The sequence below is a fragment of the Choloepus didactylus genome, chromosome 6, assembly GCF_015220235.1.
Source record: "Choloepus didactylus isolate mChoDid1 chromosome 6, mChoDid1.pri, whole genome shotgun sequence".
Lineage (NCBI taxonomy): Eukaryota > Metazoa > Chordata > Mammalia > Pilosa > Megalonychidae > Choloepus > Choloepus didactylus.
Window position 1 is genome coordinate 31,308,127 of NC_051312.1, and position 288,358 is coordinate 31,596,484.

Consider the following 288,358-nt stretch of genomic DNA (forward strand, 5'->3'; position numbering starts at 1 on the left):
AAGAAGCAGGCATTCTCACACATAAGAGAAGAATACAAATGGTTATCTAGAGAAAAATCTGGCAGGATTTCATCTAAAACCTTGAGTTTCAATTCACTAATTATTACTAAGAACATAATTTTGAATGTTGTTTTAGTTCACTAAAGCTGCTGAAATGCAGATACCACAAAATGGGTTGGCTTTTACAATGGGATTTATCAGTTTACCAACTCTGAGGCAATGAAAATGTCCAAATCTAGGCATCATCAAGATGATACCTTCTTCCTGAAGACAAGCTGCTGGCGATCCTGTACTCCTCTGTCACATGGCAGCACATGGCAGCACACAGAGACACAAGCTGGTCTCTCCCTTCTCTTTGGGGTTTCATTGCTTTAGTGATTCCTCTGTTTCTGTGCCTTTCTCTGTTTCTTTCTCTGAATTTTATCCTCTTATAAAGGTCTCCAGTAAGAGGACTAAGACTCACCCAGGGCACAACTTAACTGAAATAAACTAACAAAAGTTCCCACCCACAATAGGTCTACACCCACAGGAATGGATTAACTTTAAGAACATGATTTTTTCTGGGGGTACATACAGCTTCAAACCATCACAAATGTCTACAAAGCTCTGGCTATTATGAATGACACCACAGCCTTATTTATGGAGAGTGAAATCAGAAATAACCTTATGTCAATTAAAAAAAAAAAAGACTAGTTAATTAGAGAGTGGCAAGTATCCATTACCGTGGAATATTTTGTAGCCCTTAATATGGTGAACAAGATGAATACCTAATGACCAAGGAAAACAGTTCACTATGCATCAACTGTAAGATGCAGGTTTCAAAAGCTGAACACCGAACTAACCTATGGTGTTAGCACTCAGGACAATTGTTAGTTTTGTAGTGTACGATTCTGAGAAGGCACAAGGGAGCTTCTGAAGTGCTGCTGGTGATGTCTGATGTGCTGCTGGATGCTAGTTACAAGGGAGTGTTCACTTTTTTCAAAATTCTTCATACTGCAAACTTATGACTGGTGCACTTTCCTGTCTGTATACTGTGCTACAATAAAAGGTTTACTCAAAGGAATTTGTTAAGCTTAAATACAGTTGTGAACTTATTTCATTCCTGTTTTGCAAAAGAAGAAAGCAAATAAATATATGTGTGTATATACAAATATGTATGTATATACAGAGGGAGAGAATGAATGTATGCATTTTAAAAACCTGGAATTACAACAAAATGTTAAGCGTGGTACTACCTGTCTGGGGGGATGTGTTAGCAGATATTAGATAGTTCTTGCTGTGTGATAAATCATCCCAAAATGTAGCAGCTTGACACAAAAAGCAACAGTTGCAGTACAAACATGTATGAGCTCATCCAGTTTCCAAGGGTCAGGCTTCCAGGAGTTGCTTGTCTGAGTGGTTCCGGTTAAGAGTCTCTCCTGAGGTTGCAGTCCAGCTTTTGGCCAGGGGGGCAGTCATCTGAAGGCTGGATTGGGGTTGGAGACTCTGCACCCCAGCTCACTCCCATGGCTGTTGGCAGGAGGTTCAGTTCCTCACCACGTGGGCTGTCCATAGGACTACTCATGACAGGCAGCTGGCTCTCCCCAGAGCCAATGATCCAAGAGTGAGCCAGACCAGTACAGAAGCCTTTTATGACCTATTCTTAGAAGTAACACACTGTCATTTCTGCTGTATTCTATAGGTCACACAAACCAACCCTGCTGCAATGTGGGAGGGGACTACACAAATGCCAAGAGGTGAGGGACATTACTGACTGGCAACCATATTGGATTTTTTTCTCCTTGTTTTTCTTACCTAGATTTCCTAGAGTTTTTTTTTTTGTTTTGTTTTGTTTTTTTTTTGCCATGAAAATATTATGTAGGAAATTATTTTTTTTTTTAAATATGCCTACTTGACTAAAAGGGGGAAAAAAGAAAGGTAACACCCTGAGGTTACAGTGGCTGAAAAATCCCAAATAGAGTAGAGAGGCTATCCTGGAGGTTCCTCTTATGCCAAAGGTAGCCCCCAAACAGCTGGGTCCCTACCTGAGATTCTATGGGAGATTAGCTTGCTAGGTTTTCTCTCTCAGAAACTTAAGTCCACCAGAGTGTTCCTATGCCAGAGGCAACAGACTCTTTAAGAACAACAATCAAATGCAGCTCCCTTCCCCATACTGTTGACACCCCGTTTCAATGTGAACAAGTTAGGGTGCTCACTGCCTAGTCACTCCTGAAGATGGAGAAAGATTAAGTGAGAGGAAGGGGTAGCAACAAACAAGATAAGATTTAACAAAGGTCTATGAATACTGAAACTTTATAAAACTATATATATTTTTACAGATGCTGGGGTGTTGGAAAAGCTGGAAGGAGGTAAATGGCATGGTGGAACTGTAACCTATAACATTCTTTGAAATTTGCTCTAAAGCTACTCGTTGAATTGTGCTTCGAAAGTCTTCACTTTTCTGTCTATACAAAATGTTGCACAATAAGGAAAGAACTGAAACTGTGGAACTGTAACCCATAACAATTTTTGAAATTACCTATATAACTGCTTGTTGAGCTGAACATTGAAAGGTAACACCTTTCTGTATGTATGTTATGTTTTACAATAATGGAAATAGCTGAAGTTGTGGAACTGTGACCCAACACATTCTTTGAAATTTGCTCTCAGAAACAAAACAAAACAAAAACTTCTGGCAAGAATATTTCCTTGGCCCTGAGGTTGATTTTTAGGCTTTTCCTATCAATCTCCTGATTCCCTGCCAATTCTGTTTTTTTAATCGCCTTCTCCCAGCCAAACCAAGGATCACTCCCTCAGGCTAGTCCTCTGGTGCCATCTGGTGGCAACATCCAAAAAGTCGCCCTCAGATGACTGCTGCCCAACTCTTGGACCTGGGGTCCTTACCTGCCTGCAGAAAAGTGACTTTGATGGATGTGACATGTCAAGCCCAGGATCTCATGTGTTTCCTCAAAGCCCCCAGGAATCGTCCATGTTCAGCCCCCAAAGGAGCCACAAAAGCCCAGAAGGGATGGGAAGACCATCAGAACTTTGGGGAGCGGGGCCTAAACCTCTGTCCACTCCCTGCCCCCTCGTTCTGCTCCCCAGATGCCAACCAAACCCTCAACCCTGCAGACAACACAGCCAGGAGAAAGAAGGTGGTCCCTTGCTTCCTCCAGCTTTCCATCTCAGAAGACAGTGTCCAAAATCCTTAACTTTCATTTTTAGCAAACTGTTAGCATCAGGGGGTGCTCAAAACACAACAGCCATGGATTAATACCAATTTTAAAGAAATTTTACAAAATTGGACAAACTTATTTTAAAATATATTGTAGAGAAGGTTTTGAGGTAAAGGAGCAAAAACATGGAACAATTTTAATTAGTTTATTTTTAACAAGTACTCCATATTCATTGAGAGAAATAAGAAAAAAAACAGGCAAATAAAAAGAAAAAGAAAAAACACTTGTAATCTCACCATTACATTATTCTGGTGGATTTTTTCTCCCCCTGTATGCATTTATCTAACTTTTCACTACATATAGTTCTATAATCTGTTTTCCCACTTAAGCTTTTACATTGTATAAGGTTGCAGGTGATCATGTGAATTGTTTTTCCCAAGATCTCTCAGTTTCTAGGCCATGCCTGGATAGTCTTTATCAAACTAGGTACTAAGAGCAGAAGGCATTTGACTGCTGGGCCATTTTGCAGTTTAGCCTGGTATTTTAAAAAGAATACCACAAATAACAAGTCACTGATTGAGTTTGATGGATTCTTGGATCCTCCTACCTCCCTGAAACCAAGAGTGTGTACAGAAGAGTTCTGGGACAACTTTGGCCTAAATCAAAACAGGAAAACTAAGAATACTTTCCTCCTAACCCCAGTGTTGTCTCTGTGCAAGAAGCACAAGAGAAGTGACTAGAACATAATCTTTAGTGAAGAATAGAGGTGTAGGTAAAATTTCTTAGCACTTCATCTCACATGATAGATACCTCCAGGTTTTTTCATAATTGCATGTGTTAAGAAATTTACTAAATTTACTAAATCTACTATATGTCTATTGTTGAATGAGATAGCCAGGAACAAAGCTGTAGAGTTGATTCATGCCCTGGAATCAGCCATTACTAACTGTGAAGCTATGTATTTTAGTTAGATATTGCCACAAAAAAAAAAAAAAATGCTACTTAGCAAAAAAAAAAAAAACCGTGAAGTCATATTCTCATGGAATAAATGATTCTAACGTATCTACAGATCAGCTACGGGCCAGGTAACCTAGACAGGGCTTGACCACAAAGCTCTGCTCCAAGCTGCAGTCTAGCTGGGCTGGGCTGGGGCGGTTCTGCTTCATATGTGTGCATGCTGGGGCTCAGGCTCAAGGGACAACAGCTGCCCAGGAGAGGTTCTTCTCAAAGCCATGGTTGAAGTACGAGAGGGAGAACAGAAACAAGCGAGTTCTCTCATGGCCGAGGCTCAGAACTAGGACTGTCATGTCCTCTAACACTCATGGGCCAAAGCAAGCTACACGGCTTCGTACAGAGTCGAGGCGGGGAGCAGTACCCTCAGCCCACCATCCTCATATCAGTCAAACTCACCCACTTCTCTCCGTCTTTACTGCCACTACCTCACCCAAGCTACCATCATCTATTTCCTAGACCATTGCTAAACTAGAGCCTCTAGTAGGCTTCCCTGCTTCTGGGCTTTCCTCCTACAACCGATAAATAAAACCTAGTAGGTTCAATAAGGAGGTGTCCACACTAAGACCCTTGTCAGGAAAAAAAAAAAAAAAAAAAAGCCTTAGCAAGTTTCTATTTCCTATAAATGCTGGACTGGCCCAGAAGACCAAATTTAAATACAGCCAGATCTTTATCGATTACCTCCAGCTGACTTCCTCATTCCTAAGCAACCACCCGCTCCCCACTTTTTCAGACCCCCTAAGTAAAATGGAAACGTAATGTCAGCCAATGAGAACATTTCCTCAGTTGCTTGACATCTGCCTTATATGAGCTTCTCCCTTCCACTCCCTGGGGTTGGGGGTGAGGAGGTTCCTAATACTTTCTGAATGGAACCCTGCCCAATTCATGAAATGCTCAAGAAAGCTGTGAGATCCTAAGTTTTTCTTTTATCACAACCCATTCTTGGCACAGTGACCAGCTCAACCAGGAAGAGCCCGTTTGAAAGGCTTATGGCTTCCAACTACTCACAGAATAAAATCTCCTTACCACATGTTTCAGTTTTCCAGACTGCTGTGGCAAATACCACACAACGGTTAAATGACGATGGCTCGCAGTTTGGGGGCTGGAAGGCTTCCTTGCTCTCAGGGTTTACCGTAGCCTGACGGCGCTGGTTTGCCGCCACCCTTGCGCTTCCCTGGCTCGAATCCCCGCCTGGCTGCACATGGCGGTGTCCTCTCCTTTCTCTTCCGGGTTCCGCTGAGGGGTCGGTTGACCACCGACTTCTAGTTCCTCCCTGTGGCCCTCTCCTTATAAGGCGTCCAGTGATCCAATTAAAGCCCACCTTCATTCCGTTGGGCCACACCATTAACTAAAATAACATCTTCAAGAGTTCCTATTTACAGTGGGTTCACCCTCACACGGATGTGGACTAAAAACACGTCTAGAGTGGGGAGCATAATTCAGTCTCCCTCACCACAGCTCACGAAGCTCCGCAGGATCGGCCCCACCTACCGCTCCCGCTTCCTGTTATGCTCTTAGCTAAGCTCCTGAGACCTGCTGACCTCATTCCTCCCTCTGGGTGTTGGCACATTCTGTCCTTTCTACCTGCTATACTCTCCTCCCCCCACCCTCACCCCCACCCCTCCAGGGCTGACTTCTCTTTCTAACCACAATGTGCCAGCAGACACACATTTGTTTCCTCTTTAATTGCCCATCTCTCTCCTTGTTCACAACTGTACATACCCATTGCCAGCCCATAGTAGATGATGAGTAAAAATTTATTGTCAATAAATGAACAGCTACCACTTTTCAGGTGTCTGCTATGTTCGAGGCAATATGTTAAGTGTCTTGGCACGTTGTATCAAGATTTTTAGCACTCAGATGTGTACAAAAAAATTTAACTGTCATCTTTTTGTTATTGAACTTACTCTGCTGAGTAGCAGGGTCTGAGACATGAGTGTGGCACCCTGAAACTTCCCAGTTGAAGGTGTGCAGGTCAGATGACTGAGTGTCTCAAAGTCCTCAGCTTAACAAGGGCAAGGCAGGCCCATACCCACTTCTGGTTAGGCACATGAGTGTGTTCAACAAGCAGCAGATACTGTACCCCCAAAACTCAAGACAAACGTCAGCTCTCTGCCACCTAACACTTATCAAGAGTAGAAAGGCCTGTGATTTCCACCCAGCCAATTTGGGCACTGGGAGAACTAAATCTCAGGACTCCTAGCTTTTGGACCAGCAACATTCTTTGTAACGCATAAAAAATTCTTTCTATCCTCAATAAGGGCAGTAATTGCCTCTGGATTAATTATATGGTAATGTGCCCTGAATTTATGCTTTTTGCCCAATCAGGCAAGTAATTACAGGAATGGACCTCAGGCAGATGTAGACATACAAAGGGATACTGTACCTGTAAAATTAACCATATTTCACCCAATATCACAGTCACCATTCAGGAATGTGCTGGAATTGTCACTAGCTATCTTGCACTTGGTGAGCAGGCCAACATCTAGCCATAGTTACCAGAATGGTTGGGAGAGAAGGAAAGAGAGACAAAGGCAAGCTCCTCGAAGGACCCAACGGGACCCCTATCCTTTTCAGCACCAACAGCTGTGAGAACTCAGTGTGGACCTACAGCCAGAGAAACATGTCCCCACTGAAAGTGCCAGTCTCCCCTGCTCCATATAGCAAATTCCATCCTTAACCCGTATCAAGGGGACATATCCTTTACCTGTGTCTGGAGGTATCCTTCTTTCCTTCATACCAGGTCACCCATGTGGCCACCATGCAGTTTCCAGTCAAAGAAAATAGGGAAGATGAAATCATGTGTCTGCATATACACACATTCATACACACACATTCATATACACATACACACATGCACACACAGTGCTTGGTGCAGTGCTTTAAAGGTGAGACTGTTTTCATCAGCCATGCATGCAGTCCTAGTGTCCTCAGCCACCCTCTCACCTCCCCTGTCTCCTCCCCACATGCTCTTCATATTCCAACACCCTGAAGCCTTTCACATTCTCCAAGCAAAGCATGTACTTCATGCCCCCATAGCCTTTCTCCTTTTATCCTCCTGCTAAAATTCGGCTCCTTTTAGACTCAGCTCAAATACATCCCACTCCTAATTCCTCTGAGATGCTGTTACCTCTTCCTTTAAACCTCTCCTTGGGTACTTCTGGAAATTGGTGTTGCATTGGCTCTTCCCACTAGACTAGACTCAATGGCAGGACTTCCACCCCATTCATCTCTGTCTCTCAGTCATACCTAACAAAGCACTTGCAACTGGCCTAAGAAGTGTGCACTCCTCTCCCTCCCTCTCTCTGTGGAAACACAGGTTGACATGGTGTAATGGTGTGAGAACGTGGACCTCCAGCATCAGGGTGTGGGATGCTATTACTCTCCATGTATCACCATCTAACATACCAACAATTTTATTTGTATGTGTTTATAGAATATAAGCTCCGTGAGGCCAGGAATTTTTGTGTTTTGTTCCCCATTGAAACCTTAACCACTGAGGTAAAGTGCCTGGTGCAGTCAGCCCTCAGTAAAGAGGTGAATGAATTAATCTGTCTCAGCCAAGAGGAACGGAGAGATCTCAAAACAAAATCACCTTAGCCTTTGAGTTTGTATGAGAGCATAAGGAGAGAGATTAAATAATAACAATCCAAATTGCCACAGTATCCCAGCAATTCAGGGATTCCCCAAATCCATCGAAAGAAATCCCTCAAAAATTCCCCGGGAGTTGACTAACTTGTGCATGCCACCACCAATTGGATATACTTCCATCTGCAGATCCATGAACCCAACCTCTGAGAGAAAAATAGCCACATTTTAAGATACACAATCACTTCAAAGTCTTCCCTCCACTTAAGGACCCTACGTGTGGAAAATCCAAAAAGGAAATGTGTTTTTGTTAAGAATGTCCCAGTTGAATCCAGGCCAGTAAACCACTTGGAAAATGATATGGAAATAAAGTACGGAGGGAAAAGAAGAAAAGAAACAAACAGGCACAATGAGTTGACTTTTTTTATATATATATTTGGTATTTGTAAGTCTTTTAAAAAATTATTCAGGCCATTTTTTCCTTAAAAAAAAAAAAAAGCAAACAACAGCAATACTCTGTACAAGTATAACAAACATTAGAAATCTGCATCATTCCAAAATAGTTACAAGAAAATTACAGTTTAGAGTCCACATCAACACTTCTTATTCATATGTGCCCCCAAGGGAGAAAAAGCTACAGTATGTTAAACACACAACCGCTACACAGTAGTCTGAAAACTCAGAACTTGGACTTTTGAGGCAAATCAATATCAGTCACCAAGACTTGTTTAGCTAAACAAGCGCAGTCAAGCATTTCAAAAGAAAAATCGGCTTTTTCATCCCGGATGAAAAGCAAACATAGGTCAGCTGCATAGGAGACCCCCCATCCCCCACCCCTACCCCCAGGAGCCTCTGACTTTAGGAAGCAGAAATCCAGTGGAGTCAATCATGCCAAAGTCTGGCAGGAGGTTATTCTACGACGGGCACAGCAAACAGCCCCCAATTCCATTCCCTACTGGTGCTAATCATCACTAGATTGATCTTTGGAGGCAAAAGAAGTTCCTGCTCTTGGGAGAAGATACCAGAGGCTCAAAATCTCCCAAGTCAGCTGACCATCAGTCTTAACCCCTTTCACTGACAACTGGCTGCTTTTCTGTATGCATTTGTCAAATACTATGCAGGGAAGATAAATCCACCCCTGCATGATTCCACTGGGCCCTTCAAATTTTAGTTCATTGTTCCTAGGAGGGTTTGGGGGTAGCAGCTCAGAAGCACCTTCCTCTTGCCTCTGACCGGCCCCACCCCATGTGTCCTTTATATTTACACATTGACCTTCCCTTTGCAATCACTGTGCTATAAATACCCTCACCACCCCACAGCCCTCTTCCGGATGCCAACAAGAATGGTGACCTTCGTGTGACCTTCCCATTCAGAATTCCAGACCTCTCCACCACCAGCCTTCCTCCAGCACTGGGAATGACATCTGAGAACAGCTTGCTGGAGCTGCTGCCCATTTCCCAAACTCACTGCAGACAGAAGGGAAGAGGTTTTCTGTTTTGCTTTTTTATACAATATGCTTATAATGATTGTTTTTTAATCTCTTGAGGGATTTTCAAGGCCAAGTTCTTTCCTGATTCTCCTGCAGAGAGAATTCCCCATCTCCATGGCGGCAATGTGGGCAGGACAGGGCTGAGCATCCGCACGGGATGTGACACCCAGACACCCACTGCTGTGGTTTCCAGATGAATCAGAATGGAGAGGGACATGGCTACCTGAACAGGGACCTCTGAGTGACGTTACGGAGCTCTTCGAGGGCCGCCTGGGTTGAGGGGCAGACCAATGTGAATAAATGGGGACGATCCGCCTGAGTCCAGCTTCACACAAGGCCCTGGGGACAGTGTAGTCTCCCTGATTCGGACCCACAGAGCCCAAGCTCCCTCTGAAGTTGAGCCCCGGCTCTGGCCTGGCCAACCCATTCCTGTAAGGGTCCGATACTGAATGAACCGCCTACTACCAAAGTAAATAAAGGGTTCAGCAAAAAGTGCAATTTCCACTTGGGAAGTAAGCCCCCCCACCCCAAAACGTGGCACGGCCCCCACCTCTCCTCTTAATCCTTTCAGTACCTCAAAGGGAAAGGGGGACAAAAGACGTACAGCACTAAACCTCTGAACCGCATCGAGGGCTGTAAGTACGTTGTGGTTCACCCTTTAGAACCCTAAAACACCAGTTACATGTCATCAAAGTGCCAGCGAGGTGCGGAGTGTGGCCATGTCAGGGAACAGGCTCCCACAGACCAACAGTGACCAGGGGACTCGGAGAAGCCCCCGCTCCCCATTTTCAATAGGATCCATTTGTCATAAATTTAGAGTAGGACCTATTACCGTGGAAAACGGCCACAGGACTCCAGGGACTTGGGTTTTCCTTCATAAGACCTAAGATACTTCATTGACTATTGATTGGAGGATAAACTCAAAATTTCTTCACAATATAACCTGAGCCACAATATAAAATAAAAAAGAAACAAGTCCTTTCATGTTAATGCCTTGAGAAGTTTACAGATTATGTACCAGTAAAATAAATCCACAGAAATTCTGAAATTCTTGGTGGATACACACCTGAAGCAAAAAAAAAAAAAAAAAATCTACATTTTAAAAAATTCAAAGTAATTACAGCAGCAGTATGATGAAAAGAGGTTTTAAAAATAATTACATCTTTGATACAAACTCAAACTTTGTACACCTCAATTCTGACTATAAGAACAAATGTTTTAAGAGTTTAGTGTGTGCATATCCGTATATACACACACACAGTAGATACCCATACGTGTCACGGCGGATAGAGACTAAAGCCAGTGGACTTTTGGGGGAGGAAGGGCTAATTTGACACTGTTTTCACACTGAAATGTTCACAGATTGCCACACTTTTAAAAACACACACACGGACACACAGACACACATAAAATGCCAACCTGAGTAAAACATTACTAAATACCTAGAGCATCATGAATCACTAAGTCACATATTGCACCTTTAAATAATCCTTCTTACCAAATACAGTAATGCGAAAAGGATAAAACAGGGACAAGAAAAAGAGATTATGTCAACCTGGGGGTCCTCTTCTTTCTTCCCAGAAGTTCTCAAGGTGATACTTAGTTTCTACCCTCACCCAATCAATGGGTTAAAAATGTTGCTAACAGAACCGTCTTTGGGAGAAAACTAGGAGGGAAAAGGGAAGAAAACTGGAGGACAAATATATAGTGGAGTAGGAGGTGGGAGGTGAAGAGACCTCCTTTAACCAAATGAGAACAGGAATGTTACCAAGAAGGCTGAACCTCTGATACTAAACTACTGTTTAAATATTCCATATATTCCAATTATGAGATTCAATACAAAAATATAGATATCTATTGAGTTTTGCCTGTGGAAGCATAATTCAGAAAAGGCACATGTTCAAATAGAAAACCCATGTAGAAGAGGCACCACAGACCCCTCCCTGCACAATAATCATCCACAATTATGTATTTTCCATCAGCTCGATTCCAAGATACAGTAGGTAAAAATAGACCTCTAATACTTAAAAAATATTCAACCCAACACAATCCTGGCTTTAGCATGTGAATCTTACAAAATAGTCTTTTTTAAAAAGAACCTGTTTTGAAAAAGGAAAAAAAAAAATTATTACTCACTTTTCCTAGTTTTCCATAATTTCAAGAGAAAACAAAGTGAACTCATCACATTGGTGATCAGGAATGCAGTTGATTTGCTCACCACCCATTCACAGCCCCTGATGGCCCAACTTCTCATCTGTCAAGTCTTACGTGTACAGCTTCACGCCCTCAAAATTAGTTGTAACAAAACAGAACAAAGAATTAAGATATCAGGCATACAGAAACACGTCAACATGAGGGCATTTTCCTGTGCTGTGGTGTGACAGTCTGGTTAACTCCAGAGAGGTTTTCCTTTGGAATTAGGCAATATAACCATTTGTCTTTCCAAATGCAGTCACTGGCGCAAGATTTTCATAGATTGTCATTGCAGTTGTATTCTGGTAGATGAGATCGACCTTTGAGTCCTTCTGGGATCTGATAATATCCAAAACACACTGATTGAGGAAAACGTACTGGTCCTGATAGAAAACAGAAAGAGAACAAATGAGTGTGGGTCCCAGAGATCAGCACCCAGAGATCACCGTCCCCAACCCCATCCACCCAACAGCAAACACTTCATGTTAACATGTATCCAGAGGTAATAAAGTTCTGGTCAAAGCTGAACTCACAGAGAGACAAGATCTTCTCCATCAGTGATTCTCAATCAGAGGGGTACACTCTTCACCACCCCTCCCCAAGGAGTAGCATCAGAATCTTGGGGAAGGAGAGAGCAAGAATTTGCAGGGAAAAAAAATGCATATGGCATTCAAACAATAAAAATTCCAACAAAATTGTCTTGGCTGATGAGGGTGTACAGAATAAAAAGTAAACTGTAATTCTCAACAAAGGGGGTGAGTTAAAGGAGTATGAGCCAGGTAGAGTTGGGTGGGACCACTCTTTAGACAAGCATATCAGAATCTGCAGGTAACTATTAAAAAGGAGAAAGAAGGAGGATATGCTGACAGAAAGATACTGTAAGAGGAAAAAAAAATCATGGTCCTACATAAAATAGAACCCAATTTTTAAAAACTATGCCACATTTGTGTGTGTGTGTATTTCTATAAATGTACATAAAAAGGCCCATTAGGGATATATATATCCAACTGTAAATAAACACTGGTTCCTCTAGGGAGTGGTTTTGGGGGAGAAAAGTCAAAAGGGAAAATATACTCTATATCCTCCTGTATTGTTAATTTTTTAAAGATAAGAGCAAGTATTGCTTTCAAAATATAAAAAAGGGAGGAGAAAACAATTTGTAGGCAGGCTTAAAACTTTTGTGTTTCCCAAAAGAGGATAAAAGATGGAGAAACACTGCTCTACATAATTACAGCAGAAGAAAGGAGCTCTCTTCTGACTCACACAGGAGGTAAACTCCACTCTTACCACCACATCCATGCACTCACCCCAAGGCACATAATCTGTCCAGGCCTCTAGAACATTCTCTGCTAGACTCAAAAACACTGCACATATTCATAGTTCTAAACTGGTACAGGGCAACAGTCTGATACAAATTATGATTCTGCTCTCATCCTGTCAAGGGGCAGTCACTCTCACAGCTTTGAGGAAAGCTACTTCCCAGTACATTCTGTTGAGAACATGCCTCAAAAATACTGTTTACCAGGAACATTTCAGGGAAAGCCAAATCCAATGGCTGTACTCAAATGCCGCGGATATTAAGCATTCATTTTCTCATCTGGTCAGCCATCCTCCCATAGCTGTGAGAACTGACCTTAATTAACATGTACAAGTCTGGCTGAGGATAGAGTGCTGTATTAAAGCTTAAAGCAGCATTGTGTCATTTTGTATCATTAATGTTTGATAAGTCTGTTTCATTAGCTTATTTTTTGGATGGCCAGATCTTCCTGGAAACAAAAGTTCAGAGACGTGCTAGGATGATTTGGCGAGTCAGTGGCTGCGAGGTAAACAATCAGTTACTATCTTGATTTGTTGCTGCACTGTTGATACCACTATCAGCAGGTGCCTGGATATGTCATTCAACCCCAAATCAGTTTAAGGTCTATAAAAGAAATCCAGTGTTACCTCGCAGTCACTAGCCAACTCACACATCTGGAAAGGTGAGATATTTTAACCCAAGTGCGTGTGAGACAACATGAACTTTGGAAAATGGTTGGGAAGGGTGGACGGCTGAACACAGATCCTGGCCTCACCTCGGTTTGCACCATCAAAGGCCTGTGCATTCGAAGGTCATACACAATCCCATACACATCCACAGTGTTCTCGTTCTCTATCTGATAGATGAGACGATCAATGGCTATGAAAGTACCAGTCCTTCCAACCCCAGCACTGAAAGACAAGGGGAAACAAACACATCAAAATGGGTTATGTCTACCATAAAACTCTCCTGGATTTCTCCTATCCAGAAATAACTTCTCCCTTTCTAATAACTCCTTCTCTACAGAAACCCCAGGAATGTCATTTGTAACCACAGTTTAGTCTCCCCCACTGTCACCCTGGGCTGCAAGATCTTTGAGCAGAATGACAAGGACCGTTAAACATTTGATCAACTGGAAAGACTGCACTGGCTTGAGGCTGGATCCAAGCACTTAACTTACTTTTGAGTCAAATGCCACAAATAATACCCTTGCTAGAGCTTCTCGAGCCCCAGTACATTCAAGTTGCCTCAGAGCCTGAAAATGGTGAGTTTCATCAATTTATCCCCAATTGGGCAAAAAAGCCTGTTCTTCCTTCTTTCTGTCCTAAAATAATTGCTTTAGATTTAAAGCTAATTTCTTGCTGTTCTTGATCAGAGATTGGCAAACTTTTTCTGTAAAGGACTAGAAAGAAAATATTTTCAGTTTTGCAGACCATATGGAGTCTGTTATAGTTACTGAACTCTACCACTGGGGCATGAAAGCAGCCACAGAGAACACTAAACAAATGGGCATGGCTGTGTTCCAATAAAATTGTTCTTACAAAAACAGGCAGCAGGCAAGATTAGGCCCACGAGCTCCATTTTGCCAACCCTGTTCTAGAATCTCAGGTCTTAGAGTATAAGTCCCTGGTCCCTTACCCAGGCTTTTCTTGAATTTATAAATGCCTGTTGCATTCCCTTTTATTCCATGCTTTTCTAAAGGCTCAAAAACATAGGCATTACACTTTAAATCTGTCACACATGGGGTGCCATCCGTGTACCTGCAATGCACCAGAATCGGCGATTCGGGAGGAATCTGCTTCATATAGTCACGAACAAGGTACCGGAAGTTGATGAGCAGGTCCGTGGCGTCGGGAACGCCGTGGTCCGGCCAGGAGGTGAAATGGAACTGTCGCAGAGGGTGGCTCTCACTCGCCTGGACCTAGCCCCAAGGGAAGGGATGAGATTCAGAGAGGAAGGCTGCCCAACAGCACCAAACAAACAAGTGAAATCAAGAAACAATGGGATCCTGAACTGCAGGGACAGATGAAAGACAGCTAGACAATGACAAATTAGCATTTTATATTTGTACAACAGCTGAGAAAGTGCTTGCACAGACTTTATTTTGCTCATCAAATCCCCACCACATGCCTAAGAAAGTGGGCTTATTATCCCCCTTTAAAGACAAAGGAGCAGAAGTTCAGAGACGTGAACTGACATCCCCAACAGACATCCTCAAACATCACAGAAGTTCCCATGCTTCTGATTTTGAGTTCAGGTCTCTTCTCTTTCCACCACGGCTGCTTGGCAACAATATACCCACATCCTCACATCTGCACTTCCTTAGAGCCTCACAAACCCCATCCCTGTGCCCACTTGGGAATGTCATTGACCATAAAACCAACAATAATGGCACAAATACAACTATGACAGTAGTGCCTTCTGGGTAGGGACAGCCTCGATTCACCATGTCCTCCAGAGAAGCTCAAAAGGTGACAGGCAACCAGCAAGCACTAAGGAATTGCAGGGGGTTGAGAAAGGACCTCCTAAAAACCACCTGTTTGAACATGTGACAGACAACTGAAAGTGGACCCTGTTACAACAGAGTGAGTTTTTACACAGACCGGCTTCCTGTCACAGACCCAAGCATGTACTTTGTCCACCAGAGTTCCACCCAGGCTGTGGCTAGCCTTGTCCCTGATTCAAATCGTCCTTACGATGCTCTTACTCGAGCACTGACCTCACCCACATGCACGTCCATCTGGACTGCATCTCCTCTATGACAGCTACCCTTTGACACTTATGTTTTTAAAATCTATATGCATTACAAAAGTAATGCATTTAACTTTTGGAAAACACTAGGAGAAAAAAGGCAGAGCGAGGGGAGAGTATACTGTGAAGCCCCATCACCCAAAGGTTAACAGTCACAATTTAATTAAAAGCGCTCATCTAAAGAAAGACTCCAGAGCAAGAGATCAGAGGAGACAGGCAGAGAGAGAGAGAGAGAACATGGAAGATTATACATCTCACTGTTATCTTTGCAAAGGGACAAAGGGGGCTCAGGGGAAGGGTGGTAATCAAAGAGAACTTTTAGCTCTATCTGTAATGTTCTCATTATTAAAAGGAAAGCGTATTTGTGCATATTGGGTAAAATCTTTATAAAAAAGCATGGCTTGAGGAGGCGGGGCAAGATGGCAGACTGGTGAGCTGTAAGTTTTAGTTACTCCTCCAGGAAAGTAGGTAAAAAGCCAGGAACTGCGTGGACTGGACACCACAGAGCAATCTGTCTTTGGGCATACTTCATACAACACTCATGAAAACGTGGAACTGCTGAGATCAGCGAAATCTGTAAGTTTTTGCAGCCAGGGGATTCGCACCCCTCCCTGCCAGGCTCAGTCCCGGGGGAGGAGGGGCTGTCAGCTCCGGGAAGGAGAAGGGAGAACTGCAGTGGCTGCTCTTATCGGAAACTCATTCTACTGATTCAAACTCCAACCATAGATAGACTGAGACCAGTCACCAGAGACTCTGAGAGCAGCCAGCCCAGCAGAGAGGAGACAGGCATAGAAAAAAAACAACACGAAAAACTCCAAAATAAAAGCAGAGGATTTTTGGAGTTCTGGTGAACACAGAAAGGGGAAGGGCAGAGCTCAGGCCTTGAGGCGCATATGCAAATCCCGAAGAAAAGCTGATCTCTCTGCCCTGTGGACCTTTCCTTAATGGCCCTGGTTGCTTTGTCTATTAGCATTTCAATAACCCATTAGATCTCTGAGGAAGGCCGTTTTTTTGTTTGTTTGTTTGTTTTGTTTTTTTTTTTTAAATCCTTTTTTCTTTTTCTAAAACAATTACTCTAAGAAGCCCAATACAGAAAGCTTCAAAGAATTGCAATTTGGGCACGTCAAGTCAAGAGCAGAACTAAGAGAGCTCTGAGAAAAAAGGCAATAATCCAGTGGCTGAGAAAATTCACTAAACAACACAACTTCCCAAGAAAAGGGGGGTGTCCACTCACAGCCACCATCCTGGTGGACAGGAAACACTCCTGCCCATCGCCAGCCCCATAGCCCAGAGCTGCCCCAGACAACCCAGTGTGACGGAAGTGCTTCAAATAATAGGCACACACCACAAAACTGGGCGTGGACATTAGCCTTCCCTGCAACCTCAGCTGAATGTCCCAGAGCTGGGAAGGTGGAGCAGTGTGAATTAACAAAGCCCCATTCAGCCATCATTTGAGCAGACTGGGAGCCTCCCTACACAGCCCAGCAGCCCAGAACTGCCCTGGGGGGACGGCACTCACCTGTGACATAGCACAGTCATCCCTCAACAGAGGACCCGGGGTGCACAGCCTGGAAGAGGGGCCCACTTGCAAGTCTCAGGAGCCATACGCCAATACCAAAGACTTGTGGGACAGTGGCAGAGACAAACTGTGGCAGGACTGAACTGAAGGATTAGACTATTGCAGCAGCTTTAAAACTCTAGGATCATCAGGGAGATTTGATTCTTAGGGCCAACCCCCTCCCCGACTGCCCAGAAACACGCCCCACATACAGGGCAGGCAACACCAACTACACACGCAAGCTTGGTACACCAATTGGGCCCCACAAGACTCACTCCCCCACTCACCAAAAAGGCTAAGCAGGGGAGAACTGGCTTGTGGAGAACAGGTGGCTCGTGGACGCCACCTGCTGGTTAGTTAGAGAAAGTGTACTCCACGAAGCTGTAGATCTGATAAATTAGAGATAAGGACTTCAATTGGTCTACAAACCCTAAAAGAACCCTATCAAGTTCAGCAAATGCCACGAGGCCAAAAACAACAGAAAATTATAAAGCATATGAAAAAAACAGACGATATGGATAACCCAAGCCCAAGCACCCAAATCAAAATACCAGAAGAGACACAGCACCTAGAGCAGCTACTCAAAGAACTAAAGATGAACAATGAGACCCTAGTACGGGATATGAAGGAAATCAAGAAGACCCTAGAAGAGCATAAAGAAGACATTGCAAGACTAAATAAAAAAATGGATGATCTTATTGAAATTAAAGAAACTGCTGACCAAATTAAAAAGATTCTGGACACTCATAGTACAAGACTAGAGGAAGTTGAACAACGAATCAGTGACCTGGAAGATGACAGATTGGAAAATGAAAGCATAAAAGAAAGAATGGGGAAAAAAATTGAAAAAATCGAAATGGACCTCAGGGATATGATAGATAATAGGAAACGTCCGAATATAAGACTCATTGGTGTCCCAGAAGGGGAAGAAAAGGGTAAAGGTCTAGGAAGAGTATTCAAAGAAATTGTTGGGGAAAACTTCCCAAATCTTCTAAACAACATAAATACACAAATCATAAATGCTCAGTGAACTCCAAATAGAATAAATCCAAAAAAACCCACTCCGAGACATATACTGATCACACTGTCAAACACAGAAGAGAAGGAGCAAGTTCTGAAAGCAGCAAGAGAAAAGCAATTCACCACATACAAAGGAAACAGCATAAGACTAAGTAGTGACTACTCAGCAGCCACCATGGAGGCGAGAAGGCAGTGGCACGATATATTTAAAATTCTGAGTGAGAGGAATTTCCAGCCAAGAATACTTTATCCAGCAAAGCTCTCCTTCAAATTTGAGGGAGAGCTTAAATTTTTCACAGACAAAGAAATGCTGAGAGAATTTGCTAACAAGAGACCTGCCCTACTGGAGATACTAAAGGAAGCCCTACAGACAGAGAAACAAAGACAGGACAGAGAGACTTGGAGAAAGGTTCAGTACTAAAGAGATTCGGTATGGGTACAATAAAGGATATTAATAGAGAGAGGGAAAAATATGGCAAACATAAACCAAAGGATAAGATGGCCGATTCAAGAAATGCCTTCACGGTTTTAACGTTGAATGTAAATGGATTAAACTCCCCAATTAAAAGATATAGATTCGCAGAATGGATCAAAAAAAATGAACCATCAATATGTTGCATACAAGAGACTCATCTTAGACGCAGGGACACAAAGAAACTGAAAGTGAAAGGATGGAAAAAAATATTTCATGCAAGCTACAGCCAAAAGAAAGCAGGTGTAGCAATATTAATCTCAGATAAAATAGACTTCAAATGCAGGGATGTTTTGAGAGACAAAGAAGGCCACTACATACTAATAAAAGGGGCAATTCAGCAAGAAGAAATAACAATCGTAAATGTCTATGCACCCAATCAAGGTGCCACAAAATACATGAGAGAAACACTGGCAAAACTAAAGGAAGCAATTGATGTTTCCACAATAATTGTGGGAGACTTCAACACATCACTCTCTCCTATAGATAGATCAACCAGACAGAAGACCAATAAGGAAATTGAAAACCTAAACAATCTGATAAATGAATTAGATTTAACAGACATATACAGGACATTACATCCCAAATCACCAGGATACACATACTTTTCTAGTGCTCACGGAACTTTCTCCAGAATAGATCATATGCTGGGACATAAAACAAGCCTCAATAAATTTAAAAAGATTGAAATTATTCAAAGCACATTCTCTGACCACAATGGAATACAATTAGAAGTCAATAACCATCAGAGACTTAGAAAATTCACAAATAACCTGGAGGTTAAACAACACACTCCTAAACAATCAGTGGGTTAAAGAAGAAATAGCAAGAGAAATTGCTAAATATATAGAGACGAATGAAAATGAGAACACAACATACCAAAACCTATGGGATGCAGCAAAAGCAGTGCTAAGGGGGAAATTTATAGCACTAAACGCATATATTAAAAAGGAAGAAAGAGCCAAAATCAAAGAACTAATGGATCAACTGAAGAAGCTAGAAAATGAACAGCAAACCAATCCTAAACCAAGTAGAAGAAAAGAAATAACAAGGATTAAAGCAGAAATAAATGACATAGAGAAGAAAAAAACAATAGAGAGGATAAATATCACCAAAAGTTGGTTCTTTGAGAAGATCAACAAGATTGACAAGCCCCTAGCTAGACTGACAAAATCAAAAAGAGAGAAGACCCATATAAACAAAATAATGAATGAAAAAGGTGACATAACTGCAGATCCTGAAGAAATTAAAAAAATTATAAGAGGATATTATGAACAACTTTATGGCAACAAACTGGATAATGTAGAAGAAATGGACAATTTCCTGGAAACATATGAACAACCTAGACTGACCAGAGAAGAAATAGAAGACCTCAACCAACCCATCACAAGCAAAGAGATCCAATCAGTCATCAAAAATCTTCCCACAAATAAATGCCCAGGGCCAGATGGCTTCACAGGGGAATTCTACCAAACTTTCCAGAAAGAACTGACACCAATCTTACTCAAACTCTTTCAAAACATTGAAGAAAATGGAACACTACCTAACTCATTTTATGAAGCTAACATCAATCTAATACCAAAACCAGGCAAAGATGCTACAAAAAAGGAAACCTACCGGCCAATCTCCCTAATGAATATAGATGCAAAAATCCTCAACAAAATACTTGCAAATAGAATCCAAAGACACATTAAAAAAATCATACACCATGACCAAGTGGGGTTCATTCCAGGAATGCAAGGATGGTTCAACATAAGAAAAACAATCAATGTATTACAACACATTAAAAACTCGAAAGGGAAAAATCAATTGATCATCTCAATAGATGCTGAAAAAGCATTTGACAAAATCCAACATCCCTTTTTGATAAAAACACTTCAAAAGGTAGGAATTGAAGGAAACTTCCTCAACATGATAGAGCATATATGAAAAACCCACAGCCAGCATAGTACTCAATGGTGAGAGACTGAAAGCCTTCCCTCTAAGATCAGGAACAAGACAAGGATGCCCGCTGTCACCACTGTTATTCAACATTGTGCTGGAAGTGCTAGCCAGGGCAATCCGGCAAGACAAAGAAATAAAAGGCATCCAAATTGGAAAAGAAGAAGTAAAACTGTCATTGTTTGCAGATGATATGATCTTATATCTAGAAAACCCTGAGAAATCAACGATACACCTACTAGAGCTAATAAACAAATTTAGCAAAGTAGCAGGATACAAGATTAATGCACATAAGTCAGTAATGTTTCTATATGCTAGAAATGAACAAACTGAAGTGACACTCAAGAAAAAGATTCCATTTTCAATAGCAACTAAAAAAATCAAGTACGTAGGAATAAACTTAACCAAAGATGTAAAAGACCTATACAAAGAAAACTACATAACTCTACTAAAAGAAATAGAAGGGGACCTTAAAAGATGGAAAAATATTCCATGTTCATGGATAGGAAGGCTAAATGTCATTAAGATGTCAATTCTACCCAAACTCATCTACAGATTCAATGCAATCCCAATCAAAATTCCAACAACCTACTTTGCAGACTTGGAAAAGCTAGTTATCAAATTTATTTGGAAAGGGAAGATGCCTCGAATTGCTAAAGACACTCTAAAAAAGAAAAACGAAGTGGGAGGACTTACACTCCCTGACTTTGAAGCTTATTATAAAGCCACAGTTGCCAAAACAGCATGGTACTGGCACAAAGATAGACATATAGATCAATGGAATCGAATTGAGAATTCAGAGATAGACCCTCAGATCTATGGCCGACTGATCTTTGATAAGGCCCCCAAAGTCACTGAACTGAGCCATAATGGTCTTTTCAACAAATGGGGCTGGGAGAGTTGGATATCCATATCCAAAAGAATGAAAGAGGACCCCTACCTCACCCCCTACACAAAAATTAACTCAAAATGGACCAAAGATCTCAATATAAAAGAAAGTACCATAAAACTCCTAGAAGATAATGTAGGAAAACATCTTCAAGACCTTGTATTAGGAGGCCACTTCCTAGACTTTACACTCAAAGCACAAGCAACAAAAGAGAAAATAGATAAATGGGAACTCCTCAAGCTTAGAAGTTTCTGCACCTCAAAGGAATTTCTCAAAAAGGTAAAGAGGCAGCCAACTCAATGGGAAAAAATTTTTGGAAACCATGTATCTGACAAAAGACTGATATCTTGCATATACAAAGAAATCCTACAACTCAATGACAATAGTACAGACGGCCCAATTATAAAATGGGCAAAAGATATGAAAAGACAGTTCTCTGAAGAGGAAATACAAATGGCCAAGAAACACATGAAAAAATGTTCAGCTTCACTAGCTATTAGAGAGATGCAAATTAAGACCACAATGAGATACCATCTAACACCGGTTAGAATGGCTGCCATTAAACAAACAGGAAACTACAAATGCTGGAGGGGATGTGGAGAAATTGGAACTCTTATTCATTGTTGGTGGGACTGTATAATGGTTCAGCCAGTCTGGAAGTCAGTCTGGCAGTTCCTTAGAAAACTAGATATAGAGCTACCATTCGATCCAGCGATCGCACTTCTCGGTATATACCCGGAAGATCAGAAAGCAGTGACACAAACAGACATCTGCACACCAATGTTCATAGCAGCATTATTCACAATTGCCAAGAGATGGAAACAACCCAAATGTCCTTCAACAGATGAGTGGATAAATAAAATGTGGTATATACACACGATGGAATACTACGCGGCAGTAAGAAGGAACGATCTGGTGAAACATATGACAACATGGATGAACCTTGAAGACATAATGCTGAGCGAAATAAGCCAGGCACAAAAAGAGAAATATTATATGCTACCACTAATGTGAACTTTGAAAAATGTAAAACAAATGGTTTATAATGTAGAATGTAGGGGAACTAGCAGTAGAGAGCAATTAAGGAAGGGGGAACAATAATCCAAGAAGAACAGATAAGCTATTTAACGTTCTGGGGATGCCCAGAAATGACTATGGTCTGTTAATTTCTGATGGATGTAGTAGGAACAAGTTCACTGAAATGTTGCTATATTATGTAACTTTCTTGGGGTAAAGTAGGAACATGTTGGAAGTTAAGCAGTTATCTTAGGTTAGTTGTCTTTTTCTTACTCCCTTGTTATGGTCTCTTTGAAATGTTCTTTTATTGTATGTTTGTTTTCTTTTTAACTTTTTTTTTCATACAGTTGATTTAAAAAAGAAGGGAAAGTTTAAAAAAAAAAAAAAAGAAAAAAGACAAACAAGGAAAAAAAAAAAAAAGATGTAGTGCCCCCTTGAGGAGCCTTTGGAGAATGCAGGGGTATTCGCCTACCCCACCTCCATGGTTGCTAACATGACCACAGACATAGGGGACTGGTGGTTTGATGGGTTGACCCCTCTACCATAAGTTTTACCCTTGGGAAGACGGTTGCTGCAAAGGAGAGGCTAGGCCTCCCTATATTTGTGCCTAAGAGTCTCCTCCTGAATGCCTCTTTGTTGCTCAGATGTGGCCCTCTCTCTCTGGCCAAGCCAACTTGAAAGGTGAAATCACTGCCCTCCCCCCTACGTGGGATCAGACACCCAAGGGAGTGAATCTCCCTGGCAACGTGGAATATGACTCCCGGGGAGGAATGTAGACCCGGCATCGTGGGACAGAGAACATCTTCTTGACCAAAAGGGGGATGTGAAAGGAAATGAAATAAGCTTCAGTGGCAGAGAGATTCCAAAACGAGCCGAGAGATCACTCTGGTGGGCACTCTTACGCACACTTTAGACAACCTTTTTTAGGTTCTAAAGAATTGGGGTAGCTGGTGGTGGATACCTGAAACTATCAAACTACAACCCAGAACCCATGAATCTCGAAGACAGTTGTATAAAAATGTAGCTTATGAGGGGTGACAATGGGATTGGGAATGCCATAAGGACCAAACTCCACTTTGTCTAGTTTATGGATGGATGTGTAGAAAAGTAGGGGAAGGAAACAAACAGACAAAGGTACCCAGTGTTCTTTTTTACTTCAATTGCTCTTTTTCACTCTAATTATTATTCTTGTTATTTTTGTGTGTGTGCTAATGAAGGTGTCAGGGATTGATTTAGGTGATGAATGTACAACTATGTAATGGTACTGTAAACAATCGAAAGTACAATTTGTTTTGTATAACTGCGTGGTATGTGAATATATCTCAATAAAATGATGATTAAAAAAAAAAAAAAAAGCATGGCTTATCTTAAGGGTTTCTCAACTATCATAAACGGCATTCTTTAGGCAGCCAAGCCAGGGCTTGGTGATAATAGCTCTGAAAGCATCTTCAGGGGAGGAACTGAAATATAAATTAAGGCCAGAGCCTTTGAGACACAGAGATCAGTAAATGATTAATATTTAATATACTCACTTTATCTGCGACTTATGGAATATTCTAGGAAAATCCTTGTAAATTACAACCTAACCCATGAGCCCCACATAAGATTCAACCCCAGTGAATCTACTTCCAGGCTTTTCTTTTATGCACTATTCATAATATGCATAAAATTTGATCACCTAGTATTTTTCACTTACATTACATTTTAACATTTTCTCATGGTACTATACAGTCCACATAGCCATCATTTCTAACAGCTTAATAATTGATCTAGTGAGCAGATAAGCCATAGCATAGTTTAGTTATCCATTCTCCTAAATCCAGACATTTGTATAGTTTCCAAATTTTTCCTACATTGTAAATAATGCTGATTCATCTTTGTGAATAAGCCATTTCCTATATCTCAGATTATTTCTTCAGGACAGATTCTCAAACTTGGACCACATCTTAAGGCCTTGAGAAAGATGTGTGTGTGTGTGTGTGTGTGTGTGTGTGTGTGTGTGTGTGTGTGTATGTGCATATGTGTGTATATGTACATGTAAATGTACAGAAGTTTATATCTATTTACAAGCCCATCAAGGAAAAACTCAACTTTCATGGCACTTCCTCTATTTTCAAACGGGCTTAAAAAAAAAAAAAATGGAAAGATAAAGACACTTAAATCAACTTCCTAGAACATTTGCACATTTTACTTGGATCTGTTTTTGTGCCTTTTGGGAGGAAGGGAGATCATGTGTTATCCTATTAAGGTAACTTTATCATAAACTGCCCTGTCCCCCCAAATGGCCTCTCTTGATGCCACATTTCCCACAAAACAATCCAAAAGGCCTTGGTTTGTCATGAAAACTCTATGAGCAAGTCACCTGGAAGTGAAAGGGAAGAAAGAGTTACTGATGCAGAGCCATGCTTCTAATATTCATTTTATTCAAAATAACATGAAATTCCCCTCAAGATAGTAAAGCTAAAAGGGTTGTCTTGGGGTATAAGTAGATATGGGTTATCTGATTCTATGAAGAAAGCAAAAATTTTTTCTCAGTGCATTAAAAAAAAAAAAAACAGGTTAGTTAATATTAGTAAGGACCTAAAAGCACTAAAAGCATAACCCCAAAATTAATATGGTCATTTTATATGGGATGTATACACATTGACCTTTTACTTACATTTTTCACTGTGAAATCTCTGATGGTCCATTCTGGAAGGACAATTTCTGATGTCATTGCCACAGTTATGTCCCCGTAGTCCTGAGACTGCTTGGAGGGCCAGTACTCTTCACATTTGGTCTAGAATAAAATAGCATTTTTATACGGAGACTCAGATCATGCCATCTGCCATCACTAAACCCCCACAAGGTAGACCAGACACTGGAAACTGGCATCAGGGACTAAATCTCTCTGACCCTTAGAATTTTTTGTTTTAATTTTATGATTCTTGCCAACATTTTTTAAATTGTGAGATTTCTCATAAAAATCCAGATTTCTGGCTTCTCTTGAAAAATCAGAAGATCTGGCAACATTGGGCTCCATATCTCTGCATGAAAACCAGTTTAGAGTTGAGCAGCATTTGCCACTTCACATGGGACACAATCCCTTCCAGCTCCACTGCACCACATAGCAGCCGTAACTGGTCTCTAAGCCAAATTTCTGTATTAACTCACAACCCCAAGCAGCTAGAAGAAATGAGAACTTTTCCAAATGCTTTTAGATACAGACTAGGTGCAATACCAATGCAGACGCCAATTCAAAAGATCTAATTAACTTTGATTTTTATAAAGTCGGTGAGCAGATGAGAACAGAAATACAAACTCAGGAACCTACTGGTCAAGAGAGTATCTGGATCCCCGTTTGATAAATGACCTTGAAAACGATACACACTTAACTTCCTCAGATGTGTCCACTGCAGGTGGTTTCCAAACCTGGCTGATTATCTGACTCTTTCAGGAGGTTTGTTTTGTTTAAAAAACAGATGCCTGGAGCCAACCTCCAGAGATTCTGACTCTGGCCTAGAGATCTGTATCTTTTAAAAGGTCCTGGTTTCTGGACCACTGCTCTGAAAAAAGAGCACAGGCCTGGAGGCTCCCATGGCTCTAGGACAAGTCGGGCGACATCCACAAAGTTCCGGGGAAGACTGAGGAATGGAGAGTTCCAGGACTCACTTCCTCTCCAAAACAGCTAGTGTACAGGTAGGAACTATCTGAAGCAGCTCTACCGGGGCTCCGGAGGCCAGGGGAGCACTGTTTAGCATCCAGGGAAGAGCGGGAGGAAGAGGCTGAGAAACTGCAGTAAAGAACTGTGAGTAGCTGGCTCTGTGGCTGCTCCATTGGAAGACTCACTTTTCCAGACACTGAAGCATGTTACAAAGCTACAGTGGTCAAAACAGCATGGTACTTGCATAAAGACAGATATGTTGACCAATGAAATTGAATTGAGAGTTCAGAAACAGACCCTCACATCTATGGGCAATTGATATTTGACAAGGCTGCCATGTCCACTCAACTGAGACAGGAAAGTATCTTTAATAAACAGTGCTGGGAGAACTGAATATCCACATACGCAAAAGAATTAAAGAGGACCCCTATCTCACATCTTATATAAAACTTAACTCAAAATGGATCAAAGACCTAAATATTAGAGCCAGGACCACAAAACTTCTAGAAGGGGAGCATCTTTAAGATAATCTTGCAGTAGGCAATTGTATCTTATACTTTACACCCAAAGCACAAGCAACCAAAAAAAAAAAAAAAGAGACCTCCTCAAAATTAAAAACTTTGGTGCTTCAAAGGACTTCTTCAAGACTGCAAAAATGCAATCTAAGCAATGGGAGAAAATATTTGAAAACCACATATCTGATAAGAGTTTAATATCCAGAACATATAAAGAAATCCTATACCTTAACAATAAAAAGAAAACCCAATTAGAATATGGGCATAAAACTTGAATAGTCATTTCTCCAAAGTGTATATACAAATTACTAAAAAGCACAGGAAAAGATGGTCAACATCACTAGCTATAAGGGAAATGCAAATCAAAACCACAATAAGTTATCATTTCACACATACTAGAATGGCCACTATTAAAAAAACAGAAAACTACAAATGTTGGAGACGATGTTGAGAAATAGGAACAATTATTTACTGCTGGTGGGAATGTAAAATGGCACAGCTGCTCTGGAAGACAGTTTGGCAGTTCCTCAGAAAGCTAAGTATAGAGTTGCCTTGGATCTGGCAATCCTGTTACTTGGTATATACCCAAAAGATCTGAAAGCAGGGACGCGAACAGACATTTTCACATTGAAGCTCATAGCGGCATTATTCACAGTTGCCAAGAGATGGAATCAATCTAAGTGTCCATCAACTGATGAATGGATAAACAAAATGTGGTATATACATATGACAGAATACTATTCAGCTATAAAAAAGAATGAAGTCCTGATGCTCAGGGCAACATAGATGAACCTTGAAGACATTATGTTGAGAGAAATAAGCCAGACACAAAAGGACAAATATTATACGAGCTCACTGATATGAACTAATTATAATAAGCAAACTCACAGAGTTACAGTCTAGAATACAGGTTACCGGGGAATAGAATCGGGAAAGAGAATGGGAAATTGATGCTTAATTTGTACAGAATTTCTATTTAGGTTGATTGCAAAAGTTTGGAAATGGATGGTAGTGATGGTAGCACATTACTGCGAGTGTAATTAACTGAACTATAGGGGTGAAGGTGATTAAAAGGGGAAGCTTTAGGTTGTATGTATTACTAGAATAAAAATTAGATGATAAAAAATAAGACTGTACAACACAGTGAATCCTATTTTAGATGAGGGACTGCAATTAATAGCACATGTAAAAGAATGCGCTTTCATGAATTATAATAAATGTACGATCCTATTACAAGGCGTTAATAATTGGATGGTATATGGGGAAAAAATACACCTAATGTAAATTATGGTCAATAGATAATAGTACGATTTTAATAATCTTTCATCAGTTGTAAAAAAAGTAACTACTGCTAAAAAAAAAAGTACAATTATAAAAAAAAGTGCTGTCTTCAATTGAAACAACTGTTTCACACCCACGCAAGGTGTGGTGGTGGTGTGGTATATGGGAATGCTGCTTTAGGCATTATTGTTTTGTAAACCCCAAACTTTTCTAATTAAAAAAAAAAAGAGCATAGGACTTGCACTCATAGTGACATGGTGACATGGAGCTGATTCCCAGCTCAGCCTCTTAGCAGGTAGATTTTTGTTGCTAGCCTGTGGGCACGTTCTTAAACTCTCTGCACCTCAGTTTCCTCATCTATAAAACAATGGTCAAACCTCCCAAGTTCTTGTGAGGAAGAAATAACAAATGTGCATAAAAGTCACCCAGAAAATATGCCGGTTCCCTTCCCCTGTCACCCAGAGTCAGTAACATCCACTTCTATCCTGAGGTAAGGTGTACACTGGCTCATACACATTCATCTTTGTGTCTGCCATTAATTTAACTGTGTCATTTCCATTTGTTTAACGGATGTAAAAAAAGTCTTCTATGTGCTAGGCCTGGGTTCAACAGCACCATAAAGTGTATTTGCATTCAGAAAACAATGTTCTTTCCTTTCCACAATAGCTTGTTGTCCTAATTCCAGAAGGGAGTGCAGAGCCCAACCCCTTCTGTAACACAAGCAACATGGAGGTGGAACCATCTCTTACTGTTCCTCATCTTTCCCTCCTCTAGACTCAGCCCCTAGCACAGGAGCTGCATACTTGATGCACATTAAACTTCTACTAAATAGAGTGAAATAAAGAACATTAAAGAAAATAATACCTGACAGGTCCCCGCTATCACCTAGGAAGTGCGACTCAAAGAGCAGACCCAGGACCCACAGACTTCGCATTACCTGAGAACCTGTCAGAAACGCCATTCTGGAGCCCCAGCCCCAGATCTTCAGAATTAGAAGCCCTGGGGCTGGTACCACCCTCCAGGTGATTCTGAGGCACGTGAAAGTTTGAGAACCACTGGCTTAGGGAATCAATTCCTATCCTGTTACTCAAGTTAACAAACCTACATGAAAAAATTCAACAAGCGATGCTGGGTTCCATTCCTTAGGCACAGAATTCTTGAAATTATCATGTTTTTCAATTCTCCTTGCATCCATTTATGGAAATATGGAATTTTGTAACTAGAAGAAACCTTATCTTTGATGGAAGCAGCAGTGCAATCACAGGCCATCACAGGCAGGAGGAGAAGGCGGCTGAGACTTATCTGAGGGTAAGTCTGTGATTTTGCTTAAAGAAAGGGTTCCAGTGCTAAAATATCAAGTATGAAAATCACCGTGGTGGTGGAATCCCTCATCTCAGATGAAGACAATGGTGGCTTGGAGAGATGACAGGCTTGCACACTTTCATAGAGCTAGTGGCTTAGAGATATGATGGGCTTGCACACTTTCACAGATCTGGTAGCTTGGCAGATGATGGGCTTGCACACTTTCATAGAGCTGGTGGCTTGAAGAGATGATGGACTTGCACACTTTCACAGGGCTAGTGGCTTAGAAAGATGATTAGCTTACACACTTTCACAGAGCTGGTCGCTTAGAGATATGAAGGGCTTACACACTTTCACAGAGCAGGTGGCTTGGAGATATGATGGACTTGCAAACTTTCACGAAGTCAATAGCTAGGAGATATGGTGGGCTAGCACACTTTCACAGAGCAGGTGGCTTAGAGATATGGTAGGCTTGCACACTTTCACAGAGCAGGTGGCTTGGAGATGTGATGGGCTTGCACACTTTCACAGAGCTGGTGAAAGGCAGAGCCCCAACTGAGCACCATCTCCTTCCTTTGGGCCTGGGAGTTTTTCCTTTGCGCTAATCCCACTCCCACCATTTAATAACTCCAGCAGCAGCAACTTAGCAAGTAGAGAACACTGCTATTTGTCCACAAAGAAAGGTAATGAAATATAGTAAGGTTTTTTTAAGAATTTTAAAAACTTTTCTCTCAGGAGATAAAAAGAAAACAAGAGGCACTAATGTTTGGTGGAATATTAAAAAAAAAAAAAAGACAAATGGTTTTTAAGATACTTACCCTTCCCTGTTCGATACATTTGGTCACCATAACAATAGCATATACATCTTTCTCCCAAACCATACGCCAAAAATCTTTCAAAGTGTTGGGTAAAGGCCCTTGTGTGGCAATAAAATCTTTCTTGGAATGGTAGCCCTAAAAATGGAAAGCAACATATATTCAACCTCTAAACAACAGAAAGTCAAGCTCTGAAGATTTTATCATAATAATCAGTGCTACAAAAACATTTCCCTACTTACAGGCATGTAATTTGCGTTGATATAGTCATCCGTTGAATGAGTCTGGACTGAAAGTTTGACACGGGAAATATCATCTGTGACATTAAAAGAATAAAAGTCCTCATTAGAAGCAAATGCTTTGGGCAAGATGCTCACAAGAGAGAAAAAAGAATTAAAAAACAACAGGATTGCTGCCGCACTTTGAAAATACATAACAGCGTTTTACGTTTATGGCTTGATTTCATCTTCAAGTAGCCTGATGGAACAGTAGCAGAGAGAGGTTATTTAATTGCTCAAGATCATACACAGAGCTAATAAGTGGCAGAGTCAGGATTCGAACCCAGGCAGCCTGGCAGCAGGGCCCAAGAGCTTAATCACACCTTACTGCCTTCTGAGACAAAAGAAACCTGTTACTATTTGCATCCTTGGGTGTCTGCCACAAGCCAGGGAATGTGCTAAGCAATTTAATCTACTCCTCAAAACCATGCTAGAGAATGTGACTAAAAGGGGAAATTTTAGGTTGTATATATGTTACTGGAATAAAATTTTTAAAAAAAAATGACTTTACAAAATAACAATGAACTCTTGTAACAATGGACTAAAGTTAATAGTACAATTGTAACAAATATACCACACAAATGCAAGGTATTAATAATAGGGTATTATATGGAAACCCTGTATCTTACACATGATTTTTCTGTAAACCTACAGTTTCTCTAATTAAAAAATAAAAACACGCTACCTGCTTTTATCCCCCTTTTATAAAGGAGGAACTGAGGCTCAGGGAGGTTAAATGACTTCTTCAAGTACTAATATCTGGGGATTGACAGCCAGAAGTCGACCTACTGCCCTTTCCACTATGGCAGATTGATACCCAGGTTAACCGACTATACCTTTTCCCTCACCTCCAGTCTCATTAAAAAAAAAAGCTTTTATAAATAGATAGTACCAAATTCAAGAATAAATTGTAAGTATAAGACTACTATGAATGGGAGGATTTAAAACAAAATTCTTAACGTTTTCTAAATATTATTAGCATCTGAAAAACACACACACACAAACTTGCCTGACTCAAGAAATGAAATAATAACTTTGGAATCTGAAGTGGCAGGCTGAGGTACAAGCAGTGCAAGCTAAGTGTCCCTGTCTTTGACTACACTGGACAAAACGATGTTAACAATTCTAAATCCGGTTACCGACATGAGTCTCAGCCCACAGTCCTCCCAATAAAATCAATATCCAAACACCAAATTCCCAGCTCTCACTCCAGACCTGAAAATCTCCACAGGCATTCACAAGAGCAGCCAACCATCCCAAGTTAACCTCAGGCAGGCAGCTGAGGCAGGTCCCGCCAGCCCACCTATAAAAGTGTTTCTCCTAGAACATAGGTCAATATCCCTGGGCAGCTATGGGGGGAGAAATGAAGAGAAAGGACCCAGGAGCTAGAAATTCCTGAATCAAAACAGAAGTTAATATTTTAGGCCAGGGAAGAACTCTGCTAGTGAGAAGTCTTGATAAGGCTTCAAATAAAAGGCAATGTCTCTAAATGTCCTGGTGTAAAAATTATCAGGAGAGCCTACTCATTCCTGCTAAATCAGAATACAGCTACAATCCACTTACACTTCCCTCTGTGCCCTAATTACCACCCAAAAGAGAGACCATCACCAATTTTCTAGAGAGAAGGATTTACATTTTGACTAATGGTTAGAGATGTAATAAATAATTCTCACTTTAGACTTAATTTGCTGCTATCCCCAGCAGGTTAGGTTGCAGACATTGTTACTTCCCCCAAACAGGAAAGAATTCAAATACAATTCATATTTGGCTGTGGAATTACTCAGCCAAGCAGAGTCACATCTGGACAAGCAGAAAGCATTGCTCCTTGCCTTTTCTCTTTCCGCCATTTCATTCTAGAACTATATAAATTAAAATAAAGAGGCAATGGGATGGAGGGGTTAAGAGCACAGACTCTGCCCTTTACCCTGAATGAGACTGACACCTTGGATCCAAAACCTAGTTTTGTCCTTGTTATTTACATGACCTTGGACAAATCATCTAACCACTCTGTGCCTCATTTTCCTCATCCGCAAAATGAAGATTCTACCTCCTACTCTGTTAGGTTGTTGTATGCCATATGTCTAAATACAGCGCTCAGCACACAGTAGGTGACTAATAGATGGTTGCAGAAGTGTAATTATTATCATTGATTATCCCCCCTCTACTGTTAGATATGTGATGACCAGTGACAGAAAAAAAGGAAGGATAATGTAGATAAAACAACTTACAGGGCAGAACATTATTATAGCGATTCTTTCCTCTATTCTCAGCCAGTTCAGCTGCATATTTAGGTTGATTAGTTCCAACAGGCCTCAGGTCCTGAAAACAAATTAAGTCATCTATTTTATTTAGGCTTCAAATATTATTTACTGAGCAAGAGTATGACAGAAAAAAAGTGGGAATGCAGAGGTTAAAAGAAAAGAAAAAGGACAATCCCTGCCTTCAAGGAACCTACAACCTGGGGATGGGGATGGGGTGGAGAGGATGCACACAGACATAACTATGACTACAACAAGGCAGAATAATAAATGCTGAATATGATAACCATTAACAAGTCACAGGCAGAACAAGGCAATCTGAAGACCCAGAAATCAAGTCCTCCCCATGAGATCAAAGAAGACAACCTGGAGGAGGTGAAGTCTGAGCTGTGCTTTGAGTGGTGAGTAGGGGTTCAGGGGAGTAAAGGCAAGAGGTGTGGCAGGGCAGCACGGAAAAACAAGTGTGCACGACCAATGCTGGGGGCGGAGAAAGAGAGGGATGGTAGTTACCAGGCTGGTTTGGGGGACAGAGCTTAGAGAGGACCAAAGGCAGTAACTAGCCAAGGAACTCCTCCCAGAGGGCTTCACACAATCCTCCCAGGTCAACCCTGACCACATGGTCACCAAGTCCCAGACCTCTAAATACCTCACATGGCTTCTTTCCAGCTCATAGAGCTTCCTAATTATTCCAGTTAAGGGTTGAGTTGTGTCCTCCCCCTGCTAAGGGTTGAGTTGTGTCCTCCAAAAAGGTATGTTGAGTTGTTAAGGGTTGAGTTGTGTCCTCCAAAAAGGTATGTTGAGTTGTTAAGGGTTGAGTTGTGTCCTCCAAAAACATATGTTGAAGACCTAATCCCCCAGTACCTCAAAATGTGACCTTATTTGTAATACGATCTTTAGAGGTGGATTTGGTTAGGAGGAGGTCATAGTGGGACTGGTGCCCTTACAGGAAGGCGGTGAGCAGACCCACAGAGACAGAGGTATACGGGGGAAGGCGAGCGGAAGGTAGAGGCAGAGGCTGGAGTGAGGCAGCTGCGAGCCATGAAATGCCGAGGGTTGCCGGCCGCCTCCAGCAGCTGGGGGGTCTTCTCGAGAGCCACTGGAGAGAGCATGGCCCTGCCCACTCCTTGATTCGGACTTCTAGCCTCCAAACTGAGAAAGAATAGATTCCTGTTGTTTGAAGCCACCCAGTGTGGGGAATTTGGTCATGGCAGCCCTAGGAAAATGATACACCCCCAATTTCTATAACTCTCTGGATAATCTTCAGGTACCTGCAAGATCAAACATATAATCCCCTGGAAGTGAAGGCACATCTAAGTGTTCACAGTCAACAAGCAATAGTGGGCTCCCGGGGAGATGCCAGAGCATCTCTCTCCCCTCTGAGAAGGTCTCCTCGTACCCAAAGTTACACCTTAAAACAAAAATGGGAGGTTTTCTAACCTTCAGGAAAAACATAAAGCAATTAGAAAGCACAATATTGATGACCACTTACTTCATATTCTTCTGCAAACCCACAGTTGGAGTCAGCTTGCTGTTTCTTAAAGTAGGCCTCAAAATTCTCCACTTTGACCAACTTGGATCTAAGAAAACATAGCAACTTATTAGGACATTTTACATTCAATAAAGTTCATACTCAAATTAGAAAAATACAAATTGTTAAAGAAAAAAAAAAAGGAAAAGGTTTACTTACTTTTTAGGTCTTCATCATAGAAGGGGAAAGAAAAAATAAGCAATTAGAAAATATGGCTCTACTATGACTCAGTTTCCCCAAAGAGCAAAAATCAGAGTATTCTGGGGGGAGGGGGATCACTGTAATGTTATTTAACAACACTAAAGTGTGAATCTGGAGATCTGATTCCTAGACCCAATTACGTAATCGACTGTCTCTGTGACTTTGAATAAGTTCTTCTCTCCCTCTAGATCTTGGTAACCCACCTAAAACAAATATCCTATCACAAAATATATTTTTATTAGTAGAACACAACAAGGAAGTTAGCTTCAGAGACTAATAAAGCATAGATCCCTTGCAGAGAAACAGAGCTAGCAAGACCTTCCAGATGGTTACAGCCAGAAGTGTCAACCAGGAGAAATGACAAGTTTCATCAAAGATTCTCTAGTCACTGAACAGATTGGGGAATTAAATGTCTTAAAATAAAGCTTGTAACTATAGAGACTTACTTAATTTGAGAAAAGGACACTTCATTATTCTTTGCGTCTTTCCTGTTTTGAAAGAAAAAAAGATGCATCATCAGACAAAAAAGGTTAATTCTGTTTTCCTCCTTTCATATATCTTCAAAATGCCTTTTCCCAGGATATCAGTTTATAAGTGACCCTAAATCCTGCTCACTAAAACTAAGATTAACTGTCTTAGCAGCAATCGATGATTATAAATCTGTGAAGTTATTGTCTTTTAAACATGTAAAATTATGAAAAGTCTTAAGCAACTTTTATGAATTTCTTTGGGTAAATATCTATCAGTGACATTACCTTATTGTAAAGCAAGACAATATTTCATACTCTGCTTTGAAGAAAGCCCTTCTGATAATAATAAGAAGAAAACCAGAATAACAAGAATAAACCAGAAATATATTGGCTCTAGGGCTGGCAAGGGGTTGGGATACCTGACACTCTTGTGCATTGCTGTTTAAACTACATATTAGCCTTTAAAAATACTTTCTGGAAGGCGATTTGGCAGTACATATCAAAATTGACTCGGCAATTGCTCAGCTTGCAATTCAGCCTAAAAAAAATAACCATGAACGTGCTCAAAGATTTAGCCACGAGAATAGAGACAAAGAACCAAAAATATCCAGGAAACTGGTTAAATAAATGATGGTGCAGTTTAATACTCTGCAGCCACTTTAAATGATGATGAAATGAAGCTGTTCACAGTAGCTTAAGTAAATAATGCAGGCTACAAAATGATTCATATAATATGATTCTATTTGTGTGTGGTGTGTGTTTGCGTATGAGTTTTATAATCCCATCAAAAATGTGAAGAGTAGTTCCCTGTAGATACCGGGATTGTGGGTTATCTATTTTCTTTGGTCTTGTTTTCTGTAGTTTTTGCCATAAGCAGTTATTACTTTTAACAAGAACAATAAAGCTGACCCCACCCCCAGTCAAAAAAAAAAAAAAAAAAAAGGAACATAATGCAAAAAGCTGGAACACAAGCAGGGCCTATCAAGCCATCTGGGCCAGGAGGCAGTAGGAGGACCTGGGTGCAGTTTGCATCAGACATCTTGGGCCAGGATGAAAAGTCCCTGCTGCTGGCAGCACCAGATGTCTAAGCAAGGGCATGAGTGAATCCCAGCTAATACAGAGGCTGCATACACCACACAGTCAGGAGAGAGGGCATGCAATGAAATGCAAAGACCAGGTTCCAGTTCTACTTCCACACTTCTACACTCAGCTTCTGCACCCTTGCAGTGGGACTTATGAGTGCTGCCCCAGAGATTCTCATGAATGAGACAATATATGGCAAGCATTTAGCGCAAATCCAGGCACACAGTATGTGCTCAAAATGTGGCTGTTATTTTTATAATTTAACTACCCCACAGCCGTACAGATAAAATAATAATAATATAATAGTTACTGTTTATTGAACACATATTAGATACAAGACACCGTGTGGAGTGCTTTAGTAATTCAGTGCTCAATTCAGCTTCATAAAATTAGGCAGAATTATTATACCCATATTCTATATGGGGAAATTAACGCTAAATTCTAAGAGCTAGTCAGTGAGGGGGTGTATGTTCAAGCTTAGCTAACTCTAAAAACTAAATCTCTTAACACAATGATATGAAACTGGTTTGTGAACTAGAATACACCATTCAAAAGTAGCATCCTACACTGCAGTATTTCAAAGGACCCGATGTGAAAAGCTGTGATAAGCTTGAAAATAATCTAACTGGGGCTCAGAGATGAAATAAGAGTGTCCAGGTAGTGAAAACTATTGATGCCAAGTGATGGGAACATGAGACCTCATTACAGTATTCCTTCCACTTTGGTAAATGTTTGAAGTTTTCCATAATAAAAAGCTTCCTTTAAAAAGTAGGGTATTATTATTCACATAAGCAGTAGTCACCTTTTCTTCCTCCAGAAGATGAAGCCTCCCACGGCCATGATAACCAGGGCACCAAAGATACATCCGAAAACTGCTCCGCAGATGACACCTGAGAAAAGTCCAAATGGGAAACATTTTAAGAGGACATGAGAGCACACGCCATACTAACAACTGCCCTGGGTCTTTGCACCCAGGAGATCGTGTGTGTGCACACGTGTGCACGGGCCCACAACTAACAGTGTGGTCTTGAGAAAGTCATTAATTCTTTCTGGGTCTCAGTACCTTTGACTCTAATTTGAGATAATTGGGCTCAATTGGTGATGTAGGGGTTGTTCTTATTCACCGATTTCTTTCTTCAGATGAAATTGTGTGCAGCAGCCCAACATACAAAACAGATAAACCAGGTAGAAGCCCTCTGGGTGAGGCCGGGACTCAGTCCTGCCTTTGAGAAGCAGAGATGAGATGCTCCATGCGGTTCCTGCCACCTCCGGCTTTTTGAGACTAACACCCACCTGTAGAAGTAACTACAGCACCAGGCTCAGGTGACATGAAGCCTGTTTGTTTACTGGGAAAGGTATAGGGACTCCTTGAGTTTTTTCTGGAGCAGGCACTCTTTTCTGCAGCTAACAACTACCAAGTATAAAAACAGATAAACTAACAAACCAGCTGGTCGATCTGCCTCTGGCCTGGAAGTAACAAATGTACCCCCTCCCCCTGGGTCCCAGAAGCTCCTAGGTCACTAAGCCCTGAGTGATAGGGGTAGGACCATATGACAAGGAGTCCAAGACCAGAATCTCAGGCTGCCTCTAAGCCGCTATGTAACCCTGGGCAAGCCACCTCCCTTCTCTGGGCGACAACGATCCTCATTTGTAAAAGAGGGGGTTGGATAAGACAATTTCTGTGGCTACCATTCAGGATTCTAGGCACTAAAATTCACATTGTGTGAGAATGCAAATGACTATATTGAGATAAAAAGACTAAACAGTGTTTGCAGATTGGAAGTGCAACTGGCATTCAGAGAAGGGAGAGGGTGGTGTATTGGTGACCTCAGCTGAGCCCTAAAAGCCAAGTGACATCTCAATTTCAGGAAGGCACTCCAACCCTCTGGTCGTCCAAGACAGGCATGCAGGCGCTGGGCCTTCTGTGCACACTTTAGGCAAAAACCCATGGATCTGCTAACAGGAACTATGGCTTTTCCTCTACCTGGATCCTGGGGCAGGAAAACAGCATCTGAATAGCGACTGAACGACACATAGCTCTCCGCCCCGTCTATGAGTTCACGGTTTTCAGAGTTAAAGACAATATTGGTGAAGCCGGCCACACAAGCCCTGTGGGATGATAGAGGAAAAAGAGGCAGATCAGACATGTCCAATGCCCCAGGCATGTGCAGCTCTGTACTCGCAAGGCACAAGGCTCAGCCCCAAAGAGCAAAAACAGGAAGACATTACCGATAGGAGCCAAGAGGTTCCAGCTTCCCATTGTAATAGCCATGTGTGGTTGACTCATTCCCAACATTAATTTCGTACTTCAAGACTTCGGACAAGCCCTGAGAACGTCCATCTTCTTCTGTTTTTATGAGGTATGTCACGTAAGTATCTGAGGCCCCTTTTTTGAAATCTTCATATGTATATTTCAAAACATCTGCAGACGGGTGACCGGCTGAGAAAGGCACAAAGAAGGAAAATAATAAGAAAGTGATGGCAGGTGGTGATTAAGTTTCCCATACATCTAAATAACGACATGGTACTAATACCATGGGATAATGATAATTGCTATCATCTCTCAAGTATTCTTGCTGTGCCATGTTTTACCTCTAAGTTCTAAGTGTTTCACTTACATTAACTCATTCAATCCTCACAATAACCTCATTGCATAGGTTTATTATCCCCATTTTAAAGATGGGAAAATTAAGGTACAGAGCGCTAAAGGACCTGACCCAAGGTCCTACCGCCTATGTATGAGCCGGGTTCTAACCCAGACCATCTGGCTCAGAGACTGGGGTCCCAGTTACCAAGACTATGGAAGCCTCTTAAGTATAGAGAGGTATATGAAATGCCTAAAGCCCCTCAGCTGGTAAGAGGCAGAGCAGGTGGTCTGACCACGAAGCAACAGTGCCTCTCTCATTAGCAGAGGTCTGAGCCTGGCAGTTGTTGAAAACCATCACAGCAAAATGACTGTTATGGATTGAATTATATCCCTCAAAACAATATGTTCAAGCCTTAACCCCCAGTCCAGTGACTGGGACCCCACCTGGAAATAGGATCTTCGAAGATTTATTAGTTAAGGCCAAACTGGACTAGGGCACTGGGCTCTTAATCCATTAGGACTGGTGTCTTTAAAAGCAGAGGAAATTTGGACACAGTCAGTCAGAGACAGAGAGACAGCCATGTGACAGAGGCTTTACGCTACCACAAACCAAAGAATGCCATGGATAGCTGGCCACCCACCAGAAGCCAAGGTGGAGACAGGGAATGGATTTTCCACTTTATGAGGGAGCCTGGCCCTGCTGACACATTGCTTTTGGACTTCTACCTCCAAAACTGTGAGACAATAGATTTCTGTTGTTTAAGCCACCTAGTTGGTGGTACTCTATTACTGGCAAAGTAAGACAATGACTAAGAGCTTGAAATAGACCCTAAATAGAGAGATCTCATCATCTCTTGGCTTTTTGAAATTCTGCTGCAAATTTATGACAACACCAAATTCCTTCTAACCAGGACCCCCAAAACCCTTGCAGAGTGTTGGCTCTCTCCCTTCCTCAAGGAGGTGAGGATGGCACACCAGTTGAGAGAAAGGGCAGAAGACGAACTGCATTATTCACATTTAATTTAAAGAATCACCAAAAACAATAAAACTTGACATTTCAAACCTAAGCCTGGTACGAGAGACCCACACATAGCTATCAAAGGTGACCTGAAATCATTCCCTTCTTGCTAACAAAGAACGTAATAGAACCTTTTAAGGAAAAGCAGCCTTTAATCCACTTGTTCTCTCAGCTACAGGGATGTTCTTCAAGTTCACACTAACAAATGCAAATATTTTTCTCCTTTATTTTGAAGAAAAAGTCATCCTCTAAGGATGACTTTCTGAGTGTATGACAAGGTTGGTTACAACAAATATTTCGCCACCTGAAAGACCCTATGTTGTGAAAGAAGAAAAAAGCCTGGATAAGAGGTCAGCAAACTCTGGTCCACAGGCCAGATCCCTCCCGCCACCTGCTTTGGTAAATAAAGATTTACTGGAACACAGCCATGCTCATTCTTTAAGTACTTCCTGTGAGTGCTTTTACACTACTACAGCAGAGTTGACTGGTTGCAACAGAGGCTACATGGCCTGCAAATTCTAAAAGATTTGCTATCTGGCCCTTTATAGAAAAAGTCTGCCAACCCCTGACCTTGTTCATCAGGCAAATGACCTGCCCTCTCTAAGTACCAAAGCATGGGCTACGAGGTAAAAAGAGACGTGTGTTTGCATCACTCATGTGCCTTGGTGGGCACCGAAATGACACTGCTCACTGTCTGGTTAACCCACAATGACCCCTCCTTACCTTCCCCAGTGGTGAGAATGAGCGCGTAGGCTTTGATGGGTCCATGGCTGGCTTCAAACCTACTGAACTTGACCTGTATTGAGTTGTGACTGACAGATGTAATATTAGGGGACTCATCTGGAGAAGGGGGGTCTGAAACAAAGCAAAACAAAATGTGGTCAATATTTAAAACAGAAGAAGAGGCAAGATGATTAAGGAGAGAATTTGCTTCAATGCTCTCCTCAAGAACTTCATACTGGGCTTGTGCAGAGCAAATCCAAAGGCAAGGAGCAGGGAAGGAAATCGGCAGGGAATAGAAATGGTGGGTCCCTTGGGGAGTCTGGCTAGCTAATAATACCCTGTAAAAATGCCCAGCCACATCCTCTGGGGTGAGCTCCTGGCAGCCTTGTTTGCTCATGATAACCCTGCCTTCCCCGCTTCTCCCTGCCAGCCCCTGTGAACCCAAGAAGGACCACCCCTGAGAACTGGGGTGGAAGGAGAGCTAGAGACTGCACAGGTGGAAGCACAGTGCAGGGCGTGGGGGTGTGAGCAGACACCTGCCCACCACACGGACTCAGCCCCGGGGAGCCTAGGTGAGAGACAAGGAGGCACTTCCTGCTTGCAGATAGCGACAGCCCACAGCCCCTCCTTAGGCTGCCGCATTCCTGCCCTGGGGCTTCATACTAAAGTCCCCACTGTTGCTGGAGTTGGTTTAAAATGCTTAGAAACACAACCAACCCTCTTCCCAAAAACCGGAAAAGCCCACACAGGAGCGTCTCCTTCACCATCCACACGTTTTTCCTTTCCACGCTAAGCTTGCGGAGCACCACTGGCTGAATTTACCCAAAAGGAAGAAAACAGCGAATTAAAGGTGATCCTTCTCCACACTCTCTCTCCCTCAGGACCTAAATGTATCTCCAACACATAGTTTGGGTTATTTTCATGATTGTATTCAAGATTCAGAGAGCCGGATAAAACTGAACTCCAAAAAAAATCACAACGCAGTTTTCTCAACCAGTACCATCCAACGAAGCAGGCACTAGCCACAGGAAGCTGTCTAAATCTCATGTGCTATAAGGGTGTAATACACACTGGATTCCAAAGACTTCAAAAAAAAATTTTTGTATATGGATTACATGTTAAATAATATTTTTATATATTGAGTTAAATAAAATGTTATCGAAATTAATTTCAGCTGTTCCTTATTATGTTTTTTAACATGGCTCCCAGAAAATTTTGACGTATACAGTGGTGTTAGGGAAATCACAGACATCTGTTAATTAGCCCTCGCCCAGACCTCACCTACGCCACCTCCTCTAGAGATGTCGCAAACACAGGCCGAGCGGCCAGGCTCTGGCCTTCCGCTGCCCCCACCCCCTTTTCTACGGTGTGCCCTTCCACAACTGGGGGAAATGCTAATCTCATGAAAAGGCCCGGCCAGACCTCAAACCCGGAAACCGTGAACAGGCAGCCCCAGTGGCTAACCAAGGCAGGACTTCTCAGTGGCAGGACCCTCCCCAGAGGTGGATAAAATCCGCACTCAAACAGAACAGACTGGGCGCTCTTCTCCAACATGACCGAGGCGTGTGGAGCTGCCCTCTGTCGACCCCAGCCCAGAGCGGTTTTCAACTGCCAGGAGACGGCAGAGTTGGGATTTCTTCCCTGGCTCTTGTGGACTCTGTGTTGAGTAACTGGCAAAGAGATTGTTTGCACTTTCTGAACTCTTTACTCTGTGCAAGCAATGAAGGGATCATTTGCTGAAAGTTTCAGTTGGACCCTGAACTTGTGTTCCCAGGACACACCATTGTAGCAACTCGCACTGCACGTGGCTCACGCCGGACAGGCAGGTCTAACACACGCACCAGCAGCCTCCAGAGTAACTGACAGCAGGGACCACTTGGGGGCGCTGTCTCCAGGTCAAACTGTCAACCGTCTCAAAAGAGGCTTCCTAACACACAATCCCCCATTCCCCATCAGCTCTAATGCTTTTTAGGGGTGCCAAAGAGGGGTCCCCTGCTCCCAACCCAGACTGTCAGTACCATGCTAGCTCATTCTTGCCTCCAAGCCCGTACGCACAAGTGCCCTACCCAGGAAACCCTTTCCCTCTCTCTCTGCTGATACCTAGCCTTCACTCCTATAAGACCCACTCCAATTCTGCCCCCCAGGGGCACTGTCGGCCTTATTCACCAAAGGACCCCTTACCCTGAGCACACAGCAAGCAACAAACACTTGCTGGCTAAAAGCTCTCCCAGATCTACCCATCCCTCCAATGCTATCCGCCTCCCACAGAAAAAAAAAGACGACTCCACTTTCATGTAAAGTATGGTAAATATGTACATAAAAATTCATTTCAGGAAAGGGAGAAATGGATCAAAAGTTGGAAAATGACTGCACTAAATGGCATAGCCATTATCCTACTCTACCATACACTGTCCAGCTCCAGACACAACAAACTATCGAGCTCCTACTCTACGCCAAACATTATTCAACCCTGGAGACACTGAATCAGATGCATTTTCTGTTCCTCAGGAGATTATATGCAGTGAGGAGATAATCTTAAAACAGAACTACAAAAAAGTATAGACAATACTCTTCATTTCTCTTATATAGTAGAGTACTACAGAAACCCAAAGGAGGGTGGCCAAGGGCTACACAGCTATACAACTCCAAGGAGCTCCATGCGTATCACAGTCTGTAAATGGTGCTTCCTGGAATTGTGCAGTGCCCAACCTGAGCAGCCATACATGCAGACTCTAAAGTGGTCTTACACACACATCACCTCATCTAATTTTCACAGCACTCCTATAAGGTAGGAGGTATAAGGTTATTTCTCCCTCTTTACAACTGAGGAAAGCGAGGCTCAGAGAAGCTAAGTATTGCCCAAGGGCACAGCTGGTAACAGGCAGACCCAGGAATGAAGACCAGACCTGCCTTTCTAAGCCCAAGACTGTTGTCCACAGAAACTATCAACTACTTTCCAAATCAGTATCCCTAAATTAAGATGCTTTTTTTCCTCATGATCACAACGACTAATTTTTTAGAAACATATCTATTATCTGGAAACATCCGGATGCCCCAAAGAAAACATATACAGGAGTCAAAGACCACAGAGCAAGACAGACCCCACCAGGTTGATCTAAGACAACTTTGGCAAAGACATGGGGAAGAAAGGACAGATAAAAATGAAGCAAAGATGTAAAAGCATTTTTTTCCATGTACATACACACAACAAAACATATGATGGACCATTAAAAAAATTAACCACGATGAACCCTGTGCAGTGAGTACTTCCTGCTGCACAAAACGACTCAGGAGCTTATTAAAAACACATTACAAGGAAATAATCTGATAATCTAATAATATTAAGAAATACTGTTAAATTTTTAAGAGTCGTAATCATAGTAATGGCATTATGTTTGACAAAAAAAGTAAGTCTTTATCCTGAAGCAATATATATTGAAGTATTTACAAATAAAATTATATAATGACTGGAGCTGGTTTCAAAGTTATCTGATAAGGGGTGAGAGGAGGACAGGATATAAATGAAACAAGTAAGTCAAGACTGGCCAGGATATAAATGAAACAAGTGAATCAAGACTGGCCAGGTGCTAAATTGTTCAACTGTGTAAAATACTTTAACATTTCTATATAAACGCTCTCTTTTTTTAATGCAATAAGGGGACTCGCTACTTAAAAGAAAATGTGGCAATAAATTATTCTATAAAGCAAAAGAACTTTTGAAATGTAACAAATGAATCCCTTCATATTCTGCTTTTTCAGACTGGATTTCTACGGAATGAGTTACTAGCTAACGCCAATTAAAAACAAATATTTTAGGAGAAATAAAAACAAAAACTGAAAGAGATTTCTAGACCACACTTGCAGACCTGCTGGGTCAGCCTCTCCTGGAGTGACCACTATGCCACCTGACCACCCCCTGCCCCAGAGCCCACCTGTGATCCCAGTGATGCAGATGTTTTGGGCAGGAGATGCCTTCTTCTCTGTACAGGACAAGGTGGTGATGCTGATGTTGTAGGAGGTAGAAAAATTCAAATACGTAACTTCCATCCTGTACTCAGAGCCATTCTCTGAGGAGCAGCTCTCCAGTTCTGTCACATTATTCCAGGCTCCACTGCTGACCTCCAGCTCAAAGCCTGTGTTGGAGCCAGGAGGGCAAGCCCACCTGAGAACCAAGGCTGGCTCCTTGGGGACACCCTCACAATGGAAGAGGGCCACCGGTGCAGGATCTGCAAAGCAAGCACAGCACATCATGGGTTTCTGGAACTGTTGCCTTTGCAAACACTGAAATGTGGGGAGTAGGAGAATCCTGTCCCATCTGTGATAAGGCAGGTGTGCAGTGTGGCAGAAGAGACAGAGCACCAAGCAGTGTGAGCTTGGGTCAGTTACCCACACACTCTGAGCCTCGGCTGCAAGACCGTTTGAAGATTAAATGAAATGGTGGGTCTCAGTAAACAAGCGAGAGGACTGGAAGAGAACAGGGATCCAGGAGCAGAAGCTGGCTATTGCTCAACACCATGAGTCGTAGCAGTACCTTCACCCACGTCATCTCATTTTGGGCCCTCTCGACAATCCTTCTGGAACCGGTACAGCTAATACCGTCCCATTTTGCAAATGAATAAACTGAAACTTGGAGACAGTAAGTAATTTGCTAATGATGATATGGCTGGTAAGTAGTGGAGTCAAACTGGATTTCCCACCCTACCCCGCCCCACTGCCCACAAAAATCTGGGTCCCAGGTTTTCTAAATCGAAGTCCAGGGCACTGTCCACATATATGACATACTGCATAATTAATGGTAAATGGTAACTGATGGTATAGATTTCTTCATCTGTAAAATGGGGTATTATTTGCCTCTACTTATCTCCCAGAGTTTACTGAAAACCAAAATCAAACTCAGATAATGGATATGACAGTGATCAGTAAATGGAAAACTCTGGATTAACATATTAGGGGAGAATATTAACATTACATTAATGTCACAAAATTTTAGAGCCAGAAAATCTCTAAAAAGTTACCTACTGCAACTTCCCCATTTCCCCACCTGAGGCCCGAAAGGTAACCCACCCAATGCATACCTACTTCCAACGTCCCCCACCCCCATCATAAATGCTCATATATTTTTCTTGCTGTACATAGACTGCGATAATTATAGCCATGATAATTACCAGAAATGGAAGCCACCCAAATACCAAGGATCAGAGTCTAGACGAGGTGGTCCTGTGAGATGGAGCCCAAGGTTGGCACAGGGGACTCAAAGCCACAGGGATTCCTCCAACTGCCTGTCCCAAGTGAAAGGTCAAAGGCCACCAAGGTTCAAGCTCCCACACTCCCAGGGAGGCGGATCCAACCAGAACCTCCCTTCCAAATCAGCCTGAACATGTCTGAATTACTTGATCTAAGGAGAGGAAGATGTGGGTGCAAGAAAGCAGAGAATGCGGTGATACGAGGGTGCCAAGGCAATAAAGGCTCCACAGTGAGTTACATGAGCAGAAATACCCTCACCTGTCTGCAAAACATTCCCTAGGCTATGCTTTGAAAGCATCCTTGGTTTAAAAACCGGGCTCTTCTCTTTATCATACTTTTTGAATTGTTAGATTGGTAAGGATCAGAAAGGGCAAAATATGTTAAGCATCTGTTTTAACAATATCCTGTCCACCTTCTTCAGTGTAAAAACTGAACTAGGCACTATAAGGCCCTAAATAGTCCCTGCCCCTGTCCATTAACTCCTGGGCCTCACCTCCTCCTCTCACCCTCTTGCTCCAGTAGATCCACTCCGGCCTCCCTGGCCTCCTGCTCTTCCTCCAACATTGCAGGCACACTCCAGCCTCAGGCCTTTGCACTGGCTTCTCCTCTGCCTGGAATGTTCTATGTCCTGATGATTGGCTCCTTCATTCCTTCAGGTCTTTGCTCAAAAGTCACCTTTTTCATTGAAGCCTTCCCGGGGTGCCATAAACATTTCATTTTCCCTTCCCTACTTATTTCCCTCTCTCCTTAGCACTAATCAACATCTAAAAAATTACTTATTTAACTTGTTTATTATCTGTCTTCCCCACCAGAATAGATGTTCTAGGAAGGCAAGGACTTGTCTGTTTCATTAAACAGTGCCTGGCATATAGTAAGGGCTCAATAAATATATTTGTTGATTGAATAAACAATGAGGGCACAGCACTGATAAGCTAAAAGGATGTCTCAGAGAACTCAACACCAATCACTACAAAATGCAAAAAAACCTAATAAACTAAAGACTGTGAAGGACCTGTGTGCCAGTTTGGATGTATTATGTCTTCCAAAATGCCATGTTCTTTGATGCAGTCTTGTGGGGCCAGGTGTATTTAGTCTTGATTAGGCTGGAACCTTTGAACTCATTTGTTTTCATGGAGATCTGACCCAGCCAACTGTAGGTGGTAACTCTGATTGGATCATTTCCCTGGAGGTGTGGTCCCACCCATTCAGCATGGGTCTTAATTAAATCACTGGAACCCAGTAAAAGCTCAGACAGAAGGAGCTTATTTGCTGCAACTGACACTAACATTTTGGAGACAGCCTTCGAAAGCAGACTTTTGCTGACACTGATGCTTAGACACGCTTGGAGTTGCGGGCCCCTGATGTTGGCTACAGCCAAGAGAGACACTTTGAAGAATGCACAGGAGCTGAGAGTGGAGCGGGAACAAGACCTAGGATCAGCATATGCCAGCCATGTGCCTTCCTAGCTAACACAGGTTTTCTGGATGCCATTGGCCTTCCTTCAGTGAAGGTATACTTGTGTTGATGCCTTCATTTGGACATTCTCATGGCCTTCAGACTGTAACTTTGTAACCAAATAAACCCCCTTTATAAAAGTCAATCCATTTCTGGTGTTTCGCATAACGGCAGCATTAGCAAACCAGAACAACCTGTTTGCAAGGTCAGCACACGGGAGGATTCCACGAGGCATCTAGGGCTACTCACCTGTACAGAATTCCTGGGAGCCAGGTGCCCCCCTAGTGCCATCCCTGACTTGTGCAAAGATCTTGACTGTATACGATGATCCAGGTATTAGTTCAGGGACTGTATCATTGGTGATTCCAGAGCCCGTGACTCTTGTTTTGTTGGAATTTCTGTCCTCAACAAAAAGGTGGTAAATGTACTCAGAAGAGGCTTTATCAAAATTCTGCCAACTTATGGTTGCTGCTGTGGTGTTTGTACTTATTTTAATGTTGGACACAATGCTGGGCCCTTGATTAAAAAAAAAAAAACAAAGGTTGGATCAGCTTAAATTCCAGAACTATTTTATTTACTGCATCCAAAAATAGCCTGATTCCTTTGGGGTAAGAATGAATAAAGCTAATATTTGCTAGCTCACAAAATAGAAGGTTTCTCAAAAGACATTCAGAAAATAATTATATAAATTAAAGCTCAAAATAATCAGTTTTTCAGGTTTCTTTTAATACTTAAATTTATTCAATTATACAACTTTTCATAATTATCCAACTTTTAACAAATGCAAAATGTAGATTCAACATATAATTTCCTATCAGTTTTTAAAATCTGTTAATGAATAAGAAAATACACTGGAAAAATATCTTAAACTAGCCATCTCTAGCATATATTTAGAACAAATATTAGCAAGACACATCCTTCACTACTCTATGCAAAGTCCCTCGACCAAGTAGTATCTTCCAAAGCCAACATGACAGTGACCTTCCTCTAGTCTGTATTCCCAAAGAATGAATGGAACAGTAATGTCCTCCATCCTCACAGAATCACTTTCTGTTTCTAAAGCCAATTCCAAGTCCACACGGCTTTAGCAGTGGTACCCCATGAAAATGTTTTAAAATTAAGCAGTTTCAAATTCAGCCTGGAACCCAGAAACACCTCAGCCCTTACCTGATCATTTAACCAATGCTTACTTCTCACCCTCCAGGTGAAAGTCAGGGAGAATATTCCCTTAGAAAGGCATCCTAGAAGACTTACATGTGTACTGTGCAGTGGAGTTCGGGTTCCCTTGGATGCCGTCCACTTCTGGAATGATTGTGATATTATATAAGGTACCTGGGATGAGGTCCCTTAGAGTGATCGCTTTGTGAGAACTGTTTCTCTTGAAAGAGCCACTGTCAGACTGTATACATAAGTTGTAGACGTACTCAGAAGCGTTGTCTGTACTCTGCCACTCCAACTGCATTTCGGTTGTGTTGACATGGACCACACGGATGTCAAACACCCCGCTGGGGTCTGTTCAGAGGAAAGTAAGGAAAACAAAATCTGTTAACGACTGTTGTACAATCCAGCTTTATTCCAGTGTGTCTATCTCTCTTGCCACCAAATTCTCAAATGAGTTCGCAAAAGGCAACCTCCAAAAAGCTTAGGGAAGAAATACACACTCTCGGTTCTTCCAAGAATTTTGGCTCTTCCATAACCTAGATGAACTAACAGCTTACCAGTTTGCTGGTTTTTTGTTTTTGTCATAAAAATGACCCCCTTGAGAGGTCTTCTGAGAAATCATGCTCAGTTTCTTGAATCTGGGAGCTATTAACCAGCTGAACAGATTGTGAAGATTCGTCAAGCTATGCACTTAGGATACATGCACTTCTCTGTAGGTATGTATAAATCAATTAACAGTTTGATCAAATTACTCTCTCAAAAGAAAAAGTCTTCCTGTAACATTAGCCTGGCATTCTGAGGAGGAACACCGAAATGGAGAGTTGATATTTACTAAGTTGGAGCATCTGAAGCTGGGGACAGAGGAAACGCATATGACACCCACCCTCAGAACTGGGGACAAGAAGTGAAATCAGCCACATAAGCCTGTTCCCTTATCAGCTCACCTCGACACCCTGGACTATTCGTGACATGAATGCACTGATTTAGGGGCAGAAATAATTATGTGAGCAGGAGCTCTTTTCTGCCCTTGCTTTCAAGCCGTTCTCTCTCTAGCCATACCCAACATTACCTCCAGGGAGAGGAACTGTGTGGCTGAGAGGGAAACATTTTTCACTGAAAACCCTTTGCATTTAAAAATCTTTTTCATACTACATGCATGTATCATCTACTCTAAAATTAATTTCGAAAAGAAACTCTTCCTTATGGGGAAGCAGCTTGGAAAGCCTTCTTCTTCCTTTGCCACCAGCTCCCTTGTATCAAAGGGATTCCACAAACACCATGAAAGGGAGCCTTTTCTATAAGTCTAAAAAAAACTAGAAATAACCTAAATATCTAGTAAAAAGAGAAGGTCTATATAAACTGTGATCCAGCCTGATAAAACATTCTGAATCCACTAAAAGCATGAAGACCATGTTAATTGTGGGCGGGAAGTTAAAAACACAAAGTTTAAAAAAAAAAAAGTCAAATAAAATAATGTTATAATTAAAATGCTATAAACAAAATGTATGACTGTGGGCACAGACAGAAAAGGAATTTAGTTGGGTTAGAAAAATGGAGTAATATTTTCCCCCTTTTTCAAAACTTTCATGCCAATGAACTATTTTTTCCCAATAATAATGAAAGCTACTCAATAATAGCAAGGTAACCCCTGATACTCTAAGGCCATATTGGGACCCAGTTATGGGTGAGGCTATAGTATAAAAGACACCTTCACCTCACAAATAGTCCTAAATTTCTTTGCAACCATATCTCACCAATGTCGGTCCACATGGTGGTTTAGGACCAAGTCTTCCAAGCCAGAAAGAGGCCAGTTCACCACCTTGTCACCCTGAGTCAGTTACTTAAGCTCTCAGAGCCCCCATTTCTTATTCTGTAAAATAGAGATAATAATAACACCTACCTCATGAAGTTGTGTTAAAAAAATTTTTTATTTGGTTATGAGAACACCTAGCACATTGCAGACCCTCAATATGTCATGCTATTATTATTACATTAAATTCTGGGCTTTAAAAAATCATACAATCTCAAGGATCTCCCACAGTGGTAATCCTCTTACTATATTTATCAATACCCTCAAAAAGAAAGAATAAAAAAATGTGTTGATATTAAGAACATATCTCAACAGTCTGCTTTAAAGCGTGGAAAGGGAATGACTGCATTTCATCTGAAGGATACATTTTAGCAATTCCCTTATTTTGGAAGCAAATCCTCTGGAGTGATTTATCAACACTTAAACCAACCGTAAGATTTGAAGAAACCTATGCAAGGAGAATCACAAAAGCCCCGTTGATTTTACATGTGGCTCAAGGAATAAGTCTCATATCTTCATTCTTGCCCTCTGTATAAAGAATTTCAATTCTCTTGCAATCAAACAATCAAGAATAGTATATGTTTTCCAAGTTTTCCCAAAAGAAGCTATTTCAAATTTTAAAAATGACAATATTGAGCATTAACTCCCTAGAAATTCCCAAAAGTTTATTTCCTAGTAATATTGCAATGACATAAATTTTTTCATGAAAGAATTTTCATCAATGTCAATTAGCTTTTCAGAACTAGCAAAAGGATTGCCCTACAATGTTATTTATGACAGAGTGGAAATAATCTACCTGTCCAACAACAGGGGATTGGCTAAATAATTTACAGTACATCTAAACCAGCAGTTCTTCACTTTTTGATCTCAAGACTCCTTTACATTCTTAAAAATTACTAAGGTACACAGAGAATTTGTTTTTTAGGTTATACTTATCAATATTTACTGAATTAGAAATACAGATTGAGGAATTTTTAAAACACAAGAATACAGAAGCACACATTTCATTAGCCATCAGAGTGATAACATCCCATGCAGTCTCTGGAAAACTCCAATGTATGCTCATGAGAGAATGAGAATAAAAATGGTAAATAATACTTCAGAATTATAATAATAATAATAGTAACACCTTGCAGACCCCTTGAAAGGGGCTGAGAGATGCCCCAAGGGGCCTCTGGTCACACTTTGAGAACCATTGATCTATCTCCGGAGCTGGCAAATTTTTTCTGTCAAGTGTCAGCAAATATTTTAAGCTTTGCAGGCCATTTGGTCTCTACTGCAACTACTCAACTCTAGCACAAAAGTATCCTTAGACAGTACATTAAAAAGTGAGCACAGCTGTGTCCCAGTAAAGCTTTATTTGTAAAAGCAGGCAGTGGACCAGATTTGGTCTATCAGCCATTGTTTGCAATCCCTGATTTAGACAATGGAATTCCAGGCAGATATTAAAATTATTCTGTAGAAATATTTATAGACAGGGAAGAATATTTATGAGAAACTAATAAGTGTAAAAAGATTACAAAACTACAGGCACAGGATGACCTCAATTTATGTAAAAGAGGAAAATATACAGGTATATATTTTACTTATAAAACACCATACACCAGCCCTGGAGGAGGGGCAAGATGGCGACATAGAGAGGTGTGGAATTTAGCTAGTTCCCTAGAGCAACTAATAACCAGGAACCAGTAAATAATCTGGAACAACTGCTGGCAGACAACCATGACTGTCCACACACTGCACACCAACCCGGATTGGGTGGAATGGCTGAGACTGCAGCATAAAATCTGTAGGTAAAAACTGCGGAACCATGCCAGGAGCCCCTGACCCCATGGCAGGCTGAGCTGCAGGACCTCGCTGTGAGAGAAAGCAGCATTCCTGGAGCAAGCGAATATAACTCAGCCTAGCTCCAACTGGGGTTCTAATCAACAAATGTGGATGGCTGAATACAAGCTACAAACATAGACAAACCCCTAACAAGCAGCAAAGTACCCTGAGGTCACTCCCAGTGGGGAGGAGGTGTGTCTAATGGGAAAAAAAATTAATTTAAAAAAAAAAAAAGAAGGAAAACATACAGAGGCTTTTAAAGACTACTGACCTTAGAGAGACAGAAAACACCTGTGCCCCGGGAAAGGGAGCCCAGAAGACTGGGTGCTATCTCTGACTGACAGGCAAAACTGGGGGGCCATGGACTGACTCTGAAAGGGTGTTTTCTTTCCCTTTGTCTCTCTCTCAACCTGAATGGCTCAGTGGAGAAAGCCTCAGCCATTTTCAGTTCGCAGCTCTCTGACCCAGACAGGAGTGGAGTTTAACAGACTCAAAGAGACAAAGGAGTAATTCAAATGCAGAAGATAACTCCCTAGGGGGTATATTTTCCCTAAGAGGAAGGAGGTGGCGCCCAGCTTAGAACCTAGGGCCTGGGGGAAAAGAGTCAAAACAGAAACAACCTAAGCGGAGAATTAAAGGGGTCATACCTCCTTCCACAAGTCGGGAGGGACAGGCTAACAGGCGTCACCTGGGCAGGTTAAGAAAAGCACAACAGCTAAAGACTTCACAGGAAAGTCTGTCAATCTTCTAAGACACACCCTCAGGGAAACCTGAATCTGGATATAGCCCCATTCTGAGACCTGAGCCCACTGGTCTGGGAAAATCTGATTGGGGTAACCAAGGAAACCAGATGCCTAGACAACAGAAAATTACAAATTAACACTAGAAAAAACGAAGATACGGCCCAGTCAAAGGAACAAACTTACACCTCAATTAAGATACAGTTGAGAGACTGTTTCACTTTAATGAAACAATTAAAATTTTTCAAATAAATACACTAAATCATTTCAAAAACCAAGCCAACGAGTTCAGGGAAGATATGGCAAAAGAGATGAAGGATATAAAGAAAACACTGGGCGAACATAAAGTAGAAATCAAAAGTTTGAAAAAACAACTGGCAGAATCTATGGAAATGAAAGGCACAACACGAGATGAAAAACACAATGGAGATATACAACAGCAGATCTCAAGAGGCAGAAGAAAACACTCAGGAACTGGAGAACAAAACACCTGAAATCTTACACACACAAAAACAGATAGGGAAAAGAATGGGGGAAAAAATGAGCAACATCTCAGGAACTGAATGACACAACATGAAGGGCATGAATGTACGTGTCATGGGTGTCCCAGAAGGAGAAGAAAAGGGAAAAGGGGCAGACCAATAATAGAGGAAATAATCAATGAAAATTTCCCATCTCTTATGAAAGACATAAAATTACAGATCCAAGAAGCGCAGCATACCCCAAACAGAAAAGATCTGAATAAACCTACGCGAAGACACTTAATAATCAGATTATCAAACGTCAAAGACAAAGAGAGACTCCTGAAAGCAGCAAGAGTAAAGTGAGCCATCACATAAAAAGGAAGCTCGATAAGACTATGTGCGGATTTCTCAGTAGAAACCACGGAGGCAAGAAGGAAGTGGTGTGATATATTTAAGATACTGAAAGAGAAAAACCACCAACCAAGAATCCTATATCTGGCAAAACTGTCCTTCAAATATGAGGGAAAGTTTCATATATTCTCTGACAAACAGACAATGAGTTTGTGAACAAGATACCTGCTCTACAGGGAATACTAAAAGGAGCACTATAGACAGATAGGAAAAGATAGGAGTGAGAGGTTTGGAACACAATTTTAGGTGATGGTAGCACAGCAATGTAAGTACACTGAGGGAGAACAAATGAATGTCAACCTTGCAAGGTGTTAAAAATGGGGTGGTATTGGGGGAAAAAAATACAATCAATGCAAACTAGAGACTCAGTTAACAGAAACATTGTATTACGCTTCCTTTAATTTAACAAAGACAATATACCAAAGGTAAATGCCTATAAGAGGGGGATTTAAGGGAGGGGTATGGGACTCTTGGCATTGGTGATGTTGTCTGACTCTTTCATTGTACTTTACTTAAAATCTATCTTTCCTTTTCTTGCTTTTTAGCTGTCATTTTTTCTTTCTTTCTTTTTCTTTTTCTTTTGTCTCTCTACCTTCTTTTACTCTTCCTCCTTCTTTGTGAAAGAAATGGAGATTTCCTTGTATAGATAGCGGTGATGGTGGTGAATGCATAAATACATAATTATACAGGAAACCATCGATTGTTCACATAGGACGGAATGTATGGTGGGTGAACAAAACTGTCTTAAAAAAAAACAAGTTGATGAAGAAACCTTGAGGGCACTACATCAAGTGAAATAAGTCAAACAGAAGGACAAGTATTGTGTGGTCTCACTGATATGAACTAATAATAATATGTAAACTCATAGACATGAAATATAAGCTACCAGGATACAGAATGAGGCTAAAGCATGGGGAGCGGTTGCTTATTATGAGAAGAATGTTTAACTAGGTTGAAAATATTTAACTAGGTTTGAAAATGAACAGAGGTGACAGTAGCACATTATTGTGAGAAGAACTAACAGAGCTGAATGGTGTGTGAATGGGGTGGAAAAGGGAAGCTCAGAGACATGTATGTCACCAGAAGGAAAGTTGGAGGTTAAAAGATGGGAATGTATAAAACAGTGCGTCTTGTGGTAGAAAATGTCCATGATTAACTGTACAAATATTAGAAATCTCTTTCATGAACTAGAACAAATATATGACAATATAAGTAGAAGTTAATAATAGAGGGGTATATAGGGAAAAAATATACCCATTGCAAACTATGTACTACAGTTGGTAATATTTTAACATTCTTTCATCAACAGTAACAAATGTACCATACCAGTACTATGAGTCAATAATGGAGGGGGAGTGGTTAGGGGTATGGGAGGATTTGCGTTTTCTCTTTTGTTTTTATTTCTTTTCTGTAGTAATGAAAATGTTCTAAAAAGTTTTTAAAAAAATAATTGTGGTGATGGATGCACAGCTGTATGATGGTACCATGGGCAACTGATTGTGTACTTTGGATGACTGTATGGTATGTGAACGATCTCAATAAAATTGAATTAAAAAAATATCATACACCAAATATTATCAGCGATTATCTCTGTTTGGCAGTTTACATGTGATTTTTTTCCCTTTTTGCTTGTCTGTATTTGACTTAATGAATATGCATTACCATCATTAAGAAATTGTTTTAAAGTCGTTTTTTTTTTTTAGTTAAAAGGAAAACAATACTTGGAAAACTTGATGTTTATAACATTATACTGACTTCCTTTAACAAATGTCACTGTTTCACTGAAACACAGCCTATTCGTTTACCCGTTCTACTGTTGACTGTTTGAGGTGGCCCTTCGGTCCCATTTGGTCCTTGTGGAAATATTTCAAAATTGTACTTGGTTCCAGGGTGCAAGGCATCAATGACAATGCTATGGTTAGTGGTTGTTTCCACCCGAGGCACTCCAGCTCCAGCCTGCATGGTAAGTATCCTAAAGGATTCCGAGTCATTGCTACTCCATGCTAATCCAATTTCCCTTATGCCGACACTCATCACGTGAAAATCAGAAACTGGACCAGGAGCTGTGGGAAGAAAATAAATGACTAGATGAAGAATCTATTATTCCAGAAGATGGGGTGACCAAACCTCACGAAATAATTACACTGTGATTACATTCAAATTTAGGACACTTCATGTCTCTTATTCTTCTTTGTGTGAACACCTACAACAGTGAGACCCTCAGAAACCATGTGTTTCCAGCCATGGAGACAACACTTGGCCACAGGAGAGCAAAACTGCATGCTTAAGTTGTACACAGTCCTTCAGGGGAAATGAGAGGAGGCATGAATCCCGCATGGAGGCTTGAGCTCTGGAGTAGGCTTCTTGGCCTTGAATATTACTAACACTCCCAGGGCCACCATTTAAGGAGGGACAGCAGAGACTACAATTGATACTCCTAAATCCATTCTCCCCTTTTTCTCTTAGTTAGGATCCCCAGATTTTTTAGTGTATACAACTTTGGGGAGTAAAGACTATATTTCCCAGGCTCCCTGGCAGCTAGAAGTAGCCACGTGACTAAGTCCCAGGCAACAGAATGTGAGCAGAAGGTAGTATGACTTCCAGAAAATGTCCTTAAAAGGCAAGTGCACTTCCTTCCTTCTGCCTTTCCTCCTTCACATGACTGGAATGTGGATGTGAGGACTGGAGCTCAGGCTGCCACCTTGGGCAATAAGGTAGAAACAATATATTGAGGAGGGGGTGGTAACAACATCCTGGGTTCTAGGAGTCTTCGTGACACTTACCATAGTGGGTATAATAATAAACTCCACCTGACCCACCCATGAGAACATGTACATGTACCTTCCTCTACTATGGGGTTGGAAAGCTAAAGATGGCATTTCTCAGACTTCCTTGAAGCTAGGATTCTGAATGTGATTTAGGATCATGCAACAAGATGCATTCCTAAAGACATGAGGCATGACCTTGCTTCCGCTGGCGAGCACAGTCATGGAGGCAGCAGAGGATTTTATGTGGCATTATTACAGGATTCAAGCATTCACTCTGCAGGTATGGAGAGCTGGGACATGAGACATGGGTTTTCTGTTCATGCTAATCTCAAAGGGCTAGTCTAGCTCTAGAATCAAGCCATAGCTTCCTGATCCCAGGATTCCAGCTCAGAACATGCACTCCTGAACCCAGCAACCACGGCAGAGGCTCCCTGAGTCCTCTCCTGACTGTGACAAAGGTGCTGACTCCCCAGGTAGGCCACCTCTGCAGCCTGAGTCCCAGGAGTTGTTTCTGGAGGCCCAGCCTGACACCTGCTCCCTGGCCCTTCCAAGGATTCTGCAGGTGCTCAGTTCCCAGTGCTAACTCCCTTTGGCTCAAAATAGCTCATGATTTCTGTTTCCCACAACTGAGCCCTGGCTAGCACTCTCCTTTATCATCACCATCCTGCCTAGCGCAGGGCTTCCTCTATATGAAAGGGAAATAAACTCCTCTTATTTACCAATAATACTTGTGGGGGTTTGTTACTCATAGATGAATCGAATCATAACTAATAGACTTAAACAGTAAAAAAGTTAAAGATGAAGACATGGAAGCAGATTCCATTTTCCCCAAAGGGCCAGCCCAGAAGACATTTGGGATGCTTAAGGGATGCCTTCTGGAAAGCAAGAATAAAACGTTCCTGTGCTTGAGCCACACCTCTCGAGCAGGACACATCTGGGCTCAAGTCTTTGCTCTGCCACTTGCTGGCTCTGTGGTCCGAGGCAAATCATTCAGCCATCCTGGGCTGTAATTTTCTCATCTGTAAAAAGGGGAACCTAATACATGGAAATCTCCTGGCTTTACTACCATTATACCATTATTATTTTATTTTAAATTACTGGATCTTCTTTGAAACAGAGAACTTTTTATTTGCTGCCTATCATCTTATTTTTAAAGGACATTTAAGCAGACAGAAAATGAGACACAGTTGTGTCAGCATCCAGGGGAAAAAGGGACACAAATATTCCGTCCTCTTGGTCTCTATCAATGACTACACTAGAATGGTTGTCACACGCACAGGCTGGAATTGAGACAGACCAGAGATCTAATCTCACCTCTGTTGTTTATGAGGTGTGACCCCTGTCTACACCGCCTCTATCAGCCATGACTTTCTCATCCATAAAATATGACTAATGTCAACCACGTCACAGGGATGTTGTGAGCTGTAGATAAGACAGTGTGACTAAAGTGTTTGACGTGATGCCTGGTGCAGGGTCAGTGTCATCAACAATCACCGTTACTATATTGCACATCCTATGGACTCCCACACTAGGATGTACTTTCCTTGGGGCAGAGAATGGAGCTTATCTGTCTTTGATCTGGGCCTTCTCATAGTGGGCAAGCAAGAAAGGTCAGCTGGAGCAACAGGGAACTCACGGGTGTACACTTGGAGAGAGTATGGCAGGCCCTCAGACCCATCGTCTTGTAAAGGACGCACTGTGATGTTGTACAAAGTGCTTGAGCTGAGACCAGTGATGACTGCATGACTCTCGTTGACAGTGAGGCTGAAAGAATCCGTCTTCCCCAAAACTTGGATTTTGTAGGTGTAGACGGAGGAAGGTATACTATCGCTGACGTCCCAGGACAGGTTCATGCTTGTGGCACTGATGCTCACGACGTGGACACTAACAACCTGACTAGAGTCTGCGAAGACAGAAAAGGAGTTAACAATAACCAGATCAGCCAAGCCAGAGAGAGAGAGACAAGTTGCCATCAGGGCATGTCATACATAAGGAGCCATAAGGAGCACTGGTGATTGTCCCTTCCTCCTCTACACCATTTAACTGCAACTGGAAATGTATGTGGATGCCAACAAGTCACCTAGCATCAGACAGAGAAGAAATGACCTGGTCAATTACAACTGCATAATTAACTCTTTGTTAGTTTGTGAGTTGACTTTTGGAGATAAAATAGGCCCTTAACCAAGAAATAATATGGACGCTAAACATCTTGCCCTAGTTGCTGGGGGCAACCAGAAAAGTCCTCAAGCTAATATACATCCAAGAATGATCAATTAAAGACCACAGACTTTACTGTGAGATGGGTCTGGGTTCCAAAGCTAACCAGGTGGACCTTAAGGAAATCACGTGAGCTCAGTTTCCTCATCTATAAAATTGGGATAACAGTCTTGACATTAAGAAGACAGAACACAAGAGTGCTGGTTATTCTCCACTTGTTCATCTGCTCTCCCAATCCATCCTTGGCCCTTCTCTTGCCTGTCCCAGGGCCCCAGGAGGCTGACCCCTGCACACTGGGCCAGACAGTTGGTCTGTGATCAGGTTCCACCAATGAGCAAGATGGGCAGGTGACTGGAGAGCCGGAGGAGAGCACAGTTGGAGTCTTTTTTCCCATTAATGGCCTCCCACTCTGGGTCATGTGCTTTGGCATGGCCATGTCCTCCACTGCCCCGGCTCTCACTGGGCTCCAGAAACACCCTTTCCTCCCTTTGACCTTCAGCCTTGGGGTGGGGTGCTTTCCACCCCCATAGCTAGTCTCTGGGTGTGTCTATCTTTTGTTGGTTCCTTCAGCCTGCCCCACCTAACTAGTCACTTGAAAAATGCCTGGCACAATAGATCTTCATAGAAGGTAAAGCCACTATAATTATTACTCATGAAGCACTTGGACAGCTCAATGCAAACCAGTCTGTGTATAGCCACATGATGAAAAATGTAAGATGCCAACACTGTTACTTTCCTTCTGCTCAAACTGCTTTCAAAGGCAGGAAACTCGAGGACAACACTAGTCCACACCTCCCCTTTAGTAAACCTGACAAAGGCCCTTCCTCTGGATGGACCCTGCCCTGGGACAGATGCCTTGGCAAGGGGCACACAGGCCAGACTCCAGCCTCATTTACCCTCTTGCACAAACCCCTTGTGTGGAGGACAACCCCACACCTATAACAACTGTGGAGGAGTCCTTCCTCCTCCTCGCAGCTACCAGGCACTCCTCACCAGGGAGCCTCCCATCTCCACTTGCACTGGGTCCCTGCGGCCCCAGGGGGTCAAGGGGTCTCTCCTATGGCTGTCTCTTCCTTTCCCCCAACCACACATTGGCATCACCAGGACAAGAGGGAAGAAGGAAGGACACAAATGGACCATACTTCAATATGGATAACAGGAAAAGCTATTACTTCTTACAAATATGACGTGTCGCCAGCTTCTTACCCAAATTTTCTAGCCCTATTCCAGAAATATAGTCTGGCCAATAACTGCCTCCAGGTATTTAAACATCTTTTTCCCTCTTTTTCACTCTCCAAAGGACAGAGACAATTCTCAAAGCATCCATAAAATGGCTCTCTAGGAATTAAATCAACCCATCTGGAGTTATCAGGGTCCTTGGGGCATAACCAAATCCCAATGCCCTTCCTTTCCCTCCATCCCCATCACCCTAGCTCCAACTTTCATCACCCTGGCCTGGGATGAGGGGCTGTCCTCCAGCCTGGTCCTCCAGCCTGCAGTTTCCCACTGCCCCAAGCCATCCCACAGCTCACCACCGGACAGACCATTCTCCTAAACACCCACCTCTGCCCTGTCACTGCCTTAGGCATGGGGAGGTCCATGGGCCCGTGACATCCTGTGTAAAAATCTATCTTCTGCATAAGCCACAGAACAGAGTCAAAGCTCCCAGGCTGGCTTTCAAGGGTCTTTTGGACAGAGCCCCAACCTTCCTCCCAGCCTCATCTCACACAGCCCCCTCTGTTCTCTACCTGCACACCTCTGTTTCCATTGTCTGCACTTCACTCCCGACCTCTCCTCACCTGACATGCCCATCCTTTCTCTCCATTCATCAAAATCCTATCCCCCATCAAAGCAGGTTCAAATCCTCCCTAGTAGAAGAGGCCTTCCCTTGGGATATGAAGTTAAAATCACACTCCAGCCTTCAAAGCCCAAGCACTTAGTGAGCAGCTAGAGTGGACAGTTGTCACGTCATCTGCATGAGACAAACCCCTTCCAAACATCACCTCAGACCCCTTTGGTGGGAGGATGTGTTTGGCATCCACGGGGAAGCTGAAGGGACAGAGGCTCCCTCCTTCTGGCACAGCCACCCAGAGAGCAGGGACGGATGCCCTCTCCCAAGGCTCTGAATCCTGAGGGAGTGACACCATGTCGAATGTGGCTGGGAGTGGACCAGCCTCTGCCCGGACATGCCCTCCGGAGTTTCCTGGATGCCTGTCTATTTCCGTTCCTGGTCCTCCAGCTCCCACCCACACTCTCTCAGTTCTGTGGGCTTGTGGCAGCCTTTCAAAATACACATTTTTGATTGAAGATAACCAGAGTCAGTTTTCATTGCTTGCAAACAAGCCCCTGAGGGTCTGATGCTGTGACATTTACTCCCAAATCTACAGTGCCTTACCATGCCCTTCTCCAGGTACATTTGTCTTCACTCCCATCTACACTGAAAGTTCCTCAAGTGTAGGAATCATGCATTTCTTTATGCCCTCATTGGTACCCATCAAAGAGGCCTCCAAATACTAGTATTTCCTAGAGTGGGTGTGCTGATAAATTATAGTGAAAAAGCAGCAATTTGCATGTCAACAAGTGTTTCAATAGAAAGATCAGTGTGAATTCCAAAGTCAGGCTGAAAAAGAAAATTCCCATTTTCTTATCTTGGAGAAAAAATGTAGCCAAAAAATACATATTTTGTCTATTTATAAGAGTATCCAAAAGAGAAAAATTTTATACCAGTTTGCCTCAGTGGCTAATATAGCCCTTTTAGATGCAAACATGTGAAAGAAAAACAGAAGCTAATACCTTGTGTCTGCACACACTAGTTGTTCAATATGTTTTCTTGAGCCTAATGTAAGAAGTTCCTTAGCCAAGGAGTTAAGAAGAAACTCACTAAATCTGCTCTTTTCAAAATCTCTTCTGGAAAATTCCCTTTGACAACAAAAACTATTTGCTAAGTTAGAAATTAACTCAGAAACAGAATCATAGAAGACAAAACTTTTGTGCTACAAAATCCTGGCTGAAGCCATTTTTAAAAATCCAACATACTTTTCCCAAATTCTATGGCTTGGAGTTGTCCTTCGGTGCCGTCTGCTGCTTGAGAATAAACAGTGGCCTTGTACATTGCATCCAACTTTAATCCAGAAAGTAGGAATTCCGTGCCTCGGAACTCCTGGTCAGAGGGTGAGCCTGAACATCTAAGGGGGTATTTGTACTCAGGGGTATCGGGGCTGCCGTCTGCTGATCTCCCCTCTGTGCTGTTGGCATCTGTTTCAAACAAGAGGCAAAAACATTAACTGCAACAGAAATGCATCCCCACCTTCTTTCAGAGCCCATATCCCAATAAGATGATACATCAGATAATACTCACAGCAGAACCCCATAAATATCTGTTCCCTTCCTCCTCCAGACAAAGATACATTCTCTGGAAAAAGGCCCTGATTTTTTAGCAGATATTTTGCTTTGCATGTATGCTTATCCCAGGTAGCAACACAGATATCTCGGGCATCTCTTTCCAACTCAGCATTTCAGATCACTCTTCCTTCTTTTGGAAAATCACCTTTCCCATCCCAACTCCAGACACATGTTTCCAGGAAAAGCCACATGATTCAAACTTAGTCATCAAAGCCCCATTCAAGGAAGTTTTCCTCTAGATCAGGCCCCCCAGCTGGAAGGGGAACTGCAGGGTGTAAAATAGGGGAACTGCTGGTGGGCGCTTCTCCTTGTGCTGTGTGGAGGGGCCACCCAGAGAATGAAGCTGATAAGCAGGAAGAAGAGATGAGAGTCACCTCATCTTTCTCCAAGGCCTCCCTGCCCACAGGGGGCATTATACATGAGTCAATAAATTGCTCTTTTATTCTAAGTTATTTAAAGTCTGTTTTCCGTCACTTGCAATCAAGAGCTATATCCACTTTGTAGCTTTGTTTCCTAAAGTATAAAATGGAGATTAAGGGACTTCTGTTCAACACACAGGATTACCACTAGTGCCATAAAATCCTTAAATTACTATTCCACTGTCCATGCAGATGAAGTTTGTTGGACTTGCTACTCAGCATTTCTTTTTTCAATAGATGTGATCAGTTACTCCACAGGCCTTACTTGGGTTAGCACATCTATTATTTGTTCAACTAAAGGTTAAAAACCTAAAGGGGCCAGCTACTTTCCTGGATGCTGGATTCCAAAAGTTTCAACCATCTCTCACCTGTAAAATAAGATCACTTTTCCATTCCTACTCACACACGTGTGGAATCAAACTAAAATGTGGAGATAAGGCCCTCTATAAATTCCAAATCACTATACAAATGTAAGAACAATATTTTTAAAAGTATTAAGTCACTGAAAAAAGAAAAGAAAAGAAAAAGGCAGCAAGGGAGACAGGGAGCACACTTTTGTAACTCACCTAAGCAACTTTCTGTTTTCAGGAGGTATCTCTGGGTCTCATTTGATTCTGGAAGATGCAGGGTAACCCGGTACTGAAACCCTGGCCTCAGGCCTGTTACATTGACTGCTAACTCTTGAGTGGACCCCGTATAGCCTTCGAGCAACATCCGGCAGGTGGCAGTGCCATTACCATTGCCCCAGGTAAGAGCAACCTCTGTCCCATCGTTGAAGGCAAAGCGAAGACCAGAGACTGGACTAGGCTCTATTTTAAAAACATACAATGGAAAAGGTATGAAGTTCTGATGCACATCACAACATGGATGAACCTTGAAGACATCACAGTGAGTTAACTAAGCCAGACACCAAGTGACAAATACTCATGGTCTCCCTTACATAAAATGCCTGGAAGAAGCAAGTTTCTAGCACAGACAGTAGATTGCCATGTGCACTGCCATATGACAGTGGAGCCCAGGACCAAGGATCACAGGCAGCCAGCCCCAGAATGCCAGGCTTCGGGAAGAAATCATCGCCTTGACGATGCCTTGATTTGGACTTCTAGCCTCAAAATAATGAGCCAATAAATTCCCACTGTTTAAGCCAACCCATTGCATGGTACTTGCTTTAGCAACAAGGAACCTACACACCCCTCTACAACTGTGAATTTCTAGAAGGTACCTGCAACACTCCTCTGTGGATCCTCTCTCTCCCACCAGTTCTCTTATTCATTGGGCTTCTGGATAAGATCTTATTTAAAGAAACAGTTTTTTGGCCTTAAAAATGTTCAAAACCACTGGGGTCTTTTGTTAGTTTGTCTGCTCTGTGTCCAGGAGGCACTGTGCTAGCACTCACTTCAAGCCTTGAGCTCCAAAAAGTCAGGCTTCTGTGGCCTTCTTTACCAGCCAAGGAGATCACACCCCTTCAACCCAAAAAGTCAAACAGAACATCACCTCTTTTTTTAATCTTTGGTTCTTCTCCAATTTGGGGGGTGAGGGGATGGGGGGGAAGCTAAATTTGCAGCTATCATGTATAGCATAGGGTACTGATATCTACACTAAATACGTATTTAAATGAATGTCACTGGGCTCTGGTTTCATCTGAAACACACACTCCTCTAAAGGATATCAAGCATTCATCTCCAACAGAAACTACCAGGAATATAAACACAGCACTGTCTTCCCAGGAGAGCTTAAAAGAAGGCTAGCAACACCGTCAAGACACATTTCTAATCTGGTCTCTTCTCCCAGGTCTTGGCAAAAAAGTCAGTATTAACCAATAAAAAACAACCAATAAAAAACACAAGATTTTTAAAACCACATAAGTGGAAGTAGTAAAAGTTCCCCCAACAAATAGGATCTTAATAGTGAATGATCCAGCCAACCGAACTTCTGGCTTGAAACAACACACTACTTTTTCTCCTCTTTCATGGTTGATGAAACTCAATTTATTTCCAACAGGAACCTTGAAGGATGCAAGCCAATAAGGCTCTAGGATATAAGACAACAAGGAATGGTTCATGATCATCCAGGGAGCCAACCTACCTGTTGTGACACTTATGTCCGTGGGCTCTCCCCAAGTCCCATTAACTATTTCTGGAGTGATGGAGAATGTATATGAAGTCGCTGGATTTAAGTCTGTGATGTTACAACTTTTTTGATTTGTTTCAAGAATCATCTGGTTATTTTCCATCTTATTCTTTACTATATATTTGTACTCAGAAGCAGCCATGTCATTGTTTTTCCAGGTTAGAGTCACGATGTTTGGACTGATGGAGACAGCTTCAATGTCAAACACAGGACTGGGTTCTATTTAAACAATATTTCCAAGAAAAATATAAATATTTTAAAAAGAAATATGAGTAAAGACTGCTATGTCTATTTTCCAGAAGTGAGTTTTACAATCAAAGAGTTTCATTTCTATTCATTTGCTTCCTAGACTTTGCTCCAAAAAAATACATTTAAATACACATATATACAGGCATGTATGTGTGTTAGGGAAACAGAAGGCTTTAGAACGGAGGCATAACTGGTAGAAGTTGGCCATGTTGGTTGTGACTTGAACATGGGGTTAAATCTGTATAGAAGCTGATACAAAGAGACCTAAAATGCAAAATGATTCTATCTCCCCAATTCTCAAAGAACAGTGAAAGCAGAGAGGCACTATATGATGCAGAAGCATGTAATAACTTTTTTGCCAAAACTGTTAACAGAAGAAAACTTGGCAGTTTTCTGAAATAAGATGGAGGGATGGTTAGGTTCATGTGTCAACTTGGACAGGTGATGATGCCCAGCTGTCTGGTCAAGCAAACACTGGCCTAACTGTTACTGCAAGGACATTTCATAGCTGGTTAATAAACCAGAAGGCTGGTTTATTAAATCATCAGTCAATTGATTGTATCTGTGGCTGATTACATCTACAATCAACTAAGGGAGTGTATTCTGCAATGAAAGAATCCAATCAGCTGGATTTAATCCAATCAGTTGAAGACTTTTAAGGAAGAAGAGAGAACTATCATTTCTTCCTCAGCCAGCCACCCTCTCCTGGAGAGAGTTGCCGGCTCACAGCCTGCTCTACGGAATCTAGACTCGTGCATCTTCACAGTTGCGTGAGATACTCATAAAATCTTATATTTACAGATACTTCCTGTTGGTTCTGTTTCCCTAGAGAACCCTGACTAATATAGATACTGCTGGACAGAACAGCATAAAGAGAGAAGGACTGATCTCCGAATCAGGCTTGGAAATAAGGACTGGCTCTGCCCTTTAGCTGTTTGACCTGGAATTGGTCCTTAAACACCTCTGAGTTTTGGGTTCCTCTACTGAGAGCTCTAGCATGCTCCACCATGTATAAAGATTATTATTCAGGCATCATGATATGGTAAACAAGATCACAGGATTTGGTCATTTAAAAATCTGGGATCAGATTCCAGTTCCGCTATTCACTAGCCATGTGAATTGACTCAAAGTCATTTCACTTCTCCAAACCTCAGTTTCATCATCTGTGTAAGATCTTAAAACAATGAAAGCAATTATGGTTATTAATAGTAACTAAAATTACACACTGGATACATCCCAATTAAATTCAAGATAGAGGAGAATAAGACCCTTGTTCTTACAGACCTTGGGATGGACCCCAAAGAGTAAAGATGGCACAGGTTGACACCACCTCAGCATGCCCATGACCCTAAGATGGCAGCCTGGAGAGTGGCCTGACCTGACACCTGGGAGATACAGACATTTATTCCAACAGTGAAGAAGGGCAGAGAAGAAACAAGAAGGGAGAGGGATAGAGGGAAGATGGAACAGGCAGGGAGAAGCACATGGCCCACAATTCAATACACTTCATGCCAGGAAGCTCCTGCAGACGTGAAGTTCTTTATTTAAAATGACAAGTTCACAGTATCAGAGCAGCACCTTTCACAGATTATCATGGTGGTGCCACTTACAATTAATGATGATGATGGTGATAAGGATGACGATGAACTACTAACAATAGTTACGGTGGTGGAGGTAGCAAGAATAATCACAGCCCATCTGGGGTCTGACCATGTCCCAGGCATTGCACCAGATGCTGTACATGGATCTTCTCATTTATGCATCACAAGCATTGCTTGATGAAGACTACGGTGACATTTCAAAGAGGGAGAAATGTGCTAAGAGCTAAATGTTGTTGATGCAATAGGGATTCTGGGAAGGTTTTGGAAAAGCAGGTTCTGAAGTGTCAAGGTAGTACAGAAAAGAAAGCACAGTTAAATATATATAATTTTTTTAAAAAATAAGGATGAAGAAACTGAGGTCCAGCAGGATCCGTGCCTTGCCCAAGGTTGCAGAGCTACAAACTGGCAGACACGCAAGGGGAGGTGGGTAGACCTGATGCTCAGTCTGTGCTCTGAACTGCTAGGCCACTGAGGTGCTGCTCAGAGAGCAGGCAGAAAGAAAAGCCTTAGAGCAGATCTCAGGGGAACCAGATAGCCCTCAACCCAGGAAGGGGATCATAACTGGGGAGAAGAAAGCTGAAAGAAGTAGTCGTTTTTTGGCTGTGGAGGCTCAAATTTTAATAAAGTGACTTCAAACACAATGCACATATGATGACATTGAAATAAATTCTGCAAACCCCACAATCCATCTCAAAAGAAAAGTTTTGCTCACTTGTGTGCACTTCTTGGCAGCAGTTACTGGAGCCATTTGAAAAGTGGAAAAGATACAGTGTCCCAGGAGCGAGTCCTCCAAATGAAATGTTCTTGTGATTCCAGAGAATCTGGCCACTCGAATTGGTCACACTTATCATCGAAAAGTTTTCTGGTGACTCACTAAAATGAATTTCAGTGGCCGTAGAATTGAATTTGATGGAATCACAGCCTAAGCCTAGAACACAGGAAAGAAAAACAAAACACAAACAAATAAAATGGTACCTCCCACTGCCTACTCTCTGTATGAAAGACTTTAGGCTTGTAATTTTTAAAACTCAGTGTAGTTCCCTCATCTCCTCTGCTTTAAAATATTTCTATGCATGGAAGTCGTCTCCTTTTGTAGAAGACCCATCTTGCACCAATGATTCAAGCCTGCACAAAGAACCTATCAGCTTCCCAAACTGGTTAACAACAGGAGGAAAAAGCAACTGAGGAACTCTTCCAGTTGTTTGCACAGGCTTCACATAATTACTGTTATTAACTGAGATTGCTTTATTAGAAGGTTTCAGCAAGACCTGCCCTCTTTGAACGGTACTGTGAAAATAATTGAATTATTTATCTTCATGACTCCCAGACGTTAGGATTTCACCAAACAGGGAAAAAAAAGTCCACAAATTTGGGGCTTAAAAAAAAGCTACCAATTTTTATTTTCCCCAAAAAAAAAGTATATTAAAAAAAAAATCTACTAACTACTATCGTCCTCATTTCTTATAGAAATATTTTATCTCTAAAATAAAAAATTAGTAAGGATACAATCTCAGAATGGATAGTGCTTTCAACAAAATATATTAGTTTCATGAAAACCTTACTATCATATCCTTATTTTTCTCATTTTACTGTAGACCAGGAAGGAGTTTAATAGATCAGCACCAGTCAAAACGGGGACTCAACCCTCCACATGAAAACAAAATATAAAGGAGGTCAAGTCTGCTTTTCTAAAGGTTAAGCAAACCCTGAACACCATTTAAAAAGTCATGGGGAAAGACAGCAACTTAAGAAAATACTTATGGTGTAGCAGCATATCAAATAAATATATAAATCACACTACATTATAATTTTAACTAATTTTTTTTTAATAACCCATGGATGTAGATTGGGGATTTAAAAAAACACAGAAAATATACATATTTTATTTTGGGGGGTTGCATAGAAAGTTGAATATTTTCTTTCATTTGCTATTCCCACCCTCACCCCACTCCTAAAGTAAAACTGAAAACTAAAGGGGTTTCTAACGAATTAGCATTTTCTGTGGGTTTTTCATCCCTGGCAATGCTGCTCTGTGCCCATTAGAGGGCAGTAGCGAACAACGCAAGAAAAGAGGAAAAAGGTACTCACAGTCGCCTGCGCACATAACCTGTAACAGAAAAAGAACACGGAAGTCAGCAGATTCATCCAGTCTTGGACAATGCAGATCTGAAATGGAGCAGCTGAGGATTTAATAGTAGGGGCAAGGGGCTAAGAAGTACCTTCGGGAAAGGGCTCCTGGCGGGGTTAGGGGTCGGGACATGGAACCTGGGGAGCCAGTGTCAACAAGGGTCAGTGGCAAACAATGGATTAACTAGGCAGTGAGGCCGGCGGGCTGCTTGCCACCCGGTGTCTTTCCTCACAGATACCCCAGCCACGGGGGCAACTCAGGGCACATCTCCCTCCAGCCACGCCATGTTGGATTGAGGGCGAAGGACCCAGAAGCAGTCAAAGAGTCTCACCGCCAGGAAAAGGGAAACCAGGACCATCACACGCCTTTCCCAGAGCAATTTTCAGGTCAGGATGGCAGGGGGTAAAACCAGATACGCTGCAAGAGATTACTGCTGAGTTTGGGATTTTCATTGTATGAAAATCTATTTTCCTTCTAGCAGTAGGTGGTAGTAATTTATTATTATTTTTTAATTCTGTAGCAAGCAGCCTTGGGAAGAATGAACATTTGAAACAGAAGGGACCTGAAAGGTTGTTTGGTTGATAGTATTTTAATCTGAGGTCTTCAAATCCCTGGGGGTAGGGGTGAGAGGGAGAGAGGTCCTCAAATATATCAATTGTGATCCACAAATTATTTCCTCATACTTTAAAGGTCAAAAATAATCCAAGGTTGTACGTTCCACTGTTTAGTAAAGTAAGCACACCTTTTTAGTTAATGGGATTTTTTAAGTATGGGCCTCATGAAGAGGAAAATAATCAAAAGAGAGCCTAGTGAGGGAAAAAAACATCCTCCAATTTCCCACGACACAGAATGAAATTCAAATCTTACCACAGCCTATCAGCTCCCAAAACACTCTGCTCCAGACTTTCCCCTGGGGCGGCCTCTAAGGCCACCTCTAAAGCAAGTCTTTCCAGAACCAACTGAAGGAAACTACCAGCCCTCATTCTCCATCACATCACTGCAGTGTTTTCTTCTCAGCATTTAACTGAATCACTGTCAGTCTCCCCAACTGTATGGAGGCTCCATAAGAGCAGAGACCTTGTCTGTGCACGCAGTAGGCATTCAACAAATATACACCAAAAGAAAGAACGAACCTCCCGTTTTGAAGAGGAAGCAATCCCTATGCCCAGAGAAGGCCCAAGGTCCCGCAGCAAGGGGCCCGTCAAATCCTAGCCTCCGGATTATCCAGCCCAGTGTGCCTTCCATTTAACCTGACATTCGCAATTAGCCATTTGCACAAGGAAGCGCGGTTCCCCAGCCCTTTCTCAATGGTCCAAGCACCAATCCTCAAAGGAATCCAAATACTCCTCCTCTCTCTGCTCACTCCCCAAGAGCCTCAGTGGCCAAGTCCTGTTGAATCTTCTTTCCTTTCCAACCCCAACTCTCAAACTCTCCATCCCCACTACCCCTGCTCTAGCTTCAAGCCATCATCATTTCAGGCTCATCTTCCTGCTCACTCTATCTATGAGATGCCTCAATCCACAGAGGCGTCTATGACAGATCCCAGAACAGAGGAAGAAGAAAGGGAAGGCAGTTGCTGGGCAAGTGGGCACAGGGTGGCAAACTCTGGGATGGCGTGCCCTAGCCCCTTCCAATGGTTCTCTCTTTTCTCATGTACATATACATGTTGTCTCCTCAACTGAAATTCATTCAGTTGTTCATCCATCCAAATATCACCTAAAAGCATTCAAGTACTGGATCCTGCCCTCAAGCAGTTTCCAGGAAAGTTAAAGAAATAACATATGTCTGAAAACAATTACTTAAAGGTGGACAGCCCTTAGAATTCAAGCAAAGTGCTAGCGCTAAAGCAGACACTCCATGTCACTGGGGAGTTCATGGTTTAGGGAGGGAGGGAGGCAGGTGAACCAAATCACAGAAGGCCGGATGGATGGTATCCCTGGCATAAGTACCACTTGCTAAAGGAAGTCAGAGGAGTGCGTACATGAAAGCAAAGAATGTCTGCAGGTTTCAATCTGTGTCCCTTACAGTCCTGGAATCAGTAAACATTAATTAGCTGATGGTCATCACATGAGACAATGTGTCAAAGAACTCTGAGCGCTAGAGATGAAAATGCAAAGATCGCCACCTCGGAGGAAAAGGCAAGTTTCTGGGAGATTAAAATCACAGCTTTGGCACTGACTCTGCCAGGCACTGTTCTAAGTGCTTTCAAATATTAACTCGCTTAATCCTCCCAACAATCCTAAAAAGGTAGGCATGGGCCACTCTGATGGTGAACTACAGACCCAGATTTGAACCTTGGCAGTTTGACTCCAGAGTCCATGTTCTTACCACTCAGCTCTGCTGCCTCCCAACGAGGAGCAAGTGGAAAGAATATATAGTAGGATTTAGAGGAGATTAAAAAAATTAATTTCAAAAGATAGAATCAACATGCTCCTTTCTCCTTTGCATCCTCCCCCCAAAAAAACAGTAAGCAAGGTTAGTCTTCTTGAAACCCTTCCAAAAAGGCCCCATGTGCCAGACGAACATGCCAGCCCATGTCTCTTAGAGGCTCATCAAAGCAGAGGCCAGGGCAAAAACACTGTATTGCATGGCTTTCCATCTTTCCCAACTTCATTCCCCCTTTGTTCTGTCATCCTCACCTCCCTGGGCCTGACTTCCTAAATAAACCACCGGCATTTTAATCCAGCCTCAGGCCTCAGAGGACCTAAAGGACCCAGGCTAAGACACCAGACAAGGGAGCCTGGGAACAATGGGGCTCCTGTGGAAGAGTTTCCTCACTAATAACTGAGATACACAGGAGGAAATATCACCCTGCTTTGCTAGACTTCATCAAGTGTGCCTGTGATGCCTGGAGCTGCTGCAGCCACTGTGTGGTAATAAGGGGACAAATCGCCAGCCTGCTGAGGACAGCCCAGGGGAAACAGGGAAAACCCCTGGATCCTTGAACTGTTAAATCAAGCAACCCTAGACCTTTCTGTCTTCAGACTTCTTGCCTTGAGAGATAAAACACCCCTTTTCTGCTTAAACTACTTTTGTTTGGGTCATCTATTAATTACAACCAAAAAAACACTAGTTGGCACAACAACAAAGCAAGGAAACTAATTTTCACAGTAACCCTCATTTTCACAGATGAAGAAACTGAAAGACCAAATCATCTGCCACCCAGAGGCATGAGCTGTCAGTGAGAGGTACTGCAAGAACATAAATCCAGGTCCACTAGGCTCCCAAACTCTTCTACTGACCATGGAAAAACTGACACTTGCAAACAACTCCCAGCAAGATAGCTGGCAGGGTGGAGACAATGCAATCATCAGAAAGCCCACCTTGCTAAAATTAGCTCAAAGTCTAGACTCACCTAGGGGTGAGTTTCATCAATTCATACACTGAGCATCAAAGCAAACTGCAAAAAGAAAAGCTGTTGGGGACAACTTTCCAACATGTAGACCTGGCAACAAGAACAACCTCAGCTCCTTCCCCTCCTAAAAGGACCCAAAAGGATACTGGTGGTTGCTAATCAAGAAGGACTCCCCACAAATGCCCTTCCATGACTGGTCCCTACCCTGACGGTTCCACAGCCTGGTAGTGAAAGAACCAGACATGCCATGAGCTCCATCTCATTTAACCTCCACAACCATCCAATAAAAAAGGATTTAAAGCCCCCCATTTTACAGATGAAGATTCTGTGGGCTCAGAGCCATGGCCCAAGGTCACACAACTAAGAAGATTCCCAATTACCATAAACCTGTCCCAAGCACAGGAGGGAGAGATGAAAAGAAAGGGAAACAGTTGCTTCATGCTGGAGATAAAATCATCACTTTCTACTCTTCTACTTCCCTCTGTGCAGAAATTAAACCAGAGTATGCAGAGCCGAGCTCAGTGCCAGGGACGCAGCAGACTCCAGCCCTCTCCATCTGGCGCTCCCAGCCTTCTCCCTCCCTGGCTTCTGCAGACCTATCAACCTGTGGGTTCTGAAAGAGTCCAACCTGGCCAGGGCCCAGAGGACACCAGAAGTTCCGGCCCCCAGACTCAAGTTGAATCGGGGGGCAATGCTTGCAAAGAAGATAGTAGGTGGGCATTAGGGGTTAATTGTGTCCATCCAAAGGATATGCTGACATCCTAACCCCCAGTACCTCAGTATGTGACCTTCTTTGGAAAAAAGGATAACTGAAGATGTAATCGGTTAAGTTAAGATGAGGTCATCCTGGAGCAGGGTGGGTGTCCTCATAAGAAGAAGGAAAATTAGAGACAGACACAGAAGGCAGAAAGAAGAGCCACGTGAAGACAGAGGTAGAGAATGGAGCGACGCATCTGTAGGTCAAGGATTGTCAAGGATCACCGGCAACCCCCAGAAGCTAGGAGAGGGGCATGGAAATGCTTCTTCCCTAGAACCTCAGAACCAGAATGGCCCAACCAACACCTTGATATCGGACTCTGGGCCTCCAGAACTGGGAGGGAAGAAGTTTCTGTTGTTTTAAGCCATCCACCATGCAGTACTTCGTCGTGGCAGCCCTAGGGATGGAAGATAGTGGGTAGCTGTGTCTAATGAAGCTCAGCAACTGGAAAGGAGGGAAGAGCTTCCCAGAGGAGGAGGAAGAGAACAAGGAGGAGGAAAAAAATACAGGGGTCGTGAAAGGTGGATTTGAGCAGGCAGAGAATCAGGAGAGAACTGCCCTGGACTGAGAATCAGAAAACACACACTGGGCCAAACAGCTGACCCAAAGCACTATGGGACCTTCATGTCCAAAAGCATTCTGAGGATAAAAAGGGAGGGACTCAGGCTTACTATGTACATACTGTATTTCAGGCACTGTGCTGGATATTTTGCATCCCTGTCTCAGCACAAAATCATGGAGTTTGGGCTCTGGAATCAGACTGCCTGGGGGAAACCATTCAGTGCCAACCACTTACTGGCTGTGTGACCCTGGGCAGGTAATGTAACCTTTCTGTGCCTCTTTGACTACATCTGTAAAATAGGGATAATAATCATACCTGCCTTATTATAGTAAGGATTAAATTAAATGCTCTATTACAACTGCTATTGTTATCATCTTCATTCTCAAATCTTCACAGCAATCGTTCAAGGTATTTTTATCCCCATTTTATGGATGACAGCACCAAGGTTCAGAACCTATTGACAAAACCAATAGGCAAAGTGAAACTCATACTCTCCCAGGTAATTAAATAATTGAGCAACAACTCAATTACAGAGGAGGGCACTGAGACCCAGAGACAGTGAGTGGCTTAGCAAGGACACACAGCAAGTAGGGAAGCAATGAAACCAGAACCAGGTCTCGAGACAACCATTCTGACCAAGCTTCCTCAGTCTCTTCTTTCCTGGGATGCAGGCCCCAAAGGGGTACTCACAGCTCACCCTACTTCTCTCTCATGCTTCTGTGAAGGCATCCAAGGCTTTTGCTGGTCCCCAGAGCTGGGGAAAAAGAAACAAAGGCCAGAAAGAGAAATTAAATTCAGGAGAGACACGTACAGGAAGAGTATAGTACTGTCCTCAATTCCTCCAATGGCTTTTGGTTACCTAAACATCCCAGGTGCAGCAGAAAACCCATCAATCAACCAGCCTGCAGAGCATTAACTGTTTCCAAGAATGACCAGCACTACAGAGTGGAGTCTTCTCCTGCCTCTTTTTTGAGGAGCAGCCTTATTCATTAATCCCCTGCCCCAGCAATGTGTTGCTGTTTCACAACCTCCTCTGGTTACCATGACCCCATAGGCCGATGAACCAAAGCTCTTCTCCCCACATTTGGGAACCACCACCACTCCCAGAATGGTGGTTTCAGTCATAATGATCCTCCTTCCAGATTCCAGAGAAAAAGAAACTGTTAATGTGGTTTGCAGTGCCAACCCAGTTCAGCCAAACCTGCAGCCATTACATCAGTGGTCCACTCCGAACACAGGATTCTTCCCACTCAACACCTAAGTCACAGGGATCTCACTAGGTACATTCACCTAGAACTTATAAATTATCCCCAACTCCTCTAACTCAAGCACTACTCCTACATACACACCTCTCTGATGTGAATGCCCCATTAAACCTATCTCTCAGTCAAAACAATCAGAATAGACTCTGATTTGTCCCTCCCCTTCATTTTTCACAGGTACACTCCATGGCCACGTCCCAGAGATGTCTCCTTGACAAATGCACCTTGATCTCCCTATTTCTGTCCTATGGTCATCTCCTAGATCACAGAAACAGCTTCCTCCTAGGGCTGAGAAAGGACCCAGGCCATTTCCATTTTTATTTTTTTGGAGCTTCTGGTACATACACACAGACACACACATGTACACAATTAAGAAGTACCAAAACCAGGTCCTCTCTACTGCAGTATACTGTGTTTCAATCTTGTCAGAGTATCTTCAACTGCAGCTCTAACCCCCCATTTGAAATACAAAAGGCCAAAGCCAAAACTGAGACCTTTGATGAACTTCAAGGTGAAAGCCAGGCCTGATTCCCTCATTCGCATGCCCACTCTCCCCACTTCCCACCTCGCCCCTAATCCACAGGGAAAAGTCAACAGCACTACTAGGTCATGCTTCCTAAAACATGCCGTTAGTCGGGATCCTGGCAGGGACAGGAGGCCACCAGGTACCTGAGGAGAGTTTATAAGGGTGTGGGCAGGGTTAAGGGGCTCCAACAAGGTTGGTGAAGAATCCCAGGATAGCAATGGTGGGAAAGGCAAGGAGTGAAGCTGAGGCCCACCCCTCCCCACCTCTGGCTGGGGCCTCCCGCTGGTCCATCCCAGTGGGAGCAGAGGAGGATGGAGATGGGTGGGCAGGGGTCTACAGGAACACACGAAGATCTGGGGCCCAGAGCTCCTGTCACTTCACCACTGAGAGCCTGTGAATCTGGCAGACACAGCCCAGGGTGGTGATCAAGAGGTTTCGGTTCCATGTTCCCTGACACTGCTGAGCTCTGGGGCTTGAGGGTCTCCTTGAGGCACCCTTTCATCAGGTATAAAATGGCAGAAGGATATCTGCATTACAGACCCCACGTCTGAGTTCTCCTGAGGCTCGACCCGAGCAGCCTAAAAGCCCTCTTCCTATCTACTAAACCTCCAACACGGACAGTCTTCAACTCATTTGTTGACCTTCTGTGACTGTTCCAGCCCCGAGGAGCTCTCCAGGCCGAGCCACACGGGCCTTTTCCTGTGGCCCTGCACTGCACCAGGCCCTAGACAAAGGGCCGGAGATACAGAGGACACTTAGGGTGGTTCTGAGTCTCCAAGAGCGCATGGACAAGAAAAGAAGATGACAGTGCAGTGTGCAAGGCAGTCAGGAGAGGCTCCCAGCTGGACAGAGAGGGAGGGGCCCAGAGACCTGAGAGCTCAGGGGCACTGTGAGGGAGGGGCATGGGTGGCTTGAGGGCAACCTGCAGGGGAAAGTGCAGACACCACCACCTAGCCCATGACCCTGTGCAGGGATTCAATGCGAGTTGATTCTCCTTATTACCATCGGGATTGAGCCCTTGACTATGGCAATCTCATTCACAGGTGTCATTGTCATCCTCTCACATAAGTCCAGGAGGCAGGAACTGTGTTGTCCCCATTTTACAGATAAGGAAACTGAGCCTTGGGAGAATAAAAATTCAGCTAGTACATCTAAGATTCTGGCCCAGATCTGCCTGCCACTGATTCATGCTCAGAGAAGTCTTGACAGAGACAATGAAACCGAAAGGCAAGTCCAGGGCTACAGGTCACAATCCCCTGCTTGTCCCAGACTTTGGGAGCGGGTTCCTTCAGCGCATTTGAATTGCCTGAATTAGGAGCCTTCTGCACTGTTCTCAAAAGGAGCAGGGCTGGGGAGGTAAATTCACAGGGCAGCTGGATTTTAGCAAGTGACAAAGCTTCGGGTTCTCCATTATACATGTTGGGTTTTGAGGGATGGGTAATGAGTGACTGATGAACACAATGGGTAACAATAGACTCTTTATCCTGCTAAAACCAAGCCCACACACCATATGACAATAGTTATTTTTACCCACTGACGTAATTCGCCAAAATATGAACTGCTTCGAGCAATTTTTTAAAATCAAATAGCATTTTATAGGATTTGGAGCATGAAAAGAATTCTGAAAGGCCATCATTCTTCCTCGCTCTCATTTATTTCCCTTGTGAAATTTATCCAACAGCTCCCTGCAAAACTGGCTCCCAAAAGGTAAATCATTGATCACAAAAACCACTGACAGGGTGAGCCCTCCCACTGAACCCAGAATCCAGGCAACAAACAGCATTATAGAAAACTTCCCAGAAGGCAGATGAGACCTTGTGGGGTGGCCTGAGTAGTTGGCATCCAATTCCACCCTGGAGTCCAAAAGGCAAGGGATGGGCAGGCCAGCGGGCAGCACGGCAAGCAGTACCCACGGCAAGGGACACCTGGCAAAGCACAGTGAGAAGCAAAGCGAGAATCGGCTGGCTTATTTACTCTGTTTCGTTTGCAACTCAAATTAAATGCTGTCAACAAGAAGGACTACAGAGAAGGGTTCAAATAATCCCTAGCTCCATGCCCCAAAAATGCCAGGTGAGGCTTAGATGGAAAGGATGAGCACAAATCACCCTGCCGGCTTGCTGGCTCAGCTCCCACCTCTTGGGGCTGGTGGAAGCATGATAAACTACTCCAACTGCACAGAGAGAAGTAGCCAGAGGGGCTATTTTGATGAGGCTATGAGAACTTTGAGACACAGCGCTGGGAGTAACCTTGGAAATCCCAGGCCAGATATTTCCATGGGTATTTTTAGCAAAAGAATTATTTTTAAAAAGGAATCTCGTGAAGAACTACAGGTATAGAGTTCCACATTTCATCTATAGCTATATATGTTTGAATGTATATGTGTATGTATGTATACTTAGGTAAAAGCAGTTTGTTTCATTATGTATTTATTTTTAAAGTGCAAGTTATCTCACATTCTTATTTTGAATATAATCGACACGTGACTAAGGTGACACACAGGTGGTCTCCAAGGTTTTAAAATTTGGTGTGACACCTATTTGGGTGAGTGTTTTCATTACAATTTCAAACACAGCCAACTTCGGAGGGTTGTTTTCTCATGAAACTCAAAGCAAACACTTTCAGAACCCCCTGATGCACCTCAAGAAACTCTTTCACTTTATGAAGAGAAAAAAATAAGTCCCAAAGCTCCAGCAACTCAATCAAGATCTCCCAACACTGAGGCTGAAACAGGGACTGCGGACTCCCTAGGCAGGGCTTGTCTCCACATCTCAAAAGAGGGTCAGAATTGGGCAACCCCCAGGCCCCAATCCAAACTCCTTCTCCACTTCATATGGTAAATCTCAGGGTCCCACACTGGAATGCCATTGTCCAAATCTAGCTCGTGACATGTTTTATTGGGTGCACAATGTTTCCTAAAATCTTGATCAAGCATCGAAAAATTAGGAGACAACATTTTTAAAATTCTGATTTTTGGCTTCTCTGAAAGAAAAGAAGATCTAGCATTCTTATCAGGCACATTCAGGCACTTAATTGGATCTGAGTGTCAGTTCCCCCTTTAGATGGGCAAGTGCTTGGAGTTCACCACCACTGCCTAGTTAGTGTCACCCAGATGCTGAGGACAAATGGCAGTTGCCAAGCAACAAGGCACCCACACTGTTTATTTGCTCTATCAAAAGTGAGCATGTGAAAGACCAAGAGACGGCATGACTTTTCATTAGTGGGTCCATTCCACTTATCTGTGTTCCCAACTGCCCTTACGGGGATTTGAGTTTGATCTACGTGCAATTATTAACAAATTGTTTACTTTCTAAGTTTCTCTCTTAGGAAGAGATTTCTGGCCATATGTCAGACACACTTGCACAATGTGAATATAAAACACACCATTTTGCTTGTCCCTAAATTTTCTCCTCAGCTGCTGACCTGCCCCTCACCCCACTCCACAAAAAGCAAAAGACATGACACAGTTCCAATTCTTCAGTTGAAGGCTTTAATATTAAAGCTTGAATTTAAATAATAAAAACACTCCACAAATCCCACCAGTTCTCTCCTGCTCCCCTTTCCCACCTCCCATCCTCCTTCGACTATTGATAAAAATAGCCAGTAGCTTCCAAAAGGAGCCGAGAGGTCACTCTGGTCGGCAATCTTACGCACAATATAGATAACCCTTTTTAGGTTCTAATGAATTGGAATAGCTAGCAGTAAATATCTGAAACTATCAAACCACAACCCAGAACCCATGAATCTTGAAGACGATTATATAAAAATGTAGCTTATGAGAGGTGACAATGTGATTGCGAAAGCCATATGGACCACACTCCCCTTTGTCCAGTGTATGGATGGATGAGTAGAAAAATGGGGGGGGGGCACCCAGTATTCTTTTTTACTTTAATTGTTCTTTTTCACTTTAATTTTTATTCTTATTATTTTTGTGTGTGCGGCAATGAAAGTGTTCAAAAATTAATTTTAGTGATGAACACACAACTATATAATGGTACTGTGAACAACTGAATGTACGCTTTGTATGACTGCATGGTATGTGAATATATCTCAGTAAAAATGAATTAAGAATAATAATAATAATATTAATTACAAACCTTTAAAAAAAAAAAAAAATAGCCAGTAGCCACCATCTACCAAGTGTTTGCCTATCCAGGGCCAGCTCCTAATGGAATCCTCCTCTCCCGCTGCTCAGCTGGCTGCGTCCATCTATACTTTCCTGGCTCCCCAGTCTCCCACATCTCCCTTTTCATCATCCTCCTGCTCACCCAGATGAGGACAGAACATCAGGACCCCAGGTTCCATGTTCAGGAACTCTGCCTTCCACTGACCACAAAAAGCTTAGGTGGTTTCCACTGTCTATTCACTGGCCAAAAGCCAAGACTGGATCCTATCACTGGGGTCACAAGGCTCTGCAGCAATGTCAACAGACCCAGATGCTTTTCACACCTTCCCAGAACTATCCTGAAGTCACCCCTCCTCCTCCCAAGGATTTACAAACAGAGGTTCCCAGGAATAAAGCACGACCCCACTGATTCCCATTACACTGCATAATTGAGAAGGACAGACAGCAGGGTGGGGCAGGAAAATCAACAGAAACTGGAATGAGATCCAGATATGAGTCCTAGCACCACCATTTACTAGCAAGGAGTCCAAAAGCCAGTGGCCCAACTTACTGAGTTTTTTCAGCTATAAATTACCATCTACTCTGCAGACTTGAAGTGGGGGTGAAGTGGCACATAGTAGGTGCTTCAGAAACAGCAGCAAATATCACAGATCCCCTAGAGGGAGTTCCACGGCACTGCCAACCATCAAGGGGGGGAAAGCACAGGGGTAAAGAGCACGCGCTCTGGAGACCGACACCTACCAGCCATATGAACCCGAGCAAGCTTTTTAATCTCTTTCTCCTCAGCAATAGTAACAGTAACTCTCTGAAGCAAGTGTGGGGTAAAATCTTGATTAGTATCAAACCAGAGAGACCGGTATATAGTTGTGTGTTTGATAATTTTTCATAACAAAAAGAAAGTATAAACAGTATTTACCTCGTGGGATTGCTGTGATGAGTATTAAACGATGTAATCCATGTGAAACACGCATAGCTCACAACTCAGCTTAGCATCCAGAGCTCAATAAATGTTAGCTATTGTTACAATTTTTCCTAATAGTAGAGGCCGGGGCAGGAGCGTTAGAGTGGGGAAGCGCGAGAGGGGTGAGCTGTCTTATAACAAGACTAAGAAAATGCAGGGCCAGAAGGTACTTCTGCTAGCACAGAAGCCTGAGGAGCAGAGAAAGGCAAGTCTGTGCCTTGGAATTTGTTACATGATAAAAGGAACTTGAGCTAAAATTCTCAGACTGACTGCATTCTTGTCTTCTATCCACCACAGCCAGAGCTGCACTGACCCCTCCAAGGAGAACAGCCTGCATCAGCCCAGGGAGAACAAGGTTTTGTGCACCAGCCCGCTGCCCAACCCACCAGCAGGGTTTGCTGAGTTTAGTTGAGGGCCCAGGACTCAGGCCCCGCCCTCCCCACATGTCAGTCTCCAGGTGGGCTCAAAAAGGACATGAGGTCTTAAGTCAGTTCTTAGATTTTCTGCCTACCATATTCCAGGTAGTATTCATTTGAACACTTCAAATGAAAAACTACACTATCAAAACATCCAGCTCAACACCAGAAACTGCAACCCCTCTCCAATCAGCTTTTAACAATAACCTAAATACAACCACCTCCAAAAAAAAAAAAGTTTCAAGGCAAAACCATACAGACATCCTCTCTAAAGCACTGATCTTGTGATAAAATGGCACCTTGGCAAGTCATGTGGGGCAGGTGCTACCATGCTAGTAATGACACAAAGTAGACACTTCTATTTGACATCCAAGCAATGGCAAGAGAACTCTGGGTAGTAAAATTCTGGATTACTGGAGATCTGGCTCGGCGGAACCTTGGCAAAGAGTGATGGGAAGTGACAGGTGATTTTCAACCTTACAGAAATCCTAATGAATGTCCTAAATCAGAGGTTAGCAAACCTTTTCTGTAAAGGCCAGACTAAATATTTTAGGCTTTGCATGTCATATGGTCTCTTTTACAACAACTCAAGTTTGACACTGGTGCACAAGAGCAACCAGACAATCCATAAACTAATGAGCATGGCTGTGTTCCAATAAAACTTTATTTATAAGAATTAAATTGGGATTTCATACAATTTGTATATTTCACAAAGTATTATTGTTCTTTTGATTTTGTTTTCCAACCATTTAAAAGTGTAAAAACCATTCTTAGCTTGTGACCATCCAAAAACAAATGGCAGCCTGATGTGGCCCACGGGGCCATCATTTGCCAGCCCCTGCTCTAAATCACATATTTACCCTGAATAGAGTTGTGCACACAAGCCTGCAGGAGGTCAAAACATGAGCTCTGTGGTCTGGTTCTGTTCTGGGTCCTGGTTCTGACAGCTTGAACACTGTGCTAAATCTCAATTTCTCAACTGAAAATAAGGACTGAAACAGTAGTCCTTTTGAGAATTAAATTAGATGATGTCTGACACAAGGCAAGTGTTCAAGGGAAGATAACGCTACCATTATTGTCCTTGTTTCTTTGCTTTGGGCTGGAGTTCTGTAAACCTGGTTTACCATCACAGGATCTCTCCATCCTAGTCTAAAATTCCAATTGGATATATTTGTCCGATCGGACATAGGAAGGAACAAAGTATTTCTTAATAAATACAGGGCATTTGGGAGATAAAATAGTTTGAAATGTGGGTCCGTTGGTAATGGGGGGTGGTCAAGAGATCAGGGATGACAAAGCTGCCTTCTCAGATCAGCCCCTTTGGTGCCCTGTACCTTTGCAGTCTGACCTCTTTTAGCACTTAGCAAGAAGTTACAACTTATTTTTCCATGTGTTAATCTTATCTCTCTAGCTAGATTATAAACTCTCTCTTTAGCCCAAGTGAGTCCCACAGTTCATATCCACCCATGCCTAACCCATCACCTTCCCTGTTATGTGCTCATGCAACATCAGCTGGTTAGTAGATTTTTAATTGGATCTCCAGGGCTTGGAGCAGAGTTGGCCTGGCCTTCGGCAGATACAGCTGAATAAGCGTGTTTGAGCTTCAGGGTCTTGAGGGCAAGCAATTGGGATAGCCATAAAGTAGGACAAAATCTTAGGGATAATCTGATCCCATCTGTCTCTATTTAGAGTTGAGGAAGCAAAGGTGCAAAAGGGTAAAGTGATGTGCCCAAAGTACCCGGGTCTGAAACCCATTCATTCACCCCATGCAGACCGTATGCCAGGCCCTCTGATCATTCTAGGGACACAGAGATGAAAGAGCCCTAGTCTCAAGGAGCTTAAAGTCTGGCAAGGGAGACAAAGAATAAACAACTTTTTGTCCTTCCTTTAGTTGGAAACATTTAATTTGGGGAGGATACTAAATTTTACATTCTTTCACTTTATATCTTCTTCTGAACTTTTCAACATACGCACTTTAAAAAAAAAAAAGATGTAATCAATGTTTAGATGCTTCTGTAAAGGAAAGTGTGGGTCATAAAAAAGAGAGCTCACATTTCATGTACATTTTTCCACATATCAAACATACTATAAATTCCCTGAATAATCCTAGCTGTCACATGCTGGTCCCACTGCCTAGCAAATGAAAGCTTTCTCGCTCCCTCCTTGGCCCAATTCATTCCTGCTCATTCTTCTGCAAGGACAACTTCACCAAACTGCCTTTGTCAGCGTAGCTGCAGGCTTCATTCCTCTGGGGCTTGCCCAGCACTAGTCCCTTGCCTCTAACCATGAGGTATTGTAACTGTCTGCTTATTTGACCGGCTGGGAACTCCTTGAGATTGGAGACTCTATTCTCACACTCAGCACAGTGCCTGGGCTGGCTGCTGATGGACAGCAGGATGGAGGACTGAAAAGGATGGGAGTGAGGGGAGGGTCTAGGCAGGAAAGTTGGAATTGAACAGCAGGAAAGAATGGGGGGAGGGGCATTCAAGCCAAGAACAAGAGTGTGAGGGGTAAAATATAATGGCAAGAAAGCTTAAGGAAGTAGTTCTCACACATTGATGGATACCAGAACCACCTGGGGAACTCCATAAAACTACAAAGGTACAACCCCATCCAACTTCAAGCAGCCTGGGCCTCTGTGTTCCTTATCAGCACTCTAGGTGATTCCAATCCCCTCCAAAATTTAAGGACCACTGGCTTAAAATAGTTCAAAAGAGGACAGGAAGAAAAGATGATGCAGTCCAGGAAGTCTCCTCTGACCTGAAGCAGCCACAACCCATAAGCCCCCAAGAAAAACAAGAACAACACTAGCAGGTGAGGTAGGGGTTGGTTTGGCTTAAGGAAAACTCAACCTAGAGTAAACTGAAGACATCCTTTAAACAGGGAGGAGCCTGGTCTTTGGGAGCTGTGCCAGTTTGAATATATTATGTCCCCCAAAATGCCATTATCTTTGATGCAATCTGCTGTGGGCAGACGTATTAGTGTTGATTAGATTGTAATTCTTTGACTGAGTGTTTCCATAGAGATGCGATCCACCCAACTATAGGTGATAACTCTCACTGGATAATTTCCATGGAGGTGCGGCCCTGCTCACTCAGCATAGGCCTTGAGTAGTTTACTGGAGCACTATGTAAGCTCAGACAGAAGGAACGAGCTTGCTACAGCCAAGAGAGACACTTTGAAGAATGCACAGAAGCTGAGAGAGTAGCTGCAGATGAGAGACAGTTTGAAGACGGCCGTTAAAAGCAGACTCTTGCTCTGGAGAAGCTAAGAGAGGACAAACACCCCAAGAGCAACCAAGAGTGACACTTCAGAGAGAAGCTGCAGCCTAGAGAGGAACATCCTGGAAGAAAGCCATTTTGAAACCAGAATTCTGGAGCAGATGCCAGCCACATGCCTTCCCAGCTAACAGAGGTTTTCCGGACACCACTGGCCATCCTCCAGTGAAGGTACCCATTGTTGATGACTAACCTTGGACACTTTATGGCCTTCAGACTGTAACCGTATAACCAAATAACCCCCCTTTTATAAAAGCCAATCTATCTCTGGTTTTGCATTCCAGCAGCACTAGCAACTGGAACAGGAACCCAGGCTGAGCTGGGCCCTGGTGGCTTCCAGTTGGGCTAAAACCAGACCAGACCAGGTAGAGGAGGCAGGCCCTGTGAGTGGACAGCTTCTTCCAGTTCTCCCTCCAACAAATCCAGCAACCCAACACATCTCAGAGAGTAATCCTATAGGCCCATGCAGGAGTTTGGGCTAAGAGTGATTTTCCTCACTGACAAAGAACTGTTTTCACACCATGATCAGGAAGACCAATACTCTGTCACTCAACACATAGTAAGTCTTCTCCCTGCCAGTTGACTGAAACATCTGTCCACCCAGCACATAATTTGTCACATTAGTGGATTTTTGCTTTACATTGTATGCTTTCAGAAAACAAAATTCCACACGATGGATGTAAACATATTCTGTAAACTGCAATGAGCTGTGCTGGGTCACAGCTGGACCTTTACTGAATGAGTCAGCGCTCTCCAAAGGAATAAGAATGGTTGTGGAAGTCAGAACCTGGGTTCCAATCCCAATCCTACCACTTGCTATATGTGTGACACTGGGTGAGTCACCAATTCACCTGAAGCTTTAATTCCCACATATTCATGGGGGAAATGATGTTGCCTGGCCTAGGGCTGTGGCAAGCATGCACCTCCATAAGGGGTTGTACAAAATAAATGGTGAATAAACATTAGTTGGTTGCATCACTAAGGCACATTCATCCTCAGAAGTAGTGATATTTAGCTTTGAACAAAAGATAAACACATGCACTCTCTCCCTCTCTCTCCTTCCATCCCTCCTTCTCTCACTCTCTCTTTCAAATGCACAATGGGAATTTACTCAGTTGAAGTTAATTATTAACCATTAGCAATAATTACCACATTGTACAAATAAATTGCATTATATAAAGAGTCACTCTCTTCCAAAGTTTGCATTAACAAAGAAAAAGCTAAAATCCTCAAAGTCTCGTAAGTCCGGTCCATCTTTCTTTGCCATCTAATAAAACTCTTTTTATTTCCTTTCAAGGGCTTAAACTTCACTAAAAGGCAAATTGTCTGAGGGCATGCCTCTGAAACAACAGGACTCTGTGTGTGCTCAAATAATCCCCTGTTCCAGTTGACTGTTTTCTGTTTTTCTGAATAGATACTGTACAGAATCAGGAATCAGAAACGGTCCTGTGATCTCCCTAATTGCTTCCACAGACAAATCCAAAATGGATAAATTTTTTAAAAGACACAACTGATTCAAACCCCAAATGCTCCTCAAGGAGCTCTCAGCCTTCTCTCCCACAATGGCCCAGACCCCCCTCGGTCAGCTCTCACACCCCAGGGCTGGGCAAGAACTCAAACAGCAGAAAAGGGTTGCCCCTCCAGATGAGGCCCATCTCCGCTCAATAAAGGGCAGCACTCAGAGGGGAGGGCCAGGAAGTTCAAGAGCACATGTTCTTGGGCATCCGTCCTCTTGCTACCCTGAAGCTGACCCATGGTCTGATCCAGAATCTAGCATTTGGGAGCTACACTGTTACAAAGAACCACTGTACACCCCAAACATCTTTCAAGGCCGCATACAGACTTCAAACGCAAACATCCATCACAGTAAAAACAGCATCCAGCCCACCCAATCTCAAATTTGACAGATCTCAACAGAGATAGGGGTTCTACATCTTCAACCAGTATTTTACTGGGATTCTCCAAATTCCTTTATATTGGACCTGCAAGGAAATTTAGCAAAGTCCAGTTAATCCAAAGATCAGGCCAACCAATTCAAGCAGAGGCTAAAGTCTTATTGGGAAAGTGCAAATGTTCACATTCTCAACAGGTTTGACACTAGACAGACAAGACTTGATTTCAGACATCAACTTCTGTCAAAGTTATTTCCCCATTCAGTAAACTTAATAGGCCGCAAGCCACAATATCTCCTTATCATACTTGATAAGCTTGATAAAGTGATTTTATAGCCATTTTTAAAAATAAAGACAATAAGAAGCTCCAGCAAGGTCATTTTGGCAAGATCTCTTAGTTGTGGTACTCTACTTGTGATCCAACAGGGAATTTTCCACTCTTACAAATTAAAATATCAGGAAAAAATTTTTACTTGGTCCTTGCTGTTCAAAGAAAAATTTCCCTGCTTGCACTGTGGCTTCTGACATCCTGCCAGGTTTCAGACACTGAAATATGAATGGGATTAAAAAGGATTAAGACAGAGTAAATGCTATTAACAGCTCTTCTATTGCATGCATCCATCTTACTCAGAAGCCAATGACCCACCAGGGAAAAAGAAGAGCTGAGAGGGAGCTGAACTCATTCAACACCTGCTCACTTGGGAAAGCAAGGTCAGCAGTTAATGCTGGGCATTCTCCAGCCACAACTGTGTGCCTGTCAAAGGTTTGCACCATTCATCTTGACACAAAATCAAAGAACACTTCATTGTGGATCATCAACGCTGCAAAAGCCATTAGCAATCAGTGGCTTCCTATTTATAGTTCAGAATAGCAGATTCCTCTTGGTTAATTAAATCTTGCAAGAGACCAAATAAAATCAGATAAAAATAGATAACAGTAATGGTAAATCTTAATTTTGAAAGTCCAAATTTACAACATTTACTTATTTGGGGGCATTACTCTATTTAAAAAAAAAGGCAATTTGGGCAAACAAAAATTTGCAAGCAAATTTCTCTGTGTCATCCATTTCTGTGTTTCATTTGGTTGCACAGGATCAATAAAATTCTCATTCACATAGATACATAGTTGCAAATGGTAAAAGTTTAACACTTCATATCAATTAAACAGAGAGCAGAGGTTTCATTCCTGAGAAAGTCATTAAAACAAGTCCAACTGGCAGTACAAAGAAGCAGCACATGGGTGGTCTCCAATGATTCAAGTTTTAAATAATGAAGATAAATTTTTTTAAAAAGAAATTTGAACCAAACATTTAACAGAACTCCTGAAACATTACACAAAATGTTTCCTTGGCATAGCTCTTAAACTACTCATCTATACTTTAATCTTATTAAAAGCTCTGCAAAAGGATTTTAAAAAAAAAGAGGAACTACGAAGCCAATATGACCTTGATACCAAGACAGACAAGGACAAGTAAGAAAGGAAATTACAGGTCAATCTTATACATGATTCACTGATGCAAAATCATAACAAAATATTAGTAAACTGAATCCAACAGTGTCTCAAAATAATAGTATCACCACCCAAGTTGGTTTATCCCAAGAATGCAAGAGTGGCTTAGAAATAGAAAATATTTGTCATTTATTATAGTATCAGATTGAAGAAGAAAAACCAAAAAGTCATCTCAACAGATGCAGAAAAAGAATCTGGTAATATTCAACAGTCAATACATGAAAAACTCTCAGCAAACTCAGATTAGAAAGGAACTTCCTTAACCCAATAACGACAATCTAACAAACAGCTCCAGCAATCAAGCTGAATGGTGAAACTCAGGAGAATTCCCTTTAAAATTAAGATCAAAACAAGGATGCTCACTGTCACCACTTCTGCTTAACACAGTAGACAAGAGAAGGAAATAAATAAAATATAAGAACAGAAAAAGTGGAAATAAAACACTCATTGTTTACAGAAAATAAGATAATATGATTTGCTATACAGAAAAATTTTAAATCTACTCACATTATTAGAAATAATCAGATAATTTAGCATAGTTTCTAAATCAAATGCACTTCCATATACCAGCCATAAACAGAAAAAGTGATTTTTTTTTAAGTTACCATATACAATAGCAACAAAAATCTAAGGAAGCCAGAACTGAATCTAATAAAAGATATGCAAAATCTGTATGGAAAAATTGTAAAACTTTATTAATAAAGACTTAAAAGGGGAAAAACCATATTCCTGGATTATAAGTCAATATGGAAAAATATGAGTTCTCATCAATTTGATTACAAATTCAACACAATCTCCATCAAAATCCAAATGAGGTAAATTTTTTCAGGAAGTTGATCCTAAAATTTAAACGGAAGTTTAAAAAAAAATACCAGTAACAGCCAAGACTTGCTCCTGAAGAATTAGATGAAGAGATTTCCTTTACCAGCCATTAACAATTATTACAAAAAGCTATAGTAATTATGACAGTGTGGTACTGGTACAGGAACAAACTGACTAATGAAACAGAATAAAGAACCCAGAGAGAAAGCCATCAGCACATAGAGTCTTGCCCTGTGAAACAGGTGACACTGAAGATCACTGGCGATAGGGGAAAGAATTCACCAAGCAGTGGTGGAAAATTTGGTATCCACAAGGAAAAATGTGAAATCGGATCACCACCATCATGCTATATACCAAAATCACTTTTAATCAGATTAAAGACATAAACGTGAAAGGCAAAACCCTGAAACCTTTAGAATAAAATACAGAAGAATATCTTTATAACTACAAGGCAAGGAAAGATTTCTTACACAAAACTCAAAAGCATAACCATAAAAAAAGTAAGTGACTGATCAATCTGACCCCATTAAAACTAAGTTCCTCATTAAGAACCTCAGTTCCTCAAAGGATACCTGAAAGAAAGTGAAAAGACAAGTCACAAAATGGGAGAAGATGCAAGGCATATAATCAATGGAGAATATACACAGAACTTCTACAGATTAGTAAGAAAAGGCAAACAACCCAATAGGCCAAATGATTGAATGGCCTGAACATTTCATAGAAGAAACACGAGTGGTCAGTAAAGATATAAAAAGCTGCTCAAACTCATTAATAATCACAGATATGCAAATTAAAAGCACAAAAATATTTCTTTTTACACCCACTGGAGTTGCAAAAGTTAAGAACACTGATATTATCCAGTGATGGAGGCTCAACAGGAACTCTTACACAGTGCCAATGAGGTGGGGAAAGAGGCACCACTACGCTGGAGAACAATTTGGCACTGTTTCTTGAAGCTGAACTACTTCGTGGCAATTCCACTCCTAGCGGTGAGCAGGAAGACCCAGCCATTTCACTTACAGGGAAAAGCCACATAGAAATCCTCACTCCAAGGGTACCAGGAGATGTGTGCAGGATTGTTCACAGCGAGAGTCCCCCAAAAGGGAAAAGCCAAATATCCATCAGTCAGGAGAACAGATAAAGAAACTGCAGGATATCACCCCAAGAAACAGTTTACAGCCATGAAAATGAATTAACTGTAGCAACATGCTACAGTATGAGTCAATATCTGAAGTACAATATTGAGTAAAAAAAAAAGTAAAATACAGAAAACTGTGTGAGATACCACCTTAATAAGCACAACCAAACAATATATGCTTAGGGCTATGTACATATATGATTTTAAAAATTAGTGCTTAAAAATTATAAACATAATTCAAGACGTGATCTGGGGGAGGGAAGGGAGAGGTAGGTGATGGGTTAGAGAAGGAGCATGGCTAGATGAAATGATTGGGTGGTGGGGTCACAAATGTGTATTATTACTGGGTTTGCAACTTAAATATATTCTTTAAGATTATCAAATATTACATGATGAAAATGTTTAAACCCCTGACAGAGTCCACTATCATCATCATCAATGACAAAGACAGCAGCTTACACTGGTCCTGTGTAGTGGAGGCACTGCTCCAATTACACAGAGATGTTAGGTGACTTGCTCAAGATAGCATTGCTAGGTGGGATGGCACGGGAGGCAGGAACCAGAAGACAAACCCGGACCTCCTCACTTTTGGCCAATGTCTTACTTTACGCCAGCCTGTAGGTACCTGTTTTGTTTTTGCCGCCTTTCCCCAACTACAATGGAAGACAAGGGATACCCCTTGACACTTCCTTTGTTCCCCTCTGAGTGCCTAGGACACATTAGGTGCCCAATAAATACCTCTAGGCTAAATGCATAAGTGAAGTGCAGAATCTCAACAGTGATGTGCTCTGTCATTTAATGAAGATCATTTTGAACTAGCCCATGAGCATCCACGGATGCTTTAGAGTCAATGGCTTTATCTGATTAGCAGCCAATCGTTTCTTCCAGAAAAGTTCACGAATGGTTGACTTCTTGTCAAAAGAGAGCAAATCCAAGGCTCTCTCCAAACAGCCATCATTTTCCCTCCCTTATGTAGTTAGGAGGGTGTGCTGGTTTGGATGTATTATGTCCCCCAAAATGTCATGTTCTTTGATGCAATCTTGTGGGGACAGACATATTAGTGTTGATTAGGTTGGAACCTATTGATTGAGTGTTTCCATGGAGATGTGAATCAAACACCTGTGGGCAAGACCTTTGATTGGATAATTGCCATGGAGGTGTTACCCCACCCATTCAGCATGGGTCTAAATGAAATCACTGGAGCCATATAAAAGAGCCGACAAACAGAAGGAACTCAGATCAGCTTAGTGAGACATTTTGAAGACGGCCATTGAAAGTAGACTTTTGCTACTCCAGAGTTTGCCTGGGAGAATCTAAGAGAATTCCCCCAGATGCCTAGAGAGAAACGTCCTGGGAGAAAGCCATTTTGAAACACAACCTGGGTGCAAAAGAAGAAGACACCAGCCATGTGCCTTCCCAGACAAAAGAGGTGTTCCAGATGCCATTGGCCATTCTTCTATGAAGGTACCCTGTTGTTGACGCCTTAGCTTGGACACTTTTATGGCTTTAGGACTGTAACTTTGTAACCAAATAAACCCCCTTTATAAAAGCCAATCCATTTCTGGTATTTTGCATAAAGGCAGCATTAGCAAACCAGAACAGAGGGACAGGGGCCGGTTTATAATTGGGATATGTCCACAGGACTGTGTGCATGGTGGGTGGGGTCAGCAGGTGCTGAGAACCGTGGTTCTAAGAGCCCTTGAAGGAATGAGAAAGAGTCAGGAAGTCAGGAGTTGGGTGGTTGTGGCTGGTTGGAGTGTGAACCTGCTCAGGTTGGAGCGAGACAGTGCAGAAAGCTGCTCTTAACAGGATGACAGCAGAGGCTACCCTTGCCACTCCACAACTGATTTAAGTGAAAAGGGAGACTATTTCTGGACACCCGCCTTCTGGTCCTGGATCTAACAACCTGTTCCATCTCTGCAGTCCAGATGCCTCATGTCATTTGGACCTCCATTCCTTTGTCCATAAAATGAAGTTTGTCGCTCCTGCCTTCTAACTTCACAGAATTGTCTAAAGATCTGATGAGATGACACGTACCAGTTCTTTGCAGATTGTAGAGCTCTCTTCAAATATAGGTTATTGTGATGCTTACAAAACTTTCCTGTCTGCAAAAGTACATCCTTAAAACACTCAAGGTTTTCAGAAGTGGTCACCCTTATCACTTTGGCAACTACCACTCTAATCCCACAGCAGTGGCTGGAAGCACCTGTATTTCTGAATGGCACCTCGTCATGCACCTGTCAAAATCTACAACCTATGAGCTTCCTAGGGGAGCCTCCACTCTACTCCATAGACCAGCAATGCTTCAGGCCCCCATCCTCAGCAAACTCGGCCCAGCCTGGACCCCAGAAAACAATCTTCCAACTTTTTTGTGTGATTGGAGGAAGAGAAACCATCCTTTAACTAAAATAACAACTCCTGAGCAAAGTTCAGGGGCTCTTAGAAGGTATTTCCAAGAGATGACTTCTTTCTGGTTCATTCACTTAGTCTTATTTTGACAACAATCCTAAGGAAGCAGGTGTCTCTGAGAAATTTTTCAATCATCTGAGGGTGCAAAAGGTCAAATCCAGAGCAGAAAGGGAAAAAAAAAATGTCACATAAACAACTACATGTTAGAGGAATCCAGTGGGGACCTGCTTTTAAGAAGAGAGTGATGGTGAGAACATCTGGGGCTGTGACTTCTCTCTCAAGTCACCAAACACTGCTAATACTTCTTTGAGTCTAACTGGACAAGATCCATCCTGTCCTAAGGTTTACAGAGTATTCTATTTTGTAGCCTAACCTTTTAAATACACACACACTGAATGCCTCACAGGGAAGTAACCAGAAAATGCAAATCTATGGTAATGACAATGGTATTAGAGAGCCACAGCAACCTTTCCTACTGAGCGGCTTCCTATGTGCCAGGAAACTTTCCAAAATTGTATTTAATCCTAACAACACTCCCAGGAGATAAGGGCTACTCTTATCTCCATTCTACAAATCAGGAAATTGAAGTCCAGAAGGGGAAGGGAATTGCCCAAAGCCATACAGCCCCACCTTCCTCCTTGAGGCAAGATGCAAGACAGGATGTTCAGCATTCAGCCCACACCCCTCCAGCTCTGAGGGGTTTGCTTGTTCTGCTTACTTTGCAGAAACCCTCCAAGACACGCATGTTAAGTTCCCCCATGTGAACTCTTTGGGATGTGTTTGATAAACACTCAAGAGCCACCTTTGGTTTGGGAAACACTTCATCACCACCAGATACTCATCTTCTAGACTGGGCAGGTTCAGTGTGCTTCCTAAAATGTTGGAAGTCATGCACCAGCTGGAAAAAGACTCGACCTGATGACTCAAAAATGAAAAGCGCTGGACACATGCTCACAGCCAAGTGCAACCCAAGCAGGATCAGCTGCTCTGACAGTTCTGGGGCCCAGGCATCCCAGGAAAGCCAGCAGCCCGCAGACCACACCCAAAGGGAGCTCAGGCTCTTCAGGAAAGGAAAGGGTGCATTCGTGGAAGCATGAACCTGGCGGCGCACCGGACTTCCAGGGCACCCGGGTGTGGTGAGTCAGCAATAACGGCAGCAGGGCAGTGCTCAGCCTGGCTGTGGTTTGCGTCCCGCGTGCACCTGCCTCTGGTCCGTGTTGCTCCCTGTGAGCCATAAAGCATCATGCAAAGAGGAGAGGACACTGGGGGTGCATGGGGCCACCCTGTGCACGGACCTGTCTCTGAGGATGGCTGCTGTGCTTGAGAACAAAGCGTCCTCCTTATCAGGGACTTGAGGGCACCAAGCAGAAATGAAAAGCAGTCAGCCAGGCTTTGACTTGGCATTAGGAGCTTCAAGAAGGGAGACCAGCGAGGGCTGGGGGGCCTGGAAGGGAAGACCGTGTGGGAAAGAACACCTTTACTTCCTCCCTGAAGCTTGAGCAACAAGTGGATGGGGGTGTGAAACAAGTGTGTCAGGAACAAGGAGAAGATGCAAGGCACCCAGGAGCTGAGAGCCTTCAGTCACCTACCAGGTGCTGACCCGAGCAGTGGGCTGTGTCTGCCCTCAAGGGCTACTCACTGCTAACTCAGGTCCATACAACAGACCGTGAATTAGCATTTCCTTCATCCCCTAAGACAAGGAGTGGGGGAGGGGATTGAACCCTTGCTTTGTTTAAAGTGCACTTTCCCACATTTCCCTTGGAGAAGAACAGCCAATATTTATTGCAAGCACTGCTCTAAGGACTTTGTATGTGATATTTCATTAAATCCTCACAAAAATGCTTTGGGACTATACTGTAGTTACACCCATTTTACAGATAGGGAAATGAAGGGGCTGCGCTTCAATGGCTGGTTCAAGGCCCTAGCACGTTTGAATTCAATACATCATCTCCATTTTAAAATGAATATACATAAAGTATGGCATCAACTAAATTTTTTAATGCATTAAAAGAAGACTGAAAGGGCACACACCAAATCATTAAGAGCGAGCCCCTCGGGTAGTGTGGTTCAGGCAACATTTATTTTTTTTTTAATGTGTTTCTGTACTTGTCACATTTAGTAAATGTAGGGACTTTGCTAAAAATATAACCGTTTTGATTGATGTCCCTCCCTGACATATAAAACAGAAGAGACAGCCCTCCTGGCCGTACAACCCACTAAACCAGGGATGATAACTGAAATGAAAAAACAGACAATAAACTTGTTAGAGTTACTAAAGCAAACCACATCAGCTGACTTTGGCTGAAGCCAATACAACATAAATTTTCTTAATGACGGGCCAGGATGGAAATTGCATTTGCCAACATCACTCCAAGCCAAGGACAACAAACCTTAGTATAGAATCCACATGTGATTCCTCCCCCTTCATCTTTTGAGGTGGGCATCAGGGGAGGAAAAGACATCTTGGGCTATATATCCTGGGTATCTAATTAATCCATCCTGCAAAACTTAAGGACACTTAAGGAGATACTCAAGTAACGTGTGGAGAGAAGACCTTGGGACCTGGCTGGAGCAGAGAATCCAGGATGATTGCCACTACCTTTGGAGGGACCACTGGACATCACGCATGACAGCAGGCATTTTTCAAACTTCTCTGTGCCCAGGGCTCTAGGACAAGCTTGTGGAATTAAGCCAGGGGCATAATGGGCCATTTGCCAAGTTACCATGTCTCCTACATCTGTGAACATATGGGCTCATTAAAGTGTCACCAGGAGAGCATGGTACAGCCTGGCACAGGGCCAGACCATTCCACCCCACAAGATAATTTATGTTGGTTATTACAGGGCTACAAGGAGCATGGGATGTTCTTTAGTCTTTAAACCTGACAGCTGTCATGAGAATTTCTACGTTTGCTACTCCGGTATCTCTGTTAAGAAGAGAGGAAGCTGTCCATTGGTGCCCTAGATGAGAAAGAGAACGCTGTAATTGGATGTTATCACTGTCAATCATCAAGGTTCACTATTAGGGAGACAGGTCACCTCCAGGACAGGAAGAGAGACGGAGCTGCACGCTTAGCATTGACCATGGGCAGAACTCTTTTCATCCCAGCCTCCTAAGACCTGGCCCTGGAATTGAGGGCATAGGGGAGATGGAGGGGTTCAAAGCTGTTCTTAGATCTTTGAAACTGTTCAACAGTTGAGAAAGATTACCAATAGAGGGCTGAGAAACCAACACAGGTAACATCTGATATCACTTAGAATCCTAAGTAGTAAATACAGGGACTGTGTTAAAAATTAATCCTCTGGCTGATGTTGCTCAGTGACCTATCAAAAGAACCTACTTATTAGTGGGGGAAGAGAAGAGGCTGGCAAGGAAGAGGGGGTTTCCCTTGCTCTTCAGCCAAAATCTCTCTCAAACCAAATCATCTCATTAAATCCTCACATTAACCCCTTGGGGTGGGTACCCCAATTGCACAGGTAAGAGAGCAGCAGAGGCAAGACTTGAACACAGGACTTAAATGGCTGACTCAAAACCAGTGCTTATAACCAACCTCTCTTTAAGTTCTAGCCCTGACTTTCCCCGATTTGCTGTGTGACCTTGGACAACTCACATCTGTGTCTCAGGTTCCTTACCTGTAAGAACTGGTTCCTAAGGTCCCTTCCAACATTTAAGGTTTTATCTACCAGGGTTTTGGATTTCACAGATCAAAAGCGGTTTCAAACAGGTGAAATCACTGCCCTCCCCACTACGTGGGATCAGACACTCAGGGTAGTGAATCTCCCTGGCAACGTGGAATATGACTCCCAGGGAGGAATGTAGACCCAGCATTGTGGGATGGAGAACATCTTCTTGACCAAAAGGGGGATGTGAATGGAAATGAAATAAACTTCAGTGGCAGAGAGATTCCAAAAGGAGCCAAGAGGTCACTCTGGTGGGCACTCTTAGGCACAATATAGACAACCCTTTTTAGGTTCTAATGAATTGGGGTAGCTGGTGGTGGATACCTGAAACTATCAAACTACAACCCAGAACCCAAGAATCTTGAAGACAATTGTATAAAAATGTGGCTTATGAGGGGGACAGTGGGATTGGGGGGGCCATGGGGATCACACTCCCCTTTGTCTAGTTTGTGGATGGATGAGTGGAAAGGTGGGGGAAGGAAACAAACAAACAAACAGACAAGGGCGCCCAGTGTTCTTTTTTACTTTAGTTGCTCTTTTTCACTTTAATTATTATTCTGGCTATTTTTGTGTGTGTGGTAATGAGGGTGTCAGGGACTGATTTTGGTGATGAATGTACAACTATGCAATGGTACTGTGAACAATCGAATGTACGATTTGTTTTGTATGACTGCGTGGTATGTGAATATATCTCAATAAAATGAATATTTAAAAAAAAAAAAAGCGGTTTCAAACAAACACACCAAAATACTGAGGGTTGTCACAGGGTTCACAAGTTTTTACTTTACCAAGTAAAGGGTAATTACCATCTGTTATCATTCTCATCCCACAAAAGGAAGTGCTTTCCCCCCAAAATACAGGAAGGACACATTCTGATTAAAGGATGGTCCTTTGAATGGAGTAAGTTTAGTGTCATGAGAATCTCAGTCACGACATTGTCTGTATTTTTTTCTTTTTAACATGGACCACAGGAAACTTCTCACAGGCCATGCGTCAGTCTTCAGACCAGTGTTTGCAAACCACTGTTATATGCATCTCTAATCACAGTAATCCTAAGACTCAAAATTCATTGCTGTGGCTGGCGCACAGGAAGTACTCAACACATTTTAGTTGCAGGACAAACTAGCATAATGTGAGTTGTACAAATCAACTATCAGGATTGCTAAAGAGAAACAGCACTGATGATAATAACATACTACTTACTTTAATTGACGATGATGATGATTGTGCTGGTTTGGATCTGTTACGTACCCCAAAAAAGGCCATGTTTTTTTAATCCAATCTGGTGGGGGCAGACCTATTACGGATGGAACTTATTGATTAGATTATTTCCATGGAGATACAGCCCCGCCCATTCAAGGTGGGACTTAATTAGTCTACTGGGGTCCTTAAGAGGGCTCAAAGAGAAAGAGAGAGAGCTCAGAGCCAGCACAGACTCAGAGGCTTGGAGATGCAGACAGAAAGACATTTGGAGATGCTAAGCCAAGAGATGAAGCTCAGAGTTTGCCACAGAGAAGCTAAGTGAGAAACCAGAGACATTTAAAGAGAGAGCCACTGGAATCAGAAGCTGAAAGCAACACAACCCAGGAGCAAAGGACCAGCAGACGCCAGCCATGTGCCTTCCCAGCTGACAGATGTGTTCCAGATATCATCAGCCCTTCTTCAGTGAAGGTAACCTCTTGTTGATGCCTCAGTTTGGACACTTTTATGGCCTTAAAACTGTGAATCTGTAACCTAATAAATCAGCTTTATAAAAGCCAATCCATTTCTCATTTCTGGTATATGACATTTCCAGCAGCTTTAGTAAACCAAAACACTGATGATGATGATAATGATGATGATGATGACTGAGGCAGGCAAGGTACTCAGTGCTTCGCATGCACTGGTTCATTTAATTCTCCCAATCCAACTTTTGCCCATTTTCTATCCAGGTGTACAGTTCCCCATAGCCCAATGATATGGAAATATTTCCAGATTAGAAATATTTCAATGTATTTCATGACTCAAACTGGGAAAACACCCACACACACAGTCTTTTTAAAAGCACCATCACACTGGAAGTATAGCAGGAAGTTATAGAGGAGCAATTAAAATAAACACACACACCACATCTTCCTGCAGGCTAACAGGTCAGGCTGGAGGGGCAGATGGCCCAGGCTACTGACTACAGTGGCTCAACAAATCCCTGGAAATGTCCTATGTGAGGTCGCTGCCATCACCTTGGGCTATGGGATGAGGAAATAAAGCTTCAGGCAACAAGTTAGAGACAGTTTGGGACCCAGGATAAATGTAATTGGCCCTCTATCAGTCATTTGTTTCAGGTCTCAATTGGAGAACCTCAGTTTACCCACTGCAAGATGCAATGATTTCCCTCATATAAATGTCCTCCCTGCCTTACGGACAAACCTTGTTCAGCTTTAAGCCTCACCTCTTCCTGAAAACCTCCTCTCATGGTTTCATTTCTCACCAATCTCTTTCAGAGAGGTGAACAGTTGGCTAAGATCTGGGAGGGCTCCTAGAATTAAAAAGGAAAATGTTCGAGCTGGAGGATACCCATCATATTATCTTACCCACCCCACCCTGGGGGCCCCAGGCCCAGACAAATAGCAACATGCCCAAAGCCATGCAGCTGGAAAAGTAAACCTGTCACTCAGACAAGCACCTCCTGACCAAGGGGGTGCTCAATAAGCCCTATTCACTCACTCAGAAAAGAATTCTGCATCAGCTGTAGATCCACAGTCCATGGGGCTGTCCACACAGCACTTCTCTTTTGATCACATGACCCCTTTATGCTCTTAAAATTATTGAGGACCCCCCAAAAATTCTTGTTTATAACAAATCTATCACCTGTTAACACAAATAACATTGTTATGGAAAATTATATGTTCCAAAAACAAAAAAAAATTTAGGGAGAAGAGTGGCATTGTTTCAGATTTCAGCTAATCTCTTTAATGTCTGGCTTAATAAGAAAAAAGCCAGATTCTCATATATGCTTCTACTTTCAATCTGTTACAATATGGTTTGTGGGGGTTGGGTGAAGAAAAAGAAGAAATTCTGGTCTTATGCACACATGCAGTTGGGAAATGGTATATTTTCATAGACTTTTCAGTAATTGTGGACATTCTTCTTTGATACTACAACAAAACTCAACAAGTGGTGATTTTTAAAGGTTAGCAGAAAAATAAAATACAAAACTCTATCAGTAAATTTTCATATTCCTTATATGGAAATCCATTGTTCTCTGTTATACTTTGAATTGATCTTTTTATCCATGCATGGCTTTGGGTCATCACGCACTAGTTACTTTGAAAATATTGGTTCACTGAGATTTGCAGTCTTGAGAAAACAAAAGTGAAAAGACAAGTAATGTTTTACCATTAGTATGAAAATAGCTTTGACCTGAAAGACCCCCTGAAGGGGTCTTAGAAACTCCCATGGGTCCCAAGAGCACTCTTTGAGAACTGCTGGTCTAAACTAAGGTCAAAGAACTTTGCATCCACTATAAATATTCATTCATTCATTCTACAAATATTTACTAGGCACCTGCTATGTGCTAGCAACTGTTCTGAGGGCTGGGAACTCAGCAGCAAACAAAACAAAGTCCCTGCCCACATGCAGCTCACAAACAAACACGTAAACATACTATAATGCTAGGTAGAAGTAAGTGCTACTGGTAAAAATGAAGCATTGGACCAGATGTTTGCACGTGGGGACATGGTCAGCCTGGGAAGCTGTGATGGCTTAGAATTATATACCCCAGAAAAATATGTTCTTAATCCATTCCTGTGGGTGTAAACCCATTGTAAATAGGACCTTTTGACAAGGTTACTTCAGTTAAGCTGCAGCCCAACTGAATCAGGATAGGTCTGAATCCTACTACTGGAAGTTTTATAGAGAAGGCTATGGGAGAAGCAAGAAGCTGCAAGTCAGCACAACCTGAAAGAGAAAGAAGACACCATCATTTGCATTACCATGGGAAGGATAAGCCAAGGAACCCCAAGGATTGCCAGCCAGCCAGAAGATACCGAATTAAGAAGAAGCAAGTTCTAGGCTCTGAAAGTATAAGCTAATAAATTCCTGCTGTTTAACCATCCCATTATATAGTATTTCTGTAACCAGCCAAGAAGCTAAAACAGAAGCCTACCTTAGCCAGCCTGGGATTTGCTAATTTAAAGGTTTCACAATAAAATATGGGTCTTTAAAACTACCAAAATACTCACAGAGCTATGTGGAATGACCTGCCCTAGAAGGATTCAGAGTTCACCATGGAGGTTGAGCTCCTTTCCAACAACTCTAGGTGGAGTAAATCTCAGAGGCCACCTCACTTGGAGGCTTCCACCCTCTCCAAAAGCTGACCACACCTTCCCTGCTTACACACATCATCACTTGCATTTGTAAGGCACCCTCACATGTGCAATCCTGTGTGAGTCCCACACGCAGAGGTGGCCTGGGGGTGGACATTATTCAGCTACAAAAGAGGAAACTGCTGGGCTAGGTTAATAGGTGGCGAGCCATTATGTAACGGAATCAGAACTTGAACCCAAGTCCCCTGACTCCTTTGCACAGTTCATTCCAAACACAGATTTTTACCATTCCCTTAACCTCTCATGTTCCTCACACAAGGAAGAGAAAATGAAAGAAAATATGAGAACCAAGGCGTAAGCTTAGTTTCTTCCCATCAAAAAATTCCTGCTCTTCATATCCTCAAACAGCAAGTCAAACCTGTGAGGAAGACAAAAAGTGAGAAGGGGCCTGGCACTCAGTAAGGGCCAGCATTTTGGAGCTATTGTTAATGCAATAAATATTTATAAAGACCTCCTGGGTGCCAGGCCCAGCTCTGGACAGTAAGAATACAGAGAAAAAGAAAGGCCAAGCCCCTGCCCTCGTGGAGCTTCCGTTCTATTGGATCATCAGCATAACACTGATTAAAGGACTTGTTACTAGTCACCACATTAGCTCTGAAAGAGTTAACTCCAAAATCCGAGTTTCCTGAACTTCATTTAGTAGCATCAGACCAAACAACAGAGCCCTGTGTTCAATCTTGACAAGAGCCTTTAAACATCCCTTTGAGGAGAAGAAATAAGCTTTATGACTCTGCCCTTCGCCCCACCCATTTTACAGAAGGAAAAGCAAGCCCAGGGCCCAGAAGCTCATCCCTCTGAATCTCACAATGAGTCAGTGGTGCGGCAGGGGAAAAGGCCAGCTCTCCTGTCTTTCTGTGAAGCCCTAGCTATGCACTGCCCAGCCCAATTCTCTCTTTTTCACATCCCAGGGAGCCTTCCTGAACAACTGCCATGCATTTGTGGCGAACAAGGAACACACAATCCAGCCAAGGAAGTGACAATTTCAAGAGGAAAGGGGCATATATAGCAATGGCCCTCAGCGGCCACCCAAAGTACAGCCAGCCCCAAAACGCCGGCCAACCCCAAAGCCCACATCGAGCTTCCTCTCCTCCCTCTTCGCCCTGCCAACACAGTTCCCACCAAGGTTTAAAAAAGAAGTGGAGGCTCCCTTCTGCCTGACTTGCCAGAACATTCCTCTGACTCAGACTGTTCTGGGCACCATGGAGAAGACACTGTTCATTTTCCCTCGGCTGAGAACTGGCCCACATCCGGACCTGTCATCGGCAGGAGGGGGCACTTGGCGGCTCAGCACAACCAACAAATGAATGGAGTGCTATTTTTAATGTTTAGTTCCTGTCTTGATTCCAGAAGGCTCAGCACCTGTGCCAGTTTCTCCAAATGTAGCCGGCAGACCACCCACATCAGAAACACCTGGGCACAGGAAGACAATTCAGATTCTGGGGTACCATGTCAAATCTAGGAGTCAATCATAGGGAGAGAACTCAGGAATGTGAATCTTTAACAACCTCCTCAAGTGATTATGTTGCCCAGTAAAGTTTAAGGACCATTGGCGATCTAGATCTGCATTTACTCATTAGCTCAACATCTGCTGAGTGGCCCCAAAGTGCCGGGCACCAGGCTAGTGAAGTAGGAATACAAAGACAAACGGCACAAGCTCTCAGCCTTGGAATCAAGGGGAAGTGCTAATGACAGAGCAAGGGGTACCTTGGGAGCTTCAAGGTGGGAGAAATCAACTCTGCCTGGGCAGCTTTACAGAGGAGGGGACCCTGGAGCTGTGGCCAAGAGAGTGGGGAGGTGGATGCTATGGAACAATCCCTCTCTACCTGGGCTAGACTTCGGCATGCCTTTGGGCTTGGCCAAAACCAAGATGGTGCCCTACCTGCCCTCACCTCACCTATTCAAGTGTCCTCCTTATGCATCACTGGTATTCAGGACACATTTGATGAATGAACAAAAAAGCTTGAATGGATTATGTACAGGAGCTAGGAAGTTTTATGTGAGCCTGTAACTGAGAACAGTTTTATGTGAGCCTAACGGTTAAGAACATTGACTGGGGTCCAGTTACCATTTCTAGCTATCGTTAAGTTAGTCATTCTAAGCTCACGTTCCTCATCTGTAAAATAGGGACAATAGCTCCTTCACAGGGGTATAGTGAATTTAAACCTGCATATAAAGCATCCAGCCTGGCACATGGGATGCATTCAAAGGTTAAGAATTGTTTAGTAACAATTAGAATAATAAAAGGCCTGGGATTAAATCCAAGTTCCACCACCAGCTAGCTTTGGTAATTCCATTCATTTTGAGACTCAGGTTTCTCACCTGCGAAACAAGAGACTTTGATCAGACCCTCTCTAAAATCTCTTCTAGCAGTAAGACCCCATTTTTCTGAAAGTGGTGAGAGACCTTCAGCCTGTCTTGGACTGATGGGCTTTGGACAGCACCTTCCCTCTGACTTGCAGCTACGGAGATGCCCGCTCAGCCTTCCTAAGGCTGGGTGAAAGCAGTGCCTTGTCCCTGGTTGGGGATGGGCCTCAGGAGGTTTCCTTTCTCTTCTTGGACCTCCCTTTCTACCCCATGCTTCCTCCTTGTATCTTTTCATACTCAAAGAGCTCAGTGGGTGACACTCCACCCAAGCAGGCAGGGGAATGGAGGGAAGCTGACTTCCCAGCCTTCTCCCTCAGGCTTTCCCCACTGATCCCCAAAGGCAGGGCAAAGAAGCCTCGACACTAGCCGGAGATAAAGCTCTGACTTAGGTCATACACAAACACACCCATTAGGCACTGCAGCTGGGAACCAGCAGCCTCTCCATGGTTGCTCCTCCTCCACCTCTCCTCCTGCCTTCTCTACAGAATGCAGTTTCCCCCAAACGCTGTCAACAAGAGATGGGGGTGGGAGGTGGGGAGTGGGGGAAGCCTCGGCTTCACTCCCAGTCTTCCATCCCATCAGTAGCCGGCAAGCTGTCCTTGGTCTAGCCACTAGGAGCCTGCATTGGACTTGGAGTCACCCACATGATATACAGGTTTACCTTGAAACTAGCAAGACCCCCCCATCATGAAAGCACAATTCTTTTACCTTTCTGCATACCCCTGTCCTAACCATGCCCACGTCCAGAGTACCACCACCAAGACACGGCGTTACATGAGAAGAAAGGAAGAGTAGCTACTTACGGCATTACATGAGAAGAAAGGAAGAGTAGCTACTTAGAAAATCTCTCCTGTATTGCATCTTCCTCTAAACACTTGGTCTTGCCTGCCCCTTCCTTCCCATTCACACTCTCACACACCCTGGTTGATCTACACCAGGGGTTGTAAACTGACTGTAAAAGACCAGAGAGCACATATTCTAGACTTTGCAGGTCACACAGTCTCTGTTGCAACTTCTCAAGTCTGACATTGTTGCATGAAAGCAGCCATAGATAATAGGTAAATGTGTTCTTATGGACCCTGAAATTTGAATTTCATATAATCTCCATGTGTCACAAAATATTATTCTTCTTTTGATTTTTTCCAATCATTTAAAAACGTAAAACCATTCTTAGCTTGTGGGCCATTCAAAAACATATAGCAGGTTGTTACGTGCTGATCCCTCGTCTACACCATTGTTACCTCGTTCCCAGACCTCAGCAATGGTCTCCTACTGGGTCTTCCTGGCACCTCTTACTCCCCCTAAATCCACCCGGCCCACTCCTACCCAGGCAGATCTTCCCAAAATTTCCACTTCTGTGACCTCGCTCCTCTTCTAAAAACGGCTGACATCTTGGCTGGCGCTTGAGAACTCCCTCAGTCAAACTCCCAGATACCTTCCCACTTTCATCTACTCGGGGCCTGAACTGCCCAGCCCTTCCTCTCCAACTGTGCAAATAATTGTGTCCATCTTTACAGGACTGACTCAGATCTCTTCCTTAAAACTTTCCCTGATGAAACCAGTTTGGCAGTTCCTCAGAAAATTAAGTACAGAATTACCATATGACCCAGCAATCCTGCTTCTAGGTCTATACCCAAAATAATTGCCAGCAAGGACTTGAACAGATATCTGTACACCAGTGTTCACAGCGACATTATTCACAATTGCCAAAAGGTGGAAGCAATCTAAATGTCCATCAAGTGGACGAATGGATAAACAAAATGAGGTCTATACATATAATGGAATAATATTCGGCCATAAAAAAGGAATAAAGTGCCGGTAAACACTACAACAAGGACGAACCTTGAAGACATCGTGTTGAATGAAATAAGCTGGACACAAAAGGACAAATAGTGCATGATCCCACTTAAATGAAATAACTAGAATATGCAAATTTATAGAGACAGAAAGTAGGTTTCCAGGGGCAAGGGTAGGAGTGGGGAATGGAGAGTTAATTCTTAATGGGTACAAAGTTTCTGTTTGGGATGACAGAAAAATTTTGGTAATAGATGGTGGTGACTGTAGTACAACACTGTGAATGTAATTAACACCACTAAGCTATATATACATGTAACTCAAAGTAGTTAAAATGGTAAGTTTGATGTTGTGTTTATGTTACCATACAATAAAAATTTTTTAAACTTAAAAAAAAAAAATAAAATAAAAACCTTCCCTAACTCCCCATCCTATAGCACTTGTTTATGCCATTCACTTGGCCCTCAAACGGCTCACAATGTGCAGGGACAGAAGTGTAAACAGCTAATTACAGTCGAATGCACTAAATGCTCCAATGAGTGTTCCCAAGGTCATATTTGAGAACAAAGGAAACTGATGAGAGAAAATTGGGGGGAGGCTCCACAGAGGATTTAATCCTTGAACTAGATCTTCAAGGGTGAGTAAGGATCCATCAAGCCAGTAACAGGCAAGGGTTTGGAAGCAGGGGAAAAAGTACTCCAGGCTATAAGGATTCATGCAAAGGCAGGAGGTGGAGGCAAGATGTCAGACTCTTTGGGGAGGCTAGACATGCTGCTGAAACACACAGTAGGTCTTCAGTCAGTATATTCGGGGGCTGCCACAGGAACTGGGAGGGCTCCATTTCTCATTCCTTGAAGTTTCAGTCAAGCCTCAAAGAATCAACATACAAGAGCATCAAAGGGCCCATGAGTGGTCACCCTGGTCTTTAATCTCCCTCTCTTCTCTTTCTGCCCATACCCACAGCTCAAAGGAGAACTGGGTGCTGGGGGTGAGGGCTCAAGCCCTGTCTTCTGCTACATGACAAGCAACCCCGCTTAGCCATCTTGGAAAATGTTGCACATGAGGTAAGGCTACATTTCTATCTTGAGCTTTTGTAACTAGGACAAAACAGCAAAAGTAATGCTTTGAAAAGAAAGAAGACTTGCTCTTTTCCACCAATTGTAAAATCAAGGTTTTTTTTTAAAGACATCCTAACTTTTTTTGGAACTGCACTGACTTTTTTAAAGAAGCAGATGTTTCTATCACCCTCCCTCCCCCCGTTCCTCTTTAAAGGGATTGTAAAAATAGAAGCCCCCCCAAAATCCTTAAATGCAGCCGCCACAGGGTCTTTCATTGACGCCAGCTCCTATAGGCTTCAGTGGTGAGCAACACTGGGCCAAGCAGACTTTGAAGTCAACTCTTTGAAGTGAGCTCGGGGCTTTCTGAGTACTAAAGGAAGTGAAAAAAAAAAAAAAATGGAAACTAAAAAGATGGGGAGGAAGACTGATATACAAGGATGAAAAAAGAGAAGGCCCTTTTGAACACACAAGCTCTCCCCGGTTTCATCTTTTAACTAGAATAAGTTCAAAGCAACTCGATTCTACCTGAAACACCTATTTATGTACAAAGCACTATGCTATGCAATACTGGAGAAACAAAGGAAAGAGTGTCTTATTTCATGGATTATAATTTATTAAAACAAGATAAGAACAAAACACAAACTCTAATACAACAGCAAATGTTGTACCGTGTTCTATTAATATTATATAAATGTTGTATTCCCAATTACCATTAGGAAAATGGGAGAGGTGAGACACCAAAGGCTTGGAGAGGACCTACTGAGTTCAGGCCCCATGTTAGGTGCTCTAGCTATACTGGCTCATGGGAGTTAGGTGTTCTCTGCCCCATTTACTAAGGCTCTGAGAACATGAACTGGCCACCCAAGATCTTACTTCATTTAAACAGAACAATGGGGATCTGAGCATAGGTCAAGCCACCATGTTCTTCCCACAGAATATTTCCAAGAAGAGAAAAAGTGTACTTGGTTAGGGTGGGAGGAAAGCCCACGAGAGACTTCATAAACAAGAGGGACTTTGAGACGGAAACTGGATGGACTTCAGCAGACATAGCTGGGACGGGGGCACATTCCATGCACAAGGCCCAAACACGGGCCCTCAGAGTGAAAGGACAAGCTTTGGCTAGGCCTAGGAGGGTGAGGCTGGAAGGAACCATGGTAGAAGCTGTGGAATGTCCAGGTGAAATGTGGCAGGAAAGAGCAGGCACTGAGGGCTTCTGAGCAGTAAGGGACATGATCATACATCAAAATATCCTTCTCAAGGTTCTCTGGAAAAGAAGGAAGAGGCTGGAATACAGCTGCTGGTTGTAAACAAAAACCTGAGGATCTTAGAGACTCAATAGTCTTCTTTATATTCTCCCTCCTAAGCTAATGCTTCATCTGATACACTCTCAGTCTCTCCCCTTTCAAGGAAAACCCGGCCACAGGTCTGATAGCTGGTACTGCCCCCACTGCATCTTTACTGTGCTTGTTTAATGAGCAAAATCCTGCATAAAATACATAGTAGTTGAGATTGTTCAGTAGCGAAAGTACTGACTCTGAGACCAAACATAATGAAATCCCATATTCTCATCAATTATTCCAGCAAGTGTGCTAGTCTTCTGAAAAACCAAAAACATAAAAACACTGCCACAGTGCACTTGAGGACATCAAACAAGAGGGTTAAAAAAACAAAAAACCAACTCTGATGCCCTGGTCTCAGGAATAAGGTTCAAAGTCTCCACGAGACTTATTTAACACAGAACTTCATCGTAGTTTTGCCAAATTGCAATGGTGCAATGACTTATTCTTCTCTGCCTTTACTAGCACCCTGTGAGCTACAAGGAGAAAGGGCCTAATTATCTCACTTGATAAATAAGGAGAACAAGACTCAGAAAGGTTATACACCTTGCCCGAGTTCACAGAATAGGTGGAGACTCTCTTCCACCACTCAAATGATACCAATTTATATTACACATTGCTGCCTAGAATCTGAATACTGTATATTAATTTGGTTTCCATGCTGGGTAATTACAAATTCAGGCAAGATATACGTAATTCTTCTCAAGTAAAAGGCTCTAAATATACTCATGCACAAACTAGTCCAATGTTCCAACATGCTAATACTAAAGACAGCTAAAATAATTACTGCTGCAAAAATAAACTGAGAACACAGAACATGGGAAGATATTTAGGGTTCTCAAATTTAAAGTTAACACTTTTTTTTTTTTTAGTTTCTAAATTTTAGAATTTTCTTCTACAGTTTAAAAGGCATTTAATATGTTTGAAATATAATTTGCCATGTAAAATATACATAAAATGGGGCAAGCTGTGTCATATATAATACCCTGAAGATCAGTGAAGTCAATGGGTCCACGAAAAGTGCACGAAAACCCTTTCAGACACTTTCAGCTACACTGGTTTACTTTTTTATATCATACATGCATAAAGATTTTTAAAAGAAAAAATAATTTCAACCATCACTCAGAAAAAAGGAAGAGAAAAACTGAACTCAAAAGTGAAAAGTTGCTGAAACATCCTTTTTTTTTTTTTCTTTTTTTTTAATTTGAAAGGAAAAACTTCTCAGGCAATTTGGAAGGGTTCCTTTCACTATGAGGCCAGACGTCCTAAATCTGGAAAATTTCAAGTTATGGTAGCTATTACTGAAGAAGTCATCATCAGAGAATATAAACCATCAGCCACAAAGGAGAAGTCACTTGACAATGATAATGTCAGTGGAGCAAACACTGTCATAAGCACCCTACATGCATGTCATTTTTCTATCTTACAGATGAGAAAACTGAGGTGAGCTATTAGTAAGAAAAAGGTCAAGGGGTGGGAGGCCAGACAGCCCTGGAGCATGTGCTCAGGAAGATGCCATCAAAGCAGCAGCATTTCCAGAGACCCCAGGAGGGAGACTGGCCACACGTGGGAGGCCCACAATTCAGAAGAGCCACTGCCAGTGAGGAATGGCTACAACAGGGCAGAATGGATGACGGCACATGGGGAATGGTTACGATAGCTGAGGCTGTTTAATCTGGAGAAGAAAATACAAAAGAGAATGAGAGAGAAATATGTAGGCTTCCTCTGAGTGGTTCCAGAGAAACCAAGCAGAACTGGTGGGCAGAAGGTACCAGCACGGAGACGACACCAATGGAAGAACTTTCTGACCAGCAGAACCACGTCAATGACAGAATGTTGTCTATGAAAAAATACGTCACTGAAATGACTTCGGTTAGTCAAGTACCACTATCATCATTTTAGCCAAAGCCACAAACCACCTACATTATTAATTATTTAATATTTTTCTTTAAATTGGCCTACTTATTTTTTATTGAAATAAATTGAGCTTCAACCTATGCAATACTGTCCAAGAAACCATGGGTTTGATTGTCCCTAATATATATTAAAATGGTTGACTAATAAAATAAACATTATCTGAGTAACATCTAAAAATCATCTCACACACCAGCAGTGGTATGACTACCACATTTAGAACCACAGATCAGAAAGAGCCAAGGAAAACCAAAGATCAGAAGGCTTTGGAACTAGACAATTCTGCAACTAATTTTTACTGTCCATGTGCATCATCTCCTCACCTGCAGTAGGTATGATACAGGGCCTATCTCTATTAGGGTGGTTTTGAAAATGTTTTTGAAAATACACCCCAGTACTAAGCACAGTGCTTAGAATCTAGAAGTTTCATATTTCTTGCCACTTCTACTGATATTTTTCTCATTGTTTGGTAACAAGAGCTCAATCAATGCTCATTGTTATTATGAACTATTATATCTGTTCAGAATCTTATAGAAGTTTCTCTGCACTGGAAGGAGGGTGAATTAGATGGTCTCTAACCCTTCTTTTCACTGTCTGCAGTTCTAGTTCCTGTGGACCAATAATTATGCAATCCCAGGAAAACCAAGTCCCTCTACCCTTTGGAAAACAAGTAATAATGTACCCCTATGGCAATAAGCACAATAGCACAACATTCAGATCAGTTAAAGATCCTCTTCCATAACACTGAATTATCACATGTCCCTCTACACTTGAAAACATCAGAACCACTTTTAATTTTTTATATTTTTTATTGTGGAATATAACATACATACATAGAAACTATAAGTTTCCAAGTGCAATTTAACAAGTAGTTAGGGAGCAAATTTCAAAGAATGTTATGGGTTACAGTTTCAAAGTCTCAGTCATTTCCTTACTGTGAAATATAAGATATGCAAAATGGTAGTAACTTTCAAAGTACAGTTTAACCGGTAGTTATATAGGATATTTCCAAAAATATTATGAGTTACAGTACCATAGTTTCAGTTATTTCCCTATTGTGAAATATAACACATATACACAAAGGTAGTAACTTTCAAATTACAATTTAACAAGAAGCTATAGAGCAAATTTCAGAGAATGTTACAGGTTACAGTTCCACCATTTCATTTCTTTCCTTTTAGCTATTCTAATACCCTAGCAACGAAGAAAAAGAAAAATATAGAGATTCAGTATTCATAATCCTTTGTTAAAGTCCATCTTATCTGTTGCTACCCCTTCCTCTAGTTTAATCACTTTTACCAATCTTCAGGGATGTGTAGGCAGTGACCACCCTAACTTGTTCATGTTGAAAAGGGGTGTCGACATTATGGGAAAAGGGGACACATCTGACTGATGTTCTTGAAGAGGTTGTTGCCTCTGGGTTTGGGGACTTAGCTGGCACAGGATTTCTCTGGGGGAGTGAGTAAAACTTTTATAGAGTCTCAGATAGGGATACGGGTATTTTTCAGGGTTTTGGGGACTGCTGTTGACTTGGGCTTATCATACTGTGGCCTTTTGACCAAAAGGGGGAAAGAAAGCAACAAAATAAGGTTTCAGTGGCTAAGAGACTTCAAATAGAGTCGAGAGGCTGTCCTGGAGGTTACTCCTATGCAAGCTTCAGCTAGATATGCCAAATGGCCACTTTCAATTTAAGAATATAAAAACAGTTTTGTCCCTCCAAACAATAATAATGAATGATATTTGCTGCTCTTGGTAAACTGCCATTCCTGGCAAATAATGAAGTGCACCTCAGGAATCCCATTTAAGAAATTTTCAACAGAGAGTAATATGTGGAAGAGAATAAACACTCTTTGTGATGGCATGTTCACACTTAAAAACAGGTCACACAATAGCAAAAGCAAAAAGTCCACAGTGGGACCCCATCATCTATGCATATTATTCATATATACCTGCTAGGGGGTGGAGAGTGGAAGAAAAACCATTTGAATAGAGCCAGCTATTCCACTGAACCTGTGGAACCTAAGACAGGAGACTCAAATCTGTACTCAGCTTCAGTGAGTCCCAATTCCCATGTGCCATTTGACACCACCCTCATGGGGATTCAAACATTTAAGGATACGGATTTCCCATTCTATGAGGTCCCTAAATTCAATGTTTTATCTGATGTGCAACCAAAGAAATGACATCTTTTCCAACCCCAGAGGTATAACTGGCTGAGGGGGACTTACTAAGAGATGGCTGTGCTCCCCAGTGTGGTAAATACCACTTTGTGCACTATCTTTTGGGATGATTCAAGGGATGATTTCCACTGGCGATTCTGACTAAACATTTCTGCCAAAACACTGACTGTCCATCAAGTACCTATCCTCCAAAGGAGATGCAGTTCCATCACATTAGCTGTTTTCTTGAACATCACTTGGCCTCTTTAATGGTGACTTGGTCCCAAGTAGAAAAAAGTATTATACAGTCAAGTTTCATTTGTCCACCTTCATCAGGCAAATAAGGCATCCCATATAAACAAATTAACTATCACTGCCCTCTTTATCACAGCCATTTGGAATTGCACACAGTTGAAATTAGGTACACATCTTCCTTAGCACCTGCTATGGTGACTTCAACATTGGGTTTCAAAACTCACTTCTTCTCCAAAGCTGTCAAGGATGGAATTCCCCTGGGATGGATTTGGAATGTGAAGGAGCATAAAAAGAAGAAGAGTAGCAGCTACTAGGATATGTCAGGCTCTGTGCAAAGGTAGTTTCCATGCTTCGCAAGAGACCTCTGAGGGCTTAACTTTCATGATCCTCATTTCACACAAGTAAAGTGAGGAGTAGGGAGAGGGACCTAACCCAGTACTCTTTAGAAGGGAAGTGGCAGGGCCAGACTCAAGGCCTGTGCCCATCCTGGTTCTGTGCTCCCCCTGCCTCGAGGCTCCTTCCCATCTCAACATTTATCACAGAGGTTCTCACCACTAAAGTACAAACTCTCCGTGGGCAAGTGCCGTATCTTTCATTTACCTATTCCCAGCAACTGGCACTGCTCCTTAGCTGCACCAGCTGATTCAGAAATGTTTATTCAGTGTTCTTCCTGTAGAGAGCAATTTACTCATTCAATAATCAATCAATCTATCTCATGTCATGCTGCCATTCCAAATAAGGAATAAATGATGGAAATCTGTATAGGACTCTCTGTCTTCTTAAACTGAGTACTCTGAGTTTAATATTTTACCCTGATTATCACTTAATCTTTAGAGGATGCACTACCATGTTATTAGCAGGCTGTACATTGTGTGCTGAAATAGTGTCTCCCAGGCCTGTGGAGATGAGCCTTCTGCACTCTCATTAAACACACTAAGCACCTAAGGATCCCTAGGGTCTACAGAAGTGTTTGAGCACTTGCTCCTTTTGTTTTGTTTTGTTTGCCCCCCACCCCCCTCAGTTTTTGCTATCTCTATCCTGGCTCTCCATTCTTATTCCATAAGCCTTTCCATTCCTTTTAATTTCCTGTGTATTTGCTAAGGGATAGCAAACTAGAAGGACTATAGTTGTCAGAGCAGTCTTTAAAAAGTCTCTCCTCCAAGAAAAATGTTCATGCATGCTTTGGGGAACCTCTACTTCCACTGCTCATTCAGATTTCTTTTTCCGGTGGTTTGCCTCTTGGTGCCGAGCTGTGGTTTGGATAATTGCTGTTGACTGACTAGTCAAATCCAGAAAAAGAGTGGCTTCCTAGGATAAGATTCCCTCCTCTTTCATATTTCCATATGAATTCACGATCAGCGGGCCCTTCCCTACAACTCTGAAACTTTCTTTCCCAGACAATAGCTGCGGAAAGTGAAAGCAAATCCTATATGCACATCCTATCGGGGGACTTCCAAGCAGAGGTTTTCAAAGCCCAAGCCAGAGCCCGGCATTGAGGAAGTCATCGGCACCATTGGCAAACGCATTGCTTTCCCTTCCTTCCCCCCATTGTTTGTGGAACTGTGTCTCCACCAGGCCTTAAGGAAGGTTCCAGGCCGGAGGTTCCGTGATTGCCCTGGGTTGGGGCGGGGGCGGGGGGGGGGCTGTTTTTATCACCGGAAAGGGACTCCATTCCAGGAGGCCCCCTAATCCCTTCTCTCAGGAGGAGAGGAAGAAGGGAGGGATCGTTCCACTTCCTTCTCTCCTAGGTCCCCACCGCAGGTTTTCGCATGTTCTAAACCGAAACTGAAGATTTGCATTTTTGCATTCTTCTGTCCTGGCCCAGAACCAATTCCCTTTTTAATTGTAACCCTGGAGGGTGACCATACCATCACATAACACTGCCTACAAGACCCGAAGACGGTCTACAATACCACCAGAGGATTCGTGCAAAACTAGCCCTTGACTAACTGCCCAGGAGGCAGGTTACAGTGGAGAGGGGAGATCTGGGTTCAGGCCCACACTTTCCACTGCTTTGCCATGTGCCCTGCAGCCGACTCAGCACCTGAGGAGGATGATGGCAGCCTGTTAATGTAATTCTGTTATGACACTTAATGTACAAAAAGGGGGATAGGAAACGTCTATTAGGATATCCCCTGTTAACAGTGAGGTCTAACCCAGAGCACTGAGGGTTAGGGGAGGGGAAACTCATTTTCTGCTTTTTATTAGTTTTTCCTGCGATGAGTATTATTCTTGAATTTTTTGAGAGAGATTTTTCACTTTGGAGAAATAAGTATGAGTGACAATTCCTGATCCTGATCAGTAGCAAGGCCAGCGTGGCACAATGGTTAAATGTGGGGGCTCTGGAATTCGAGTGCCTGGGTTCAAATCCTGGCCCTCCACTTGGCGAACCTGGGGCCTCAGGAATATCATTTGACCTCACCTTGCCCCATCAGTTCCAACTTCTTTATAGTGGGAGATAACACAATGGAGTGGCTGCAAGATTTAGTAAGTTAATACGTACAAAGCGCTTGGAACAGTCTGGCTCACAATGAACTCCACACAGGTGTCTGCAATTCCTATAAGCTAGTTAGTGTATGAAAGTGCTTTGTAATTCACAACGTAATGTACAAATAGATCACAGCATCCTAGAAGACAGTTACTTTTAAACATTTTTAATCTAACAGAAGAGAGAGAATTTACAAAAGGGAAAAAGACTTGCAGATGTTTCCAGAACATGCAAATGCAAATCTGTGTAATGGGGGAAACCCCGGGTACCACAGGGAGGAAGAGAAGACTAGAGGGAAGAATGGGGTGTGGTGTTAAAGCTGGGGACACTTCCCTCAAGGAGGGGCAGTTGTTGAGGGGGTTAGAAGGTTGAGTAGCTGAACCAGCTGAGGAGAAGCAGGTCTAAGTCCCACTGGGGTTGGGGAGACCCCCTTCCCCAGATCCCCCTCTTAAATTGGCAGCTCAGGCTGCCTAGGAGGATTTATTCCCCACCCCTGGCTCAGAAGGAAACTATTCTGATGATCCCAGAGAAGCAGGGGGGCTCGGGCCAGGCAATGCCCAGTTTCGGCCTGACTAGCAGCCTCTAGGGTCTCCCCACACCCCATCCCCACCCCCATCAAAGTTCCAAACCCTTCCCATGGCCTGAACCCAATCTTGACGGGACAAATTCCAGTGAGTCAGGGCTCAAGGGCCTTCACCACCTTCTGCTTCTCACCCCCACCCCTCCCAAAAAATTACACAAGAAGGAGAAAGAGAACCCATTTGTCTCACAGTCGTTAGAAACAAAACTGGGGAGGAGTGGGAAGCCCCACGTTCTTTGAGAGACTCTGTCCCACATATAAACTAAAAATAGAAGGAAACAGGAGCTGGGAGCAGCACAGAAGGCCTAAGAAAATGGTTTTTAAGCCACCTCCAAAACTGAAACAGAACTCGAGGTGCCCACGGAAGAGCTGGCCTTTCAAGGAGCAGAAAATCAACCCTTAGGCAGCAAAAAAATCAAGGAGAATCAAAACTAAAGCCAAAATATGAGCTCTTCAAAAAAAGAAAACATATAAGCTGAGAACTTTCTACAACAAATGCCAGATTTTAGCTTGGGAGAAAAACAGAAGGCTTTGGGTAAAATAAACAAAAGGGGGAAAAAGTTATCCCAGCATAAACCAAGGGGAACCTCCTTCCTGCAGATCAAGTTCTGACCTTTATATGAACTCAAAATAACTAGCTCATGATTTCGTAAAGTCCCAGGAATGGCAAGCATTTTGAATGACACTAAAAATCTTAGTTCCTTCTCTGGCTTTTTGTTAGGCAGCCAAGTGTATCAGTCAGAGCAAAAGTAGCTAAAAAATGTGCAGTTCCCTCCGTCGGGAAAGACTCACGAGGCCATCACCAAAAGGCCACCTTTTCTGCCCTATGTCTGAAAAACTAGAATTTCCAATGAGGACTTCTGAGCAAAGAAGGACAATTTCCTTTTGTTCAGTCATTCAACAACTATTTACTGAGTACCTACTATGTGCTAAGACATTACTTTAGAGCAGAGGACCAAATAGAACAAAAAATGCCCCTCTTTGCAGGGCTAGTTTCTCCAAAGTGGATTTTTAAATAAGGGTCTCTGTTCTCGGTTGGTTGGTTGTTGTTTTACAATGAATAGGGCATATAAAGCATGCTCTCATGCCCTCAATTCATGCTGGCTCCCTTTTCTGCACAGCTAGTAGTCTGGAATTCACACCAACACCACTGCACCTGCATGGATCCAGGTGCAGACACAGACAACCTCCCCAGGAATAAATCCCAGCCCCAGGCTGGTAAGGAATAGCTCTATCTGAGGACATGCCTGTTGGCAAAGTTGGCAAGGGGGAGGTGGTTAAATGAGAGAATATATCAAAGCCGACCCAGGGCAAAGCAGTATCAGAGTTTAATAGTTATCCCTCTTCATCCATGGTCCTCCAGCCCCTTCACCATCCCTCGCAGGCTATTTCTGTCTCCATATTCACTAAGCTTGGTATATAGAGTTGGGCATAAGTGGTTGTTGAAGTAATTGCCAACGTCATCATGATGATGGTATAACATTAGTGTCAGCTAACATTTATGGAGCAGTGAATATGTGCCAGGGTCTATTCTAATAACCCTATAGATTGGTGTGATTATTATCCCCAACTTAGAGAAGAGAGGACCAAAATAAAGAAAGGTTAAGGAACATGACCAAAGTCACACAATGTGGAGTGTTTCTATCAACTCTGTAAAGCATTAGGCCCTAAGTAACAACTAAAGGATTTCTTCTCCTAACATAACAGATAGTCTAGAAGCAGGCAGCCCAGGACACCACCCACTGCACAGGGCTCCTTCCTGCTCACCTCCTTAGGATGGGACTTGCACCTTCGTAAGAGGCAGCATGACAGAGTGGTGACCCCTTCCAATCCTGGTGCCAGGACCCCAGCTATGCCACTTACTCAGCGTGTGGCCCTGGGTGGTCAGTTTCCCTTCCTCAGCCTCGGTTTCCTCACCAGTCCACGGGAGATCATTCTATTACCGGTCCATCTTTGCCTGCCAGGGCTGCTATGAAAAGATACCACACAATGAGTTGGCTTGAAAAATGGGAACTTATTGTCTCACAGGTTTGGAGGCTGGAAGACCAAAATCAAGGTTTCGACAGGCCATGATCTCTCCTGGAGTCCACAGTGTTCCAGTGCTGGCTTGTCGTGCCCTTGGGCTTCCTTGGCTACCATCTCTGCCTTCTGTCACATGGCAATTTGCCTCATTCTCTGGCTTCTCCTGACTTTTGGCTCCTGCTGGCTTTTGGTTTCTACTGACTGGCTGTGTCCAAATTTCTCAGCTTATAAGGGTGCCAGTCATACAGATTAAAGCCCACCCTCATTCAATTTGACCTGTCTAAATAGATCTTTGAAGATCCCATTCACAAATGAATCCACACCTTAACTAATGAAACCTTCAAAGGTTCTATTTACAAATGGGTTCACACACACAGGACCAGGGCTTAGGACTTGAACGTGTCTGTTGTGGGAGACATGATTCAATCCCCAACTCTATCTCATAGGGTTATAGTGAAGATGAAATGAGCTAACAAAAGAAGCTAAGAAAAGTGAAAGAGGCACTGTGTTGACATTCATTATTATCAGTATTAGCAGCAATCCCCATATCACTGCTGCACCTCCAGGCACCATCATCCACACCTGGGCACAGGCCAAAGAGCAAGCCAGAGCCCATCCCCGGCACAGCGCTTCCCGAGGAGCCCACCCTTGCTCCTCCCAAGGACCACAACTTGCAATTCATTTGTCAGGACGGGGTCACATGGCCACCCCTAAGTGCCAGGAAGACCCAGGGAAGCAGGCTTCTAATCAGGAAGGAGACGAGGAGACTGGGAATTGAGTAGGAAACCAACAACGTCCACTGAGGAAGGTTCTGGGGTGCAGGCCTGAGCATGAGCAGCCTCTGCTCCTTCTGGGGCTCCCCAATAAGCCTGTAAGTCAGGTAAGACTCAAAAGCTCCTTTCCAGAATATTATTCTGGAGGAGTGGAGACAGGGAATAGAAGCAGAGCAGAAGCTTCCTCCCTGTTGCACAGGGGACACAGGAAAATGATATGTACTCGATCAAATTTGTTGAGGTGCTGGTTCTAATAAAAAATATTAGAAGGCCTAAGAGCTTCTTCCAGACTTATTAAAAGTAATAGAAGCCCTAAAAGAATCTGGCATTACCTCACTGGCTTCTGACTTCTCCTTCAATCCTGTACCTTTCCAAGTTTGTGGGCAGGTAAAACAAATGTTTGTTCTTGGATACTGGTTTATTTTGCTGTATATGTGGCAACATGAGTTTGAATCCTTTTTTGTTTTTGTTTTTTTTTTAGTTTTATTTAAAAAAATAAAAAAAAAAAAACAGCCTCTATACATTATGAACAGTCAGCGCACAGGAGTTCCATCTTTGTTTACAGTACATCATACTAATGAAACAAAGTTTTTGTGGAGCTTGCTTCCTAGTCATAAACAAGACTTCTCAAAAATGTTTTTCATCGGGGCTCGGGCAAGATGGCGGCATAGAGAGGAGTGGAAGCTAAGTAGTCCCCCTGGAACAACTACAAAAAACCAGAAACAACTAGTAAATAATCCAGAATAACTGCGGGGGGACAAACGAGACCATCCATTCATCATACACCAACCTGAATTGGGAGGAATGCCTGAGAACACAGCATAAAATCTGTAAGTAAAACCTGCGGAACCAGGTCGGGAGACCCCCACCCCCATAGCCCGAGCTGCAGAGCCTCGTGGTGCCACAGAGAAGCTCTCTGCCAGCAAGCGAATATAGCTCAGCTGAGCTCCAACTGGGGTTTTAAGTAGCGAGTGTGAACTGCTCACTACAGGTACGCAGCCCCAAAAAACAGACAGAGGCTTTGGGTGACGACTGACCTGGGAGAGCCGGAGGGTTGTCTTGGACTGGGTCTAAAGGGGACTGTCTGTTTCTTTTTTGGCTCAGTGGAGAAAGCCCCAGTCATTTTTAGTTTCCAGGGCTGTGACTCTGGGAAGGGTAGAGACACCACAAGCAGAGCGAGACCACTGAAATGTTAATGACCTCCACCTGAGGGGTCCGTCTTCTCTAGGAGGAAAGGGGTGGGGCCCTTTCCATTCAGAACCAGACCCCAGAGCCTGGGGGACACGGCCATACCTCCTCACACCAGGCAAGAATTATAGGCTAACAGGCGTCACCTGCTGGGCAGAAAAGCACAGTGACCTGAGGCATCAAAGGGTGGAGCAATTTTCTAAGACACACCTGCAGGGAAACCAGATACTGAATATTTCTTCCCTCTGGGACCTGAGCCTGTTCTGGTCTGGGAAAACCTGATTTGGATAACCAAGAAAACCATGCCTAGACAACAGAAAATTACAACCTACACTAAGAAAAACAAACTGATGGCCCAGTCAAAGGAACAAACGTACACTTCAACTGAGATACAGGAATTTAAACAACTAATGCTAAATCAATTCAAAAAGTTTAGAGAAGATATTGCAAAAGAGATAGAGGCTGTAAAGGAAGCACTGGACATGTATACAGCAGAAATCAAAAGTTCAAAAAACCTACTAGTAGAAACTATGGAAATGAAAGACACAACACAAGAGATGAAAGACACAATGGAAACATACAGCAGCAGATCTCAAGAGGCAGAAGAAAACACTCAGGAACTGGAGAACAAAATACCTGAAAGCCTACACGCAAAGGAGCAGATGGAGAAAAGAATGAAAAAATATGAGCAACGTCTCCGGGAACTCAAGGATGAAAGAAAGTACAATAATGTACGTATCATTGGTGTCCCAGAAGGAGAAGAGAAGGGAAAGGGGCAGAAGCAATAATAGAGGAAATAATTAATGAAAATTTCCCATCTCTTATGAAAGACATAAAATTACAGATCCAAGAAGCACAGCGTACTCCAAACAGAAGAGATATGAATAGGCCTACGCCAAGACACTTAATAATCAGATTATCAAATGTCAAAGACAAAGAGGGAATCCTGAAAGCAGCAAGAGAAAAGCAATCCATTACATACAAAGGAAGCTTAGTAAGACTATGTGTGGATCTCTCAGCACAAACCATGGAGGCAAAAAGGAAGTGGTATGATATATTTAAGATACTGAAAGAGAAAAACCACCAACCAAGAATCCTGTATCCAGCAAAGCTGTCCTTCAAATATGAGGGAGAGCTCAAAATATTTTCTGACAAACAGACAATGAGAGACTTTGTGAACAAGACACCTGCCCTACAGGAAATACTAAAGGGAGCACTACAGGGTGATAGAAGACAGGAGTGTGTGGTTTGGAACACAATTTTGGGAGATGGTAGCACAACAATTTAAGTACACTGAACAAAGGTAACTATGAATACGGTTGAGAGAGGAAGGTGGGGAGCATGTGAGACACCACAAGAAAGGAGGAAAGATAACGACTGGGACTGTGTAACTTGGTGAAATCTAGAGTATTCAACAATTGTGATAAAATGTACAAATATGTTCTTTTACAAGGGAGAGCAAGCAAATGTCAGCCTTGCAAGGTGTTAAAAATGGGGAGGCATTGGGGGAGGGATGCAATCAGCATAAACTAGAGACTGTAACTAATAGAATCATTGTATTGTGCTTCCTTTAATGTAACAAAGGTGATATACCAAGGTGAATGCAGATAAAGGGGGGGATAGGGGAGGCATGTTAGACACTTGACATTGGTGGTATTGTCTGATTCTTTATTCTACTTTGATTTAAGGTTATTTTTCCTTTTGCTGCTTCCTAGCTGTCATTTTTTTGTTTCTTCTTTCTTTTGCCTCTCTACCTTCTTTGACTCTCCCTCCTGCCTTGTGGAAGAAATGTAGATGCTCTTGCTTAGTATGAGCAGAATGTTCAATTAGGATGAACTTAAATGTTTGGAAATGAACAGGGGTGTTGGTAGCAAGATGTGAGAATAACTAACAGCGCCGAATGGTGTGTGAATGACGTGGAAAGGGGAAGCTCAGAGTCATATATGTCACCAGAACGAAAGTTGGAGGTCAAAAGATGGAAATGTATAAAACTGAATCCTATGGTGGGCAATGTCCGTGATCAACTGTACAAATACTAGAAATCACTTCATGAACCAGAACAAATGTATGACAATACAATGAGAAGTTAATAATAGAGGGGCATATAGGGAAGAACTATATACCTATTACAAACTATATACTACAGTTAGTAGTATTTCAACATTTTTCATAAACAGTAACAAACGTACTATATCAATACTAGGAGTCAACAATTGAGGGGGGTTGGTTAGGGATAGGGGAGGTTTAGAGTTTCCTTTTCTTTTTTTCTTTTTTCATCTTTCACTTTATTTCTTGTCTGGAGTAATGAAAAGTTTCTAAAAATTGAACAAAAATTAAGTGTGATGGATGCACAGCTGTATGAGGGTACCCAGGGGCAAGTGATTGTACACTTTGGATCTTTGGATAATTGTATGGTATCTGAACAATCTCAATAAAAATGAAAATATATATATATATATTAAAAAAAAATGTTTTTCAAAAGATAAAATTGCATTAGAATGTTGTTTCATTAATCCACCTCTTGAATTCTCAGTAACCATACGGCTATTCATTTTCAATTTTACTAATAGCAAAAATCTACTTCATAGACCTGGGGTGGAGGGGAGGGGAGAAGCATCCCCGCTTTTGAAAAGCTGATGTATTGAGTTAACCCAAAGAGCAGGCTAATTGGTGGCAAGCATTCCATTTACCTGGGGAGTCTTCACTTTACAAAACATCCCTCCCACAAAGAACGCTTCCTGGGACCCCTAGACCACAGAGCTCCCCAGGAAGCACGTTGACTGCTCCTTTACAGCCTCAATCAAAACTGAAATTGTAGGGTTGGGGCCAGTGGAGACGGTGAGTACAGTGACTCTTGGAGCAGACACCTAGGGCTAAATCTCAGAGTCGCCACACGCCAGGTGTGTGACCTTGGGTCAATTACTTAACATTTCATCTGCAAAATGGAGGTGATAATAGTAGTTACCCTGCTGGGCGGTGCTAGGAAGCATTTGGAACAGTGGCAGGCATATGGCGAGTGCTATGCAAGGGTATGCTATTATGATTGCCCAGGAGACTGTAGCCCCACATGGATGGGGACAGTGCGCGTCTTGTTCCTGATCTATCCCAGCGCACAGGATACAATCTCCAATATTTGTTACAGGACCATATTCTGTACCTTCTTTGTACCAGGCACAGCCCTAGGGCTGGGGATCAATCAGTCAATAAAATGGATTAGAATCTGCATGGCACCTACATTCTAACTGCAGGAGAGGCAATATAGAATTATTAGAGGTGATAAATGCCATGGCTAAAGGGGACATCAGGAGTGCAGGGGATACTACTGTAAATGGGGCAGTCAGAGGAGGCCTCTTTGGGAGGTGAAAGGAGGCAGGGAGATCACCGGGCAATACTTGGGGAGAGTCTTCTGAGCAGAAACAAGAGGCAGTGCAAACGCCCTGTGGCAGTTGTGCACCCAATGTGTTCTAGAAACTACTGGGGCCAATGTGGCTGGTGTAGAAGGGGTATGAGGAAAGCAGAAGGAGATGGCGTTGGTGAGCTGACACAGTCAGACTGTGCGGGGCCTTTAAAGATCTTTGCTTCTTCCTCTGGGTGACATAGAGAGTCACTGCAGGGATTTAAGCCCAGGAGAGACCTACTGCAACAGGAGTGTTTAAAAAGGATCACTCTGGCTGCCTCCTTGAGAGTAGACTGAAGAGGGTCAAGGGTAGAAGTTGGGGGGCCACTGGCGGGGGAGGGGGGCTCCTGCAGTACTCCAGCTGAGACGCGATGGTGACTTGGACCAGGGCAGTAGCCACGGAGGTGGTGACGTGTGGGCAGACTCGGGATTTGCTTTGCAGGTCAAGGCCACGAGACTGGGAGGTAGACTGGATAGAGAGTTTGAGAGAGTTGCCAAGGATGACTCAAAGGATGAAGTGGCCATAAACTGGGAAAAACTGGGTAGGTGGGGGTGGGGTGGGCTGGGTTTGTCTTGTTTTGTTTCGGGAAGAGGAGGTGGCATTTCTTTAAATAATAATTGAACTCAATGTACCCACTTCTGGTTTCCAAAAAGAAGGATCGTCCTTCCACACTCCTGGCTTCCTGCTGCCCCTCCCTCAGGTCTCTCCCGGGAAACAGAAAGGATTGATCTTGCTCTGATGATCTTCTCCTCCACCAGGAAGTTTTCCTGGGGCTCCACCACCATCCCGATGGCCTCAGGGCGCCCAAGACTGCCCGTGACTGGGTGTGTGCATCCGTCTAATCTTGGGTTTATATCAGGAAGCCCATGCTTCCCCACACCTAAGCCACATCCTCCAACCAAGCTTTTATCAGTAATAAAGTTGATATTTTGATCTCCACCCTCTTTTACTCTGTGCCTCTCTCTCAAGTGATTCAGAAATCTGAAAAGCAAGCAAGCTGTTTAAACCCCAACAATAAGTACCTCAGGGCATTTAAAATAACAACTAACTTTTATCCAGTTTTACAGCTCATTTGAACCTCATAATAATCCCCTAATATAGTTGGTTAATCAGCAAATGATTCCTAAGCACCTTTGATCAAGCCTTCACAATTAAGCACCACAGTAGGCAAGGAAGGGGGGAAAGAGGGTCTGTGTTACTAGCACTATTTTACAGTTGAGAAAGCAACTCAGAGAATTAAGTACTTTGCAGGAGGCCACACCACCAGGAGATGATTTGGGAGGATGCCACCGGGTTTTCTGATTCTAAAGTCCATGCTCTTTCTATATTTATGAGCTGTGTGATCTGGGGCATGTTACTTAACCTCTCTGTGGCTGAGTTTTATCATCTGTAAAAATAGAGATTGTGACAGGACCTACTTCATTGGGTTATTATGAGGATCAAATGAGCTAACTGATGCAAAGTACTTGGAAGGATAACTGACATGTAGCAGGCATTCAATAACTGTGTCACCATCATCACCACCATACCAAGCTACCTCTCTAATAATTAGGATAATACCTACATTTACTAAATCCTCACTCTTTGTTAAGGACTGTGTATCAAATGCTTTCCATGTTCTAACTCACTGAAACCTTAAAACAATCTATGAGTTTTGTCCCCATTTTATACTCAGGAATCTCAAGCTCAGAGAGCCAAGGTTACGTATGCAATACTGGATACAGCTCACACAACCAGTAAAGTGTCAAAGTCAGGATTTTAACTCAGGCCCCACAAGTTATTTGGCAGGAACATACTTCATAAAATAAAGCAACATGTGTGCTTCCAGCTTCAATTTGAATGTTAAAAATAGATGCAGAATCATGGGAACCACCCTGATTTACAAAGCTCCTTTTGAGGCACCTTAGCCCAAAAGTACAAAGGGGGAAAACGCTCCACAACTCTTGTTAACTTCATCCACACTGTCTGGTTCTAATTGCCCAAGACCACATCCTATACCCACCACAAACTGAAAGCCCACTTCCTCCCCAGAACACATCCCAGGGAGCAAAAGTCAACATTCAGCTCCGGCTGCTTCGAGAACACCTTGTATATTGACCTATGCATGCCAGCAAGTAACTGAGCTGGAAAAACATTCTCCCAATGCCTGGGAAGGGATCAGAGTGCTCTGGACTAAAATGCACCGCGTGGTCAGTGCTGCTGATGGTCTGCCCGCTAGCAGAGCCGAGCAAAGCAAGCTAGCGGCATCCTGTCGGAGCCTGAGGTCACGCCACGCACCAGAGACGAGCTGGCCCCGGTGGCCTTCCCTAGGCCTGACTTCAGGGACCCACCTTCATCACCTAACCCTGGGGCCCTCCAAAGGAAGGGGACCCTCGCCCCCAGGCCTGCCTGCGGAACAGCAGAAGGGGGGTCTGTAAGTGAGCCTTGGAAGCTGACCCGCCTTGAAGTACGGAGCCTAGGGGCCGTGCCTAGGATTTGGGGTGGAGGGTGGTACTGTTCTCTGCATGTCAGCCATGAGACCAGCCCTCAAGTCTCCAAGGGCAGAATTCATCAGAAACCTTCTAGAGAGGATGTGACGGTCACACTGATGGGGGAGGGAGAGTAGCAATAGAGGCCAAGAAAGAAAATGAAGACGGTAACCATGTGTTAACCCCAGAGAGCTAGAGGGAGATTTAGGGCCATTCAAAACCCAAGAATTACTGCTCTGCAGATACTTCCATTCATCCAGGCAATAGGCCAGGCAGACACGCAGTCCTCTGCCACAGCAAGAATCCATATGCCATAAACACACAGCAAGCCCTAACCACTGGGGAGGCAGGGAAAAGATAAGGAACTGGATCTGTTGAGTTCCTTTCTATACCACGCCAGAGGTTTTATACACCCACCTCCACATAATCCTCACAGACACGCTGTGAGATGAGGACTGGCTCTGTTTTACAAACAAGGAAACTCATACTCAGAGAAGTCAAGTGACTTGTTCTGATACCAAACGGATTCAGTGGAAGAGTGGGATGAAACCCCACTTGGACTCAGAGCCCGTGCTCAGCTTTTTTCACCAAAGGGCATCATCAAGGGCTATATCTTTAGAGACATGGGGTCTATCAACTATTAGTGGTAGGTAGGACCACAGAGAGGGCAAACAGGGTGAAATGAAATGACACAGGAGTCAGAAGATGAACCACTAACCAGTTGTACAACCGTGGCCAAGTCACTTAATCTTTCCAGGTCTGTTTCTTCAACTGAAATATGGGCCCAGTTATCAAATAAGATGACGTGTACAAAGTACGTGGAACATAAGAATAACTGAGATGTCACTCCTCTGAATACAATGTTGTAGTAAAACAGGAACAGGGCTGCTGTGAGGTTAGGGGGACACAGAGCTGAAAGCCGGGGTGAACTCTAGTTTGCTGCTATGAGATTACACCCCAGGGTCCCTGACCAAGGTCAGCCCCAGACCTATTTGTTTGGCCATACATATTGAAATATAAATTGGTTACCATCATTTAAAAAACAGAATATTTCCCATAAAAATAAAATTTCCTTCTTCTCTTTGGGGAAAAAAATCAGAAGACCTGGCATCACTGAGCCACATTCTCACATGACAAGAAGGGGCTGAAGAGTGCCCCCTATCCCAAGCCGAGGGGTAGGGTTTGAAACCTCCAATTCAACAGGGGTCCCCTCCGCCCACCTTCTTCATGTATGTGATTGCCAGGCCCCTATAGGCCAGTGGACCCTTTGCTACATAAAAATAATGCGGTGTGAGGTGGCACGGCCATACAGCCATCACTAGTACAATTCTGCCAACTCTCTATTGTGTTGTAAAATTTTTGGCACCACTTCCCTGTTACCTGGGGTGCCTCATGATGGGACATGGAGCCAGTCCTCTTAGACCAGCATGCTTCACATTCCCCAGGCTCTTCTCTGTGCCCCAGGTCCATCTGTCCCACCCTTCAAGTTCTGGGCTCCCACTGATGAAGTCAGTATCAATCAAGAAACGCAGAGACTTGAGACCCCAGACCTGGCCTCAGAGGCTCCTCCACCACCCAGAGAGAACAAGGCTTTGTCCAACAGGGCGGGGATGCCGGCCAGCCTCACCTCCACAGCTCTGGCATTGACCCCAGAGCTGGAATGGCAAGCGCCCCCCATTCCAGGATGGGGCCAGGAGGGGCGAGACCACCCACGGGCTCCAGAGAAGGGCTGGCATCCTGCGGTCTCAGCAGGGAAGAGGCCTCGGTTCATGAGAGAGGCAAGGGCCTGCACCAAGGGACCCACATTCCCACATTTCAAGAACCTGGAAATCATCCATCTCTGCTCCCAGGGCACAGTCACCGTGGAATCATGACTCCATCACATCACAGACCGAGAGGAAACATGGAGCCGTGTGTCACTTTGGACATGCTAACTAGTGTCTTTTGAAACTTAGCTTCCCACTGATAAGGTTCAGGGGCAAACCTACGAGCAATTCTAAACACTGGAAAGAAAGCACAGGACAACACAAATCCCTGCTCCCAGAAACTGAAGTCACTTTATCTTCATCCTAGGTTAAGTACCATGATCAACATCATCATCATCATCATAATCATCAAGGCACTTACGTTCACCAGCTGCTGTGTCCCAGGTGGTATGTCATGTCTTTCACTCTCATTATCACACTGAGGCACAACTATTAACTGCCTGTTTAACAGATGAGAAAACAGAGGCTTGGCAAAGTTAGAGCATCTTGTTCAAAGTTAGAGTGAGCCAAGATTCAAACCCAGGAGGTGTGACTCCAGAACCCATGTTCAAAATGCCAGAGAAATATCATTTCCTGATTTTCAGATGAAGAAACCAAGCTTCAAAAGGCTTATATAATTTGTCCAAGAGGATAAAGCCAGAGAAGAGTGAGTGTCAAGATTCCAAAGTCTCACCTCCAAGCCCCTTCTTCCCGCTGCCTCCCAGATGCCCGTATTTTCTTCGCTGCCTCCCCTTCCGGCAGGTGTTCTCAATCTCAGCATCCCAACATTCTGGGCCAGATAATTCTGTCATGACAGGGGCTGTCCGGTGCATTGAAGAATGTTTAACAGCATCCTTGACCTCTACCCACCAGGTGTCAGTAGCAAACACCCCACCCCTCCCCAACTCATGACAATAAAAAATGTCTCCTGACATTGCCAGATGTTCCCTGCTGGGTGAAATCATGCTCTGCTGACAGTCACACAGGATGCCAAGAGCAGGGTCCAGGAGTACACGGCAGAACAGGGGCTAACTGGCAGAGGAGCACCTGGGCCGTGGGCCTGCTCTACACTTGGGCACAGTAAGTCACTGCTCCGTGCCTCAGTCTCCTCTGCAATATAGAATGACCATGGCATCTCCCCCACAGGGCTGGAGAGCGAATGACACCAGGTAAGCAAAGCACTTAGATCGGTGGCTGGCTCACCTATGCTCCACTCCTTTCAGCTATAATTAGTATAATTATTCTGATCCATCCAAGAGACCCATCTCACAGTAAGACCTGGAAAACCTCTCTGAAAGGCAGGAGTAGGTTTTCCCACATTTACAGATAAGTGCAATCATCAGAAAAAAAAAAAAACATTTTCCTTAAATACCATGGGAGGGGAAAAAAATATGATCAAGTGACTTTCCCTACACCAACACAAACACACAGAATCATAAGCAGCTTGGCCTGGGAGTCAAATGTAAGAAACTTCCAGTTCCAGCCTGGCCCATCACATAGCCCTGATGCTACTGAATCATATCAGAAACACCTAAATGCCCAACAATAGAAGAGTTAAGAAAAATGTTTCAATGGACGGTGGAATATTATGCAGCTGTTAAATAGGGGCTTTAAAAGAACAATTAAGGAACATGAGAAAACACAATCGGACATTAATTGAGGCAGACAGCATACAAAAAATTATGTATAAATATGATCAGTTTTATAACATAATGTATTCTGGAGAATAAAGCCATAAGGAAATAGAGCAAAATATTAGCAATGCTGAGCTCCAGAGAGTAGCTTAAGGGAAGTTTTTATTTTTAAATCACAGCTTTCTTCATTTCCCAGTTCTCTAAAATGCAAAGCAGGAGACAGCCTCGTGGGTACATGCAGGTTAGAATCCCAGCTCTACCACTTACCTGCCCTGTGACCCCATTCTAGGTATCTAACTTCTCTGCGTTTACTAATAATAATAGCAAGGACTCAGCAGGGTAGCTATTATTATTATTATTACCTTTTTAATGCAGGAAGGGGTTAAACCCGGGGAACAAAAATAATGGATACTGTGGGATAAAAAAAAGATAGCATCTGTTAATTGGCTGTCACCCTTGAAAGAGCTATATTAGTACCAACAAAAAGAGAAATGTTCACCAAGCACTTTTGCAAAACTTCTCCGTTCGAGTTACCAAGACTGACAAGTGAATCATTTCCTGAAAACCAGCCACTCTCATGAGATGTATGAAACCTAAGATTCAACATAAGTACATCCCTAAAGGTTGCCTGCTACATAAAGGGCCACTCTATACCTCAGCTTATATGCGTGTTGCTGAAAAAGTGCTTGTAGAAGGAAGTTGCAAATTGAACACTATTTATGACATAATCGGAGGAACCTCTATTTCCAAAGAATCTAAAAAATGCATTCATAATCTGATTTTATCATCTGAAAAATGTTCCCTAATTTTACTGTTCTATTTAAGGTTTTGATAAACGGGATTTTTTCAGCACAAGGCATCTCAGCAAGTTACATGCTCTACAGTTCAATTAACTCTTCAAAGAAATGCCCAGAGGCTTCAAATATAGCTTGGTTTTGTATTATTTTTGCAACTATCCTGTAAGTTTGAAATCATTTAAAAAAAAAAAAAAAAAAAGCCTGGCACACAGCAGACACTTGAACATTTTGTGGAATAAATGTGTGAACAAAGGGAACTATAAATTGAATTGACGGAGGAAATCACATTTGACAAAACGTGACAGTTTACCAGCCATGTGTGCAAAAACAAACTTAAAGGTTTGTGTACACACACCACAAAACACGGGTTTCTCAATTCATCTGACTGGGGCAGTGATGAAACCTGAAGAGCAGGTTCACCAGGCACAAAAGAAAGCACAGGAATGTTCTACTCATGTACTTGTCACGTGTCAGAAATTCAAAGGAGGACCTTCTAGTTTTCACCTGGTTCTTTTCAACCAAAATCACTTCTAACCACAAACTTCACTACATCTAAGACTATGATTTTTTTCCTCCACGTTTTCAGTGCCTGAAGACAAAATATTTGAAGGGGCTTCATATATGAGGTCTCCAAGAGGCCTGCAGCAAATTTTATTGTTCATTATCAAAGGTTATTCCCACATAAAGCCTGTTGTCAGTCTATCTTTCCTCATAGAGGGCTGTACTTAAAGCAGTAGCATGTTCTGGGTTTTCTATGACTGTCCTGATTTTAAATGTTCTACCTTCTCCATCTCCATTTACAGTGCACCCCAGTTTGGGGCTTGAAATGGTCCCCATAAATCAGTGGTTATCAACCAGGTGCAATTTTACACCACCAGCCAATCCCACCCCTACCTCCACCCCAGGGGACACCTGACAATGTCAGGAGACTTCCTGCTTGTCACACTGGGCAGGGGAGGGGATGCTGCTAAACCTCCTACAGCACTCCACCACAAAGAATTACTTTTGGCCCCAAATGTCAGTCGTGCCAAGGTTGAAAACCCCTACCGCAACTTGAATGCTTAAAAGTGCAAAGCTAAGCGGAGCCTTAAAATAAAACTCCTGCCCCAGGACTGCAGTTCAAGATTTATTCCTAACCAGAAATGTGCCCTTTTAGGGAGGAGCAGACCCCTATCCTTGTGACCTCGGATAGGTATTTAGTCTATCCAAGTTTCTGGACTCTTCAGCTACAAAATGGGGACAAGAAAAATACTTGCCTCCTAAGATTTCTTTGAAAATGATGTGAGATTATGTACATAAAGTACTTAGAGGGCTCCAGTACCCAGCATTTCATAAACACTAAACACAGTGGAGACTTAGTGACCAATCAACAGAGCTCAAACTTCTCCTGGACTGTAACAGCCATCACAGCTGTAGACTGTGGAGCAGGCAGCCCGAGAGGCATCTGGCAGAGAGAGTGGAGTCTTCCCAGCAGAAGGCAGAACCATTTGGGAGGCTGAGAGACCTCGGGTGGCTCGGGGCTCTCTGAGAAGAGACACTGTTGTCAGTTGAATCGTGTTACTCAAAAAGGTATGTTCATTAAACCATGGACTACAGTTAATAGCACAATTATAAAAATGTGCTATCATCCATTGTGACAAATGTTCCACACCAACGCAAGGTGTTCACAACAGGGTAGCACACGGGAGTCCTGTATGATAGGTATGATTGTGTGTAAACCCACAACTTCTATAATAAAGTAAAAAATTATATCTTTTTTAAAGATATGTTCAACATTGACTAGATGTGTCTGCTTTGATCATAGAGTTGACACCCCTTTTCAGTATGAACAGGTTAGGGTGGTCACTGCCTGGACATCCCTAGAGATCAGGAAAGCGATTGAAATGGAGGAAGCAACAGACAAAATGGAATTTAATAAAGGATTATGAATATTGAATCTTTATATAATTTTCTTTTCCTTAGTTGTTAGGGTATTAGAATAGTTAGAAGGAAAGAGTTGAAACGGTGGAACTGTAACCCATAGTATCCTTTGAAATTTGTTATATAGCTATCTGTTAAGTTGTAATTTGAAAGCTATACCTTTTTGTATATATATTAGATTTCACAATAAGGAAATGACTGAAACTATGGTACTATAACTCATAATAATAACTTTGGAAATTTCCTATGTATTTACTAGTTAAATTATACTTTGAAAGATATTACCTTTTTGTATATATGTTGTATTTCATAACACGGAAGTGACTTAAACTGTGGAACTGTAACCTATAATATTCTTTGAAATCTGCTGTCTACTTGTTAAATTCCACTTGGAAAGTTATCACTTTTATGTATATACGTTATATTCTACAATAAAAAAATATGATAAATATTAAAAATATATATATATGTTCAAGTTCTAATCCCTGGTAACTATGAAGGTGACCTTATTTAGAAATAGGGTCATTGCAAATGGAATTGGTTAAATTTTAAATGAGGTCATGCTGGATTGGGGTGGGCCCTTAATCCAATATGACTGGTGTCCTTATAAGAAGAAGAAACTTGGAACAGACACAGATGACGGGAGAATGCCACGTGACACCATGGACTGCCAGCAAACACCAGCAGCCAGAAGGGGCAAGGAAGGGTTCTCCCCTGCAGGTTTCAGAGGAAGCGTGACCCTCCCAACAGCTTGATTTCAGACTTCTATCATCCAGAACAATGAATGAATTTCTGTAGTTTTAAGCCATCCAGCTTGTGGTACCTTGTTACAACAGCCCCAGGAAACAAAGACACCAACAAATGAACAGTTTTTTGGGATCACTTCTCTCCCCAGACATATCCTGGATGGGGGCAGTGATTTGCAAAGCAAAGGCAGGAAGGAGGAGGGATCCAAGTGCCAGAACATTCCCAGGTCAGCAATTGGTGGTGGGAAGGCAAATACTATCAAAGAAAAGGCTAAATCGGTCAGGTCACTTCTGGAAGCCCCAAAGGCAAAAGCAGCAGACTAGAACCCCATCTCTTTTGATCTGTGCTTTAAGTAATAAGGATGACAAGTGAGACTGCAGTGTTCAGCGGCCTCAGAGGGAGCACCCAAAATGCCCACTCACTACAAGGAATCCCCCCCAGGGAGCCACTAACAGCCAGAATCAAATAAAAGTAGCAACCAACCGGGGAGGTTCACAGCCCCACAAAGGCCCCACAAGAGGTGGGGAAGTGCACGTGCAGCAGAATTTCTGTTTCCAAAGAGAACCATAGTGGAATCTGCCCAAGGCCAAGTCATCCTCCCCAATCCCGTGTCACATTCATTCTCACATGTGGCAGGTCACTGGTAGCTCAACTTGGAATTTCCAGACTTCTGCTTTCTAGAAGTTTGAGCAGGGTTAATAGAGGTTAATGCTGCCTTCAGACCACACACAACCCACACTCCTCAGGGCCCAGTTTACAAGATGAGGCCCAGGGCACAAGCATGTTTGAGAGTGCACCAAAATGTTCACATGTTCACAGGAAGATTGATTTTTCTCTTGGGAACTGAGTTTGTTTTTTTATAAGAATACATTGTTCGCAGGCAGACAACACACTATGATAGATTTCAACCAAGCATCTGTTCAAATTCCAGCTCATCTACTATGCAACCTTGGACAAGTTGCCCAGCTACTCTGAGCCTAAGTTTACATACATGTAAACTGTGCTAATAATGCATGCTGGTCAGGGGTGCACATAGGAGCATGGGTGGTCACATGATACAGTAGAAAGTCATTTGAGTAATTTGGGCTAAAATCCTCTCTCCCCAATCCCAGGAGCCCGTCCCTGCTCACCACACTCCACCATCACCACAGACAACATAATAAGGGAACTTCGTCCTTAAACCATCAGCTCTAAAACCTGCAACACTGTTGGTCTTGTCCACCAATGGCCAAGATGACAAGCCTCAGCATACAGTGACATCAGTAACTATCTGTCGATCGAATAAATGAATGGAAGTAACCCTGGGCAAAAGGCTCTAAGTCTCTGTTTCTTTATCCATAAGGCAGATAATACCACCTTCCTGCATTACCAGGAGGGTTGAATGAGCTAATATAAGGGCAAGTGCACCATGCAGGACTTTGACATGGTAAGTGCCTGCTAAATAGCAACTCAGTCCTTGGAAGGCTCAAAATGAGATCACAGACAGAACAAAACTTTGAAAACGGCCACACCATACATGCACACAATCGGGACATTTTCATTTTCTCCTCAATTCACAGGAACACTTATATAACTGTACTTGTAAGTGCCAGGTGGCCAGCCCCTCATCCCTCTGGGGAAGGCAAGTCAAAGTCAAAGTCTGCAGAACTGAGACCAGGAGGTCAAACAACCCAGACCCCAACTACCCACAATGACTCAAAAAGGGTCTGGGAAGCTGAATCCATGCTCCCAGGAGCAGAGCCACCCTACTCCAATGTTCCACAAGTTCCCCTCCACCCATGGCTGACCACACAGCCATGAGGGTCTCAAAAACACAAGGTGGGTAGAGAAAAGAGAGGTGGAGGGAAGGGGGAAAACCAAACCCTCAAACAAAAAATCCCTAGGACATAACCTGAGAGCTGCAAGAGTCTCAAACAAATGGTCCAAAGTGTTGACTTGGATAAAGAGACACTCCCGCCATCATTCTGCACTAAAGAGAAGTTCCTCACCCCCATGGGCAGGAACCAGAGAGTGCTCCTTGGTGGGACTTAAATCTCAAAGGATGCCCCTGGCCACTCTAGGAGTCCATTCATAGTCCAAGTTTACAGACCCAGGTCACCCGCTGGGATGAGGGATGGAAAAGAATCCTGTAGAGAAAGCACTGCAGTGAAGATGCAGGTTCAAGCCCAGCTGTGCCACTGCTTGCTGGGAGGCCCCAGGAAACTCCCGGAACCTCTCCAGGACCTACTCTCCCCAGCTGTCAAAATCAAGAGGTTATAAGGATGACCCCTTGCCCCCAGATCAAAAAGTGGCCTATCTGTAACAGAAGCAAGCTACAAAAGTCAGACCTCAAGTGAACGCACTGAGCCTAAAAGTTATGTATGATCCCAAAGGGCAATCCTAGGTTCCAGAGTGTGTGGAGGAAAGGAAGAGCCAGATGGGTAACCCAAGGGTGCTGCACAGAGTCAATCTCCTTCCCAGGGAAAGAGCTGTTACCCCAATAGGACAGAGGATTGGGTCACAAAAGGAAGGAGGAAACTTCTGAAAGTGGCTGAGCAGGTGAGCAAAATCACCCCCACGACTGAGAAATTCTTTCCTATTCTCAGGAAATACTTATGGAGGCCAGGCCCTGTCAGGGGCCAAAGACCCAGCAGTGAATAAGACCAACGCCGACTCTGAAGGCGGCTGCTCTGTCTTTGGTCACTGCTATGTCCAGCTAGCCCTTTCCTCCCCTGTAGCTTTGGTCACTAAAGGCATGGCTTGGCCAGTGTCCTCACCCCGGTCCCAACAGGATAGTGGAAAGAACACTAGACTTGGAAGATATGATTCTGAATGTCTGCTACTTTATGATCCCAAACATGTCTGTTTCCTCATGTATGAAATGGGGATAGAGAACGACCTGACCTGACCTACTTATTGGTAGAGAACCAAAACCCACTTAATGCATAGCAAAGCACTCATTATGCTTTCGTCCAATGTCATTGGCCAGCCAACCAATTTCAGAGGTCACTTAGGATCATGCTGAAAAATCACACACAACCATCCTATTCCAGTGTGGTCCCTGGGATCCTAATCCAATTCCTTGTGGACCTTCAGCGCCCGTTAGGCCTGACCTCAGAGCAGCTGTGAATCTGCCCAACCATACAGCTGGTTCTCATGAGGGGTCACCCCCACACTCACACCCCCAGGGGCGCCCCACTGAGGAAGTCAAACCTCCATCCAGCTGGGGAGGAACCAATTCAACCTCATCCAAGCAAGAAGCGTATGTGGCTCAAAATAAACACGAGAACCACTAGCGTGGACCTCACCAGCCCACTGACGGTTATGTAGGCCAAGGGCAAACGCTCCTCCCTCCTTTCCCACATAACCAGTCCCTCCTGCAGGAGGAAACGTGCTGGGCACCTTGGGAGTCCTTGGAGCAAAGTGACCGCCTGGTTCTGGAACTTCCCAGAGTATCAGAACAGCAGTGAAGGACTGTGCTCCCCTTTGGAGGGAGGGGGCACAGGATGTGCAATTATCCTGCTGAAGATTCCGAAGGCTCCTGGGACCTGCCCACAGAGGGCAGAATTGAAAGCCACCTACTAGTGGTGGGATACCCTCTCTGAGCCTCCACCTCCTCAACCTGTAGGACAGTTAGGAAGATTCAGCACGGTGCCAGCACAGGGCAGTAAGTGAAAAGCAACTGTTAGCCAACCATGGCTGTACCTCCTCAGAGAGCCCCGAGGACCCCAGGATCCATTTCATTGGACCTTGCCAATTTTGAAATATCCCTCTTCAAGGCACGGGGGGGAATCACAAGAAAAGAAAAAAAAAAAGAATTATTCAACCATTTCCTTCCCCATTCTGGTTTGACTTTCCCCAGTCTCATACAGGTGGCACGTGTCCTAGTTAACTGAACACTGAACCTTTTCTCAAGACAAAAAACTTCTGACTTTCCTGCACTTGCTGAACCCCAGCTTCCACAGCCCCTGGGCAACAGGTACTTGGTCTCCCCAGGCCTCAGCCTGCAGTCTTCTGGTCTGAAGGGCGTGGGTCTGTTCTTCTGGAAAAGAAAACAACTTCAGCCTAAATGTGGCCCCATTTATGAATGCGGGACTAGAAGAGAAGGTTCCACCCAAAGGCAGCTCGATCAAAGGCGGTGAGAACCACGGTCTGTGCCAACACCAAGTTCAGATCTCCAGGTGAATACCCACTCCATAGGATTTTATTCTTTCTCAAAAGACAGCCTACTAGCTGTATTTTGATGCTTTTATAATACATTTCATGTAAACAGATTAATAAACCATTTTTTAAAAAACAAAACCTTTATTCAGATCTTGAGCCAGGCTGGTAATCATGGTTATCTATGATGTCTCTTTGGGTCCCACATTTCAGGAAGGCCCGTTTTTCTGCTCTGTGTGACAGCCTCCTATTCTCTTTCTCCATCTCTCTCTCTCTTTTTATTTCTCTCTCTCTCTCTCTCTCTCTCTCTCTCTCACACACACACACACACACACACACACACACACACACCATGTAAAAGAGAGCCAGAGCTCAGAATCACAGATTTGTTGTTTCAGATGCCTCAAGTGTTCTGAAATGTTGTCTTCAGGTTCTGAATATCCTCCTAGCTCTAGTCCACAGCACTAATTTGGTTTGGGAGAATGAAGAGGGGAAAGGATTTCTGATAATTGGCAGAATATCAATTTCTAGTAAATTTGCTGAAATTAGTAATGTAACTCAAAATACACTTTTTTAAAGCAAGAGAGAGAAAAAAAAATGACATGTTTTCCTTGCCACACATGAGCACCAGAAAATCTTTACCTGGATTGCCCCAAAACGAAAAGCCCATTGGTTCAAATGTTAGAAAAATACACCACGTGCTGGCCCCAGTAGAGCACCGGTTTAGGACACACTGTTCCATTCACAAGGAAAACATAAGACAGATATTTTCTCGGACTCTTGAGAGCTTCAGTCATGTCTTATGGGGCAAATAAAATTCATATGACCAAGCAGAAACTGAAAAGGTCCCCTAAAACATAGCGCCCATCACTACCGTGCCCCATCCAGCAGCCCAACACCCCTTACAAAAGGTGAACTCGGTCTAATAAGGATATTTGATTCTGAATTTTTCATAGAAATAGTATCTATTGATTCCATAAACAATTCCAACTTGGCCTTCATGTAAATGCAAACTCTCTTCAGCAACTGGCACTCTCCTGGGGCCCATGTGCCTGAAATATTGTCATGATATTTCCCTGGGTCTCAAGGGTAACACCTTTTAGCTTTTGATCCAGAAAGAGCCTTGAAATATTCAGAAGCCACAGTCTATTCTGAAACGGAAGATTTATCATCTGAGAAACAAAGAAAGAAGAATGGAGTCCCAGTTTCTCCATCTTGGTGATGGAGGTAATGACATAATGGCACAGGACTACCGTGAGGATTAACAACAAGCTACAGAAAGCACACACAAGACACGTAGTAGGCATTCGATAAATGGTAGTGGGCATCATAGTTCTTATGGAAGCCTAGACATACTTGAGGAACACAAAGGCAGGTTTCCCACCTTCCCGCATTTTCACAGGGAAATAAGCATGTGTCTATACCTTCACTCAACAAGTTACTTAGCTGCTACCGTGTGTCAGGCTCTGAGCTGGAGGAGACAGATGAATAAGATTCGAGACTGCCAACAAAAGACATTAATGGTCTCGTTGAGTGAGAGATGGAGAAGCAAAACTCAGGCACAAGGAGCCAAGTGATACAATAGGATGGGCTCAGGCTGGCAGGAACAGATATGGATTCCCAGAAGTGGCCAACCTGAATTAGCCAGGTGGAGAAGGGTGACATGGACAAAGGGTGCAACCAGCCAGAAAGGTCTAGAGAAGAAAGAACTGCACACATGCAGGAATGACATGGAGTTCTCCTTGGCTACAGAGAATACAGAAGAACATAAGAGAAGAAAGTAGACTGGGGAGCAGGCCCACCAGTCACCCTGAGGAGGCTGGGCTCCAGCCTGAGGACAACAAGGTCCAAAGAGGGATTTTCAACAGTGGAATGCTAGGATTAGAGCTGCCTTTGGAAAAATCTCTCCGGTTGGTGGCAGCAGTGTGGGAAATAAATTTGTGGAGGCTGCAGAAAAATAAAGAAGTGCAAAACATATGGAATTGCTGTCAAAATTGGGTACATAAGGGGAGTATCCAAATTCTGGCTCTGGGAAAAGAATTTCTTTTACTCCCTGTAAATGTTTACATCTGCCTAGGTGCACGCGTACACACACAAGCATGTGCATGCATGCAGACACACACTCACATGCATGCACAAGCATACTCAGCATCATGGGGGTCTTGTGATAGAGCCCCTGGTGCTCTGTTGTTTAGCAAAGCCAGTGCTATCTGGGAACTCTGGTAAGAGCTGATACCTACCTGCAGTTTATCTCCAAAGCAAACAAATCTGAGCCGTGGAATCTGGAAAGGCTAGGTGATGCCAAGACGGGGCAGAAGGCAGATGGGGGGGGGGGGGGCACTTAACTATCACTATCAACCTTGACTATGGGAGCCCTTGAGCCTCCCATCGGCCAGTTTCTCAATAAAGCTCCAAAAATAAGAGAAGTGAGGGGAAACAGAATTAAGGTGTAAAACTGGGCAAATGAACCACATTTAAATCCACGCCCAGGAGAGAAAAGGAAATGATGCTATTCTGAAAGAGAAAGCAGGGCATGAAAGTGGAAGAAAGGATCAATTCAATAAATCAGTAAATGCCCCCTCCCCCAACAGACAGACAGACACACACACACATACTGCTGCATTTGGTGAAAGGCAATACAGACTATGTGAGTAATGGTTCTGGAGTCAGACAGACCTGAGTTTCATTCTCAGCACTGCCATTTACAGTATGACATTGCTGGAGCCAGTTTTTTAACCTATCTGGGCCACAGTTTTTGTCATTGTCTGAATAATGAAACCAAACTCTCTGGAGATGTAAGAATTAAAGAGAGAGTATGCATAAAGCACTTAGCAAATAGTAAGTGCTCAAAAAGCAGAGGCTTCTGTAGTAGTGTTATAGATGTGACCATCATTTAACCCATCAGAAAAAAATCAGAAGCAAAGCTGTCCTTCCCAGCCCCACTAAACAGAAGAAAAGGTAGATTCTGTGTCTCCTGCTGTGACCTGCTTGAGGTCAGTGTAGAGATTGCTATGGAAACATCCCCACCGTCATCGCTGTTGTCAGGCCCTCCCTCCATGGCACTATTAACTGACATTATGAATATTTGTTCAACAAGCACTTCCTGGGCAAGTGCAAGGCCGTGCGGTCGCCTATACCACAGGAATGACGAGACCAGTTCTCATCTTCCAGGAGATGAATCATGTCGAAAAGACACGAACACAAATAACTGTAACGTCAGAGAGAAAACGGCAGCACACGACAGGTACAGAGTGCAGCCGTGAGGATACAGGAGGCCAGAGATTATGCCTCCACCTGTAAAGAGCATGTATAAGGATAAAGCAAAGAGGGCAGACCTGAAACTAGCCTTGAAAAACGGATCGAATGTAACCATGTGGCGATGAGGAGAAGTGCAGTACCGATGGAGCAAATGGCACAGGTAGACCCAGGGAGGCCAGAAAGAACAAGAAGTGAAAAGGAAACAGCAGGTTACACGTCGCTGGAACAAAGTATCCAGAAAGGAAATCGTGGAGAATGGAGCTGGGACGTTAGGAGGGACGCAGCCATGACACGGGGCTTAAAAGCTAGGGGTTTGCAAATGGTCACAGTATGCCATGCTCTAACCAACAGCAGTCCCAAAATACCTAGGTCCCTACCTGAGATTCTATAAAAGATTCACTCACTAAGTTTTCTCTCTCAGAAACATAAATCCACCAGAGTGTTCCTATGCCAGACAAGTCCTAAACGCAGAGGCAACGGCTTCTTTAAAACAACAACCACCAGATGCAGCCCCCCTCTCCATAATGTCAACACCCCCTTGCAATATGAACAATTTAGGGTGCTCACTGCCTAGACACCCCTGAAGATAAAGAAAGAGATTGAGAGGAAGGGGTAGCAACAAACAAGATAAGATTTAATAAAGGTCTATGAATACTGAAACTTTATATAAACATATATATATTTTTGGATGCTGGAGTGTTGGAATAGCTGGAAGGAGGTAAATGACATGGTGGAACTGTAACCTATAATATTCTTTAAAATTTGCTCTAAAGCTACTTGTTGAATTCTGTTTTGAAAGTCCTCACCTTTCTGTATATACCCTATATTGCATAATAAGGAAAGAACTGAAACTGTGGAATTGTAACCTATAAAATTTTTTGAAATTACCTATATAACTGCTTGTTGACCTTACACTGAAAGTTACCATCTTTCTGTATGTATGTTATATTTTACAGTAATGGAAATAACTGAATTGTGGAACTGTAACCCATAATATTCTTTGAAATTTGCTCTCTAACCACTTGTTAAAATGTACTATGAAAGTTATCACTGTTAAAGATACATGTTAAAGTTCACAGTTTAAAAAAATGCATAAAATAAAATTTAAAAAAAAAGCTAGGGGTTTGGACATGAATCCCCAGCTCTCCCACAGGTGTGGACAGGTGTTCTGCAAGAAACTCTGGCTTCATGGCAGCAGCACTCTCAGGGCCTGGCAGTTCTTTGAGAATCTCCCTAGAACGGAGCTTTCCCCAGTTTATTTGACCAAGGAGCCCTTTTCTCCCCTCATATTATCTCCCAGTGCTGACAGAATACAGAGTTTGGAAAATGCCATTTTATCGAACAGGACTCTGCTTTAAAAAGTCTATTTTATATAATTAAAAGAGTTTTTAAGATAGAAGGCATTCAGCAAGAGGTCTGAGTTGGGCAGACTAAATTCCATTCAATATGGTCTTCAAACCGTGTTTTACTCTTGAAAATTACATTTTTTTAACAATGCAATATTCTTTAAGACATGATATTTGCACATGCTCTGTGTGACAACCTCGTTTCAGTTCAGGTAAAAAAGATGACTCTAAGTCGGCTTGTAGGTGCCACTCCAGAGAAAGGTTAACCAGGATCAGATTAAAAAGAGAAGAAATCGTCTCAGGAGTCCTGAAACGCAAAAGCCAGGAGAATTAGTTAATAATAAAAAGAGCACTGGATTTTAAGGCAGACAGAACTAGGTTTAAATCCTACCTTTCTCTTAAGTTCAGACTCTCAGTGAACTCATTTCTAGGAATCCATGCTAGGCTAACTGCCAAAGTAATATGATTTATACTAGCAAAAGGAAAAAAAAAAAAAAACAAGATTCAACCGAAACCCAAGCATCCAAAACTGGTGAAATGGTTCAATAAGTAATGATACACAAACTATGAGGCCACCCTTAAAAACCTCACTTTTTCAAGACTGTTTTGATAAATAAAATCTCAAACCATGTAACACTAAAAGGAAAAAAAAGAAAATGTGGCTAGAGACCCCTACACAAGTGACATGAAATTTACAGACAAAAGAAATGCAAGAAAGGAATGCAGGAAGTTTACAATCAGTGAAGCTCTGCAATTAAAACAAGGCAGAGAAGTCCGCAGGTGAAACCGGAGAGGGCCAACCTCGGCCCCAGGAGAGCTTCCCTCGTAGGCCCCGTCGTCAGGAATGCCAATGAGGCGCAAACAGAGATAGCTTCTTCTATCTGTTTCAGCCGAGATGTAGGTCAGTGTGTCATTTCTTCAAAGAGGTGAGTCAGGATCAGAGGAGCCAATAATTCAAAGGCAGAAGAGACAAGAGCTAAATTAAAAGTGGCCCCTCCAGAGATTCCAGCACTCCCCTAAGACCTAAATCTTCATGCTATTTTTTATCCAGCTATTGACTGAGAAGAATGCATTCTCAAGTAGACCGTATCTCCCCCAACCCCACTGTCCTATAAATTGGTCCTGTGTTTCCCAACACCAAAAGGGGCAGGAACTCAAGGGCAGCAAAATGCCAGGAGGATAAATTTAGAACACGGGTTAAAAAATATTCTGATCAAACCCTCAGGAACAACCCTAAAGAGACAGCAGGGAAAGCAAGAGCCTTGCTCTCCCTACAACTTAATTCTATGCTCTAATTCAGAGCGGTATAATTAACCCCGAGTTTCACTGCTAACACTGAAGTTTTTCAGTCTGATGAGAATATCATTTAATATCCTGCAAACGCCAATAATAGCAATATGACACAATGGCGCCTATTGAGGCTCTAATCAGGGCACATAGTCATTTACATAGAACATTTTCTGTGACTCTCTGTAATACAATGCCACAAAGGCTCGATTGAGACACCAGTCTTGCTTTCCCATAAACTAACAGAAAAAAAAAAAGAAAAAGGAAAAGAAAGAAACCACAATTTCCTTTACAGGACAGCACAGATGGTCCCCACCCTTCCCAGGGGTTCGCCAGGCCCAGGCACTTGACTAGCAACAGCTCATCCTGACGCCAACCAGAACCGGGCAGCCCCTTTGTGCGTTAGCGTGTGGGTGCACCGGCCTAAACTCTTCACTCAGGAAAAGATCTGCGGTGTTTTAGGAAAATGCTAGGCTTAAAAAGGAGCAAGGGCTGCAGAGGGGCCCCGCTGATCAACCACCTTGAAAGCCCAGCTTGGCTTCTGCTGGCCTCCCTGGGGTGGTTCATGTGGCCTCCGAGGACACAGGCCTAGAGAAACGAGGCCCTCCCGGACTGTGGCCCAACTGGGTTGGCTCTGGGGCTCCGAGGGAGTCTGGAGAGAAGGAAAGTGTTACAGCCTTGTAGGATGACCCCTCTGCAAAGGGAAGAGCAGGATTCTGAAATCAAAGACCCAATTTTGAATCTGGGCTCAACTACTCTGAGCCAGTTACTTAATTGCTCTGAGCCTTCATTTCCTCCTCTGTAAAATGGGCTTATAATGCCAATACCTTACAAGGATGAAGATTTTTTTACTTATGCATCTAAAACACACAACACGGTGCACAGCAGATAAAAAGCAGCAATTATGGGCACAGCATTCACCGGCATTCCTTAGGAAAGGTGTATGGAAAGATCAATGGGCCTTAAAGTAAAACGTGTAAGAGCATAGACTCAGAAGCCAGATGGCCCCAATTCAAATCCTAGCTCCACCACTTGCTAGATAGGTGACCTTATTTAATCTCTTTGTGCCTCAGTTTCCACATTTATAAAATGGACAAAATAATAGTACCCACCTCCTAGGGCTGCAGTGAGGATTAAATGAGCTGATATGCATAAAGCATTTATATAGTGCAAATATATGCTAAGAATTAATTATGTAAAATAGAAATAAGATGAATCAATAAGGAGTCTAGGGAGGCGGGGGTGTCCTCTAATGCAATAAAAGCAATAGTTACTAATATCTAAATCACACTTTCATATCTACTATGCTATTTAATACTTTAATTGAAATCCAAGAAAAACAGAATCCCAAGATGGGGCCTAAATTCTAAGCAAGGCCTGGGAATTCACTTTTCTCAAAGGTTTCCTTTAAGAAAGAAGAAGTAATTGGGGGGGGGGGGGGCTGGTTAACGGGAAGCACCAAATGAATAACCATTTGTTCTTTTTTCTAGCTCGTCTTTGCCTGGACAGCCAAGTTCTTCTCAACAGACAGAGCACATCCTTCTCACATGCCATCTTGAGGGGATCACCAGAGGGAAGGCAGGCCCAAGCCAACATCTACACCAGGAGGAAATGGGCTGGAGGAGAGGAAAAGAGAGACTGGGGCCAAGTGTACAGGTTAATTTCCAACCAAGCCTTGAGTCCTTGCTTCTCACATCTTTGCCTTGCCTCGGAAAGAAGCCTTTCAGTAAGTGAAGCACTTGCTGGACGCTCAGCTGGCTAGTATGAGTCAAATGTTCTGTATCTGCCAACCAATCCAACAAGGCCCTAGACCTAGGGTATTTGTCCTCCCTGCACCCACTGCTGAGCCAAACTGTGCCACCTCTTCTTCCTCCAAAACTTCAAGTCCTTTAAGGAGTCACTATCAACATTGCCACCCATCCCACTGCTATCAAGGGCAGATCAGGCATACAAATTCCTCTCCACAGTACTTGACTCATCATCTGGGTAGGTATTCCATTCCGCAGCCAGTCCTCCTTGGCTCCAGAGAGCTTCTCCTCTACCCTCTTCAGGCACCCACTCACAGGGTCTACCCGAAAACTATCAGTACCAGTAACTGCCTCACTCACCTCTGAAATCTCACCTTCAAACTTCCCACTCTCCAACAGTCTCTTCCTCCCCTTCCCACTCACTCACTCCAGTAAACGGTGCCCAATGCTCAGCAAGACCTCCCCTCCTCCCCGCCACCACTGTTGCATAATCTCTCCCCCCAGCCCAGCATGCATCCCAAGGTCCAGCCTCATAATCGCACCTTTGCGAACTCTTTCAACTCCCTTTCCCTGCTCTCCTTCAGTCAGTCACCTGGTAAAATCCCAGTCAACTGCTTACTCTGCATCAGCAACAAAGCACAAGGATATTGCTGGAGAAAAGGGGCACACCTGGGGTGGCAGGACTCCCTTCAAATTTAAGACAAAGTTCAGAATCTCAACCCCTACCAGATGATCTGATCTTATTCCACACCCCACTCCAAGAAGACTGCTGAACACTACCTTCACTCCTCGTGGTAGACTGAATTATGTACCCCAATTTAGACATGGATTTAATCTTAATCCACATCCCTGTGGATGTGAACCCATTGCAAATAGGATCTCTTGAGGAGGTTATTTTAGTTAAGGTGTGGCCCAACTGAATGAAGATGGGCTTTAAACTGGATTACTGGAGTCCTTTATAAGCAGAAGAAATTCAAACAGAGAGAGAATGCCACTGTTCCAGTTTGCTAACGCCATTTTGCAAAACACCAGAAATGGATTGGCTTTTATAAAGGGGGGTTATTTGGTTACAAAGTTACAGTCTTAAGGCCATAAAGTGTCCAAGGTAAGGCATCAATGATAGGGTACCTTCACTGAAGGATGGCCATTGGCGTCCAGAAAACCTCTGTTAGCTCAGAAGGCACGTGGCTGGTGTCCGCTTGCTCCCAGGTGGCATTTCAAAATGGTGTTCTCCGAAATGTTGCTCTCAGGACATTTTGTCCTCTCTTAGCCACAGCTGCTCTCTAAAATGACACTCTCAGTTGCTCTGAAGTCCTTTGCCTGTGAACTCCTTTACACGACTCCAGTGATCCAATTAACACCCACCCTGAATGGGCATGGTAACACTTCCATGGAAATTATCCAATTAAATGTTTCACTCACAGTTGATTCAGTCACATCTCCATGGAAACACTCAATCAATAGGTTCCAACCTAATCAACACTAATATGTCTGCCCCCACAAGACTGCATCAAAGAACATGGAGTTTTGGGGGACATAATGCATTCAAACCAGCATAGCCACGGAAGGGAGCTGGAGGCCAGAAGTCAGCAGGAACCCAAAAGTAAAAGGAGAAGACATCGCCATGTGACAACTGAAAGCAGAGATACAAGCCAAGGAGCCCCAAGGCCTGCCAGCAGCCAACATAAGAATGTGTACAGCCTTTGGGGAGAAAGCAACACCTTGCTAGCCTCAAACTGTGAGCCAATAAACATCTGTTGTTTAAGCCAACCCACTGCGCGGTATCTGTCATAGGAGCCTGGCAAACTGAGACAGTCCTCAAATCTCATTCAGAGCTGAAAATCTCTCCTAAAACTTCATTACAGACAATAGATGAAATCAAATGAGAATTTGTCGTCTTCCCACAACAGATCCCGACAACCCACCTGCATCTGTTCATACATATTATACCTTCCCTCATACCAAAATGGGCAGAAGAAAAAAAAATACTCTTGCTCCTTTTTAAGGCTAAAGCTCCTCTTATGCCCCATTTTCCCTCATCTCTGGCTTTGTTAATGACTTGTCCTTGCAACCATTCCCTTCTCCCACCCCCACCCCATGCTTTCTTAAGGACTTGACCAAGCAAGATTCCTTGAAGAAATTTTCTCTCCTACCTCCTCTTCCTCACCTCTCATTTGTGTGGGCTGAATTGTGTTCCACCCACACCCTCCCCAAAAAAAGATATGTTCAAGTCCAAACCCCCAGGACATGTAAATTCAACCATTTATAGCAAGATGGTCTTAGCAGATGAAATCACGTTAAGGTGAGGTTATATCAGATTAAGGTGGGCCCTAAATAAAAATAGTATCCTCATACAAGGGAAATTTGGGCACAGAGGCAAAGCCATGTGAAGACAGAGGCAGAGATTGGAGTTTTGCTGCCACAAGCCAAGGAATACCTGGGGCCACGAGAAGCTAGAAGAGGCAAGGAAAGATTCTTCCCTAGAGCCTTCAAAGGGAGCATGGCCCTGCCCACACCTTTACTTTGGACTTCTAAGAGTGAATAAATTTCCGTTGTTTTCTGTCATCCAGTGTGCAATTCTTTGTTATCAGAGCCTCAGAAAACTAATGCACCATTTTTTGTTCAATGAGTTCCAATTGAACCTGCATCCCCACTAGCCACTGAATTGGGGCTCAAAGTTACCAATGACCAGGAGCTTGCTAACGCCATTGAGGGAGTCTCTGTCTTCATCTTCCTCTTTCAGCAACATGTGACATGACTGAACACTGCCTGCTTCATGAAATATTTTCTTTCAGAGGCTCTCCTCCTTGCTCAGTGACCATTCCTCCTGCTCCCCCACAAGACCCATAAACTGCGCGGAAGTCCTGGGCTCTGCTTGGGCTGCCCTCCCTCCTCTATCTCAACTCTCCACCTACGTGACCTCAGTCATCCCCATGGCTCTTAACATGATCTATATGCTAACAACTCAAATTCATACCTCCAGTCCAGAGCTCAGAGGATTGAGACCCAGTCTGGAATATCCACCAGCCTATACCACACATCCACCTGGAGACATAATAGACATCTCAAAATTAGCATGGCCAAAATAATTCCACTGATTTTCCTTGCCAAAGTGGCTTTCCCCATCCATTCCTCACCCTTCATCATCTCAGCCAACAGAGCCTCCACCCACCTCGTTGCTCAAGACAAAAATCTATGCGTCACCCTTGAGTCTGACATCCATCCCACCTATAAATCCTGTGGATTTCCTCCAAAAATCCTCCAAGATAGAACCTGAATCTGACCCTTGTCACCATCATAGCAGCCAGAACGATCTTTCTAAATTAAATCATCTCTCGCCTGCTAGAATACTTGTAGTGGTTTCCCACTCAAACCAGAAAAAAACTCTAGGCTCCTTGCTAAGATGTGGAAGACTCTATATAATCTGGGCTTCACCTGTCCCTCAGACCTCATCTCCCTCCCCTGTCATCTCTGCTTATCCCCACAACAGGGCCCCTGACTTCATCCTTCTATTAAGTATGCTCTTTTCCCAAATCACTCAGATCTCATCTCAAAAGTTACCTCCCCAGGGGTCGTCCATGACCACCTATGATCACACCAGTCCTCTCCCCTACCCTGTTTTATCTTCTTTGGGGCACATATCAGTCCCTGAGGCTCTCTACCATTTCCACACATATGGATTGTCTATCTCCCTCTCTCAGACACAAACACCTTAGGAGCAAGGATTCTGTCCTCCTTAGTCATCTTCATTCTTCTGGCACTTACAGATGCTTAATAACTCTTTGTTACCTGAGCCACCAACATTGTAGTCAGCTAATGGCTTCCCGTCCAATTCTCTGCCAAATGAAGCCAGGCAGTATGTTAAGTTCATTTTATCCTATATTTAGCATAATAAAGCGTATTTAGTAGATGCCTAATGTTCACTTGAGTTTTATTCAACATTTTCCAGACATCTCTGCTTAAGCATAAAATATGCGAACCTCAAAGCTGCTAGACTGATATTCCATCTTGAGTTGCAGTTTCCAGTAATTTCTTCCAACTGTCCACAGAGGTGGTGCTTCCTTTTTTTGTGCTACTACGCTGAATTGGGATTGGGAATGCTATAGGGTGAACGTCTTTTCACAAATGAAAAGCCTGAGTTCTTGAGCAGCTCAGTGACTCGTCCTTGCTTACTCTGCCCGGATGCAGATGCACGGCTGATAGGTAGAAAGGAGCTCCTGTCCCAGGGAACATCTGTCGAGAACAGACATGTGCATCACCTAACCAGCACCATCTACCCAACATGAGGGTGCTCTTAACCAGTCCCATGGCTTCACATAGCTGATGTCTCTCAAATTTTTAATTCCAGCCTCAGTGTCTTCCCTGAGCTCCAGGCTCCCATTTCCAACAGCCTACTCAAGGCCTCCATGTAGATGTCTAACAAGCATCTCAAGGTCAGAAGTCCAAAATCTCCCCAGAGCTCATTTCACTGCCCACAGAGCTGCCTCCTTGCTGTTACTCAAAAAGCAAGTGGCCCCACCTCAGGGCCTTTGCACTTGCTGTTTCCCATGCCTGGGAGGCTGCTCCCCTAGATATGCACATGTGTCACTTCCTTATTTCACTCTGAGCTCTACTCAAGTGTCACCCTCTTGGAGAGGCTTTCCTTGACCACCATATGTACAATAATGTGTCACTCCATCATGCTGTATCCCCTTACCCTATTTCGCTTTTTTTCACAGCCCCAAAGACTATCTGACATTATACTTTTCTTTACATATTTGTCTATCCTTCCTACCAAATGTAAGCTTCTCTTTTCTCCCTTCCCCCTCTATGTTTTGTTTCATAATGTTTTGAAACCAATGGCACATAAAAGTCCAGAATTGAGGGATGAGAATTTCACAAAAAAAAAAAAAGGAACCAGGCAGGGGGAAGTATCCTGGCAGGGGGCAGGGAGAGACACTGGGGAACTGAGTCACACTGAGTCACTCGCTGCTGCTTGGCCTGATCTGGCCAGCTGGACACAGCAGCAGCAGCAGCAGTCACGTACTGAGGCTTGACTGAGCACTGGGCACTGGCCATGTTTACCTCATTTCATCCTCATGACAACCCTATGATACTGTCCAGGGAAACTGCCTCTAACATGGGGCCAGGTTCTAATACCAACCGAACAAGACAGGGGGTCATGCATAAGCAAAATGACCCTTGAAAGATACCAATGGAAGCATATGTTTTCATACAACACTGGCTGCCAGTTACCCCCAGCACTGATCAGGCGGACCATCTCTCCAGATGAAGTGATGGGCTACACATCTTACACCCTGGGATCACATTCACCGTGGCAGGATAAGCTCTCAAGAGCAATGAGAAAGATCAGATGCATGTTCCAATCCCGCATTCCCTCTGGGCCAAATGTGTACACACAGCTGATAAGGAACAGAGCCGGAACCTTAACCCATGTCCTTGACCCAACCCCACCAGTGTGCTGAGCCATGATTCGGGCCGCACACACAGGTCTTTCCATTCAAGTGCTTCACCCAACGGAATGTAGGCCCAGCCCCATGGACAGAGACCCCCATCTCCTATGTCCTCCATGATCGCACAGCACCTTCCCGATGCTTCCACCAAGTAATGCATTAATGTAATGCATAATTAATGTATAATTGTATTCATCATCTGAATTGTGCCTGTGTTAACAGGCATTAAGTCAGCCGAGCCTCACAGTGGCCCCTTAAGGTGCTGCTCCCCATTGTATTAACGGGGAACACTCAGGAAGATAAAAGACATGACTCAAGGGTCCCAGAGAGGACTGGAATCGGACCCGGGTCTCCTGACACCAGAGTCTGGGCCTGATACATGACTCAACACAATTTCCCTTCTGATCCTGTGTTAGTTTCCCTCTAACACCCCCTTTTTCAGGCTCCCACACCCCCATCCCACCATTTACAAAAAGAAAGCAGGCTAGGAGTCTGTACACTAAGATACTAACTGGTGCAGATTAGATGGTTCTTTTGATGGAGGTGGGCAGAGGAGTGGGAAGGTCAGTTTACAGAGTTTCTACAATCTATGACAGTACTTATTTTTTAATGCAATTTTGAGATATGTTTACACACCATATAATCCATCAAAAGCATACAATCAGTGGTGCACAGTATCATCATATAGTTGTGCATTCATCACAATTTTAGAACATTTTCATTACTCAAAAATAATAATAATAATAATAATAATAATAATAAAGAACACCCTGAACATCCTATACCCCTTACCTCCTCTATTATTGGTATATATTTGTGTGGTTATTTTATTAGTCATCTGCCCATATACTGGATCCAGGGAGTCATAAGGTTTTCACAATCACACAGTCACACAATAAAAGCTATATATTATACAATCATTGTTAAGAATCAAGGCTACTGCATTACAGTTCAACAGCTTCAGGTATTTCCTTCTAGCTAAATACATTAGAAAATTCTAGGAATCTCTATATAACACATTAAGAATAACCTCCAGAATGACCTCTCAACTCTATTTGAAATCTCTTAGCCACTGAAATTTTATTTTGTTTCATTTCTTTTCCCCCTTTTGGTTAAGCCGGTATTCTCAATCCCACAATGCCAACACCAGGCTCATCTCCAGGAGTCATGTCCTACATTGCTAGGGGGATTTACAACCTTGGGAGTCATGTCCGAAGTAGAGGGAAGGGTAATGAGTTAATTGGCAGAGTTGGTTTAGAGATAAAGGCCACATCTGAGCAACAAAAGAGGTTCTCTGGGGACTACTCTTAGGCATAGTTATATGTAAGCTCTGCTGTGCCACTGGAGAGATAAGTTTCATAAGGGTAAGCCTCTAGAACGAGGGCTTGTCTTCTTAAACTGGGAGTCCCTGTCGCTTAAGAGAATAGCAGGAATTCCCCAGATGGGGAAGTTTAATAGTTCAACATTTTTCCCCAGTCCCTCAAGGGGACTTTGCAAATACTTTTTTTTTTCTGCCCAAAATATTCCGAGAAGTAGTGGGGGTCTTACATTAGCCTGTACAGAATAACAAGATCTCATTCCCTATTCTAGGTCCCATGTAATTATGTCGTTTAAATAAACTGACCAGACAGGTTAAATTAGATAGTGTGCTAAAGAAAATATAAATTTTGTACCAAGTAAACCTCTCTTAAACTTTGGTCTCACACAGAAGTTGGAGTTTATGACAGTACTTTGGAAAACACTGGTGCTGCCCACATCCACAACATCCAATTTCTTCTTCCTCCTTAGTAAAAGGACCCTCACTTTTATTTTTGTCTGTTGCACCCGGGACTTTTAAGGCTACATTTCTCAGCCTCCCTTGCAGCTAGGTGTGTGCATGTGACTAAGTGAGGGCCTGTGAGACATAAGCCGAAGTATTCCATGGAACTCGGGAAAGGCTGCTGGAGAGAGTTGATTCAGCAGGGAGGGGCCTTCTTTTGGCCTATGCCTCTCCTCCTTCTACCAAATATAAGGTGGACATGAGAGCTGGAGATCCAGAAGCAATCCTGGACTGTGGGGCAGACTTGAGAATGAAAGCCACATGCTAGGAAGATGGATGTCTGGTCCCAGATGAGATCCCGAGGATTTAAACAGTCCTGAACTGCTACCTCCAACTTATTTTTATGTGAGAGAGAAGTTAAACTTTACCTCACTTAAGTCTCTGTTAAGTTACTATTAAGATGGATTGCTCTGTTATATGCAGCCAAAGCTAATCCTAACTACCACAAGCCCAAAGCAAAAATAAAATACCAACAAAACCCTGCCCCATTTCTTATTCCCAACCAGTTCCATAAAAAGCAAACCATCTGTCTAGATAAAATCCAACATTCCTACAAATTAATCTGTTTTACATTTGAATGTCCAGAACTTCTTATACTGTCATCTCTATCACTGGCTCCAAAGAGCATACAATCAAGATTCTATATCCTTTTCTAATTAGAGAAAAATTTCCTTCAGTCTTACTGGGAGGCACTCATCAGGGTTCTACATGAATCTGATTTGGGGGGTGAGGTGCAGGGAGCCATTTTAAGCTTCCATACAGAAGCGAGAAAGACAAAATAGTACTCACGTTGAAAATAGGGCCTCTCATCTATAACACATTTTTCCTTTCTATGATGCCATCTAAAGATGCATATTTATAAAATACGAACAGTGTTGACACACTGATAGCCCTCAGTCACACTGTCATGGGGTACAGAGATTGAGTCTTTCCTGGTCTAGGGAAAAAAAAAAAACCTAAATCTAACCTCACTGTTTTTGTAATAATTAGAAAGAAAATAGGCAAAGAAATCCTGAATTTAAAAAAAAGCTCTATGAACACCTCTTACGTGTGCATAAGATTTTGTGGTTTTCATACCAACTCACTTAATCCACATTAAAGAAAAAATAATAATAATATGAGCTAGGTTCTGTTATCCCATAAATTTAAGGAAATTTGGATTTGTAGAGGATAAAGGATTTGTCCAGAGCCACTCCACCAACGAGACATTCATTTTGTTGAAATAATTGGGAAAGGGAAGAAAGGAAAAGGGAAAGAGAATTTTCCTCTTGCTTCTTTGTATTTTTCTGTATAGTTTGAATTTTATATAACTATGCACAGATATTACTTTGACAGTTCAAGTTTTTTTCTTTTGAAAAAAAAATGAGTTCTTTTTCATGGCTCTGAAAAGGGAAAAGTAATGTGAACAATATGCAAAGAGGTCACAACAGCTGAGCAATGAGTACAGGTGTGGGCGGCTCACCTGACCTCACCGGACCCAAGAAGCAGAGTCCACATCCACAAAGCAGGCTGGGAGCAGAACCCAGATGCCCGTACCCCACAGCATCTCCAGCTCTCAGCAGAGGGTCTGGACCATGGCAAATACTCAAAGCCACCACACAGCATAGGGCCACCTGTGTCACGCAGCACATGCTAACAGAAAGCAGTATGAAATCATCCATTCATCATTTAAAATGTCTTTTGTTTGACTGTTTGTTTTGCTTTAGATTCCTTTGCAAAGCACCTGCCCTTTGCAGGGGCTCCTAACTTCTACTTTTAACTTCCGTCTCTGCTACAGATCTAAAGAAAGGTGGTGAGCTGGTGGCTACATCTTTATCAGGCTCATAGATGAGTTGGGTTCACCCACACAATGCTTTAAAATTAATCCAACTTTAACACTCAATTGATTTCCAGTGTTTTGTAAAGAACTGGAGGACCAGCCACGAGGGGAGACAAGGACATGGGAAAAGGGGGCACGAAGGGCTCTGTTCTAGTCTGCTAATGCTGCCGGAATGCAAAACACCAGAAACGGATTGGCTTTTATAAAAGGGGGTTTATTTGGTTACACAGTTACAGTCTTAAGGCCATAAAATGTCCAAGGTAACACATTAGCAATCGGGTACATTCACTGGAGGATGGCCAATGGTGTCCAGAAAACCTCTGTTAGCTGGGAAAGCACGTGGCTGGTGTCTGCTCCAAAGTTCTGGTTTCAAAATGGCTTCCTCCCAGGATGTTCCTCTGTAGGCTGCAGTTCCTCAAAAATGTCACTCTTAGTTGCACTTGGGGTATCTGTCCTCTCTTAGCTTCTCCAGAGCAAGAGTCTGCTTTCAATGGCCGTCTTCAAACTGTCTCTCATCTGCAGCTCCTGTGCTTTCTTCAAAGTGTCCCTCTTGGCTGTAGCTCCTCTTCAAAACATCACTCACAGCTGCACTGACTTTCTTCTGTTAGGACAGCTCATTTATATGGCTCCACTGATCAACTTAGACCTGCCCTGAATGGGCGGAGCAACACCTCCATGGAAATTATCCAATCAGAGTCATCACTCACAGCTGGGTGGGGCTCATTCCAAAGAAACACTCAAAGAATTACAATCTAATCAACACTGATAACATCTGCCCACACAAGATTACATCAAAGATAATGGCTTTTGGGGGACACAATCTATTCAAACTGGCACAGGCTCCCCAAGCCATTCCCAACACCCCTCCTGTCAAGGCCACTGCCACTCTTCAACCCAATTTTTCCATCAAAGGAGAAAGGTTTCTCAGAGTTCATGTCTTTACCAAAAGCACAAAAACAAAAGATAAACCGAAAGGAACTTGTGTTTCAAAAAAGGTATGAGAGCACAATACTTGGTATTAGTGAAGGTCTTCATGTTTAACATGCAAGCTAAGTGCAACTGTGAAGAAATTCTACTACTTAGGAGGCCTTTTTCTTTCACCCAGGGAGTCTCCCTTGATCCCATTAACTGCTTGGACACTGAAGGCATGTGAGCTTGGGACAGGGACCTAAAAGCTCCCCAAAGAAGAACTTTTGTACAGAGAAAGTAACAAACCTGACAACCTGCAACTGCCCCTTGAGGACAGGGAGCCCCTGAACTGAAGTCCATGAAGACCATCAGAACGCAGCCAAGGGCCACCACCAAGTGCCAGGCCACAGTCCCACACAGTGATGTCTAGTATCAGGTCCCTCTCATTATTATCCTGGGGGCCAAAGGAGGCTCCTGGACTCAGCTCTGGAGGCCAGAGAGTGATCCAAGCAGTTCTGAGGCCTCCCCAGTCAAGGGAAGGCAGCCAGGCACCCCTCGAAGCTCACAGCTTTATCCTAGGGAGTAATCGAGCCACATACCCAAGTTTGCCCACTGCCTTGTGGATACACCTGAATGAACAGTCACCAAAATGCCTCAGGGCAGGGATGAGAATGACACACTGTCCAGGAGCTGGGAAGGACATTAGGAAAGAGGGAACCTCCATTCCTTAAGCATCTAGCTTGCACCAGACAATGAATGGGCCAGGGGCCTTACGTGTGTGACCGTATTTAATTCTCCCAACCTCGGGATGCAGATGAAGAAACCAAGGTGGAGACGTTAACAACTTGTCCGATGTCACTATCAGGAAGCTAGAGAGAGGCAAAAAGTTGCCGTGTTTGGGGGACGGGAGTAGGGGGTGGTCAATGAGGCAGGTGGAAATCAAGGGGCAAGGAGCAGAAAGTAAACCCTGGCTGTCATTCAGACTGGAATGGTAGGGACCCCTCAGTGCCTGGGAGAAGCCCACTCTACACCAGATGGGTTCTAAGTCCTCTTGGTCTGAGGCTCAGAAGATCACTGCCCTGTATGACTGAGTGGATGGCTTCCTTGTGGAGGGTTTGGTCAGTTGAGGGACACACTAGATCTCTCTTCCTTCCCAGGTAAGACCACAAGGCACCACGCTCCTCCCGGGCCACAGCCCTTCTGGTGACTCTCAGGGCTTCACCTCTTGGCCCCAGCCCCAGCCCCACTCTGACCACCCTGAGCCCCAACAGTCACCTAAAAAACAATTGTATTTGGCCTTTCACCACTCTTAGAAGCCTGTACAACAGTTCTCATTTGCAGGTAAGAACTGGGCCGACTCCAAGCAGACTTCAAACCCTAACCTCAGAATCTCAAATGGATTAGATGAAGATAAATATGGTACCAACATTTGCTCTCTCACCGAAACCAATCAACTGAAGCTCCCCAGTGCAAAATCCGTTAGAAATAAATGGTCAGCAATGAAATGCCTTCCTTATCCTTCCAAAAGAATCTTAAAGCTGAAGGTACCTCTGTCCCAAATTTCTCAGCAACTTGCCCTATTTGGTGGGGGAAGAAGAGGAACTTTCAGTTCCATAGTATTAGCAACAATATGGAAATTCTTAACCCAGACTGAATCAGGACCAAGTTGCACAGCTTGCCTGGGGTCCCTTCCTTTAGGACTCCTGGGAACTAACCTGTCCTCTGTCCTTTCGGGCTATGATATCTCAAGGGCATTTCAAGCTTCACCCATATCTGGCCATTGTCATGAAACTGTGTTGCAAACCTTGAAAAGAGCCCTTAATAAAAGTCTTTCCTCTAAATCATCCTATTCTAACCCATGCGTTTTTATCAGTGTGTACTTTGAGTGTGATAAAACCTGAATCATGGATGTCAAGGCCCAAAAGGACCTTAGCAACAGCTCAAACCAGTTAAGAAAATAATCTCAGAGATTTAGAGTATTACCCAAGGTCACCCATCTGGAAAGAGGCAGATCTGGCACTAGAATTCAGTTCTCCACCGTCAAGAACTAGGGTTCTCTCTATAAGGCACTGTCTCTTCTTGCTCAACTGGAAGGTGAGCCTCTACCTGGCACAACCCCGGGTTTTGTACCCATTCCGTAACCACCACAAAGAACCCACAGAAGACCTACCATGGCAAGAAAATGGATGTACACTTGGGGGGAAGCAACCCTGATTGGGACCAGGATGGGCTTGGGTCAATTTTGTTTTGTCCCTTTGTCTGAGTAGCCTAGGGCTGCCATAAATTATCATAAACTTGGTAGCTACCAACAATAGAAATTTATTTTCTCACAGTTGCGGAGACCAGTCCAAAATCAAGGTGTCTGTCGGCAGCATTGTGCTTCCTCTGAAGGCTCTAGGAGAGTAGCCTTTCCACCTCTTCCGGCTTCTGGAGGTTCTTCTTGACTTGTGCCTACATAACTTCTCAACCTCTGCCTCACATGGCCTTCTCCTCTTCTCCCTGTGTATCTGTCTTCCGTGTGTCTCTTATAAGGATTTAGGACCCTGCCAGATAATCCAGGATGATCTCATCTCAAGGTCCTTAAATGAATTACATCTGCAAAAACCTTTTTTCCAAATAAAGTCACATTCAAAGGTTCCATGAGTTAAGACGTGGAAATATCTTTTGCAGGCCACCATACAATCCACTACACCCTTCCTTCAGCTTCTTACAGGTGTCAAGGACAAAGTGGACACTGACTCAGAATCCTAAGTCCAAGGTGCAGTATTGCCTTAGGCTGAAGAGGAGTTAGATCCAGCCTTTCCTGCTTTCCTCACACTCTCTGTTCCAGCCAAACTGCCACCTTTCCCAGGATCACTAAGCAGCTTCCTCTTAAGGATCAGTTCTGCATTCCCCACCAAGAAGTATCTAATTCAATAAACCTCTGTTGACCACTACCCTGAGCAAGCATTGAGGGCATATAAGGATAACTAAGACTTGGACCCCTCCACAAGGACCTTATCATCTATCAAGCAAGACAGACCTCTGAGCAACTGGAACACAAGGACAGTGGTGGAGACAGAGGGAAAGCTCTGTCTGAGTGGAGAGAAAGATGTGATTTATTCCAAATTCTAAATTAGAGAGTGGGGAGGGCAAAAGACTTCAAGGAGAATGTGCCCTTTGTGCAGAGCCTTGAAGAATGAGTGCAGAGTATAGTTTTCAGAAACTGGGGAAACAAACATGCAGGAAGCAGGAACAGCGTGAGTAAAACCAGGGAGGAAAGAAACCATGGGCATGTCTCAGGCACACCTGGCAGTCAGTCTGGAGGGATTCAGGGGGAGATAACCCTGGACAGATAAGGTGAAGTCACACGCTGAAGCAGAGGCACCACTTAAATTGTGTTCTGTGTAAACAGAGAAGCGAAAGCCTTGGGTGCCAGGCTGGGAAATTCAGACTTCTACCATAGGCAGTGGGCGGGAGGGAGACAAGGAACAGAAGGCTTTCTGGTGGGCAAAGAACTTGGCTTTCATCATCGAAGCCTCCTTGATGCCAAATTTTGGCATCTGCTCCTCCTGCTTTGCATGTCATGACCATTTCTGTGGTAATCTGGTATCTGACCATCTGGAGGATGACTAACAACCCATCTAATCTGGCCCTATGGTATGTGCGTGTCCCCTGGTGGCCTCTGGTATTCACCAGCCCAGAGGCCAGCAGGCATGACTTTACAGTTGAATTGATTGCAAATATTTAAAAATTAGGAGACATTACATTAAAAAAAAAAAAAAAAACCTAGATTTCTAGGCCCGCACTTCTACACACAACAAAGAAGCTGACTAGCAGCTGCCCCCTCTAGGCAAAGCATGCTATCTCCAGTTTCCCATACCATCACCTCTTTTAAATCTCCAAGATGGAGAATAAATCTCCACTGCCCGTTTATTATCTTTCACCAGGTCACCTACCACACCCCCCCAAAGGCCTATGAATTTGTAACATCTGGCCACATTTAGCCTGGGCGCACAGGCCCACTAGCTTCCTGATCCTTCTAGTCCCAGGTGTTAACCCCTTACCCAGAACCCACAGTCCACCCACAAGATCCAGCACCAACAGCCCATCACAGCTCATGCACGAAATGTAGTGATCCACACACATTCTACAACCTAATGTTCCACACTTGCCAGCTAATAAATACGGCAGCAGCCAGGAGAACTGGGGAGATGGAGGTCAACACATTCCCATTAGCATCAGCTGTCTGCAATAGATTCGAGGAAAGTTAATCTACTGCTTTGATCTAAAAGACCAACGTCCTGAACAACCATCAGGCCTCGACACTCCAAAAAAGTGTGGATCTAATAAAACTACGACTGAAGAAATGGTAGGAAACATTAAACCCCACTTTAATAAAAGCGAAGAAATTCTAAAACCCAGGGTGAACTCTGGTTCAGAAAGCCACAGATTTAGCCTCTGAATGGGTTTTCCACATGGCAAGACGGATCTCATCTCTAAGTGATAATACAAATGAATGAATGAGCAGTCGGGTCATGGAAATTCCTTGTGACTATTAGAATGGAAAAGAAAGAAAAGAGAGAGGAGGAAGCAAGGGTATTAGCTACCTCCGGCACCCTCTGGTTTAAGCTCTGGTAAAGGCAACAGCTGTTTTGTTCAAGCTGGGGCAACCTCCAGTAAGAACTCCCAAGCTAAAGCAAAACTGGGTTACCATACTCTGAAGACAGTTGTTTTTCTCCCTCTGTATTTGCTTGTGATTTCTCCTCCAACCTCTGGTCACCTTATCCAAAAGAGGAACTTGACACCTTATAACATGCAGTCATTTGTACCTCCCCAATAGGTAAATCAGCTCATGTAATTTGGACAAAACTGGTAATGTATTCCCCTGTTCTACCCCACACCATGCATGGGCCCACTCTGTTCCATGAGACCTTGGGCTCCTCAAATGCCCCTCCCCAGACCTATCAGGCCTATCCCCACCAGCTTCCCCTCACTCACCAACCTCCTCCTGTGTCTTCCCCAGCAGGGGTCCTCAGCTCATAGAGATCATTCAGCCACTTCCATACTTCTTTGTTTATCCCCACGCCTCTATACCCATCCCACTTCAAGAAGCAGAACACTTTCTTCCCCTGAAAACCAAAATCCATAAATGAGATGAATCTAAGCTGCTGTGGCTGAAGTAGGGATGGAGGTCTAGAAGCCTCTGTCACTTGGTCTTGGGGCTGCCCCCTACTTCTACCCCCTTACCAGGGAGTCTAAAAAAGGCACTGTTCAAGTCAAACTTCTTCATTTTACAGGTGTGAAATCAGAGGCCCAGAGAAAGTGCCTGGCCCAAGGACACAGTTTGTTGGAAAAAGGCCAGAAGCCAGGTTTCTAGACTCACCAGACCAGGGCTCTTTGCACTGCTAATACCAGCTTAATTATCTTATATAACCAACATGTAAATAAAAGTTACCACGTGTCTAGCACTCCCCTGAGACCTCCGCACAAAGAGTAATGTGTTTAGTCCCCGCAACAATCTTATGAGCAGCTTCTATTATTCTCCCTATTTTATAGAGTAGGAAACTAAACTGAGGCACAGAGAATCTAGGTAACTTGGCCAAGGTCACACAGCTGTTAAGTGATGGAGCAGGGATTTGAACCCAGGTGGCCTAGCTCCAGTGCAGTTTGATTGAAGGAATGACTTGCTGCCTTTAGGCAGCATAAGGAATATATTATTAACCATCTGAAAATGAAATATACCCACAGTTTCCCTTAAAAAAACAAAGCAAATTAAGCTGTTCAGCTCCACAGCAGCTCCATTCATAGTAAAGGAATGAAGGGCAAGACTTCCTGGGTTTGGCTTTTTACCTTGTCCACCTTTTGATATTCTGGGATTGAAGGACAGGAGTCAATCTAATGATTCATTAGGGTGGCCGGGGCTTGGACATCTCTGTCTTATTACTGGTGACTGGTGTCAAAGTCACAGTTAATTCTTACCCTTAAATGCTTTTGCTGCCTTCTCTTTGCACGCAGCCTCCACAAGATCCAATCAGAAATTCTGCATCCTGGGACAGTTAGATTCCACTAGACGAGGGCAAGAGTGAAAGGACGGTTTTCCCAGACACTCCCCCCACCTGCCTCTTTTCCTAGCAGCTCTCAGACTAATGTTAGCTGCTGCTTGTCCTCCCTGAAGCAGGGAATGTGTGGTGACGGGGAGGGCTGTGTTCCTATTACTAGTGGAATGATGGAGTGGGCTGAAAACCATGCACTCTGGAATTTCTTGTATTTACTCTCAATGAAGCCGTCTTTTAATGGGGAGGGAGGAGACAAACTCCCATAAAAATGAAAACAGGAGAAACTACACTGGAGATTGCGATGAAAGGCTGAATGCACTAGACCCACAATAAAGCAGCTTTGCCAGCTTTCTTCTTCCAAGTGTTGCCTGCTTGGGTGAGGAGGGTGCACTGCACGTGTACCTGCACAATGGCCTAAATTTTGCAAACTTTTCTCCATGCATCTGTCCTTTGGGCACACCCTTTGTAACTTTTTTCCCACCCCTAAACCCCCAAACCCCAGGGCTTTCACAACTATGAGAAATGGTCCACATTAAAACCCAACCTTCTGTTAATGGTTCTGGGCTGTGGCCAGCCCACTCGCCCACCACATAAGGATATAATGCCCTGATCTTTCTTAAAAATAAAAAATAGTAATAATAATAAATCAGTGGCCAGCTTTTTGGCAGTCTTTCTCTGACTCTCTCTCTCTATCTGGGTTTCCTTTTTTTTTTTAATGTATTTATTTATTATTGTGGTAACATATATAAAACAAAATTTGCTGTTCTAATCATTTCACCACTGGGAATCTGTCCTCCCCTGACTCTGGTACGTGTCCCTCAAAATAAAGTCAGATAATCCGGAGGTGGACTGTCCAAATCCTTTGCTTCTTTATGGTCCTTGTTCACTGGTTCTTAGCTCATGTGCACATCCACACCAAGAGGGGCAGGAAGAGAGAGCCACAAGGGCGGAGACCCAGTTCGGTCCAGGGTACTTCCGGGAGCATGATCCCAGAGCCAGGCAACTGCAGAACCAACATGCGACTGGATTTTCAGGAGGTTTGGAAACCTGTGCCTGCTCAGCTGCTGACCCACCTCGGGCACCGGCTCTGCACCCAGACTGTGACGAGAAACCAGTCACGAGACCTATGTGTGCCGGCTTAATGCAGGGACAGACCCACAAGCCAAGGGTTTTCACGACCCCAGGGGTGTCTAAATGATCCTAAGGAAAGGGGCCTCCCCAAACAAGGGGGTGGAGGAGATAAGATGTTCCCATGACAGCAAAGCATCAAAGAGCACCCCACTCTCCATGCCGACCCCCTCCACCCAAAACTATGGTATTTCGTGCCACAAGCTGAGGTAACCAGCTCAAATCCATCAACAAGCACTTGGCTGCCATTTAATGTTCACCAAGTAAAACTCGGGGCGGAGGCCTCCACACAATGCAATATTTATTGTCTTTGGATCACCATTGGCTAAAAAACCTCCTGAAACTTCACCAAACTCTGCTTTGTAAAACAAAGGAAAAAGAACGCCATTATAAATTACAATCTAACCAGGATTACAGAACCTGCCCATACTTCATACTTTCTAATTTGCATATAAATATTGGAATGATACAGAAACAGAGGTGACCTCAGAGATAAAATAATGCCATTTTAATAGCCACTTGACAAAATCCAACTTTTTATTCCACTTTATTCTACTTCTTATCTCAAATACACAGTTCCTTTTCCTTTAACAAAAATATTCCACTTCTAAACAATAAGTGATGCAAAGCAAATATAACAGTGTACCAAAACAAATTCTTTCCTGCAAAATTTATGGTTCCTCCTCTGTCCCCAGTTGCACACATAAACACCACCCAGACCTGTTGCTACATACACAACACAGGCAACTAATTCTAAAGAACTGCTTTAATCTCACAAGTGTGCACGGTGTGATAGGATCAGCTTAGATGCTGATTTTTAAAAGCAAATAAACCTTCCTCAAGTAATTTATTAAGATAAATAATTAGGAGGAAATGCTGACAGCATTCAGCACAATAGGAAAAGAAAAACTACATGTTCGTAAGTCTCAGGGTCATGCCCTGGAACAGACCACAGTGTTGGTTCCCTGGCAGAATGTCCATCACGATGGTTTTTTCACCCCTTAACCTGGGTCTCTATATTTTACTTTCTCAACTTGGGGAAATGAGAGTGTGCCGAAGAGTCAACACAGGGTCTTGGGTCCCTTCCTGAAGGATCCGGGGTCCACTCAAACACAATTCATTCCTCCTGGAGAAAACCCAAGGCCAGGTTCAGAGAAAGGAGGTGTGTTTAGGGGAGGGACGGGGAAGGGGGCAGATTCTAGAAGTGATGCAAGAGGTCTCAAGCCATGACAGGCTTGTCCCTGTGCATCTGCCTCACGGGGTCAGGTAGAGGGGACCAGGGAGGATGCTTCCTTTCCATTAAGAATCTTTCTCTGTTGCTCTCAAAAAGGCCAAGTGCCCACCTCACTGCAGCCGCCTGCACATTCCTAAACAGAGGGTGCCTCACAGAGACGGTGGGGTGGCAATTTACATTTTCAGCAGCCTGGACGCACAGAAACCACGGCCTTACCCCAGTCTTTACCCAGTGCCCCTCATTGAGGTCACCCTCAATACACTCAATACATGCACAGGCACATCCAGAAAGCTTGGAGAGAGCAGTAAGTCACGTCCCCCGCCTGGAGAGGGAGAGCAAAGGAAGTCCTCCTTTTTGTCCTCCCAGGTATCTAACCCTCCCGGGGCAGCTGCCAGATTCTATCTGCATGAATGAAGACTACGGTCAGTTTGTATCTGGGATACAAAACAGGAAATAAAAGGTGCTGTCACTTACTCAAATCTAAAGCTCAGGGAGGGCTACTTCTCTGCCCCGTTCTGAACCAGGGATTGGCTCACGTGGCCCCTGGCGCCCCTCCCCCTCCCCGGCACTCACAAAGGAGGAGGTTCTCACTTAACCTGCTTCTCTTGTGCCTCTTTGTAGTCTCCAAGGGGAATGAATTTATATTTTTAATACCTGCTTTTTACAACAATTAAAAAAAAAGCATTACTATTACTTGGTACATGGTAAGAAAAAAAATTCTAAACAAACCATTGAAATGAAAAATCTTCCTCCCACTGAAGACCCCTGGAATCCCAGTCTCTCATCCCAGGGGCTTTACTTTTAAGATTTTTCCCAACTCTCTGTAAGGCAGGTCCAGAGTTTTGCACCACTCACGGCCACCACTTGACAGCCCTCCCCATCAACCTAAACAAAGTTGCACCTTCTAACCTTCCTTCCACAACACCTCCTGGATATGTAATTTGTGCCTGGCTCTACGCTAGGACTTAAAATGAAGTCTCAATCGGGCTGAAAGAAGAAAAGAAGTGTTGAGCAGTTTCTAGAATGTGGTTACAAAACGCTTTCCAAATATGCATAGTAAAAAAAAAAAACAACAGACTGGAAGGAAATAATGTACTGATACGTTAAATGATGTAGCTGGAAGGAAGGATTATGGTTTTCATTTTCAGCTTTATGCTTTTCTCTATTTTCCAAGTGTGATATAAATTGGCATAAAGTATTTTTATGATAAGAACTAAATCATAGGTGCACATGCACATACATTTATCTCACCCACCCCAGCCGGGCAGGTCCATCACTCTTCTGTTCCATGTCACTGCAGAACTAACATATTTCTAAAATGCTTCACAGTTTATAAATTTCTAATCAGCAAAACTTCCCAGGAGCCAAGGATGGTCCTGTGCCTGTCTGCTTCCTGACAGTCCCGTCCTGGGGCTGAGCCTGGTGTCCCTGCCCAGAGCTCTATGAGAAACCGTGACAGGGTGAAGTGTCCTCAGCCAGGTCCCTCCTCTGTCCCCCACCAGCCTGGCACTTTGCAGCCTGCGGGGCCTCAGCAGCTCTCTGCAAGGTGCTTTCTGTGTCCAAGAGGGCCCTTCCACAGACGTGGCACATGCAGGTAAGGAGAGCAGGTGAGGCTCAGCAAGGGTCTGTGGCTTGCTCAGTGTGACTAGAACCTAGGTGTCGCTCCCCAACCGGGAGATGACTCAGTGCTGCAGACCAGGGGGTGATCAAACCATCTCAGCAAGGAAGATTCTAAAATACAGAGGTGGCCTTTCTGACTAATTTACATCTACTCTGCATGTTTGCGGAATGTCACTCATGTGTCACAGACATTTTTATAGCAGTGCCACACTATGCATCCCCTCTTTCCTTTAATCCCATGAAGCATATTATTATATCCCCATGTTACAGGTGAGAGACCTGAAGCTCAGAAATGAGGTCACTCGCCCCGGGCTGTTATCCAGTCAAATCCCAGAATCAACTGCCCGTCCAGTGCCTACCTCCCCTTGTGCCCAACTCCTGTCCCCAGAGGGTCCTTCCTGCCCCCACCAGACTGATGGGCACAGAAGTCATCGCCTAAATTGGCTACCCAGGTGTCTGCTGGTTCCTATGTGATAGTGGTGATAAGGGCAGCTGTAGGCTCAGCTGCCTGAGTTCAAATCTTGGCTCTACCACATAATGATTCTATGATCTTGAGCTAATTACTTAACCTTTTTTAAGCCTCCATTTTATCTGTAAAAAGGGGATAATAACAGACAGTCCCTACTCATCTACTTGTTTTGTGTATTCAATAACATAATATATGTAAAGTTTACCACAATGGCTGCTACAGCAATAAGTGTCCCTTATATGTTTGCACTGTTATTATTATTAAAATAATATAATTACTAATAATATTATCAATATTACTATTATTATCAGCAGCACAATGCAGACAGTACTCAATACATAGCCCAACACATAGAAGCAGTGCTTACAACCAGACAAAAGGTTTCCCTGTTCATCACTGCACTCAATTCTCGTGACTACCCTGTGAGGCTGGCAGGGCAGGAATCAGGGGCCCCATTTTAAAGACAAAGCCACTGAGGCTCAGAGATGTGATGTACCCAACTGCACACAGTTCACAGCCAGGGCTCAAGCTTCATGTCACCTGACTCCCAAATCCTAAGCTCTTTCCCCTTCCCGGGCCACCTCCCTCCCCACAGAGGGGAGCCTTGAGCTCTAGTTGGTGCTGTCAGCCCTGGGAACTGCCAGGGAGTTGAGGTTTTATGTTGCGGGGCAGGCTCAGCCAACAGCTAATGCGGAAAGTCACTGAACCTCTCTGAGCCTCAGTTTCCTCATTGATACCACCTGCCCCTCCTCCCCTTCTCTCTCCAGGGTTGCTATGAGGATAACAAATAGGAAGTTGCCACGAAGAAGACACAGTGCTCATCTTGTCCAGTCCCCTCTTGGAATCTTACATACAAGTGAGCAGGAATCAGAGGCCCTGTCTTCCTCCTGGACAAGGCTGAGCAGCCCTCATCAAGAATGAATCCACAGCCCAGAGTCTCTTGTCCAAACCACAGGTGTGACATTCAGATCAATTCCAGCCAACAAGACCTCCAATCCAGCCAGCCCAGCTTCCTCTGAAACCACAAAACGATGGCTGCAAAAGCCCAAACAGGCCCTGGCTCCCGCTGCAAAGGAAACTGGTAGATCCAAATCTGGAAAGGCACATAGTGTGGTGGAAAGAGGGTGGAGCCGAGAGCCAGGAGGGCTGGGCTTGGAGCCTGGCTCCCCAGGGATTCTCTGGGGGCTCTCATGCAAGTCATCTTACCATTATTTTTTAAATTTAGTTAAACCCACCTCCATTCCACAAAGTATTTACAGGGGCTTGGAATAATACAAACAGTATGAAAGAATAAAATAAACAGACAAGGAATCAGGCCAAGAGAAAATAAGTGTAGGGAAAATAATAAACCAGGCGGGAGGATTAGCACCTAGAAACACATACCATATGGTCCCTTCCTGCAGGTCTGTCTTGCTCTCAGGTGCTTGGTAATCAAAGCCAAAGGGAAACACGATCAGCTGTGAGATTCTCAGTGCCCACAACGTGAAAACAAACCAGTAGTTCTGGAGAAGTACATCTTTCCCTGCCTGATCAAGAGACATTTCTCCCTCGGGCCTTTGTAAAGGGACACAGCAAGGCCTGTCACGTCCCCACCGCAGACCCTAATGCCTTGTCTGGATCTTCCCTATTTCACCAGCCCTGTGTGATTCAAACGCATGATTCAAAAAGGACAATTCTACCAAAACGGTCGTTGCTTGACCTCTCAAGCCTTGGTTGCCTCTGAGTAAGGTTAACAAGATACTGTGTGATAACTCACATGCCTGACACATAGTCATTGATGGCAAGATTAGCTCTTCGCTTCTACTAGAATGCAAGTTCCCCAAGGGCAGGAATCTTGATCTGAGTGGGTCACTGACATGTGTCCGGGGCACCTACAACTGTGACTGGCACATAGTAGGTGCTCAACAAATATTTCCTGAATGAATGGATGGATGGATGGATTTCCTGCAGCAGGCTCCAGGAAACATTAGCCCCATGAGATACTTCTAAAAAGACAGGCAGACATGGGGTAACATAAAAATCTGAGGAAAATAAAGAGTTTTATATCCTCCTTCCCTTGAAGAGTCATAAGCATACTAGAGGGTCTCACACGTCCTATGAGAAAGACATCTGATTTTGTTAGCCCCAAGTTTTCCAAATTCATTTGACCGTAACTCTTCTTTTTCCATCAAATAGCTGATAGACCCACATGTGATTTTCCACACAGGAAACTCGAAATAATCCTAAGAAAAGCATCCATCCCAAATGAAGGGGTGGAGGAAACAAGAGATGTCCCTAGGACAATAAACGGTCAAACAGCACCCCTGCTCTCCACCCCGACCCCTCCAACACCACTGCCTATTAGCTTTGGAACACAATGCATTTTTTTTTTAATTCAGTTTTATTGAAATACATTCACACACCATACAATCATCCATGGTATACAATCAACTGTCCACAGTATGATCACATAGTTATGCGTTCATCACCACAATCTATCTCTGAACATTTTCCTTACATCATGAAGAATCAGAACAAGAATAAAAAATAAAAGTGAAAAAAAGAACACCCAAACCATCCCCCCCATCCCACCCCATTTGTCCTTTAGTTTTTATCCCCATTTTTCTACTCATCTATACACTAAATAAAGGGGGTGTGATCCACAAGGTCTTCACAATCACACTGTCACCCCTTGTAATCTACATTATTATATAATCGTCTTCAGGAGTCCAGACTGCTGGGTTGGAGTTTGGTAGTTTCAGGTATTTACTTCTAGCTATTCCAATACACTAAAGCCTAAGAGATGTTATCTATATAGTGCATAAGAATGTCCACCAGAGTGACCTCTCAACTCCATTTGAAATCTCTCAGCCACTGAAAGTATTTTATCTCATTTTGCATCCCCCTTTTGGTCAAGAAGATACTCTCAGTCCCACGATGCCGGGTCCAGATTCATCCCCGGGAGTCATTTCCTGCATTGCCAGGGAGATTTACAGCCCTGGGAGTCGGGTCCCACGTAGGGGGGAGGGCAGCGAGTTCACCTGTCGAGGTGGCTCAGTTAGAGAGAGAGAGGGCCACATCTGAGCAACAGAGAGGTACTCAGGGGGAGACTCTTAGGCACAATTATATGCAGGTTTAGCCTCTCCTTTGCAGTAACGAGCTTCATAAGGGCAAGTCCCATGATCGAGGGCTCAGCACATCAAACCGCCAGTCCCAATGTTTGTGACAACATCAACACCAGTCCAGGTAAGGAAGCCCAACACTTCACACCTTCCCCCAGATCCTCAGGGCTGACAGAGGGGAGCTGTAAATATATTTTTTATCATCTGCCCAAATTACTCTGGGATGGAACACAATGCATTTTAAAAAATCAAATGGGGCCATAAGACTTAAACAGCTCCTTTGTCCGGACAGACAGACACTCTGGCTTCCTCTGCACAGTCCAGAACCCATTCACTCAGCTCCATTTCAGCAAAGCTAACTCCCAGCCTCCTGGCTCAAGGTCACCTGCCTGCAGAGAAACACACAAGTCAAAGCAAAGGCCCCAGACAGAGACTGGGCTTAGGAAGGGTCCATGCACCCGCGGGGAGGGTGGCATTTTCTTTGAAGAGGGCAGGGGAGGTGGCATCAGGGTACGTGGCCTAGGCAGGCCCCCAGCATCCTGGAGTCCCGGGCCACCCACAGGGCGCATCACCTGTCTCTGCTTAGCTCATTAAGCCCAGAGGCCACCTAGCAACAGGCCCCCCTCCACAGTGCTCACTGCTTATTTACCCACACCACCTCCCTTGCTGCCCTGCCTCCCAGGTTGATGCCACCACCCCAGCTCCCAGAAGGCCTGGCGGACAGGAGGGCAGGCCCGGCAGCATGTTTCCCCCTCTGAACACAGCCAAGAGGTACTAAAATACTAGCACCTCTCCCCTGACACGAGCCAGGGCTCTCCTAGCTCACCATAGGATTTCACAGGCAGGAAATGATTAACAAGTGTTTACTGAGCACTTCCAGGCAGCAGAGGGTGGCTCCCTGCCTCATCTCCCTGTCCTCTCCCGTGCTGATGCCCACTCATTCATTTGTGAAACTGACCATCAAATATTTACTAAGTGAATGGCCCTAGCTCCTGTAGGGTCCCAGGTTTCTGCAACAACCTGGCCTTGACTTCTGACCTCTAGATGCTGCCGAGCTCCAGACCTGCTGTCCACACCTGATATGAATCCACACAGCCCCCAGATTCAAGCTGCTCTGAGTTCTAGATGCCCAGTCCATGTGTTCAAAAGAAAGAAATTAAAGAGGCCTGTAGGCAGGTGGGGAGCTAGGCCCAAATGGAGTTTAATACGCTGGTCTCTTTCCGCCCCATGAGGCTTGGCATCTTGCATGCCACCTTGAAGTGCATTCTCTCAAAACACATTTACCCTGTAGCACCTGTGTGCAACCCTGTGCTAGGTGCTGGCAACAGAAAGAGGGATGAGACCCCTGAGCCCTCTCTCAAGGAGTTCACACCAGCCAGAGGGCTCTTCTTCCAGTGTCCCTCTCCAGATGCACCTTCCCTCCCACCTCCATGTGTCTGCCATATTGTTCTCACTGCATGGAACATCCTTCCTCAAAGGCTACATCTGCTGCACATCAGGTGGAGAAGAGGCCCCTCCCTCCCCACAGTTGATCTGGAGTTCCTTGACGACAGTGACGTCGCCCTCCAAGTTTACATTTCTAGTGCCTGGCGTGGATCACGGCACAGAGCAGGCATGCGGGGAAACATGCCGCATGAACAGGGGCGGTAAGCAGCATCCTCGTCAGCTAGGATGGCAGGCGAGACGTCCGCAAAGCCTCACAGCTGCCAGCCTTGAAACACCATCTTGGGGCTGTGGTTTAATTCCATAGCACCACTCAGGGTTGGGGTGTGGATTAAAACAAGCTGATGTGCAAGGCTGTTACTAGCAAAGCATTCACAGAAAAGAAACAGGAGTAAAACTGGGACAGTGGCTAGTACCGCAGTCACCCCACGAATACCACTTCACTGCTCCCCCATGTCCCCAAGTTGTTTTAGACCTAGACTCACCTGACCATCAAGGAGCCACCCAAATGTGTATGAATGGAAACTACTATAGCTGTTAGTCACTTAGATTTAGCTGATCTGAATCTTGCTGCAGTTTCCAGTTCTCTCTCCTTATGCAGTATGTGAAAAACTGAAAGCCAGTTGATTACCACCTTTCCACGTGGAGAAAAGACTATTACGGGCTCTGCAGTCTCTCACACCTAAGCTGGGATCCTGACCTTGCCACTTCCTCCCTGCGTGGTTTGAGCAAGTCGCTTGACCTCTCTGAGCCTGTTTCCACATCTATAACATAAAGACCCACCCACAACCTCAGGACTGTTGCGAGGGTAAAAGGAAATAAAGTAAGAGAAAGTGCCCAGCACCGTGACTGGCACAAGCAAATGTGTAATGATTCATCCCTTCCCCTCCCTAAACAGAGGCAGTAAGCCTAGTGGTTAGAGCCCCACTTTGGAGCCCGACTGCCTAGTTCTCATCCTGACTCTACCGCCCGCAACTGCAGACGAAGTATTGACCTCCCTGTGCCTCAGCCTTCTCATCAGTAAAAGGAGGGGAATGACACCCCAACCTTAGAGGGTTCCCGTGAGAATTAAGGGCTTAGAACCGAGCTTGGCACTCAAATAGTGGGCACTCAGTATACACATGACCTACTATTACTATCCTATGTCTATACTGACATCTATATGGTTGTTCATAGGTTACAAAATATATTCACGTCTATTATTTCCCCGGATCATCCCAACTACTCCAGACGCAGGGCGGGTTATGAGTTCTTCCTGAAGGCTCCTGAGGATCCTACCCAACATACAATGGAGATGAGTTTCATCTGGCCCAATGGTGTTTTGTTTGGTTAAAGGTGTTTTGTTTGACTGATTTGAGGTAATATTTTTAAAAATAAGAAGACTTCACATTTAAAAATCTCTATGCCCAGCTTTTCTTAAAAAAGAATCAGAATTACTGACAATACTGGGTCCCCTAGGGTTAGAATCCTAGATCCAGCACTAACTAGTTGTGTGGCCTTTGTACACAGAGGGTTACTCAACTGAACTCTCAAATGAGAATTTTTTTTAAAAAAATCATAGATATCTCATCAAGTTGTTATGAAGATTAAATGAGTTAATATTTGTAAAGCACATAGAACAGTGCCCGGCACTTAGTGAGCACTATATGTGTTCATTTAATTTACGTACATTTCAGACAGCACATATCCTTTCTCTCTAGTCTGCCACAGTCCCCACCATTCCCTACTGCCTCCTAAACACCAATCACACACCATGTGTTTCTGCCTCTGAGGTAACTGCCTGGCTACAGGCTTCTGAGCTGCATTCCTGCCATAAGAATTAAGTCAGAATGATACGTATAAAAGCACTTGGCACACTGTGGGCCCCTGGTAAGCATTAGTTTACTTCCTTAAGTCAGTCCACTCAAGATGGCCAATCTAGGAAATGGCCAAGCCAGAAACAGAACCCAGGCTGCCTCTGCCTTCAAGTCCAGCTCTCACCTTACCATTAGCATAAGGGCAGCCTTATGCACATACATTATTACTGCACAGGCATGGCCTTGAGGGTCTCTCCTATAAAGAAGCAGACACACCCCAAGCTACAAGAGAAAGCAAAAGTGAATAAATCTTACAGCTTACTATGTGTCCTGACTCCCACGTGGCAAGGAATGCTGAAAAGCAGGTTGCACCAATGCCAATCTCTGCCTGTGCCCAGCAGGTCTAGTCCCTGAACAGACAAGTGACCATCACTGCCCTCCGTCCTCCTCACCTCGTGGAGAGATACTGCCACCCGGCTCACAAGAAGTCCCACTTTTCAATTCATTCAGCCAGCATTTACTGAGCACCTCGTGGGTGCCAGGCCCTGTAACATGGTGCCCTTGGGGAACTCAGAATAGTTGGAGAGATTGAAAAAAACAAGGATTTGGTGGCAAGAAAGGGCATACCACACTAGAGGAACTGCAAGCAATTTAGTCTGGCAAGCCCCCAAAATGTGTATGTCTAAAAATGCTGCCCTGGATGCCAACCCAAAGAACTTAACAGTATCCAGAAGGCACTGGGGAGCCTTGACAGGCTTCATGCAGGAAAGAGCAAGGTCTGATCTTCTGCTCACTCAGCCACACTGTGATGGCTCAAACTGGGGAGGTCCAAGACTGGAGGTAAGACGCCCTTTCCCCAAAAGGCCCATGTTCCTCTTTTAATTCTCACAACCACACAAGGAGGTAAGGTGCTATTCCCATTTTACAGGCAAGAAGGCTGAGCTTGGAAAGTCCAGTGACTTGCCATGGGCACAAAGCAGATGTGTGACACAGTGCAGGCTTGACCTGCTCTGCGTTAAGTTGCTTTGAACCACCACACTCCGGTGCCCCCACAAACAAAGCACGTTTTTGAGTTTGAACTAGTTTGATTCTTTTACCCAGTTGGGTTTGTATTTTATATATTATTTTGTAGTCCACAGCTTTAAATTCCTTGTATTATGAGCATCTTCCTGTATCATTAAACATTCTTTCAAAGCATTTGCATCCGCCACGTGGTAGCCTACGACTTCAGCAATCTCCTATCACTTAACATTTAGGATGTTTCCAACACAGAGCTTCTTGCTTTTCTTTTAATAGACCGGCCCCATGCAAAGTTTGTCCCACTATGTCCTGGCAAGGGGAAACTCTGCAGCCCTGATACCACCCAGAGTGTGACTTATCTCAGACAAGGATGAGTAAGACGATGACTTTCAATGTCGTCTTTAAAGAACATCAGCAAGTGTCACTATAGAAGGAACCCTACTATTTTCCTCCCCAAATTCAACCTCCAAGTTTTGCAGACAGTAAGTTCCTTTGGTGACTGACTGGGTGATTTGTCTATTTGATGCAAATGTAATGAATGAGGAAAGAGGTTGGGGAGCATCTGACACAAACACCCCAGCATCCAGGCATGCTCCGCCTACCCTCAGATGTCGAAAGAGGGCCAGGATTTCAGAATCCAGCAGACCCTTCAATTCTTCCCCAGAAGGAACAGATTTCTCTGCAGCAAAACAGATAGCCAGACACGTCAACCCCAGAAAACCAATTCAGCATCCATCAGGAACAGGTCATAGATAGGGATGTTTCCTGAGCACCCCACTGCATCTGGAAGAGCAAGGGGCTGGAGGCAGGAAACTTGGCTCACAAAGTCACTAGCTGCAAAATCTGGGGCAAGTGGCTGCCTCTCTCTGGTCCTCAGTGTCCACATCTGCAAAGGGAGCGGTCTGGATTAGACGACCTCTGAGTGAGGCCCCAGGCCCGGCCAGCTTTACAAATGAACTGTGACTGTCCTTCCTGATGCGAACTGCCTAGCGCAGCCCCCAACCAAACAGCTCCTGCCTGGAGGAGAGAGGGGAGGAAGGTACAGAAGGAAGGGATCCTCCTACCTCCTTCTCCTCATTGATCAAGATAAAGGAGAACATCTGATTGGAGGTTGGGAGGACAGATTTCTCACTTAGTATTAAAAAAAAATCATCCAACTTACATTCCATAGGCCTAGTTTCCCGCACTAAGACAAATGTGTTTGTCACACTTAAAAAAAAAATTAAGTGACTGATTCATAACAACCCAGCAAAATACAGAAGTCAGAACAAGAACAAGCCATGACGATGCCAACTTCAAAGGGTGGCTTCTGTCTCTATTTTCTAACTGGTGGTGACAAGCTTTTCACAAACCCCAGGCAAGCTGCAAGGCAATGATAAGGGGACCGTCAGCCCTGCCACTTGAACAGAGACAAGCCCAGATAAGAGAGGCCACCCGGGTCTCCTCCAGGACCCAGGAAAGGCTGCTGGTGTTAAGGGGGTGGCCAGCCAGAATAAGGGAGGGATGTGCAGGGGGCGCAGCAGAGGCCGTGAGTGGGTCCACACCAGGCTCAACCCACAGACAAAGGCACAAATTCAAATATTAGGGAAAACCGAGAGTCTCTGGATTACTACCAGCTCATTAGCCTCCACCCCAGGGTGGGAGCTTTCAGTTCAGAACTCCCCTAAACGGGCAGAGACCTCCTCCCAGACAGCAGGCAACCTCATCTCACACCTGCCTGCACCTGCTGCCTTTTCCTCCCTGCCTCCCCGATCATCAGCCCCGCAGTTTCTGGCGAGTTCCAGCAGCCGCTTGAGCTCTCACTCTTTCTCATACACAAATACACACACCATGGCCTCAAGAGAGACAGGAGGCCATGAGAATAGTACCAAGTTCCAAATGAAGAAGATGATGCTCAAAGAAGACAAGATCAGCCCAAAGTCATAAGCTCACACCAAGAATCCAACCCTATTCCGTGACTTTCCTGTCACCTCTACATGCCAGGTGCCATGGCTATTGCCTGTGAAACCTCTCCCCTCACCCACCACCCACTCACCCCTGTATACACACACACAAAGAGAGACCCCTCTGCCCACCTCTCTGCCTCTCCACAGCCCCTCTCAGCCTCTGGACCCCTTCCAGCGAGGCCCCCATGGTCACCTGGTCTGCTGGAGGCAGGTGGCATGAGGGCTGGGGTGGGGCAGAACAAGGAGCTGCCATTTTCCAGCTGTGCAGCTTACTTACCCTCATTACGCCCTGGTGTCCTCATCTGTGAAAACGGTCATTTACAGGAAATGAAGCACTCAAAGCCTGCCCTGAACCAGGCCTCCTCCCAGGCTTGCCTGCCCACCCCATCCCCTGCCCACCCAGCCCAAAGACTCCAAACACCACTCCCCAGTTCAAACTCTTTCCATATTGAAAACACATCACACAAAACGGTGAACACAAGGGTTCGCGGCAGCATTAGTCACAACAGCCAAAAAGCAGAGACAACCCAAATATCCATCAACGGGTAAATGGATAAACAAATCACGGTACAGCCATCCAATGGACTATCATTCAGCCATAACAAAGGAATAAAATGCTGATTCTTCCTACAACATGGATGGACCTTGAAAACATTATGCTAGACGAAAGAGGTCAGACACAGAAGGCCACATATTGTATGATTTCATTTATATGAAATGACCAGAACAGGCAAATCCATAGAGACAGAGAGCACATTGGTGGTTTGCAAGGGAGTGCCTGCTAAAGGGCAGGAGGTTTCATTCTGGAGTAATGAAAATGGGCTGGAATTAAATAGTGCTGATGGTTGCACAACTCTGACTATGCTAAAAACCACTTTTAAAGGGTGGGTTTGTGGCATATGAATTGTATCTCAATAAAACTGTTATTTTTCAAATGCGCATCAAAACAAATATAAACAAATAATAAGACAAACAGTATTTACAACTTGAAGAAAAAAAAAAAAAATCCTCCCGTGATTCCTCATTCTCTACAAGAGCCTAAACCAGGCACATGTTCAAGACCTCTGGCCCCAGCCTTCTCTGCCACACACACCCTGGCTTTGCCAGGGGTGACCCCTGAGTGAGCCTCCACTCACTGCCGTCCTGGGCTCCCAACATTCAGCACAAACAGCAACAACCAGTACTCATGTGGGCTGAGTCCCACCCCAACTCCTGGCCGTGACCCTGAGGCTTACACTGCCTGTGACTTGAAACTGCCCCCAGCCAGCCCACCTTGTTTCTCCAACTAGACTGGAGCCTCCTAAAGGAAAGAAACCTGGACCTGTCCATTTTCTATCTCTTCCATCCCCATTCCTCAGGCCATGGTTATGTCAATACCAACAACAGCCATCACTGTGGCTTCCAGTGAGCTAAGGCCTTGGTTACACGGCATCAGCCCTCTGGCTAGGTACTATCAGCCTAATTTACAGATGGGGAAATCAAGGCTTGAGGTGGAAGGAGGCTGGGGAGGAGCGGTGGGGTTTGGGGGCAAGAGAGGAGATGCTTGATCAAGGTTTCTGCAGGGGACAAAGCCGGGACTTGAACTCAACCTTCTCTTCCCACTGTGCTAACGCATGCTGCAACTCCTGAGAAGTAACAGGAAGATCTAGATAGTCAATGGGCACTCGGTAATATTTCATTCTGCAAGTGGCCATCTGACAATCACATGATTTGGATCTAAAGCTAAATAAGGTAGTACCCACAGTGAAGAGTGTGCACCCCTAAAATTAGCTATAAAAATGAAATAGGTGCATCTGATTATCTTTATAACCAGGTGGTACACAACTAGGCCCAGCTGGGTTTTTTGGCTGCAGTTAGGAATTCGCTAGGTACCCCCAGACAAGTGCAAATGCAGTACAAAACATAAACAGTGACTTGACATCTTCCCTGGGCATAAAAAAATTTTATTTTTTAAGAGGATCATACAGAACAGGTTCTATGTGAATCACACACAGTCAGAAACTGGTGTGAAGCAGCCACCACACAGCCTGGCTGGCATGCCTGCAAATGCAAATATTAAATTTAAAATTTGTTTTTAAGAAATGTTAACACCCAGCACTGGCATGGGCATAATGAAACAGGCAGTCTCACACATTCTAATGGCAGTGTAAACGCTGCAGTCCTTTTGGAAGGTCACTCAGCAAGTGGTATCAAAGATTAGAGAGATGCCTGGAAATTCATCCTGAAGAAATAATTCCTGTTTAATGGAAAAAGCCATACGCATGAAGATGTTCATCCCTGCATGACTTATAATGATGAAAAATTGGCCACTGCTGAAATCTCTAAATAGGGAAAAGGTTAAGTGGATTACAGTACCTTCACTCCATGAAGTGCTCTGCAGCTATTAAAAATTATGGTTATATCATCCATGGTATCACACAGAAAAAATGTTTTCTTCATTTAGTCTTTTGGCATAAAGGGATCTGAAACTGGCCCTGCTCTGTGATTACAATTATTTTAAATAAGAAGCCCCCTGGAAAAACTGTAGCTGTAACTACATTAAAATTATAATATTTCTGTGATGAGGGGAATAAATGGCTTTTTTTTTTTCTTTCTCTATTTTCTGAATTTCTTTTAATGTCATTACACCGCTTTTATATGATTAGGAAAAATAAACTGAAAAAAGATGACCAAACTCATTTTGAAGTCGCTCAGTCTCACACAAACACTGAGGCCTGCTCGTCCTGAATTAAAGCAGCCACTTGAGATGAGGTTCTGGCTGCTCTCCCTTCCGTTTATCAAAACAGGGCAAAGCGCCTCCCGGAAAAGCCTCAACAAGGTGACACACCCACCCCCGGCCCATTACACAGTCACAAATCCACATCTCCAATTAATATAATCAGAAAAGCATCCCAGGTCAACGGAAGAACAAACGGTTGATGAGTCAGGGTAACAGAACTGCAACTTTTTTTTCTTATTTTTTTATTGTTCATAATCACAATGTCCTGCACAAAGTAGGCACTTGATCTATATTTGAGGCAGAAATTTTTTTAAGGAAAAACGCTTTCATTCACTAACACTCCATGAGATGTGGGGCCTGACACAGTTTGCACAGCCCTGGGGGCCCCAGTGAGACCCGTTCCCTGAGGTCCTGTCCACAGAAGCTGTGTTTGGAAGTGAGCAGCTCCAGCAGACAGGAAATCAGTACTTTTGTCACCAACTTGAGAACAAAACACTAAGAAAACGTAAATGTCACGGTGAGAGGAAAGGTCAAAGGGGGAGGGGGAACTAACATTTACTGAGTATCTCTGCACCATCCCCTGCTCTGGGGCCATTCTGGGGCATGGTTTCATAAATTATGAACACCCTTGACTCCAGAACCAAGCAGCCAAGGCTTGAACCCTGACTCCTCTATTGATTAGCTATGTGGCCTCAGGCAGGTTGCTTAACCTCTCTGAACCTCATTTTTCCTCTCCTGTAAAATGAAGGTCAGAAGAAACCTACCCTTGTTAGGTTGTCATGAGGATTCACTCAATCACAAGCACAAGCACAGAGGCCTGGCACATAGAAAGCACATTCAATAAATGTCACCTTGTCATTATTATTGTGATTCCTATTTTGCAGACAGAAAAACCGGGCTTCAGAGAGGTTCAGTAATTTCCCAAGATCACACAGGTAGTAAGAGGCAATGCTGGAATTCAAACCAAAGTCTAAAGGACTCCAAAATCTGTGCTCTTTTTACTAAAGCAAGTAAACCCCCACCCCCAAGGATTACATAACTTCCTCCAAACAACACACCACATAGACACACATATTTAGGGCTGTCATTGCAAGAAGAATATTATGAAATAATTAGAAATTATATGGGATTGAGGGGCAGTAAACCAGGATTCTAGTCCATCCATTGTAAATGGGGATAATACCAGCTTTATGTCAGATTGTTCTTTGAACTTATTCATTCAACAAACATCTTTTTGAGCAGGCTCTGTTCTAGGCATGAGGAATGAAGCAGAGAACCACAGAGACAAGGCCTCTGTCCTCCTGAAGCTCATATTCCAGAGGGTAGGAGACAGGCTGAAAGAATGAATGAATAAAATAGTTTCAGGTGGTGATAAGGACATGGAATAAATGAAGCAGGATAATGGGCAAGGGCAAGATACTTGAGTTAAGGCCTAAGTGAAAAGAAGAAGCCAGAAGGATGTGGGGGGGGAAAACTGCCTTGAGGGAGAGCTGGCTGTGTTCAGATGTCCACTACAACAAAGCCCATGTCACTGGGGTAAGTAAACAAGATGAGACCCAAGGAGATGGACAGTCCAATCATCCAGATCTGAGGTTCAGGGTCTTGCAAGCCACAGTTTGGGTTCCTGCTAAATGCAATGTGAAGCCACAGGAGGGTTTTAAGCAGGGGAATACACAATTCAGTCTGTGAGATAAGAAGTGTCTCAGCATGAAAGGAAAAGAACCTAGCAAATGACTGGCATTTAATAAAGGGTTTTGTTTTTTTTCTTGGTTCCCCCTCTCCCTGTGCCCCTAACTGTCTATATAACCCTGGACAATCGTGCTCCCTTTCTGAGTTTCTGTTTGTAAAACGGGTAGGCTGGCTTCACTGGTTCTCAACCCTGGCTACATATTAGCATCACATAAGAAAAAAAACAAAAAATACCAATGCAGGTGGTGGGATGGGGCGTGCCCACTCACCCAGATAATCATTTGCCATTGATCTGGGGTAGGGACCTCAAATCATTATTTTCTAAATTTTTTCTATTGTATTTTTTATTATATTTTTATATCTATTATATTTTTCTATTACACTACAACTTTTTACAAGTTATTATAAATTATTTCTTTTTTTTTTTTTTTTTGTAACGCCCGCAGTGCTTAGGAGCCTTTAATTCATTAAGAACCTAGAGGCAGGGAAATTAGGCAAAAATACACCACATCCTTAACCTCAGGGAAGGGGGGGATCTGGGTGGGTTCTTTTCTTTTTTCTTTTTGTACATAGTAAAACACAGATCAATTTTGCTGGGGAAAAGGTGCCTTCCCCGCTTGCTGCTCCATGGCCCAGTGTGCAGCCCCCCAGGGGCCTCCACCCAGTTCCCCTTCTCTTTACAATATAAATAGCATTTTCAAACTACATATGAATACACGATCACTCCAGGTGCAGCCATGACTGAGAAGAGCCCACCTAAGGGAGCTTCTAAGGCCTTTCTCCTCAGTGACATAAGCACTGACTAGAAGAGTTGCCAAAGACAGAAGACACTGCCTTTTGAGACAGTGAGTTCCTCCTCAACGAAGATGGTCAAGCAAAAACCACTTTCTCAGACATGAAATTCAAGAATCAGACACCCTTAAGAGATCTCTTCCAAAAGACATTTTTGTGGTTTTATCTCATACTGGGTGTCATAGGCCTCAGTTTCCTCAGCTGTAACCAAAGACAACAAATAAACAGCATGTGTGCCACCCCTTGCCTTTCCATGGCCATGGCAGACATCACTAATGGAACCCAGCTCTTTCCCCTGCTGAGCCAGGATGGCCCAAGTGGTCCTAGAATCCCTTCTACGCAGAGCCCAAGCAGCCACTATCACTTGAAGTGGGACACAAAGCCATTTGTCTTCCCTAGCCTGACATTCCTAAAGTCCTTGCTAACTTTCACATTCTTTGAGAGGGTCATCCTTTTTATCTTCCTACAAGCAATGATCAATTACACAGTGAGCTCAGCTGGTTGGAAGCTCGTGGTCAGAGCATGAGACCGCAGTTCCATCCCTAAGGGCAGGTTTGGCTTTATTTCCTGAACCTCACACTCCACATCCTCTCGAGGTGACAAACCCCCTCCTGGACAGCCGTACCCCCAAAACCTTTACCCAATAGGCCTGAGATAGACTGTTACAATGGATTAAGGAAAACCAACCTGTACTACTAGAAAAGCTCATCAAGACAAATGCCCCCTGGATCACTGGCAGTTAAACAATAATAGCAGCTAGCATTTATGGAGCACTTCCTGTGTGCCGGGCATCAAGCTGGGCTTCACCTACATCTTCTCATGGAATCCCAACCACAGTCCCAGAGATGTTTATTAGCCCCATCTGGCACACGAGAAAAATCAGGCTTTGAAAGCTACTGAACTGCCAATGATCACAAAGCAGTGGGAGGGAGATTAGAATCCAGGTTAGTGGGACTTCTCCCCTCTGTGCCTTCATCTCTAAAATGGAGCTGATAATTGGGAATTAAATGAGAGCCCGAGCAATCGTTTATTATCGTGTTCCCACAGCACATGGCAGACAGTGGACATCTCAAATATCCTGCCTAGAATTTGATGTAGTAAAAAATCCAAGGCCCCAGACAACAGATTGTCATGACCCGGTCTGACCAGTACTGGCCTGGGCGCGTACATTTTCAACAAAGCAATGTATTCCTAAAAGGTGTTGCAAACCACTGAGTTTTCAGAGAACCTTTCCTGCCTCCCCCTGGCTGGCAGGGATGTGAGTGCATTTTCTTCCCTGCCTAATTCCGATAATCTCACTGTCAAGGACTCTGAAAGCATTCTCTCTACTTTTATTGCCCTGGGGCCTCTAAAGGCTGTAAATGCTGAAATTGCTCCAGAGAGCTGGTGGGAGAGAGAACTTGGCAGTGAACTCCTTGTAATGGGATGTCCCCAACACCAGGCCTATCTCATGTGAAGTTGGCACATTTGGCCTCCTAATAAATGGTGAGCCTTTCCCTGCTAGACTTCATATCCCCTGCAGCAAAGCTCAGCACCCACATATCACAGTAACACTCACTTTCCTTCCCGCCTCAGGCAGGTGTGGGAAAGTATCAGTTATTCCCATTTTAACATAGGAGAAACTGAGGCTGAGAACACAGAGAGAATGTGGCCGATTAACTGACATTAGGTGCTCAGAGGCCCAGAATAGTGCTTCCCCTAAAGCATCATTTAACATGAATCCCCTTTTGAGATCAGGCAACCTGCTACTGGTACCTACTATGTCACTGGGATGAAGTCAGTTATCAGCATGAGGCTGATTACAGCAGAATGGAAGGACAATCAGTCCTACCCAGCAAGACTGTCAGGACACAGGTAACTCTCCATATGTCACAACATTTACTGTTTTAAAGCAGTGGTCTTAACCAGGGTGATTCCCTGCCCCCTCCCCCAGGGGACATGTAGCAATGTCGGAGACATTTTTGGTTGTCATAATCGGGGGGAGGTACTATTGGCATCTAGTGGGCAGAGGGCCAGGGATGCTGCTAAACATCCTACAATGCACAAGACAAGCCCCCCACAACAAAGAAGAATCCGACCACAACTGTCATGGAGTTGAGGTTGAGAACTCTGTTCTAAAGGAAAAGTGGGCCCCCCCCCTCACCCCAACCACAGTGTTGGCTGTAAAGACTAAACTAGGGAAAAGCAAAGGCTCAGTATACCATGAGCATCTTCCAAAAAAAATCAAAAGGCTGATCAAAAAAGCCAGTCTCCCACACCTTGAATGCATGGCAATCCCAGCCAGTCCTCTGCATCACTCTGCAGCCCCCAAATTACTGGAGGTATTACATTAGTAAAGGAGGTGAGTTGGGAGCAGATAGTTAAAGGTCTTACGAAATGCCATAATCTGGACTGTCAAGGCCTGACAACAACCCATTTTACAGATGAAGCAACAGATTGTGAGAGATTAAATACCTGGGCAAACAGCAGGGTCACCTGACTGCAGGTGGAAGAGACTGGATTTGCATGCAAGCTTCTGCCGATGCCAAAACCACACTCTTTTCCATACTCCTCTTCTTACATGAAGCCCTGAAGTCATGTCATCCAAGCCCAATTTTCAAGTTCAATAAATCTAAAATCATTCACAACAGGAAGGCCAAGACCGCAATGTGAGTCATTATGTCATTCAATACATCAGGGCCAGGGCAGTGGCTGAGTACCACAAGGGTCAAATTGCCTTCACTGCCTCATGGCTTCAGGACCTAAAATCCACAGCAAAGATACTCTTGTCTTCCTGGGATGTGAAGAAACATTTCACTGCTGCCATGTCATGGCACTGAGCAGCAAGTGTCAACGTCACCAATCTCTCAGGAAGATCAAGAAGATCTCCCACCTGTGAGAATGACCCATGATTCCATAATTATGATGGCACATAATTACAGCCTTTTGCCTAAAATTTAGCCGGGATGGAGCTCAGACTTGCCCTGGCCCTCACAGATTCTCCTGTCCAGGTCCCCTTGTGCCCCAAAAAAGCCCACGACTTGCTAGTTGAGGTTCTACCATAATGCATGGCCACAGGTCAGATTACAACTCACTGAGCCTCAAATTCCTTTCCCTGTACCTACATCACAGGATTAATAAATTGATATGTACAAAGTGCAGGTAAGAGTTCATAATAAATATTCAATGTAAGGCAGGAGCTGCTACTGTTATTTCTATTATCTCCATTTATCCTAAGAATATCATCAGAGATTTAATCACGAACTCAGCTTAATCAATAGTGTTCATCATAGCAAAAAAATTCTGGAAACGAACTAGAAGACTAATCACAGGATTAATTAGAAAAATTATGGTACCTCCACATAATGGAATCTGATGCAACAGCTAAAAGTCATATACAGGAAGAACATTTAGTGTCAAGGAAAATGTTTGCAACATATTATCAGCACCGCCCCAAACTGCCCCTAAGAATAGCAGGAGACTGAATCCACATTCCCAGAGGGTCTGCCAGGCAGAGATTTCTTTGATGTCTCCTGTATTTGCTGAAAAAAATCTTGATGCAAATTTGGCATCTAATCTATAATATGCCCATGTTTGTTTGTTTGTTTGTTTTCAAGAAATATTTCAAAATACTTTTCCACTGATTATCAGTGACCCCTCAGGAAGAAGCCTCATATTTATTCTTGAGGCTTCCCAGAGTACCCCTAGGGAGACATCTACCCCAATTGTAAAAAAAGAAAAATTAAGTAAAAAAAATTGAGTTACAAAGCATGAGTAAGAGATACTCTTATTTTAGTATGCATAGATAAATACATAAAACATGCATAAAAAATGACAACGATCACCCATCAAAATGGTACCAGTATTCATCTTCAGGGAAGTGAAAATGTAGGTAATTTTGCTTTCTTCTTTAATTCATCTACAGATTTTTTAATTTTTTATAAGAAAAAAATGAACTAGCTAATATGGGAATCAAATCTACCTTGGGATTAGGATCCTCCAGCCAACTGGGCTAACAACTCCCAGGAGGGGACACTCAGAGCCCTGCGTAAATGGCAATGGGGCCCAAAATCAGTACAACTGGAATGAAGGCAGGACGACTTAGAAGTAAGACCATCTGAACTGTGAGGTCCAGCCAGAGGCATGGGTGACTCCCCCACCACTCACCCGAGGGGTGACCACTCTCAGAGCCTCAGCTTCCCCAAGGTGCTTATAAGTTCTCATTTAACGTAGGCATTAGAGAAGGCATCAAGTGTTAGCTCTCTACCAGACCCACTTGCCAAAGAACACAACGCACTAGCCAACAGCTCGTTTTAGTAGGGATGGTCCTGCAGAAGTTTCCAGAAGGGAGGCTGAAGGCAGGCCTTCTCAGCTTTCAGTTAACCCACTCCCTTCCTAAGGTACCTTTCCAGAATTTGGTCCTTCCAGCACTAGCGGCTACCTGATGGCTTTCAGCTATATATGGGGACACTGAGGATGCATGACTGGGGACTCTGCACTAGACTTTTTTCTCTGCAAACAGAATCCACCTCCATCCCCATGCTCCTTATCCTGCACCTTCCACCACCTCTATTCCCAAGAAGAGTGACTTCTAGTTTTTGGCAACAACCCAAGCCATGATAAATTCATTCTATATGCATTTCAGTACACACACACACACACACAAACTGAAATAAGTTTCATGACACAAATACTTACCCTTCCTACATGCAATAAGCTCTGATATTTTCTATTCTATCATTTTTTTAGCGGTGGCTGTAACTCACTAAATTGATTTTATGACCCAAGATTTTAAATACAATGACTTACAGCATGTAAGTCTACGATTTGGTTTTCCAAACTTCACTTTAAAAACCACACTTTCTGGAACACATTAGGTGGAACCATATAAAACTGCCAATATTCAGAGGATCGAAAGCAGTAATTACACATGGTTCAATCTAATAATTATGTATGAACCAAACTAGGGAACTCAACTGCCCAATTCACCTCTTGTATGCTAATTCTAAATTTGAGTAATTTTTAAAACTGAGATTCACAGTGAATGTACATTAATAATGTGCAAAAGACAGATGACACCTAAAGTGGGCAAGTCCTTTACAGTCACTCTGAGCCACACCTATTAAACAGGAATAACACAATAAACTCACAGGGATGCTGGAAGGACCGAATAAGCTCCTATATGTTAAAGGGTCTTGTAAACTGTAAGGTTTAAAAAAAATTTTTTGTTTAATTTGTTACATAGTAAATTATGCCACTGTCCCAGTAAAACAAGTTGATAATACAAGAGCTGACATCTTTTGAGGGTTAATTTCATGCTAAGCTCTTGTCTTGCAGATCTACTTAAGTCTTCCACAATGACCCTATGGAGTAGGTATTCTTGTGCTCCTGTTTTACAGAAGAGGACAAGGGAGGCTCCGAGCATTTAGACTTGGCCCAAGATCACACAGCCAGGAGGCGGAGGAGTCACGTCTATCTCACTCCAAAGCCTGGCCTCTAAACCCTGGACAGCACTCTCCCTCCACACCCAGAACAAATCTCGCCACAGTCTCCAGTGCCCAGCCTGGGGACAGGACCGCCAGAGGGGTCCACTCTCACTGGGGAAAGAACTCTCACAACTAATGACAGAAAAAGGCGATGGCCCCCCCACCCCACAGCAGGAAATGTAGGATCACCTTGCTGCCAGGGAAACAGGTGGTACCGTCATCAGAGATTCACTCAGCCCTCCCATCTCCTGCAATTCGAGCCAAGGATTATGTCTTTAAACTTTCAGTTGCAGGCTTAAAATAACTCCTTTTGGTCCTACAGAAAATGTACGGAGACAGGAGAGGTAGCCACAGCCAGAGATGATCAGGTCACAAGATAAAGAGAAATACTCAACCTAACCCAAAGAGGACCCCGTTTTTTCAAGGAATCTGGTCAATATCCGTATGGTCTTTAGGGCTAGAACCACAATGGCCACACTTGCATCACACACTGTCGTCATCTGTCCTTGATTTATTCAATTACACACTACTCAGTCAAAGAGAAATGCAATTTTAAATTGTGCTCACTGAGACGTATACACACTGCACCATTGTCCATCCTACATTGTACATTTTTAATAGATATATGCATACAAACCATTGTAGACAATTTAAGAGATTTTTGCAGCACAATTCTGACTATTCATAATATGGCCCTAAATTTGCCCTAAATTTAGAATCTAACTTGGTATTTTTAAATGTTGTTCTTTAATTTTTCTACCCATTTACAAGGAACTTTAACATAATCTGATCTCACTTAACCTATCCTATTACCCTGTGTGAGAGGTATTCCTATTAATAGATTTTAGAGACGTGAACACCAAGGATCTGAAAGGTTCAGGCATCCACCCAAGATCACACAGCAGGTAGGTGATGGAGCCAGGATTCAATCCAGGCAGTCTGCCTCCCAGTTCTGTCCTCTCTCCACCATCCCAAGGGTCTGATTTATTTCTGAGCCCCTAAAGATCAAGAGCTGCATCTAAAATAGTTGGAAAATATATATATTTGCAACACAAATGAGGGCCAAAGGACTAATTTCCTTAATTTCCAAAGAGTTCGTACAAATCGATAACAAAAAGACAGCCTTTTTTTTTTTAAAGGGCAAAAGAAATGAACAGGGAGTTAACCAAACAAAAGAAATACAAATGGTCCAAAACCTAGGAAAAAGATGCTCAACCTGCTCATGACTAAAGACATAAATAAAAGTAACAGGATACAATTTTTCATTTCTCAGTCTAGCAAAGATTTTTAAATTGTTTAATTAGTCCCCAATTAAGGTAGAGATATGGAGAAACAGCACCCTCAAAATTTGTTGGTGAAAGTACAAACTGGGGTAACATTTCTGGAGTACAATATATCAATAAGCTATCAAAATTCTAAATGCATGTACCCTCTAATCCAGCAATCCCATGACCATAAATTCATCCTATGGATATACTTGGGAAGGTCCGAAGAAATATGCAAAGATACTCTCTGAAGGATATTTCTACGGGAGAGGGGGGGGAACACCAACAACGACTAAATTGTCCTCAGCAGCAGACTGGTCAAATAAATTACAGTAAATCTACACATCAGAATACTAGGCAGTCATTTAAAAAATGACTCAGCTATAGGTACAGATATGAAACAACCTCCAAGATAATTGAGGAAATTAAAAGACTAGGTAGAAAAATGTATTTATTACATTCCTTTAATGTAACTTTTTTTAAGAAAACTGACTATATAGCTATCTGTGTATATTACATAGAAACATTTTTTTCCTGGAAGGAAATGCAAAGAAATCCAATGGTTATCTTTGATGAGACCAACTAATACTTTTCCAACCTTATACAGTATAGGATTGGAGGGTTTTTTAACCTGAGCTTCATGAACTATTTTAATGAGTCTACAAAACTCCTGAAATTAGGTACAAAGTTGTAAATACGTGCATCCCTTTTGGGGCGAGGATTCTGTAAGGGGTCTTACATCCCCCTACCCCCAAAAAATTAAGAACACTATGCAATAGAATCCATAGTGATGCTATGCTTCAATATTCACTCACTCCTTTACTCAGGAGCCCTGGAATAACACTGGGCACAGGCACGCAGAAAAATGTCACCCCTTTCCTACCATGGAGAAGCAGATTAAGTTTGATGGCATAACATCGACATTGTTTGCTCAAGCCTCAAAAAAGGCAACAGGGTATATCTTCCCTCTGACAGGAAGAAGGAAAAGTGGAACTGAAAATTATTTGCATGTTTAAAATTAGACCTTCTGTGGGAGCTGACACTACTTAACTCTCAAAATGCACCACAACCACCACCACCACCCCCCAAGGGCTGTGTTATTACCATCACCCCTAGCCCAGCATTTACATGGCATGGAAAGTCTGAGGCAGTAGGAGGGCTACAACTATCGCTAATAAGGAAGTAATAACAAATCTCCTACAGCTCCTATCCTCTGAGAAATCTCCAGAAATGCCTCTGGAAAGCCACCTGAGGTGGGTTAGAATTGCCATGGACAACTCTGGTCTAAGATACCTGCCACTTGTGGGGTTCTCCACTTAGGGACTCTCTCTGCCCTTCTCATCGCCACTTCCCTTTTCTGGCAAATCCAGTGCCTGTCCTTTCCTGAAGGGGAACCAGGATGTCAGCCTCACGGCCTACATCTGGGGTTATCTGGGGGTGATTTCTGTAAGATTCATGAAGCCAGGTCATCTCGCTTATTCACCAGCAGGGTCTCCAATGGCTGCCCCTTGCCCATTATATATACTAAATTTAAACAATTTATCACCTTTAAACTTTTTGCTATAATCACATCATACTAGTATAATTATTCATTCAATATTTTTCTTTAAATCAACTCGTGATTAAATTCAAACAAATTTCTACCTATAAAATCATGGACTTGATATACAACTTTTTTTTTTTACCAATATACACTAAAATAAATAACATTATTAAAGAAATGAACCATTCTGTTACTTGAGCTAAGTTCATCTTATTCTGGGTTATTCCATACAACTCTTTAGGAAACGCTGCCATTGCAAACGTTTGATGAACAAATGATGTGAAGCCCCACTCCTTCCTAAGTAACAGTAATCACAACTAGCAGGTTAATTGTGCTTTAGATTTTACATAGTTCCTCTTCTGTCTTATTTGATCCTCTCAACCACACAGTGAAGCAGGAAGTATCAGTCCCCATTTTCCAGATAAGGAAATGAAGAGTCACAGGGGTTAAGTGACTTGTCCAAGTGTATGTAGCTAATAAATGGCAGAGCCAGGACCCGAACCCAGGTCTTTCAATACCAGACCTCATTCTCTCACCACAAGCTTGCCTAGTAAACCATGCTCCCAAGGAAACAGAAGCAGGAAACCGGATACCTGGGTTGTCCACATTGCAAACAGAATCAATCCTACAACCTCTGGGATGCAGAGAACCCAAAATGACTCTCTACCCCTCGCCACCAAAGTCTGACACCTCATCTCTTATTTGCATGCTATGAAAACCCTCTCTAAAAAATATAACTTTTTACAGCATGGGACAATAAGCAATCCAGGCAGTGGAGACATCAGACCTGGCTCTGCCATATATTAGTTTTTGAATCGTTGGTGAGTTCCAAGCTCAGTTTTCTCTCAGATAAAACTGCAACATGAATGGCACCTACCTCTTAGTAGTTCTTAAATGGTCAAATGAGATAATGTGGCAAAGCCCTTAGCACAGTGCCTGCCACATACAATGTTACCTATTAATTATATTATCAGCAGCAGCATGTTAGAAGGGAAATTTACACAGAAAAAAAAAAAAAAAAAAAAAAAAGCCTTTTACTTGGCCATCTGGTCACTCAAAATAATTCCTCTGGCCAAGAAGTAAATGAACTAAGAAGTAATTACTGGTGATGCTCAGACTAAACTCAGGCCTACGGTCAGTCAGCAACTCTGCCTCAGCCTCAATCGCAAGCAAAAATTACTTTTAGGAACTAAATAGCCTCTTTGCTGACCGAAATTGCTCAGTTGGGAGCCAGGATTCTCTCTGCTTAGGAAAGCTTGGGTATTCCGTGGTTATCTTTATCTGTGGGGCTGAACTTGAAATCAGCTTAAAGTCACAGTCTAACCATAAAAATCCATTTGCTGTGTTTTCTTAAACTGTCTGCAAACAAAACATAATTGTTTGGATTTTCCGTTGTTGTTTTGAAGCAAAACAAAAATATTTAAAATCACCCATTAGAGAATTTAACGAGCCGTTTAAAGAGGAGTCAAAATATTTTCTGTACTCTAGATGAAGCAGGTAGGTAATCAGGATTAAGGATCAGCTATAATAGATAATAAACCCAAACAGTTATTATTCATCAAGAAACAAAAAAAACACAAAGAAAAAGCAAATCTGAAATACCGGAAGACCAAAAAAAACAGCTCAGTCACTGCTTTTCTTCATTTTTTATCTTAATGCAGCATTATCAAGCTAATTTCTTAAAGGAATCTATCAGAACTACATTTCTTAAACAGAAGAGGCAGGGGGAAAAATCATTTTGTCACACCACCTAAAACATACACAGAAACCACTATAACTGCACAAAAATAAAATGCTACAAGGAGTGAAGTCAGACATAGCAACCAGCAAAGTCTCCATGTTGGAATCATCTCATCCTCCAAGACTACTTCCTGTCTTGGATAATGGGAATGAATGAGATGTCAGGTTCAAAAATTCCTTTTCCAGACCTACTAAACACGGAGTCTTGCATCATCTCAGCTTTCCAGCTTCCACAACTGCCCTCTTCAATGCCCAAACAGCTGCATCTCTTCCATGAGTGTCCATTGTCCGTTTTAAAACACTCAAACACCATTCGAGCCTCACAATACCAATCCAGTGTTAAGTGGGTACAGAAACCTGAGCCCAAATGCTAAGCCCAAAAGAGATACCAAGTTTCTCAAATGCACAAACTGAAAATATCTCAAATGGGATTCGATTTTGGAAAACTCATTTTATACCAATTTCAGGAGGCATTATTGTGTCTATGGTTAAAAGTAAGAATGAAGTGAAACATGGCATACATATATGCATCATGAAAATAGTAGGGACTGTCAGGAGGCCACGTTCTGGTCCTGCCTCGTCTACTATCTTGCCGGACAACTCAGCCCAGTCACTGTCTTCTCTAGGCCTCAAGACCCTCATCTAAAAAAATGAGGGGTTCGAACTATCTTTAAAGTCAAGTCCAACTCAAAAAATGCTCTGATTCCCCGAAACAGCCAATATGGAAAAGATGTGCCAAATATGATTTTGAAGATGCTTTTTCAGAGTCTTTTAGATTTTAAGAATGTCCAAAAATGAGAAATTAAAGAGGCTCCTCTTGAGTTTCTAAATAACAAACTGTAGAGGAAGGAAATACCTGAATGTGGGATAAGCGCAGAGTGGCAATATGCTAATGTAATATGAGGAAGGATTGGGCAAGAAATAAATTTACCCAAGCAACTTTTTGCTGATACAAAGCACAGCTAGCAACCACCATGGCTGAGGCCAAATAATAAATAAATAAATAAAGATAGATAGATCAAATGTATATCAAATTAAACTAAAAACTAAAGTTCAAGTATTTCTTTAGTATAAGCTTTGACACAACATATCTTTAATTATGGGTGGCTGTTTTTTTAAATCTCACAGACTGCTCTCCATGAAACTTCCTTACAGAGACAGGGAGGAGACCGCCAGTACCTTAACAATAATCCCTTCTGAATGTCTTTTAATGTTTACAAAGTTCTTTCGGAGGCAAATGGTATTACCCCTATCCCAGATGCTGTGAACCTAGGATGGAAGGAGACAAACACAAGCTCAAAGGTGAGGACTGGCCCAGGACCACTGCCTTCCATTCCCTCCAGAGCACCTCTAATAGTCTGCTGGGAAAACTGTAAGGGAACCCTGGCCACCAGAGCAATCCTGTAGGTGCCCAAGCCTTGTGGCAGCCCCCAGGCCTCAGCTCCCTCTGGTCGTGCCTGCTAAGCAACATTGCTTCCCCAAGGCTGTTTCTGCTCTCAGATAATCCTGCATTTGGGTTTGAAAAGTTTTCACTGAATCCAGGTTCCAACCCTCGCCAACAATTCACTTTGAAAGGAGGTTTCAAACATCACCTCCTTAGAGGTGGAGTCTGTACAAAACAAGCAAGATTTTCATCAGCAAACGGGCAGCAGGGCCCTCACCAGGCCATTTTCCATTGCGGGTTCAAGACCCTAACCGACTCCCAGAAGGCTGAGAGGCTGGCTCAGCTCCCAGCCGGACGGGCTGGTGACCGGGCTCTTTCAACTTCTCTCCCTCAGTTCCCTATCTGTGAAATGGGAACGTCCTCCAGCTGTCCTGCCTCACCCGCCCCTGCCCCCATGGGAATGCCACGAAGGGGAAACGGCGCTTTCAGAAAGGTCGGTCACCAAAACGTCAGACACAGCATTATCTGAAAAGCAAAGGTAAGAAAACAGGGCGGTGGCGAGAGAGACAACGCCCCCAAAGCACGAATCAAGCGCCCAGGGAATGAAGAACCTTCCCTGGGAAGATGACGCGAAGAGGGCCATCTGCCCCAAAGAGGGCTGGCAGGAATGAACGCCGGCTACTGGCCGCCCTTTCCCGGGGTTGGGAACTTTCCCCAGAAGCACTGCTGTCAACCCGAAGGCCCCGCTCCTCGCCCAGCCCTGCCCCGGCGCCCCGGGCCGCCGCCCCAGCCCTGCGGCTCGGCCCCTCGGGCCCCAGCAGGCCAGACCCGCTCCGCGTCGCCAACCCTCCGCAAACACGCCCCCTCCGGCCGCCTCGGGCGGGCGAGCCAGGCCCGCGCCGGCCAGATGTGACCAGCTCCGGGAAGGGCCGGGCCAGAGACGGTTTGGAGGGGGCCGGGTCGGCTGCGCGATCGCCCGTTCGGTGGCATGCACGGGGAGACTACAAGAACCCCGGATCCCGCGGCCTTTGCCCTAGAACTGGGCAGCCGTGAAAGGGGCTCGGTCGCCGGCATGTGAGGCCGGCCGGGAAACCCGCAAGCCCCCATTAGGAGGGGGGATCCGAAAACCAGGGTCCCTCAACACCTCCCCCGGAACCCCGCAGGCGGGGCACACCCGGGCAGGTGCAGGGAATGCCAGTCCCGCCCACACCCTCCTTGCCACCCGCCTGGGCCCACCCGGCAGCTCACCTGGCCCAGGCGCAGCAGCAACAACAGCGGCGGCAGCGCCCAGCGCAGCCGGGGAGAGCGCGAAGGCGGCTGCGCCTCCAGAGCCGCAGGCTTCATGTCCCGCGCGCCCTGGAACGTGCCCGGGACGCGCGAGTCGGGCCCCGCCGTGAGCCCGAGCCCGGGCGCCCTCGTCGCCGCCTCCAGCCGCCGCCTCCGCCTCCTCCTTCGCCAGTCCGTCCTCCTCGTCCCCGCTCCGCCTGCCCCGGGCTTCCCCGGGGACATGGCAGTGGTGGCGGCAGCGGCGGCCACACGGCGAAGCCTGGCGCGGCTACCGCGGGGGGATCGCGTCCCTGGGCTTACAGGGGTTTGGCGGGGCGGAGCGAGCGGCGCCCAACCCCCGCGCTGGGCGCCCCGGGCCCGGCTCCCGGGGCTCTCGTGGCTCCCGCTACCTCCTCCGCGCGTCATGCGGCTCGGGCTGCAGGGAGCCGCGGCGAGCGCTCAGCGCCCTCCCTCCCCCCTCCCCTCTGAATATTCATCGCTTCCTCCCGCCCCGGCCGGCCTGGCGGCAGCGAGCACCACCACCCCTCGCCGCCCTCCCGCCGCAGCCCCCGCCCCGCCGAGCCAGAGGGGCGGCGGGGAGGGGGCGGTGGCGCGCCTTGCGCGCACCCCGGCGGCTCCCCTCCGGCGGGCAGAGGAAGCGCCCCCGCCTTGCCTGCCCTCTCCGCCCAGCCCTCTCACATTCCTAGGACTTGGGACCCGGGACACGACTCTGCAGCTCTCACGCCAAGATCCCGCGCTCCTGTTGGCCCCAACCTCGGCCCGCTCCCGGGCTCCAGGTTTGGGTCACCAAATGTTGACTGAGACCCCTGCAGAAGGCAGAGCCAGGCCTGCGAGGGGGTTCTTGATCTGGCCGGTGCATAGGCTTGGGGATGCAGGAGCCCCGAAATTGTAGGCTGCATGCTGTGTGCTGTGTTCTCCCCGCCCCCATCCCGGGGCCAGAGAGGCAGTGAGCAGACGCTGAAGCTGGCCCAGTGATTAGGTCCCCAGCTCCGGCATATGGTAAACTTTCTTCTACTAGCTGTGTGACCTCGGGTGAGACATTTAACCTCTACGCCTTCCTAAGTCTGTGAGAGGCAGATATACTAGTACCTGTCTGCAGAGACTGGGCTGAGGATTAACACCAGGCCTGGCCCATAGTGGGGCTCAATAAGGTTAGTTCTTGTGATCGTTTTCATCCCATTAGCAAAAAGGTCCACGACCTTAAGGAGATTAGAGTTTCCTGCCAGATATTACTACTGTGCTCATTCACAAAGAAGAAAACTGAAGCTCTGGGAGTCTGCTAGACTTGCCCAAGAAGCAGCAGTGAGAGAAGGGGCCAAACCAGGAGTGGTGGGGAGAGAGATTAATTCCAACCAGGCAGGGCTGACACCTGAGCTGGGCTTTGAAGGCTGGGTTGAATTTCACCAGGCAGATGAGAGGTAACAGCATCTCAGAAGTGGGAGCAACTTGGCAAAAACCAGGAGGCAGATGCTTCAAGCTTGGCCTTCTGAGAATCAGAGAAAGGGAGGTTGGGGGCGGGGGGGTTCATATTTGGGGGAGATTTCAAAGGTAGAATAAAGAGTTGGGGCTGGACCCTATGTGCAGCAGGATGCAAACCACCAGGTGTCCAACACTGCCTCCAGGCACTCTTTTGGACCTCAGGTTCAGTTCACCACCTACAAGGTGGGAGCACACCTTCATGTAAAGGGTCTTGGGGTGGGGGTGAGGGGAATTCCCAGTCCACTGTATACACAGACAAGCACAGAAGGTAAAGGGACTTCACCTGTTGATTTATACACCTTGCCGTCTTTTGTTTAAACATTATGTAATTGTCATAATCCACAAAGAACTCTGCTCCTTCCTGCCTTCCCGGACAGAGGTTATTTAAAAGGCTTTCCTGTCCATGATACCCAGATAATAAAAGCCTGACTTGCTGCAGTTGCTACCAGGTCTTCGAGCTGCCCCAGATCCTCACAGACCCTACAGGCTAGACCCATCCTGACCTCCAAAGCTTCACCACTTAGATCTGCAAATGTCTCTGTGAATCCCTGCGGGCACTTTGTTTTCTCCTGGAGGAGATGTAGACCCATGCTAAGTATTGGTTGGAACCCAATTTCCCCACTGCAGGGTGATGAAACAACAATAACAGTCTTTTCAGGAAAGGGAGTTGCGACCTGAATAATAAACCACCTGTTCAGTCATAACCAAATCACAATGGATTAATGCCCTATATGAGGAATGACGTTAATCCCAAGTAGGTGTGTAAACTCCCTAAGGGCAGGGGTTGGGCCCACCTCACCCTGTTGCCTTGCAACACCACACTCAGTGCCTTGCTCATAGCAGGAACTCATCTGTTTGTACAGAGGGATGGTTGTGTAAATGAACCCAGGGGTACCATGGTGTGAAAATCCATTTTTCCACAGGGATAAATTAAAAAAGGATCATTTATTTTGCAAAAGGATTTAAGACTAGATTCTAGTTCAGGGGTCTCTTCCTTAGATGTCACCTCTCCTGGGACTGCTTCCCAGATGCCCAAGCCTGAGTTGGGTGGACTTCCCCCTCCAGGCTCCCAAAGCAACCTGTACTTAACCCTGTCTAACTTCAGTGTTGTAATTGCCTGTTTGTCTGTCTTCCTCACTGAACTGTAAGCAGGCCCCTTGAAGATCGGGTCTGCCTCTTGTTTATCATTGTATCCCCAGCACCTAGCAGACAGTCAAGTGGTATTCATTTAATTAAATTAATGAATTCCTTTGAATAGCAAACTAGGGTATTAAATATGTGCATGTCCCATCTCACACACACACACACACACACACACACACACACACACACAACAACCACCACAAATTCCATTTGCTAACAGCTTTTCGGGAATAAATCTACTGTGCAAAGCTCACATACATTCTCCTTGAGAATACAAAAGGATATCTGTCCTTTTAATCGTGTCCACCTTCAAGCAAGGGCTAAAGCTTCACTGAATATGGAGCCAGCTGCCTAGAGAATAAAAGGGCCAATGAAAAGGTTGGAGTGGAGAGTTCCTGGGTGCTGTCCAAAATTGCCTAATAGTATTCACCTGGGCTTGTTATAATACAGCTTCCCATGCCTTTCCTTAGACTACCGTGGGTGGGGTCTGGGAATCTGCATTTTTCACAAGCTCCTCGGGTAATTTTTGCTATCAGGCAGGACTGGGGGACACTCTTTATCCTACGAGTGGCCTACATTATGTCCCTAATAATAATCAGAGCCATTTCTCAAGTGCCTACTAGGTGCCAGGCACTACTCTAGGTACTTTGCATCCATTATTTCTACTCCTTATAACAACCCTTTAGAATAGGTGTCATTATCAATATTTTACAAATGAGGAAACTAAGTCTCAGAGAGGTTTAGTTACTCCTGCAAGGTAAAACAACTTCAGAGGGGCAAAGCCAGGATTTGAACCCATATCTATCTTGCTGCTATGCCATTCTACCCCTCTAATTGCTATGTGCAAATGCTTTAAACAGTTCTTCTATATGTTGGCTGTTATGATTACTTTTATTATTACTCTTTTCTGTCTCAGTTTCCATAATTTTAAAGTGGGAAGAAACAGAGGGTACAAGACTTTCTTCCTCACCCTCCAAGAATGGAGAACAGGCAAGGACAACCATGTTTAATGACAGGTCCACCACCCCCCAGGAGGCAGGCCTGCTGGGCACCAGCCTGGAACCAGGTCACTGGCCCCGCAGAGAGCCCATTCAGCCTGGCAGTCCTCAGTTTATTTTAAAAGCCACCATGAGCAAACCATTCTGCAAAGCCTTCCTAAGCAGAATGGAATGTTTCTTGTGAGTCTGATTAGCTAATGTTGCAGGCATGGCTGCCCTGAGACCTTCCTGCCTCACAGACTTGAATTAAATCGGAATGGAAAGGAAGACTTTCAGAAAGTTCTTTAAAAAAATTTTTTTCCAGTTCTTCTTTATAATAGTAACAGGATGTTTCCTGTGGACTAATGATCGGGCTGTGGTTAGAACTCCGTGTTTGTCCACCAGACAAACAGTTCCTTCCCAAACAGTGCTTAATCACCTGCCCATGCACGGAGCTGAGAATGCCTTAGCAGTGTCCTTTTTTTGTTTCTGACTTTAAGCATTTGCAGCATTAAGCATTTTTCTAATACTTTTCTCTCTTGTGTGTGTGTACAGATAGGAGGCAAAGTTTGACTTCCAAAGAGACAGTTGCATGTGACAGATTTTCAGCACAAGAAAGAAAATCTACGGTAGCCACATCAGAGTCTGGGAGAGCAGAAACGGTGTCGGTGTTGCTCTCAAGAGTCCCCACCCTTTCCCCCAGGACAGAACCAGGCAGAGGGTCTTAGGGTAACTGGAGGCATGGGGAGCCTGTGACAAAGAGACTTGGGGCCTGGCAGACAAGAAGCTTTTTGTCAAGGGCTTGAGAACAACTTCTGCACAAAGACCAGGAGTGGCAGCAGGGGGAAGGAGGCAGTCAAGCCTGCAGCAGAAACATCACCTCAAACAAAGAAAGGGCCGAGAGAGGCTTAAAGACAAGAAGAGGGAGAGTGAGCATGAAGCCCAGGGTCCCAGGGCTTCTTGGCAGCTGGGTCCTTCCAGGCTTGTTAAAATTTTTTTTTTAATTTTTAAGATTTGAAAGATATGTTCTTTATTTTCAGGTTTTAAAAAAATTTGTAATCACGCTGCACTGAATATACAGGACACCTAGGGTAAGAAATGAACTTGGAACAATTGTGTCATGTGGAATCTTCCTGGCATGGAATAAAGTACCCTGCAATCTAATTAAACAAATAAAAATTGTAAATGGTAATATATTTAAATTATGTATATAGAGGATAGATAAATGTATATAGAGATGAGATATTAGACAGAAATATGCTTGAGCTTTACTTATTAACAATACAGTGTAGTGGGTATGAGGAAGGACTATGGAGTCAGTTGCCTGAGTTCAAATCCTGGTCCTACCATTGATTAGCAGTGCGACCCTGGACAAGTTACTTATCTCCTCTGTACCTCAAATCCTCGTCTATAAATGAGGCTGTTGATGATAACATCTTCCTCATAGGATTGTTATAACCATTAAAATAGTTAAAGGCCCCAGAATACTACCTGGACTATTGTAAATACTATGCCAGTGTTTGCTGTTATTAAAATATCTTTTTGAGCACATGATAAGATTCTCAACATTGTTAGTCATCAAGGAAATGCAAATCAAAACCACAATGAGATACCACTTCACACCCACTAGGATGCCTATATTTAAAACTGGAAAGTAACAAGCATTGGCAAGTATATGGAGAAACTGGAACCCTTGTGTTTTTCTGGTAGGAATGTAAATTGCAACAGCCACTGTGGGAACCAAGTTGGCAGTTTCTCAAAAAGTCAAACGTAGAATTATCATATGTCCTGGCAATTCCACTCCTAGGTTTATACTCAAAAGAAATGGAAACAGGGACTCAGATACTTTTGTACACCAATGATCATAGCAGCATTATTCACAATAGTCAAAAGGTGGAAAAAACACAAGTATCCGTTGGCAGATGAATGGATAAAGAAAATGTATATACATGCAATGGAATATTATTCAGCCATAAAAAGGAATGAAGTGCTGATATGAGCCACAACATGGGTAAACCTTGAAAGCACTATGCTAAGTGAAATAAGCTGGACACAAAAGGACACATACTGCATAATTCCACTTGTATGAAACATCTAGAATAAGCAAATTCATAGAGACCGAAAGTAGATTAGAGGTTACCAGGGGACAGGGGGAGGAAGAAGGAGAAGTTGATGCTTAATGAGTTCAGAGTTTCTGTTTGGGGCAATGAAAAAGTTTTGGTAATGGATGGTGGTGGTAGCAGCACAATACTGTGAATGTAAGTAGTGCCACTGAATTGTACACTTAAAAATAGTTAAAATGGCTAATTTTATGTGATAAATATATATTACCACAATAAAAAAATTTTCTTGGTAGATCTGAGGCAGGATGGTTTGGTGAGAAGAGTCTGTGCTTTGGATTAGATGGTCTTGGGTTCAAATTTGATGTACTTGCTACAGAACTTTGGCCTCCATTTCCTCATATACAGAATGGGATGATAATTTATTGACCTCAGATAGTTGTTGTGAAGATAAAAGGACATGACACGTGATGTGCCTGGCATATACTCCAGGAGACTCAGGTGGTAAAGGCATAGTAATTGATGGAAAGAAAAGGAGATTGCGAGTCAGAACCCTAGGCCTCCATTCACTGGATATTACACAGACAAGTCACTCCTCTCTGGGCTTAGTTTCTAGTTGTGCAAAATGTAGGTTAGATTAGCGTATCAGTCAGGAAGGGCTAGGATATGCTATGGTAACAAACAACCCACACACACCCACACAAATCCGGTGACTTAAAACAACAAACGTGCATGTCTTGTTCTCACTGCATGTTCACCACAAACGGGTTGGGGGCTGTGCTCCACACCATCCCCCAACTCCAGGACCCAGTCTGCTGGAGCAGCCACTAATTGAAACATCGCCTGCTGCTGTGGCAAAGGAAAAGAGAGCTTTGGAGGGTCTTGAACCAGCAATTAAATGTTTTAGCCTGGAAGCGCTGCCCATTTATTTGGCTCACAACCCATTAACCAATACCAGTCACACAGCTCCACCCAGCTACAAGAGGGCAGGGAAGTACAATCCTTCCATGTGCCAGAAAGCAGTGGCAGAAATGTCTGGTGAACAGCACCAATGATCATCACAATTAGACAGTCTCTCCAATCTTGCTTCAAAGTGTGCTCCACAGACCAGCAACAATAACAGCCCCTGGGAGGTTGTAAGAAATGCACAATTTCTGGCCTCACCCCAGACCTACTGAATCAGAATTTGCATTGTAACAAATGGCCAGTCGATGCCTATAAACATTAAAGCTTGAGAAGCAGTGCCTACTCTATTGGGTAGAGCTGGTTAGCATGCTTGTTCCTGGGCCACCCCCCAGAGACTCAGAATTAGAATTGGGAAGTAGAGCTCAGAAATCTGCACTAAGAAGCACATAGGTGATTCAGATGCAGTTAGCTTCCCCCAGCCATACTTTGAGAAAATACTTTGAGGTTGGTTCTGAGTCTGTGGAATTTTTTTTTCTACGAAGCAAAGATAATTAGAAAAGTCCTTGATAACCACGGGTAAGCAGAGTACCTTGGAGAGTTTCCTTTTACTTGCCTAGAAACTGTAATCCAAGATAGGGAGGGAGCGCAAACCCTAAGAAAATATCTACTGCCATTATTATAGCTAATTATATACCAGGCTCTGTGCCAGCTCCTTTACACACTTTCTCTCATTTAACCCTGACACAATCTTGTGCCACAAACCCTCTCACAATCCCCATTTTATGGCTGCAGAAGCTAAAGCGTATGTGCTATGAGTTTAAGTAACTAAGAACTTGCTCAAAGACACACAGGAGGCAGGAGCAGGAGGCAGACTCCAAAGTTTGTGTTAACCACCACATGATCTACTTCCCAGGATGGGCATCCCTAGCCTAAGGAGGTCCCCCTGCAGAATTTTTTCCCCACAAGGACGTTCAACCTTCAGCCTCTTGCCTAGAGCAGCATTATATGATTCCCAGGAATGCCCCACATAAACACAATAAATGAATGATTTCAAGACAGGGACATATAGACAAAACCCTTCTCTTCTCCATTCTGATTCATCTGCCACCATCATTTGCCTCTGTCATTGACATTTTCATCAGGCAATTTTTTCTGAGCCTTGAATCCACTCTGCTGAAAGATGCTGCCACTATTCTCAGGGTTTATCATTCTGAGATTGAGAAAAATGCAAAATATAACACGTGGAAAAAAAAGCATGGAAACTGCCAGTTTGGATAAATTATGTCCCTCCAAAAAGCCATGTTCTTTAATGCAATCTTGTGGGGGCAGATTTATTAGTCTTTTGATTAGGGTTGAAACTTTTGATTGAGTGTTTCCATAGAGATGTGACTCACCCAACTGTGGATGGTACTTTTGATTGGATTATTTCCATGGAGGTGTGGCCCTGCCCATTCAGAGTGATTCTGATTAGTTCACTGGAGTATTTAAGGGAGAAGCTAAGAGCCAAAACAGACCCAGATGCTTGCTGATGCTTAGAGATGCTTGGAGATACGGACATTTGGAGATGCTAAGCTAAGAGATGAAGCCCAGAGTTTGCCCTGGAGAAGTTAAGAGAGACCCAGAGAAATTTGGAGAAAGCCATTTTGAAATGCAACCTGGCAGCAAAGGAACAGCAGACACCAGCCACGTGCCTTCTCAGCTGACAGAGATATTCCAGATGCCATCATCCATTCTTCAGTAAAGGTATCCTCTTGTTGATACCTTAGTTTGGACACTTTTATGGCCTTAGAACTCTAAATTTGTAAGCAAATAAATCCTCTTTATTAAAGCCAATCCTTTTCTGGTATTTTGCATAACGGCAGCATTAGCAAACTGAAACAGAAGCTATCCACTCCATCTGTTCATTCTACAAATGAAGAAACCAATGAAGAGGCTGAGGCTCAGAGAGTTTAAGAGACTTGCTAATGGCAACAGAGATGATCTAGAAATCAGCAGCACTTTAGCAGTAAGGCTTCTGACCTATGATCTGCTCACTCTCTCGCTCTCTGTGACTAGCAGGAAAGAAAATAAGATCCCCCTAATCTGGGCCCCTGCCCTTCCCAGCAGACCTCCATTAATTTCTGGGCTATCAAGAAACATAAATATGCTTGCTTTAACCAAGCCTTGAAGTTTGCAGTCACCAAAGATATACAGAATACAAGGCGTTTTTGCCTTAAGCCTCTGGGCCCTGGGAAAGCAAACTGGACTGAGCTGATTCTGGGCTTGGTTCTGATTTGGCCACCATCCAAAGCTGAGAAATCCAGCAGAGAGAAGGATTTTGCAGACCAGCTGCAATCTAGCAGAGTGGATGATCCATGTTGCAGTGTGGATGAGGCTACAGCAGGTGTCCCCAGTGCCTTGGCTTTTCCTGTAAAGTTTGACTTGTCTCACTATGGTCCCCACTGACAATCTGGAAGCTCAGAAATCATCCAGGAACATGGTGGATCTTTTTTATGTCTAAGTACAAAAATGAAATAGGTGCTATGCCTGGAGCAAGATATCCACACAGCAGGACCATAAACCTAAACAGGGCAGAGCAGCAAAAGGATCCTGCCTGATTCCTTAACTCGCCCTGGCACTTGTTACCTGGGAGGGTCCCTGGTGCCCTGCCTCCTGGCCCTTCAGCACCAACCGGAGACAGACACGCTCTCTTCACACCTGGGCCATGTCTAGTGTTAGCCAGACAACTTGAGCTTCAACTCTCAATGCTGGAAGAGAGGTTAGAGGTCAGGCATTCAACTTCTGATTTTATAGATGAATAAACTAACAGTCTCCAAAGAAGGACAATGACTTGTCTACGGTCATGGAGAAGTTAAAGGAAGAGTCAGAACAGGGACAGGATGGAAGGTGGAATATATATAGGCATATACACAGACCACAGGCACACCCAGTTTTATACCATTTGAAAGTTTACAGAGTTCTTTCATTTACGATCAAAATATTTTAACCTCTCAGGCACAGGTTCTGATGAATCAAGATGGACACCAGCTTATGGCCTTACAAACATGAACGCAGTTGGCCCTCTCAACAACCCAGAAAAGTGGGAACTGTTACTATTCTCAGCTTACAGATGAGGAAATGGATACTCAGCAAGATTGACATTTAGTCCTGTTCACTGTCTCAGGGAAGATTTGTGTTTGCTAGTTTGCAGGTTACAGAGGTAGTTTAAGCAAAACAGGAGGCTTTATTACGCGCATACTGGAGTGTGTCATAGATCCCCAGAACTGGAATGTAGCAGGGCCTCCACGCGCCCAGTAGCAAAACTGGAAAGCCACCAGGATCCCATGGTTGTTTCTCTTTTTCTCTGCCCATCTGCTTCTTGCTTCCCTCCTACAGGCCGCCCTTCTCAGCATCGCTTGTGCTCACCTCTCCAGAATTTCCTTACCTCTCTATCAGGTTTACAACAACTCCTAGTCCATTTCAAATCCCAATTCCCAGAGGGACTGTGGCCCAGTATAGAGCCCATGCCCAACCCTGGTGCAATCAATGCAGCAGAGGAGACAGGGTTATATTGTATAAAATGGCTACCAAAGATCACCCCCACTTTGGAGCAGTTTCATAGACAGGGGTGGCAGTGAGCTAAGCAGACACCCTAAAGATTGTCTACTATGAGCACACAGGATACGCAGAGCCGGGCTCAGACCCTGGTCTCTGTAGTCTCAGAACAGAAACGCTCTTTCCATGGGTTCACCAATTCCTCTTTTTCCAAGTCCACATCCAAATTGAAGGCTACTCACTCTGCATTAATCCTTGGAAGCCAAGGGCATCCCTGTCAACCTGGAAGAAGAGAGCATGCACTCATTCTGAGGGCTGAGATTCAATTCTGGCTGTTGCTAGATCTCCTGCAAGCAGATAAATGGAGATCCCTTGATTGATTCCTGAGGACACTGATGAAAGGGGACCGGAAAGTAAATGAAGGATAAAACCTGCCTTCCACCATGGAGACACAGAATCCTGCCTGTGCCAAGCCCCCTGGTTGTCAGATCCCTCTCTTTGGGGGCCAAAGAGTGGTGGCTGGCCCTGTGCAGGAGGATTGCACAGGGTCATGGTGGGTGGAGGGAATGTCTGCAGGGAACCTCGAAATCAAAGGCCTGCCCAGAGCCAGGCAGGAAGCTGGGGTCAATGAGCCAGAGGAGGGCAGCACAAAGGGCCAGATGCTGATAATGAAAGGCAGGGTGTGTGGCCAAGAAAAGAACCCAAAAGAAGGGGGAGAGAGGGTGAGCAGGGAATGGATGCCAGCCACACTGCTGTCCACCTCCCTGCAGAGGTCGTCTGGAGCTGGCCCTAAGGACAATAGGGGTATGGGGCATGGGAAATGCACACATTACCGGTGAGATTGGAAACCAACCCATCTCTCTGGAGGCGATTTGGCAATATGTATTAAAAGCCTTTAATAATAAAAATAGTAATAAAAATAATGGCATCTACTTTACCCCATAAAAATTCACTGCTTGCAATTTGTCCTAAGAAAAGAATTGTAACTGTCTGTTTTGATCACTCTTGTTTCTCCACTGCCTAGAAAAGAGCATGGTACACAGTAGATACTCGGTGAAAAACTGCTGAATGGACGATTGAATAAATGATATATGCACAAAGACAGATAAATGCAAGGATGCTTGTTGCAGCAGCAGATTTGAAACAACCTGAATTTCCACCAATAGGGGACTGGTTAAAAAAATTAGGGTATGGCCACACAACAGAATATTTGACAGATGTTAAAACTGATGGCATAGATTTCTATTTATTGCTTTGGAAGAATATTCTCAATATTTAGTTGGGTGAAAAATCAGGATAAAAATAATCCCATTTTTACATAGGGAAAAAATATTTTAATGTAGGCATAGACAAAAGTTAATAATGCACCCAAATGATAATGAGATTTTAGATCATTTTAACACTTTTTCTTAGTTTATTTCCATTTTCTAACTTTTCTACAATGACCATATGTTACTTGTATAACTAAAAATAATAGGAGAAAGAAATTAATACATGAAAATATTTCTTATAAAAAAAGTGTGAGGTAGGCAAATACCTTCTGTGGTAAGAAGCTCACTACCATATACCCTCACTGTCCCCATGGAGGGTGCCCTTCTCCAGTCCAAACACCATCCCTGCTTCTGAACTCCCATAACAATTTATACTTAGATATTCGTTATGGGTTTAGTGGCCTGTCTCCCCTACTAGACCAAGAACTCCAAGAGAGCAAGAACCTTATCTGTCCTCTTTACTATGTTTCCAGTGGCTAAAACAGCCTGACACTTGGTAGATGCTCCATCAATCCATATTTGCTGAAGGAATGAACGAATGAATGACTAAGCTTCCAATACAAGGCAGCAGCCACTGTTATGCCAGTGGTTCCCAGGGCCTGAGGTGTGCAGTGGAAGGGGGCAGCCTTGGGAGTTGGCATGTAACCCTGTGAGTGTTGTGCCCCAAGTCCTGCCATCCCCACCCAACAGAGTCCTACATACATGCCTCTCTACCACCCACACAATTATGTCCTTAATGTTTTCCTATAAACTAACCCACTTTTTAAAAAGAAAGCCTGTTAGCCTCATCCTAAGTAAGCATCTCCATGATATCATAGCTGGGATGTGCTGGTTATATTTTTCCAATCCACTTAAAATAAATGCATATTGGAAAAAAAAAAAAAGACTGAGGTGGGGCCAGGTGGGAAATGAATACAAGTAATCAGTCAACAAATGATTTGGGAGCACCAGCCATGTGTGGCGCCAAGAGCTTTAGCAAGTACCAGGAAATGGAAGGCAGTTTCTCTGCCCTCCAGGAGTTGACGGTGTGATGCAGCAATCACAGGGGAGGGTGTGAGACGGCCGCAAGCTGATGGTGACACTACTGTGGACACCTGGATTACCAGCAACCTTTTGCTCCCCCACTACCTGTGGGCATGTGACCAGGGATGGTCTCAGAAAAGGCAGGGCAGGGCTGTGGATGGAGCAAGCTGGAGCGACACAGATGCAGCCAGAGTGACAGAGAACTAGAGCAAAGGCCAGGTGAGAGCCAGCAGTAAGAATTGAGTTTAACCAAAAAAAAGATTTTTTTAACTTGATTTGTGCTGGGCACCTACTATGTACTGTGCTAAGTGCTGGGGATACAGAATTGATCAAAACTAGCAAGGCCCCTGTTTTCATGAAGCTACAGTCCAATTCGGGGGTGGGGGGAGGGACAGATAATTTACCTGTCAATCAATAAATAAGCATAACAAGAAAAATGTCAGATAGTAGTAAGTGCTATTCATTTTGCTTATGTCAAAAAGTAAATGTCATGGGGAAAAATAATATAATGAATATCCATGGACCTATTATCAACATTTAATAATTCTTAACACTTTGCCATGTTTGATTCATCAGTTTTTCTGTTACTATTGGTGATGGTGGTGTGTTTAAAGAACAAATATCATGACATACCATCCCTAAATACTTCAGTATGCATCTCTAAAAAATGAAGACATTAGCACACCCAAAAAATTAACAATAATTCCTTAATATAATCAAATACTGTGTATACTCAAATATATATAGTTGTTCCCAAAATATTTTTTGTGGCTGTTTTTTCAAACTAAAAGCCAATCAGTTTCTACACATTGGGTTTGGATATTTTTACTTTTCACGTCTATGTCTTTGTCTATAGACATATCTCCATCATCAAAATGACTGGTCCCACATGTCACATATCCAGAAGAGGGAGGACACATCCTAGCCAGACCCAGCCAAAGGAAACCCAGGCTATAAGTTGATAGCAAACACTATCACCTGGTCTCCTCACATCCACTGAGAAGAGGTGACTGACTATAGATGAAATCTATAGCCTTGGAAAAAAAAACAAGGAAACCCTATATGCAAATCAGCCCTGTGTGAAAAGTACTAGACTCTTTCTCCCCTCACCTTTCGTGTATAATTCAAAGAGGCAATTGGATAGAATGGGAAGAACATAGGCAGATGAGGTCTCAAATCTGACTCCACATTGGGCAAGTTATTTCACCTCTTTGAGCTTCAGTTTCTTTATCTTTAAAAGAGGATAATACCATCTGTTGTGAGGGTGAAATGAATTAACTTATCAGAGTGTCTATCACAGTGCTTTAATTCTCTATAAAACTTGGAGTAGAAATTGCTACCTGATTATCAAACCCAGTTCCTGTTCTTCCTAGAGACACAGACTACATTTCCCAGCCTCCCTTGCAGCTAGGTATGGATAGGTGAACAAAGCTCTGGTGGTGGGATGGGAGAAAAAGTATGTTGTATAACCCACTTCCAGGCTTAGCTTGTAAAACCTTCTATGCAGGACCCTGCCTGCATAAAAGTGTCCAAACTAAGGCATCAACAATAGGGTACCTTCAATGAAGAACGGCCAATGGCGTCTGGAACACCTCTCGGCTGGGAAGGCACATGGCGGGCATCTTCTTCCTTTGGGAAGGCACATGGTGGGCATCTTCTTCCTTTGCTCCCAGGTTGTGGTTCAAAATGGCATTCAAAATGGAGTGTTTTGTCCTCTCTTAGCTTCCCCAGAGCGAATTCTGGGCTAGCATCTCCAAAGCATCAGCAAAAGTCTGCTTTCAATGTCTGTCTCCAAAATGTCTCTCTCAGCTGCAGCAGCAGTCTGGGCCAGTGAATGCTCTTTTTAAGGACTCCAATAAACTAATCAAGGCCCACACTAAATGGGCAGGGCCACACCTCCATGGAAATAATTGAATCAAAAATATCACCTATAATTGGTTGAGTCACATCTCCACAGAAACAACCTAAACCAAATATCCCACAAGATTGGATTAAAAGATCATTGCTTTGTGGAGGACATAATATATCCATACTGGTATACCACCTGTTGAATTGTCAGGAACTCCATGTGCCTGAATCCATGAATGACTGTGTGGAATAGAGTCCCTGCAGCTGACCCAGAACATCTGGTTTGAATTTTTTTAATGCAATTTTATTGAAATATATTCACAAATTATACAAGCATCCAGAGTGTACAAAAGTTGTTCACAGTATCATCATATAGTTGTGCATTCATCACCACAATCAATTTTTGAACATTTTTATTACTCCAAAAAATAAAAGTAAAAATAAGAATAAAAATAAAAGTAAAAAAGAACACCCAAAACATCACTACCCTTCCTCCCCCACTATTATTCATTTACTTTTCCCCCCATTTTTCTACTCATCTATCCATATACTAGAAAAAAGGAGTGTGAGCTATAAGGTTTTCACAATCACATAGTCATTCTGTATAAGCAATATAGTTATATACTCGTCTTCATGAATCAAGGCTACTGGATTGCAGTTCAACAGTTTCAGATATTTCCTTCTAGCTATTCTAATAAACTAAAAACTAAAAAGGGATCTCTATATAATGCATAAGAGTAGCCTCCAGAATGACCTCTTGACTCCATTTGAAATCTCTCAACCATTGAAACTTTATTTTTTCATTTCTCTTCCCCTTTTTGGTCAAGAAGGCATTGTCAGTCCTATAATGCCGGGTCCAGCCTCATCCCCAGGAGTCATGTCCCATGTTGCCAGGGAGACCCTCATCCCTGGGAGTCATGTCCCACATAGGGGGTTAGGCAGCAAGTATACCTGCCAAGTTGGCTTAGAGAGAGAGGTCACACCTGAGCAACAAAAGAGGTTCTCTGGGGTGACTCTTAGGCAGAATTTCAAATAGGCTTAGCCTCTCCTTTGCTGTAACAAGCTTCATAAGGGCAAGCCCCAAGATCAAAGGTTTGGCCTACTAAACTGGTAGTCCCCAATGCTCATGAGAATATCAGGAATTCTCCAGCTGGGGAAGTTTAACATTTCTGCACTTCTCCCCAGTCTCTCAAGAGGGCTTTGCCCAACTTGAAAGGTGAAATCACTGCCCTCCCCGCTACGTGGGATCAGACACCCAGGGGAGTGAATCTCCCTGGCAACGTGGAATATGACTCCCAGGGAGGAATGTAGACCTGGCATCATGGGATGGAGAACATCTTCTTGACCAAAAGGGGGATGTGAAAGGAAATGAAATAAGCTTCAGTGGCAGAGAGATTCCAAAAGGAGCCGAGAGGTCACTCTGGTGGGCACTCTTAAGCACAATTTAAACAACCCTTTTTAGGTTCTAAAGAATTGGGGTAGCTGGTGGTGGATACCTGAAACTATCAAACTACAACCCAGAACCCATGAATCTCGAAGACAATTGTATAAAAATGTAGCTTATGAGGGGTGACAGTGGGATTGGGAAAGCCATAAGGACCACACTCCCCTTTGTCTAGTTTATGGATGGACGAGTAGAAAAATAGGGCAAGGAAACAAACAAACAGACAAAGGTACCCAGTGTTCTTTTTTACTTTAATTGCTCTTTTTCACTTTAATTATTATTCTTGTTATTTTTGTGTGTGTGCTAATGAAGGTGTCAGGGATTGATTTAGGTGATGAATGTACAACTATGTAATGGTACTGTGAACAATCGAATGTACGATTTGTTTTGTATGACTGCGTGGTATGTGAATATATCTCAATAAAATGAAGATTTAATTAAAAAAAAAAGAGAGAGGGCTTTGCAAATACTTTTGATCCTCTGCCCAAATTACTCTGGGATGTATCGGAGCTTCACATTAACCTATACAAACCAACCTGATCTCACTCCCTATTCAGGGTTCCATGTAATTATGGTATTTGAGGAAAATTAACCATACAAGTTAAATTATACAGTGTGCTACAGAAAATATAGATTTTGCACCAAATAAACATCTCTTCCTTTGGTCCCATGCAGAAGCTGAAGTTTTAAAACACAGCCAATATCATCCTCTACCCTTTAGTCTGACCTACTCCAGTCTCAACCAAGTCCATTTTGTTCATATCTCCAATCAAACTCTGATCTCCTTTTCAGCCTCTTTAACAATTGCTTCATGGGGCACTGCCAACAATCACAGCTGCCGAACTCTGGCTCTAAGTCCTAGGTGCCAGACAGATGCCTGAAGTTCCAGGGACCAACCAGGTCACGCACAAACAGTTCAGCATCTCAGAATTTAGAAATAACTATTACAATTTATGAATAGATGTGACTGCTATAAGGGCTTACAATCTAGGAACCTTTACAATAAGCATTCCCCTGATAACTCATGCTCCCAGATTCAATTCTCAGAGATTGCACATTATTGTTAGTCCATATTAGTGAGGCACTATGTTTGTCTTTTGTTTCTGGCTTATTTCATCCAACATACTTTCCTCAAGGTCCATTCACCTAGTTGCATACCTTACAACTTCATTCCTTCTTGTCACCGCTCAATATCCCCTTGTACGTATATACCACAATTCACCGCTCTGTTTGTGAGTCTATGTGCCCTTAGGCCACATCCATCCATTGCAAATCATGAATACTGCCGCTACAAACACCAGTGTGCAAATGTCCATCCCTGTCTCTGTTCTCAGTTCCCCCAAGTATATACCCAATAACAGGGTTGCAGGACCATATGGCTACCCCATACTTAGTTTCCTGTGGAACCACCACACTGCCTCCAGATGGGCTGCACCATTCTACTTCCCCACCAACAATGAATAGGTACATCCCTCTCTCCACATTTTCTCCAGCACTTGTATCCCTCTGTTTATTTCTGTCAATAATGTAGATATGTCCCCAGGAGGGAATCCAATATAAATAATAAAGATAACAATGATAATAAGAGTTTGTGCTTGCTGAGAACTAAATATGCCCCAAGCTCTGTGCTTTATTTGCTTTACCTTATTTAATCATGTGAACAACCCTATGAGGTTGTTACTTTTATATATGAATTGTCTCAGCTACTACATAGGAAGGGAATAGGGTGCAATGAGAGTGACCAACAAAAAGGAACATAATTAAGATTGGGAAGGGAAGCCTTCCCTGATGAGACCTGGAAGTTAATAGTAGGCAGTGTTTATTGAGAATTACCACATACCAGGAATGCTGCTAAGTTTTTGTGTTACCTCATTTAATCTTCACAAAGACCCTAGAAGTATTCCTTTTTTTTTAATTATTAGAGAAGTTGTAGGTTTACAGAAAAACCATGCGGAAAATAGATTTCCTATATACACCCCTTCCCCGTATTAACACCACACATTAGTGTGATACCTTTGTTACAACTGACGAAAGAATATTATTATAATTGTACAATTAACTGTAGTCCATGGTTTATATTAGGGTTCACTGTTTATGTTGTATAATCCTGTGTTTGTTTGTTTTTAATTTTTATTCCAGTAAAATATATACAACCTAAAATTTCCTCATTTATCTGCATTCAAATACATAATTCAGTGCTGTTAATTGAGTTCTCAATGTTGTGCTACCATCGCTGCCATCCATTACCAAAATTTTTCCATCACCCCAATTTAAAATTGTATACCCCAAACTCGGTACAATGTAAGCATTAACTCTCCATTCCCTACCTCTAACCTGGCCCCTGGTAGCTTATATTCTAGTTTCTGACTCTATGAATTTGCTTATTCTGATTACTAAGAGTATTGTTATTGGCTCCATTTTACAGATGTAGAAATCAAGGCAGATTGAGAAGTAACTTGCCTCAGCTTATACAGCCAATGAGTGATAAACTATGGCAGAGCCCACTATATTACCACTTCACTCTTCTCTCTGATGTGAAATGAGTGAGTCACCCCATTTCATCAGTGAGGGTGGCAGTATGTGAACTGGTGAAATGCAAGGCTTCAGAGCCAGCCTGCCTAGGTTCAAGGCTGGGATCTACAACTTACCAGGGAAGTATCTTACCTTTCTATGCCTTGGATTCCTCATTTATGTGAGGATTAAATGAATTGATACAACAAGTAAAGAGCCTAGCTTAGAACTTGCAAAACAGTAAGTCCCCAATAAACGTTAGAGTGTATTACTATCTCCATAAATGCCCACAACAACCCTAAGGAAATTGAAACTCAGAGAGGTTTAGCAATTCGTCTAAAGCCACCCATTTCAAGAAAAGATCAGGATTCAAACTTGGGTCTGTTCACTCAGAAGCCCTTATCTTATGCATTGCCACACGGAGCTTCCTATGAAAGATGAGCCAGGGGTTAGGTCTTCATTCCTGAAGATTTCCAGGAAAGGAGATTCTAAATTCCAAAGTGATGCTTCATTCCAACTGTCCTGAGTGGTGTCCCAATGGTGTCCCAAATGCCACCCATAGTAAGGCTCTCTCTTACTGCCAATCTGGATTTCATCTGTCTTATTTTAAGACCACTTCTTTGAGAAGCTGGAGGGAAGATGGAAACTCGCCGGTTAGTTTTCTTTCTTTTACACTTTCCATATTCTGAACTTCACATTTCCTCACTTGTGTAGAAAAGGCAGGGACCAATCTAGAGACTGGCACAAAAGGGGACTCAACAAAAATGTGTTACATTAATGAACAAACATTGTTGATGACCTCTGAGGGCTTTCCCAGATTAGGAAAACCCCACGTCATCCGTATCCCTACCCACCCAGCTTGCTTTTCCTTTCCCTTCCCATTTCTTAACCCTGGTATTTCTCAAACAAGGCAGTTGCAAAGGCATTTAAGGACACTGTGGAGCTGAAGTGGCCTTGGTACATGGTGACACACTGGGTTTCCTCATTTCTCATTCCTTCTGGCCAGTGTTTGACCAAGAGGCTAGAGATGGAGATATCCAGGGGGGTGGGAGTGGTGGCTTAGCAGGTGGGTAGAGAAGATGACTAGAGGCCCCCCCCACCACATTTCCTGATTGTCACTCAAGGTTACTTACAGGTGTCTTAGACAGAGGAAATTGGGAACCCCACTAGACATTCACTGCCAAGATAGGAAACCTGGGCCTAAGGGGTTATTTGTCAAACTCCTTTGGTTGCAGATAATGGAAACCCATCTCAAACTAGAGAAACTAAGAGAAAAAGAAAAGAACATGTTGCTCACGTAATCTGGAATTCCAGGGGTGGTTCTGGCTTCAAGCATAACTGGATCTAGAAATTCAAACAAGGTCTCAATTTTTCTCCCTTTCTTGCTTTCTCTGCCCTGTTGTCTTTCTCCATGTTTGGGCAAGTTCTCTCTTCAGCAGGCACTTTTTCCAAAGGATGGCTGCTGACGGCCCTCAGTTTGACATCCTTCCATCTGCAGACAGCTCTAGCCATGATGAGTGTGCTTAAGTAGCGGAAGGGGGATTTATCAGGGGAAGAAAGCTGCAACTGTTCCCTTTTGTCAAAAAATCAAAAGCTATCTCAGAAGCCCCATAGCAGACTTCCCCTTAGGTCTTACTGGCCCAAACAAGGTTACACAGTCACCACTGCAAACAAGGGAGGCTGGAAAAGTAGGAAACAGGTTTGTCATATTGGCTTAGACACAGCATGATCCAACACCTGGAGCTGGTAACATTGTCACCCAGAACAAAAGTGGACTTTCTTTAGCCAGAAAAAAAGGGGGATTAGATCAGGTAGACAACTAATGGTGGCTACTACAAGTGGTATTGTGAGATCATATAATAAGAAGGGGGAGGAGCAGTTTTGCAATATGAATGGAAATGCTTGCTAGCCAGAAACAACTAATGCACACTAGATTGGGGAGCAAGAAAGTGTAAACCAGGAAAAGTGAATGGAACCAGGGAAGATGGGCATGGTCCAAAAGGAGAGGGCCAGCCAGCTGTGGCCAGCACCTGTCAGGACATTTTCCTGGAAAATGCAATTCCTATCTGTTCACGCTCAAAGGTGGCCCTAAACCAAATCAACTGAGATACAGCTCTGGGGCACCAGGTGGAAAGAGGTGAGACAAGGAGGAGGCAGAGCAGAAGGAGAAATATGTTCAAAAATCTTCAGTGGCTTCCTACTACCCAAGAAGTCAAGTCCAAACTCCATAACCTGGTTTCCCCCCTCTCCACCCTTCTCTCTCATTGTAATTCCTTCATCTCTCTGCTCCAGCCCCTCACCACTCCCTAAATACAGCTTGCACTTTCTTGACTCTGGGATTTTGTTCCACTTTACTCTTTGCCCTTTCCCAGCTGTGACCTCTCTGTGCCTCCCTCTTCTTATCTTATAGAGTTGGTGAGGATTATAAAATGAGATGCAACACGTTAAGTGCTTAAGATACTGCTCAGTAAATATTAGCTATTATTATAGTTCATTAATTCCCATTTTGAAGTCTCAACAAACTTGATATACACAAAATAACACATACCCGGATCTTCCTTGCTATATTTGTGCATGTCTATTTCCACCTCTAGAGACTGAGTATCGTGATGGCAGGGGCAATGTGTGTGGCTCCCCTTTGCATCTTATTCATCTTTGTAGTGGCATGCCAAGCATCCAAGATGGAAGAGAGCAGTTCGACGAGGGGCAGAATGTGTCCATCCAGGAGGACATGAGGGAAGAGAGCCAGCCTGACAAGGGACAGAATATGTTGATGCAGGACATTTTGGAGAATGTGGTGCTAGGCTGGGCAGCAGGTCAACCTCCAGGCTGTTCCTTCGTGCTGGCTGTGGGGCCACATTAGGAAGCAGAGCCCACCCACAATTTCATAACTGATCTGTTGGGAAAGTTAGGCAAATGTGTCCACTGATGGTGTGTGGTTAAGGCCTGTCGCCAGGCATCTCCCCCAAAAGGCAGGAACCTGCCACTGGGAGGAGGTAAGGACTGAGAGCCACTTGCTCTCAGGCCTTCTAGCAGTAGTGACTCAGCAGGAAGCCAGCCAAGGCCTGAGTCACTCCCTCCCCCACCGCCACACCCAGGGTTTTCCTCCAGGGCAGAGGCTTGCAAAGCTAATGCGAGCCAGGGGTATAAATCTTTGGTACCCAGGTCTACCCAGGCCATTTAAATTAATTTCTTTAACATAGCTCAGCATTTAAGAACACAAACTCGAGAGTTGGATTTGCCTGGATTAGAAGCCTGCCTCGATCTCTTATGTAACCTGGAGAAAGTTTCTTAGCCTTTCTGGCCATAGTTTACCCATCCAGAAATGGTAGCAATAACAGTACTTCCTGCATAGGAGTGAGAGAGCTTAGAATAGAGCATGGTACATTGACAGGGCTCCTCGTCCCACCTCAGGGCCTTGGCACTTGCTATTTCCTCTGCCTAGAATGTTTTCGCCCTAGATAGCCCTATGACAAGCTCCCCCGACTTCAGTCAGGTCTTTACTGAATAACCACCTGCTCAGTGAAAGCCTACCCTGGCCACCCCATCTTACTCTTTCTCCTCTATCTTTTCCTAACCGCTTTCCTACTTTTATTTTTAATCCTTAGCACTTATCACCATCTAACATGGTTTTTAGTTTCTTTCAGAGCAGTTGAAGTTTTACAGAAAAATCCTGCAGAAAGTAGAGTTCTCATATATGCCACACACACACAAAGAGAGAGAGTTTTCCTTATTATTAACATTTTGCTTTAGTGTGGTGCATTTGTTACGACTGATTAACCAATATTATTGTATCATTAACTATAGTCCATAGTTTACATTAGAGTTTACCCTTTATGTTGAGCAGTTCTATGTTCTTTTAAAAAATTCTTATTAGGGTAACACTTATAACATACTGTTCTGGTTTGCTAATGCCACAAAATACCAGAAAAGGATTGGCTTTTATAAAGGGGGGGTTATTTGGTTACACAGATACAGTCTTAAGGCCATAAAGTGTCCAAGGTAAGGCATCAACAATCAGGTAGCTTCGTTGGAGGATGGCCAATGGCATCTGGAAAACCTCTGTTAGCTGGGAAGGCATGTGGCCGGCATCTGCTTGCTCTTAGGTTGCATTTCAGCTCCTCTCTCAGCTCCTGTGTATTCTTCAAAGTGTCCCTTGTGGCTGCAGCTCTTCCAAAATGTCACTCTCAGTTGCTCTGCTCCTTCAGTGTGTGAACTCCTTTGTATGCTTCCAGAGATCAATTAACACCCACCCTGAATGGGCAGGGTAACACCTCCATGGAAATTATCCAATCAAATGTTTCACTCACAGCTGATTGAGTCACATCTCCATGGAAACAATCAAAGAATTCCAATCTAATCAACACTAATACATGTGCCCCCACAAGATTGCATCAAAGAATATGGCATTTTGGGGGACATAATACATCCAACTGGCACACATACCATATATTTTAATTATGTATCTTCTTTATTGTCTATCTCCTCCACCCCACCGGAATGCAAGCTCCATTTTTGTCTACTTTCTTCTCTGCCATGGTGTTTAAATTCAAATTTAAAAGAATACTCTGTACCAGCCAACTATACCTCCAGGCTGCTTCCCCTGTTGCAGATCCTAACCATAAATGTATCGTATCTCCCACTTCCTCTGCCTGATTTTTAAATACCCAATTATTAATCTGACTCAGAGCCCTCCATTCTGCTAAGAATGTCTTTCCTCCATGAGGGCACCATGGGGAGAGACATCAAGACCCCAGGTGGATTTAACTGGTCCAACAGTCAGTTCCAATCTCAACTACCCTATTTTGGGCTGTTTCGCTCCACTTTCATTCCCTCCAAATTCAGCTGGGGACAACTCATTGGTGTATTCCCAAAGCCTAGGGGAGCTTCTGACACACAGAAATGGATGGATGGATGGATGGATGGAGGGTTGGATGGACGGATGACTCAGACAAAGCAAGTAACAAGAGTCTACCACACTTTCCTAGTCTCCATCATTCAATCTTCAATCACCTCTCAGGGAGGCACCAACTGTCCAGTCGGAATTTCCCTCCAGGAAGACTATTCCTCCCCTCTTTTCGAGGGTGAAAGTCCGCTAAAAAGACACCCGATTCACATCACTAAAGAGAACCCTTACCATGGCATCTGAGTGGAGATTAGGGTGACCCCGACCTTCCTCCCCAAGGACAATGGGCGGGGACCTGCCTCTTGTTTCTATAAAAGACCCATCCTGGTGAGTTTCCCAAACAAGGGGCAGCAGCTTCAAAAGTAGGGAGCCTTCACTCCTAGAAACGGAAATTGCCAGAACCCAGCACTCTCCGCCCAAGTGGCATTTACTTGTAAAACTAGAAAGAAGGAATTAAATCCCCCTTGCATTCCCCTTACCCGCCCCTCACCCCCCCACCACCCTGTCCATCCCTCAGATAGGGAAATGAAACCTAGACATGCTTGCGTTCTGTCTTCACTGGCTGGGTGACCTTGGGGTAAACTATTTAAATTCCCTTGGCTTCCGTCTGCTCATCTGTGAACAGGGAAGAATAATTAAGTAATTTGATTGGATGCTGGTAAGATTAAACGAGAGCCACGCCTCCTGATCAGCCACGCCCAAGCCTTAGCCACGCCCCAGGCCAAGCGCTGGACAAGTCATACACAGGTCTGAGTCCGGTTCCCCCACCCCAGACCCCACCCCCCAGTTGTAGCTCGCCCTTGTCCTTAGCTATTAGGGGCTGAGATGGGGAAGGGGGAGTTAACGTTTAATGGGTAGAGTTTCTCTTTGGAGTGATGGAAAAGGCTTGTTAATGAATGGTGGTGATGGTAGCCCAACATTATTGAATGTAATTATGAATTGTATAGTTGAAAGTGCTTAAAATGGGAAAATTTTATGTTGCATATATGTTACCGGAATCAAAATTTTTTTATATTAGCTCTTGCCATTATCGCTGTTAAGGCTCACCCAGAGAATGCAGAGCCAAGGCAACCAGCCACACATCAGCTCTCAGTGCCCTCCACCAACCTGCTTCTCAAAGCAAAGCAGACTTCGAAAAGTAGCTTAAGCGAGAGTCAAATCTCAGTGACTTCAGAATGACCCATGGCTTTACAGCTGCTCCCGGTTACTGGCTGCACTAACCCCCTGCCATTCCCCTGTAATCATAATTTTTATAGCAGCCTTAAATGACCACTGCTCATTGACAAACACGGGAGTGTATAATTCCAGGGGATTTTTCTGCCAGAAACATAACCATGTGAAGACAACAGAGGAGGCTCCTGCCAGTCGATGTAGCCTTGAGGACATCACATAACCTCATTTTTTTCTTAGCCCCCAACAGCACCTCATGCTGACTCCAATGCTAACACTTAACATGCTGGTTTCCATCCTCTGTTGCTTATCTGTCCCTCCCACTAACCTGCCAGTGCCTGGGTAACTGGCATTAGGGCTTTCTCCTGCACTTCCCTATCCCCAGTACCTGGCACCCAGTGATGCTGAATAAATACAGGTTGGCTGTATAGCTGAATGAAAGTCATTCAGAGGGGTTTTCTCTGCCTAGCCAGCCTTCCCCATCTAAGAAGAGGGAGGTTCCAGATTTTCTTTTCATTTGCTGTAGGGTCTTGTGAACTGGGCATCATTCCTCTGTAAGCCCAATGGTTCTTCCTCTTTCTCTTTGTCATTGACACTACAGCCTTATGACACTGATCCTTATGTAGCTCAGAGGATAGTGAAAAGCCATCTCTAAGGCAAGCTGCCTCAGAGTGTGAACTTTACTGCTAGGCTGCTGTGTGACCTTAGGCGAGTAGTGTCATCTCTCTGGGCCTTGGGTTTCTAACCTGCAAAGGCAGGAAACCAACATTCATTGCATGGCTACCGGGCATTTATGTGTGCATTCATATTGTTGTCTCATTTGATATCTAAAGTTAAGGGGTTGAACTATGCAATTTCTGAGTTTCCTTCTGGGAAAGTTTCAGTAGTTGCTTTCAAAACCACTCCAGCTCTCAGCCCATGGAAGAGGCTGTGGGTTGAGAGAGAACACAAGGTTTGTATCTCTGGTCTTTCAGCTGTGCTGAATCTTGCTTCCCAGCTGTGTCGACATTGGGCAAATCAACATAGCCTCAGTTTCCTCATCTACAAAATGGGAACAATAATATCTTCCTCATCAGGCTATCTGGAGGATAAAATGGGACGGAGCATGTAGGAGCCTAGCACTGCACTTAGCACACAGAAGGGCTCAACCAATGTCAGTCCCCACTGCCTTCCTAAGCTCATCAAAGACTTGGGTAGGAGTCTTTGTGCAAATTATTTCTGCAAACCCCTGAATGCTTTAGCTTGGGTTTGGTTTGCTAGAGGGAAGCAGGAAGTTGCATTTGATGATCTTTTCGAAAAGAATGCTGAAGGCAAAGGTTTCATTTCTGCAACCTACCGTCAAAGCCAGAGTGTCCAATGGTCATTACCACAAACCCCAGCAAAGGCAGTCTTTTCCTCAAAACTCTCTGCCCAAGAACAAATATGTTTCTTAAAAGGTAAAAATTAAAATACAAGGTTCTCCTTCACGGTGCTTGGTGCAGCCCAGAACCTGGGTCTCTTTGTCAGAGAGGTCCTCCTTGACCATCCTATTTGCAATTCCAGTCCCATCCCCAACCTCTGGCAAGTACCCACTCTCCTTTCCTGCTTCCCTTTTCTTCATAGTACTTAACCACAGAACACACACATGTGCACTATATATCTGTATATACATATCACCAGAATGAAAGGGCAGTGAGGGTCAGACACGCAGGTGCTGTGCTCACTGCAGTGCTCAGTACAGGACCTGCATTAGTAGGAATTAAAAAAAGCTTGTTTGAAAGAATCAGTCTGGGCCTGAACTAACACCAAGCTGGCAGTTAAGGCCAAATAATAATATATCATGTGAGACCCTCAATTCGCACTTTGCAAAGCTTTCTCACCATATTTATTTGACCCTGTGCGGAAGACTTTTTCTCTGTTTTTTCCAGGTGAAGAAACCGAGCTCAGAGGGATGCAGCGTCTCTGGAAGGTAAAGGAAGCTCTTCTGGCCTCATGGCCTTGGGCAAGTCACTTCTCTCTGACTTCATTTTTCTTTATCTGTAAAATGAAACGATTTGGACTAGGTCCCTTCCAAAACAAAGACTTTTAAATCCTTACATTCTAGGACTTGGTTATTAAGCCTTCAAAGAATAATTCAAGTGATGCTACCCAAGAACCATAACTGCAGAATCAGCGCAGGCTGAAACCTCAGTTTCATCTGGTTCCGTTTCCAGTTCTCCTTCAGACCTCACCAACACTGACAAATATTCTGTTGGGTCTACTGAGACATTCAAACAAAAACACATAGTAATATACCCAAAAGAATTGAAAGCAGGGACTCAAACAGATTCTTGCACACTAATGTTTATAGCAGCATTACAATAGCCAAAAGATGGAAGCAACCCAAGTGTCCATCAGTAGATGAATGCATAAACAAAATGTGGTATATACATGCAACGGAGTATTAGTCAGTCATAAAAATGAATGAAGTACTGATACCTGCTGCAACATGGATGAATCCTGAAGACATTATGTTGAGTAAAATAAGCCAGGCACAAAAAGACAAATATTGTATGATCTCATTTGTATGAAATAAGAAAAATAAGCAAATTCATGGAGTCAGAAATTAGAATAAAGGTTACCAGGGTCCAGGGAGGGGGTAGGGAATGAAAGTTAATGCTTAATTAGTACAGAATTTCTGTTTGGGGTGATGGAAACGTTTTTTGTAATGGATAGTGGTGATGGTAGCACAATATTGGGAATGTAATTCACACTACTGAATTGTATACTTAAAAGTGGATAAAATGGGAAACTTTATGCTATATATATGTCACCACAAAAAAAATTTTTTTCAAATCATAGAAATACAAAATACAATGAGTGAGTCCTAATGTAAACCATGGATTTGAGTTAACAATATAAGTATAATATTGGGGCATCAACTGTAAGAAAGGTACCACACTAATGAAAAACTTTAATAACAGGGAAAACTTGGGGGGGGTATAGAACTCTGTACTTTTTCCTTGATTTTTCCATAAACCTACAATTGCTCTAAAAAATAAAAAAATTCTAAGAAAAGCACATAGTAAGTTCTGTATAAGCGTATAAGCATGAGTCAAAGTGGACAATTAAGTTAGTACAGAAAAAAAATCACTACTTTGCACTTGTCTCAGTTACCACCGGTCTCCAAATTCAATTCCCTGCCTCTAGGCTCTCCCTTCCAATCTATCCTGGGCATGACTGGGAAATTAAATAAACCAACCTTGCTTTCAGGATATCAAAAAGCTTCAGGGGCTCCTTATTACCTACAGAACACAGTTGGAAAGGTTTAGCCTATCATCTGATACCCTCCTCAATCTTGCCCTAACTCTTTCAAGCATATCTCCACACCCCACCCGCTGGTTTGTTTCACCAGAATTGTCTGCTTCAACCAATTTAACTCATTCATTCATTCATTCATTCAGACATCTTTATTACATCCCCAGGCTGTGCCAGGTACTCACAACTCTAGGGTACTGATGTGATGAACGAGTCAAGTTCCTGTCCTCATGAAGCATACTTCCTAGAGAGGGAAAGACAGACAGTGGGCAAGCAAGGAAAGAAGATCATTCACATAGTGGTAAGAGCCATGGCAACGATCCAGCAGGATATGGTGAAGGAAAGGCAGTGGGACCACCTTAGATCCAACAGCCAGGGATGCCCCTCCGTGGAACGACAATTGAGGGACGATCTGAATGAAAGGAAGGGGCCAAACATGTAGAGATGTGGGGACAGAGGAATACCACGTGCCAAGGCCCTAAGGTGGGAACCAGCTTCACATGTCCTGGGGCAGTGGGAGTAGGGGAGGAAGAAGGACAATACAGCTGAAGCAACATGGCATTGGTAGGAGATGAGGACAGGGAGGTAGGCAGGGGCAAAAAGTTCCAGCAGATCCTGGAGAAGAGTTTGTATTTTATTCAAGGTTCTAAGTGTAGTGGAAGCCATTAGATGTTCATACAAGAGTGGCATGATCTGATACATGTTTTTAAAAAGATGACTCTAGCCATTGTGTGGAGAATGCATTGTGGAAAATACAAGAAGAGAAGCACGGAGACCCAGGTAAAGGCTTCTAGAAAATCAGGGTGAGAGGTGATGTGGCTTGAGCCAGGCAGGGGATGTTGCAGATGGAGAGAAGTAGTAGAGAGACTTTCCAATGGCTTCATTAAAGGGTGCAGAGGGTTGCAGGGATAGACTCATTGCCCTCCCCAAAAGGAGTTTATGTTTCTTTCCCCTCTCTGTTTTCTCTCTACCTCTACTATCTTCTGTCTGCTTTCTCTCCACCATCTCTAAATCATTTTCATCAATCATGCATGTCCCCCCTACTTGCCCCACTCCTTTCCATGCCATCTTCCTTTTCCGCCTTCTTCAGTCCCCAGGAATCTTCCTCCACTAAACGGCAGATTCCTTGTGTGTGTGTGTGCTTCCATCAGTAGGCACTGAGATTGATTTAGCTTTTCCTGGTTATGTTCTGCCTTCCCCTTCTAGGTAATCAATTCTTTAAGGGTAGGTAGCCCCCCCAAAATTGTGGGATGGAATGGAATGTTGGCTATGAGCACAGTGAGTATCTTGTTTTTTAGATTTGTGACATCAGACAAGTGCCTGACTTCTCAGAGCCTCAGCTTCAGAACTGGAACAAAAAAGGGGGGAGGGGGGAGGCAAATAAACAGATAACCCATGTAAAGTGCTTAGTACGCTGCCTGGCAAGTAGTAAGCCTTCAGTGAATTCTAGCTATGGTCATTGTTCGCAATGCAGTTGTACTGAGTGTGGCTAGGACATTGGGCAAGTTGTTTTCCTTCTTGAATCTCAGTTTGCTCATCTGTAAAATGGGATGTGAATAGAATTCAGCACTAAGATTCTAAATGCCTGTGTCCCGTTTATTAACACTTGAATCCAGTTTAGATAATGTTACCCGAAACCCATGTGGTGCTAACGTTGATTCTTCGTAATGTTGCAGCGCCCTCTATTGGAGGTTTCGCCCCCATTTGCTGAAGTCCTCCGAGGCTGAAACAGCAGCCCAGCCCTCCTCCCTCACCTGTATCCTCAGATCAGTTTCTTCTTAAATAACATGTCGCCCCATAGAGCTATGGCTTATTTTTACAGAAGCAAAAAACGTTTTAAAAATTTGCTCCCATTTTATTCATTTGTAAAAGTTTAGGGTTTTTAAATTAACTTTTAATTTTGACTTAATTTCAGATGTACAAAAAAAAAACCTATAAGAATGGTACAAGAATTCTAGTCTATCTTCCACCCAGATGCCCCAAATTTTAACATTTTGTCTCATTTGCTTTATCGTCTTTCTCTCTTTCTCTGTCTCTCTATGTCCCTGTCTGTCTCTTTCCCTCTCTCTCTATAACACACATGTATATGTGTGTATGTACATATATATATATGTGTGTGTGTGTATATATATATATTTATAAAATTTTTCTGAGCCATTTGAGAGTAAATTATGGACATGACACCTTTATACTTTATTGTATACACCATTCCCTCACAGAAAAATTATCCAAACTTGAAAATTGATAACGATGTGAAATTATTGTGTAAACTTCAGACTTTATTCAAATTTCTCAAATTGTCCCAATAAACTCCTTTATAGCAGAAGAAAATCCCACATCCCACGTTATATTCAGTTGTCATGTCTCTTTAGTTTCCTTTCATCTGGAATAATTTCTAAGTATCTTTTGTCTTTCAAGATGTTGCCATTTTTGAAGATTACAGGCCAGGTGTATTGTAGGATATTCCTCTATGGGGGATTGTTGGCTATTTCCCGATGATTAGATTCATTTTGGGCAGTAATACCAAAGTTAAGTTAGAAAACTATATATAAATATTTCTTTAGGAAAGGTAAAGCAATAATGATATAGAAAAATTATTATAAGTAATTATGTATCTACATATTATTTACATAAACAAACTCTTGAAGAACTTTTAAAAAATAAAGATGCCTAGGTCCCATTCCATAAATTTTGATTAAATTGTGATGTTGCTGGAGTATTTAATTTTCTCCAGCTGATTCGAATGTACAACCAGGGTTGAGAGTCATTGATTTCTACTCTGCCTTTCTCCAAAAACAACTCTGGATAAGTTACAGAGATCTATAAAAATATAGCAAGATAAAGTAAATCAGAAGTAGGGAGGGACATGAAGTCTCAGAAGCTTGCTTCAGGTGGCCTACAAATTTTCTGAGTTCTAACAAACAACATGAAGATAAATAAAAAATGTTAAAGGGAGAGAGCCAATTTCAAAATGAGATATACAAGGTAAAACTACACAGTGCCTAGAAAAAAGACTGAAAAGAAGTAAGCCAAAAAAGAGGTTGCATTTGAATGATGGTATTATCTGTGATCTCCCCCCTCCATATTTTTCTTTATTGTCCAGTTTTTCTTTAAAGAATATGAGGTGTTTCTTATAATGAAAATATTTTCAAAATATCATATAATTAGATAATTTTCATTTGCAGAGCATTTAACAACTTGCAAAGTTTATATCAGCTCATAATAGGAATTAAAAAAGTAAATGATATCAATTATAATTTATTGAATGCTAACTTTGTGTCAGGTACCATGCTACAAGCTTTACATAGATTATTTTAATCCTTACAACTACTCTTTGAGGTAGGAGCTATTATGAGCCCCATTTTACATATGAGGAACTATTATGAGCCCAATTTTACGTATGAGGAAACTGAGGCTCAGAAAGCTTAAGTCACTTGTCCAAATCACATTGCTTCTAAGTATCAGAGCAAGGATTTGACTTCAAAGACTTAACAATTAACCATGAAGCCCACTGCTGTCTAATTGCTAGGAAAAATAGGTACTCTTACACAAACTCAGTTAAATTCAGCTATTTTGCATGTGGTTTTTTAAAGGTTATTTCCCATATCAGATGAATGCTTAATATGAAAAATGCCTTCTTAGTCCTGTTTATTAGCTTCCCACCAACTCTCAGGCATGGGATTTTTCCTAAAAATTTTTTTTTCTAAAAACCAGTAGGTAGGCAACATTCAGTAATTTCATTTATAATAAGGATTTTAAAACATGATGCAATACTTAAGAATACTTATAGAAGGGAGTCAGTCTTTGTGCTGGTTTGAATGTATTATGTTCCCCAGAAAAAGCTATATCCTTTGATGCAATCTTGTGGGGCCAACATATTAGTGGGGATTAAGTTGGAATGTTTGGATTAGGTTGTTTGCATGGAAATGGGCCCCACCCAACGGTGGGTGATGACTCTAATTGGATAATTTCCATGGAGGTGTTACCCCACCCATTCAGGATGGGTCTAAATTAAATCACTGGAAGCATATAAATGGGCTGACAAACAGAAGGAACTCAGTGGACCTGAGAGTGACATTTTGAAGAGAAGCTACAGCCAAGAAGGACACTTGGAAGACTGCACAGAAACAGAGAGTAGCTGCAGATGAGAAACAGTTGAAGATGACCGTTGAAAGCAGACTCTTGCTCCGGAGAAGCTAAGAGAGGACAAACACCCCAAGAGCAACTAAGAGTGACATCTTTGAGGAAGTGCAGCCTAGAGAGGAACATCCTGGGAGAAAGCTATTTTGAAACCAGAACTCTGGAGCAGACACCAGCCACATGCCTTCCCAGCTAACAGAGGTTTTCTGGACAACACTGGCCATCCTCCAGTGAAGGTACTCGATTGCTGATGTGTTACCTTGGACACTTCATGGCCTTAAGACTGTAACTGTGTAACCAAATAACCCCCCTTTTATAAAAAGCAATCCATTTCTGGTGTTTTGCATTCTGGCAGCATTAGCAAACTAGAACAGTTTTCAAAATGAACTCAAAGACTGTCTTTAATTTTATCCCATGCATCAAGACCAAAATGTTTTACTGAAACTGAGATCTGTCTAAAAGGCTCAGGAATAGGAAAACAGAATCTGAAGATCTGGTTTGGTTTAGTGTAGTTCAGTTTTAATTGCTTTTGTCCTTAAGAAAAAGAATTGGAAAAATATGTGGGCCATCCATTGTGAGTTACAGAACAAGCACGGGGCTGGGGGTCTGGAGTCTTGGGTTTCGGTTGTCATGTCCCCTCTCTGGGTTTCTATTTCCTTACTTATAAAATGAAGGAGTGTTACCACACAATCTCTAAGGACAATCTCAGCTCAAAAATCTATGATTTTACAACTGGATCACCCCACGTTGTTCTGTATTCCCTACATCTAATGAATGGAGCAAGTGGCAGTCCCCAGGACTGAGAATGATGAACTAGCATTGAGCTCCACTCTTCTAGGGCTCCTCTTCTAGATTTGTGGATCCATTTCCCAATGACCCCTGATTTTTGTTATTGGTAACAGGCCACAGAGCCAGTAAAATGATATATTTTTTAAACATTTAAACTAGTGGCACTTTCTAGTTTAAAATTTGCCCAGGCTTCTGTAGCCTTTCCCCGGCACAGACAATCTAGACTGGTTGTCCAATAGAAATAGAATTCAAACCACTGATGTAATTTAAAATGCTCTAGTAGCCACATTAAAAAAATACAAAGAAACAGGTGAAATTAATTTTAATAATATGTTTTATTTAACCCAACATATTGAAAATACTATTTCAACATGTAATCAATATAAAAATTATTAGTGACGTATTTTACATTTAGATTTTAAAACACAGTCTTTGAAATTTGGGGTGTTTTTACACCTACAGCACATCTCAATCTGGACCAGACACATTTCAAGTGCTCAATAGCCATATGGGGAGAGTGGTTACTGTATTGAACTGTGTAATTCTGCACTCTCTGGAGAAGAGTATGTGGGGTATATGGTGCCAAAATAGGTGCTTTGGGCCCCTGACTAAGAGGGTTGGTAAAAATCTCACATGAGCAGAAGCACCAGGGGCAACCAAGCCTCATTTTCTCTCCTTTCCTCTGCTCCTTCCTTAAACCCCTCGAGTCTCTTGGGTCTCCCTTGGGTGCTGTGGGTTCCTGGTCCTTTCAGCTCTCCTCCACCTTTGGGGCTCCCAGCTTTATGACACACCCGTGACCCAGCTATGGAAACACACTCTGCAGTGGGGGAATATCAAAGTTCAGCCTCTTCCGCCACGGGGAGGAATGTGGGGGGGCCAGCATCCTCTGTCCCAGCAGCCCTAAGGAACAGAATGCACTCTACTGGTTCCTCTCCCCCAAAGAGGAACTGTGTGCCCAGCCCCCAAGGAACTGACGGCTGTGCTGCCGGAGGGCCGTTGAGCTGGAATTTCTGTTCATTCTTCTTTCCAAGAAAACAAAAGTCTTTCTGAAGCTACTCTGGCTTCCCTCTCTTACAAGTAGGGACGGTTGACCAGTCCCAGGGTGAAGTTATTTGGATTTCAGGCTCCCCTCACACAAAGCTCTTTCCCCAAAGACGCTGCCATATGGTCCTGTTTGGCATCTGCTAGTTGGTCCTGTTTTAGTCCAGCCTACTCCATCTTTAGGACTCTGGCCGGCTTCTTTCTTTTTATCACTCCCCACCCCCCAACCCCACATGCTCATTTCTGTCCTTTCCTCCACCCCATCAGGCTCTGCTGTGGTTTTTTATTATTTCCCCTTTGTGTAATCATTCTGGTAAAATAGGGCCCAAAATAGAAAACAAGAGAGCACTGACTTGGATGGGAAATAAACCCACTAGAACAACTTCGAACAACAACAAATGTGCTGATCACCCTCCCCTAAGCATTGCCAGCCCCCACACTGATGACCATGGTGTCCCCTTACAAACCAAGGGCAACACTTTTACTCCGCAGCCAGCAGGCATGTTGAGGGCCTGCTAAGGGACAAGGCTGTAATGTGCCAGCCTCTGCAGGAGAGACTGAAGTGGATATGGGTGTCAAGGCTTCTGCCCCAAAAGGCCTTGTAAGGAAGAAAGATGATGCCTTTTCTGATCCTAAGCTGTCAGGAGGGGAGGCCTGCCTTGCAGATGAAAATGACAGCAGAGAGTATGGGTAGAAGTGGGAGTGGGAGGGAGGCCCCCATTTGCTGCAGCGGCCGGCATCTGTCTGTTTGGTCCATGCAAACGTTGAATGAGTTGTTAAAGGTTTTTAATACTATCCCTGAATGGAAAGATTGCAAACTTCCATGCTCAGGTTTCCAGTCTGTGTTTCCTACGCTGCCACTCACTGGCTCTGAGTGTCCGACAGTTGAAAGAAATGAGCCCAAAGAACAAAAGGACAGTCTGGACCCTGAGAGCTGAGCTTCTGCCCCCATGGGCATCTCCCCGAGACGCGAGTCCTGAGGCCCAAGGGACACAGGGAGGACAGGAACACCCTGAGCTCAGGTGGCTTGAATTACTGAGGCCGAGGCCTCCCCAGAATAGGCCTGAGGCTGCTTCTCCAGTCTCTCCCTTTCTGACATTGTGAGATGCAGCCCGCCTCAGGGTGGAGAGTGGAAGATATTTTCTTTTATGCAAAAACAGAACTAGAGAGAGCGATTGAGAGAGAACAGGAAATGCCTCCAACCTCCCCCCATCTCCTGCTACTTAGGCAACCAATTAAGGGGGAAGGTCTGAAAAAGCTTTACAAGTTACACAAATTCCAAGTGCTGGGTTTACTTTTATGTCTTCTGGACATAAAAGTACTGCTCTGTTACCCAAGAGAGGTCGTCCCAAGACCCCCACACCCTACACATGCTCCATCACATCACCTGGGTTTGATTGTTTCCACAGCACTGATCACGATCTGAAATTCTCTTCTTGCTCATTCATTTGGAATCTTGGTGATGGTTGGTTTTCTCTCCCTGCCCCTCCCTCAACCGAACTGTATCCCCCTGAGAGCAGGGGCCACACCTGTCCTGCCACAACTGTATCCCCAGTGTTTTGTAACAGTGTTAGCATGAAGCACCATTCAATATATATTTGTCAAAATCCACAGAGGGCTGAACAATGGTATCTATCAAACTTGCAAACGCACCCTCCTCCCCCTTTAACCCTTCTCTTTGAATGTGAATGAGAATTCCAGGGTGACTCTGACTTATATTTTCCTTAGAGAAACTAAGAGAAGCTCTGAACTCAATCATCAAAGTTATTCATTACACCATTGTTTGTAGTAACAAGGACGGGAAGAATCAAATGTTTCAGGTGGTTAAATAAATTATGATGCAGTTAGATAAGAATAATACACACTCCTAAAAAAGAACGAGGAAACTCTTTTTTAAAAAGGATGAGGGCCCTTTTTGGAACCAACATTCTAGAGTCATGGAAACTGGTGCCGCTGGAGAACAGATCCCTTGGAAGTGGCAGCGTCCACAGAGCAGGGCCAGTCCAGAGTATCCGATCCAATGACCCGGCCCGCCGCAGGAAGCAAGGTCAGATTCGTGGGTGCACAACCTGTGCTTGGTTTAATGCCCTGCTGTCACTGCCTCTGAACTAACATAGAATGATCTCCGGGATATATTGCTAAGTGAAAAAGCAAGGTACAGATGGTGTTAAAGTATGCTATCACTGGTGAAAAAAAGATGGGAGGACTTACACACATTTGCTTGTTTATACAAACAGTGCTTCTGCCAAGATACAATTAAAAAAAAAACCACCAAACTGGTTATAATGACCGCAACTGGATTACTTGGGGACAGGGAAGGAGATTTTTCACTATAGACTTTCATGTAACTTTTGAGTTTTGAACCATAAGAATATATTACCTATTCAAAAATAAATTCAATTAAATCAAAAATGATATTGATTTATAAATATATAATCAATCAAATAATTCAATGTATACAGTTCAGAGATGACTTTCAGGAAATGTAAGCCAGTGTCCTCTCCCATTCTCACTCACAGGCACACCCCTGGGCCTCTTCTCCCCTAAAATAAGGCCAAGTTCCTGAAGGAAGGCCCTACAGCAGCTGCCACCATTGCTAGATAGAGGTGGGTGAAGGGCAGGTAAACAGTGGCTTGTGGTGGCAACAGAAATTCTCTCCATGCCAGTGTGTCTTGTAAACAGAATAAAAGAAGGTCGTCATGTTTACCTTCTGGGGAGTTTCACAAAAACAACTTTCTACTTTCCCGCTTCCTTAGGCTGCTAGATAAAAGAAAATAAACTTGGCTCTGCTCTGAGTCAGCCAACTTAGTTAAAAACCATCAAGTCTGAGGGAGGTTTTTGAGAAAGAAGTGGGCAATAGCCTCTTGTGTGCTTGATACATCCCAGCCTAGTGCGGATGAAAGCCCTTTCTGGAACCAACATTCTAGAGTCACAGAAACTGGAGCCACTGGAGAATGGATCCCTTGGAAGTGGCAGCGTCCACAGAGCAGAGCCAGTCCAGGGTATCGGATTCAATGACGGGGCCTGCTGCTGAAGGCAGGAAGCAAGATCAGATTCATGGGTGGGCAACCTGTGCTTGGTTTAATGCCCTGCTGTCACTGTCCTGAAATTATTAATATCTTTAAAATCAGGGGCCTGCCTTTTCATTTTGTATTGGGCCCCACAAATTATGAAGACGGTCCTGCAGAAAATATCCTGCAAATCCTCTGTCACTTCAAGTTAATGGTTTGCTGTGAAGAATATAGTGTCTATTCTCATTTGCCAGTGTGCCTGAGTTTATCAGATCCTTCCCTGAAAGCAGTTTTAGGAGAGCTTGATGGTCTAGGGGCCTGCGTTGTGGACCCGTGGGAGGGAAAGGGCACGGTCAAGGTCAAGGGAGACAGGGTAGGCCACCCTACTAACTTGGGATATGGCCAGGCACGCCATGTCCACTGCAGAGGGACTGGGAAGAGGGGAATCACGGGCCCCTTTAGCATTTTTTGGGCTCATGGAAGATGCTGAGCCAGTTACCATTTCTTATATCAGAATCTGTATTTCTGACTTCCACAGGGTGCTGGAATTATAGGCCCACCATGTAGCTCCTCTGACAAAGGAGACTCGGACAGGGCCTCTCATTGCTGCATTTGTCTGTTCCTTCATTCAGAAGATATTTATTGAGCACATAGGTACTGGGGATTCAAAAAGAAACTCCCTGCCCTCACGAAGCTTACAGGATAGTCGAGCTAGGCAACAAGCAGCTAAACAAACACATGATAAACACAAATGGTGGTAAGTGTTGTAAGAGAGAATAACTGGGGCAGGGGTGTGGTGGGAGAGGCAGGAGGGCTACTTGGATAGGGCTGTTAGCGAAGGCCCCTCTGTAAGGGTGACCCTCCAGCTGAGACTTGAAGGATGGAAATAAAGGAGCCATGTGAAGAAGGGAGGAAGGGCAGACCAGGCAGAGGGGACACCTGGGAAAGTGCCTTGAAGTGTCCAAGACCTGTCTGCTTATTAACTGGAAAAGGCCAGTGTGGTTGAAGTGTCGGGAGCAAGGGGGAGGATGCAGTGAGAGGAGGCTGGGGCCAGTCTCAGCAGGGTTTTGTAGGCTCCACTGGGGACCTTGGATTTCATGCCAAATGCAATGGGCAGGGCAGCCTTGGAAATCCTGTAAGAGGGATAGTAACCCAGTCAGATTTGCATTTTAAAAACCTTATTCTGGCTCATATATGTATAGTGGAATGGAGAAGAACACAACCCCAAATGAGAAAACTAGTTAGGAGGTATTGCAGGTAAGAGGTGACAGTCTCAGACAAGGGGGTAGAGGTGGGAATGGTAAAAAATGGGTGGAATTGAAATATACCTTAGTGGGGAAAATAGACAGGACTTGATGATAGTATTGGGGGTGGTAAAAGAGAGAGATGTCAAGGGTGACCTGTGGATATCAGGCAAACGAGATTGGATGGCTAGAGGAGACATTTATGAAATTGGAAGAAAACAGATTTTGGAGGTGGGAGCTAAGATCAAGAGGCCCATTCTGAACATGTTAATTTGAGATGACTGTGAGATATCAGAGTGGAGATGACTATCCTACTCTCCCCACTAGACAAGTCAGGGGGAGACTTGTGTCCAAAGGCCTGTTTGGAGGGACAAGATAGTCAGAAGAGAAGGGGCAGAGCCTAGCTTCCTACTCCCTCACTGCCAGCTGCCAGGGCCTGGCTGCCCGGGTGAGACTCCAGGGCAGAGCTCTCCCTGTACGGGTGGGAATCATCAGTGGCATCTGCTTCTCACCCTCACCCCATGCTCTCAGCTAACTCAGTTTACCATCTGATAGAACACCCATGTGCAGAATAACAGGTTTTAAGGCAAATGCTCTGCAAGAAGAAGCCATGTGCCATATGGAAGGGTTCAGCTCATTGAATGGAGTCACTAACCTCAACAGCACTGAGTCCCTGAACCATGCTGGCCTGGGAGGTAGGAGCCCTGGATGGATGTGCCCTCCATCACAGAACCTTTGGAGCTTACAAGACTTTCATGACCATCATGTTATTTGATTCTCTCAACAACCTTTGAGACCAGGCAAGGACTGTCATTAATGCCACTTTATATAAGCAGGTTTGGGGAGGTTATTGTCCAGGTATCACAGGTAGTAGGAGGGATCAGGAATCAACAGCAGAAATCAACACAAGTCTATTTGATGCCAAGATCAAGGCACTTTCTAACAAGCCATGGCAGGGATTGCCCATATATAGGGAAAGCTGCTTCATTTATGAGATAAGATGTGAGAGGTACTGGGAGGGCCCCACATCCTGTGACACTGCCCAGAACCACAGCCTATTAGATTTGCAAAGGCCCAAGAGATCCTGTCCAGTCTTCTCATTTACAGCTAAGAAACTGAGACTCAGGGAGGGAAGGAAGTTTGTGTGTAGGCATTTGTCGCCAAACCAGGACTAAAACCCACTTCTCCAACCCAGATCCAGCCCACTTCACTAGCGACCTCCTAGCTTTGGGCCTCTTCCATCTTCAGGAAGGTCAGACTTTGTGCTAGAAGCAATTTGTGGAAAAGAGGAGTAACCAGAAATAAAAGGCAAATGGTTGCTTGGCAACTAGAAAGGATGGCCCCTCTGGAGTTGCCACCTGGCATCCATTTTGCTCTTCTTTCCGGTGTCTTCACCCCAGACTCCCTCTAGGGAGACACCGCACCCCCCTACCCCCACCCAAACACACAAACTCCCCTCCACTGGCTCTGCACTTCCGGTGGAGTTCATTTCACTTTCTGCTCCAGGGGTGGTCATGTGACTCAGGTTTGGCCAATCAGAGCATCACATTCCCTTGGCCAGGAAGATTGACTCAGGAATGGCCATGTGTTCTAAACTCAATCAGTTGCACTGTCTTCTCACTCTTTTCCTCCATGACCCTAAATCTTGAGGGGAGTGGGGCAGCTACAGAACTGACTGTTGTTCATTCATTTCTGATGCAGTGGCCTGTGCTTTTTGGCCTAACTCTTTAGCCTTCCTGAAATTCATCCCAACTAGAGACCCTGGGAAATCCTTTCAAAATGGTAGTTAGGAAATCAAGCATTAATATTGTTTTCCTTATTTCCTGACATCAAGAATCTCTTTCACTAAGGCATGGCAGCTTTGCTCCTAGTTACTTGGAAAATGAAAATTCAGCTGACACAAAACCTTTTAATGATTTCTTTAAATCAGCAACTCTCTGAATGTTGTTCCCAGACCAGCACATTAGTATCACCTGGGAGTCTGTTACAAGTGCGAATTATCAGGCCCCACCCCTGATACTGTGGCAGAAACTCAGAGTTTCTGGGTTTTAAGAAGCTCTCCAGGTGATTCTGAATCACACTGGAGCTTGAAAAAAAAATGTTTTAAACCATTAAGTTCAGTCCTATATGGATTTACTTAAAATATTAGGATATGAAGAGAAGATGCTTAAAAATCATATCTCTGTCTAATTTCAGACCAAATCCTACAGGAGTGTTTTATGTTAGTCTAGTGGCTTGCAAACAGGGCTTTATGTCAAACAGATCAATCCTCATTTAGCTACTTGTTGGCTGTGTGAATCTGGGTGTTATACACTTCTCTATGCCTCAGTTTCCTAATCTGAAAAACTTTTTTAATAATACCTCCTTTATGGGTTACTGTGGAATTTAAACAAGATAATGACTATAAAGTTGCTAGTATATAATAAGCTCTCAGTAAACTTCAGCTCATTATTATGTTTATGGAATTAGGGCTACTAATTGCTTATTTATAAGCACTGTATTTGCCATCCTTTTTGCTGGCGAAAAAAACATTTCTCATTAGTCTGAAAGGATGTCTAGAGTGACAGCACACAGAATAGGAATCAGAATGCCTAAGTCTTCAACCTGGCACTGCCAGTAACTTACTGCATGACTTTCCATCTTCAAACTTCAGTTTCTCCACGTGTTAAATAATTGGAATGTACTAGATGGCCTCTAGGATCCATCTTGGCTCTGATACTGGATAATTCTATATCTCAAGCCTTGAACAGAGTTTTCTTTTTAAATTGATTATAGGATGCACAGGGCTTCAGTGCCAAAATGCACCTGGAAGCAGCTATTTATTAGTATGTATGAAAGGAAGACCAACCTCTAAAGGATGTCATTAGAAGAGGCAAATCTTCCCAACGAGCAAATGTCCCTGTAGATTGACCCCCCTGTCTCATAGACCACCTCATCCTCTAGGCTGCACCACCAAGGAGCCCACCTCCCCACCCAGCCAGGAGAAGTATCTTCCCCTTCATTGGCCTACTGGTGACTGCTTCATCACTGGACTTGAGTTTGAGTATCCCAACACTCTGGCCAAGGGCCTTCCCAAAAAGGAAAACACAATGACCTCTGCGGTCGGGGTTACTGCTTCTAGGGGGAGTGGCGGCCGGTAGCCGAGCCCTCAGCTCTCGGGGCTGCTTAAAGGGTACCGGCGGCGGGGGCTCTTTCCCGGAGGCGAGGGCGAGGCGGAGGACGTGGCCAAGGTCCTCGGCGAGAGGCGTGCAAGGTGTGGAGGGCGGCGATAAGGACAAAAAACACTCTTCATCCAGTAGGAGTATGCGCCAAAGAGATTTATTCAGGGGTGATTACAGGTTATATAGGCTGGTAAGAGGGGCAGGGCTGGAAAGGAGGTGAAGTAGCCTAAAATGGCAATATTGAAGGGAGAGGGGCTAGGATTGGTTCTGAGAGGACGCAGGAGCCGTTGCAGCGGGCGGGGGTTGTTCTGGCCACGGTGCATGCGCGCTGGCGGTGGCAGGAGTGGCCTTGGCACCAGGGAGTATGTGGGTAAGATAAGGAAGTGGGGAAAGGGCAGTTGGGAGAAAGGCGGTTTCCTCCGGCAAGCCTCCCCTGCCAGTGGCATTTTGGGTGAGGAAAAGGGAGCTGCCTTGACCTCGCTCCTCAGGCTCGGGGGGGCTGCAGAGGGCACTCACGCCCGTACCTACTACCCTCCCCAGGGGGTGATCAGGTCCCCTGGCCCAGGCCTGGTAAGTCGAGGCACAAGCTCAGTCCCCGCAATTCCCCTTTCTTTTCTAATTAGAGGAAGAGGCTTTACCGGAGAGGCCCGCTAAGGGTGAGGGAAGGGGGAGGTCAGGGAAGGGAAAAAGGGGTTGACGGTGGCTCAGCGAGGCTGGAGCTCAGTGTTGGTGTGGTGCCCGGGCGCTCGACAATGGCTTCGCTGCAGCGGGCTGGGCGAAGGTGAGGGGTTTAAAGTTCATGGGTTTAAAGTTCAGGGGTTCAGAGAAGCTGGAACTCGAGGTGAGAGCGATGTTCAGGTGATTGAGAAGGGCCTCGCGGTCGGCGGGTTGACCGGTGGCGTTGAGGTCGCGGAGGGTTGGCTGTCATCTTGGAGTGGGGGGGCGTCAGAGGTGGCGAGTCGCTGATACTGGATTTGCACGAACGAGGAAAAAATGGCATCTGTTTGTTTTCTTACAAGCTGGACAATTTTGCGTATGATGCAGGGTCCTAAGATGAGAGCTAGAATAATTATTAATAGGGGGCCAAGAAAAGGAAGGATATATGGGAGGATGGGAGTGAAAAAACTGGACCAATAACTGGTGGCTTCACGATCTCTTTTACGCTTTTCCAGTCCCTCTCGGACCCTTTTCAGGCTGTCCTCGACGAGACCTGTGGAATTGGCATAAACACAGCACTCTTCTCCTAGGGCGGCGCAGAGGCCTCCTTCTTTGAGGAGGAGAAGGTCAAGACCTCGGCGGTTTTGGAGCACGACTTTAGAGAGGGAATTGACAGAATTTTTTAGATGGTAAATAGCGTTTTGTAAGTGACGAATGTCCTCGTCAACAGCCGCCCTGAGGTGAGTTAGGGCGGAGCCTTGACTGGCTAACGCAGCGATTCCGGTGCCAGCGCCGGCAAGACCTAGGAGGGAGGCAATTGTAAGGACGGTGATGGGTTCTCGCTTTTGCAGTGGGGTAGGAGCTGCAGTTCTTTCCAGACGGAGGAAGAAGTCTTCTTCGCTGTGGTATAAGACCCTAGGGATAAGGACAATTAGGAGGCAAGTTTCTTTATATTCACTGATGATATTCGTGCTGAGACAGGGGGTAAGTCCTGTAGAGGAGCAGAGCCATTGGGAGGAGTTATGAGGAATGAGAAATTTTGCCGAGCTACTGGGAGATGAGTAGCTGGCACAGGCAGTGAGGTCGGGAGAGTTACTGGAGCGAGGGCGGACGCACTTTCCCGTATAGGAGACTGAATGAAAGGTCAGGGGGACGGCAGAGGTATTCCAAATGCATTCCAAGGGGCTGTCTTCTGTGCTTTCTGAAAAGGAGAGGTTGGAGGCAACGGGCTCGTACAGTGAGGAAGAGGTGGAGAGGCAGAGCCAGCAGGAGGAGGTAAAATTGGGGTTGGAGGAGTTCACTGAGGCAAAGGCGGCTTGGATGAGGCTGAGGAGGGGAGAGGAATAACGAGAAGGGGGCAGAGGAAGCTGGGGTGGTGGGGTTGGCGATATAGCTGAGGTGCGGTTTTCGGATGCGCTGCTTGTACTTGAGGTGCGGCTGGAAGGCTGTGGAAAAAGGGGGTTAAGGACTTGGTTGGGACCTATGCCAGAGGGTGTTTTTAATGCAGTATTTTGGCATGATTGGTTTACAGCCTCCTTTTTTATAAGAATAAGTGATTCTCGGTCGGCTCCTTTCTCATAGATTCTGAAGCCCCAAGTTTGACCGAGTAACCAGGAGGGATTAGTGGGGAGCTGCACTGTAAGATTAAGATGTGTGCAGGATTTCTCACTTTCTTGGCTGAGCCAGTTAACAGTAGGGAGTTTGCACCTTGTAGGGGTCCACTTTAGGGTAAGGTAATGATCAGGAACAGGAGGCTTCCAATTAGTGGCTAATGTTTCACACCCCCAGTATGCACAGTAGTACTTGTTGGGGGAATTACAGTACGATTTTCCAGGATTTGAGGATGGGCACATGTAATATTGGGCCTGGGGATCACTTACCTTTTGAGCGCAGGTTTCTTCGACTCTGGAGACAAAGGTGGCGAAAGGCTTACTCGGCTTCTGGAAGAGCTTGGTGAATTTATTGGCCAACAGGTAGAGCAATTGGCAAACGCGCGTAAGGCGATTTTCCAAAGGATAGGCCAAAAGGTGGCAGGTGCATTAATATAGGCAAATGCATTTATAAACGCTTCAGTGCCCAAATAGGCTTCGGGGGGATGATAGACTCCAATGGCTGCATCTTGCTCACTTTGCTTAGCTGCTTCCGCCTGGAAGTGAGCACGCCAGTCAACAAACTGACCGGGGTTAAAAATTGAACGGGCAAGCGAGGCCCAGTCTTGTGGGAGGCAATAGTTCATGGCGAGATCCTGTAGTATTTGGGAAGCATATGGGCTACCTAACCCGTCCTCCTCGACGGCCTTGCGAAGCTGCTTGATAGTATCTAAGTCAATGGGATACCAGTCATGCGGCCTCTGTGGGGTGGGGGCAAGGTTAAGAGGAAAGCAGCGAAAAGCACGAGAGAAAGGAGGGCGCGCTTGCAGAGGGCTTGGCGCGGGAGTGGGGGTAGGGGGAGCGTTGCCCCAAGGATTGCTTTGAAGTGCAGAAGGCAGCCAGGGGTTGTTAGTCGGCAGGGTGGAAGGAGCGGCGGCAGCTGCCGGTAGCGGCTCCGAGGGGGAGCTCGCCGGAGGGAGAGGCGGGAGTGGGAGGCCCCAAGCGTCGCAAGATGGCGGCGCGGTAGGCGTGGCTAAGACACAAGATGGTGGATCAGCCCCGCCCTGTGAAAGGGTGGGGCCCAAGGCATAAGATGGCGGACTAGCTCCGCCCTGTGGAAGGGCGGGGTAAAGCGTATGCGGTTTCTGGCCCAGCTTAGGGCTGATGTCATCACTTGGATTTAACGGGGCCTCGATCAGGGGGGAGGGAGCCTTGAAGGCAGGAGCGGATGGTTATCAAGGTGGGGAGCAAGCCGGGAGGGAAGCGCTTGCTCTCATGTTCCATGGCGTTGGTGACTCGATCAATAAGGCGATCATAAGTAACAGGGTCCCAAAGATGGCAAGTGGTGAGCCATGGGTTAAAGGGCAGCAGGAGATCCCAGTATATCTGCAGCTGCCGGACAGACACTTTACAGCTATGCGTGTCTAGGAGACCCGCTAGAGCACGAACTTGAGGTGCCTGACATGTAGATATACGATTACCCATAGCTGAGGGGAGAGGAGGGGGAGTTGTTCCCGAGCCGGGCCGGCCGGCTGGCGGGGAGGAGGAGGAGGAGTTGCTTACCGAGCAGAGAGAATGAGATAAACTGTGGCTGCAAGGCCAAAGGAGACGGCGAGAGCAGAAAGCAGTGCCCTTTGGCAACGAGAGCAGTCAGGGGGGGCAGTTGCAAAGAGGCACACGGTGCCAAATGAGGAAATAAAGATACAAAGAACTACAGCAAAGTAATGGAGGGGAAGAGGGAGAGCGTTAGGAGGAACGGGGGTCATAGAAGTGCGCATACAAGAGGACGAAGAGAGCGTGGGGGAAGGGAGAGTTCCTACTGGATGAAGAGAGCGTGGGGGAAGGGAGGAGCGGCTTCGGAGCAAGGAACCTCACACGGCTCCGGAAGCGGCGAGGGAGAGGCGGCCCTTACCTTGCAGGCGAGGAAATGGGAAGCTGGAGAGGCGTCCGGGCGAGCGGGTGACCTGCCAAACTGTCGTGTGGAGACGTTCCTCACACGGGGCACCAGTTGCGGTCGGGGTTACTGCTTCTAGGGGGAGTGGCGGCCGGTAGCCGAGCCCTCAGCTCTCGGGGCTGCTTAAAGGGTACCGGCGGCGGGGGCTCTTTCCCGGAGGCGAGGGCGAGGCGGAGGACGTGGCCAAGGTCCTCGGCGAGAGGCGTGCAAGGTGTGGAGGGCGGCGATAAGGACAAAAAACACTCTTCATCCAGTAGGAGTATGCGCCAAAGAGATTTATTCAGGGGTGATTACAGGTTATATAGGCTGGTAAGAGGGGCAGGGCTGGAAAGGAGGTGAAGTAGCCTAAAATGGCAATATTGAAGGGAGAGGGGCTAGGATTGGTTCTGAGAGGACGCAGGAGCCGTTGCAGCGGGCGGGGGTTGTTCTGGCCACGGTGCATGCGCGCTGGCGGTGGCAGGAGTGGCCTTGGCACCAGGGAGTATGTGGGTAAGATAAGGAAGTGGGGAAAGGGCAGTTGGGAGAAAGGCGGTTTCCTCCGGCAAGCCTCCCCTGCCAGTGGCATTTTGGGTGAGGAAAAGGGAGCTGCCTTGACCTCGCTCCTCAGGCTCGGGGGGGCTGCAGAGGGCACTCACGCCCGTACCTACTACCCTCCCCAGGGGGTGATCAGGTCCCCTGGCCCAGGCCTGGTAAGTCGAGGCACAAGCTCAGTCCCCGCAGACCTCTAATCCTTGAAACTGCCAACAAGAACAAGAAGTTCACTCACTGTTGGGTTTTAAGCCAGGTCCCACTGCACCTTACAATAGCCCTACTCTGCTGAAGCCAAAATGACGGGTCACTGGATTACTCTTTTTCAGAGAAGCCAAGAGAGAAATTCCTCTGTTCATTTTCTTCGTTTTGCCTTATCTACATTTTCTGTGTGGATTTTCCCCCCTCTACATTGGATGATTATCATTTGTTTAATCCTCAAAATAGTACCTTTAAATGGAGTCACTCACCAAGCACAGGGATGGTTTCTCTTTGGTGAGAGGGTACAACGCACAGTGAGGATGGAGGCCCCATTCTGATTCCAGGTCACTGGGTACCAAGGGTGAGTCAGTTAACACCCCAGGCTCTGCTTTTCACTTTTGTGAAGTAAGAGTGGTTGGACCAGCTCTTCATTTAAAATGCTTCCCAAGACTGCAATGCACCACTCAAGGTTTGGCAGCTGGCTAAAGTGCTGTGCAGACAAGATCCCGAGTCTAATCCTGCCTCTTCCATAACCACTGACACCACCTGGTTTTGGCTGACTGTTCCATAGAGGTGAGGAAATATGGAAGAAAATGTGACTTGATGCAAATCCATCAATGGTACAACCCCACTGTCTTGCTAAGGACACATTCTTCCACACTCCTAAACACACAGAGGACAGTTTGGGAAGAGAGGTGACAAAACACCAGATTCATCCATCTCACCAAATATCAGATGGGGGAACCAAGGCCCAACTTGGTGAAGTGACTCTTCAAGGTCACGCAGAGAGTAAGTGGCCCCAAGTCAATGCTCAGCTAACAATAGCCCCTGAATCTGGTTTTATACTGTGAAAGCTAATGGGCCCAGGGTAACTTTTTTACCACTAAGTCGGTAGATCAGATGAACCCTTCAGTCCTGCTGACTGGAATGTTTCTCAAAGCAGAACACCCTCTGGTACCACCACCTCCTCAGCAGTAACAACAGACGCTCTCTGACCCCAGCTGCACTTCTCCCAGGCGGTCTCAGACAAAAGGCCTTCCTGGACTGGCCTTGGGAACTCTTGGTCTTAATCAACTACACTCTACTTTCTATCATGTTTTATCTGCAAAAGCCTCCTTGGCTACCCAACAGGAATGCTGGGCTGAGGTCCCAGATTTAGTCTGAACGCCAGGCTGGGGCTGGTTTGATGGGAGAAAATACAATGGATATGCTGGGCCTGCAGCCTACAACACCTTCAGCACCTTCAGAAACCCACACCTCTGCACACAGAGGCAATGCGGGGTAGCAGAAAGTGCAGGCAGACAGGCCTGTGTTCAAATTCCAGCTACTTGCCAGCTGCACAATCATGTGCCGGTTTGAATGTATTGTGTCCCCCAAATGCCATTATCTTTGTGGTCTTGTGGGACAGACGTTTTGGTGCTGGTTAGATTTGCTTGGAATGTGCCCCACCCAGCTGTGGGTGGTGACTTTGGTGGGATACTCCCATGGAGGTGTGACCCCACCCATTCAGGGTGGGTCTTGATCAGTGGAGCCATATAAAACATGCTGACTCAAAGAGACAAAAGAGAGTGCAGCTGGGAGTGATGTTTTGAAGAGAAGCAAGCTTGCTAGAAAGGAACGTCCTGGGAGAAGGCCGTTTTGAGGCCGGAGCTTTGGCGCAGATGCCAGCCGCCTTCCTAGCTAGCAGAGGTTTTCCGGATGCCATTGGCCATCCTCCGGTGAAAGTACCCGATTGCTGAGGTGTTACCTTGGATGCTTTGTGGCCTTAAGACTGTAACTGTGTAGTGAAATAAACCCCCGTTTTATAAAAGCCTATCCATCTCTGGTGTTTTGCATTCTGCAGCATTAGCAAACTAAAACAAATCATGAGGAGGATAATTAGCTTCTGGAGTCTCAGTTTCCTCATCTATAAAATAAGAGTGACCCCACTTGCCCCACAGGGTCATTGGACTATATATGTAGCATTATCAGCCCTGAGTCTGGAAGATGGAAATCTAGTCATGTTTGTTTTCCTGATGCTCAAAGTGTGGAGTTGGGCTAGTGAAGAATTAGAGATTTGGCTCTGTCCTAGAGGTAGGCTGTGAATGACAGGACAGAGCCCAGGTATTGGGTTTGAGGATGGCTCTGATGCTCACCAGCTGTGACTAATCCCTCCTCTTCTCTGAAATTCAATTGTCTAGTCTCTAAATGAAAAGCTTAATACCTTTCCTGCATCCTGAGCTTATGGTTATGAAAGTGCTGTGTAACTGTAAAATACTATGCCAGTGCCATCTCTTCTTATTAATACATACTGGTAAGTAATCAAATCCTTCTGAAACCTTGGGCAAGTTGTTAAACCTCTCTGGGTATACCAGTGAGGTTCCTGGCAGGAAACAGAGAGTACATTCAAACTGGGAATTGAGGAGAGTGTATTAAAGGGGCAAGGGAAAAGCAGATACCTGGGCCATAGAGGGCAGCTGTTTGGAGACGGCCCCCTGATAGGCCTGCAGAGGAGGGATACAGCCCATCCAGCATGCCCTGGCAGGCAGCAAGGTGAGGGAATAGCACCTTTACCTCACTCTCCTCCTGCTCTCTGATCTTTGGGTGCTTCCTATTGGCCGAACCAAACTGGAAGCCAGAGAGTGAGGGAACCCATTGATACAGTATATACAGACCAACCTCCCAGGACACCAGCAGGGTGGAAAAGGGTGGACAGAGGGTCTGGAGGGGCAACTGGAAGGTATTAAGTACACCAGACTTACACAATAAAAGGATAGTGTTGAATGAGATGAAGTCTCATTCTACCCCATCCTCTGAAAGATTCTCAGCTCTTCTTCCAATCTTCATATCAGGACCTAGGGTTATACCCTGCCCACTCTGCTTCTATGGGGAGAATCCAACCCCTCTCCTAGGGAGATCTCTAGGCTTCTCAATTAATCAAGAACAAAGACACCCTTTTCTAGCAGCCCCCAATATATTAGGTAAGCTGGCCACAAAAGGAACCCCACAAATCCTTTGGATTACTATGTTTTAATATTTATTTTTCTCTTTTAACACAAGTGAGCCAGGAGCATGTCTCAAATGCTAACCAGACACCCTTACACTTTCATTCATTGAAAGAAGCGTAATGCAGTGTAGAGGTCTCTTAGGCCCTATCTAAGAAACCTTTAGAAATAATACATTGTATACAATGAACACCCTGGAGCAATCCAATTTCTTCCAGCACCTTCTAGCTGGCAGGCAATGTGGCTCCCAGAGGAGAAATCAAAGAGCTGAGTAATCTTGGAGAGACAATAGTTCCTGACTCCTCCTATTCACTCTATTCCATCTGGATGGGTGATGTAAATCATGTACCTGTAAAAGAAAAGATAAGAGAGGGCTTTCCAGGAAATCCACTACAGACAATATGGGACAGTAGTTAAGACTGTGGGCTCTGGAGTTAGTAAGGCTTGGGTTCAAGTTCTTGCTCTGTTGACGACTAATTGTCTTCGTGACCTTGGACAAGTAACCCAAGCTTCAGTTTTCTCATCTGTCAAATGCTAATAATAATAATGCTTAACCTACCTCCTGGGTTATTGTGAGAATGTAATGAAATGGTACAAGTAAAGCAGTTAGCACATAGCAGATGTTCAATAAATGGTAGAGGAAGAGAAATGAGGAGTTGATGACAGATCTATGACACTGGACCCACAGCATTGGCTCTCCCCTGCCACAGTACTTCACCTATGCCCCTTTTATGACCCTCATCACTTTCCCTTGTATTTTAACCATCTATAGTATCCTCCTGCTCCAGACATGTCAATCACGGGGCTTGCCACATCCATGGCCCCCTTGCTGAGGAGCACCAGCCTTTTCCCCCAATATTATAAGTCAGGGATCATTTTTAGATCCTTAAGTAAATCATCATAATGAAATACTGTGCATTAGTTATCCCCCCCCAACCCCCACCCCCATTATAGAATACAGGGCATAGAGAGGTCATCCCAATTCTGAAGCGGATGTTGATGATGCCGGTACTTAGAAGACAAACTTAACCATAAAAGCTACACGAAACTCATTAACAGCTGTAGCAACACAAATAGTACCATGGAAAGGCAGCCTGCAAACACAAACCATGCTTAGGAAAGAAGAAAGGAACGGAGAAAGGAAAGGATGGAGATTTGACACATATTTACCAAGTGTCTTTTATTTACTGGAATTAACAAAGGGTTTTCCTATCAGATCATAAGGTGAGGACCACAATCCCAGAAAGAAGCTTTATCCATGCCCCCTGCCCCCCCCTTTTTTAGTAGTTAAGGAAACTGCAGCTCAGAGAAGGTAAGTGATTTGCCCAGGTCACACAGCTAGTTAGAGAAAAAGTTAGTCTCAACAAACTGATACATGTTTTCTGCCAGCAGACAATACCACCCCTTTCAAAAGCATGTTGCTAGCACTCTCTATAAATAGCTCCTGAAGTTTGTTAATGTATGACTCATGAGTCAACACTACAGACTATTTATCAATGTTTTAAAATTTCACCATGATCTACTTGCATTGTGAATTACTGTTACCAAAAGAAAATATTTTTTTGTAATCCGGTGTCTCATCTTTCACATGAGTCTTTTGTGGTAATCAACCACCAGTCTAGAGGAGCCTTCCAAGAACATAAGGGGAGGTGCCCATCCAGCCTTGGCTTGGGCGTAGGCCCCCTCCTTCCTTCTTTCATTCAGTTTTAGTAAACGAGAGTCTTGCTTAAAACCTTGAGTTCTTGGTCTTATTTTTCCATATGCTTCCTCTCTTTCCAGCCTCACTACAGTTGCTCTAGCTCAGGTCTTCATTATTCCCTACCTGGTTTATTACAAAAAGCTCCCAATGGTCTCCCCATCTCCAGCTCTCTCCATTCCAATCCATTTTTCACAGATTGCCAATGAATTTATCCACAACACTGCTTCTATCACAGTAATTAAATACATTCAACAGCTTCCTATTGTTTACAGAAAAAGCTTTTTATCCCCTATTCAATACCCTCAATGATTTTTCTTTTTTTTAAATTTTTTTATTGTGGTAACACATGTATAACATAAAATTTCCCATTTTAAACACTTTCAAATATACAATAATTCAGTGGTATTAATTACATATACAAAATCGTGCTACCATCACCACCATCCATTACCAAAATCAATGATCTCTTTCTAAACTGCCTTTCCAAAATTAACACCCCTACTTTAATGTTCCCATCAAGCTGAACTTTTCACTGTTGCCCTTTAAATCCCTGTACTTTCCCAATCTGGTGTGCCCAGGGCCCAGTTTCTCTCTCTCTCTCTCTCTCTCTCTCTTTCTCTCAATTCTCCATCTCTCCTTCCTCAGTGAGGGCTCTATTCTCAAAAGGCTCTCCCTTTGTGTCTGCAAGATGGCTGCTGGTGGCTTTGCAAGCTATGTCAAGTTCAGCACAGAAGGGAACATCTGCCTCCCTAGCAGATTTCACTGTCCCTTACTGGCTTGACTTTTGTCAAATGCCCATCCTTGAATCAATGCCTGTGGCAGAGAGATGGATAGGCAGATTGTAGCAGCTCCCTGAATTTCTCAGCCATGAGGTTTGGGTAGGACTGGCCCCTATCTTCAATTCCAGGAATGGGTTCTATATTGGTTTCCTAGGGCTGCCCATAACAAACTACCACAAACCAGGTATGTTAAAACAACAGAAATTTATTCTTTCCCAGTTCTGGAGGCTAGAAGTCTGAAATTAAGGAGTCAGCAGGGCGGTGCTCCCTCTTAAGTCTTTAGGAAAGACTCCTTCCTTGCCTCTTCTAGCTTCTGGTGGCTGCATGACTCCAATTTCTGCCTTCATCTTCACGTGGCCTTTTTCCCTGTGGGTCTTGGTGTCCAAATTTCCCTTTTCTTTCAAAGACACCAATCATATTGGATTTAGTGCCCACCCTAATCCAGTATGACCTTACTGTAACTTGATTACATCTTCAAAGACCCTATTTCCAAATAAGGTCACGTTCATGTCCAGATGGACAAGAATTTTGGGGACATTCTCCAATACAGATCCTGACTGCCTTAGCGGAGTGGGGAGTAGATATTGTGGAGGCAACCAAACAAATGCCCACTACAGAGGCCCAATTGAAATGCCCCTCCTTCCGTGGAGCCTTGCCCTTACTCCCCTGCACAGAAAGTAAGTTGATTCTCATCTGGACTTGTAAAGCCCTTTATCAGTATTTCCTTTATTACTGTTACCCTGTCTGCCTTGCATTAAAGCTGTCCGTATTATCTCCATGTGCTGAGCATCAGTCGTGGTGCTTGTGGTACCCACAATCTCCTAGGAGAAATGGCCCTGTCCACGGTCCCTGACTGAGCAGCCAGGCCTGTGTTGTTTCACGTGGTCATGTCCAACCTCTCTCTCTGCTGCCTGTGCAGATTAGACCTGGGGGATTCCCTGACTCAAAGGCAAGCAACTGTAGGCTAGCCAGCAGCTACTGAGAGGTCTAAAAGCAACAGTTCTGCCCAAAGAGAGACCTCAGAATTAGCCATGAGCTGTTAAGGATGAGCATGCAGAAGCTATGAGTAGGCAGAAGCATGGAAAAGATAAAAAGAGTAAAAAATGAGTACCATTATTATCCTCAGGAATAAGGAAACTGAGGCTCATAGAAGCCAACTAACTTACACAACAGGCAGTCTAATTCTAAAGCCTATCCTCCCAACCTAAACCATACTCTGAAGTTGCTACCCAAAGTAACCACATTACATTTGATGTAAACAAATCCTTATTATACAAGCTAATGAAGGAGCTGTTGACAGAGAAAGAACAAAAGGTTATTTCGTCTATTAGTCGTGGCTCCTCCTGGGATGGTCACTCAGGGCCCATTAGTCATTTGGTCACTGCTTTTAAGATTGTTTTTTATCTACTCTTACCCAAGAGCAGTCTCATTTGCCAGAAACATCCTGAGCAGAAAGTAAAGCCCCAAAAGAAGGCTATTGTAATAGACCTCTTTGGGGAGAGCCTGTCTAGCCCACAAGAACCCTCATCTCTCAGAACCTTCCTCCACTCCCACCCAAGAATGGTTCCCAGCTGCATTGCGTTAGGTGCTTTCATTTACATTGATTCATTCCTCCTCACAACCACCTTGAAATGATAAAACTGAGATTAAGTAAACTGTTCAAGGCCACAAAAAATGCTATGGTCATGATTCTAACTTAGGTCTGGCTGGCTTCAAAGCTCATATTCCTTCCACCATTTACTGCTGCCTCCAAAATAGACAAATAGGGCTATTCTGTTTGATTTAGGGTACACCATACCTAAGGTTTTTATTTCATTTTCTTTTTATCTGCATCAGTAGCATTCATAACAGATTGTTATCTTTTTAGCCTTTATTTTGGCAATGACACACCTGCAAAATACAAACAAACCCTCAAATTACTTAACAAGCTGCCATCATGGGTCTGGGGGATTTGTTCATGCGTCCCGTCACAGGATATGGTGTTGAAACAAGTGGCTATCCCAGGGGCACTCAAATAGCTTAAGATTCTCTTGCAGTGAGGACACTACTGTTCTAGTTTGCTAATGCTGCCAGAATGCAGACTACCAGAAATGGATTGGCTTTTATAAAGGGGGTTTATTTGGTTACACAGTTACAGTCTTAAGGCCATAAAGTGTCCAAGGTAACACATCAACAATCGGGTACCTTCACTGGAGGATGGCCAGTGGTGTCCAGAAAACCTCTGTTAGCTGGGAGGGAAAGTGGCTGGCATCTGATCCAAATTCTGGTTTCAAAATGGCTTTCTCCCAGGACATTCCTCTCTAGGCTGCAGCTCCTCTTCAGAATGTCACTCTCAGTTGCTCTTGGGGCATTTGTCCTCTCTTAGCTTCTCTGGAGCAAGAGTCTGCTTTCAATGGCCGTCTTCAAACTGTTTCTCATCTGCAGCTCCTGTGCTTTCTTCAAAGTGTCCCTCTTGGCTGTAGCAAGCTCGCTTCTTCTGTCTGAGCCTATATAATGCTCTAGTAATCTAATAAAGACCCGTGCTGAATGGGTGGGGCCACACCTCCATGGAAACTGTCCAATCAGAGTCATCATCCACAGTTGGGTGGGGCACATTTTCAGGGAAACACTCAAAGAATTACAATCTAATCAACACTGATATGTCTGCCCACACAGGTTACATCAAAGATAATGGAGTTTTGGGGGACATAATACATTCAAACCTGCACAACTACTGATGAGAAATTTTTAAAGGCCTGTGGGAAAACTCTCCCTCAGTTATGGAACTCTTCCAAATACATCTGAGTGGAGTCAGAAATGTACATGTAATGTTCTGACAGCAGGTCTTCTCTGCACATCCAAAGCTGTTCACACAAATTGGCCCAGAAACACTTCCCCAAATGTAGGTAAATTTCAAAAATTAAGTGGCTCATGTCCTTTATTCAAATCATTTTGCTGTGGGCTTCTACTCTAAGCTATTTGAATAATACCACACTGGTTTGAAAGAAGGAAATATTTTATCTTTTTCATTTATAAAATTAACAAATTTATTCTGAGGGCCAATATGGACAGGCACTATGCTGATGCAAAAGTTTCCATGATGAATAAGCACCATCTCTACCATTAAGGAGGTTATAGTTTTTAGCTGGTAAGGTCTCTTTGCAATGCTGTAATAGTAAGAGCTTCTTTCTGTTGATGCATTACAGTTCATTTAAGCGTCACAATTATACTACATAGGGGGAGCAGATTTTTTAATTCCCATATTACAAATAAGAAGCCTGAATATGAGAGAAGTTATGGCTTTTTACATATATATAATAAATAATTTTTAAATAATAGATCTTGTCATAATAGATCTCTGGCTCAAGCCCACCTAATCTGGGAGTCTCTAATATCAAATCGAGAGTGTGCTCCAATCATATTTTAGATTTGCTATTTCTTAAGGATGCAGTTTTCTACTTATAGTACTCCAGAGTAAGGATCAGCAAATGATATCAACCAAATCCACTGCCACCTATTTTTATAAATGAAATTTTACTGGAACACAGCCACCCTCAATCATTTACGTATTGTGTATGGCTGCTTTCGCACTACATCAGAGTCTGAGTAGTTGCAATAGACAATATGGCTTGCGAGCCTAAAATATTATCCTTTTACAGAAAAAGTTTGCTGATTCCTGGTCCACGATTTACATTTATATTAAATATAAGTTTATACTTAAGTTGTCTTCCCCTTTATTTCCAACTTTGGCTAGGAATCAGCAAAAGATGAGACCAGGATCAGGACTCAATCTGGGGCCATGGAAGATTATAGTTCCATAAATTCTACCTTGCTTCTCTCCATCCACTTGACCTCAAAAAGTGGCCCTGTGCCTCCACCTCTTCCAGTATAACTTAGAGGGGGTCCCCAGAAGAGCACATGACTTCATATCTATTTGAGGAAATAACATGCATAAACAAGGACTTGACTTACTTGTAAATTGTCTCCATTAACCCTATCCTATAGCCACAACATACTCCATTCACTGTAGGTAACAACCAACACAATGGTTGGTGTGGTAGTTTGAAGCTGTTAGATACCTCAGAAAAGGCCATGTACTTTTAATCCATTCCTGTGGGTGTAGACCTATTATGGGTGGGAACTTTTGATTACGTTATTTCAATTGAGATGTGACCCGCTTCATTCAGAGTGGGTCTTGATCCTCTTGCTGGAATCCTTTATAAGAGGATAAAACACATTCAGAAGCTAAGAGATGAAATTCTGAGAAGCTTAGAGAAAAATCCACAGATGGAGAAGCCAGAAGCTGAAGCAATGAAACCTGGGAGAAAAGGACCAGCAGACATCACCATGTGCCTTGCTATCTGACAGAGGAGCCCAAGCTCACCAGTAACCAGTCTTCAGAGAAGGTATCATCTTGTTGATGCTTTAATTGGGACATTTTCATTGTTTTAGAACTGTAAATTTGTAAGCTAATAAATTTCCATTGTTAAAAGCCAGTCCAGCAGTGTGGTAGTTCCACAAGAAGCTAAGTATGGGGGTGCCATAAGGTCCTACAACCTCATTATGGGGTATATACTTGGAACATCTGAGAGCAGGGACATGAATGGACATTTTCTCATTGGTGTTTCTGAAGGCCGTATTCATGGTTTGTGATGGGTGGAGGTGGCCTAAGGGTACACTGACTGATGAACAGAATGGTGAGTTGTATATGCATACAATGGAATATTAAGCAACTGCGATAAGGAGTGAAGCTGTGAGACATGCCATGAGGTGAATGGATCCTGCGGACAGCATTTTTTAAAAATAATTCAGTTTTATTGCGATATATTCACATACCATGTAGTCATTCAAAGTGTACAATCAATTGTTCACAGTACCACCATATAGTTGTGTGTCCATCACCAAAATTAATTTCTGAACATTTTCATTACCACACACACAAAAGTAGTAAGAATAAAAATTAAAGTGAAAAAGAACAATTAAAGTAGAAAAGAACATTGGGTGCTTTTTTTTTTTGCCCCCGTTTTTTCTACTCATCCATCCATACACTGGACAAAGGGGAGTGTGGTCCATATGGCTTTCCCAATCACATTGCTGTGCACAGCATGTTGAGTGAAGTACACCAGGAATGAAAAGACAAACATTATAATGCCTCACCAGTATGGACTAGCTATAATATATAAACTCTGAGAATTGAATCTTAGAGCACAGCTTTGCAGGGGAACACTTATTGTAATGGTCCCTAGGTTGTAAGCTCTTACAGCAGTCACATCTATTCCTGAATTGTAATGGCTATCTCCAAATTCTGAGATGCTGATCTCTTTGTTTATAATCTGGTCAGTCTCTGGAACTTTGGGTATCTGTGTTAGCACCTGAAACTCAGAGCTAGAGCTCGGCAGCTATGAATGTCAGTGTTAGCGCATACAGCAACTGTTTACAAAAAGCTGAAAAAGAGTCCAGACTTCAGTTAGAAATATGAATAAAGCAGATCTGGTTAGGACTAAGGCAAATCAGGCAAAAGGGTAAAGGACAATATTGACTGTGTTTTAAAACTTCGACTTCTGTGTGTAACCAAGAGAAGAGATGTTTATTTGGTGCAGGATATATATCTTCTACAGTACACTAAATAATTTAACTTGTACAGTCAATTTACTCAAACACCATAATTACATGGAACTTTGAATAGGAAGTGAGATCTGGTAGGTTTGTACAGGTTAGTGTGAAATAGCAATACATCCCAAAGTAACTTGGGCAGAGAATAAAAATATATTGGCAGGGCCCCCCTGAAGAGCTAGGGAAAAATGCGGTAATTTTGGATGTCCCCACCTGGGTTATTGCTGATATTCTCACAAACATTGAGGACTGACAACTTGGTATCCTGAGCCCTTGATCTTGGGGCTTGCCCTTAAGAGGCTTGTTACTACAAAGGAGAGGCTAAGCCTACTTATAATTGTGCCTAAGGGTCTCCCCCAGAGAACCTCTGTTGCTCAGATGTGGCCTCTCTCTCTAGCTAAGCCAACTTGGCAGGTGATCTCACTGCCGTTCCCCCTACATGGGGTCTGACTCCCAGGTGTGTAAATTTCCCTGGTGACACAGGATATGACTCCTGTGGATGAGCCTGGATCCAGAATTGTGGAATTGAGAAAATCTTCTTGACCAAAAGGGAGAAGCAAAATGAAACAAAGTAAAGTTTCAGTGGCTGAGAGATTTCAAACGGAGTTGAGAGGTCACTCTAGAGGGCATTCTTATGCACTATATAGAGATCCCTTTTTAGGTTTTAGTATATTGGAAAAGCTAGAAGGAAATACCTGAAACTGTAGAACTGCAACCCAGTAGTCTTGAATCTTGAAGACGATTATAAAACTATGTAGCTTACATGGTGTGACGGTGTGATTGTAAAAACCTTGTGGCTCACACTCCCTTTATCCAGTGTATGGATGAATGAGTAGGAAAATGGGGACAAAAACTAAATGAAAAATAGGGTGGGATGGAGGGATGGAATGATTTGGGTGTTCTTTTTCACTTTTATTTTTTATTCTTATTTTTATTCTTTTTGGTGTAAGGAAAATGTTCAAAAATTGATTGGGGTGATGAATGCATAACTATATGATGGTACTGTGAACAGTTGACTGTACAGCATGAATGACTGTATGGTATGTCAATATATCTCAATAAAACTGAATTTAAAAAAAATCCAGTCCAGGTGAATAAAACTGTTCAACAAAAAAGCCAGTCCATTTCTGGTATATTGCATTTCGTCAGCTTTAGCAAATCAAAACAGTTGGCTACTGTGCTGGTTTGAATCTATTAGGTCCCCCAAAAAAGCCATGTTCTTTAATGTAATCTTGTGGGGGCAGACTTATTAGTTGTTTGATAAGGGTAGAACCTTTTGATTGAGTGTTTCCATGGAGATGTGTCTCACCCAATTGTGGGTGAGACCTTTGATTAAATTATTTCCATGGAGATGTGACCCCACCCATTCCAGGTAGGTCTTAATTACATCACTGAAGTCCTTTAACAGACGCTTGGAGATACACACAAAGAGAGAAGCTGAGAGAGACATTTTGGAGAGAAGCTAAGAGAAGACACATACCCAGATGCTTGGAGATGCTGGGAAATGCAGACAGAAGGACATTTGGAGATGCCAAGCTAAGAGATGAAGCCCAGAGTTTGCTCTGGAGAAGCTAAGAGAGGACCCCCAAATATTTAGAGAGAAATGCCCTGGGAGAACAAGCAAGAATGCACAGGAGCTGAGAGAGAGAAGCCAAGAGAGGCAGAAACCCAGAAACATTTTGGAGAAAGCCATTTTGAAACCAGAACCCAGGAGAAAGGACCAGCAGATGCCAGCCACTTGCCTTCCCAGCTGACAGAGGTGTGTCGGACACCACTGGCCTTTCCTCAGTAAAGGTATCCTCTTGTTGATGCCTTAGTTTGGACACTTGTATGGCCTTAGAACTGTAATTTTGTAACCTAATAAATTCCCTTTATAAAAGCCAATCCTTTTCAGGTATTTTGCATAACAGCACCTTTAGCAAACTGGAACAGCTACTCAAGAACCCATTTGGTCCAAAAGCCAAAATGAATCTCTTAAGAACAATTCTGTGCTTTTCCAATAGTCCCTGAATTTGAAACAAGTTCTTCCTAATTTGCAGTCCCCCTGGAAGCCCACAATTTTCATATTTGAATGGTCAGGACTTCCACTACTGCTGCTCTTCCCAATGCATACTTTTCAGTGCCCTCCTAGCAATTTGCTTCCATCAGTGACAGCCTCTATGCTTGGCACACTCAGTTCCTATTAATTCAGTGAATAAGTTCTAAGTTCTCTTTTTGATACTGTAAGTCTAGTATGGTTTGGGGGAGGAGATGACAGCCATTGAACCCAAGTCTCAATTTGAAAAAGACCTCAAACTGAGGCTTCTGGCATCATCTACAAAAGAGCTTAGGCCTGGAGTCACTGTGACACTGGTGGGATGATACTTGATTCTGGACCATGGCACTTAGAGAGTCCACTTTGAATTAGTATTGTTTTATAGCTTCTGCAATTATTTTGTCAATAACATATTATAAAATTACATTGTGATTGTTGTGATAAAAATATTAATGTGTTCAATATTATGCAACACTGTTTTAGAACTGCTTCATATTTTCATTTATGAGGAGTGACAAAAATCACAGAGGCCCAAGCTTCCTTTGACCACCGAAGACCCTGATACCTTAGTCAGATTTAACTAATCGATAAAGGTGTGCTTCAGTGGGCACTGATCTTTCCTAACAACATCCCTGAGTTCAGCCCTAATTGGGTATATTTCACTTCCAACTACTGTGCCCTACAGTATTTGTACACATCAGGATCTGTGTAGCTCAGTGAGGAGGGCCTCCTGCAATTATGGGAGTCATCCACTCTTTGGCACCTCCCTCCATGAAAAAGAGAGAATCATCAGCTCACAAACAGGGCTTATTTTTAAATCTCAAATGTGAGGCAACCCCAAAACTGGCTTGTCTCAAAGCCTACTGTATCAGTGGAACCAAAATATAGATTCCATCACAAACTGCTGTAACAGCATTGCGCATACTTGAATATCATCAGAGGGTGAGCAACCAACAGGATTGTCTACCAATCATCTATTTATCTTGGCCCAGTGCTGCCTATAAAGTTGATGCTAAAAAATATGCATACACACACACTTATACATACATATACATATGAACGTATGTGTTCATTTTATATATGTGTATGCTGGTGAGATGAAAGCTGGTATAAATCTTTATAGATTCTGATGGGTCATTTGGGGTTGGAGTTTTTGTTCACTTAATAAACCTTCATTAGGTTGCCTAGATACCCAGAATGGAAAGAGATGAATAAGACAGTCCTGCTATTGAGGGGCTCACAGAACAGTGGAGGTCAACTCCAATAAAAGTCAGACCACAAAAAGTGCTGTTCTAAAGATATAAACCTGTTGTATCTCCAAGGAGGAAGAAATGGATTTGTACTGGAGAAGATTTCACCTAGAAGTAATATTGGGCTGGGCCTTGAAGAATGAGAAGATTTTGACAGAGAAGAGGAAGAAGGTCTTCCAGTTCAATTTTGATCACCTACCCTCTATCAAAAATACTAAGTTCCATGCCTAGATTGTAATAGGGGTTCAGTAACCCACAGCTTTTATAACACTATCACAGTTCTAGGTATAAGTAGGGCCAGCACTAGACCATCTAGCACCTTTGTTCAATGTGAAAAGGTGTCCCTCCCATGGCTTGGTGAACTTCAGCCCCATCTGAAGCACCTTTGTGCAGTGAATAACATGCTCGATTTTATGAGGCAGCCCTGGGTTCAGGGAACAGAAACGTGAGTAAGTCATCATCCCTGCCATTGAGGAGATCATCTGGTAAGGAAAAAAATATGGAAACAAATACAATATCATGTAAATGACATAATAATGGTATGGTCACATGTTATGGGAGGGAGCAGCAAGAGGGAGATGTGATCAAAGGAAGTGGGGCATGGAAATGTGTGGCCAGTTTATGGAAGGTTGAATACCCTTGGGCAGAAAGGGGCAAGAATGTGTGGTTCCAGACCTAGAGGGCATCAGAATCACTTGGGGAGCACCCGAAAAATACAGACCCTGCCCTCCATGCCCACCCCAGAGTAGGTCTGCATTATAGAAAGTTCCCTCAAGTGATTCTGACAATTTGCTGGTTTAGTAATCAGAGGTGTGAAGCAAATCCCCACCTGGCCTCAACTCAATCAGCACCCAGTTTCTCTTGGTAAAATGGCAGTGTTCAGAACTTTCTCTCTACAATAAAAAGGAAATGAAAGTTCTGTGGTTGCTAGAGCTGACTGCCCAGGTAAAATTTCGGTTCTGCTTTATAAAGAGAAAAGGCACCTCAGACCTGATACCACCAACAATCCAAGGAACAGGCTCCATGGGGTTGGATGAGCACTTTCCACTTCCTAATGTGGCTGCTGCTAGGATGCAGGGAGAGGGAAGGGGCAGCCTGGCCAAGAGTGTGGCCATGAGCAGGAGGCCTGATGGCAAGCCCTCAGAGGAAACCATTCTGGTGTCTGTGAACCTGACCATGATGTCCACACTCCCCTCGAAGGATTCTTCCTGACTTCCTTGGATATGACCTTGGCCTGTGTACTTGGGGACAAGTCAGTGCTGGGTTACCTGGTTGGAAGACGAAGCACGTTCCCAAGGCACCAGCAAAGCAGGCACGCGCGCATGCGTGCACACACACACAAGCATGCACACACACAAGAAAGAAAGAAAAAGGAGAGGAGTTTGAAAGAGTTTGATGCAAAAAAGAAAGAGTGACCGCACCTGGCTGCCATGACCTCCTACCCCCAAGTCACAAAAAAACTCTCCTAGTTCTCTTAGGAGATTTATAGTTTTAGCTTTTCCATTTTGGACTATGACTGATCTTGAATGAAATTTTGTTTATGGATGAGTTGCTGAAATGCTGCTCATACTTTAAAATACAGCTTAGTTTTCACTGGCATAATGGGCAAAGAAAAAATCAAGTTGAAGAAGAGTAGTAGAGAGTACTTACAGGGAAGATAGTGGAATCAGGAGCTACAGGACTCACTCCTCAAAACCAGCTACTGGACAGGCAGCAACTACCTGAAGCAACTGTTCTGGGGCTCCAGAGGCCAGGGGAGCATCCAGGGAAAAGTGGGGCAAAGAGGTTGAGAAACAGTGATAAAGAACTGTGAGTAACTAGCTCTACAGCTGACATTGGTGCACCCCCACCACCACTCTCAAGGTGAGCCATCTTGGGTCCTGTCCTGGGATGGTTGCTGTGGATGGAGAGGAATGTGGAAACCCTCTTCCTCAAGAACACAGTAGGGTGGAGGGATCTAAGGCCGAGTACTGATCACAGTTTTTGATCAGTGAATTGAGATCACTGGATACTGGCTCTGAACTGCTGTTTTATGCTACTCTGGACAACCTTAAAAATTGTACTGCATAGCCAGGGTAAGAATCAGATGAAGAAGAACTGAAAATACCTGATCAGTCACCCGGAGGCAATTCTAAAGGTCTAGAATAAGTTGAACCAAGCATCAAAGAAGAGCTTAACACAAAGCCAATCAACAATAGAACTCTAGGCAAGAGAGAGAAACTGACCTTCAAAGTAAACCCATCAAGATAATCAGATACCTAGACATCAACAAAAAATTACATGCCAAACTAACAATCAGGAAGATATGGCCCAGTCAAAGAAAAAATATCAAAACTTTGCAGGAAACACAGAATTTGGAACAACTATTCAAAGATGTTCAAATAAATCTCCTTAATCAATTCAAGGAGATGAAGGAAAATATAGCTAAAGAGAGAAAAGATATTAAGAAGATATTGTGTGAGCATAAAGAAGAATTTGAAAGTATGAAAATAAACATAACAGAACTTATAGGAATGGAAGGCACAATAGAAAAGATTAAAAATACACTACAAACATACACAGCAGATTTGAACAGGCAGAAGAAAGAATCAGTGAACTAGAAAATAGGACAATTGAAATCTTACAGACAGAAGAGCAGATAGAGAAAGGAATGGGAAAAAACTGAGCAAGGTCTCAGGGATTTGAAGGACAGCATGAAATGCACAAACATATGCACCATGTGTGTCCCAAAAGGAGAAGGGGGGGGAGGTGCAGAAAACATTGAAACATCTTAAAAAAACACCTAATTTCATAGTTAAAAATTTATTAGGAAGATATCTAATTTACATAAAAGCTGGCTTTATTACCATGCCAGCTGCTGAAAAATTTGTGAAACAAGCTTTATGTTGGCAAGCAGAACTTCAGGCTGTCTTAGATATAAAAATATCTGCAGGCATAAAAGATGTTCTATGAAATTGGAGGAGAAGTACAAAACCAAGTTTTGAGTTTCTGAAGATTACTCTTATCAATGATTTTCATTCTCAGTGAAAATGGAGAGTTATAAGGGAAGGTTACCTGACAAAAAACGGTATGCCCTACAACTAAATTGACCCATTCCCAGATAAAAGTATTAGTACAGATAAAGTGCAGAATCATAGAAGCTTAATGAATCAGGCTGCTACCAGATGTAAATATGCATTATATTAACAAACTGGGATCAATGGGTGTTTCAGAATATTATTTGTAAATCTTTATATCCTTTATTTGTGGGATAGCATTTTGGAATATCTATGTGGTTCCACTTGAATTATTTTCCACTAGTAAGTAAAATAGTCAAAGATTAAAATATTTTTTCCTACCAAAAAAAAAAAAAAAAAAGGCTTGGGAGGCTTCTGGTTGACCAAAATGGCAGCGTAAGATGCTCCAGGGTGCCATTCCCTGACAGAATGCTTGAACAGCTAACAGAAACTGTCAGAGTCATCTTCCTCAAAACTCCAGAAAATAGTTAAAATGTTACGGAAACTGGGCAAGTTCCAAATCAAGAAAACACAGCTATCAAAACAGTAGGAGAAGCAGTGCCCTTTCTGGCCAACTCTTCCCACTCCCCTGGCAGGCAGTATGGAGCCATCTTGCACTCCAATTGTGGGTCCCTGGCCCTGTTCTGGAGGGAGCATAGTAACACCTGTGCACATACTCGGTCAGTGTCAGTCTATCAGGTGGCTGCCTAAAGACTGAACCAGGAAACTCATCTCAGGCTCACTCTACCAGAATTCACCATATGGCAGAAGCAGCTTGAAGATAGCTTGCAGATTGTGTAAGAAACAAAGCAACCTGGGACAAAGGATTACCTGTTTTAAATCATACAATAGAGCACCTGGGAAGGGGAGAAAGCCTATTTCATAGGTAGTAGAAGGGACATTCAAATTCCTGCAAATGGGGGAATTCCTGATGCTATGAGCAAGCACAAGTCCAGGATAAGATTCAGACTCGGAAAAGACAGAGAGGACCCTGCACTTTGCATTCAACTCAGGCTAATCTTCTTAATAGGTGAGAACCAGCCAACACAAGGCCAACTTGCAAAGACTGTGAAAGGTGTTTTTTGTGTTGGTTTATTTTTGTTAGCTCCTGGCATTCAAAGGAAATCCCTGTAGTATCACTATATGGATACAAACTTAAGGAACAGACAGTTCAGAGACTAAATCCCAAAGTTAACCTTTAAAATATTAAAATGTAGAGTATGCAACAAAAGATTACAAGACAAACAGAGAAACATAAAATGATGGCCTATCCAAAGGAACATAATAAAAATCCAGAAACCAACAATAAAGATCAGATTTTAGACCTACCAGACAAAGACTTTTTAAAAATGATCCTCATTATGTTCAAGGAGGTAATGGAAAACACAGAAAAAGAACTAAGGATATCAGGAAAACAATGAACAATATGAGCATCTCAATAAAGAGAAATTTTTAAACGGAACCAAATAGAAATACTGGAGGTAAAGACCACATTCACTGAAATGAAAATTCCCAGGAGGGTTTCAATAGCAGATTGGAGTTGGCATAAGAAAGAATCAAATGCTAGGGAGGGGTTGGAATGGGAAGATTTAGGATGTATATATGTTTCCACAATTGAAAAAAAAGAAAGAAAGTCTAAATAGATAATGACAATTAAATGCCAAGGATGATCCTGGATGGGATCTGAGGATGGAGGAGAGGAGGCTCAAAGGGATACAGTTGAGACATAAGAAAGGAGAAAAAGGAAATATAGAATGCAAGCTTTGTATCAATGTTGAATTTCTTGAACTTCTTAGCTGCTCTTAATGGGATTGCATAAAAGAATGTTCTTGTTCATGGGAAATGTATATGTGAATTATATTGTTTGTTCAAGGATGTGTGCAGCTTGCTCTCATATGTTCAGAAGACAGAGCAATAGATGATGGATGATAGGGAGGGAGGGAGGGAGGGAAAGAAAGAAACGGTGTGACAGGATGTTAAAGTTGGTGGATCAGGGTATCAGGGGAGGGGGGTTGGGGTATGCTGGAGTTCTGTGTATGGGGTTTGTATTGTTTTTGCAACTGTTCCTGTAAGTTTGAATTTATTTCAAAATAAAATTAAAAAAAAAAAGAAAGAATCAGTGATCACAAAAAACAAGACCATTGAAATTATTCAGGCTGAGGAACAGAGAGAAAAAAGAGTTTTAAAAAGTGAACAGAACCTAAGAAAACTGTGTGACAATCATCAAGCATACCAATATACTCACTGTGGGAGTCCCAGAAGGAGAAGAAAGAAAGAAAGGGGCACAAGGAATATTCAAAGAAATAATGGTAGAAAACTTCCTAAATTGAATGAAAGACATAAATATGCACATTCAAGAAGTCCAATGAACCCCAAATAGGATAAATTCAAAAAGAACCATGCCAAGACACATTTGAACTGTTGAATGCCAAGGACAAGAAGAGAGTTCCAGAAGTTGCAAGAAAAAAGCAATGTGTATGTACAGGGAGTCTCAATAAGATTCAGTGTCAATTCTCGTCAGAAACCATGGAGACAAGAAGGTGGTGAATGAAATATTTAAAGTGCTGAAAGAAAATGATTTCCAACCAAGAATTTTATATCTGGTTAGACTGTCTTTCAAAAATGAGGGAGAGATTAAGATATTCCCAGATAAACAAAAGCTAAGGGAGTTTGTCACTGCTAGACCTGCCCTAAAAGCAATCATAAAGGGAGTCCTTCCTACTGAAAGGAAAGGAACAAGACAGTGGATCAAAGAAGGATAAAGAAATAAAGACATCTGGTAAAAGGTAAGCATATGGGTAATTATATGTGCCAGCAATACTGTATTGTAGTTTTGGTATGTAACTCCACTTTTTACTGCTTACAGGTTCTAAAATTCAAATACATAAAAAGTAATGATAAATCTATGGTTTCGGACACACACCATATAAAGATATCATTTATAAGAAGTACAACAAAAAGGTGGAGTGATGGAAGGGTATAGGAACAGTGTATGTGTATGCTATTAAGTTAAGTTGGTATCAAATCAAATGTGATTGTTACAGATTTAGGATGTTAAATTTTAGCCTCAAGGTGACCACAAAGAAAAATATGAAAACTATATACAGAAAGAAAATAGAAGGGACTCAAAATGGTACATTACAATAAATCAAATAAATATGAAAGTAGGCATTAACAGAATAATTGAGGGACAAAAAAGGTAAAAGACTAACAAAAGCCAAATAGCAAACTGGCAGAAGAAAGCCTTGCAACATCAGTAGTTACTTTAAATGTAAATGGATTATACTTTCCACTAAAAAGGCCAAGACTGGCAGAATAGCTAAAATTAAAAAAAAAAAAATGCTGTTTACAAGAGACTCACCTTAAATTCAAAGACACAAGTAGGTTGAAAGTGAAAGGGTGGAAAAAATATATACCATGCAAATAGTAACCAAAAGAAAGTGGGGTAGCTATACTAATATCAGATAATATAGACTTTAAGTCAAAACCTGTTACAAGGGACAAAGAAGGCCACTAAATATTGATAAATGGGTCAATTCAACCAGAAGACATAACAATTATAAATATTTAAGCATCTAATGGCAGAGACCCAAAATATATGAAGCAAATACTGACAGACTTAAAGGAAGAAATAAACAGTTATACATTAATGGTAGAAGACTTCCACACACCGCTTTCAATGATAGAATATCTAGAGAGAAGATCAGTAAGGAACTAGAAGACTTGAGTGATACTATAAACCAAATAGGCACCACAAACATTTACAGAATACTTCACCTAACAGCACCAGAATACACATTCTTCTCTAATGCTCATGGATCATTCTCCAGGATAAATCATGTTAGTTCACAAAACAAGTCTCTCTAAATTAAAAAATATTGAAATCATACAATGTGTCTTCTCTGACCACAATGGAATGAAGCTAGAAATCAATAACAGAGGGAGAACTGGAAAATTCACAAATATGCAGAAATTAAACAATGGGTCAAAGAGAATTCACAAGGAAGATTAGGGACTATCTTGGGGCAAATTAAAATGAAAACACAACATACCAAAGCTTATGGGATGCAGCAAAGGCAGTGCTCAGAAAGAAATCTATAGCTATAAATACTTATACTAAAAAAGAAAAATATCTCACATCAGAGACCTAAACTCACAACTGGAGGATCTAGAAAAAGAAAAGCAAACCAAAACCAAAGTGAGCAAGGGAAGGAAATAACAAAGATTCAAGCAGAGATAAGTGAAATAGAGAATAAAGAATAAAAAGAATCAACAATACGAAAAGTTTGTTTTTGAAAAGATCATTAAATCAACAAACCTTTAGCTAGGCTGACAATGAAAAAAAAGCTCGTAAATAACTAAAATCAGAAATGAAAGGGAGGCATTACTACCAACCCCACAGAAATAAAAAGGATTATATGAACAACTGTATGCCAACAAATTAAATAACCTGGATGAAACAGACACATTCCAAGACATACCACAAACTATCTACACTGACTCAAGAAGAAATAGGAGATCTCAGGAGACCAACAACAAGTAAAAAGATTGTTTCAGTGATCAAGAACAGCCCAGGATCAGATGGCTTCACTGGAGAATTTTCCCAAACATTCCAAGAAAAATTAAAACCAATCTTTCTCAAACTCTTCTGAAAAAATTGAGGAGGATGGATACTTCTCAACTCATTCTATGAGGCCAACATCACCTTCATACCAAAGCTAGATAAAGATATGACAAGAAAAGAAAATTACAGGCCAATATTCCTTCTGAATATAGATGATAAAATCCTCAAAAAATACTAGCAAGCCAAATCCAACAGCACATTCAAAAAATTATAAACCATGATCAAATGTTATTTATTCCAAGTATGGAAGGGTAGTTCAACATAAGGAAATCAATAAATGTAATACATCACATTAATAGAAGGAAGGGGTAAAAAACACATGATCATCAGAAAAGGCATTTGACAATATCCAGCACCCTTCTTTTTTTTTTCATTTTTTAAATTTTATTTATCAAAAAAAAAATTTTTTAAAAAACACTTCAAACAAAACAAAACAAAGGAATAAGAAAAACAAATAACCTAAAATAACTACATTGCTTCCAACATGTTCCTACCATACCCAAGAAAATTTACAACCCTTAATCATTTCTGAGCATTCCCATAACATTGAGATTACCCTCAATAGTTTATCTGTTCTTACTAGATTATCGTTCCCTCTTCACTAGTTGCCATCTATCTCTAGGTCCCCTACATTCTACAGTATAAAATATGTATTTTACATTTTTCACAGGGTTCACATTAGTGGTAACATACAATATCTCTCTTTTTGTGTCTAGCTTATTTCACTCAGCATTATGTCTTCAAGATTCATCCATGTTGTCATATGTTTCACAACCTTGTTCCTTCTTACTGCCACATAGTAGTCCATCATGTGTATATACCACATTTTGTTTATCCACTCATTTGTTGAAGGATATTTGGGTTGTTTCCATTTCTTGGCAATTGTAAATAATGAATGGCCAACTGATTTTTGACAAGGGTGCCAAATCCAATCAATAGGGAAAGAATAGTCTCTTCAACAAATGGTGGTGGGAAAACTGGATATGCATATGCAAATGAATGAAGGTGGACTCCTTCATATATAATTAACTCAAAATGGATCAAAGACCTTAATATATGAACCAGAATTACAAAACTCCTAGAAGAAAGTATAGGGAAGAATCTTTAGGATTTTGTGTTAGGCAATGGTTTCTTAAACTTTTCACCCAAAGAATGAGCAACAAAGGAAAATTTTTAAAGTGATAAGTCATCAAATTAAAAAATCTTATGCATCAAAGATCTTCATCATGAAAGTAAAAAGTCAATCTACAGAATGGGAGAAAATATTTGGAAACCACGTATCTGATAAGGGTTTAATATCCAGAATATATTTCAAAAACCCTATAACTCAACAACAAAAATACAAACAACCCAATTTAAAAATGGGCAAAAGAACTGAATAGATATTTCTCCAAAGACTAAATACAAATGACCAAAATGCACATGAAAAGGATGCTCAACACCATTAGCCATCAGAGAAATGGAAATCAAAACTACCATGAGAAACAATTTCACACCCACTAGGATGACTACTATTAAAAAAAAAAAAAAAAACAGAAAATAACAAGTGTTGGAGAGGATGTGGAGAAATAGGAACACTTATTCACTGTTTATGGGAATGTAAAATGGGGAAGCTGCTGTGGAAAATAATTTGGCAGTTCCTCAGAAAGTCAAGTATAGAATTAACATATGACCCAGAAATCCCACTTCTAGGTCAATATCCTAAGTATTGAAAGCAGGACTCGAACAGATATTTGCTCACCAATGTTCCGAGTGGCATTATTCACAATTGCCAAAAAACAGAAGCAACCCAAGTGCCCATCAACAAAGGAATGGATAAACAAAATACGGTATATACATACAATAGAATATTATTCAACAATAAAAAAGAATGAAGTTCTGATATATGTGACTACATGAATGAACTTTGAGGATATCATATAGAGTGAAATAAGCCAGACACAAAAGGACAAATACTGTATGAACTCTCTGATATGGAATATCAGAATAAGCAAATTCATAGTCAGAAACTAGAATTCGGGTTACCAGGGACTGGGTTAGGGCTAGGGAATGAGGAGTTAATTCTTAATGGGTACATAATTTCTGGTTGAGGTGACAGAAATATTTTCATAATGGATAGTGGTGATGATAGCACAGCACTGTGAATGTAATTAACACTACTGTATTATATATTTGAATGTGGTTAAAAGGGGAAATTTTAGGTTGATTTTATGTTACCGGAATAAGTTTTTTAAAAAAAGGCTCAGACATTATTGGAAAAATTGAAAAAAAAATTGGAATATAGATTGTATGCTTTATATCAGTATCAAATTTCTTGAACCTGAAAAACTATACTTAATGTGATTACATAAGTAAATACTTTTGTTCTTAGGAAACATACATGGAAGTTTTAAGTGTTAAAGGAGCATGATGTATGTAACCTACTCTCAAATGTTTAGAAAACAGATAGAGATGACAGTGAGATGACAGATATAAGATACATGATGATGATGATGATGAAAGATAGATAGATACATAGTTGATAGATGATAGAGAGAGATGATAGAATGATTTAACAAATGTGGCAAAATGTTAAAAGTTGGTAAGTCTGTGTATTTCGGTAGGGAGTTTATTGGAGTTTTCTGTATTGTTTTTGTATTAATGTTGCAACTTTCCTGTAAGTTTAAAATTATTTCAAAATAAAAAAAATTTAAGTCTTTATTGCCATCATAGAAAAAAATAAGATTTTCCCTTAGTTTTTTTATTGTATATTACTCTTCATTTGAATTACCTGTGGGAGTGGAGGTACACCCTCATTTTTCAGTGCTCAGTGTGTCTAAAAGATCTTACTCTGCCCTGGGAGAATTGAATTTCCATTAACATCTAACAAGCACCATCAATGAGCCAGATATCTGGTAAATAATTTCATACACATCATCTCATGAAGCCCTCACAACAGCCCTGTGAGGTAAGTGCCATTGTTATCCTCATTTTATAGATGGGGAAGCTGATACTCAGAAAACTAACATGACTTGACAAAGTCAACCAGCTAGAAAACATTAGAGCTAAAATGTAAAACCAGCTCTTCTGATTCCAAGGTCAAGGACTTAAATTTAGAAAATGGAAAGTCTCAAGTGATTTCCTACTCTTCCTTCTCTCTCTGAGACTGTCACTCAGGTTTGGGTCAGGTTTGGGGACATTTAGGGACTGAGGTCCATATACTGAATTAATGTTGTAGCAAAGGCTTGAGCAATTATTTGGTAAATGCAACTCAGATTTATTCTGACTTCCCAAAATGTACCACCAGGAGTGTCAGGCAACTCTCACAGTCCAATTTCAACAAGCAGTTATTCCAATGTATTTTTGACTATGTAGACAACAGGTTCCTAACCAGGGTCTACAGATTCCTTAGGGATCCTCAGAGACTTCAAGAGATTAGTGAGCCTCTTGAAACCATGTTACATTTTGTGGGTGGGAGAAAATATGAATTTTTCAGAGGAGACGGTTCATCTTTTTCATTAAATTCTCAAAGAGGTCTCCAGTGCACACAAGATTAAAAATAATTAATCTAGGTTTTATCCAACAAGGTTTTGTTTTTAAATTTTCCACCTATGGCTTAAGGAGAGAACCAGATATGAGCAAGGAATCAGGAAATAATAATAACACTAATACTTCAGTAATTACTTTTTTCCTTTGTGCTGATGGAGACATAGATCTGGCTTTGGTGAAACCAAAAAAAAAAAAAGAAACTCCAATGATTTGTACTGAGACCAAGAGGATGCATCTGTTTCCTGAATAAACCAGTTCAAATGAGCACCGCATCAAAAGCTGCCTGTGCTGACTATTTGCTTCCAAAGAAAGATGAGCCTGCAACGTTCAAAGGGGAAAAAGAAGAGTGAGCTTGAGCAAGGGGAGAGAGAAAATCTCTAGTTTGGCTTGGCACCATTGGATTTCCTCACATGGTGCTGAAGATCACTTATAACAGGTATTGTTTCTAAAGTGCCTATAAGGGAACCCTATTCTCTGAAATTGTTATAGGATGAACTACCTTCTAAAACCCTTCAAGAGTATGAGTAGGAGACCTTAGCTTAGTCTGTATGATTTCTTTCATCAAGTGCTACATTGTGTCTTGCCACACACCCCTGCACCTTCTCCAGTCATGACCCAGCCATGGTCATGTTCTCTTGCCTCTGCACTTTCGCATTTGCTGTTCCCTCTGCTTAAAGTGCCATTTACGCCCTCCTCCCGGTAGCTATCTCCTCCTCTGCCCAAGGGATATCTCCTTTAGGGAGCTTTCTTTAATCTCTTAGGAAGAATTTAATTGTCTTTCCCATAGTGTCCTTTGCTGACCTTTATCTAGCACAAAGCACACCATCCCACTGTAAGCTCCTTGGGGGTAGGAACCTTGTCTTTGACCTCCAGTCTCTAAGTGTGCTTGACACATAGTATGTGGGAAATGAATGGGTGGTCGATTTCCCTCTAATGCCTAAATAAGGATCATAATGTAATAGATCCTTGTGCAAATGTTCTGCCATTAAGAGTAAAGGAATATTCCCTGTTCCTTATTTTATTCCTTGCAACCTATAGATTTAAAAAAATACTGACCTCTCAGTAACAAAGTGTTCAGTTTAACAGCCTCTACCCATATCAAAGGAGCTCTAAGCAAAAAAATAAAAACATATTTAATCCAATTTATTACAATAAAACAGATTAAGTAACATGAAAAACAAAAGAAAAGTTTTGGATTTTAGTCTCAAAAAAACTCTTTTGCCTTTTTCTAAGAACATCACTATGATGTTCAGGGTAGATGGTCATCACTGGTCATTTTTTTAAATCTGCCACCTGTGATGCATAAATTCCTTTATCCAGTTTTCCAAGGGGCTCAGCCAGCCATAATGATGCTCAACTCCAAGTTTAAGATATGTGGTTACAAAACAAAGATACTATATAAAGCTTTTAACTGCCTTCCTCTAAGAAGGGTAATGTGAGGAAAGAGAAAAGGAAAATGGACCAGAGATCAGTGGCTTTGGTAATTTGGGTGATTGGGAATACCTGAGCCTGATCTCTGACTTGCTTAATGTGCTTAAAGCAAATGAAATCACTCAAATCACATACAAAAAAGGAATACTTTGATCCTAGAATGAGATTTGAAATAAATCCAAATTCTTAAAGAATAGAATAGCTGCTCTCTTTCATGGAAGCAGGGAGCTGAAAAGAATGAGCAGCGGGTGCTAGAATTCTATGGTATTTTTTTTTTCATGTTGGAATGGTATAAGATCATAAGTTTTTAGATTTAAGAGGGACTTTAAATATCAGCTTCTCCAAGCTCTCACTCTCTTCATCCTGATTTGGCTCATATCTCTCTTTCATTTTATCCCTGGAGAGCACAGGTGGAATCCAACCCAAAATAGGCTTCCTCAGAACGGTTTGGTCCTCTGAATATTTGCCCCAAGGATCATCTGGTCTAAATGTCTTCATTTCTCCCACAAGAAAGATGGTATCTAAATATAGGCTCCCCACAGATGCATCCAGTGCTTTATGATTTACAAAGCATGTTCCCATCACAGTATTGCATTCAAGAAAGAATGGCTCCTTCAAGGTCACTCAGCTTGTTGATGGCAGAACCTGGACCAGAGCTCTGGTCTAATAATGCTCTTTTTCTCCCTCAGCATCAGCCTTTTTACTGAAAATTATTCCAAAATGCTATTTGTAGGATTCAGAGCAGCAGGGTTTGACCATATCCAGGGATAATATGGAAGCAAGTTAAAGATTCCAACATTTTACAATGAAATTAACAAATCCCCTCATGAGGGGGACGCATTGCACACAGCCCTTAAATGAGGAAAAGGTTAAAGAGGTTTTCAAAGCTGAGAACTGGTAACTCCAATGCCAGTGGTGTTCTGTCTCATTTCAAAGCAGTTTGAAGGACTGTAAGGGAGGATGTGCTGCAAGCAACGCTACTCAAATTTTAATGTGCAGAGAATATTCTTGAGATCATGGTAAAATGCAGATTCTGATTCATAAGGTCTTGAGTGAGGTTTGAGATTATGCATTTCTAACAAGCTTCCAGGATTTACCAATGCTACTCGCTCATGGGCCACACTTAGGGCAGCAAGTTGTGAAGAGAGAACTCCCATTTAGGAGCATAAGATTTGTATCCAAATCTCAGCTCTGCAATTTTGGACCATGTGAACTTGGGCAAGTCTCACTCTGACTGTTTTCTCATCTGTAAAATGGGGTTTACAATCATATCATTGTATCACCAACAATCTGTCTGCCGCCTTCTGGGACTCTCTCCTAAGCAAAGTATCATGGGTGGGAATGGAGGGGACATTTTTTTTAATGTATTTTTTTAATTGTGAATTTTAACAGAGGGGACATTTTTGACCAAAGATGTTCATCACAATACTTATAATAGTGAAAAACAAGGAGCACCCTAAATAGCCAAAAATTAAGGAAACATTTCACTAAGCTAGGATATATCCATTGAATTGATATTAAGCAGCCAATTAAAATGTCTAAGGAGAAGATAGAAGACCATGGAAAATGTCCATGTAGGAACATAAAATTTTAAAACCAAAATACAAAATTGCATATCTAGAATAATCTCTATACTAAATATATAAAATCCTTGCTCTGACTGACTCACAGGAACACTGAGGACAAAATGAGACAGAAATCGATAACTCACTACCTAACTATGTAGTATTATAATTATTTTCTAATGGTGTTGAGAAAATCCAGGTTAGCTCTTGTCTCCTGCTTTGGCAGCCTGCCCTAATTCTGCAATGTAACATTTCCTAAAAGGACCAGCTCCCATTTCAACAGTCATTCTTAGCAGGAAAAGTTCACTGTGACTATGTTTAAAAAGATGAATCCAAAATGCAGAGAATGTGTTTCCTATTCTTGTTGTTACCCTTGGGAAAGGGCAAGAAGGGGGCAATTTTTAAAGAGCTTTCTTGGACACACTGCTTAAAAGACAAGGTTTGAAGGTAGAAGACAGTGTGGATTTAAGATGAGACAGACTTGGATTTGAATCCTAGATGTCATTTTTTGCCTATAGGACTTCAAATGAGTTGAACAGCAGTTTCTCTGAGCTTCAGATTCCAAGTCTGTAAAGCAGCTCAAATAACATTCATTTATAAAGTTGTTTGAGGATTAAATGAAGTGATTCATGAAAAGTATCTAATACAGTGTCTGGGACATAGTAGACAATCCAGCTCTCAATAAGTGATAGCTGATTGTGGTGGACAGGCCCTTGGGTGGCCCCCAAGTTCAGGCTCTGTATAATCCCCTCTCCTTGTGTGCAGATGGGTGGTGACTTTCTCATAACCAACAGAGTGTGGCAAATGTGATGGGATATCATTCCTGTGGTTAGGTTACATTATATGGCAAAGGTAATTGGATGTCACCCCTGTGGTTATGTTATGGTTATATACATAAAGCTTTGTCCTGCTAGCACACACTAGATAGACTCTCTCCATAGCTGGCTTGGAAGAAGTAAGCTGCCATGTTGAGAGAGGGCCAGTGGAGAGGGTCTAGTGGCAAGGAAATGTGGGCAGCCTCTAGAAGCTGACAACCAGCAAGAAGACAGAGACCTTAGTCTTAAAGCCATAAAGAAATCTACCAACAACCTGAATGAGTGTGAAAGCTAATTCTTCCCTAGCCAGGCCTCCAGTTTAGAAAACAGCCTAGCTGATGCCTTGATTGCAGCCTGCTGAGACCCCAGGCAGAAGAGCCAGCTAAGCCATGCCCAGATTCCTTACACGCAGGACTGTGAGAAAATAAACGTGTCCTGTTTTAAGCCTCTAGATTTGTGGTAGTTTACTACACAGCAATAGAAAATGAACACACATATAAAGTAGACACCTTACACTCATCCTTAGCCCATTGCTTGCAAGGAACAAGCTCACCCGACTTCCACCAATGTTTACTGAGCACCCCCTATTCTGCTGGGGCAGAATCAAAGAATAGGAGACAGAAGGGAGTGGAGGAGGCAAAGAGGAAGACAAAAAATTGCAATGAAGAGCAGTAATGGTATATAAGACAGCAGAGCTTCATAGGAATAACACTTCACCTAAGCCATGAAGGAACTAGCTGAATTAGGAATTAGCCAGACAGAGAAGAGGAGAAAAGGCATTTGCGGCTGATGGACTGGCACACGCAAAATAGTGGGCAGTGGGGGTGGGATTACAAATTTTATCTCAGAAAAACCAAATCATTGATGGAGGGAAATTTTCTCCTGATAAAAGTAGATGGATGCATTAAAACTAATAAATGGAGAAGGAAGTATATAGATTTAGAACACCACTGTTTTATAACTCCAAACCTCTGATTAAATAAACGATCCAGGCAATGGTCATTATGGCTGCTAAAAGAGGGACAACTGGACCCCAAGTACTTCTGATGGAAGTAAGCTCATGAAACATTCTTGCCAAAATTGAACTGAATTAGTTGAAGCTTCTAGAGCTATGCCATCCAAAATGGTAGCCACCAGCCACAGGTAGCTATTGAGCACTTGAGATGTTGCTAGTCTGAATTGAGATATGCCATAAGTGTAAAACATACACTGGAATTCAAAGACTTCATATGAAAAAAAAAAAGAATGTAAAATATCTCATTAATGATCTTACATATTGATTATATATTGAAATAATATTTTAGATATATTGGGTTAAATAGAGTATTGAAAATAATTTTATCTGCTTTTTTTAAACTCTTTTACTTTGGCTACTAGAAAAATTTAAATTACCTCTGTGGTTCACATTATATTTCTACTGGACAGCACTGCTCTAAATCTAACTGCCAGTGTACAGGAAATACAGGGGACAGACAAACGTGCTAAACAACACTGCAAGGTTTTTACCAAAAAAAGCTAAAAGGCAGATAAATCTATGAGACAAATGACCCAGTTTCTTCAATGAATAAATTGCAAGGAGGAAAAAAAGAGAACTAAAAAATCCCATGGATTAAAAAAAATCTAAGAGATTTACCAGCCAACCTTGTTTGGATACAAATTAGAACAAAGCAACTCTAACAATCATGTAAATCTGCACAATGACTGGATATTTGATAATAAAGAACTATTTTCTTAAAGTGTGATAATGATATTATGATTATGTTTTTTTAAATGAGTCCTTCATCCTTAGATATACTTATTTAAATATTTACAGATGAAATAATAAGCCTGAGATTTGCCTCAAAATAACTTATTTGAAAGAGTAGTGTGGCCATGAGTGAAATAAGATTGGTCATTCATTGATAACTGTTGAAGTCAGGTGATGATACATGGTGGGGGATTCATTGTACCATTCTGTCTACTTTTGTATAGGTTTGAAATTTTCTATAATAATTTTTTTTCAGCATGGGATATTCAAAAAGCTGCAAAAAGTTTAAAATGACCAAAGAGTACAATGTTGACATATAGTAGGGAAAAGAAGGCATAGGACATGAAATTTAAAAGTTAGGATGGGACCAGACCATACAGGATGTAATATACCACACAAATACCACACCAATATAGTTGGACTTTACCTCTGTGTATTTGTGTATCACAAAACTTACTGTGCATCAGAATCATCTGGGGAGCATAACGAAAATACAATGTGGTGAACGTGAGATATTTTTGTCATACAGGACACCTCCCTCTCCCATTCCATATGGGTACTCCACCCCAGTCAGATAGACAAGGGATTCAGGAATAGCCACAGGAATCCATTTTCCTGGCAACAGTAATTTGTCCAACAGGGTGGAAATGTGACATCAGCAGGACTAATGAATGTCTTTCCTTGAGACTGATATATGAACAATGGACAAAATAACTTCTCTTTTGGATGGCTTTAGGAAGCTGGAATTCTATTAGCCTGGAGCTACCAGCAATCTTCCCCGGACACACAGAGGAAGACAGTTTGTAGTAGGAGAGAATGAACTCCAAATATATTTAAAGGGGGGAGCAGAGCCAAATTATGGAGCGAGAGACTGATAACACCATTTGATCAAACAATTTTAAATTTTCTAATGGCCACATTAAAAAAGAAAAGTAAAAAGAAACAGATGAAATTAATTTTAATACATTTTATTTAATCCCATATATCCAAATATTTCAACATAATCAATATAAAAAATCATTGAGATATTTTTCTCTTTTTTTTACATGCTAACTCTTCGAAATCCAGCGTCTATTTTCCACTTACATCACATTTCAGTTTGCACTAGCCACATTTCAAGTACTCAATGGCCAAATGTAGCTAGTGGCTGCCTTATTGACAGCACAGCCCTTGATCCAGTCAACTGAGGCCAGTTCTACCCCTCTGAACTTCCTGGTCAGAAGAAATAATGAATTCCTTTTTTAGCTTAAGGTAGTTGGAGGTTAGTTTCTGTCACTTGCAGCTTAAAGAATCCAGACACACACATACAGATCCCCAGGTTCTATCCCAAACTCTGGAATCTGCATTTGAATAAGATGATTCTTTTGCAGCCAACCAAGCAGAGACGTCAAATTGGAGTCTGGGAAACCTTGCTATGGGCCAAAAGGCCACGGCAAATTTTTAAGCAGATGGGGTGAAATGGTCACATTTGGGTTTTAGAAAAATCACTTCTGGCAGTTAGTTTGGAAGATGAACCAGGCGGTCAAGAGATGAGCACAAGGCCACTCCCGGGCCTGATGGGTCCACACACAGATCTTGTGCCATTCCCAGGCCACTGGGTGTAAAAGGAAAAGGAAGGGATGTGGGCATTTGCTGACGCCGAGAGCCGGGTCTGCTTCTTTTGTGCTCCTTGTCCAGGAGGGCGTATTTTTGGGAAGGGGTGTGTTCTGAAAGTAGGGAGGAAGTCGCCACCCCACTGGAAAGAATCTGCCACCCAGCCTTCCAGCTGAAATATCAGATAGTCTGTTCTTCTCCAGAGGCAGCAGGGAAATGGAAGGTTTTTGTGATTTTTTTTTTCATGGATTGTATGAAAGAACATGATGTCTTAGGCTCACAAAGGGAAAAAAGATAAGGGAAAAGTTGCAAGTTAGAAAGACCATTGTTTGTTATCTCTGTTATTTTAGAATTAAAAAAGTAAGTACGGCAGACTGGGCTCCTGGTTCATGCCAGCCCACTCCAAAATGTTATTGCTTTTATGCCTTTTCCTTGTTTTTTTGCATTTTGGAAGAAGGCTTCCCTTGGGAGTTTACTGGCATTCCACACCACATCACCTGGCTAAGGAAAAGAACAGGAGGTCCACTGAGTCATGTAAGGGAGTGGTAGGAAAAAAAATCTCTTCAAACTCTTGAGACATTCAGAAACCACTGGCATGTAGGTACCGTTGTGCATTCTTTTCCAGTGGGAACACGATCAGCAGGATTGGAATCACAGCACACGAGTTTCAATGGAAGCATAATGGAGAGGTTGGGCATCCCCAGTGAGGGCAGCAAGCTGGCTCCCAACAAGCCTTTCTACGCTGGTGAATATAACCCAGGCCATATCTGGCCTCAGCCCAGCTATTCAGAATCCTGATTTTGTCAGTGCCCCAGGGCAGTGTTAACTCAGGGGCAGATGCACATTTGCTAAATTTGTTGTCTGATGGATGAAACTAGGATGCAGTAGACTATGTGGTAGATTGGCTAGTGGAGCAGGGACTTGGACACTTACCCTGGCCAGATGCTCCAATACATAAATAATAACAGTAAAAGTAAAAACAATAAAAGCTGTCATTTATTGAGCACCTACTATGTGCTAGTCACTGTGCTAAATGCTTTACATGAAGTTTTTCACTTAATCTGAAGAAGTAGGTACTATTGTTAGCCTCATATTACAGATGAGAAAATGGAGATGCAAGAAAGTTAAGTAATTTGCCCAAGGCCATACATCTACTCTCCACCTAGCCCTTGAACTGGAGAAAAATTGATAGAAAACTCAGATGAGAGACTTTCTGGGCATGAGCAGAGGTGCTTTAGGGTACAGGTGGAGCACCTCATATTCTCCCTACATGTGGTGGTTTGGAACTGTATGTACCCCAGAAAATCATGTTCTTAAAGCTAATCCACTCCTGTGAGTGTGGACCCAGTGTAAGTAGGATCTTTTGGTGGGGTTACTTAAGTTAAGGCGTGACCCACTGCATTCAAGGAAAGTCTTAATCCTCTTACAAGAAGCCTTTGTAAGAGAATGAAATTCAGACAAAGAGAGAGAAAGCTATGGAAACAAGAAGCTGATGGCTACAAAATCTGGAAGACAAGGGAGAGACCAGCAGACACCACCATGCATCTTTCCACGTGGCAGAGGAACCCAGGATCACCGGCTGCTGGTCTTTAGGAAGAAAGCATCATCTTGATGATGCCTTGATTTGGACAAAACTGTAAGCCTGAAAGCTAATAAATTTCCATCACTAAGAGCCAACCCATTTAGTGGCATCTGCTTTGAGCAGCTTAGCAAAGTAAAACACCACCTCTGCTCAGACACATCACACAAAAGACAGGCGGGAAGCCTGGAGAGATTGTTTCCTGGGTACACACTTTGATGCTCTCAAGTTGCACCCCTTCAGCTTTGGCCATAGTGAGGCTCCATCATCTGGCTTTGTGGGCAGGGGCCTTGGACAAATGGAAGCCAGAGACAAAGAGGAAGAAGTGTGAGACTAACAGACTGGTTCGAGAGTATATGTGAGGTTCTCTCTGGGGAAGCACAGAGTTATTGGGTATACTTTGGTGGTGGAGGCTAAGATCCTACTTGACCATGTAGGGGCCTGCTGCCAGAGTAAATATATAACTGACCGCCATTTGCATTTTCTGGTTCATGAAGCCAGGTAAAGGAAGGTGAGACACCATTAGAAGGAATTGCCATGGGGTTTCTAATGCCTAATACCCGTGCTAGCAGGACCAGGGCATTCTCTCTGAAAGTGGACCCACAACGGACACCAAATCATAATCTGTTTGAGTGTCACTTCCTCAGAGACACCACCTCTAGCCCCCTCCTCCCTTCCTGTCTTTAGGCCCTGTCTCACTAATACATGCACAGCACCCTCCATTTCTCTTTTTTAGCACTTATCACAATGAATTGTTGAATGTCTGTCTCCTCTGCTGGACTGTCAGCTCCATGAAAATAGGAACCACATCTTTTGATTCTCTATTGACACCTAACAATGTCGGAGTACGAAGATATTTAATAAATGATATCTCTCTGCTCCCCAGCACACACAGCTTCCCAGGTCACATTCTTCTTCACCACCCATTTGCTCTCCTACCTCTGCAGGAAACTCCACCACTTCCACATTGCCAAATCCAATGGATTCTTTCAGTCTTGATCTTACTGGATCTTGGAGCAGCCCTTGACGCAGTTGACCCCTCCTCAGGTTTAAAATGCTTTAAATAGAAACTCTAGGCTTCTATTATATTTCATGCACCAGGTTTCCCTTTCCCTACCTTTCCAGCCACTTTTAAGTCTCCTTGCCAATTCCTTCCCTACCTGATTGGGAAATGCTAGAGTCTTTCCTTTCTTCCTCCCTTCCTTGGACAATATTTGATTGTCTCTTGTGTGCTGGGGAAAAGCAGTGAATAAAAGACATAAAATCCCTAACTCTCAGAGCTTATATTTTACTGGATGGGAGATGGTCTATAAACAAATAAGTAAATATGTATTATGTTAGATGGTCATAAGAGCTACAGAGAAAAATAAAGCAGGTTAAGGAGGATTGGAAGAGCCGGGGCAGGGGCAATGTTGCTATTTTTTGTAGGATGATCTGTTAAGTTTACATTTGAGCAGAGAACTGAAGGTAGAGGAGGAGCAAGCAATGCAGTTATTTGAAGAGCTTTCTAAGCAGATCACAGTAAGTGCAAAGGTCCTGAGGTAGAATCAAATTTAATGTGTTTGAAGAGTATCAAAGAGGACTGGAGCAGAATGAGCTGAGGGAGAGTGGGTATTCTGAGAGGCGATGAGGGTGAGGGATACAGGTCCTGAAGAGCCTGTTAGCTTTAGTCTGAGTGAGATGGGAAGCCAAAAGAGCATTGGGGCAGAGGAGTGACACTGATATAACTAATGCTTTAACAGGTTCACTCTGGCCACATGTTGCAAAGAGGTTGAAAGAAGGCATGGGTGGAAGCAGAAGGCTCTTGCAACAACTAAGGTGAGAGAAGAAAGTCGCTTGGACCAATGAGGTAATAGGAGACTTAATGAGAAGTGGAGAATTATGGATATCTTCTGAAGGCAGGATTTGCTGACAGATTGCACATGGGGTATGAGAAAAAAGAGGAGTGACCAATGGCTCAATGTTTTGGGTCTCAGCAACTAGAATCCTGGAGTTTCCATTTACATAGTTGGAGAAGACTAGAACTAGCAGATTTGAGGGTAGAAATCAGGTGTTTGGTTTTGGACATTTTGTTTGAGATATCTCTTAGATATTCAAGTGGAGATGTTGAGAAGGCAGTGAGATACATGGGTCTGGAGTACAGGGGAGAGGAAATCATCAGCATGTAAGCAGAATTTCAGGGTCCAATTCTGGGCCCTCCTTCCTTCTCTTTACAACTCTAAGTAACTTCATCCATTTCCTCAGCTTAAATGCCACCTATAGGCTTTAAGGGCATGAGTCTGCTTTGGTCACACAGGACCATGAATTCAGGGGACCTGTATTTGGTTTAATGTTCTGCTCTCACTGTCTTGAAATTCTTAATAATTTTTTAACAAGGGACCCTGGATTTCATTTTGCATTGGGCCATGATCCCAAGAGTATAACTTTGGCCTGGACTTTTCTTTTGAGTACTTGGCTCATATACCCAACTGTCTACTTGACATCACTACTTGGATGATTTAAAGGCATCTCAAAATTAGCATATCCAAAACTAAACTCTCCACTTCGCAATTTCAAAGCTTACTACAAAGCTACAGAAAGCAAAACAGTGTGATATTGGCATAAAGATAGATATATAGATCAGTGGAATATAATTGAGAGTCTAGAAATGAAACCATGTGTCTGGTCAACTAATATTCAACAAGGGTGCTGTGCCAGTTTGAATGTATTATGTCCCCCAAACTCCATTATCTTTGATGCAATCTTGTGGGGCAGACATTTTGGTGCTGATTAGATTTGCATGGAAATGTGCCCCACCCAACTGTACGTGATAACTCTGATGAGATATTTCTATGGAGGTGTGGCCCCACCCATTCAGGGTGGGCCTTGATCAGTGGAGCCATATAAATGAGCTGACGGGCAGAGGGAACTTAGTGCAGCTGTGAATGATGTTTTGAAGAAGCGCTACAGCCAAGAGAGACACTTTGAAGAAAGCACAGTTGCTGCAGATGAGAGAGAGTTTGAAGATGGCGGTTGAAAGCAGACTCTTGCTCCGGAGAAGCTGAGAGAGGACAAATATCCCAAGAGCAACTAAGAGTGACATTTTTGAGGAACTGCAGCCTAGAGAGGAACGTCCTGGGAGAAAGCCATTTTGAAACCAGAACTTTGGAGCAGACACCGGCCACTTGCCTTCCTAGCTAACAGGTTTTCCAGACACCATTGGCCATCCTCCAGTGAAGGTACTCGATTGCTGATTTGTTACTTTGGACACTTCATGGCCTTAAGACTGTAACGGTGTAACCAAATAAATCCCCTTTTATAAAAGCCAGTCCATCTCTGGTATTTTGCATTCTGGCAGCATTAGCAAACTAGAACAGGTGCCAAGATCATTCAATGGGGAAAGAACATTCTACATGCAAAAGAATGAAGTTGAACCCTTTCCTTTCACCATATACAAAAATTAACTCAAGACTAAACTCTTAATCTTCTCCTCTAATCTATACTCCTTCATTCTTGCCCACCATTCCAGCCAAGAACGTGGGAGCCATACTTTCCTCCTTCTCCCTCATCCACCAGTAAGTCATGAGAATTGTATTTCAAAAATATAGTTCAGATTCATCCACTTCTCTCCATTTCCACTGCTGCTACCCTGGTCAAAACAATTACCATTTCTTGTGTGGAGTACTGAGAAACTCCTAGCTAGTGTCACCATCTCACTCTTAACTCCTTCCCAAAGCTCCAAACCATTTTCCACACTGCAGCCTTAGTGATATTTTAAAATAAGTCATAATGTGATCATGCAGCATTCCCGTTTTAACCTTCCAATGGCTCTCATTGCATTTGAATAAAGCCTAAACTGCTCCTGTTTGTCCCTTCCTCACCCAGACTATGATCTGACCTCTCCTCCAACTTAAGACTGCAGGTTTTTCCCATCTAGAAAAACACTCCTCCACCTCCCTCCAGCCTCTCCCCACTCCAACTTTTACTCATCTCACAGGTCTCAGTTCAGATATCACTTCCTTAGCCTGGGTTCCCCAGAAAGTAAAGCCCAAGGCAAAGGGCTGATGGGCTATTGTTTTAATAGGGAGGACAATCTCAGGGAGCATGAGTGAGGACTATGGGGAGAGGAAAGTAGGGAAGTAGAAGAGCCAATGTAAGGACGTGCACACCATCTCTAAATGCAGCTGTTTGCTTAATCTTCAGGGCCATGTCTCTAAGAAGTTCGATAAACTATGTCTCAAGACCATCCTCACAGGGGAGCACAGGGGAAGCTGTTATCTCCTGGCTCCTATCTCCCAACGCTTAAATGTTTGCTCCAAAGTATATTAACTCCCCTGTATTTCCAGGCTGTGCACATGTGGACACGGGCACTGAGAAGGCCTCCTGATAGAATCAGCAGGGCAGCTCTGTGGCAGGAATCGAGAAACATGACATGCAGGCAGGGAGCAATGCTGCACCTGCATGAAGTCAGTCAGAACCCACGCAGAGCTAATCTGGAATAAGAGAAAGGTGAAGCTGAGAAGATCCAAAATGGTGCCTAAAAAGTGTCTGAGACAGATTCCCTGAGCCTTTCCAAACCCATCCAGGTTGCCCCGGGGGCTTAGTCATTGGACAAACAATTTTTGAGCACCTACTAAGAGACAGTGAGTATGTTAGGTGATGGTGACACAAAGGTGTATAAACAGACACAGTCATTGCCCTCGTTGAGCTTACATTCTAATGAGACTGACTGTTAAAAAAACCCATATTCTGAAAAAACAGATAAAATTCACTGTAGTTATAAACTGTGATGTGTATAAATGAAATAAGCAAGTGGCTGAGACAGAGTATAAGTAGAAGTAGGGGGCCCTGTTTTAATTAGGGAGTTCTGGAAGCTCTTTGTGAGGAGATAATGATTAAGTTGAGACCTAAAGGATGAGAGAGAGCTAGACATGAGAAGAAAGGGCAGAAAGACACTGCAAACAGAAAAATAGACATTTTCAAATGAATGGGGGAAAGTACCAGCATGTTCAAGGAAGAGAAACTCCTCACTGGTCTTCCCACCTCACTCCTAGACCAGTGGGGCTGGAACTTGGGGAGGGAGGGGCCAGCGACATGAGACGATGCTAGAGAGAGGGATAGGGGCCATGTTACTTTGCCTTAGAGAACCCTGCTGTCTGTTTTTCTTCATAGCTTCCATTTATTTGTGTCTTTATCTGCTTTGTATCTATCTCCCTGACTAGAAGCTCCAAGGTTTCAAGGACCAGCAGTCAGTCCTTTTTGCTCTCCGCAGCATCTAAGAACAGTGCCTGGCACCCAGGAGGCCCTCAGTAAATAATAATTAAGTATTGAATAAATACGTTAAATGCAGAAATAGATGAATGAGAAGGTGCTTGCAGAGATGGGCAAGATCTTAAAACTTAATGCCATCAGGCTCATAATCAGATGCATCCATCTACACCATAAGGGTGACTAGTCAGTGGGACCAGAAATCCCACCAGTGTGTTGGCCAAGTCTTCCTGGGCAGTGCTGGAATGAGCAGGTCCTGCTCTTTGACTTTCACTTTTCTACCAGCTCTTGTCTGACCAAAACCTTATTTAATTAACACACGCTATTTTTCTAGTTAAGACTCAATCAGCTTACACCCAAGTCTGGGAGCTGTATTATTGGTCTATGTATTCTGGTTCTGATCCATGTATTCTGGTTCTGTATTCTGGTTCTGATCCATTACATGTTTCAGTAGTTTAATTTTTAGAAAGTATGTTTGTTAGGTCCATTTGCAGGTATCAGAGACCCAAAAGAAACCCAACAAGAGTTTCTTTCCCTCAGTGGTGCAGCAGCTCTATTCCTTAAAGTCATCAGAGGCCCAGGCCCTTCCATCTCATTGCCCTGCCAACCCCAAGGCATGACCCTCATAGTACAGCACTTTTTTGTGGTCAAATCAGTGCATCTCTCTTGTTGGGATGTGCTCACGTTTGCTCTATTCACATGAAAATAGTTGCAAATGTCTCCAACTTGATGACTCAAGAACCACCAAAGGAGTTTAAAAGCAGGAGGTCCCCAATGAATTAAAAATAAAATCCCCATATGACCCAGCTGGTCTACCTCTAGGTATATACCCAAAAGATCTGAAAGTTAGGACCGAAACAGATACTTGTACACTGATGTTCATAGCTGCATTATTCACAATAGCAGAAAAGTGGAAACAACTCAAGTGCCCATCAACAGAAGAATGGATAAACACTATGTGATAAATCCATACAATGGAATATTATTCAGTCATAAAAAAGAATGAAGTGCTGATACATGCTACAACATGGATGAACCTTGAAAACATTATGCTAAGTTAAACTAGCGAGAAACGAACAGACAAATATTGTATGATCTCACATGAAATTTCTAGAATAAGCAAATTCATAGAGACAGAAAGTAGATTCAAGGTTACCAGGAGTCAATGTGAGGGAGAATGGGGAGTTATTGCTTACTCGGTACAGACTTTCTGTTTTGAATGATGAAAAAGTTTTGGTAATGGATAGTGTTGATAGTAGCACAACATTGTAAATGTAATTAACGCCACTGCATTGTCCACTTAAAAATGGTTTAAATAGCAAACTTTAAGTTAAATATACATTACCACAATTAAAAAGAAAAGAAAAAGAAAAAGTTGGAGGTCCTGATGTGCTTTAAAATTTTAAACCAGAAAACATTTCAGACAACCACCCCCTCAAATGGAGTCCCCCAGAGTAACAATATAGAATTGCAGTTAAGAACTCAAATTCTAGGGCTCAACAAATCCAAATTTGATTTCCAATTTCAACATTTGCTACCTGTACTCCCTTCAGCAAGGGACCGTGCTTAACCTTCATAACTTAGTTTCCTCAAGTGTAAGATGGAGTTAATAGCAGAAACTACCTCAAAGTGCTGTTGTAAGGATTTGGTGCCACGATGTACGTGTGCCCCTCACATGAGGCCTGGCACAGAGTAGGCACTCAATGGATAGTAGATTTGGTAGCTTCTTACCCCACCTGCCCAAGGAATTTGAATGGGCTGGTAGGAATTCAGGCTCAGGTGGGGAAATTTTGACCTAGTATACTGTGCCCGTTTGAATGTATTATGTCCCCCCAAACGCCATTGTCTTTGATGTACTCTTGTGTGGGCAGATGTATCAGTTTTGATTAGATTGTGATTCTTTGAGTTTTCCATGGAGATGTGCCCCACCCAACTGTAGGTGATAACTCTGATGAGATATTTCCATGGAGGCGTGGCCCCACCCATTCACAGTGGGCCTTGATCACTGGAGCCATACAAATAAGCTGACGGGCAGAGGGAACTCAGTGCAGCTGTGAGTGATGTTTTGAAGAGGAGCTACAGCCAAAAGGGACACTTTGAAGAAAGCACAGGAGCTGCAGATGAGAGACAGTTTGAAGACTGACACTGGAAGCAGACTCTTGCTTCAGAGAAGCTGAGAGAGGACAAATATCCCAAGTGCAACTAAGAGTGACATTTTTTAGGAACTGCAGCCTAAAGAGGAACGTCCTGGGAGAAAGCCATTTTGAAACCAGAACTTTGGAGCAGACACCAGCCACGTGCCTTCCCAGCTAACAGGTTTTCCAGACACCATTGGCCATCCTCCAGTGAAGGCACCTGATTGTTGATGTGTTACCTTGGACACTTTATGGCCTTAAGACTGTAACTGTGTAACCAAATAAACCCGCTTTTATAAAAGTCAGTCCATCTCTGGTGTTTTGCATTTCAGCAGCATTAGCAAACTAGAACATATATGATAATGAGATACATAAATAGAGACACAGTGAAAATGGTAAAGCCTATATCTAGCTACCATGACTACCTTAAAGGGGATGGTTGTGAGGATCAAATTAAATGAGTTAATATGTGATAAGTGCTTCATACAGTGTCTGTCACATAGTAAGCACTCTGTACATATGAGCTGTTATAATTATTATGGTCATCCTACTTCTAGAGGTTTGTATTATTTGTTTTCCTCATAAGAGGTTATGGGCATTTGTTCTGGTTTGCTAATGCTGCTGTTTTGCAAAACACCACACATGGATTGGCTTTTATAAAGGGGGTTTAATTTGATTACAAAGTTACAGTCTTAAGACCATGAAGTGTCCAAGGTAAGGCATCAACAATAGGGTACCTTCACTGAAGGATGGCCATTGGCATCCGGAAAACCACCGTTAGCTTGGAAGGCGTGTGGCTGGCATCCACTTGCTCCTAGTTTGCATTTCAAAATGGCGTTCTCCAAAATGTTGTTCTTGGGGCATTTTGTCCTCTCTTAGCTGCAGCTCCTCTTCAAAATGTCACTCTCAGTTGCTCTGAGGTCCTTCTGTCTGTGAACTCCTTTATACAACTCCAATGATCCAATAACACCCACCCTGAATGGGCAGGTGTATTAGTTAGGGTTTTCTAAGGAAACAGAATCAATAAGAGATATCTATAAATATGAGATTTTATAAAAGTGTCTCACACAACTGTGGGTATGCACCAGTCCAAATTCCGTAGGGCAGGCAGCAAACTGGCAACTCCAATGAAGAGGTTCAATGAACTCCTCAGGCAGTGAACTGGCAACTTCGATGAACATGTTCGATGAACTCCTCAGGAAACGAACTGGCAACTTTGATGAACTCCTCAGGAAATGCTTCACTGGTTAGCCAAAGAAGAAGTGAAAGTCCTCTATCTGTCTCGCTTAAAAGTCTTCAACTGATTGGATTAAATCCAGCTGATTGAATTTTATCATTATGGAAGACACGCTTTTCATTGATGTAATCAGTCACAGCTGCAGCCAATTGACTGATGATTTAATAAACCAGCCTTCTGGTTTATTAACCAGCCACAAATGTCCTTGCAGTAATGGTTAGGCCAGTGCTTGCTTGCCAGATACCTGGACACCATCACCTGGCCAAGTTGACACATGAACCTAACCATCACAGCGGGGTAACAACTCCATGGAAATTATCCAGTCAAACCTTTCACGCACATTTGATTGAGTCACATCTCCATGGAAACACTCAATCAAAGGATTCCAATGTAATGAACACTAATATGTCTGCCCCCACAAGATTGCACTAAAGAACATGGTGTTTGGGGGACATAATACATGCAAACCAGCACAGCATTTATCGTTTATTATGTGCTGGTGTTTAAATGTAAAATATTACAATGTGATATTATCTCCCTCCTCTAAGAGAGTGTCTGTGTACGAGGTTGCTGGCAGTTTTGCCAGCTCTACTGGTGGCAGCTCAGTGAGACTGGCAATTGCTAACACAGTAACAGAGACAAACACCACCACACAGCTGTGCAAGGAAATGAAGTCAAGTTTTTTGAGGGCTCCTGACTGTCCAGGATTTTTTTTTCAAAGGTTCTCTAGAATTTTCAGTGCAAAAATAGGTGTAAACTGTGTGCACTTCAGAAAGGAATGCGTTGGCCGCTCTAGGCCTAGGATTGGCATTGTTCAGTGGATGAAATTCCTGTTTCACTGATGTTGTTTTGGGTTGGGCTGACCTTATGAACTGGATTTCTTTTCAGATTCTTTTCAGATGGGTGTATTTTTCCTTATTGCAAGTTTCCTTCAATTCATCAGCAGAGATTCTAGCCACTTTGCTGAGATCTTATGACCCTGGTTTGGACGGCTTTATGTACTTGCCTTTTGACAAATGCTTTTTTTTTTTTTTTCTTTTGCAGTTTCTGCTAGGAACTTCCCCCTTTCCCTCTGGGATTCCATCTTTAGCTTTCTGTCACCACTCTCTGGCTTTGTACCCTATGAATCACTTCCTTCGGGTCACTTGAATTTTTCTCCTGTAGGAGAAGCTAATCTTCTTTAACAACTGAGTTAAAAAGACCTTCCTATCCCCCCTACGAGGGACCCAACTCCCAGGGTTGTAAATCTCCCTGGCAACGCAGAGTATGACTCCCGGGGATGAATGTGGACCCGGCATCGTGGGACTGAGAGTATCTTCTTGACCAAAAGGGGGATGCAAAATGAGACGAAACAGTTTCAGTGGCTGAGAGATTCCAAATGGAGTCGAGAGGTCACTCTGGTGGACATTCTTATGCACTATATAGATAACACCTCTTAGGCTTTAATGTATTGGAATAGCTAGAAGTAAATACCTGAAACTACCAAACTCCAACCCAGCAGTCTGGACTCCTGAAGACAATTATATAATAATGTAGATTACAAGGGGTGACAGTGTGATTGTGAAGACCTTGTGGATCACAGCCCCTTTATCTAGTGTATGGATGAGTGGAGGAATGGGGATAAAAACTAAAGGACAAATGGGGTGGGATGGGGGATGATTTGGGTGTTTTTTTCACTTTTATTTTTTTATTCTTGTTCTCGTTCTTTCTGATGTAAGGAAAATGTTCAGAGATAGACTGTGGTGATGAACGCATAACTATGTTATCATACTGTGGACAGTGGATTGTATATCATGGATGATTGTATGCTGTGTGAATGTATTTCAATAAAACTGAATTTAAAAAAAAAAAAAAAAAAAAAAAAAAGACCTTCCTAGATCCCTGCTTTACCATTCATTCAGGGATTCCTGGGCCTCATGATTTAGGTGCTGTTCACACATCCATTGCTGTATTGCTCCTTACCATAGGGCTTGCCATGGTGCATTTTCTAACACAATCTGTACCATACTGTGGGTACTTTGTGGCAGTCCAGGCCCTATCAATGGAGCTGTCTGTAGCCTTAGAGAACTCACTTTCTTTGGATTTTTCTATCCATAAATATTTATTTGCCCTATTTATCTATAGCATCTTCTAACAAGAAGAATTTCAGGCAGCTTATCAAGATGCAAATATATAAGAAGATAAAATAAATTTTAAATAAGAAACATATAGCAAAGGAAGTAAGATGCAAGTCACGAAGTCTTTGCAATAGATGGAACAAAAGTTGGGTCCAAGCTTCCTGGTAATCAACACAGTGAGAAAAATGGTGAATTACCAAATGCACAGGGTCCCTAAAGTATAAACAAACCAGTTGCCCAGGCGCAACACAATGGTTCTAAAACTACAGTGTCACCTATGGGTCCTCCCAAAGGACAGTGAACAATCCTTAGTAATATCTTTCTCAAAGCACAGTGAAGGGTTTCTTGGGCCTTCCTTATAATACCAAAGTACAAGTCAGCAGCAGCATTTCGACTTGAGGCTGTAAAATGTGACTAACCTTCTCTGACAACTACCAGGGGCCCCTGGGTAAGGATGGCTGGAATGATTTTCATGGAAACACTGTGAGGGCCTCAAAAAAGAGAAATGAGTGAAGTGTCTGGTGACAGCTATCAGACCCTTCAAGTCTCCATCAAAAGCCAAACACCAATCAGGAGTGAAAGATTTCATCAAATCTATTATTTGACGCTGTGAAGACCCAAGAACCTGTTTATTTTACTGAACTCAAAGATCTCAATTCCATACCCTACCCCCACCCCACCCCTCCAAACTGTCCCTGTTGAGCCCTGTGGTCTATGCAGACCCTTTTGTCCCCTCAGAAGACTTGGCAAAGAAGAGGACAGATTCTTGAGGAGGCGGATGGATAGCCTTCTCAATGATAGGTGGGAACACAGACAAGCAACCAAGAGGGTCCCCCTCAAATAAAGCCAAAGTTCTGTGGGTTCTCTGGTCCCACATTGACTTTCTTTATGGTGTTTTAGTTTAATGAAGTTGAGTCAGTTGTGCATGCCTGCATTGCCTAAAGGATGGCAGTGGTGGATATCTGATTTGGTTTATTCACTGTCAAATTTCACATTAGATCTTTTTTACTAAAATCTGATTTAGCTCCTTCTTATCAGGTAATGTCAGTTTAAGTCTCATCATATAGCCCAGGAGATGGACAAATTGTTTCCAATAGAGAAAAAAAATTCAACATAACTGAAAGAAACATTAGAAAAACTCAGCCATTGTAGCCATTATTTAATTGACGTTAGCCACAAAGTTATGCATTGTTCTCTCTCTGAAGCTCAAAGAAATCAACATGTATTGGCATATGAATTTTCATAATTGTCCTGTGACATATTCAAGGCGGAAGCAAAATGAATCCAAGAAACAGAGTCCACGTGTTTCTCTGTATTAGAAGAGAATGGAGAAGGGGAGAGAGTAAGGAAAGGAATGAAAGCCCAGAAACAATGACAAATCTTAATCGTCAAAAATTGAAAATCCTTCAAAATGAAGGATAATAATAGCTTTCTCTGAAACACCATGCAATCTGCACAGAATATCATCAACAATAGGAATTCTGTACTTCCCAAGTGCACCCCAGTAATGTAAGGTGGGGGGAGGGGAAAGGTATACATGGGAACTCTGTATTTTCTGCATGATTTTTCTGTAAATCTATAACTTCTCTAATAAAAAGAGAGAAAAATAAAAAGCAATTTTTCTAACTTCCCCTTTGTAATGATTAATTTAATATCCTGTATGGTAATTGAGCATAGCTTGGAGTTTGAGATAAATGCTTCTGTGTAGGAAGGCTAAGGTCTACCAGTAAATTTATTTTAAAAGAAAATATTTTCAAAAGCATGTGTTATCAAATTTATAAGCTGAAAACTTAAAAAAAAAAAAAGACTTGCAAAATTACATGTTACTAAAAATAACATTGACCCTTGATATTTGTCTGAGCAATCCTCTGGAGAAAAAAGATTTCATCCATTGGAGATAAATGGGGCCAACTCATCTGCAGTCTTTGGTTCAATTAGCTAAACTCTTCCAGATGGAGAACATTCAAAGCAAAGGAGCATTTCTGAGTCGCCTGGATTGTTAGTAAGTATAACAATATGTTATATGTAAAAGAAAATATGTGTCCTTTATCTTTGCCTTTCAAGGGCAAATAAGGAAGTGTTTGGTAGCATTATGATTTCCACTTTGATGATTGAGAAAGAAATGCCCTAATTTTATTCAACATTCAACAAACAAATATTGAATGCTTGCTTTTCCCCTGTGCTAAGCTCTGGGGGACAAAAATAAGACAGGATCCCTGCCTTTAAGGAATCTCACAATTTAATTAGAGGTTGCTTTCCTAGTGACTGGCAGGTAATAGGGCTCTATTTGTTGAATAAATGAGTGAATGATATAGATGCTTGAATAAAGAATTGTATTCGAGTCCCGTAATAAAGGTTCAAACAAATTACTGTGGTCAGAGGGAAATATGAGGGCAGAGGAGCAGGAATGGCTTCCAGGCACAAAAAATAGCACATGCAAAGGCCTGGAGAGAATAAAGAGTAACATGTATTTAGGCAACAGCAAGTAATTTGGTGTGGCTGGAGCACAATGTGTATATGAAATGAGTCTGGAAGGTAGTGAAACCACAAAACTGGGTTGGGGCTCATCTGAGGAGGGCCTTGAAAATTTGCTAAGTTGATCATGCTCTTTTAGTATGTGTTGGTGTTTTAGAAAGTTAATGCTAGATGCAGAATAGAGGATATATGGAAGGTGGGGTGCGGGGTGGGGAAGGAAGTAAAAGGAACAAAATGTTAAGTGCTTTGTTTGTGCCTGACACTAGGATAGATCCTCTATGTATTTATATTAAATTTCATTTATTCTTTGCAACACTCAGTGGGTTCATAATATTAACTTCACTTTCAAAAGGGGTAAACTCAGAGAAGTTAAGTGACTTTCCTCAGATCACCCAGCGAATAAAAGGTGGAGCTGGCATTTGAAACCATCAGAGAATGAAAATACCACTGCATGCATACAAATTAGTATTAGGAAAAAACATACGGTGGAACATTGGAGAAATTTAGTGAATATTGAGAAAGACACACATGCAAGGCACAAGGAAAGAACCGCATGACTATACAAAAGGGTATTTACAGGAAGTGGACAGATAATCATAGAAAAACCACAACATGTGTTTTTAAAATGCAAAGCCCCAGGGAGGAGAAAGCAAACGATATAATATTGCCATTCACTCCAGCATCCTGTGCATTAAGTTTTGTTCTTTACTCTTTTTTTTAAAACTTTAAACAATTTGTTATGAGAGTAACAAAGATACAACTCATGATCTTGCAACTCAAATGCTCTAAATCAGAAACAGATGGTGCCTACTATACCCTGTTTCCTAGAAACTGTAGAATTTTGAGGACAACACCTTCCAAGCACCACACCACTGATTTCAGTTCCTTCACAGATACCAATACATGGCTAAATAATGTGGTTGTTGGGCATTATATTGGAACATCTGCTTTCCTTGCTTGAGAGTCTTTTTGAAGGTTAAAACTTTTCTCCATTTTTATTGCATTTTTTTCTGATTTCCAACATAATTCATTTTATCATTAAAAATCTTGAAAATACTGACCAAGGAAGAAAATAAAAATCACCCTCAATCCTTCCACCCAGCAATAACTAATGACCACTGTTAACATTTTGACAATAGTCTTCCAGTTCTTTTTCTACATACTCACCCACACTTTATGGGACATGGGGTATAGAAACTGTTTTATAAGATTATAAAAATTTTTTATAATGATTCACTGAACAATATATCATTAACATTTTCCACATCACCAAATATTTATGGTGACTGCTAGTATTCCATCACATTGTATAAGCTGATTTATTTAGCCTATCTTTTCCTTCAACAAATTCTATTAATTGAACATTTACTATGTGTCAGAACTATGCTTGGCACTGAATGCACAGTGGTGAGGAAACAGGCCAAGTCCCTGCCTTCATGGAGGTTACAGTTTGATTACTAGACTACTAGACTTCTAGACTACTTTGAGAACTTTTGTTATTAAAAAAGAGCACAGTGAAATCTGACCAACACTCCTTAGCTATGTGATCAAGCTTAACGTCATCAGTAATAAATCATGTTGATTTGAGTTGGTGAAAACAGCACTTTATCTGTGTGGTCTTCTTCCCTAGAACAAATAGCTCCAGCATAATCATGAGAAAAACATCAGACAAAAAAGTGATTGACATTGTGCAAAACACCTGACCAGTCCTCCTCCAAACTGTCAAGGTCATCAAAAACAAGGAGAGACTTGAGAAACTGTCACAGTCTAGAGGAAACTAAGGAGCCATGACTAGTATGTGTAATAGGGTATCCTGGATGTACTTGGAACAGAAAAAGGACATTAGGTAAAAGTAAGGAAATATGAATAAAGTCAGGACTTTAATTAATGTTAATATATCATTATTGGTTCATTCGTGGTGACAAACTTTTAAGATGGTAACAACAAGGGAAACTGAGTCAGGGGGTAAATGAGGCAGGCAGGAGCTATCTTTGTAATTCCTGTGTAAATCTAAAACTACTCTAAAATGATTACCTTTTTTAAAAAAAGTACTTGTGACAATCATCCTCGTATCTTGAAGCATATCTTTGATTATTTCCTTAGGATAAAACCCTAAGAATGGAATTGCGGAATCAAAGAGTACACATTTTTATTCACCAGAGATTATTTTTAAAAACTGTTATAGATGGTTTGTCGACTTTTTAAAGCTGTATTAACCTTATTCCCTTATCACAGCATTTTCCTAAATTGCAGATTCCTGAGGCTGGAGGGAAACCTAAGAGACCATGAAACCTAACTGCCTCATTTTATGGGTAAGGAAACTGAGGTCCAGAGAAATAAAGTGACTTGTCCAAGGTCAAATGGTTAATTAACAGTGGGAAGTAGAACTCAGTATCCCTGTTGACTGTAATCCCTGCTGGGCTATGCCTGGGTGAGGAGGAATGAAATAAAATTCTCCCACTCAAGGTGGAATCAGCAATCAAAAACCAGACCTGTGTCTTTCTGTTTTCGGTAGGTAAATACAAAGGTTTGCTTCCTCAGTGTTGGACATGGTTGCTAGAAGTTAGAAGCATTTAAAAATACATCTCAAGAATGGATTTGGCCAAGACTAGTAGAACTGCTTGACTAAACGCCCAAACAAATCATTTTTCCTTTCTGAGTTATTGCTTCCCAATCAGAAAAATCAGAATTCCAACAGCAACTTCTTGGACTTCAGACAGGGACCCTGCAGAAACTAAGTAGCTAGTGCAGATATATCTGTGGAAGCCTTAGAGAGAACTGTCATCTAAGGAAAAGGCATTCGAATGGGAACAAAGGGCACATTTTCTGTTAAGTGGCCTGTCATATCCCATTTCCTTGCCTGTATGGTCTCTAGACAAGGAAAATCTCAGACTTGGCATTTGTAAGGAACAAGAGGGCGATGGAAAGGAAGGGAGAGAATTGTTAGACTTCTTGGCTGGAATTCAGAAACAAATAGTTCCCGAGCCTGGCATTGTCAGGCCAGCGTCAGGACCAGCCCAAGAAGGCAGACAAGGAACATTACCGCTACTGACTTGGCTCCACACACCGTTACTCAACAGAAACGGGTGCGTAAGCAGGATCCTGAAGGATGCAAACGAAATATAAACAATCACTGGGTGCGGACCTGTGGGTGCCTATAGACGCTTTGCCAGACCCGAGATTGCAGTCATACATTTTGACTTATTTAATTTCTAGACATCCGTGCAGGATTTAGGTGATGACAACGGCAATCTAAAACAAAGCTAACATCTGGGCTTTAGAAAAGCATTGGCCTCTGACCTCAAACTGGAGCCTCTAATCAAAGTACTCACCCTTACTCAGGTCAACAAGCATCCTTGCTCTGAGATATGGAAATGACTTACTTGATTTGCCTATAAATATCATTCTGCACCTGCACCAAACTGAAATTTAGCAGGCAAAATGAGGAAGGAGTGATATTTCTAAAACTCTTCCTATTTTTACTCTTTGAAGAGAGAGAACAGGAGAAAATGTAAAGAACTTTCAGGAGAAGATGAAAGGAGAGAATTAAACAGATGGCAAAAATCTCTCGGTTGATATTTATTGTCATTATCGTTTTTACAGAAGACACAAAAATGAAGGTGGGTTGATTGGCACTGCCACAAAGGAAGTAACAGCCCTGAGGTTTTAAGAAAGAACACAATGAGAAGGGAGCATCTGAAATGGATGCAACCTCACAACCATCTAGATCTAAATTAGAATCGACAGTCAAAAATCTGAATCTCTAGTTCCTAAATTGTATTGCGCGCTTTTGCATGAAAAAGCAGCTCCAGATTCTATACAGGCCAATAAAAACTTTTTACTGTATTGGCTCTGTTCTTGTTCTTTACCAAGATGGCTTAACTGCCCCTTTTGAGGCAACCTATGCATCTGGCTCCTTGCTGATGCCCCCAGTTCTACCATTAGAGATTCATTCCTTTGAAATAGATGGTAAACAGACTGTGTATCACATGCCAGTTCCAGTCCACTGATAGCAGCTGTCTGAATCACTGTGTTGAAAACTATTTTGAGGCTCAGTAGGAAAGACTCCCACGGCTGATTAGCATGATTAGCGCTATGGGTTAAGGTAATGTGTGCTGCAGTTCCTGTACCTTTGAGAAGGATAACTTATTAAGCTTTTGTATGTCATCAGCACCTCAGTGGGAATCCACGTCAGATCATTTCCAATTATACCAGAGCTGGTTTTAATAGGTATAGCAATTACATTTTTAGAAGCAAAACTCAGGACATATGGTCCAAGCAAGGATTTTTTTCCCCTGACTTCGCGAATTAAATTATGTGCAAGTCTTTACAAAGATATATATATAAAAAACACATTTCATTAAACATGTAATATATTACAATATATTGAAATTTATGGAAAATATTACATGAAAGATGGAAAAATATCTAGGGTGCATTGTCCTCAAGGAGAAGTCCAGAGCAGTAGAGGCTCATGTCTAAGTGGGAACTGTGGGCTTTCAGGGGCCACAAAGTGTCCTGGTATCTGAAGTCATGGTGGTTTCCTAAGAGGGTAGAAAGAATACTGAAAAGGGAAGTGAAAAGTCACCGATATACTTCACTTATTCTACAATTTTGCTTTTAAAAGAAACTGCTCCCACAGGGCTTTGCTCTGGGGGTTTCCTGGGGAGAAGTTTAAAATTCTAGACACCATGTCAGGACGATTATTAAATATCTACAATGTCATCTTGGCTTCCTGTGAGTTACCAACCTTATTGTGATGTCTACTCTATTTAAACAAGGATCCCCCAGGCCCAAGCATTTTTTTTTTAGAGTAAAACTTTATTTTCATTGATATTTCATTTAATATAATTTCAAATTAGGTCCTTGCTCTAAGAAGAGCAAAACAACAGATATTCTAAGTCTTATAACAGATTGTTTTTCACACTGTTCCTTTGAGTGGGCCATGGGATTTCAGGACCCCCACCCCTGCTGACCACTGACATTTTACCCCTTGAGATTTTACCTATAGATACAGAAAGAGACAACATCATTATACAAGAATCAAATTGTAGGAGGCTATAATAATAATAAGCCCTTGTGTTATATACTTGCCACCTCCATAGGGTTGTAATGATGACAACTAATTTTCCCCCACAAAGTTCAGTGTCAATTTTTGTTTTTGCTTTTAGTAAAATGTCAGAATGTGTGAGAATGCTGCACTTATTTCTCTAACTACATGAAAAATAGTGGAAGTTTGGAGATTTTTAATTTTTCGTTATGAGTCCAAGCTGAGACACATCTATGATTGAGGTGGTCTATTGAATATACTAACTTTGGTGACCATCAGCAAACTGGCTAACGGTCACCACAATTAAGCCCACAGGCATAAATTTTCCAGAGTGGTAGAATCTCATTCCCATAATGCCAGCCAAAGTTCCAAATGTAGCTAGGAAAACCCAAATGTTCTTGGGATCCTAAGACAACTGCTAAGTACCCAGGCCTGCTAGATTCCCAAAGAACAGCCCAGCCACCAGGGAGAAGACACTATCTGCTTTAGCATAGCCAACAATCTCACCAGAAGCAACAGTGCTCCATGGCCAAAGCCAGACCAATGTAAAGGCACTAGTGGGCAAGGTTGCTTCTGAATTGTTCTCTTTCCACTCTGTTCAGTCAGGAGACAACACCAGGCCTCCACCTGGATCAGTGAACAAAAGCAGGCAGTAGCAAAACCTCTTAAATAATTCCCGGGGACCCAAACCACTCTCCCAAGGGTCAGTGCTGGTCCACAAGCCCACACATTTTCTTTTTTTCCAATTCAGTTTT

The 288,358-nt window shown here is 43.2% G+C and overlaps 1 protein-coding gene, 2 long non-coding RNA genes and 1 pseudogene across 4 annotated transcripts; 2 read left to right on the forward strand and 2 right to left on the reverse strand.

The window, feature by feature from the left end:
* Positions 1-8,219: 8,219 nt before the first annotated feature.
* Positions 8,220-208,886, reverse strand: PTPRJ (protein tyrosine phosphatase receptor type J). Of its 2 annotated transcripts, none has more exons than XM_037838476.1 (25): positions 208,756-208,886; positions 68,070-68,088; positions 66,694-66,909; positions 64,087-64,350; positions 62,568-62,810; positions 61,217-61,435; positions 57,600-57,866; positions 55,001-55,258; positions 48,037-48,294; positions 47,032-47,298; positions 44,016-44,309; positions 40,084-40,215; positions 37,985-38,195; positions 37,740-37,864; positions 36,558-36,645; positions 34,649-34,690; positions 34,161-34,169; positions 33,963-34,050; positions 32,444-32,534; positions 30,180-30,253; positions 29,941-30,075; positions 25,041-25,160; positions 14,494-14,654; positions 13,509-13,644; positions 8,220-11,819 (listed from the first exon to the last, which is right to left on the reverse strand). In XM_037838476.1, the coding sequence occupies exons 1-25, from the start codon at positions 208,792-208,794 to the stop codon at positions 11,661-11,663; spliced, it is 3,915 nt and encodes a 1,304-aa protein (XP_037694404.1). In that variant the 5' UTR covers positions 208,795-208,886; the 3' UTR covers positions 8,220-11,660. The 2 variants fall into 2 exon arrangements, with proteins under 2 accessions (XP_037694404.1, XP_037694403.1); XM_037838475.1 differs by lacking the exon at positions 208,756-208,886 and adding an exon at positions 189,224-189,711.
* On the forward strand, positions 188,297-217,110 carry LOC119536031. Its single transcript, XR_005217345.1, has 3 exons — positions 188,297-188,513; positions 215,442-215,482; positions 216,978-217,110. It is a non-coding gene; the product is annotated as an uncharacterized LOC119536031 (long non-coding RNA).
* Positions 217,111-259,966: 42,856 nt separating this feature from the next.
* Positions 259,967-279,289, forward strand: LOC119536030. Its single transcript, XR_005217344.1, has 3 exons — positions 259,967-261,048; positions 271,085-271,160; positions 279,006-279,289. It is a non-coding gene; the product is annotated as an uncharacterized LOC119536030 (long non-coding RNA).
* An 8,545-nt stretch (positions 279,290-287,834) lies between these two features.
* Positions 287,835-288,358, reverse strand: part of LOC119536890 — a 13,195-nt pseudogene continuing 12,671 nt past the window's right edge.

What these genes read in the sequence shown, in the direction of transcription:
- PTPRJ (XM_037838475.1), bottom strand. Translation starts at nt 189,667, where the DNA reads ATGACGCGCGGAGGAGGTAGCGGGAGCCACGAGAGCCCCGGGAGCCGG. An exon ending in TTTCCTGCCCCAGGATCCAG is followed by an intron (nt 36,646 to 37,739) that starts GTAGAGGAAAAG and finishes GACTTTTCTCAG; the next exon opens with GTGTCATCTGCGGAGCAGTT. An exon ending in CCGATTCTGGTGCATTGCAG is followed by an intron (nt 13,645 to 14,493) that starts GTACACGGATGG and finishes CTTGTCTTTCAG; the next exon opens with TGCTGGGGTTGGAAGGACTG.